At 49.3% G+C, this 253,366-nt stretch overlaps 5 protein-coding genes, 7 long non-coding RNA genes, 1 other non-coding gene and 1 pseudogene across 24 annotated transcripts; 5 read left to right on the plus strand and 9 right to left on the minus strand.

Moving 5' to 3' along the window:
- Positions 1-16,549: 16,549 nt before the first annotated feature.
- On the minus strand, positions 16,550-26,137 carry Znf436 (zinc finger protein 436). Of its 2 annotated transcripts, XM_027937589.2 has the most exons (4): positions 25,603-26,137; positions 24,148-24,240; positions 23,239-23,365; positions 16,550-20,425 (listed from the first exon to the last, which is right to left on the minus strand). In XM_027937589.2, exons 2-4 carry the CDS (start codon positions 24,178-24,180, stop codon positions 19,173-19,175), a joined length of 1,413 nt encoding a protein of 470 aa, XP_027793390.1. In that variant the 5' UTR covers positions 24,181-24,240; positions 25,603-26,137; the 3' UTR covers positions 16,550-19,172. The 2 variants fall into 2 exon arrangements, with proteins under 2 accessions (XP_027793390.1, XP_071473576.1); XM_071617475.1 differs by lacking the exon at positions 24,148-24,240.
- Positions 25,228-27,817, plus strand: LOC139707221 (uncharacterized). Its single transcript, XR_011708787.1, has 2 exons — positions 25,228-25,561; positions 27,198-27,817. It is a non-coding gene; the product is annotated as an uncharacterized lncRNA (long non-coding RNA).
- Positions 27,818-28,889: 1,072 nt separating this feature from the next.
- Tcea3 (transcription elongation factor A3) lies at positions 28,890-71,758 on the minus strand. Of its 2 annotated transcripts, none has more exons than XM_071617476.1 (11): positions 71,564-71,758; positions 66,359-66,421; positions 65,563-65,668; positions 64,914-65,058; positions 57,697-57,759; positions 46,117-46,280; positions 45,884-45,945; positions 41,983-42,132; positions 37,467-37,613; positions 36,637-36,708; positions 28,890-34,296 (listed from the first exon to the last, which is right to left on the minus strand). In XM_071617476.1, the coding sequence occupies exons 1-11, from the start codon at positions 71,630-71,632 to the stop codon at positions 34,288-34,290; spliced, it is 1,050 nt and encodes a 349-aa protein (XP_071473577.1). In that variant the 5' UTR covers positions 71,633-71,758; the 3' UTR covers positions 28,890-34,287. The 2 variants fall into 2 exon arrangements, with proteins under 2 accessions (XP_071473577.1, XP_071473578.1); XM_071617477.1 differs by lacking the exon at positions 71,564-71,758 and adding an exon at positions 70,673-70,829.
- A 3,911-nt stretch (positions 71,759-75,669) lies between these two features.
- Positions 75,670-119,164, minus strand: Asap3 (ArfGAP with SH3 domain, ankyrin repeat and PH domain 3). Of its 4 annotated transcripts, none has more exons than XM_027937423.3 (25): positions 118,914-119,164; positions 97,296-97,368; positions 97,071-97,216; positions 95,099-95,173; positions 93,979-94,028; positions 87,315-87,426; positions 87,020-87,105; positions 86,537-86,612; positions 86,289-86,375; positions 86,028-86,137; positions 85,047-85,116; positions 84,679-84,766; positions 83,485-83,533; positions 83,200-83,390; positions 82,986-83,119; positions 82,657-82,751; positions 82,245-82,422; positions 80,954-81,039; positions 80,701-80,816; positions 80,066-80,133; positions 79,869-79,976; positions 79,564-79,759; positions 78,573-78,795; positions 77,898-77,988; positions 75,670-76,997 (listed from the first exon to the last, which is right to left on the minus strand). In XM_027937423.3, exons 1-25 carry the CDS (start codon positions 119,040-119,042, stop codon positions 76,923-76,925), a joined length of 2,712 nt encoding a protein of 903 aa, XP_027793224.2. In that variant the 5' UTR covers positions 119,043-119,164; the 3' UTR covers positions 75,670-76,922. The 4 variants fall into 4 exon arrangements, with proteins under 4 accessions (XP_027793224.2, XP_071473580.1, XP_071473579.1 ...); XM_071617479.1 differs by having other exon boundaries at positions 79,564-79,744; positions 86,028-86,143; XM_071617478.1 differs by having other exon boundaries at positions 86,028-86,143.
- Positions 119,165-129,069: 9,905 nt separating this feature from the next.
- On the minus strand, positions 129,070-130,190 carry LOC114094137 (actin-related protein 2/3 complex subunit 2-like; annotated as a pseudogene).
- A 3,667-nt stretch (positions 130,191-133,857) lies between these two features.
- On the minus strand, positions 133,858-133,963 carry LOC114094586 (small nucleolar RNA U13). The gene has a single exon (XR_003583091.1). It is a non-coding gene; the product is annotated as a small nucleolar RNA U13 (small nucleolar RNA).
- A 13,007-nt stretch (positions 133,964-146,970) lies between these two features.
- Positions 146,971-170,516, minus strand: E2f2 (E2F transcription factor 2). The gene is made up of 7 exons (XM_027937558.2): positions 169,849-170,516; positions 164,053-164,158; positions 160,715-160,934; positions 159,805-159,963; positions 158,486-158,600; positions 156,497-156,689; positions 146,971-150,122 (listed from the first exon to the last, which is right to left on the minus strand). Exons 1-7 carry the CDS (start codon positions 170,098-170,100, stop codon positions 149,857-149,859), a joined length of 1,311 nt encoding a protein of 436 aa, XP_027793359.2. The 5' UTR covers positions 170,101-170,516; the 3' UTR covers positions 146,971-149,856.
- On the plus strand, positions 155,189-157,290 carry LOC114094407 (uncharacterized). Of its 2 annotated transcripts, none has more exons than XR_003583025.3 (3): positions 155,189-155,375; positions 156,208-156,527; positions 156,672-157,290. It is a non-coding gene; the product is annotated as an uncharacterized lncRNA (long non-coding RNA). The 2 variants fall into 2 exon arrangements; XR_003583023.2 differs by lacking the exon at positions 155,189-155,375 and adding an exon at positions 155,382-156,093.
- LOC114094409 (uncharacterized) lies at positions 169,878-174,792 on the plus strand. 2 transcript variants are annotated; one of them, XR_011708789.1, is made up of 5 exons: positions 169,878-169,968; positions 170,559-172,777; positions 172,882-172,940; positions 173,963-174,062; positions 174,256-174,792. It is a non-coding gene; the product is annotated as an uncharacterized lncRNA (long non-coding RNA). The 2 variants fall into 2 exon arrangements; XR_011708788.1 differs by having other exon boundaries at positions 170,559-172,940.
- Positions 171,108-186,764, minus strand: LOC114094408 (uncharacterized). The gene is made up of 4 exons (XR_003583026.2): positions 185,399-186,764; positions 182,527-182,811; positions 182,348-182,400; positions 171,108-173,660 (listed from the first exon to the last, which is right to left on the minus strand). It is a non-coding gene; the product is annotated as an uncharacterized lncRNA (long non-coding RNA).
- A 3,597-nt stretch (positions 186,765-190,361) lies between these two features.
- Id3 (inhibitor of DNA binding 3) lies at positions 190,362-191,941 on the minus strand. Its single transcript, XM_027937238.2, has 3 exons — positions 191,563-191,941; positions 191,373-191,455; positions 190,362-190,857 (listed from the first exon to the last, which is right to left on the minus strand). Exons 1-2 carry the CDS (start codon positions 191,860-191,862, stop codon positions 191,396-191,398), a joined length of 360 nt encoding a protein of 119 aa, XP_027793039.1. The 5' UTR covers positions 191,863-191,941; the 3' UTR covers positions 190,362-190,857; positions 191,373-191,395.
- A 30,535-nt stretch (positions 191,942-222,476) lies between these two features.
- On the plus strand, positions 222,477-233,698 carry LOC114094336 (uncharacterized). Of its 4 annotated transcripts, XR_011708790.1 has the most exons (5): positions 222,477-222,642; positions 229,154-229,289; positions 230,394-230,541; positions 231,273-231,605; positions 233,286-233,698. It is a non-coding gene; the product is annotated as an uncharacterized lncRNA (long non-coding RNA). The 4 variants fall into 4 exon arrangements; XR_003583008.2 differs by lacking the exon at positions 230,394-230,541; XR_003583010.2 differs by lacking the exon at positions 230,394-230,541 and having other exon boundaries at positions 231,278-231,605.
- Positions 233,057-239,973, minus strand: LOC117794777 (uncharacterized). Of its 2 annotated transcripts, none has more exons than XR_011708791.1 (2): positions 239,876-239,973; positions 233,057-233,644 (listed from the first exon to the last, which is right to left on the minus strand). It is a non-coding gene; the product is annotated as an uncharacterized lncRNA (long non-coding RNA). The 2 variants fall into 2 exon arrangements; XR_004618643.2 differs by lacking the exon at positions 239,876-239,973 and adding an exon at positions 234,652-235,478.
- Positions 239,974-248,158: 8,185 nt separating this feature from the next.
- LOC114094337 (uncharacterized) lies at positions 248,159-251,946 on the plus strand. Its single transcript, XR_003583011.3, has 3 exons — positions 248,159-248,227; positions 249,107-249,141; positions 251,766-251,946. It is a non-coding gene; the product is annotated as an uncharacterized lncRNA (long non-coding RNA).
- The last annotated feature ends 1,420 nt before the right edge of the window (positions 251,947-253,366 follow it).

A 253,366-nucleotide genomic window follows, 5' to 3' on the forward strand; every position in this document is an offset into this window, starting at 1 on the left:
GTGAAAATTATAGAAATGCTGAGGTGGGGTGTAGCTTAGTTTTACAGCTGTGCTTAGCATGCAAGAACACCTGTGCTAGATATTGTAATTAAGACAATTCTAACACCCACTGTTGTCTGGGATAAGATTTCAAATATTCTTCCATATAGTTCTCTTTAGTGTATTCCACCCTTTCAGACCATATAGCTTGATTTTTTTTTTTAATTTGGAAAGTATAGTCACCAAAAATAAAATAAAACCATAGACATTCAGAATTCAATACTCCATAAATATTCATTGCATGCCTTCTACATACAAATTATTGTGTTAAGAGTAGGGATAATAAAATGAATCTAACATGATCTCTGTCCTCTTAAAGAGTTTATTCTAGCAGATAAGGTAGAACAAATACAAATAATAAAATAGACTGGTAAGGAGAACTCCAGCTATATCCCTGCTCTTGAAATTAGGTAGCACAGAGGATCACAAGCCTAGGCCACTTAGTGAGACCCCATATCAATATTTTTAAAAAGGACTGGGGAAGTAGCTCAGTTTTAATCCCCAAATCCCAAGTACAAAAAGGAGAGAAATAAAGAAATACAGGTAACAGTACAGCCAGAATCTCCCATAACCCTTCCCTGTCAGACCCTATCTGTGGTCTAAGAGCTGGTAAAGTTAATGAATATGCATTTGTTTCTTAGAACAGTTATAGGGACCAGAATATTCATATTGAAACTTCAACATTTAGTATTTATTTACAACCTGAAGTAACAAAGAGTTGTTTTAAAATCACCAAACTTCTCACAGGATCCCTCAATTAATCTTTGCCTTGCTTGTCCCTTTCCTGATACTGAAAGAAACAGTCAACCTATTCCAAACTCCACACAAGATGATATACATCAATTCAGCCTCTCCAGAAGGCCTTCACTTAGCCAGCCCAGAGGCATGAACTTGTACTCACAGCTACTTGGGAGACTGAGGCAGGAGAATGGAGGATCTCTTGAGGTCAGAAGCTTGAGACCAGCCTGAACATCATAGCATCACCCTGTCTCACCACTGGACACAAGCAGGGCTAAATCATCAGAGGCACAGTTTGAAGGCACAAGCAGGGCTATGGATGTAGTTCAGTGGTAGAGCAAGGGCTTCACATATACAAGGCCCTGAGTTCAATCCCCAGCACCAGCAACAAAAAGTAAAGGCACATGGAAGGTATGGAAATAAATGAGGAGGAGGAGGAGAGATGAATGAATACAGAGAAAATGAAAGAAATACCCTTATGTAGAATGTTAGCAGAAAGAGCAACAAGACCAACCCATAGCCAGGTGTGGTGGTGTACACTGTAACCCCAGCTGCTTGGGAGGCTGAGGCAGAAGGATCATAAGTTCAAAGCCAGCCTCAGCAACAGCTAGGCGCTAAGCAACTCAGTGAGACGCTGTCTCTAAATAAAATTTCAAAAAGAAAAATAGGGCTAGGGTGGTGCCTAGCGTGTGTGAGAAAATAGAAAAATAGGGCTGGCAATGTGGTTCAATGGTTGAGTGCTCCTGAGTTCAATCCCCAGTACCACATTAAAAAAAAAGAAAAAGAAAAAGAAAAAAAAAATCCCTGCTGAAATGTAGGAATGTAGGTGCCAAGAGCCCTCTACCCTACTGTACTTGAAAATTTCATATCTGCCTTGAGTGTTCCCATTTTAAGTAAAACTATTTATTTTGCCCAACTTTAATAACTTTTATTATTTTAAGAAAGGTTCCCAAACTGTGGTGCTAGACTGGGGATGTGGCTCATTGATAGAGAGCTTGTCTAGTATACTTGAGATCCTGGGCTCTTTGATCCCCAGCCTCACAAAAACAAAACAAACAAATGGTGGTGCTCCAACCAAGATTGACTAGGGCTGAAGGCTCTTTGTCTTTCATATACCTCCTAAGATGATGCATCTATAAAAATAAAGTGTTGGGGCTAGGATTGTGGCTTAGCAGTAGAGCACTCGCCTAGCACATGCGAGGCCCTGGGTTCAATCCTCAGCACCACATAAAAATGAATAAATAAATAAATTTAAATAAAAATAAAGTATTATATATGGATGATTTTCAGAACTTAAAACAAATAAGATCTGCCTTATCATTTTTGTAGCTTTTTTTCTTTTTTGGAACCAGGGATTGAACCCAGGCACACTTAACCCTTTTTATTTTTTATTTGGAGACAGGGTCTCACTAAGTTGATGAGGCTGACATTGAACTTGCAATTCTCCTACCTCAGCTTCCCAAGCCACTGGGATTGCAGGTGTACACCACCCCACCTGGCATACTTCTTTCTTTTAAAGAAGATTATCCTGGGGCTGGCCTACTAAATTCCCCTTCAAATTCTCAAATTCATCAAAGCCATTTTAAAATGGAAAGAAAAGTATATTTTTATCTTAGTAGCACATCTTTGTTAATAATAATTACCATTTATTGAGTTCCTATTGTGTGTTGAGTGTTTTACATATGCTATTGCCGACCCTTAAATGGAACCAGAAAACTTAGAAATACTATCCATTGTACTGAGAAAATAAGACTTGGAGAGGTTAAAATATTTGCTCAAAGCCACACCACAGCTGACCTAAGACTCAAATAAGCCTGTATAACTCCAACGTCACTTCAATAACTACTTTCAATCAGAATACCAGTATTGGCAGATTTGTGACTTGTAGAGGTATGTATTTTTACCAGCCAAAAAAACATGATAGACCTGGGTACAAAGGCACCTACCTGTAATCCTAGCTACTTGGAAGGCTCAAGCAAGAGGATTCCAAGTTTGTCTTGCCAGCCTGGGCAATTCAGTGAGACCCTGTCTCAAAAAATAAAAAGGGCTGGACACGGTGGCATAGGCCTATAATTCCAGCAACTCAGGAGGCTGAGTCAGGAGGATCAGGAGTTTAGAGCCAGCCACAGCAACTTAGTGAGGCTCTAAGCAACTCAGTGAGACCATATCTTTAAATAAAATACAAAACGGGGGGAGTTGGGGATATGGCTCAGTGGTTAAGTGCCCTGAATTCAATCACTGGTATAAATAAATAAATAAATAAATACGCTGGGGATGGAGCTTAGTAGAGCACCCCTGGGCTTCAATCCCTAGTACTCCCCAAAATATTAAATTAAATGGAAAAATTCAGAAATAAATAATTCACAAGTTTTTTTAATATTTTATTAGTTGCTGGTGGACCTTTATTTATTTTTATGTGGTGCTGAGAATCGAACCCAGTGCCTCGCACATGCTAGGCAAGCACTCTACCACTGAACCACAACCCCAACCCAATAATTCACAAGCTTTTTTTTTTTTTTTAGAATTTTTTTTTTTTTAATATTTATTCTTTAGATTTCGGTGGACACAACATCTTTGTTTGTATGTGGTGCTGAGGATCGAACCTGGGCCGCACGCATGCCAGGCGAGCGCGCCACCGCTTGAGCCACATCCCCAGCCCCCCCCTTTTTTTTTTAAGTGCATTTTTTTTAAGAGAGAGAGAGAGAATTATATATATATATATATATATATATATATATATATATATATATATATATTTTTTTTTTTTTTTTTAGTTTTCGGCGGACACAACATCTTTGTTTGTATGTGGTGCTGAGGATCGAACCCCGGGCCGGACGCATGCCAGGCGAGCACGATTCCGCTTGAGCCACATCCCCAGCCCCCTTTAATAACTTTTATTATAGTGTAATTGTTCTTTTTTATAGTTGTTACTGTTAATCTCTTTCTGTACCTAACTTATAAATTAAACTTTATGATAGGTATTTATGCACAGGGAAAAAAAACATGTAGGATCCAGTACTATCCATGGTTTCATGGATCCACTGGGTATCTTGAAACATAGCCTCCATGAATAAGGGGACTACTATCTAAAAACAAAATTGTGTCTTCACAAGGTCTCAACACTAGAAGAGCAACTCTTTCTGGTAGGTTTGTTAGAAAATAAAAATTTCCGTAAGATTACATGGACTTCATGATCCTCATTAACATTTGTTAAGCACTTAGCACATTATGTCATTTAATGCTCAGGACATATGAGGCAAGTCCCAAAAGATATCATTTCCCTTCTGTATATGAAACTAAGGCTGAAGTCAGAGCTGAGACCCAAACTCTGGTGTAACTCTGGATTTTATTCTCTTCATCATTATGCTACTGGGCCAAAAAAGATTAATCAAAACCAGAAAGGTTAGGGCTGGGACTATAGCTCAGTGTTAGAGTGCTTTCCTAGCACGTGTGAAGCACTGGATTTGATCCTCAACAGCACATAAAAAATAAAAGTATTTTTCAAAAAGTATTTTTAAAAAAACAGTCATTTTAAATCTCCTTCATTTTAAGCCTTCCTATTTCTAAACCTGTTGCTTATAGTTTGGTTTCTGAAATTCTTTTTGCTTTTAAATTTTTTTTTGGCGGGTGCATTCCGGCCATTAAACTCAGGGGCACTCAACCACTGAGCCACATACCCAGCCCTATTTTGTATTTTATTTAGACACAAGGTCTCACTGAGTTGCTTAATGCCTCATTTTTGCTGAGGCTGGCTTTGAGCTTAAGATCCTACTGTCTCAGCCTCCCAAGCCCCTGGGATTACAGGCATGTGCCACTGCACCTGGCTCTTAAATTTTTTTTTTTCATGAGTTTTCTTCTTGGAGTCTGTAGAGGGAAAATGGGAAGGAAAAAAAAAACAGAAAAATAAGATGGAAACGTGAGCTCTCCTTTCCAAACTTCCATTTCCCCAAATTCAAAAAAAGCAAAAATAAACTTTTTAAAGTCCAGTTAGAATTGTCAAATCCAATTTAAGAGTGCTGAACACTTATTTGCAACCTTCACCCATTCTGCAGCAGTGGGATTCCCTGGCAATTCACCACCAGGACCTCAGTGCACCCATCAGTGCACCCTCAGTGCAACCATTTTAAAGAGACAGGCCTAGGAGGCAGTAGTAGATGTCACCTCAATTCCAGAAATCACATTCTAGGAGATGAGTTCTAATGTGTATGGAGGGGTAATTCTGGGGATTGAACCCAGGGGCACTTTACCACTGAGATACATCCCTAGGCCTTTTCATTTTTTATTTTGAGACAGGGTCTTGATAAATTGCCAAGGTTGGTCTGGAATTTAGGATCACCCTGCCTGGTCCTGCTAGAATTATAAGCACCACTGTGCCTACCTTAAAATCTAGAAGAGTTCTATATAAGTATTATTACCCATATTCAAATATACAGGTAAATATACAGCTCCATAAATCAGATTCTACAGGGATTATGAGCCTTGTTTCCAACATCAGTGCGGTGCCATGGAGTAATTATACCATTCAATATAACTTTCATATGTCTTGGAAATTCAACAAAACATTAAGAAATTTTATAAATAGGCTGTGTATATAACCAAATTCTCATTATCCTTAAGTTAAAATATCCATTAGAAGTAGGAGGTATGTGCTATCTAAATATCATTAATAATTACTGTTAGGTCCCTAGACATTAGTAACTGCCAAGAGAAAGAAACTTCAATAACTTGTTCCCATAACGTGCAGCCCCACCATGTCCCTAAACAAAAATCTGTTATTACCCAACCACCTGCACCCAAGGTCAATTCCAGCTTGCTTTTGTTCTTTGTTAAAGATGATGTAAAAACCTCTATTCAAGTGACTCTGGCTGCTGTGCCTTACAGAAGGGCACCCTGGCAGACATTCCCTGTCAATAAACCTTTGCTTGAACTCAGAGCTGTGTCTCTCATGGATATCTGCGTCAGCTACCCTAACAATCACCATAATAGCTTATACTTAGAGTTTTCCCATTTACAAAGAGTTTCAAATACCAGGTCTCTGGACATCTGCTGCAATTTGACTTAGTGAAACATGGAGCATCCTTCACCTTGTGACTCCTCTCTTGGTTCTTCTCTGGGTATCATAGGACTTCCTTCTGGGTCCTCTCCTCTGCCATTCATTATCTGTTGGTACCTCCAGAATTCTGTCCTTCCATACACTTCTCACACTCTATGAGGATCATCTCATTCCCCTGCATGATTTTTACTACTACTACCATTTCTGTACTAGCTATTCCCATTTCTCTTCTCCGCCTCCTTCCTCTCTTTCTTCTTCTTCACCAGGGATTGAACCCAGGGGCACTTAAACATTGAGCCACATCCCCAGCCCTTTTTATACTTATTTTTAGACAAGGCTTTGAATTTAAGACTGTCCTGCCGTAGCCTCCCAAGCTGCGTGCACCACCATGCCTGGGTTCCCTGTCTGTCTACAGCTAACTTCAGGTCCTGAGCTCTGGACTCATATTTTGAAATGCCTGCTGGGCATATGGATATACGATTGAATGTAAAAGGATCCTCAAACAATTAATCTCTAAACATGATTTCATCTGCTCCCACTCAATCCACTCACTGAGCTCCATCCCCTCTGCCTGCCTGGTGACTATGCCTCCACAGTGCCATCTGCTGCAACACCGTTCCATTTGCTCTTCAGTAAATTAAGTACTTAAAATGCTGTCCCTAGGTATCCTGGCAACTGATTTGGAAAGCTGTTCAGATGGCACCTTTAAATTTTTATTTATTTATTCATTTGTTTGTTTGTTTTTGTAGTGTTGGAGATAAAACCCAGACCTCAGGCATGCTAGGCAAGCACTCTACAACAGAGTCACACCCCCAGCCAAAACGGCATCTCTTTCTATGACTACCTTCTCTAAAATACAGTCCCCACTCATTCCCCTTGCTTTATTTATTTTTGTATTACTGGGAATCAAACCAAGGGGCTTGTGTATGCTAGGCGAGTGCTCTACAACTGAACTATATTCCCATTTATTTATTTTGAGACAGAGTCTCACTAAGTTACAGAGGCTGAGCTTGAACTTGTGTTCCTCCTGCCTCAGCCTCTCGAGTAGCTGGGATCACTGGTGAGCGCCACTGTGCCATCCCTATTTTTCTTTATTGGACTAGCTACCACCTGACCTGTGTATGTCATTATCATCCAGTTCCCCAACCATTATATAGCTCAACAAGGACAGAATTTGTCTTGTTCAGTGTGTGTGTGTGTGTGTGTGTGTGTGTGTGTGTGTGTTGTAGTTGGACACAATAGCTTTATTTATTTATTTATTTATTTATTTATATGTGTCGCTGAGAATCGAACCCAGCACCTCACATATGCTAGGTGAGCACTCTACTACTAATCCACAGCCCCAGCCCCTGTCTTATTCAGTTTTATGAAGACACAAAAGTTAGTACTCAACAGATTTTTGTTAGATGACTCAATTAGCTGGTAGTCTTTACCCCCATCCCACTTTTCTTTGAGTTCTTGTTCCATTAATAGCTTACTTATCTATCTAACAAATCACTCACCTCAGAAATCTGAATTTCATAGGTCCTTAGTCTTTTGGTGGGGTAGGAGGGGTTCTGGGGAGGAAAGAGGGCTTATTGCTTATCATAAATCACTCATGGAAATATTTGCTAGTAACTTGGGACCTGGACTGAAGTAGGAGTAGAAATGGGGGCCTGCCCACTTCTTTTCCCATTTTGGTTCTGTGCCATTCTAGGAGGGTCATTGTGCCCATGTGTGGCAATCCCCCCAAGCACTGGGGGTACCCACAGGCAGTTTGATCTGCATTCAAGAGAATGAACCTAGAGAAGAGGATTGGAAGTAGACTGTTGAGGCAAAGAATTGCAATGTCTTAAACACTTGCAGTTTGTGATCTAGAAGGAGTGAGGAGGAGGATCTCTGCAGGGATACATTCCCTTGGCCCACTGGAAAAGGTAAAGGTAGAAGAGGGCCAAATCAGGGCTTTCTATAGAGAATGGCCCAAGCTGGGCATGGCAGTGCACGCCTATAATCCCAGTGACTCAGGGTGCTGAGGCAAGTTCAAAGTCAGTCTCAGCAACTTACGGAGGCCCTAAGCAACTTAGTGAGACCCTGTCTCAAAACAAAACATAAAAGGATTGGGGATGTTGCTCAGTGGTTAAGTGCCCCTGGGTTCAACCCCTGGTAGCAAAAAATAGAGAGGGGGAGCCCCAACGGGCAGCTCTGTTGCCCTGGTCAAATGGTAGTGTTACTGGGGGAAAAGCCAAACCCTAATAAAGGGTGGATGTATTCAAATGGAGTGAAGTCCAGAAAGTATGCTTCTCCCCTCATTTCCCAGGAAACAGAAGATGAAAGTTACATCCTTCAAGAGCTAAAGTGTGGAAATTTAGAAAAGCTTGGGTAAAATCTTATCAGAACATTTATTTTCATAAAAAAATGTTGGTTCTTTGGAAGGCACTATTCAGAGAATGAAGAGTTTCTCTTGGGGCTGGGGCTGTAACAGCTCAGCAGGAGAGCACTTGCCTAGCATGCATGAGGCACTGGGTTCGATCCTCAGCACCACATAAAAACAAACAAATAAAATAAAGGCATTCTGTCCATCTACAACTACAAAAAGAAAATTAAAAAAAAAAAAAAGAGAGAATGAAGAGTTTCTCAAAAGACTAGAAATGGAACCCATATGACCCAGTTGTACCACACCTTGGTATTTATCCTAAAGAATTAAAGTCAGCATATTACAGTAATACATACATATCTATTTTTTTTATAAGTACCGCGCGCTAACCGATTGCGCCACTGGAGCTCCCATATCTATTTTTTTTAAGCAGCATAATTCACAATAGCCAAATTGTGGAACCAACCCAGGTGTTTACCTAAAGATGATTGCCTAAAGAAAATGTGGTATATATACACAATGAGGTTTTATTTCAGCCATTAAGAAGAATGAAATTATGTCATTTGCAGGAAATGGACAAAACATTATGTTAAGCAAAATAAGCCAAATTCAGAAAGTCAAGGTTCACATTTTCTTTCATATATAGAAGCTAGAGAGAACAAAATGAAAATAGAAGGGAGACTAGTAGAATACAGGAAAGGGATAGGGGGCACCCAGGGGAGAAAAAGAGGGATGGGGGAATGAAACTGACTAAATTATATTGTCAAGTACAAATACGTAACAATGAATTCCACTGTTATGTATAATTATAATGCACCAATAAAAAGCTGCTGTGAGAGGGGCTGGGGTGGTGGCTCAGTGGTGCACTCGTCTGGCATGTGTGAGGCACCGGTGCCATCCTCAGCACCACATAAAAATAAATAAATAAAGGTATTGTGTCCATCTGCAATTTAAAAAATACCTTTTAAAAATACTGTGAGATTTAAAAAATAAATAAATAAATAAAAAGGGGAAAAAGGGAATGAAGTCAGGCACAGTGGCACACACCTATAATCCCAGCAGCTCAGGAGACTGAGGTGGGAGGATCCAGAGTTCAAGGCCTGCCTCAGCCACATAGCGAGGCTCTAAGCAGTTTAGCAGGACCCTATCTCAAAATAAAACATAAAAAGGGCTGGGGATATGACTCAGTGATTAAGCACTTCTGGATTCAATCCCCAGCTCCAAAAAGAAAGACAGAAATATTTGCAAATAATTTACCTATTAAAGCATTTGTGTCCAAGAAAAACAAGTCTTTTTTAACAAATGGAGCTGAGAAAACTGGATATCCATGTAAATGAAACTAGATATCCCTCCCTCCCTCCCTCTCTCCCTCTCTCTCTCTCTCTCACCTGCACAAAAGTCAGATCAAAGTGGATCAGAGGGGCTGGGGTTGTGGCTCAGTGGTAGAACCCTTGCCTAGCATGTGTGACACACTGGGTTCGATTCTCAGCACTGCATATAAATAAAAGAATAAAATAAAAGTCTGTTAACATATAAAGAAATATTTTTTAAAGTAGAACAAATGCCCAGGAATTAGAGCAAAACTTTGTAAAACTACTAGAAAGAAAACAAGGTCAACACTCCAACCTGTAGGCACAAGCATTGACTTCCTTACTAAGACTCCTGAAGCTCAAGAAATAAAAGTAAGAACCAGTGAGTAGAATGGCATCCAATTACAAAGTTTCTGCACAGCAAACAGTTAAGAAAATGAAGAGAGAGCCTACATAATGGGAGAAAATCTTTGTCCCTACTCTTTCAACACAGGATTAATATCCAGAGTATAAAAGGAATTCAAAAAACTTAACAATAGGGCTGCTGGGTGAGGTGGCGCGTGCCTATAATCCCAGTGGTTTGGGAGGCTGAGGTGGGAGAATACAGAGTTCAGAGCCAGTGCTAAGAAACTCAGAGAGACCCTGTCTCTAAATAAAATACAAATTAGGGCTGGTGATATGGCTCAGTGGTTGAGTCCCCCACAAGTTCAATCCCCCATACCAAGCAAATAATAATAATAATAATAATAATATAGGGCCAGGGATGTAGCTCAGTGGCAGAGTGCTTGCATAGCATGTGTGAAGTACTGGGTTTGATCCTCAGCACCACATATAAATAAAATAAAGGTCCACTGACAACTAAAATATTTTTATAAAAAAAAAACAACGAATAACCCAATCAACGAGAAAATGAACTAAACAGACCCTTCTCAAAAGAAATACAAATGACCAACAAATAGAAAATGTTCAACATCCTTAGCAATCAGTGAAATGCAAATCAAAACTACCTTGAGAGTTCATCTCATTCCAGTTACAGTGGCAGCCATCAATAATGCAAACAATAATAAATGTTGGCAAGAATGAGGGGGAAAAGGAACACTTATATATTGTTGCTTGGACAGCAAATTAGCACAACCACTGTGGAAATGAGTATGGAGCCTCCTCAAAAGACTAGAAATGGTGGGGTGCAGTGACACACACCTGTAACCCCTGTGACTTGGGAGGCTGATGCAGGAAAAATCACAAGTTTGAGGCCATCCTGGTCAACTTAGCAAGACCCTGTTTTCAAAATAAGAAATAGAGCTGGAGTTGGGCACGGTGTCACATGCCTGTAATTTCAGAGGCTCAGGAGGCTGAGGCAAGAGGATCAAGAGTTCAAAGCCAGCCTCAACAAAAAGCAAGGCATTCAGCAATTCAGTGAAACCCTGTCTCTAAATAAAATACAAAATAGGGCTGGGGATGTGGCTCAGTGGTTGAGTGCCCTTGAGTTCAATCCCTGGTACCTAAAACAAACAAACAAAAAACCCCCCAAACAACAACAACAAAAGACTGGAGGGGCTGGGGTTGTGGCTCAGTGGTTGAGTGCTTGCCTCACAAATGTGAGGCACTGGGTTCGATCCTAGCACCACATAAAAAAATAATAATAATAATAAATAAATAAGTCCTGGAGATGTAGCACAATGGTAAAAGCTCTGCTGAGTTCGATCCCCAATGCCCCCCACCCCCCACCAAAAAAAGAAAAAGACTAGAAATGGAACTACCATGTGACTCAACCACATAAAATAAACTGCTTGGTATTTATTCAAAAGAACTAAAATCAGCATACTGCAGCAAAACATGCATATCAATGTTTACAGCTGCACAATTCACAATAGTTGAGTTATGGAACCAGCCTAGGTATACATCAACAGATGAATGAAGAAAGAAAATGTGGTATATCTACATGATGGAGTTCTAGTCAGCTGTAAAGAAGAATGAAATTATGTCATTTGCTGGTAAATGGATGGAACTGAAGAACATCATACCAAGTGAAAAAAAAAAAAAAGCCAGACTCAGAAAGTTCAAGTGTTTCCTCTCATGTGTGGAAGCTATAGAGAAAAAAGCAATAAAAAAGATTATCTGGGGCTGGGGTTGTGGCTCAGTGGTAGAGAGGGCTTGCCTTGCGTGCATGAGACCCTGGGTTTGATCCCCAGCACCACATAAAAATAAACAAATAAAAATAAAGATATTGTATCCATCAACAACTAAAAATCTTTTTTAAAAATCCCATGAAAATAGAAGGGGGAACAGCAGAGGAAGGGGATCAGATCAAGGGGGAGATGGAGGGGAAGGAAAAGGGAAGTACAGGGAATGACATCAACCAAATTATGTTATGTGCATGTATGAATATATCACAACGAATCCCACTTTTATGTACAATATAATGAACCAATTTAAAAAATAAACAGAAGGACAATCAGTAAATGAAGGAGATATTGGGGAAGGAAGACATACTGGGAAATGAAATAAAGCAAATTAAATTGAGTGCATGTGCAAATATGTCACAATAAATCCCACTATGTATAATTATAATGTGCCAATAAAACATTCAAAAAAATTTTTAGTTGTAGATGGAAACAATATCTTTATTTTTACTTATTTATTTTTATGTGGTGCTGAGGATCAAACTCAGGGCCTCATACCTGTGAGGCAAGCATAGCTACAGTGAGGCTTGTACCACTGAGCTACAGTCCCAGCCCAATAAAAGCATTTTTTAAGAGGATTTGTGTCTAAAATATATTAAGACCCTCAAAACTCGATGAAAATAACAAATGATCCAAAACTTCCATTAGATTCATAAAGGAATTTGGGTCCTCCCCCAAATATTATTATTATTATTTTTTAAAGATAGAGTGAGAGAGGGAGGGAGAGAGAGAGAGAGAGAGAGAGAACTTTTTTTTTTAATATTTATTTTTTAGTTTTCGGCGGACACAACATCTCTGTTTGTATATGGTGCTGAGGATCGAACCTGGGCCTCACGCATGCCAGGCGAGCGCGCTACCGCTTGAGCCACATCCCCAGCCCCCCCCCCCAAATATTATTAACCACCTATTTATGTACTAGATTTGGAGAATTCAGATTAACCAAATGTCAAGCTGAGCACCTGGAGCTCAGAATCCTGCCCAAGCTCATAGAACTGGGAACCTGCCATGCAGCATGGTTCAAAGTTATAGAAAAAGGTTATTCCTAGTTAGGCTTTGGAAGGTCAATGTCAATGATTCTTCATTAAATACTGGAGCAGTCAGGTGTGTGTGTCTGTTCTTATCTAAGCTTTAAGGGAAGGTCTTGATGGGTCACGTGGTCTCCTCTTCTTGCATAAGTTCCCACCAGATGCACCAATGACAGAATCTTTTGTTTCATGAGTAGCTTGGGTTGGTGATAAATCAGAAATAATCACCAGCCCTGTTAAAAGGGAGGGAGGGAGGGGAGGGGGGAAGGGAGAGAAAGGAAGAAAGAAAATGAAGGTGTACATTTTATTTTTTTTTTTTTTATTTTTTAATTGTAGTTGGACACTTATTTTACTTACTTATTTTATGTGGTGCTGAGCATCGAACCCAGGGCTTCACACATGCTAGGCGAGCGCTCCACGGCTGAGCCACAACCCCAGAAATACTTGTTGCTTACCTGCTCCAGGTCAAACATTGGCTAGAGGTTGAAGAAACAGTGGTGATCAAGATACAGTAACTTCATGAAGGGTATTAAACTTTAGTGAAGACAAAAAAGTAAAGAGGCAATTACAAAATAGGGATAAAGTACATTGGGATAAACCCGAGAAAAAATAGAAAAGGAACACCTGATCCCATCTTGTGGGATCAGTAAAGATCTGCTGGAACAAGCCAGGTTGGAGACCCAATGAATGAGTAGGAGATGGCCAGAAGGAGAGTGGACAGACAGATGCAGCTGGTGTGCTTTGAGGCAGGAAAGTGGGGGAGAACTCAAGGTGGGGAAATCAGATCTTGGACGACCTTCTCATAAATCACACCAAAGGAGCCTCACTGTTTGCTGTATGCAAAGGCAAACACAAGGTGATTTTATTTTTAAATTTTTGTTTATTCTTTTTGCAGTGCCGGAGATTAAGACGGGGACTTCCTGTTACACCGGCTCCCCTGCCCCTTCTTTTGGTGCTGGGATTGAACCAGGCTCACTTTACCACTGAGCTACATTCCCAGTCATTTTGAGACAGAATTGCTAAATTGCTGAGGCTGACCTCGAACTTATGATCCTCTTGTTCAGCCTCCGGATCTGTACCACCACACCTGACCTTGACCATTTTTTTTTTAATCTCCTCACCCCACCCTCAGTGCTAAAGATGTAATTTAGGGTCTTGAGAGAGTTTTACACAGAAGAGTGGCATAAAGGGGGGCTGGGGATGTGGCTCAAGCGGTAGCGCGCTCGCCTGGCATGCGTGCGGCCCGGGTTCGATCCTCAGCACCACATACAAACAAAGATGTTGTGTCCGCCGATAACTAAAAAATAAAAATATTAAAAATTAAAAAAAAAGAGTGGCATAAAGGAATTTGCCTTCAGAAAGATCATTAGAGCTGCAACTAGAGAAGAGACAGGGATCAAACTAGAGGGGACTCATTAAGAGGTTCTTTCAGTAAATGAGATGTGGCCCCAGTGACAGTCTGAGTAATTGCTAATATTCTGAGTCCCATTATCTCATTTAATCTTTGCAACTCAATGAGGTAGATATAATAATTTCCTATTTATGGATGGGGAATTCAAGGAACAGAAAAGCTAAGTAACTGCCCAAAGTCACAAGGCAAGTGGTGGCAGTAGAGAGGAGGAGTAGACAGATTTGTATGGACAGGACTGAATGGATAATGATGCAATTGATATTCATTACTGATTTGGGGAGAGCGGCTAAAGGCAGGAGTTACGGGTGATATGCAAGGGTCTAGCTCGAATAACTAGGCAATTACTGAGTTAAGAAATACAGGAGAAGCAGGAAGTTGAGTTTGGGGTTTGATTTCAAGGTGCCCAAATAATTCCCATCTGGAGTTGTTCAGGAGGCAGCTGTGAGACAAAAAGTGAGCTGGGTGCTGTGGCATATACCTGTAATCTCCTGGAGTCTGAGGCAGGAGAATCGCAAGTTCAAAGCCATCCTCAGTAATTTAGTGAGGTCCTAAGCGATTCAGTGAGACCCTGTTTAAAAAAAAAAAGGCGGGGGGGGGGGGATTGCTCTGGGTTCAATTACTATTAAAAAAGAAAAGAAAGTTTACTCCTTGGCTATGTCTTGCTAATGATCTTTAACAGTCTTTCTTATCTTTAAGTCTGCTACAGATAAACAAGGCTACCACAGAGGTGGGTGTTAGCTCTTCCCCCAGGGCATGGGAACTCCTATGTGGACTACACTAACTTCTCAAACACTACGAAGCCATTTAGCAAATAATCATCTTAGTGCACTTGAGGTGCCCTAATGACTTGCAAACACAGCTCTAACTTACCTCTAGCCACCTAGAGGACATTTGACAGAGAAGGAAAAGTGCTTTGATAATAACAACAGTGACCAAACAAATACATTCAGAGAGGAGGCTTTTGAGTTACTCTGGGGGCAGAGGCAGGGGCGGGGGGAGACTGATGTTTGTTTTTCTTTAACTTTTTAATTTTAAAAAAAAATTTTTACTTTGGGCTGGGGATGTGGCTCAAGCGGTAGCGCACTCGCCTCGCATGCGTGTGGCCCGGGTTCGATCCTCAGCACCACATACAAAGATGTTGTGTCTGACGAAAGCTTAAAAAAATAAATAAAAATTCTCTCTCTCTCTCTCTCTGTCTCCCTCTCTCTCTCTCTAATTTTTTTTTTTTACTTATGGATGGACATAATACCTTTATTTATTTTTTTACATGGTGCTGAAAATGAAACCCAGTGCCTCATACATGCTAGGGAAGTGCTCTACCACTGAGATATGACTGCGGTCCCCCCTTTTTTCACATATATGTGACAGTAGAGTGTATTTTGACATATTGTACATACATGGAATGTAACTTCCCATTCTTGTGGCTTTACATGATTCCTTTAACTTTCCTTTCTAGCAATAAAAAAAATGGTGAACATACAGAAAGGAGAAACAGGTTTTTCTGTTTCTGAGTAGAGTGTATTTTGACATATTGTACATACATGGAATGTAACTTCCCATTCTTGTGGCTTTACATGATTCCTTTAACTTTCCTTTCTAGCAATAAAAAAAAGGTGAACATACAGAAAGGAGAAACAGGTTTTGCTTTGTTTTTGGTGCTTGGGATTGAACCCAGGACCTTGTACATGCTTAGCACACTCTCAAGCACCAAGCTTCATCCCTCCCTCTCCCACTTTATTTAATGAGATGGGGTCTTGCAGTGTTGCCCAGGCCTCCAACATCTGGGCTGAAGTGATCCTCCAGCCTCAACTTCCCAAGTAGTTAGGACAACAGTTCCCTGCCACTGCATCTATTGACAAATACGTTCTAAAAAACATTTTTATAAAATTCTTTTTTTCCAACTCTTGGCTGCAGGGTTAATTTTTTTTTTCATATTTGTATTCTGCCCCCTACCTTGCCTGGGATGGCCCTCCACTGAAAAAGAAAGATTTCTTAAGAGAAAATTACTTGTAATTTTAAAGTTGTGACCACACCCTAGTAGTACATAATCACTGCCTTAGGCAAACTGTGCTCCAGCATGGTGAAGAGAGAACCTTAGTGTGGGAGACAGAACTTAGTTCTGGGAACCCAGTCCTAGCTCAGTAGATTGCTTTCGTCTTCTTAATGCATACCCCCCAAAATCTCCTTAGAGCAACAAGGCCTTCTCCCATTTTTCCTTTTGGATGTGTTTTTCCTTTTTCTTAAGTTAATGAGTCATCCATACCAAGTACTTCCATGTTGCTTTGCACCAGCATAACCTTCACAGGAAACAGGTTACCCTTCACAGATTTTTTTGCATCTTCTCAAGATATGGCAATATCTAGAGGGCTCAAGACACTGTACTCCCAAATCCCCACAAGAACATCTGTACAGTGTCTGTACAAAAAAAGCATCAATGTCAAGATGGTCGTGCCCAATTTTAATGACTCTGATGAAAAGCCTTTATATGCATGAGTGAATTACTAAAATAATTCTCAGCTGTTTTGATTTTTAAATTGTAGTTTTAATTATAGAGTATTGTTAGAATAATACAGATGTCAATCGACACTAGGATAACTGTGACCAATACCATAAGGGAAAATGCTCTACAGATTTACTGTTCATTCACTCTCCACATCCACGGAAAACAGGCACAGGGTGTTCATGTGCAGAAGCAGCCAGGGACTTGAGAACAGAAGCCAAGCAAAACCATTAGCCAAGAGGGTCTGATGCAGGACTTCTGCACCCAGTTCAGCACAGCAAATGGGTAACAACGGGCAGAAAGAGGAGACAGGGCCGTGTGGCCCTAGCCCTTTTAACTTCCCCACTGGAGCATACACGTATGGAGATGGGTGGGCACCCAGAAGCCTTTTCTTGAGCCCTTCACCTCTAAGAAGCCAAAGGCAGCAGCAGGAACAGGTCGGGGTGAGGTAAGAAGAGCAGAGTAAGAGTGTGAGATACAGTTAGGTCACAGAGGTGCTGACTTCTATGCCCACTCCCAGGGTGACACTTGTAGTAGATCAACGCAGCACCAGAATGCTGAAATCATTAAAACCATCAGCAACATTGATACAGGAGAAGACATACTTGAGTTTAGTTACCAAGAACATACAAGTCACCCGACAACTAAAATAGGAATTCTCACAGTCTTCTAGATTTTGTATAGAACAAAATAACATGCTCCCTGCCCCACGTTCGTTTTAAATATGAAGAAACCCCCTTGGAGTGTTTTTTTTCATTTTCTTACTTTTGATGTGTGTCATTTGCAACTGATGTGATCCCACACAGTGGTGGGTCACAGTAACTCACTAGTACAGTCTCTGCCCCAGAGAGACCAATGGCTGGGGATTGAAACCAGGACCTTGTACATGCTTAGTGCATACCAGTCCTAAAGAGATATGGCAAAAATATTTTTTTTTTCCAAATGTTACAACATTCACAAGAAAGCATGGTAGAAACACACTGGGGCCTTCTCAAAGGAAAACACATTCCTTATTCCAGCCCCACCTCCTGGGCGCTGGTTCCTTCCCATCCCCCACAGACTTGCAGAAGTATCAATATTTAGGTTATTTCTTAATTCCTACTTGGGCTAAGAGATGGAAAACTGATTCTACTGGGCTTAAATGGGGCCAACTCTTGCTTTAACCATTTCTATTTGTAGGTTGGGAGGATAAAAACACATTCCTATGTAGGTTTACTAATTCCTTCTGACTAGGCCAAAGAGGTCTTCATTGCCATTGAAGTTAATGCAGTCTGAGAATAGGACAATAAACTTATTGTCCAGTCGTTATCTCTCCAATTGATGGAAACATACAAACAAGTGCTGCGTTCTATACAAAGACAAACCTTACAGGACGGTGCACACATGAGCACTAGCATTTAAATTTTTTTCCATAAAAATTAAAAAAAAAAAGGACATTTCTCACATTGGAGTTATGTCTGTAGTTCTGTTACATGATCCACACCACCCAAGAACATGCTAATTCTTTGAAAATTCAGTTACCACTACTAGTAAAACCAAAGGAGTACACATTTCACTGTACAGAGACATGCCCTTAGCAAGCTAAGATAAACACTAGGATGTGGCCCTATCAAACCCTAGAGTTAGCAGTTTAGGGAGAATTGATCTTAAAGATTAGAAGGGGAAGAATACAGAAATGACCTACATTCCTTAGGAAGGGACTCTGTGCTTCCTTCCCGTACGGGTTCGGTTCCACTTAATCCTTTCACTCCACCATCACTTATGGTCCTATCTTTCCTTGAAGATATTTTCCCTACAATATTCCATACAATGATTCCCAAAGAAAATTCATAAACCTGATTAATAGCAATTACAACAGTGGGCACCTCTTGCTAAAGTCACCACCGTTGATGATGGGTCTTGGTCCTCAAACCCATGTCTCATTTTTCCTTTCACACTTGTACCTACAAAGACACAAGCTTCAAACAAGTTAATTAGAAACAATGAGAAGGAGAAAAGATTTGATCATTGTCTTCATCATGCAGAATCCCGCTCTCAGGAAGAAGGAAAGATGCAGAGCGACTCAAGGGAAAGCCCTTTGGAGGGGAGGATGTGTGTGCCCTCTACTCTGGTGTGTGAACACGGGTGGCAATTCAGGCCAAGTCTGGTTGCCTTTTTCCAAAGCAAACTTGACCACCCTATTACAGTCCACATTTCCCCTAGCAGAGATTTTGGGCCCTGGATGGTAGAAGTAACCTTTAAAGATTTACTCCAACCCCAGGCCTGAGCATTCACCAGCATTTGCCCCTGGTCTTCAGAGTTTCAGCTACTTGCAGGACTGAATTTGATGAAGTAATCCATTGAGTGAATAAAAATTGAGTGAACGGAAGTCTCTCTTTTGGAGGAGGGATAAAGTTTCAGAGCTGTGCGGCTGAATTTCATAGTGACGGTCTTCTTGGATGCTCTAATTAGAGCCCACAACCAGGAAAGTCAGCAGGGTAAAAGCAGCTCGGCCTCAAGCGAGCTCACAGATGTCAACTGTACCTTCAAACGAATGGCTTCTCAGTCATAATTACAGGACTTAGTCAGTATGCACCCTCTTGTGTTTAATAAGGGCTGAACTCCGGCTGAAACTCTTCTCGCACTCGGTACATTCATAAGGCTTCTCTCCGGTGTGGACCCTCTGATGCGTGATGAGGTTGGAGCTCTGGGTAAACCCTTTGCCACACTGCACGCACTCGTAGGGCTTCTCTCCAGTGTGCGTTCTCTGGTGTTTGATGAGATCCGACCTTTCGCCAAAGCTCCGCCAGCACTCGTTGCACTCGTAGGGCTTCTCCCCGGTGTGGATCTTCTGGTGTGTGATGAGGTGAGAGCTGCGGCTGAAGCTCTTCCCGCAGGCATTGCACTCGTAGGGCTTCTCCCCGGTGTGGGTGCGCTGGTGCTGCACCAGGTGCGAGATGCGGCTGAAGTTCTCGCCGCACTCGTTGCAGTGGTACGGCTTCTCGCCGGTGTGCGCCCTGCGGTGCCGCACCAGGTCCGAGTTCTGGCTGAAGTTCTTGCCGCACTCGTCGCACTTGTAGGGCCTCTCCCCGGTGTGCACGCGGTAGTGTTTGATGAGATCCGACCGCTCGCTGAAGCCCCGGCCGCACTCGTTACACTCGTAGGGCTTCTCGCCCGTGTGCGTCCGCTGGTGCTGAGCCAGGTGCGAGCTGCGGCTGAAGCTTTTGCCACACTCCTCGCACTCGTAGGGCTTCTCCCCGCTGTGGGTCCTCTGGTGCTGGATGAGGTGGGACAGGCGGCAGAAGCTCTTCCCGCACTCGCTGCACTTGTGCGGCTTCTCGCCGGTGTGGATGGTCTGATGCTGGATGAGGTGCGAGCTCCGCCCGAAGCTCTTGCCGCACTCGCTGCAGTCGTACGGCCGCTCCCCCGTGTGCGTGCGCTGGTGCTGAATGAGGTGGGAGCTCCGGCTGAAGCCCTTTCCACACTCGTAGCACTTATAGGGTCTGTCTCCCGAGTGGGTCTTCTGGTGGCGGTTAAGGTCCGAGATCTGACTGAAGGCCTTCCCACAGTGGGAACATATGTGATAGCGGATACCCGTGTGGCCCTCTTTGTGCACGAGCAGGTCGGTGACTTGTTGGAGAGGATAGCTTACCCACTCTTCAGCTGTCAAATCCCCCCACTGTCTTTCCGACCTGTCCCCGGTTCCAAAGGCCTCTTCCCCTTCAGGATTTTCCTCAGCATTCCCAACGGGTCTTTCAGATGTGGTCCCAAATTCAACATCTTCGCTAATCTCTTGCTTTGGATTCACTTCGTTCTCGCTCCTGATGTCAAAATCTGTAATAAAGCATAAATAATGAGACGGGAGATTGCACTGTGGGTAGTTGCTACGCTTAAGTTCTTTCTATTTTTTTTTTTTAAGCCGGGGATTGAACTCAGGGGCACTTAACCACTGAGCCACATCTCCAGCCCTTTTTTGTATTTTATTTAGAGACAGGGTCCCACTGAGTTGTTTAGGCGCTTGCTAAGTTGTTGAAGCTGGCTTTGAACCTGTGAGCCTCCTGCTTCAGCCTCCTGAGCCGCTGATATTACAAGCATGCCCCCCACGCCTGCCCAGCTCTACACTAAGTTCTTTACTTGCATTACTTCACTTATGATCACAGCCATCCTGAGAGGCAGGTGTTAGGATGATCTTAATGAATGAGAAAGCCAAGACCCTGAGACAAGGGAAGTGACTTGACCAAAGTCAGCAGTAAATGGTAGAGCCAGAAAGTCAGATAAAAAGTTCATGCTCTGGTTAGGGGTTGTGCAATCCCAGACACTTCGGAGGCCAAGGCAGGAGGAATCACAAGTTCCAGGCCAGCTTCATCAATATAGCAAGGCCAGAACCAATTTAGCAAGACCCTGTCTCAAAATAAAAGAAAAAGGTCTGGGGGTGTAGTTCAGTGGTAGAGTGCTTGCCTAGCATATGTAAGCCCTGGGTTCAATCCTGGTACTGCAAAAAGAAAATTAGGAAGTTCAAATGTTTTATATTACTGCAGTTAATGGTTCATTATAAAAACTTTACATATTTCTGGTGTTTTGGAAGATCAAAACAACTATTAACGGAACATACAAAAGACTAAATTAGAATTTCTAAAAGCCAAGATCCTGGGTATTTTATGTATGTATGTATTTTAACTTGTCAAGTTTTTATCATTACCATCATATAATATTTATTCAAAAGCACCTGCTAGGTTGGTATGAAGAAAAATGAATTTTTAGCTATCTGTGTCATATCTTAGTTAACAAAAAAAGTGCTAAAATGTCACTTGCTATTTTCCAGTGGCCTTTTTAAGTGAAAATAGATGTGAGAACATGGAGAAGGCAAAAAAGATGTTTGAGAACATTCTTCTTTTGTGTGTGTGGTGCTAGGAATCAAACCCAGGGACTCTCTGAGCTACACCCACAGTCCTGCATCAGAACATTCTTGGCATTGACTGATTATATTACACGTATAGATGTACAGTTCTCAAATGAAAATCAAAAACACAACCACTGTCTGAAAGAATTTTCTACCCAAACACTAAATTTTCCAAGCTGTGTTTCTTTCTTTCTTTTTCTTTTGGTACCAGGGATTGAACCCAAGGGTGCTTTTTCACTGAGCTACATCCCCAATCCCTTTTTAAATATTTTATTTAGAGACTGGGTCTTGCTGAGTTTCTTAGGGCCTTGCTAAGTCACTGAGGTTAACTTTGAACTTGTTATCTTCCTGTCTCAGTCTACCAAGATGCTGGGATTACAGGCATGTGCCATTGCACCCAGCCCAAGTAGATTTCTTAGTATATTTTTCATAAAGGGATTAGTAAGTATGCTGGGAGAAAAGGGCCCATGGATGAATTAGTTTGGTAAATGTTGCATACACTATCCTCTCATTAGGAATCCACAATGCCTAATAACACATTAAAGATTCTGAGGAGTCCTGAGATAAAGAAGTCTTGTAAACATTATTTAACCCTCTCCCAAGGTTATTTGGAGAAGAAACCAGCTTTTTCTTTTGGTGCTTCTGTCCTTCTAATAAGCACTCCTTGTGCCAGACCACAGGAATGCAAATTTAAACTTTTTAAGATTTTCATTTCTTGTTTTTGTTGGATTGAGTGAAATATTTGGGTTAAAGACATGAGAGGATAACATTATTTATGGTTGCTTTTCTACAAAAGGGATCGGAACAACTCAGGACCAGAGAGAAAGCCCAAATTAAGAAGAAACCCTCAGGTTGTCTTTTGTGCTGAGAAAAGTCATGGGATCAAGATTTTTGAAAAGTGGATTCATTCTAACAAACGGCAGATGACCTAGTGAAGCATACACACTTGTTAACTTGCTGTCAAGTCCTAACAGGAGACAAAGTGAGTCAAAAGACTGTTCAGTTCTAGGATAAATTGTTTATTCTAGTTACACCCAGACCAAAATACAGCTGGAAGAGAAAACAGATTTGCAGAACATGAAAAAAAATGGGGGCTGGAGATACAGCTCCGTAGTAGAAGCACTTGCCTAGCATGTGAGATGCCCTGGGTTCCATCCCTAGCACTGCCAAGGAAAAGAGACAGACGGACAGACAAAATGAAACTGCCTCCGCTAATAGAATTTGTGATCCCACTATTTCGGGATACATCTGGAACATTTCACACACTCACCCTGACACATCTCTAGACAAGAACTTACTCAGACAAAGAACCTGAGGCAAGGCTGGCGCTCTGAAGCCAAAACAAACACAAACGGGTGCTTCTGCCCTCCCATGAACCTAGCTTAGAATCCCTCATCTTCCAGTGCCCTAGAGTAACAGCACCATTTACAGGGGCATTTATATCCTGGCAAGCACCATTATGCCAGACCTGTTTGGTCAGGGCTCTGTACAAACAGGCTGGAGAATGGCAAATGACTCAGGGCACAAGAAATCTGAATGTTTCTAAAATGTGCAAAATCATTTCTTTTTCTTTTCAAATATATGATCTGGATGTTTCCATATTCAAAGATTGCCTGAACACTCAACTCAAGCCAATATCCAATTAAGTGACTTAAAAGATCAAACAACTAGGCTCTGTTGGAAAGCCAAGCCATTTTGACATAGTTTCAAAAACGCTGGTGTGAAGAAAGGTAGAATCCTTACTTACCTAGTGAGACAACATTTCCATAATTCTCCTGCATAACATCCCTGTAAAGGTCTCTTTGTGTAGGATCCAGAGGTCTCCATTCTTCCCGGGTGAGGTACATGGCCATATCTTCAAATGTCACAGGTGCCTGAAATCACACAATGCTTCCTCACTACTTGTTATCAAGGAGGTTAGTAACAGTTTTTCTTCCTGAAACTAGAGACATGGTTGGAAATGTCCAGGAGGTAAAAGGCATTGAGTCTCCTCTGTAAAGTCCAAAAAAGAATTAAACAACCAGGAAAACACACGTGGTAACAAAACAAAAACCGAACTGCTCTGGTTCCATAGCTGGATACCCCTGCCCTACTTGGGGGACCTTATCCTCTAGCCATGCCTTTTTGAGAACACAGATAGCAATTTCATCACTCCATAGCTTTACATACAATGTTCCTCTTTCTCTTGAAATATCTTTTTCAGACTAGTGAAATACTGCCATTCATTACGGTTTTCTTCGGTGCCGCCGCCCCCCACCCCCGTTCTGCGCCGCTCCGCCCTCGGATGCTCCAGATAGAATTAATCACTCCCACTTCTGTTTCCACACCACAGCACTTTGTTGCTACGGCAAACACAGCACTTATCACGTTGTATCACGGTTAACCGGATGCGTCTTTCTCCCAACAGACTGTGAGCAGGCGGGGTAGCTCCCGTCCTGTCCATCTGTAATCCCCCCAGTACCTAAAGGCATACAGCAGGTGTTCAATATATGCTTGTTTGCGGCTGTATTAGCCCAGTAGTAGGCCCTGGAGATAGAATAACGAAGCGAACGAATTACTAACCCCAGGGAATTCCCCACAGGGACTTGCGGAACGGAGAAATGCCGGACGAGGTGGCTAAGCAGACTCAAGGTCCGAGAAACCACCACCGGCTTACCTGGGACCCTGCCATGAGCAGGGTGGCTGCCATCTCGGGCACAAGGGTTGGCCTCCCGGGAGAGACAGCAGGAAAAGCAGCTAGCAGACAGCGCTGAAGGAGGCGAAAAGCAGGGCGTGAGGCACTGCAAATAGGCCCTGCCCACTCCCCAGGGCTGGAGTTAGTTCTGGCCAAGAGGCGTGCGGGGAGGGCCCTGGACCAGGGCCGGTCATTCTCCTCCCTGATCCCAGGGCATGACCCGCCCTCTGTGTCTCCGCCACCACCGGATAGAAGCAATGCCAGAATCGACTAGGACAGCCCCAGGGTGGTCACTCCCTGGTTGGGGGTCTAAGCGATGCTGTCTCAGGGAGGAGGCTCCAGCCCAGCCCACAGAACGCCTCCGCTCTTCCAACTCGAGGCTGGGTCCTTTCCGGCAGCTGCCTCAGCCAACCAGTGGTCAAAGCTTGCAATATGCCCTACCAATCAGATGCCGAATACTTGGCCCGCCTCCTGCAGCGTGGCCGAGCACCTCTATCACGCCTGCGCCTACCCGGTGGCCTGCCGGGACTTGTAGTTCCACTTCGGCGTACAAAGGCCAGTCAGAGGCCAAGAGCCGAGGAGGGAAAAGAACAAAAGGGTGAAGAAGGAAGCGTGTCCTCCTAGCTAGGGTGGAGTACCTCCCGCTTTCTTCTTTGGAGACCACAGCCCGGTTAAACCAGGGATGTTGCCTTGCTTTCCTTCACGTCCCTAGAAACTTCTCTTGAGTCACATCTCATTATCCGCAAAGTCGGACTTGATTTAGGTGCTGGCCTGGGCTCAGTTCTGCTGGGATTATCTATCCCTCATTTGACAGCACCGGCCAGAGTGAAAAGCAGTAGCCGCCCACTCCCTCGGGGAGGGCGCGCTGGAACTTTGAGCCCCGCCTACGCACTACACTTCCCAGCATAGGAGCTCGCACCCTGCCCGTAAGCAGACTACATCTCCCAGCAGCACCTGCGGAACTCGCACCCTAGGCGCACACAGACTGCAACTCCCAGCAGCGCATGCGGCACCCGCACCCTGCGCACACGCAGACTACAATTCCCAGTCGGCTCTGCGCTACTCTTCTGCGCGCGAGTGCCGGTCGGGTGCCGAGCCTGGGGTGTGCGGGCTTCGTCGCTGTTAACCCTCTAGGGGCAACCAACCGCGTCCTTCTAAAGAGGGCGCCTGTTGAGAGACGAGAAGCGAAAACCCTAAAGGAAATCAGACGCGGGGGTGAGGATAGGGCGTGTGAGAAGGAGAGAGCCAGGCCCCCGGGCGAGGGCGGGCGGTCCTTATCATCCTGGAGGGTTTGTCTGCTGAAAGGGTTTCTGGAAGCCTCGCTCACCGAGGGGACCCTGGGCCTCTGAGAGCCTGAGCCCAGCGGGTCCTCAGGATGCCAGCAGTCATTGTGAAGGTAGGAAACAGCAAACCCGAGTTGGGGACCAACAGACTTACCTCCCGGCCTGCCAGATATGCACTAGATCGCCGGCGTCAAGATCCGAGAGGCCTCAAACATCCCAAAGCCGCAGAGTTTTCTCCGACCTCTGATGTGCTGAAAGATTCTGGGGATCGCTGGTAGATTCCGGAGACCAGACCCACAGACCGACCCCGAATCCGTAGACTTGCAGGCAAAGCCCAGGAATCATTGGCTGATCCCGAAGACCTCCGCGAAACCACAGGCTCATAGGCAGATCTCCGAGGCCAAGAAACCCCACTGGCAGCTAAGCTGCGTTCAGCTGGAGCTCCTCCGAACGGAAGGACTTGCAGCCTTCCCTTTCCCCCCCAGCCAGGATGAGGGAATTAGACAATGGAAGTCAAGCACTAGGCAAAGCAGGCATTCTGCATGGGGAAGAGCTCCGAGCTCTCTGTAGCCTTGGAGAGGGAAGTGATGGAAAAAGAATATAGCAGCTTATTAGGGACTCCCACCCTCTTCAAGTTATAAATATCCCCAGAACCTTGGCTACGTGCCCGGAAGCCTGTTGTCTCTAACTGTACAGGAGACTTCTCTGCCTGGGCTGGGAAAGGGGCTTTTCTTTTGTTTTGCAGATACATCCACCCACTGAGGGCCTTGAATTTTTTTTTTTTTTAAACATGACTCCAGGCCATGCTTTTATTACTGAGTGTCCTGTTCCCCGGTGCCCAGTTATTTATGGTTAAATTACTCAAGTGTCTAAAAAGAACTATTAGGACCCTACCCAGGCATAATGCAGCATCTCCCACTCCTACTCCTCTTCCAACCTCCAACTGTGGGGTTAGGGGTTGTTTAAATACCACAGAATTGTACCATCCTGTCCCACCTAAAATTTTAGATCTGGACACCAAAGAAGTTGGCATCCTGGAGGGTTCCCAAGAGACAGCATCCCTAGAGTGTGGGCATCAAGGTCAGACAGGTCTGGGTTGGATTCCAGGCTGCATATCAGGAAGTCATTTACTCTGCCCAGCTCATTTCTTTTTTGGTAAAATGGGAATAGTCATACGGGGGGAGTCGTGAGGACTGAGATGACTTAGATCCACACAGGTCACTCAGGTGATAGCTGTGATTATTAATTCAACCTTTGGTGACAGGGAAGATTTCCATAAAGGCCCATGAGTGTATTCAGTGGCCTTGAAAGTCTGGGAAATTAAGAGTGGCTCATGGTTGTGAGCATCTGGCTTTCTCCTCACATTGTTTTCCTGCTGGAAATTCAGCCTGGAAGTTGGGCCAGTGGTGGGTTCAAGCGGATGCTCTGTGAGCAAGGCTGCCAACTGTCACAGACCCAGCAAGCTTGGCCCTCACCCTCAGGGAAACTTCTAGGTCAGGGGTTGTTAACCAGACTCCAAGGAATGGGAGGAGCAGGGAGAGGTGCAGGCTTTGGCTGAGAAATTGCAGGTTTCTAACTGGGCCTAAGGTGAGGGAGGGCCTGAGTCTCTCAGCCCAGCAGGGCTCCCTTTTCATCCATTCTTTGGCAGATTGCTTTGTAAACTTTCTTAGCCTCCCTACCCCCCACCCTCCCTTTGCTCCAGTGCTTTAAGCCCTTCTTTGTCCTCTTGCTGTTTCTTTTATTCCTCAGGACTGCCTGGAGCCCAGCTTGGCTTCCCGCCTCCTTCTGAGTAAGAGCTTTTTTTCTGTCTTCACCTGGGACCCTCCAGAGGGTGGAGGAGGAGAGAGGCTGCCAGTGGATGGAAAGCAAGACTGCATCTGGAGCCCCTAGGGGGGCATGGGGAAGAGGGGGAGGGAGGAAAGACCCGGTGGAGGGCTTCCTGTTGCAGCCATCAGCTGGAATCTGAGGGATGGGGTCACTGGAGGAGGAGGCGGCTTCCTGCCCCATTGTTGAGGACTTCAGTGTTTCTCAGGAACACTTACTATATCTGGGGTTTCCAATAATCACTTGGAAAGCCATATTTGTTCCCATCATTTAGCAGAGGATGAGCCCCTACTGTGTGCAAAGGCAGCAGTACAGCTTATCACTGGGGAAAGGGGCCAGGAGAGCCATCTGGCCAGAATCTTCAACTTAGGTTTTCAACATTATCTTCAAGTGAGGTTTTGCATTACATTGGATCCACTGTTTGCTTTGATCAAAGACCCTCCAAGTATGTCCTTAAACTTGTGCCCTTCTACCAGACCACTGCATCTGTAGTGCACTGTGAATTATCACGTTAATAAATCTTTGTTATCTTGTGAGCAGCACAACTGTGTTATAATTTTTTGGTATCAGAAATATTGTTAAATATTTAAAAACATGCCTCAATGTTTGTGTTCCTATTTTGTCATTTCTGTTCTCAAATAAGGAACATCAAAAAATAGAAGTGACCTGGGCTTCTCTGGATTCCACAAGGAGTCGGGTCAGAGGGGACACAATGACAGTCCCTGCATTCCAAGTGCTATCACAAGGAGTGAGCTAGTCTATACCCAGACAGGGCAGACTACTAGTTGGGGGAGGGGAGGGAGCTTCCCAGAGGAGGTGACATCTGAGCTGGCTTTGCAAAGACTGTAGGTGTTTCTGGGAGGTGGAGAAGGTGGGAGGACAAGCATTCCAGGCTTCAAGAACAGCATATGCAAAGGCCCCCCGGAGGCGGAGGCGTGAAGGACAGAATGGCCAGGATAGGTTATGGCTAGAGGGAAGAGTGTGCTGGCATGGCAGCAGGGGAAGGAAGCAGAGCAGGGACGGTGTCTTGGTGTCTTGCGTCCCCTTGCCTGCCTGTCTCTGCCCTTGGCTATGGATCAGCAAAGCTGGTGATGAGACACAGATGTGGGGTGGCCTGGGGACTGGCCTGGGGTGGGAAGAGCAGATTGACTCTGTGGGAGGAGGGCAGACTGCAGAGGACGGGGAGGCTTTCTGACATCAGACATTTCTGTTTTTGTTTTGTTTTAGAGAATTTTTAAATATTTTTTTTTATTTTTATATGTTTTAGTTTTCAGTGGACACAACATCTTTGTTTGTATGTGGTGCTGAGGATCGAACCCAGCACCCCCTGCATGCCAGGCGAGCGCGCTACCGCTTGAGCCACATCCCCAGCCCCATCTGTTGGTTTTTTTCAGTGAGAACATTTTCAAAAAGTGTATACAATTGCTAACCTGGAGTCTGTAACCCGAGCAACTTGAAGACTGAGGCTGGAGGATCGAAAGTTCAAGGCCAGCCTCAGCAATGTAACAAGACACTTGGCAACTTAGTAAGATCCAGTCTCAAAAAAATAAAAACACTCATTGGTAAAGTGCCCCTGGGTTCAATTCCCAGTACCAACAAAAAACAAATAGTAGACAATTAAAAATGTACAACCAGTTTATTTGGTATTGTCTAGCTTATTTAAAGACATCACATGGGCCCATATTATTGAGTCCTCCTCTGTACCAGGCACCGAACTTGAAAATTGGACACCACCCCACAACCATGACTGCAGAGCTGACATGGGAGTAAATGTGAGAATGGCAGAGGAGAGCGCTGGCCCACAATGGCCATCATCGTTGGGGAGGTAAAACCTGCCATGGATACTGGCTGAAGTGAAGCCACATCTCACACTGGCTCAGAGTGTAACGGGGCCTGGGCTCAAATCTGGGCTCTGTCTCCTTAGAACAAATTTCTCTCCAAACCTGGGGTCCCTCAGCCTGTAAAGAGTATAGCAATCCACATTTGTAAGGCAGAAAGTATAACAGCAGTTGCTAGAGGTTGGGGGAGGGGGAAATGAGGAGCTGCTTAATAGTTTGTTTTGCAAGAAGAAAATTTGGGGAGATCAGTTGCTTAACAGTGTGAGTGTAGCGTACTGAACTGTATGTTTAAAAATGGTTAAGACGGTTTATGTGGGCTGGGTAGCACACTCACCTGGCATGAGTGGGGCACTGGGTTCGATCCTCAGCACCACATTAAAAAAAAAAAAAGATGTTGTGTCCACTGAAAACTAAAAAATAAATATTAAAATATTCTCTCTTTCTCTTTTAAAAAAAAGTTTGTTTGTTTAGAGAGGAGATCTTGGTATGCTGGTCTTGGACTCCTGGGCTCAGGTGATCCTCCCACCTCAGCCTTCTGAGTAGCTGGGATGTATAATTTTCAAAAACAGTATAATAATAGTGACTTGGGGCCAGATGTTAGGTCAGACAACATGACATGCTCTCCTACATGCCTAATAATAATTACCTAGTAGGTATTTACTGGTTGGTTGTTGTATGGGGCAGGATTCTCAGTGCCTTCCTTGTGTTAACTTAATGAATCCTCAAAACAACCCTTGGAGCTAGCGGTGGTTATTATCACTATTTTATAGATGAAAACTGGAAGTTGGGAGAAGTTGCATGGTGTGTGCAAGACACCCAGAGAGTCAATACTCAATAGATATTACTGACACTGTCAGACAAAGAAGTATTAAAAGAACATCATCATGATGGTAGAATGCAATGAGAGAAGGAGCTAGAATCATGATAGACTCAGGGGTGACAAGTTTCACAGAGCTATAGAAGTCCTGGGGCACTGTCTTATGTTGCCAGGGGATCAGAGGCTTCATACAAGATGCGCATCCAAGGTGGGCCTTGAGGAATGGGTAAGGTTTGAACCAGGGTGAGAAGGAAGCAGACCAGATGGTGGTAGGTGGGAAGGTCCATTGGGTATTCAAGAATACCAATGTAATTTCCCATCATGCACAACCGGAATGGCAAGTTGTACTCCATGTATATATATAATATGTCAAAATACATTTACCATGATGTATCATGAGCTAGTATCTCCCATGAGCTGTAGCACCAGGGTCAGCAGGGGTAGAAGATAAGCCACCAAAGACATGCAGAGGGTGAGGGTCCTCAGGCAGACAAAGAAGTAAAAGCTTCCGGGTCCCTCAAAAACAACAAAACAAAAAGCAAAACACAGAGGACAGAAGGAGGGAGCTTTGTAAATCAAACCAAGAAATCTGAATTTGATTGGCTCACCAAGGGCGATATTCTGCAGATGACTAGGAGAGGGAGGCTCACAGCCATGCAGGTACATGCAGTCGGGACAGGGAGGGGTGGCGCCAGTTGGGAGCCCAATAAGGAGCCTTCACACCAGTCCCAGAAAAGAAAAGCTGAAAGGCCACGTCCACGGTGCTGGCAGTGGTGGGAAGGGTGGGATGGGGAGACGCTGTGGAACTGGTAGCTGATGAGGTGAAGGGGCAGGGAAAGGCCCCAGGTGGTTCAAGGACTGAACTAGTTGACAGAAAAGAAAGCAGAAGGGACCTGGGAAGGGAAGATGTGAGGGCATCTTCTCAGATCACTAGAAGTGATCTGACTTCTCAGATCACTCAGAGGGTCTACTTGGGAGGAGAATCTTAACAGGCACCTGGTAACATAAGCCTTGAACTGAAGGAAAATGGGGCCTAGAGACAGGTTCCATAGTCTGGGGGAGGTTACTAAGGGAGGCTTCTGTACAGTGTTTCACATTCCCGTCACCCTTGGAAAATATCTTTTAAATTGCGTCACGGGATCTTGTATGGGCTTTTTTGCTCTCAGGTTTTTTTGGCCAGAATGTCCCTGTAGGGACTTCTCTCCTCCATTCCAAGCATGTTGCCTGGGTTTCACCTCATCTAACCCTCGTCCTTTTCCTCCTACAAGGGAACACTCTCCCCTTCCCCTGAAGCCTTCCTGGGTGTAGAGGTTAGAGCTGAGCTGCTACAGCTCACACCCTTCATCTCTGAGATGGAGAAGACGGGGTTAAACCCTGTGTGCCAGCCAAGAGCCTGTGGAAAGCCTCTGTGCCCAGGAGGAGCACAGCACGCCACGGAGAACTGGGAGAGGCCAGTGTGGCTGAAGCTCAAAGTGCGGGGGTGAGGCAGAGGCCGGCGCTGCCAAGAACAGTGGGGAAATGGAAGCTTCTAAATGGCAGGCAGAACAGGGGACTCAACACCACACGATGGGCAACTTTGAAAAGCTGATTCTGGAGCCGGGTGCAGAAGCACACGCCTATAATCCCAGTGGCTTGGGAGGCTGAGGCAGGAGGATGGTGAGTTCAAAGCCAGCCTCAGCAACTAACAAGGCCTTAAGCAACTCAGTGAGACCCTGTCTCTAAATAAAATATATTAAAAAAAGGGCTGGGGATGTGGCTCAGTGGTTAAGTGCTCCTGGGCTCAATCCCTAGTACAAAAACAAACAAACAAACAAACCCTGAGTCTTGTTCTGCACAGTGGAGGACATGGGCAGAATATCCACGGAGGACACAGGAAGGCCACTGGGGTGGACACTCGCTGATGGACACAGTCTGGCCTGTTCATGCTTTCCTGCATCCTTTTGTGAACCTACACGAGGACCAGCAGATGTGTGGACTTGAGCCGGTTTGTTCTCTTGCTGTATAATCTGGCGCTTTGCCTTTGTAAGCAGGTTATTGGAGGGTGGATTCATAGTTGCCCCCCCTCACTCTACACTTAAGTCCCCACGATACTGGGAACACAGTGGAGATTAGACTGTGACTAAAGAAAATTGCCCCAGGGCACCACCTTTAAAAAATCACCCCAAAGAAACCTTTATTGACACTTAATTGATAGTGGCTGCTATTTTATTATGTTGCTGTTGGTTTCTTCTTCTTCTTCTTCTTTTTTTTTTTTTTGTACCAGGCATTGGACCCAGGGTTGCTTATCCACTGAGCCACATCCCCAGCCTTGTTTATTTTTTATTTTGAGACAGGGCACCCTAAGTTGCTGAGATGGCTTTGAACTTGTGATCCTCCTGCCTCAGCCTCCTGAGCTGCTGGGATTATAGGCGTGTGCCACCATGCCTGGCTCTACTGTTGGTTTCTAAACATTCAGATGGAGGTTTAGACAATGCAAACAAAAGTTAGATAGTCAAGCCTTTCCTACTCAGGGTGCAGCCCATGGTCAGCAATATCAGTATCACCTGGGAGCCTGTGGGGAGTGAAAAATCTCGCTCCATCACAGATGCACTGAATCAAAATCTGTATTTTAGCATAATTCCCAGGGGTTCCCTCTAATATCAAAGTTCACGGAGCACCTGGGTCTCTAAGCAGCACCCTCTGCATTTCTGCAGACAATATTTGCACCTCAGATATGGCCTGTCACATCCCATCTAGTGTGGAAGTCTATGGTTTCTTTCCCCATCAGTCCATGAATTTCTGGAAGGCAAGGCTGAGCACTGTGTCCAGCTCTAGATGTCTCAGTGACAAACACAACAACAGGGAACAGAAGACCTGGGTCTCAGTCCTGTTCTGCCTGTAGGAGCGGTGGGTGTTGACCTTTCTGGGAGGGAACCCGGCCTTTCCACCGGCCCCCTGCAGCTCTAACTGTTGAAAAGCCGGAGATGATGGCAGATTTCTGAACAGTCTCTTCACGGGCTTCATCTTCAAGAGAATCCCATGACGGGCAGAAGAAGAGGACGTCACCAGTGGCAGAGGGGACGATGCCCGGGGAGATGAGGAGCTCGGGCTATTGTTACGGTTCACCCCAGGGTGAACCAAGGCAGAGCAGGGTGCACCCAGCGACCTCCACATGTCACCCGAGGGGGCAGCAGCAGTACTACTTCCATTTTTAGAGGTAAGGAAGCGGTTCAGAGAGGGTAAGTGACTTGCCCAAGCTCCCCGGAGTACATGGGCTCATGCACATTGTCCATTTTAGGTAAAGGCAGCTCAGCCTGGGGCTGATGGAAGGCCAGGGACAGAGACTGAGACCCATAAGGCTCAACAACAGATCTGCTCCCAAGGACTTTTCCAGAAGTTTCCAGCTTTGCCTGGAGTTCTTATCAGCATGAGAAGCAAGCTGATGTCCTCAAGGGAGAAGCATGACAAGGCCCCTGGGGTCTGCTGACTTCCTCTGAAGTTGGGGCCACAGATGGAGCCCGGTGGAGCACAGTGCTAGGGCCTGGGCAGGTTCCAAGGCTCAGGGCCTCCAAGGATTGTGAAAGTCCCGGCACTGCCTCTAGAGGAGCCGTTCTCCACCTAGAGGGACCTGGTCTGGGGTCCTCAAAGGTCCCCTATAACCAGCTGTGAACAGGGAATAGCAGGGAGTTTGGGAAGAGAGGAGAGGGAGTTGAGATGCTCCTGCCTGGTGTGGGAGTCATATCTCCCTGAGTCAAACCACGGGTTGGCTACGCCCCAAGTGTGGCTCTGGGGTGGGGGAGCATTCATGTTGATCTGTTTTTTATTTGTTTTTGTTTTTCTGTGGTACTGGGGATTGAACCCAGGGGTGCTCTAACACCTAGCTACACCCCCAGCCTTTTTATTTTTTATTTTGAAACAGAGCCTCACTAAATTGCTGAGGCTGGCCTCAAACTCACGATCCTCCTGTCTTGGCCTCCCAAGTTGCTGGGATGATAGGCATGTGCCACCCCATTCGGCCTCCTCTGGTATTTTTTCAATCCAAAAAAGGCTGTGATTCAGACGGGGGCGGGGAAGGGTGAAAGCAAAGGTCTGCTGGCCCACTGTGAGAGACACGACCCCTCAGTTCTGAGGCTCCGGCTTGGCACAGGAGGTCTGTCCACAGATTCTCAGCACTGAACCCCAACTAGGCTCCCCCCGTTAGCCATTTATTATTAATAACTGATCACCAGTTTGTGTAAGAATTCTCCCTCTGATCCCTACTACCTCATTCAGAGTTCAGTATTTTTCTTCATTTTAACTTTTATTTTTCTCCAGTTCGGTGGCTCAGCTCGCCCTCTCTGTTCTTTGCCTTTGGATGCTGCGGTCCTGGCGGGCGGTCCTGTCAGCAGAACTACAAAACCAAAAAAGCAACAGAATCGGAGAGGTTCCTGTGTCTTCCAGGGAGGGCATTCGGGGACATGAGGAAGAAGGTGGGGTCTGGAGCCACAGGCCAGGATCCCAAGCCCCGCTCGGCTGTTATTCGCTGTGTGACCTTGAGCAAATCACTCATCTGTAAAATGGGATCATACGCTGGCCAGTGGGAGAACGAGGTCAGGTAAGAAGTGAGTGGCCCTTCCACGTCCGGCAGGCACACTGCAGCTTCCTGATTAATGGCTGAGAACACACTGTGATTGTCACTGATGCCTTGGGTGGGCTTAGTCTCCCCCATAGCAATGGAAATAACTGAAAATGTTGTCAGAAGCTACATGGCTGCCACCTCTAATGGGTCCTGACTCTCAATAGGAGTCAGGGAGGAGGTGCTGGGTTTGTGGCATGCAGGACACCTTCCCCTAGTGGCGTCAGTCACAAGAGCGGTCATTTACTGAGCACTTACTCTGGGTGGGGTCGTAGTGTTTATGTTTAACTCATTTCAACCTCACATTTTCCATGAGGTTGATACTAGTGTTACTCCAATCTGTATAGGTAAGCAAGCAGCATTAAATTACTTACCCCACATCCCAGAATACTAGATGACACCATCAAAATGGCACTCAGAGTGGTTTTTACATATGTGTTCAGGGCTTTTTTTGGTGTGGTTGTGCAAGTTGTTGACTGCACAAAGTGCCTAGACTAAGGGGTAAGCTGAGGCTGAAACAGCCCACACTCTGATTGTTGTGTACCCTGGGACAGGGCTATTCCCCCCCACACACACACTGCCGCAGTACTGGAGATTGAACCTAGGGACATTCTCCCATGGACCTACATCCCTATCCCCAGCCCTTTTTATTTTTTATTTTGAAACACAGTCTTGCTAAATTACGAGGCTGGCCTGGACTTATAATCCTGTGCTGGGACTGCAGGTGTGCACACTATTCCCTGCAGAGCCATCTGTTTTTTAATTTGACAAAGATGCCAGAGAGCAGCCAGAGACCCCGTGAGGCCCGTAATGCCTTACACATGTCATCTGCAGAACGGCACCGTGGGCTGGATATTACGACCCCCATGTTACAGATGAGGAAATCCAGGCCTGGAGAGCAGGAGCCGTGAGCTAGGCCATTTTGTAAGTAGTAAAGCCAGGATCTGAGCCTGGTGCCAAAGTCCCTGCTCTAAACCACTAGACCACTGCACAGACCCACCCATGAGTGCTCGAAAAGTAAATAAAGGAAACAGGCACAACCATCTGGCCTTCACCTGAAACCATATGGCAATTCTACAGAGGCCCTAGTGAGGCTGTGGAGGCCGGCCCTCTATCAGAAAATCAATTGATCAGGAACTGGAAGCCTTGGTTTTCAGAGCTCTGAACTCTGGATTTTAACTCTTTCTCTGGCTCTGTTTCCTCCTCTGAAAGTGAGACTGTCACCATTTCTTACTGTTTGCAGAGTCTGTGTGCATATGTATTCATCCTCACATCAACGCTTGGATAAAGGTATTCTCGCCACCCTTCTGCTCAGAGAGGCAAGTGACATGTTCAGGGTCACACAGCAAGGAGGGAGGAACAGGACATGAAGCCAGGGCTCCTGGCTCCCAATCACAGCTTTGGGCCCCTTGCTAAGCATCTTAGAACTGTTGGAGCCCCATGACCTGCCTGATGGCCCAGAGGTCACCCAGCGCACAAACAAGTGAGATAAATCAGATGGACTGGACACTGGCACAACCACGTGACCACACCCAGTTCCCTCAGGAGAAGGCTTGGCGGGGAGGAGCACTCGGGGAGGAGTCTCTTCTTGGCTCAGAACAAAGCCTCTGCCTCTGCGGGAGCGGGGCAGCCTGGGGCCCCAGCCTTGGGAAACCTCCAGAACGGCCTCGGAGGAGAGGATGCACAGCAGGCCCGGGGAGCTCTCCCCCCACGCACACCCACAGGGCTCAGCAGCAGCAGGTCAGAGGAACCACCATCTGTGAAAGCACTTTGCAAAGAGGTGCGGTCCCAGGGCAGGGGCTATTGTCTCCCCTCCCCTCTGTGCGCCTCAGGAAGCGGATTCCATCTGTGCACCAAAGACAGACTTGCCCACCCATCAATAAAATGGAGGATGCTGCTCCCACCCCAGCTGGGCGCCCTTCCAGAACTAACACATGCATGTGCTCTCTCTCCCCGCTGCCCCAAGCAACCTGCCACTCTGCCTGGCTCTGCAGGCCTACTCTGTGTGGGCTGGCAAAGCCCCAGGCATGAGGCCCTTCTGGGAGGTGGGGATAGTTCTTCTTATTTTGGGCGGGTCTCTGGGTGATGAGAGAGGGAGACAGACAGACTACAGACCTTCCAGCGATTCCCGCATTCATTGCACAGGACGAAGGTGGTCATGGGCTCGTCGGCACTGCGCGTTTGCACCTGAGAGACAGCCAGCCGTGAAGTCGCTCTGCTGATCTAGAACCTGCTATGGCTTCCCCTGTCTAGTAGGTCCAGATCCCAGGGGTTGGCACTGATATTCCTGTCCCACTTTGGCAATTCCCTAACTTATACCTCCCTCTCCCCGGGCCGTCCATGAGTCGCCCCCAGCACCTCAACGGCTCAGCCTGGCCTTCCACTTGCACTTGGGTTGATCTTTCCAAACTGACCGCTCTGCTGTTGCCTCCCACAGGCAGCATGCAGGCCTCACCCCGAACACAGACGTGCCCAGCCCACCAGCGCCGGAGTGAGCCGGGAGCACTTTAGAGATCACCTCGTTCATCTTTAATTTACCAATGGAAGGACGGAGGCCTGGAGAGGAAAAGGGGCTTGGAGGCCCTAGGGGCCTTAGTTTCCCTGGTTATAACGAAGAAGCTGGCTCCACACGGCTCAGTTCCCTTCCGGCCATCAGTGACTCTCGGGGGTGGTCCCCTGTGTGTCTGGCTCTTCTCATTCTTACCTCAGGGCAGGCCAGAAAACACTGGTCCCACCTCCCCATCACACAGCCAGCTGTTCTACAGCCAGAAAATGTTCTAGAAGCCGCAGAAGCACCACTGTGGTATCCCAAGCCTGGCCCTTGTCTCTGCGGCCTGGAGAACCTCAGCCCTTTCTCCCCGGGCTCCTTCCGAAGCATCTCTCTGGCTCACCACCTCCACCGTCCCTGGCTCCTCCTCCGCAGGCCCAGCCTGCAGCACCGGTACCTGGTTATAGGTGCAGTTCTTCTTCTTGCATTTGCTGCACTGGAAGAGATCGGTGGTGGTGCCGCCGGTCTTGGCCATCTGGTGCTCCCGGATGGCCTCCTGGGTCATGGCGTTCCTCAACTCCTTCAGCTCGTCACTGGCCATTTCCTGGAGAGAAATGAGCCTGTCCGTGAGGGCTGACGGCCCCACACCTGCTTGGTGGTGCTGGGGATTGAACCCAGGGCCTTGTGCATGCGAGGCAAGTACTTTACCACCTGAGCTAGATCCCCGCCCCCCGCTGCTTTCTAGAGCATCTGAACAGAGGAGGGAGCGTGCCGGATGGAGTACGAGGAGCTAGCGGGAGGCCTGGCTTTCTGGTCCTCCCCAGCTGGGAAAATGCTGGACCTGAGGCGTCCCCATTCCCATTCCATCTCTGGCTGCAAGGTCAAACCTGGGGGCTCTGGCTGGGCCAAGGTCAGCTGGGCGTGTATGGGAGGATAGCAGGCAAACAGCCTGTGCCTGGGATTAGTGCTGGGTTCATTCCACCAGGCCTGGCCCTCCCCCTGCCTGCCAGGACCTTGGCCTGGATTGAACCACTGCCCATCTGATCTATATGTCCTGTGTCCCCTAACCCTTCCAGTCTAGACTTGACCCAGAGCCTGTTCCAGCTATGAGCACTGCCCGGTGCGTCCTGCCTCTCTGGGAGCTGTGGCCCAGCTATCCACGACTTGCTGCCGCCATCCCCGCCCTCAGCAGAACCCTGAGGCGTCTGGGCTCACAGGTGAGCTAAGTGCTCACCTGTGCTGCTCGCAGGAATCCCCTCCCACAGCACCCGCCGTGGACTCGCAGGGTCTGCATTACCCAGACCCTTCCCTTCCCGTCCCCTGGCTACTGGGTTCCCTTTAAGCCCCTGCCACAGGAGAGGAGAGAAGGGCATGCTCAGCTGGAGGCAGCGCCAGCTAGGAGCTGTGTGGGAAAGGAACACACTGAAGCCGAGGAAGCGAGGACGTGGTGTTGGCCGGCCATTTCAATTGTTGCCGCCTGTCAGGCTTCCGCAGGGAACAGACTCGGCATAAAGGTCAAATGGTTTCAGTGTGTTGACCCTGCGTTGTAACCACTCAGGCTTCTTGGTCAACTGCATATTCCTGACTCTGAAATGCCAAGAGCAGACCCAGGAACATACATTTTTTTTTTAACCAGTGTCCCCAAGTTGTTCCGGTGCACACTAATGTTTAAGCCCTGTTGTGTTAAATTCGTAAGTGAGGGCCTCACCCCTCGCAGGAACACTAATAAGAGAAAGATAAGTCAACCCAGGGTCACAGAAGCTAAAAGCTGCTGCCTTTAATTTGGGGGAATTTTCCAGAGTGTAATGCAGTCAGCCATTTGAAATTTATCAGATGCCGATTTACTGAATGCCTTTAACTGGTGTGCTGATAAGTGGGCTTTGGCGATGGGAGTGCCTGATTCCTTGGAAGCACCTGTCAATTTACCTGGTGTAAATATTCCCAAGGTGGTCAACTTCTTTTCTTTCTTTCTTTTTTTGTACTGGGAACTGAACTCAGGGGCACTGAACCACTGAGCCACATCCCCAGCCCTTTTTTATATTCTATTTGGAGACATGGCCTCGCTGAGTTGCTTAGGGCCTCGCTAAGTTGCTGAGGCTGGCTTTGAACTTGTGATCCTCCTGCCTCGGCCTCCCACGCTGTTGGGATTACAGGTGTGTGCAGTTGCGCCAGGCACCAGTTAATGTCAAGCCACTACAGTGATGTAACTGAGTGCTGAACATACTTAGCTCTGGAGCTGACAGCAGCTGGCTGGGCACACCACAGCCCCCCGGCTGCCAGGCTCCAGACTGGAAGCTTTGGTCCCTGCCCCATAACCAGAGAGGGAAGGGAGTCCAGAGCAGAGGTGTGCCGGTGCCGGAAGCTCACCTCCCTTGGGAAGGGCTGGTGCCTGGGAAGTGCCTGGGAAGAGCTGGTCAAAAAGATGCTGATGACCTTAGCCAGTCTCCACAGATGGATTCCCAGGAGACGGCACATTGCAGACACAAAGAACAGCAGACACGAAAGAGCAGAAGACCAGGACAGCGTGTTTGGGGACGGGTATGTGGGGTGGCTTCAAGTTGAGGAGCGTGGGAAACATGGCGGGAGGCTAGATCCTGGAAGGAGGGTGTTAAGTGCCTGCTAACAGAGAACAGGAAAAACTACCCACCCACCCGCCAACCCATTGACCACTCTCAGGGTCACATGGAATCAGCCAGTCAGTGGTAGAGCGCTTGCTGAGCATGCGCCAGGCTCTGGCTTCCACCCCCTGCTCCACCAGAACACAAACACTCGGGGAATGAGCACACCGATGTAGAAAACAGGCGCTCAACTCAGCAGATAAGAGCAGGAGAGGACGCTGGACCTTCATGTGCTGGCAGAGAAGAGCCCCGAAGGTGAATTCAGTAAGGATCTGCCCAACACATTTTTTTCTCCTCCAGAACTAGAGATTTAACCCAGGGGTGCTCTACCACTGAGCCACGTCCCCAGCCCTGTCTTGTATTTCTTATAGAAACTTCTTTCTTGGGGCAAGAGGTGACCCAGGAGGAAACTCCCAGGTATTCCAATGCTGAGATTCTAACCCCTAAAGTGATGGGATTTGGATGTAGGGTCCTTGGGAGGAGATTGGGTCTGGAGGGCTGTGGGATTACTTTTATAAAGAGGCCAGAGACGCTCACTCTTCCCGCCAGGTGAGGTGGTCCCATGAGAGAGCTGTCTGTAAGGAATGAGGCCCTCACCCTCACCAGAAGGAATCTGCCAGCACCCTGATTTTGGACTTTCAGCACTCAGCACTGAATGGGTCTGTCATGCATCGGTTGCCCGACGGGGGGATTTTTGTTACAGCAACCTGAACTAAGATACTGGTAAGCTGACTTGCAATTTGCAATTATGGACATCCACTTCCATTTGTCAAAAAAGATCAGATATTTTAAATTAAGTAGAAAGGTAACCTGGTGCACATTTGCCAAGTTCCCACTTGACCTTAGAGCAAGAGCTCTTTGTTGTTTGGGTATTTGAGGAAGGCAGTGAGCCCTCTCCCCGAAATGTAGATATACACACACCGTAACACACACACTCATCACACCACACGCACGCCAAACACCAAACACACCCTGCACGTCACACACATACTACACAGACTCCACACAGCACACACAGCACACACACAACACGTGTGCCACACCACTCACTACACACAGGTCACGGTGATCAGTGGGTTCCCAGACACCCTGAGGCCCACCCAGGATCCAGGGACCTAACACTTTCACTCTTTCTCGGGGTCACTTCAATTCTCCAATTTTGGTGTGTGTTGCGGGGTACCAGGGATTGAACTCAGAGGCACTTGACCACTGAGCCACATCCCCATTCCTTTTTTATATTTTATTTAGAGACAGGGTCTCACTGAGTTGCTTAAGGCCTTGCTAGTTGCTGAGGCTGGCTTTGAACTTAAAATCCTCCTGCCTCAGCCTCCCAAGCCACTAGGATTACAGGTGTGCACCACTGCGCTCGGCTAACTCTCCAATTTCTGGCTACTGGCAGGGATCCCCAGTGAGCTCTGGCAGGAGAGAGCCGTCATGCCTGAGGGTGGCAAAAGGTGTCTTTCCAAGATGTGGGCTCTGAAATAAGCAGACCTAGGATCAAATACTCATCTATCACTAACTAGCCTCAGTTTTCTTATCAACAAAATGGGGATATTTCCTCCTGTACGACACCGTGAGAAGGGTTACAGGAAATGATAGGTGAAGGAGCCCATCATGTACTGACCCTGATGGGAGCCTGCCTTGAGGCCCAGAAAGCTCTGGGTTCATCTTCTCCTGTATCACACATCTGTTACTTCACATATATTAACCATTTAGTCCTTCAAAAGAAAGCAGTTCTGATTCTCATCCTCATTTTTTAGAGGGAAAAACTGAGCACAGAGGTTAAATAGTTCATCCAAGGTCACACAGGTAAGTGGCAGAATCGGAATTCAAAGGCTGACACCGTTCAGGGCTTCTGAGGACTGCACTATCACTTCTCAAATGGTCTCTCCTCTACTGACCCCTCTAGGCTGGGTTAGTCCTCCCCTCCTGTAAGTTCCCACAGTGGCATTATTTACCACTCGGTATTATAACTTAACATCTGACTCCTCACCTTGGACTCCTATCCTGGCCAGGGCCCTGGGATACAGGACTGAACAAGAGAGAGAAGCAGAGAAAGGTGGGTGCCCTGGGGCCAGACAGCTGCCTCCTGGCTTCAACGCTTTCTAGCTGCGTGCAGCAGAAAATTGGCTGACCTCAGTGTCCTCATCTGTAACATGGGGACGACACATTTCTATCTTATTGCCGTGGTCCATGTGCTTACACAGCACTTCATACAAGTTGCCTGTGTTCATCATCTTGATGGTTCTCGAGGCCCTGTGGGTGGCTGAGATGATTCTGGTGGGAAAAGGGCCTTGGGCACAGTGGAGGAGCCCGGCCTCCCACACTCCCACCCAGAGGCCCTGCGGTCCTTACCTCTGCTGTCATCTTGGCTATGAGTCCAGCAGAAATGGCCCCGCTGAGCACATTCCGCCTCAAGCCAGGGTTCCTGGGGTCCTTAAGGTTGCTGATGCGGCTGCGCACGCGGTTCCGGTATTTCATGTCTGTGCTCTTGAGCTCCTGGTAGATATGTGACAAGGTCAAGGGAGAGCCTGCCACTCACAGAGGGGCACAGAGGATCAGAATCCAGAGCCATCTCCTCCTCTCCTTGGACTTTACAGGGGTTGGCGGCACCTTTGTGGCCTCTGACTGGCCACTGGAGGTAGCACTTGGGCATTTGGGGTCATCTAAGTATCATAGACACGAAACACCCTCCATGGAGTGACTAATGGTAGCAAGCACAATAGTGTCAAGGACCCTGGGGAACAGGCACCCTGCTTTTTCTAAGCCTCTTGTGTGACTTCAGATGAGTCACATGACTTCTCTGTACCTCAGTTTCCTTATTTATAAAATATAGTTTGGAGCTGGGCAGGATGGTACATGCCCATAACCCCAGTGATGTGGGAGGTTGAGGCAGGAGGATGGCAAGTTTGAGGCCAGCCTCAGTAACTTAGTGAGACTCTGTCAAAATAAAAAAATAAAAGGGCTGGGGATGTAGTTTGGTGATAAAGTGTCCAGGGGTTCAATCCCTAGTAACACTAAATAAGTAAATAAGTAAAATTCAGTGTTGTTACAAAGATACAGTGAGCTCACTGGCATGGTGTCTGGAACGTATCAAATGTTCAACATCATGGGCTGTGAGGATGATGACAAGATGAGGAGAATCTCTAGTTTGGAAGGGACCTTGGAGGTTGTGAGTCCAGCTATTAGAGAAGATTAAAAGCTACATGTTGGGGCTGGGGTTGTGGCTCAGCGGTAGAGTGCTTGCCTCACATGTGCGGGACCCTGGGTTGGATCCTCAGCACCACATAAAAATAAATAAGTGTAATAAAGGTATTGTGTCCAACTACAACTAAAAAATAAATAGTAAAAAAAAAAAAATGCTACATGTTGATCACGCCTGTAATCCCAGCAACTCAGGAGGCTGAGGCAGGAAGATTGCAAGTTCAAAGCCAGCTTTAGCAACTTAGTGAGACCTTGTCTCAAAATTTAAAAAATAAAAAGGGCTGGGTGTGTAACTCAATGGTAGGACTCTTGTCTAGTATGTGTAAGGCCCTGGGTTCAATCCCTAGTGTACTGGGCAGCTGGGGGCAGGGATACATATTTAATATTCTAAGAAGTAATGCAAAAAAAAAAAAAAAAAAAAAAAGCATTGAACTTTGCGTGACATGGTGTACCCAACATATTTGATCATAGATTCCCCCTCCTATATTTTCCCTTCCCTTGGGCACTATGTACTTGTGTACTAGAAATGAGCTCAGGGATGCTCTACCGCTGAGCTACATCCTGTTTCTGCTTTTTGGTACTGCGGATTTAAGCCAGGGGTACTTTACCATTGGGCCACAGCTCCAGCCTTTTTTTTTTTTCTTTTTAATATGTATTTTTTAGTTGTCAATGGACCTTTATTTTATTTATTTATATGTGGTGCTGAGAATCGAACCCAGTGCCTCACACATGCTAGACAAGCTCTCTACCACTGAGCTACAGTCCCAGCCCCTTTTTGTTTTTTAATTTGAAACGGGGTCTTGCCAAATTGCTTAGGGCCTTGTTAAATAAATTGTTGAGGCTGGCTTTGAACTTGCAATCCTCCTGCCTCAGCTTCCTGAGCCGCCGGGATTATAGGTGTGTGCCACCATGCCCAGCATTTTTGAGACATTTTTTGCCAGACTGCCCTAAATTTTGTGATCCTCCTGCCTCAGCCTGGGATTGGCTGGGATTAGAGGCCTGTACCGCTGCGCCCGGCCCCTCTCCTCCTTTCCTTTGGTAATTGCCATGACCATGATTTTCATCCCATAGAACCCACCTCAGGAATGGCTGACCAGTGACTCCTTCTCCTATTACTAGACGAGGAAGCTGAGGCTTGCAAAGGGTGCAGGCTCAAGGTCACAGGGCAGATTCCCGGCAGACAGGGCTGGAGGCCAGACCCCCTCTTAACAGCAGTGCTCTGGCCGCTCACCCTGCAGGAAGCTGCCCCTGGCCACCGACCACAGCGAGTTTCTTTCCCAACGCTGCATCCCAGATGGGCCTCCCGCCCCCCCCCCCCCACCCTCTGGAGCAGCTCGGGAACACAGCCTTATTTTCTGGCTCTCGTGAGCCAAGCAGAATCAGGAAAACAAAGCGGTTGCTGGGAAAAGCCACATACAGAGGAGCCCGTGGGGGATGCGCAGGACGGAGGCAGCCGACTCGCCAGAAATGGTGGGGAGGCAGGAGGTATTATTGCTCTTTACTACGATTGTGGTTTTAATACCGTAAAAGTGTGAAAAGAAAAGAATATGTCACGATGCAATTTGAGAGTCAAAATATGTGTCAGGAAACCTTCCATGCAGGATTTCTGGATCGTGTATCTGTCGCTATGCAGGACAGAATGTGGGGACAGTTGGGCTGACCACACATCCCTCAGTCTATCTCTGACTCCTCCATTTCCTAAACCGGAGAAGGAGAAGTGGGAGGGCAGCCCTTGGGGTCTGACCCCTCAGAAGGGGTGTGTCCTGTGCTGCACACATGCCACGTAGGTTCAGGGGTCTCCAAAGAGGACCAGCCTTTTCTGGGGACACAGAGAATTCAAGCCCTACATCCATCCTCTGGGCTATAAGGTTTGTGCAGCGTCCATGTCCTTTCCTTTAGAAGAGGGACATTCAGTAGAAGCAGCGAATGAGGAGGGAAAGCCAAGAGGGAAACCAGGTTTGAGGCCATCCACTTAGTTTCAAACTGGGCTTGGGGATAGAGGGACCTGCTTAGAGGGGTGGCCGTTGTGGAGAAAATGAAGTCCTGACACCCTGGGTGGGCTCGGCCTTCCTGGATTAACAGGAAAGGATGGCAGCGTGTTTGTTGAGGTCTTGGGTAGTTCTAGTCGCTGGATGTATAGAGAGAAACTTCCAGAAAACATGTTGGGGGACTTAGGGTTGGCTTCAGGCAGGATGTGGAAGCAGGCAAGCTTGCTGTCTGCAGATTTGGCCCTGGGCCTCACTGACAGACCTAGCTAGAACCCAGGAGGTCTGGAAAGGGCCACTCACACCCCGTGTGACATTTAGACTCCCTCTCTCCTAGGTATTCTGTCCCCTCCCTCTGCACCTCTTTGTCTCTGACAGGCAAACCTTTGTCTTCAGTAAAAAGACATTCCATGCATTCACTCAGCAGGGCACAGTGGAGGGAGAGACTCTTTCCCAAGCAGAATCCTCTGGACTAATGGGCCCACAGCAGTGAGGTTGCCCCTCCCTGTCTACACAAGAGCCCTTTCAGACAGGAGGCGGGAGCAGGGCCTGTGGAAATCCAAAGGCCAAAGCCTCCAGTCAGACCTGACACTCAGTAGTTCCTGGGCCTCAGCTTCCTCATCTATACAATGGGAACAGCAGCTCACACCTCAGAGGTTGTCAGGAGCCTTAACAGAGACAGGAAGCATCAGGTGCACAGCGCACAGGCCTGGTACAACATCAGGAGGTCAAACATGGTGCTGTTACTATCAGGGGGAGGAAGAGGGGAAAGGCCACGTGGGAGACCTGCTCCCTGTCTGACCACCCAGATCCACATTAGGATCTGGCACAGCGGCTGGAACCCAGCAGTTCAAATCCCAACTCTGCCACCTCCACCCGCTGCAGGAGCTTTGGCAAGTGGCAACCTCCCTGCGCCTCCGCTGCCCCACCTACAACGGTTCCATCAGGGAACCTTGTGGGGTTGTCCTCTGTGGTGGCTGAGGTGCTTAACAAGAGGCTGGGGCTGTCCCCAGAGCCTGCCCCATCACCAGGCGGACCAGATACCCACAGACCCGGCACCCTTCAAGGATATGATCTTCAATTTCTGAAGCCATCTTGTCGCAGTTGACTCCATAATCCTTGTAATCATCTGAAAGAGACCAGGACATACAGACATGAGCCAGACTCGACTGCCACCAACAGAGGTACCTGCTTGAGCTGGGGACAGCAGTGCTCCCTTTCCACTCCCAGGAAGTGGTGTTGGGGAAGGGGCACCTCGCCTGCCCTGGGGAGCCCCTTTCCCTGGCCCATGAGCTCTCACCTTCTGCCCTCAGGGCCGCTGACAGCATCTCCACACACTTGTCCCGGACAGAGTCCCCTGTGAGATAGCAGGGCGCCAGGAGGCAGACGGAGGGGGCAAACGTGGGAGTGGAGGGGCTGCTGGGTGTTTTGGGGGTCTCTGCTCTTGATCTGCTGCTGTTTGATCTGAGGATGACAATCAGTGATAGACAAGTTGACGTTACGTGGACAACGCATTGATGGAGCACCATTCTGGATGTTTATAGGGGTGTTCTCTCTTGCTCCTCTTAACAACCTGATGAGGCAGGTTCTATTTTAGGTACTTGATACAGATCATCTCATTTAATCCCCATAACAATTCCATGAGGTCAATGCTATTCTCATCCCAACTTTAGAGGTGCATCTTAGACGTAGATCCATTTAAAGATGCACTTGACTCAGATGACACCTCTGGGAGCCAACAGGATTCAAACCCCAGCAGTGCAGCTCCTGGGAACCCACACTCTTGACCAACCACCGTGCTTTACAAGTCATAGGACAGGTGACGCCACCCATAACGCTATAATCTATTGAGCATTGTACTAGTTTCTCTCCATCTATGGACTCGTAAGAATATGAGCCATTTGTTACTTCAGTAACTATGTATTAGGCACCATTCTGCAGGCTCTATGCTAAGAACAAGGGACGAAGCAGCCAACCAGGCATGGCTTCTCCCTCTAGGAGCTGGAGTCCTGTGAGTACAGGCTGGCTCCAGCCAGGTGCCTGAGGGCCACCGGGTACTTTACCAGCATTTTGTGTGTGTGTGTGTGTGGTGCTAGGGACTGAACCCAGTGCCTTGTGCATGCAAGACAAGCACTCTACCAACTGAGCTAGAGCCCCAGCCCCTTTACCAGCATTTTCTACTTTGATCCCCATAGCAGCACCTCTGAGATTGTGAACCCAGGGCAGCCTGGTTCCAGTGCCTTTATTCTTGGCTCTAGGGTGTACTGCCCAAGACCAATCTCCCTTTTTTAAAAAAAGCAAATATAAATGCACACACACAGAGATGATAGGAAAACTAAACAGGTGTCTTAGTTCAGGCACCCCATAACAAAATACCACAGAAGGATGGCTTCAAAAGCAGAAATTTAACTGCATGCAATGGCACATGCCTATAATTCCAGTGGCTCAGGAGGCTGAGGCAGGAGGACTGTGAGTCTCAAGCCAGCCTTAGCAACTTAGTGAGACCCTGTCTCTAAATAAAATATAAAAAAGGGCTGGGGATGTGGCTCAGAGGTTAAGCACACCTGGGTTCAATCCCTGGTACAAAAAAAAAAAAAAAAAAAAAAAAACCAGAAATTTATGCCTCACAGTTCTAGAAACTGGGAAGTCCAAGATCAAGGTGCTAGCCAATTCAGTTTCTGGTGAGGATTCTTTCTGGCTTGTAAATGACTACTTCTTGCTGTTTCCACATGGGGGAGAGCAAGTGAGTTCTCTGGTGTCTCTTTTTATAAGGATGCTAACCCTAATGGATCAAGTCTCCATCCTTGTGATTTCCTTTAGCCTTAAAGTCTCCATAAAGGTCCTACCTCCAAATGAAGTCATAAGGGTGTTTGAGGCTTTAGGGGTGGGTATCACAAACATTGAGTCCACAAACCATGTTAATAGCAATTATCTCTCAGATATTTGGGGATCGTAAGAGATTTTTATCATAAGAGTTTTTTGCTTATACACATTTTTAAAATCTTCTATGAAGAATATATATATATATATATAGTAATAAAACTGTTCTAACATTTGGCAATCACGAGAGGTCACTCTAAGCTGGTAGCTGAGACAGGTTTTTCTATCTTCTTCTTCCCAAGGAGCTGTCAGCAAAAGGTGGAAGTAACCCAAAGGTCCAGAGATGGATGAATGGATAAGAAAAGTGATGTGTACATACAACGGAATATTATTCAGCCGTAAAGAAGAAGGGGATCCTGACACATGCCACACCATGGATAAACTCTGAATACAATATAAGCGGAATCAACCAGACACAAAAGGACAAACATCATGATTCCACATAGATGAGGTTTCTAGAATAATCCAAATCATACAGAAAGTAGGATGGTGATTGTGAGGGGCTGGAAACAGGGTGGGGAATGGTTGTCTAATGGGTGTAGAGTTTCAGTCTAAGACACTTCATTCATCTCTGAAACTTTGTGTTTGTAAAGTCAAGGCCACTTGACTGTACACTTAAAATGGCAAAAATGGGCAAATATTATATATATTTTCTTTTTATTTATTTTTTGGGCTTGAACCGGAGCACTGTACTATTGAGCTATATCTGTAGCCCTTTCTAATTCTTGTTTTGAGACAGGATCTTGTTAAGTTGCCCAGGCTGGCTTTGAACTTGGCAATTCTCCTGCCTCAGACTCCCAAGTTGCTGGAATTGCAGGCATGTGCCACTGTGCCTGGTATGTTAAACTTATATTTTTAAAATCCTGGGCTGGGGTTGTGACTCAGAGGTAGAATGCTCGCCTATCATGTGCGAGGCCCTGGGTTTGATCCTCAGCACCACATAAAAATAAATAAATAAAATAAAGGTATTGTGTCCAACTACAACAAAAAAATAAATACATAAAAGATTTAAAAATCCATATAGTAAGTTCAGTGACTAGGACTGGCCAGGAAGCTGGACTGGGGAGGCGGCTCAGGGGTACAATTCTTGCCTAGTCTGCACAAGACCCTGTGCTGGATTTCCAGCACTGTGGGATGAAAAAGAGTAGTCCAGAAATCTGCAATAAACAGTTATAGCTAATTTGTTTTATATATTTGGTAAATCTTTTAAAAAAATATTTATTTTTTAATTGTAGTTGGACACAATACCTTTATTTTATCTATTTATTTATTTTTATGTGGTGCTAAGGATTGAACCCAGGGCCTCACATATGCTAGGTGAGTGCGCTACCACTGAGCCACAACCTCAGCCCTATCTGGTAAATCTTAATGCATCTGAAATGATAAACTATCTCATTTTTCTCAAGCTGAAAAAAAAGGTTAAAATGGAAACTTTTGTGATGTGTATTTTGCCACAATTTAAAAAACAACAAAAAGAAAAAAAAGATGAAATGTTAATGCATACAACCAAAAAAATAAACAAACAGTCTGGAGCTCAGACTCCAACTGTTGTTGGTCCTTTGGGTCCTGATGAAGAAGAGCTGGGTGTGCACGAGGGGCATGGCCCAGTGTCCCCATGGTTCTCTGTGCCCATTACTCTTATGATACCAGACCTTACCACATGATTTAAGAAGGGCAAATGGAGCTGGGCACAGTGGCACATGCCTATAATCCCAGAGACTCAGGAGGCTGAGGCAGGAGGATCGCAAGTTCAAAGCCAGCCTCAGCAACTTATCAGGTCCTAAGCAACTTAGTGACACCCTGTCTCAAAATGAAACAATAAAAAGGGCTGGGGATATGGCTGAGTGGTTAAGCGCCCCTGCTTAAATCCCCAGTACCAAAAAAAAAAAAAAAAGAATAAACAGAAGGGCGGGGAAGTGGCTCAGTGGTTAAGCACCTGCCTAGCAAGCAAGGGCCCTGGGTTCAATCTCCAACACTACCCACCGCTATGCACACAAAAGAAAGGGAGAGAGAGAGAGAAAGGTGAAATGGGTCCCACGGTGGTGCAATTCAGTCCAAAGAATTCCACAAGGAATGGAGAGGAGGCGGCCACTCAGATGAGAGGAAAGGACAATGACAACGCATTCCTCGCAGGAACATATGGGAATGTGGAAGTCCCAGTCTGCACGGCCGGGCGAAGCTGAGGGGCTCGGCATCCTGGAGTGGGAGGGCGAGGGGGCTTGTGGAGGTGAGGGAGGTGGAAGGAGAGAGAAGGCCTGACCCAGGGGCTGGTTAAGGATGGTGCTAACAGAAGCCACCGTTTACCGTGCCTTTGCTACTTATTCCTCATGGTAGCCTTGAGAGGCACGAATTCCTGGCCCCGTTTTACGGATGAGGAAATGGAACTTGGAGAAGTGAAAGGACTTGGTGACAGTTGTGGATAGCTCCTTCCTCCCTTCCAGAACTGTTTCTGCACCACATGGGGAAGGGGCCAGGCAGGCAGGACGTTTCTGCCGCCGCCTTCATCCCTCCAAAGTCCTCCTTCTGTGCCCACCAGGATCTATCTGCCCGCCGACTCTCATGCTTCTGCTCGCAAAATGACTCACCAGGGAGATTGTGATGGCTTTTTTTGTTTTTTTAGACAAGGTCTTGCTGTGTAGCCCAGGCTGGTCTCAAACTCACAATCCTCCTGCATCTGTCTCCTAAACAACAGGGATCACAGGTGCCTTCAATCACGCCAGAACTGACTCATCTAAGAAATGAGGTTCCCCTCCTCCACTCCAGCGTCTAGTCACCCTGAGCCCTTGTGAAAGGGCCCCAAAGGCTGCTGGGCTTCCTACAGCAGGAGGTGCCCTCCCTGACACTGGCCTCCCAGTTGTGCACTGCAGTCTGAGCAGCTGCACCTGCACCAGGCAACACGGGGTCTGGATCTGCAGCTGATTGTCAAGTTCATTTTCCGTCCATGGATGTGCTGCTTCCCTTCAGGAAGAGGAGGGTGGGCTGTTGAGAGTCTTCAGGTCTAAGGAGTTGTGGCTGAGAGAGTGTCTGGCTGAGCAGCCAGGGCTTCCAAGTATTAAAACCTGGGGTTGGGCTGGGGATGTGGCTCAAGCAGTAACGCGCTCGCCTGGCAGGCGCGGGGTGCTGGGTTCAATCCTCAGCACCACATAAAAATAAAAGATGTTGTGTCCACCAAAAACTGAAAAATAAATATTAAAAAATTTTCTCTCTCTTTAAAAACAAAAAACAACAACAACAAAAACAAAACAACTGGGATTTCAGCCGGCTGAATGGCACAAGCCTATAATCCCAGCAACTGAGGCAGGAGGATCACAAGTTCGAGGCTAGCCTCGGCAATTTAGAGAGGCCCTATGTGAAAATAATAAAAGACAGAGAGCTGGGTGGTAGAGTTCAGTGTGAGGCCCTGGATTCTGTCCCCATGGTCACAAAACAAAACAAAACCTGGGGTTATAAGAGAATCCTACTCAACATCCTCAGAGCACTGCTTAGTGTCAACTTTGCCTGTGACCTCCTCATCCCCAGTGCCTGCTCTTTGGCCTGGCTTTGGATTCCTTTTATGGCCATAGACACTGGGATTTCTGTGTCTTCCAGAGACGTGATGCTTCTGCTAGTTGCCACTTGGACGAGGCGGACAGGGAGCACTGGCTCAGCTCTTGTGCAATGTAAGTTCCTAAAATTTTGTTCAAAGTGATTCCCACGCTTTCATTTATTCATTCTTTAATGCAGTTTGAAACTTACTGTTCTGGATTTTTAAAATTATTATTATTATTTTTTTTAGTTACAGGTAGACAGGATACTTTTATTTTATTTATTTACACGTGGTGCCGAGGATGGAACCCAGGGCCTCACACCTGCTAGGTGAGCGCTCTACCGCTGAGCCACAACCCCAGTCCCTGTTCTGGATCTTCACCCTTGATTCTACCCACCTCTGCCTGACTACAGGGGGCTGGGAGCAGGGCAAGAGATGAGGGAGCCAAGACCCACCTGCACCTCTCTGTGGTGTGTTTCAGAGAAAGGTGGGGAGGGGCGGGAGGGTTGTGAACAGGGTGCTTCCTGCAGCTCCTACCCCAACCCTGGTCCCAGTCCCTGGGCTCTTGCCTGTGCAGGAGAGCCCTGAAGCTGTCACCCCCGTGCTCTTGCCCCCTTAAATCCACACAGCAGCTGGAGGGACCTCTCAAAACCCACACAGGTCAAGTCATCCCCCTGCTTCTGACCCCCTAACAGCCACTTATTTTCATCACCACGTCAAACTCCTCACCATGGCTTTCCAGCCCCTCCACATCTGGCCCGTCAGACCTGGCCTGGTGCTACTGCCCCACCCCAGCTCACTGAAGCGCCCACAGCGCTGCCTCTTTCTGTCCCTGGGACATAGCCACTGCTCCGTGGCCATGCCTCTGCGCTGGCTCTTGCCTCCTCTTGGAATACTCTTCCTCCCGACAGGTGCCTTCCTGCTAGCCAGGTCTCAGCTCAAATGTCACATCCGTAGGGAGGCCTTCCCTGACCACCTCAGCCAAGGCAGACTGTCCCTGCCCTGGTTTTTTTTTCCTCCAGAGCAAGTCTATAATTAACTTGTTTATGTGTTTATAAACATTGTCTGCCTCCACCTCCAGGTCACAGGCTGCCCAGGGCAGCGACCTTGAGGCTTCTCACTCTATTCCAGCACCGGTGACAGTGCTCCAGGTAGGCACTTGAAAACGCTCTGCTGAATGAATGCACTGTGGAAGGACAAACGCATGATGGGCTGAGGGACCCGGCCAGCAGATGAGCGGCACTTCCCGGGGCTCCAGGTGGGGCCGAGCTGCGGGTGGGGAGGCCCTCTTGGCAGGTCAGTGGCCATTCGCCCTGGGTTTAAGAGAGGGATTGCTCTCCCATCTCCTGTGGTGGCATGAAGCCTGCACACATCCTCAAAATTTAGGGCTCACCAGAGGGAGACCTTGGAGGGGAGCCTAGAGCACACTGCTTTGAAGGAGCCATAACAACAGTCATCGTTTCTGGACTGTCTACACCAGGTGGTAGATTCATGAAGAACCCAGACTCCAGAGCCAAACTCACAGGGACATCCACTGTGTAGTTATGGGACCTCAAGTAAGCTCCTTAACCTCTAAGTGCCTCGATTTTTGGTTGGTTGGTTTGTTTGTTTGGGGGTATCAGAGGTTGAACCCAAGGGCACTCAACCACTGAGCCACATCCCCAGCCCTATTTTTTGTATTTTATTTAGAGACAGTGTCTGACTAAGTTGTTTAGCATCTCGCTTTTGCTGAGTCAGGCTTTGAACTCACCATCCTCCTACTTCAGCCTCCCGAGCCACTGGGAATACAGGCATGCACCACCATGCCATTTTTTTCACACATAAAATGGAAATAACAGTAGCAGCCATCTTATGGGGTTACTGAAATGATTAAAAGACCTAAGAAGAGTTCCACTAAAAAAGCATTAGGCAACTTACAGAAGCGAACACATTGCACGAGTATTACTACTCCACATTACACACTTATGAACCCTTGTAGGGTCGGCAACAGTACTAGGCAGTTCATTATCCACTTTGATCCTCAGTGACTTTGGCGGTGGGGGGGTCATAATTATTCCCATTTTACCGATCATTAGACTGGGACTCAGAGAGTTGAACTGACTTGTCCAAGGTCTGCCATCTAACTACCAAATGGTAGAGACAAATTTAGGTCTGTCTGCCTTCCCAATTCTTTTCAGCACATGACACCATGTTTCTAAATAAAAGCTTTCCAGAATCATCTTATTAGAGCAAGATGAGGCTGCTTGGAGCATCTCCTCTCCATCTTCCCAGCAGGGCACACTAGCCCCATCCCTTCAGCTTGGCTAGGAGCTGGCAGGCAGGCTGGAATCTGTGTCTGGGTGGCATCAGTGCACAAACGATTGGGAACCATTACAAATTGCAGAGAGGGCATCATCCACTGGGGTATCGGCGGAGGCTGGATTTATCCACAGCTTCTTTCTGCTTCCCCAAGGGCCAGCGCGAGTTCTTAGAAAATTCTTCCTCAGGTCTGGGCAGAGGCACCTGGAGGCTCGTTGCTCCTGTGCGCCACCTTGAGGGCATCTCGGTGACTGCACTGCCAACATGCAGTAACTGCTCTGGCCAAAGTCCAACAATTCTGACAGCAAGGTTACGGGCATAAGATTCAAGTGCAAGTCCTTTCCTGTCACCACGGTGCCCTTCCTGGTCGGTTTCTTGGTATTCCAGCTACATCTATGAAAGCACCATCCTCACTTTTACTGCCATGCGTTTGCGTGTGTCATTCCGCTGCTCGGGACGCCCTCTCCTGGACTGTCTGCCCTGCAAACGGCCATGCATCTTTTGATTCCCAGCTCAAAACTAATTCTGCCATGAAGTCTCCCTTGACTACTCAAGTCATATCGAAACGCTCTCCCTGCGTTCCCTCTGCGTGTTATATCTACTCCCTTCTAAAAGCCCTCACTCTATGGCCTGTCTCCTCATGAGCTGTCAGAGCCACAAAATCAGAGACCCTGAGCTTCAGTTTTGCCTGGCTTTAGATGCTGTGAACAGGTGGGTTACAAAATAATGTTTGGGGCCCTCTTGCGTCTTAGAAAAATATGAATATGTTGCCAGTGTTGAAAACTTGGAGTTTCACATGAAAATCTAGATGTCCAGCTTTCCTCAACACTGGAAGATGGCCTGGCATTGTAGGGTGTGCCTGTAAGTCACAGAGACTTGGGAGCCTGAGACAAGAGGGTCACTTAAGAGCAGGAGTTCAAAGCCAACCTGGACAACAAACCAAAACCAAAACCCTGGAGGAAATAGCCGAGGGGGTCTGCATTTCCCAAGGCAATAACCAGCTGAGGCTAGGGAGCAGCTGCCTCCTTCGCATAGGCACGTTCCCTCTGGTTTGTCATGGTCTCCATTAGTCACTCAGGCTGCACACATGCCCTGGATCCCTGGAGGATGTTGAGTTTGCAAAGATGTGCTTGCCAAATGCATGCATACATGAATGAATAAGATACGTGAAACAGTGCAGAAAACAGTCTAAATAGAAAAAAAAAAGTGAATTTCCAAGACTTGCTTGTGTCCTTTAGGTTGCCCACCCCCAATACCGAACCAGCAGGAAATAGTACAACCTCTAGAAGAGCAAATATATTCTGCTTGACTGACTTTTAGGGGGAAAAACGCATTAGTGGAGAGAGCCAGGAGACTTTAAGGCACTGAAGCAAAGTCACGAAAGCGGTCTGGAGGCATCAGTCCTACATCAAGGTCAACTGTTTTGATTACAGCATCAAATCCAGAATGGATGAATGGTCAGCATTTGATTTGGGGATAGGACAACTGTTCACTTAACATCTATGGTCCCTGCCTACTAATTGCCAATAGTGTCTTCCTGCCCCCACCCCTCACCCCCATTCAAGTCATGACAACCAAAAAGTGTCCACAAATGTCTAAGTGACTCCTGCTGAGAACCAGTGGTCTAGAAGCAAGATGATATTGAAGCCTCTGTTCCTAGGCCTGACCCATGGCAGACATTTCTAGTCGGGTGCATTCATTAAGATGATTCTCCTGATTAAGAACTTCAGAGGCAGGACACAGCTTCAGGCTCCTTCTCCAAGGAGCACTCCAGAGAGCCTCCACCCCCCAGCTGCGGCCACCGGGTTGGCATTGTGTCAACATCTCAGGCCTGCTTGTTCTTGATGATGCCGTGGATGACCTAATTTTTGTGCCCTTACTCCTCTTTCCGATGGCAGTCTTACTGGTACATTAGGCTTAAAACGATTTCAGTTGTCACACATAGTATAGAGGCCAACACCCTGCTTGTTCCAGCAGGCCTCTCCAGACTTCAGAATGGCACCTGGACCCTCACCATTGGACTTGATCCACCTCTAAGCCACCTCCCTGTCTGCCTTACTCTTCCCCAGCCCTACTTCTCCTACTGTTCTGACTTTTGTCCTCCCTCTTGGGCCATGACCCACGCTCACTCCTTTATCTACAATCTCTCTTGGGTGATGTCACTTTGGTGATGTCACTTTAAATGCCAGCTACACACTAATGACTCTGTAATTTACATTTCTGGCATAGACTTTCTTCCTGAATTCCACCCTTGCATAACTGTTTATTCAACTTCTCTTTGAATGACTTAACGCATACCTCAAATCCACATGTCTAAACCTGAACTTTATGTTTTTTTTCAGTATTGGAGATTAAATCCAGGGTGTTATACATTGCTAGGCAAGCACTGACTTACATCCTAGGCCTCCCCCTTTTTCTTTTTGGTACTGGGGATTGAAAACAGGGGTACTTTACCACTGAGCTGCACTCCTAACCCTTTTTATTCTTTATTTTGAGATAGGGTCTTGCTAACTTGCTGAGGCTGGCCTCTAATTTGCAATCCTCCTGACTCAGCCTCCTAAGTCACTGGGATTATAGGTGTCTACCACTGTGCCCAGTTCCCCATAGTCCTTTTTTTATTTTGAGACAGGGTCTTACTAATTGCCCAGGCTGGCCTTGAACTTGTGATCCTCCCACCCTAACCTTCCAAATAGCTGAAATTACAGGCATGTGTATGCAGCTTCCAAACCTGAACTCTTGATATTCCATCCCAAGCCCGATTTCCACACAGTCTTCTCCATACCAATTAATGGCCACTCCATCCTTGCAGATGCTCAAATGAAAAATCTTGGAATCATCTTAAATCTTTTTCTTTCATATCGCACATCCAACCTGCCAGGAAATCCTATCAGCTCCTTTACAAAATAGATCCTCAATCCACCCCTCCTTCTCACCTACACCTCTCCCACTTGATCCAAGCCACCATTATATCTGGCCTGAATCATCTCATTGGCCTTCTGACTGGTCTCTGCTTCTGCCCAGGGATCCCTGCAACCATCCTCAGCCGGAAGGATCCTGGTAAATATGATTTGATTCCAGTGCTCAATGCCTTCCAGTGGCTCCCATTTCTAAATGTCCCCTCCAACCCTCCCCCTCTCCCAATCTGCTCCCTCCACCTCCAGTGTCCCTGAACTCTATCAGACCTACCACCCCCAGCTTGAAAAGACCCCGATATCTGCACCAGTCACTCCCTCACCTCCTTCAAATTTTTGCCCCAAGGTCACCTTCTCAACACAGGCTTTCCTCATTCCTCTGATGAACATCCTCCTCTCCCCTCTGCTTTCCTGTACTTCTGGTCGCCTCCTGAACCGCTGTGTGACTTCTTTACTGAATGTACTGCCTGTTGCCACTCAGGTGGGGACTTTTCTTCTTTTGTATCTCTATTCCTGGCACCTGGAACACTTCCTGGACGCAGCAGGCCCTCGGTACTATTTTTTTTGTTGTTGTTGTTGTTACTGAGGATTGAACCCAGAGGTGCTTTAACCACTGAGTCACATTCCCCGTCCTTTTTTTTTAAAATAATTTTATTTTGCTTATGTGTTTATGTGGTGCTGAGGATGGAACCCAGTGCCTCATAAGTATGAAGCAAGTGCTCTACCACTGAGCCACAACCCCAGCCCACCCCACCCCCAGTCCTTTTTTTATATTTTGTTTAGAGACAGGGTCTTGCTGAGTTGCTTAGGGCCTCACTAAGATACTGAGGTTGGCTTTGAACTTGTGATTCTCCTGCCTCAGCCTCCCAAGCCACTGGGGATTATAGGTGTGGGCCACCACGCCCGGCTCCCTCAGTAAATATTTGATGAACCAATGTCTGGATGATTTGTGAACACCCTTTAGTGGACATCCTAAGCAGTTCAGCCCAAATGCAGATACGTCACTCCAGAAAAAGGCTTTTAGGACCTCTGTCCTTTCTGGGTTCAACTTGACCTTGAGAATGTTTCACAGATGAAGGAGCAACAGCACCTGGTCAGCTGCCCCAGCAGAGAAGCCACTCCTGTGGGGCCTAGAATTTAGAGGCAACATGATGCATGCGGTTTCCTCCTCCCCCTCCTCAGGCTTCCTCCCTTAAGCAGAGAGGGGGACACCTGCTGAACGCCCTAGGACTTTTACAATGGAGAAACCGGTGACTTTCCTTACCTTTCCATCGCAGGCCTTTTTGGAGAGGAGGTGGTGGAAGACTTGGAGTCCACAGAGTCTCTCCTGAAAGAAGAGAGATTGGAGGTGAGCCGTCTGGCAGGCTGGACCAGGGCTGATTCCCCAGGAGGCTGGGAGAAAGGGTCCTGGAGCGAGGCCTGCTGGGGGAGGATGAGGACCCACCTGGCCAGGGCACCTGGAGAGGGAGGTCCAGGCAGTGCTGGCTGCTCACCCTCACCTGTCCCGTCCAGTGAGGCAACAGGAGGGGAGGAAACCAAGGCCTGAAGATCCCCTGTTCTACCAGGTGTCACTAATTACTCACAACTAGCTCCCAGCAGGCCCCTCTCCTCCTGGCTGCTAGGCAGGCCCTGGTGGGCGCCTGTTCTCATCAGCAGCCAGGGAAACTGAGAGATGGGTTCCAGCCACCCCTGCAGGGCACGGGGGAGGAGGCGCAGGGAGAGAAGTACGGAGACTTTGAAGACACCGGAGCTGAGTTAAAATGGTAACTGAAAGAGCAGGGGACAAAATTAGATGTAGACTGTGCTGAAGTCACGCAAGAAAACCAATGTCCAGGAGGGAAAAGGATGAAAAGAAAACCTACCTGAACGGTAGCTACAGCCACTGTTAGGGGAGGGTGTGGAGATGGGGGTGAAGTTTTTTTTTCTTAATTTTCCAAAATGCATTTAACTTCATTATTTTTATGATTATTCTTCCATTTATTGGTTTTATAAAATTAATGTTTGCAAACTGCATTTCTACTCCCCATCTCACCCAATTCTTCTAAGTCCATGGCCCATGTCACCTTCTGACATGGTACATGATTGACTTTCTTATTCTATTTTTCCCTAACTGCCCTCCAGGAAAATTCCACAAGAGCAGGGTTGGGCAGGACTTGGTCACTCTGCAGAGTCCAATGACCCTTGGGCCCTCCATCTGCCAGTGTCCCAGATCCATGGGCTTCCTCCTCAACCTCCCCAGGGCCTCTGCATTCAGGGTTTCTCCAGGCCAGCCAGGGGTGCTGTCTGTCAGTCCTGGAGAGGTGCAGACCCCAGGAGCCGCATTCAAGAAGACACATGGGGACTGGGGATAAATACCCTGGTTGCCTCAGCCCTCGGAGGGATAATTTGACATATGTTTTCCAATGTCACCCAGAGTTCCCCAGCAGGATTTAAGTCCCAGTGCCCACGCCAGTCAGCTGCTGGGCAAATCACACTGTTCTAGCTTCCACCCCGTCCCTCTAACTTCTGTCTCTTCTGTCTTGCTTCCCACTCCTCTATCCACACCTCCTGAATCACTTCCCACAATACCACTACACTTGAATCTGCGTGTCAGGGGCTGCTTCTGGGGAACCCAATCTACTATGTGGCCAGGCTTATTCCAAACACACAGAATCGTGCCCGGCACCAAGTAGGTGCTCACCAAGTAGACGCTGAATGCTGTGAAATCGAACGTGCAGAAACATCCAACTAGAAAGGTGGAAAGGAACCTTTCCAGAGGTAACAGTTACTAAATTTATTTATTATTTATTATTATTGTTTACCGTACTGGGGATTGGATCCAGTGTTCTACCTCTGAGCTATACCCCCAGTCCCTCTTATTTTTTAGAGACAGGGTCTCAATAAGTTGCCCAGGCTGGCTTTGAACTTGTGATCCTCCCGCCTCAGCCTCCCAAGTCGCTGGGATTCCAGGCCTGGGCCATCGTGTCTGGCTGAGAGGAGGGAACACGAGGCTCCAGTCCAGAATCCCACCACTTTCTGGCCCTGCTTCTTCTTCTTTTTTTTTTTCTTTGTTGAGCAAACCAGAAATATCTAGTTATTGCAAACATTCATTTTACAAAAACTATCCAGAAACATGAAAAAGTGCTTAGACACCACAGGAACATTCCTAAACAGGAGACAGTCGCTTGCACTCTCTCAGTAATGCACGCCTGAGTTATGTAGGTAGATCATTTGCCAGAGGTGATACACTGAGGGGAAAGGTTTCTGATCGTTATTTCAAATTTCACGAATGTGGCTACGGTGTCTGTATAATAAGAAAGTGTATAATTAGGAAAATGACAAAGAAAGGAAGTTCATCAATTGAGCAGAGGTAGGACCCCTGCCCCTTTGCTTCTCCCAGCAGAATGGGGACATGCCTTCCCATGCTCTGTTGAGCCCCAGTGACATTTCGGAGCCCGAGGCTATGGAAGGTGAGCTGGCGAGACAACTCGGCATTCCAGGAGAACAGAACGTGTGCTGCAAATTTTATTAAGAAAATATACATGTACACAGAGACGTTTTGACAAGACTAGAAATATAGACATCAGCATATTAACAGTGGTCATTTCTGTTATTCTGCTGTTTTGTTTTCTAAACTTTTTACATGAAACATGACTTACTGATGAAATGAGTAAATGTGTGTATGTGAAAAGGTTACAAAATAGCATACAGAGTATAATTCCTTTTTTTAAAAAAATAAGTATTTTATGAATAGTGATGTATAGGAAAAAGTCTAGAAGAAATATAATTATGTATATGTACACACACACACACACACACACACACTCTAGGAAATAGACGACTTTTTTTCTTTTTGTAGTGCTCGGGATGGAACCCAGGGCTTGGTGAATGTTAGTCAAGAGCTCTACCACTGAGCTATTCTCCCAGCCCCCATACGTATTTTTAAAAATTTTTCTACAATGAATAATTGCCTGTATAATAAAATAAATTATAAGACAGACTATACAATCAATATAATTAATATGTTCCCAATAAAATATTTCATTTTTAAGAAGAAAGAAGTGAGATAACAATGTTCATTTTTCAGGCCACAATAACAAGTCTCAGAGACTAAGGGGAAGAGTGAGAGATCAAGGTCAGTCCAGAGCCTGGCTTTCTGCTTTCCAATCGCCCCCTCTTCATACTGGTTATCCCTGAAGTCCTTTAAAGAAAATTCCTTTCCTGATCATCAAGTAAAAAACCTACACATGATCTGGCTGTCAGCTTTTTTTTTTTTTACCTCACTTTTGCTGAGGCTGGCTTTGAACTCACAATCCACCTGTCTCAGCCTCCCCAGCTGCTGGGATTCCAGGTGTGTGCCACCACGCCCGGCTTTTTTTTTTTTTTTTTTTTTTTTGGGACAGGGTCTCACTAAATTGCTTAGAGCCTTACTAAGTTCCTGAGGCTGGCCTTGAACTTGCAATCCTCCTGCCTCAGCCTCCTGAGTCACTGGATTATAGGAGTGCACCATCACACCTGGCTCAGGCTGTCATCTTTACCTGGATGTCTATGTTCACTATTCTCCAAATCAGCCCCATAGTCCATTAGGTCTCCTCTCCCAACAGTTCAGCCCTTTATCTTTCAACTTCATCTCACAAGAACCCTCTCCATTCTTGTCCCTCATTTGCCAAGGTGCTTAGAACCCAAAGGTGCTCTGATATGGCCAGACCTGTTAGTGGAAGGAGGTCCAGAGGGCCACATGAGCAGTACTAGCAGTGCTCACTAAATGTTCACTCTGTGCTTGGCACTATGGGGGCAGTCAGGGCATCCTGCCAGGCACCCTTCTAACCCCTCTGGGAAAACAAAAGACACCCATGTGGAAGTCCTAGGCCAGTTGGTGTTCTCCAACTGGGACACGACTGCAAAGGAAGCAAAATAAAAAGAACAGAACACAGCACATGGCACAGACAGTGTGACTAATACACCATGTGATCATTACGTTTTAGAAAGCAGACCGTGAAGTCGGTGATAAGTTTGGAAAACAAGTCAAAGACAGAACAGAAAGAAACAATATATACCAAATATTGAGTACTTGTCTTTGGGTGGTGGGAATGTGGATGCTTTTATTTTACTTTTCTATATTTCCCATGATTTCTACAACAGATTTTCATTGCTCTTATTTGTTTACTTCTCAAAAGTGCATTGTTTTTCTGATTATTTCAAAAGCAATACAGGATCATCATGGAGAAAAACTGAAAATAGAGATTTTAAAATTTTATTGTGAAATATAGAAGGTAAAGATCGTCTTAATTACAATCGCAGAGATATATCTTTTGTTTGTTTGTTTGTTTATTATGGGCACTGGTGATTGTGTCCAGGGGCACTATACTACTGAGTTAAATCCCCAACCTTATTTATTTTTTTGAGACATTCTCGTTAAGTTGCTGAGGCTGGCCTCACATTTGAAATCCTCCTGCCTCAGCCTCACCAGTCACTGGGATTACAGGTGTGCACCACCACACCTGACTACATCTTTGTTTTAAAAAGTTGTTTCAATTTTTTTTTTTAATTACATCTCTAGCTCTTTTTTTATCTACTATCTATCTATCTACTTATTTATTTATTTTGTGGTGCTGGTAATTGAACCCAGGGCCTTGTGCATGCAAGGCAAGCACTCTACCAACTGAGCTATATCCCCAGTCCCTCAATATTTTTTATTTCAAAATCAGTACATATGGGCTGGGGCTGTAGCTCAGTGGCAGAGCACTTGCTCGCACATGTGAGGCACTGGGTTCTATCCTCAGCACCACACAAAAATAAATAAATAAAAATAAAGATATCATGTCCATCTATAACTTTAAAAATGTTAAAATTTTTTAAAAAAATTAGTACATATTTATTGGAAAAGAAAATTGATATAAACTTATTGAAAGATAAAAAAACAAGAACCTTCTCAATGATACCATCCAGAAATAACTGCAATTGCCATTCTAGTCTTCTTTTCCATGCATATTCATAAAATTCACTTTCTCATTTTTATAACAACAGGATTATACTATATTATCTACATCGTTCACATTCTTTCAATACTTAGTGAACATTTCACCATATCATTAAATATTCTTCTGTCCTACAGCGTTTCTCCATGTGGGTCCCACTGGTATTTTTTAATTTTTTGGGGGGGGGCGGTACACTGAACCCAGGGACACTTAACCACTGAGCCATATCCCCAGCCCTATTTTATTTTCTTATTTTGAGACAGGGTCTCATTAAGTTGTTTAGGGCCCCACTAAATTGCAGAGGCTGGCTTTGAACTTACGATCCTCCTGCCTCAACCTCCCAAGCTGCTGGTATAGGTATGCACCACCGGACCCAGCCCCACAGGTATTTTAAACATTAATAAAGACAGTCATTCCTCAGTATCCACGCAGGATTGGTTCCAGGAACCTCCCATGGATACCAAAATCCACAAATGCTCAAGTCTCTTACGTAAAATACCATAGTATTTGCACATAATCTCTGCCCACCCTCCTGTATATACATGTATAGATTACTTTTAAAATACAACCTAATGTAAATGCTATATAAATAGTTGTTATACTATGTCTTTTAGGGGGAATAATGACAACAAAGCCTGTAGATGTTCAGTCCAGGCATAATTTTTCCCCAAATATATTTGACCTATATTTGGTGAATTTACAGATATGCCATCTGTGGATATGGAGCCCATGACACGGAGGGCTGACCATAGTTCTTCAATGTGGGGGGAATATTCTGTGCACTGCAGGATATTTCTTTTACAACCCAAAACCAGAGTGGGTTGGTTAGGGTATTTTCAACCCTCCTGGTTGAGAATCACTCTTCTCCTAGCCTTGTCTCCTAAGATGTTTTCTGCAAAACATCTTTGTTTTATACAATTATAATAAATGTTCATTTAGAAAGTGTTCAGAGGGGCTGGGGGTGTGGCTCAGTGGTAGAGTGCTTGTCTAACATGCTCAAGGCCCTGGTTCTATCTCCAGCCCAGAAAAAAAAAAAAAAGAAGGAAGGGTTTCAGAGTTCCAAAATGTTTCAGAAACATCAGCAGAAAAATGTTACACATAGAACATGTAATCTATGTGATCTTTTTTTTTTTTTTTTTTTTTTTGATACTGGGGATTGAACCCAGGGCTGCTTGACCACTGAGCCATATCCCCAGCCCTTTTTATGATTTATTTTGAGTCAGGGTCTCACCAAATTGAGGACCTCACTAAGTTGCTGAGGCTGGCTTTGAACTCAGCCTCTGGAGCCACCGAGATTACAGGCATGTGCCACCATGCCCAGCGGACCATGTAATCTTTATGCTTTAATGTGGTTGATTTTTTAAATGAATTCTTCATAGAGGATGCACTGGGTCAAAAGGGATGCACGTTGAAAATACAGAAATGACCTCGTTAGATGTTATCTGATACCATCCCCCTTATCTACAAGATGGACAAATGTAACCACCCATCCCCCTAAGGAGTTAAGTGATCTTCTGGTTACACAAGGAACAGGTAGGTTTTGAGACTGGATCGCATGTTGCTCAAGCTAGCCTCAAACGCCCAGGGTCAAGTGACCCTCTTGTCTCAGCCTCCTCAAGACTTATTTAGAAGTTCATGAAGGTTTTAATCTACTGTGAAGTTTATGGCCTTTGAACCTGAGACTCATGCAACTGGGGGATGACCTGGTTAGGGTGGGTAAGGGGGGACAGGGACAGAGTTGAGGCAAACAACTGTTCTATTCCTGCTGGCAGAAGGGTGGAGGCCTGACGAAGATTGGAACCCCACTCCATCACATAATAGCCCCCTGGTCTTGGGGAAGCCTCTGCTCCCCTGACCTCAGCTTCCTGGTGGCAGATGGGAATGCCAAGAAAAAGCTTCACCAAACACTTCTTCCGAATGGACAAATGAGCTCCAGTCCCAAGGGCCCTGAAGACATCAAAAAAGTGGCCCGTGGTGTGGGTCACCAGGCAATGCCACTTAGAGAGCAAATGACCCCTGTCTGGAAAAGCTATCTAGACAGGAAAGGCCGAGAATGAAGTGCAAATAATCAGTGGCGATCCATAGGGCCGTGGGTCGTGTCAGTGGGTGGCACCCTTGCTGGATCCCAGACACTCTGCCTCCAGGACCAGCACCATATTTGGGACATGGAGCTTCTAAGCCGGGGTCCCCCACCCACAGCGGTCGCATTTCCCTGCCTGGGGCTGTTGCCCGGTGGCTGGAGTACAGCTCTGGAGGCTGTGTGGTTCCCTCTGAGAACTCTGGAGGCCCAGCAAGGCCTACTGGCACACCTGTGTCCCCTCCCTGCATCCTAAGCAAAGTCAGTGCCACCTTGGGTTTATTTGGTTCTGTCAGGTGGAGCCAAAGTCCCCTGGAGGGAGCACTGTAGGAGACAATGACGGTACCTCCCAGGCTGTGAGGCTGCAGTGAGACACTATACACAAAACTGCTGGCAGGTGGGGGGATGAGTGTCAGACCCCTTCTCCCCACCCCAGAAGAGAAATACCTGTTTGGGGGCTCTTCTCTTCTTTTCTTTTTTGGGGGAGAAAGGCCTGCTTCGGGCTTCCAATCTGAACAGTCGAGGTCTTTCTCTTTCTTCTTGGCTTTCTCTCTTTCCTCTCCTTTTTCCCCTTTGGGATGTCCTGGGGAGTCTGAAAGCAAAAGGGAGGCATTGTCCCTCAGCTCAGCACCTTCTCAGCAGAACCCCGCGTGACTTTGGGAAGGAGGGAACGAAGGGCAGGGACCAGGACAGGTGCACATACTGTCTCTCTCTCACACACACACACACACACACACACTCTTTACACAAACGCACACATAGCATGCGTGCGTGTGTGTAAAACACATTTTCACATGGGGACATAAGTATAAGTGGCCCCACATCTATGTGCATAGTAACACAATTGTGTGCAGGTAGACACGTCCTGCGGGCACAAACAGAAACATGCAAAGAAGCACATGCACAGGCAAGCTCATAGTGACGCATCTCGCTCTCCTGTACACAACACTGACATTCCTCACCAGCTTCCTCCCTGGTCCGTCTGCCTTTTATTAAGTCACTCAGCAGACCCACTGATCGCCTGCTACGAGCCAGGCTCTGTCCCCTACCAAAGCCAGGAGGGAAACACAGTGAAAACCAGCCCTGCCCCTCTCACCCAGCAATCGCTTCCAGTTTTTGATGAGGACCTTGGCCAAGGACACCACCTCCCTGTCTGAGCAGTGCTTGCGAACCCCGTTGACGGCAACTCCAATCCTGGTCGTCTGCAAAGCAAAGGGGTCAAGGGCTGCCTGGGAATGGACGAGCAGGGTTGGCTGTCCCCCGAGGCAGCACCTGCCATGGCTCAGTCCCCACATCCTCTCCTATCCAGACCTCTCCAGAGGCCCTGTTCTGATCAGTGGCTGGTGTAATGACCCCAGTCCTACAGCTAGCCTACAGCTGAGGCCCTGACCTGCCTCGCTGTGTGGGGTCAGTGCCCAGCTGAGGACAGAGCAGTTGGCTGCTCAGGACCCTTCCCCATTCCCAGCCCCCTGGTATCTGTTAGCTCAAGTTTCATCTCGGTGGTGACTCCGGCTCCCACACTTTGGGTCTGTGCTCATCTTCCAGAGTCAGGAGCTTCTGTAAGTTTGGGGGCAATCCAGGGAGGATTTAAGGACAGTGGAACTCTTCCCTCTTCCTGGATCCCTGGCCTCTTGCATTCCACAGGCCCAGGGTCTTGGGAATTAGGGTGCTCAAGGAAAGCAAATCAGCCTCCCCAGACCAAAGCCTCTGTGAGTTAGAAAGTACCCAGCCTCCTACAAGATGTTTCTGGGTCCCCCTGGGCCAACCCCCATGTCTGCACCTCAAGATGCCCCTCCCACAAGACTCCCCTCAGAAATTCCTCCCTGACTCCACCCTTGCAGGTCTCCCCCAGGGTCCCTCCTTCCCCCAGAAGACTCCCTCCCCACACACACCTGCAGCAGCTGGATGGACATCTGACAGCTGTTCAGCTTCTTCAGAAGGTCAAGGGCCCCTTCCTGTGGGGGGTCACAAGGTGAGATTGACTACTGTGTGAGCTTGGTGGGAGGAGAGGGCCCAAGCACACCTAATGGAAGGGCAGACGTGGAGCAGAAAAGGAAGAAGTCCCCTCCCAGACTAACCTTCTGACTTCCGCCTCTGGCACCGAGCTGCACGGAGTCCAGCCTGACCACCCGCTCTGACCCTGACCCCTGACCGTGCCCTCCCCCTTCCCTTTGTCTTCCTCTAGATGAGCTTCTTCGTCTGTAGCCTCCCTCCCTCCCTTCCCGGAGGTGAGCTGTGGGCTTTCACAGGTGACGACTGTAGGCATTTATTGTTTTTTCCAGAGATAGGGTCTCACTATGTTTGCCCAGGCTGGCCTCACACTCGTGGGCTCGAGCATCTTCCTGCCTCAGCCTCAGGTGCGCACCACTGCACCTGGGTCTTGTGAGCTTTTCCCCACAGTTTTACTGAGGTATAATTGACATACCATAAAGACACATATTGTAGTGTACGATTTGATGAGTCTTGTCTTGACAAATGTCTAACCCATGAAACCACCACTAAGGTGAAGATAAGAACATGGCCATTATCCCCAGAGGTTTTCTTGGGCTCTCTTTTATTTATTTATTAATTAAACATTTATTCTTAAGCTTTAGGTGGATACAATATCTTTATTTTACATTTATGTGGTGCTGAGGATCGAACCTGGTGCCTTGTGCATTCTAGGCGAGTGCTCTACCACTGAGCCACAACCCCAGCCCGTGGGCTCTCTTTTAATCCATCCCTCCCACCACCCCCAACCCCAGAAAACCACTGCTCTGCTTTGTATCACTGTAGGTGACCTTGTTTTTTTTTTTTTTTTTGGCAGTACTCAGGGGTGCTTTACCACTGAGCCATATCCCCAGCCGCTTGTTCTTTTTGAAAACAGGGTCTCTCTAATTTGCTTAAGCCCTCACTGAATTGCTGAGGCTGGCTTTGAACTTGCGATTCTCCTGCCTCAGCCTCCAGAGCTACTGGGATTATACAGGTATGCACCATTGCTCCTGGCATGGACCTTGTATTTTTAAGGAATATATATAAAAAGTGCAGGCTGAGATTTAAGGTTGTGGCTCAGCAGTAGAGTGCTCACCTGGCACGGGTGGGACCCTGGGTTCGATCCTCAGCACCACATAAACATAAATAAATAAATATAGGTATTGTGTTCAACTACCACTAAAAACTAGATAATTTAAAAAAAAAAGTGCAGGCTGAACACTTTTTCACTAGCTTATTTATTCTGAGATTCATCCTGGTCACCACAGCCATCAACAGTTTCTTTTTATTGCTCAGTAGTTTTCCATTGTGTGCATGGACCATAGTGTTTATCCATTTGCTGTGGGTGGGTCTTTTGGGTGGTTTCCAGCTTGGGGTTCCTACACGTCAGGCTTCTAGAAACACTTGTGTTCAAGTCTTTGTGTGGACAAACACTCTTATTCCTCTTGGCTAAAGACAACCATTTTAATCTGAGGCCTGAGGGCTGTGCACAGAGCCCAGAGCTCCCCAGATGAATGCATGCGTAGATGGGAGGGGAAGGAGGGAAGCTTAGATTTGAAAATGTGGCTGCCAGGCCCTGTACACACTTGTGATCCGTTTTAGCCTTCTTCCTCCCTCCCCCTTCCTAGAAGCCAGGCCATTGCTTCTCCACCTAAGATCAAGTGGAGTGTCTCGAGGCCAGTCCCAGCCCCTAGTCCTGAGATAGGTTCCCTGGGGAACACCAGCTGACTGTGTCCTGGATGTCCTTTGCAGGGTTCCAGCTGCCAACCCCGCCCTGGGAGGACCTGGACCACCTCCCGCAGGCTGCCCTCTGTCAGTCCTTAGCCTCTTATAGATCTTGGGTTCAGTGTGTCTTCAGAGCTGCATCCTGCAGATGTGAGTGTGCTTGAACTTGTGGGCCTACAACTCGGTCTACAATATGTGTCAGGCTCTCTTCTAAGAATTTTACCTGCTCTGAGTTCTCACAATGACCCTAGGAAGTAGGTACTATTTATTTCCCCAATTTGTATAGATTGATTATCCCATTTTCACAAAAGAGGAATCCAATAAACAGAGAAGTTAAATAATTTGCTCAATGTTCCAACTTTGTAAGGAGCTGGACTGGGATTCAAACTCAGGCCTCTGGAATCTCACCACTTGACAAACTATGAGGGCATGGACATAGATCTGTCTAGACAAGCACGATCAGGGAATAGCAAGGTCACGTGCTGACTAACATTTGATGGCCAGCTGTCCAAAAAAAAACACTTGATCTGTTGTGTTTGCCAATTTCTGTGGTGGAAAAACTCTTCCCATGGCCAAGCTCAAGCTACTGACATGCTGTCACCGAATTGAAACAGATAAAAGGAAGAAAAGTGCAGTACCATACCATCTAGCACTTTCAACATCTGGATTTATTTAATAGAAATAAATTACCTCTAGACTATAGATGAGAGTAAAATAATGAGGAAATGATGATTTTGAAATATTACCTCTGTTTTTCATATAACTTAGTTAATTAAAAGCAGACAATCTGATTTTTAAAATAATGGCCGAGTTTAACAACCAGCTTGCAAAATTCCTGAAAATTCTACAATCAGTGCTAAAACAGCTCTGCTTGCCACTGAGTGCCTGTCTCTGTAAAGTGGGGTCAGACTGGAGAATAGCCACAAGCCTGGGTTGTACCTGCTTTGGAAAGCCACGTGCAAAGGTTACAAGGTGTGTCTCTCTAGGTGTGTAGCCAGCAATTTCTCTGATTCAGGTGTGGAGCTCTGAGTATGCATCCTGGGGCCCATCAGTGTTTGTCTTTGTGGAATGACAGCTGAGTTACTGTGTCCAAATGTGTGAATGTGACTGTTTGCTGAGTCTGTAGCTTTGCAAGTCTGGGTCTAGCTGGGTTGTGTGCATTCCTGTGTGTGGTTGTCTTTTGTACCTTTCTACAACTATCATGGTCAGTGTGCATCATTTGGGTCGTGCCTGTCATGTCAGTGTCAGTAGCCGTGCCTCCCACGCAGTTAGGTTCTTAGATGCCTGATTGGCTATTGCTGTGTGGGGTGCCTGTGTGTGACTGTCTGTTGATGTAACTGTAGCTGTGACTGTGGGTGCTTGGTTGTCTGTTGGAAGCTGTTTTAGCTGGTGCCAGCAGCTCACAGCATCTGACAAAACCCTAAGTCCCCAGGAGTTCAGGATTCATAATAAGCCTGGGCTGAGCTGCAACGTGGAGCATCCGTCTTCTTACAGGAAGTGTGTCCTCCTTTGCCTAACCACCACTGGGCGGGCCCACTTTCACTCCCAGGGCAGGCCCCACCTTTCTCGGCTAGATGCCCAGAGCTCTGTGCCCACCCAGATGCTGCCAAGAGCCCAGGCGCAGACGTGGCTGTAGACTGGTTTTGCACTGTAAGGACCCTACCGCCAGACTCGCAGCTTTCCTGGGAGGGCTCTGGACACTTCCAAGGGAACCCATCCCCAAGGGACACTGTTTCCTCTTCCCATTTCACAAAGGAGGAAACGAAGGCCAAAAGAAGGAAAGTAGAGTGACTTGCCTTGGGCCATAAAAGGAGTGAGCAGGACCTGGTCTTTATCCTAATTCTTTCTTCAGATCCCTTAAGCTCCCCTGAACTGCATCCCCACGCCTTACCCAGAGGCTCAGAATTTCTTTCCTGGCCCTAGTGAGGGTTGGCAACAGGCTGTGCTGGGACAACCTGTCTATCTGAAATAGAATTCAGCTCAGGATACCTGGCTGGGCCCTGCCACCCCTAGCTGGGAACACACCCATCCCCCTCTGTTTTACTGAGGATTTAGAGAAGCCCTGCAGGGGAGCAGGTAGAGGCTGGGAGTGTCAGGGGAGAAGCTCCCAGCACCTTGCAGGACTCCACTGTACCTTTCTGTGTCCACTGGCTGTGGAGAAGCAAGTCTCCATCTCTGGCTCTTACCAGGCAGCAGGCTGAGTAGGACTTCACACACTGAGGAACACTCAGGAGATCCTGAGGCAGGGAATTCCCTACTGATGGCTGAAGAAACCAAGGCTCTAGTCTTTATATGGATGCCATCTCATTACTGTCCACCCTAGGACCCCCTGACACTTCATGGTTCCAGTGACGCCTCCCTCTAGCCTTGGTCACCTTTCTGTGGGCCCTTCCTTCCCAAGTTTCTAAGGTCAAGAAATGTACTGGAAATGCAGGTCCTGATGCAGCATTCAGGCTACGGATGGTGGGAGGAAGAGGACCCTAGGACAGGGCGTAAGGTGGAGGACATACCCACGGGTCCTCTCCCTTCTCTTTTCCTCACAGGGTGAGCCCATGCCCTCGGGTACTGTGGCCAAGTTTGCTCTGGCCAGGCGACGCAGCAGCCTCCTGCCTGAGGCAAAGATCACCGGGAAGATCAAACATTAACTCACCGCTTGGCCCGCGCTCTGCGCTGCTGGGATTGCGAGCCCAGGAGCCCTCAGGTAGGGCGGTGGGCCCGGATCCCCCATCTCCCTCCCGCCGCGCACCTCCCGGCCCAGGGCCGCCCAGCCCGGCCTCCCGCCTGCCCCTTCCCCCGCCCGCACCTGTTCCACCCCGCCCGCCCCGGCCCCACCCAGCGGCCAAGGAAAAAGTTGCAAACAGAACCGCTCCTGGCACCCAGGCTGTGGGCTTGCGGGATCCGCTCCACTCCAGCAGATCTCCTCCGGGGCGCGGAGGAAACTCTGCTCAGCACCCTTCTCAGCCCGTCTCTTTGATCCTTCTCGGGCCACCCAAAGTTGGTTCCTCTAGTCCCAGCCTTCCCCGCCACTCAAGGGCTTTGCACACACCGTGAACGCAGGGACTCCCAAAGTCTTTTCCAGGCTCCACGCCCGCTTTCCCTGGCGACCCTGCACAGACCGTCCACGGTGAACCCGACGCGTCCAGAGGGACGTGCACGAGCTGCGCCTCCGCCTCCTGGGCCTGCACGATCCCCCGGCGCCCTGGGCCGTGTTCACGCCCACCCCGAAGTGCCCAGCAAGTGTCCCTCGGGGCCCTGCGCCCTACACCATCCCGCCTCCCTGGGGTCCCAGTGCCCCATTCTCGCACGCCGGGCGCGCTGCCAGCACACGCCCCTGGGCTCCCTGGCTCGCCCGCGCCGTGCCTCCCGAGGCGGGGGCTGCGGCCCAAACTCTGCAGCCTCACCGTGTTCTTCCTGGCCACCATCTTCTCCAGCTTTTTGGCGATCCTCAGCAGCTCCTCTTCCTGGCCCATGTTGGCTCTCGACGCCTGGCCCGGCGAGGGATGCAGGGCAGCAGTCAGGACGCGGGGCAGCGGGCTCCGGAGCAGAGGGCGCGCAACCCGCGCGGGCCCCAAACACACAGGACACACACACGCCTGGCGGGGGCGGGGCTCTCCCCTCCCCCCCGCCTCCCCACCCTCAGGGGGAGGGGTGACGTGCACTAAATATAGACTTCAAGGACTCGCCCTGGCCAAGATTGCCTGCGCCGGTCTGTCGGGCCTCTTGGAGGGACGGGGCACTTCACCTAGGACCCTTCCAGGAGTGTCAGGGGACTGAAGGGCGATTGGGGGAAGAGAGCTTTCTGGCGAGCTCAGAGGCTCTTGTCCCGGGCCACTAGAGGCGGTCGTGGCGCGGAGGTCTCCTGAGAGTGCCCAAGAGCTCCAGGAAGAGTTTTGGGTTCTCGCGTGTCTGCATGGTTGCAGCTCAAACAGGGAGGACCCACGTCCGTGCCTATGGCCAAGTGCAGACAACTTGGTGTACTCGAATCACGTCTCGGTGAAGTGCAGCTCTGCCCCAACTTAAGCTCACTCCCTGCGCTCGACTTGTGCATGCGCCTGTATCCTGCTGTTTTGGTCTGAGTGCTCAGAGCTTAGTCTATTTTGTAACAATGAGGTTTTGCGTTTCTAGCAAGCTCTAAAGTGCTCGGGGTGCTGCTGGTCCCAGGGCCATACTTGGAGTGGTGAGGGAGATTCTTAAGGGCACCCAACTGAGAGATAAGGACCAGGTGTCCACCGGTGCCCAGTATTTATTCAGCTTCAGACCAGGGCCTTCCCAGCGGGTTTGGGTTTGGAAGGGTAATTTGCAGAGGAGGGGCAGAACCACTGCCCAGCTCCCCCAGCTGTGCACACATTAGCCTTCCTGATGAGGATCTCCTGAGTGTTCCTCATAGACCTGGTCCCCTGGTGCCTTTCTGAACCAGCAAGTTTAATGGACAGAAAATGACCTTCCCATTGGGCCTGGTGGTGCACGCCTGTAATCCCAGTAGCTTGGGAGGCTGAGGCAGGAGAATGGAGAGTTCAAAGTCAGCCTCAGCTACTTAGTGAGGCCCTAAACAACTCAGTGAGACCATGTCTCTAAATAAAATATAAAAAGGGGTTGGGGATGTGGCTCAGTGGTTAAGTGCCCCTGGGTTCAACCCCTGGTACAAAAAAAAAAAAAAAAAAAAAAAAAAACCTTCCCAATAAGGAGTCCTGGATCTAGAGGGGAAGCAGGAAAACTGGTCCATGGTTGGGGAGCTGTGGCTTGGTGTGTCTAGTGAAATTTCCAGACTGAGAAACCCCAAACTCAGAGACCACCATTGCTGTGACCAGCACAGCCCTTAAGACAGAAATATGCAAGGGGCAAGGGAGATTGAAGAAAGACAAACACACAGAGCAAAAGCTGGGGCCAGGTGTATCATCACTCCCTGATGGAGGGTGAATGATCCAGAGCTAGCTCAGCACGTTTATTATGTAGGTTTTCTCATCAAAAAGTTATATGTGAGAAAGTTTCAGCAAAGCTGACAGAAGTTCACAGTGAAACTTGCAAGACATCAATGTTACCTTGTTATGCCCAAATTCTCTATGCCTGGGAGTTAGTGCCTGAGCTCAAGGTCCTGACTGATACAGCTCTGCCCCTTCAGGAGCCTCCTCCTCTTCCCCTGGCATCACCATAGCAACTGATCCTTTTTTCTTTTCTTTTCTTTTTTCTTTTTTTGTGGTGCTGGGGATTGAACCCAGGGCTTTGTGCATGAGAGGCAAGCACTCTACCAACTGAGCTAAATCCCCAACCTGCAACTGGGCCATCTTTGTACAGGAAGTTCCCAGTACAAAAGCAGTCATGAGGCCGTCAGAAACCATGGTTCAAGTCATGGCTGTCTACACCCCATCCCAGTCTGTGTGGACTCCTGTACCAGTTGCTGTTATGTGCCCGAGGTTAAGTAGGACAGGGTGGATTTTTTTCATTCATTGAACAAATTTGTCTTGAGTGTCCAAGGAACAAGCAAGACTCACCCAGTCCCAGCAAGCTGGGCATTTTTTTTTTTTTTTCATTTTTGGGTACTGGTTATTGACCCTAAGGGCACTTAACCACTTAGCCACATCCTCAGCTCTTTCTATTTTTTGAGACAGGGTCTCACTAAGTTGCTTAGGGCCTTGCTAAGTTGCTGAGGCTGGTTTCAAGCTTGTGATCCTCCTGTTTTAGCTTCCTGAATAGCTGGGATTACAAGCATGAGCCATTGCACCTGTCAGGAGAAACTTTAACAGGGATATGATCAATGAATGTATTTACCACAGCTGAGCTGGGGTTAGGGGGAGGTGGAGGGCATTTTTAAAGACACATCTGAGGGGGCCTGTACCAGCAGGGGTGTCACCTACTCAGAAGAGATGAAGTTCATTGAACTGAAGTGCTGAGAGGGAGTTGGAAGAAAAAGTTCATGTAAGGGAGGAAGAAACAGCCATTCATTCAACATATATTTATTGAGCACCTATAATGTGCCAGGCAGTTTTAGCCCTAAGCATCTAGAGAGGAACAAAGCAGTCCCTTAGAGCTCCAAATGTGCAACACAACTTGAGGTATATTCTAAGTGTCATCTCTCAAAGGCACCCAGCAAGATAAACTCTTGGTGCTTGAAGTGGTCAGCCCTCATCAACACATCCTTTATTGTCTCCCACCCTGCCCTGGTACTACGGATTGAACCCAGGGGCACTTTATTACTGAGCCACATTCCCAGTCCTTCTTGTTTCTTATTTGGAGACAGGGTATCATTAAGTTGCTTAGGGCCTTACTAAGTTGCTGAGGTTGGCCTCAAACTTGCAATCCTCCTGCCTCAGCTTCTGAGTCACCGGGATTACATGTGAATGCTTAGCTGTTGCCTTTTTAAATTTATTTATTTATTTTGCACACTGGTCTTGCTAAGTTGCCAAGGTTGGCCTCATACTTACTTTGCAATCTTCCCCCCCTCAGCCTCCCAAGTAGCTGGGATATAGGCACACACCACCACATGTGGGTCTTTTGGGTTTTTTTGAACTCTGTTTCACTTCTCTATACCCTCATTATGTTTCTGGGATCACCTCACAAATAAAATACTTGCTCCTAAATCCTTGTCTCAGGGGGCAAAAGGGACTGGTGGGGCCCGTGGCAAAGGCAAAAGCTTTGACTCTCCAGCAGACAATGCAGGGCTCTCTCCACACCAGGGCTTCACAGCCTCGGCACTACTAACCTCTTGGACTGGACAATTCACTGTCGGGTGTGTGGCTATGGTCTGGATATGGTTTCGGTGTCCCCAAAAGGTTCACATGCTGGAAGCCTGGTCTCCAACGTGGCAATGTTAAGGGGTAGGGAAGCTTTAAGGGTGCAGCCTCATGGAAGGTAATTAGGTCAGCGTCACTGCCTCGGAAGGGATTAATGCTGGTCTCCTGGACTGAGTGCTAGAGAGAATGGCTTGTTAGAAAGGGAGGCTACTGGGCTGGGGTGGTGGCGCAGAGGTAGAGTGCTTGCCTAGCATGTGTGAGGCACTGGGTTGGATTCTCAGCACCACATATAAATAAGTAAGATAAAGGCTCATCAACAACTAAAAAAAAAGAAAGTGAGGCTACCCCACACCTTGGCATCTTCTGCATGCAGCTGATTCCTTTCCCTGCCATATTGTGACATGGTCAGGGGGCCTCTGCCAGGGTGCTGGCACCATGCTGTTTGGACCCTCCAGCCACCAGAATTGTGAGTCAAATAAACCTCTCTACTTTAGAAAGTACAGTCTCTGGTATTTTGTCATAGAAACACTAAACAAATTAAGACATGGGCATGTTTAACAGCATCCCTGACCTTAGTCCACTAGATGCCAGTAGCACCCTCCAGTTGGGGGCGAAAAAAGAAGGAAAAAAAAAAAAAATCTCTGTACCAGACACCTCCTGGGGCAAAACCGGCCCTGATGGCACTGCAGTCACGGCTCCACACCAGGCTGTCTCCCTCGCAGGATCCAGAGAAAGAATTCCAGGGCCCAAGAGTTAGATCTCATAAATGAAATCAATGGTACTTATCTCCTCCAAATCCTTTATTAGAGATGAATGAAATAACACATGTGAGATGAACAGAGCCATACACGGGGGGCTCAGAAGGCAATCCATTTCTGTGGGCCCACACAGCAGTCAGACCTCCTGGGTAAGTGACCCAGCCTCCCTGCAGACTGCTGTGCTGCTGGCCTTGACGCCCTCTGGTCTCCTCTGCTTGGCCTGGCCCATCCCCACCAGGGCCCAGCACCCATGGCTGTAAAACTGAGGTGTTAGCGGTTGGTGATGACTTCAGAGAATTGGCTTCTAACTGGGGCTGAGCAGTGGTGGACTTCTGGCACTGGGAAGGACCTTGAAGACTTTGCTCTATCCCTCTCCTGCCTCCTTTCTCAGCCCCTCTCACCCAAGACTGGCAGGCTCCTGAGTTGACAGAAAGAAGAGATAAGTGGGGATCCATCACCCCAGTTCCTTTCCTCTTGCTAAGTCATGGAGATAAACAAAAGCAGGTGAGCCATGCTCTACTTCGTGGCTCGGAAAGACATTAGAGATCCCTGGGAAGGCTGGATTGTCCCTCGTGACTGGCGCTCAGAATGTGTATTTAACAGCCAGTTCAGCATAGGCCCTGGCCAACTAGAATAAAGATGAGCTACAGACAACTGTCATGGTCAGATGGGAAACCAGACGACAGCCCGTCCTGCTTCTCATTCCAGAACCGTCCTCTGGAACCTGGCCCAGCCCATTCCCAAGCCAGTCCTTGAGACCAGCTTACCTGCTGGGGACCACACCTATAGGAAGGACCCTGGCCTTTCCCATGTGGCATCCATAGTGCCTCACACAGGCCTGGACACAGAGCTGGAACTCAGTAAAGGAACAATGGACTAAGAATGGTGAGAAGAGAGTCCCTGGTCCGGCAGAGTCCGTGATCTGGAAGTGAACGAGGGTGCCCCGGGCTGATGGGAGAAACCGTTCTGGTCTGACGGGGAACCGAAAGTTCTGGTTCTGAACCGAGCTCAGTAGCACTCAGACCTAACCTCTGGGTGCCTGGCCATGGAGGGCAATGAGATAGCAGGAAAAGGACCATCTCAGCCCCATCATGAAAGGACACAGCTTCCTTGGCAGGGACATGGTCCACAGCAAGAGGAAGGCCATCCACAGAGACACGAGGGATGGAGAGCCGGGACCCAAGGGAATGGATGCCTTCACTCTCCAACTTTGTGTGCTCAAGTTCCACTTGAGTGTTGGGGTTCAATATGGCCATGCAGGGGTCAGCAAGGCCCTAGTCTTGCAAAAGGCGCACAGAACTTGCCGGGAGAACCCCAGTCTTTGCGCCATCCCCTTCAGGGAAGCCAACCTGGGGAGAGAAAGATGAAACCGAGTTCTAGGTTCTATCATGTACTAGGTGATTATCACACTTAGCCTCACGATTTCCCCATGGTGAGGAGGTTAAATTATTCCCATTTTTACACACAGTGAAACTGAGGCTTAAAGAAATAAAGCAACTTGCCCACTAAAGCCACTTTCCTCTGACACTGAGCTCTTACGACCATATACTCCACAAGAGACTAAATGCCAGGTGATGGCTACCGGCTATCAGGGTAGTAGTGGAGCACGGATTTGTACTGGTACCTGACAGATGGACAAAATATGATGACTCTCCAGGGGAGCCAGCTCCTGCCCTGCCAACCCCCACGCCCAGTGCAGACATCCAGTGCCATCCCTGGGAATCCAGGGGAGCCAGGAACGGAGGAGGCCACCTTTCCCTAGGCTTTGGTCTCTGCCCACTGCAGGTGCCACTCAATATATCTAACTACTGAAGACTCGGTGATCTCAGCAGGGAGAAGCCAGATTAAGGCTCTAGCTCTCTCCCTGTTCCCATCACACCTCTCTGTGCTTGGGATCTGGAAGTCCATGCAGATTCTAGAAGCCCCCGGTACAAGGGGAGAGATGGACGGAGGCCAGGTGTGCAGCCACCCTACTCCTGCTGAAGGAGGCCTGGCTCCTCCTCCCTTGGGGAGCAACACAACTTGGGCCACTTCGTCGCCTCCACTTCTTGAGGCCTGGGCTCACTGCAGCTACACGCAGCCCTGGGCCTGGGTGGGAAGGAAAGCCCCGGGGCAGGGACTTGCACCAGGTGGCCATCTGGATCCACACGTGCCCCAGCCATGGGGAGAGACTTCTACCCCACGACACCTGCTCCTGACCGACTCTCAGGCCCCCCGACTGCCCTCAGACACAGTCCCAGGGCTCCTACCTGTGTGCTCCTTCTGGGCACAGGCTGCCGGGCTGAGGGACCATCTTCCAGGCTCCGGGTTCCCCGTCGATAGGAGCGAGTGCTCTCCGAGCTAGAAGGCAAGGAAAGACCACCCGGGTTGCCTTGGTGCCCAGAGCCCCTCTGAGTGAGGAGAAAGGGCTCAGGAAGAGAGCGAGTGAGGCCGGGGCTTAGGATGGGGGGCATAGAGTCCTCAAGGCTGCCTAGTCTGGGTCCATGATAGGTCCCAGAGGCCTGGAGATGACCCCCAGAGGGCTCTGAGGATATCACCACATCGGTTCACCCAAACCCCTGCTGGAAAGGGTTTGTGAGGAAGGGAGAGGATTGGGTTCTGGGTTGGAACTGCGGACAGAGTAAGGGCCCCACTCAGAGTCTCTGAATGAGCCACGCAGGTGGGGCTGAGCCTTCTTTCCTCCAGCCTCAGCACCAGGGTCTGTCCCAGGCTCCTCCCCAGCTCTGCAGGCCAACCTGGGGGCAGGTGGGGGCAGGGGGCCACACCCCTAAGCCCAAGGTCTAGCATCCCCACCTAGGGCATGGGCCCCAGAGCTAGGATGTGGCCCAGTCTTGAGGGAGGTGCTTTTTAGAGGTGGGGAAACAAATGGGTGATCAGAGACATCAGGAGACTTGCCTAGTTTCCACAGCTGGGCCCTCACTCACCTGAATCGGACGGGGAGATACACCTCTGCAGGGGTGGCTCCAGGTGCCAGGCTGGGTCGGGAGGTGCCCGGGGTCTCCTGGAGGCCCTCCTCTGAGCTGAGCAGGCCTTGACTGGCACCCCCAGGCTCCATGGGGCTTGTGAGGCTGGAGGAGGAGGTGGCTAGACTGCCCAGGCTCTCAGAGGCCTCGGGGGGCTCTGAACTCAGGTTGGGGACTTCAGGATCTGGAACCAGAAATGATAGACCCCATTTTTATCATTCCCTCTGCTGTCCTTCAAAGCGGCCTTTGACCTCTAGGATTGGCCTTGGTTCCCTCCCAGCTCCCAGCCCCCTCTTCCTCTCCACCTTCTCCAGCTGCACATCTGTTCACAGCAACAGCTGGCCTCCCAGCCACTTGCCCTCCTGCTCCTGCTCACCCTTCCCCTCAGCCTGGCCTCTCCTGTCCATCCCTCAGTTCAGCTCCCACCCCTGACCACTCATTCCCAGCAGGACCTGCCCCCTCCCACCTCTGGATGGACCTTCCAGGACAAGCCTGCTCTAGTCATTCCACCAGTGTTCCCAAGCACAGGCACCCTGCATGAAGAGCCCAAGTCCCTGTCTTCCTGAGATTAAGGCTTTTAATCTTATCACATTGAGCCTTGTAATATCATCAGTTGTATTTCAGTTTTTATCTTCTCACTAGAGGTGTCCCAGAAGCCCTCAAAGGACTCAGGACTCAGGAGATGCTTCAAAAACTCCTGTCTTTCTTTTTTATTTAAGTGAAGTGCTGAGGAATTTGGAATAAGACAGACCTGGGTTTGAACTCCACACCAGAGGCTTATCAGCTGTGGAAACTTAAGCATGTTACTTAACCTCTCGGAGGAGGATAACCTCTAAAGAGAGGTGACTGTGAGCATGATGTGGACTGGTGGCACTCTCAGTTCAGGGTCCCAGCATACAGAGGACCTCAATTAAATGGTATGGTGAGGACTTTTCTGAGCAGCCAACTATACCTCCATTGGCATGTCCTGCACGTCCTTGAACCGTTGTCCGAGAAGAGCTTTTGACTGGCAAGGGTGGGGGGCAGTCTTCACTCTGGCTCTGCTGGGCGGCTGGTCCTAGGCTGGTGAAGGTCTCATAGGTCTTGTTGCTGATGTCCAGCCTGCCACTGGCCCAGCGGGCTTGGGCTGGGGGCTTCAGAGGGCAGCGCTGTGGGGTGAGGACAGCCCATTTCCCCAGTTCAGCCTGCCCTCCCACACCAGGCCCATTCTGGCTTTCCTTCCGCCACCTAGAGGCTGCAGCAGGGGCTGGCACCCACCTTCTCTTCCTCGTCCTCCTCGCTGTCAGAGCCAGGCTCCATAGACATTCCCCAGGGATAGTCTACATGCAGAGGGAAGATGAGGGTCCCAGCCTGGGCCTGATCCAGCTGCCAGAGAAAAAGGCCCGCCAGTTCAGAGGCCAGGGGCCCAGCAAGGAAGGAGAAAGGTCAGAGGGCAGCCCCACCCTCTCACTCACCAGCTCCTCACACTCCTTGTGCTGCTTCTTCCTGGCCACATCCAGAGCTGTCTCTCCAGCCTCGTTCACTGTGAAGGGGTAAAGTCAGGGTCATGATCAGGGCCAAGGAGACATTACAACTTAGGTTAAGATGGGCCTCTGAAATTAGAATGTTTGGCTTTGAATCCTGGCCTCAAAACTTTGTAGCTTTGTGAGATTAAGCAAGATATTTAACCTCTCTGGGACTTAACTGTCTTATTTATAAAATGAGTATAATACTTGAAAGTATCTGACCAGGTTATCATAAGAATTAAATTAATTAACAGGTATAAGTCAGTGCAGGCATATTAGTAAGCAGAAGCTATTACAGTCACTATCACCCAGATTTGGCTATATTTATTTTGATAGACACTTTCAGAAATGTTACTTAATTTTATCCCTTTGGCAGGGCTGCCACATCGGTGGTGTTGCTCCCATTTTACAGATGAGGAGGCTGAAGTTCAAAAGATGAGTGACACCCGCCCTACGTCACAGAGGCAGTCAGAAGCAAGCCAGGTTAGCACCCAAGTGTGTCTGCAAAGCCCATGCTTGACAGGCAGGAAGCCGTAGCCGGGAGCTGGGATGGGCTCTGTGGGAGGAGGTGTCCCTGGTCGCACCTGTGCCCACAGCTGCTCTCCCTCTCAGCAGCAGCTTGATGCAGTCGGCCTGGCCGTGGAGCGCCGCGCAGTGCAGGGCAGTGTTCCCGTCCGCAGCCTTGGCATCCAGGTGACCACTGGGGGAGGGGTTCAGGGGGCAAGGAGGGGAACCCAGTTGGGGGGGTAAAGGTTAGGGGAAAGGAAAAGAGGAGACCAGGAGATGGGGCGGGAAAGCGGGCAGTGCAAGGAGGGGCTGAGGGCAGCAGGTTCTCACCCGTTCTGGATGATGAAGTCCACCAGGGGCAGGGAGGCCTGGCTGGCTACTTTGATAGCCAAGTGCAGGGCAAGCTCTCCGGGCACCTGAACACATGCCCACACCTGAGTTTCCCCAGGTCACCTGCCCCCAGCCCAGCGCTGCCCTCTTGGACCCTGCTGCCGCCAACCTCTAGATAAGAAGCTGCCAGAACCCGAGAGACAAGACCCAACATGTGTGGGGAGAGGGGCAAGGACCAACCGCCCCTCAGTGTTTCCTTCATGGCTCTTCCTCCTCTGTCCTCAAAGGAAGGAGTTTCCCAAGCTGGGTTCTGGCTCCGGGCTCCTCTCTGCCCCCGTTTCCCCATGGAAACCTATGCAGCCTCACGCTCTGCCGCGGCTGGCATCGCTGAACTGCTGCACCCTGCTGCCCACTGGCGCCCACCGGATATCAGAAGATGGCTCAAAGAGCTCCAGGCTCTTTGTTGTTTTGGTGGTGCCAGCTGGGGCTGAACCCAGGGCCTCCTTTGTGCTAAGTATGCACTCTAGCACTGAGCTACACACCTAGTCCACGACAGCCAATCGCCAATGTCCAATCAGCAGCAATCCCCGCTGACTTAACCTTTCCAGGGCCTCGGATATCCCCTCTCCCTGCTCACATGGTACATATCACTGGAATAGTCAGGCAGTGTCTAATCTGACCTACCCTTGCCCAATTCCAAGGCCATTCAACCCTGTAGTGCTATTCTCTCCCTCCCTCTCTTCTTCTTCTTCTTTTTTTTTTTTTTTTTTTTGGTGCTGGGGATTGAACCCAGGGCCTTGTACATGTGAGGCAAGCACTCTACCAACTGAGCTATCCCCAGCCACTTCTTCTTCTTTTTTTAACCAGGGATTGAACCCAGGGTTGCTTAACCATCCCCAGCCCTGTTTTTATTTTTTATTTTGAGACAGGGTCTTGCTAAGTTGCTTAGGGTCTCACTAAATTGCTGAGGCTGGCCTTGAGCTTGCAATCCTCCTGCCTCAGTTTCCTAAGCCACTGGGATTATAGGTGTGTACCACCATGCCGGGCTCTGTGGGTGCTATTCTTAACCCATTTTATGGATAAGGAAATAAGGCTCAGAGAGGTTAAGTAACCTGCCCTGGGTCACATAGCTAAGAGGAGTAATAGCTAGACTTCTGGCCCAGGTCTGCTTGACTGGAGGCATGCACACTGACTCAGGGATGGTGAGAACTGAGCAGCTGGCCCAGAAAGGCACAGGGGAGTGACAGCTGGGTTATAAGGGGCCCTCCGTGGGGTGGGGGTGGGATCACACCTGCCCGTCAGGCCCTGGCAGAGGCTGTCCAAAGTCCTGTCCGTTGGCAAAGGCCTCCAATACCGCCAGGAGGTCCCTGTTGCAAATGGCTGTCCAGAGTCTCTGGGGCTCAGGTGTGGATCGTCGCGCAAATCTATGTTCCACATACTTGGCCACGATGTAGTCCCTGCGGGCATTCCTACCAAAACAACTACAGGTTCTCAGAGCAAGAGCCTATTTCCACCCAGAGGACCCCTGGAACCAGCCCGCTGGGGATGCAAGTGTCCAGTTCCCCAGAACCATGCCCTGGAGACTCCCAGATCTGAGGTTCCCCTCTCCCTAGACGTCTGATCCCGGATCCCTCTGAGACTCTGGGGGCTGGGGAGGTAGAATCCTCCAGTCATGAGGTCCTTCCCTGGGAGAATCTCCTTACATGTCACTCTCAGCTGAGGGTTTAGGACCACCGTGTGAGGGCAGCTGGGCCTCCATAACCTCATTGAAGCGCGTGTTTCCGATGTTCAAGGCCAGCTGGGGTTAGGGGTGTGTGTTAGGGATGGGGGTGATTAGGACAGCGTTCCTGGGAAAGGTAAGCTTCCAGAAGTCCTGGCGCTCCGTCTCACGGCTCACCCAGGCAGGTCCCCGGCTCCTACGGATTTAGCCTATCTCGGCCCCGCCCCCTACGGATCTAGCCTATCTGGGCTCAGCCCCGCCCCCGGCCGAACCACACCCCCAACCTTCCCTCGGGTCCCGCCCGGTCCTCACCAGCAACTCTGACGGGCCCAGCAGATCCAAGGTGAGCGACTGCATGCGGGAGAAACGCACGCCCAGCTCGCGGTGGACGCCGGAGCACTGGATGCAGGTGAGCACGCCCAGGTTGGTGCTGAGCCACGTGGGGTCTGCAAAGGGGCGTAGCTCGAGCCGGCGGGCGCGGGTCCCCTCCCCGCCCGCCCCTCCTGGCCGTGCCGCACCAGCTCACCTGCAGCCCCGCAGTCGCAACACTGGCCGTTCCCGGGCCGGCTCTTCACCTCGGCGATGAGCAGCTTGGTGAGGTCCTGGGACTCCCCGTCCAGCCCCGCGCCCACCCAGGACGCCGGGCCGCTGCTGGGTTCCCCGAGGAAGGCGCTGCTCAAGGCTTCGTCCTTGCTGTTCTGCAGCACCGACACCCACCTGCGCAGATGGAGCGAGCGGGCGGCGGGGCTGGGAGGCGGGAAAGGACCAGGCTTCCCTGCCCCACCGCAAGGCTGGCCCACGGGGCACTCACGCCTCGCACTCGTGCTCGTCCTCTGCCTGGAAGTGGTATGTCCGGTTGTCTGTCGGGAGAGAAGGGGCGTTAGGCCTCCAGAAATCCTGCTGGTTTTCCCCAGGCCCGGGGAGCCCCACCCAAACCACTGAGACCAGATGGACCCTTCTTCTCTGCCATGTTGGTCCTCCCAAGCTAGAAGGGTGTGACAGCGGAAGGCTGCGGGGGCAGTGGCTCAAGCCTATAATCCCAGCGGCTGGGGAGGCTGAGACAGGAGGATTGCGAGTTCAAAGCCAGCCTCAGCAACCTCCAAAGTAGTATTCCAACGAGCCTGCCTCTGTGGAAAGCCCAGGTTCCCGAGTCAGGGCACAGTGCCCAACCCCCATCCCCAATCCTGGGCAGGGTCCCCTCTAAACCTACTGCCACCACCCCATTAGGCTCTCAGCCTCTTGCCTGGTCTCCCCGCTTTCCACATCCTCCCCTCACCCAGCTTTTACCAGCTCCCATCCTTGTGCCTAAGACCCCCATGGCTCCCTACCGCCAGGGAATAAGGTTTGAACCTTTAAGATGGCATTCCCAGGCCCACCACCCACGACTCCTCTGTGAACCCTCCACTCTGGCCAGCCTGGTTCCTACTTCCATGTCTGTCATGGTGGCAATCCTGTCTCCTGAAGGCCACCCCACCCCCAAACCCTATATGCTCCATGTCCTTTAAGGCTAAATTAAAATGCTCTCTCCTCCGAGCAGCCCTTCCTGGTTCCCCATGGCAGGGCAGGCCTGTCCCCTCCGAGTCCTCCATGGAGCTCTGTGTTTCACTTCTCTCTGGACACGCCCCCTCAGGCCACAGTCCCAGGAACCCCCTCACATCCCTGCTGGAGAGGACTCCCTGACCAGGTCTTTCTCCGCCTTACCCACCTCACATAAAGGGCTCCAAAGGAGAAGTGAAAATTTAAATAAATAACAGTTTGGAAAGCCAGATCACCCAAAGCCATGCAAATATGCATCACCTGACGATCACATTTACCGTGAAAAGGGGTTCATTTTAATGCTGGATGTGATGAGAGGTGAAGCTGTTAGAACGGAGCCAGGGCCTGTGGGGTTCTAGGCCTGGGGCAGCAGCCACTCCACACCAGGTGGAAATGCACAGATCCCACCAACCTCTGTGAGAAGCCCTGGGCAGTTGTGGGGAGGAGGCAGGAAGCAGGGGACACTCACGGGTCACCAGATGGAAGCACTTTTTCTCCTCAGGGTTTGGCCTCACTTGGCACGTCAGCAGGGTCAGCTTCACTGGGGGCCGGTTTATCTGCAGCATTTTGGGGATGAAGGATGTACAATCTACCCTATGGACCTCCAGAACTCCTGAGGCCTCAGCTTCCCAATCTGTTAAATGGGCATGATGATCCTGTCCCAGTTATGTCTCCCCTCTCCCAGAATCTCAAGGGTGAGGACTGTAAATCATGGCTAAGCTGGGGGCTCTAGGTCCCACACTTTCTTCTATGAGGGGTCTCCAGCTCTCTGATACAGTTTTGGGAGCCAATCTTGGAGGATCATTTGCCTGCCCAGAACACCAGGGGGAGCCTCACAGTGCTGTGTGAGATGGTCAGGCAGCCATACTTGACTCCACATTTCCTCTTCTGCCAGACTCTTCGAATCCTGAGGGCCAGAGCGATAGAAAGACAGGGACCAAGCCTCATCACCTCTGTGACCTCTCACCACATCTCTTTCTCTTCCCTCTTCTGATCCTTACTCTTCATTCTATGGGTTCCCTCACTGTGTGTGTGTGGGGGGGGGGGGGGTGTGCTGGGGATTGAACCCAGGGCCTTGTCCATGCTAGGCAAGCACGCTACCAAACCTCCATGGGTCCCCTTCTGATGGAGGAGACCCAGTCCTGCCCTCAGGAAGCTCCTGTGAAATGGAGGAAGGGCTCTGCTCTCTGTGAATCCTTATTCTAAAGGGGATGATGTGGCTGTGGCCCCCTAAGAGCTCTAAGGCTGATGGAGGAGACACCTCTCACACCTCAGGGAGTGCCCGGTCTGAGAGGAGGCACAGGATCTCAACCACCACAGATGAATTGTGGTCACACTAAGCAATATAAATACAAAACCCCAGAAATAAACAAATCCATGATTCAAAGCTACTTAATACTTCTCCTTCAGAGTTCAATATTCCTTGGTTTCTTCCAAAGTTTTTCTTTTTGGATAAAAACTGATTAGTAAGCAGAAATGTGAATACACTCTATAAAGGCCTTTGCGTATCACACTTTTTGCTTGTTTGGCACCAGGGAATAGGGCACAGTCAACACTTTCGTTTCGGGCATATTCAGTACAGTGTAGAGATTAAGGATGAGAGCACAGTAAGTGCTCAGTGTTCACTGCTGCTGTTCTTCGAGTTAAGAACCAGTGACCTTTAGCAGCTGCCCTTTGATGATTCTGCACTCAGAGTGGAGGGTCCTGGAACCCTCTAGGTCTTAACAAACGATACAGTCCCTGTGGGCAGCTTCCCTAACCCTGTCACTTCCTAGGCTGTGCCTTTGGGTAGGTTGCTAAGCTCTTGCAGACACTTACCCATCGCTCTTCTTATACAGAAAGCCCACTTTCTCGGTCCCAAACTGCTTGTTGCCTTGGTGCTGGTGAATGCTGTAGCCGCCCCCCGAGTTCTTCCGGCTCAGGTGCTCCTGCCCCTCAGACATGCAGAGGAACCTCAGGACCTCTGGGAGGGATGACCCCATTCTGCAGGGGCTCATTAGGGGGTCTTCCCTCTCCCTCCCTCCCTCCGTGGTGAGCCCTGGAGGAGGGCATTCCTTTTGGGATGGTTCAGGGACTGACCTCTCTGTTCTCCAGCTGCAGGGTCCCTCGGAGGGAGTCCCGGAGCTGGGCCAACTTCTGTAGCTCCTCCTCCTGGGCTTGACGCAGCTGTGGGACAGAGGAGGACGGAGGACGGAGGCCATCGCCAGCCAGCGGATGGCCCAGAGCCCAGACAGACCCAGAGCAGCAGGGCAGTGCCTCCTCCACAGGCAGATTTTCCCCAAGGACAGGGGGCTTGGCTACAGGCCCAAGGGTGAGACCCGACTTACCGCATGTACGGAGGCTGCCAGCTTCTCAATGAAGGGGGACAGGCTCTGAGCCGCCTTCCAGCCATCTTGGAAAAAGCTAAGAGATGCCAGAGGCCAAACAGGGATCCAGAGAGAAGAAAATGAAAATAAGCCAGACGTGTGGAGGAAGGTGCTCAGGGACCATAGGGCGTGGGAGCTGATGGTCAAGAGCAGACACGCAGAGGCAGGGGTCTGGCTTCAGATCCCACTTACTAGCTGTGCCAGCTTGGGCTTAGGTTTCTTTTGCAAAATGGGGACAATCACTACATCTGCTCACTGGGGTGTTGGGAACCCAGTGAGACCATGTGTGTGTGAAGTCCCTAGTGCCTGACACATGGTGGCACTCCAAGACGAGCTGAGGAAATGCTGCCAGTGAGGTCCAGTTATGGAGCCCCGTGGGTCTGCCAGACCCTGGAGAGGCCTTGCTGTGACCTGCAGGGCTGGGGTGGGGTCGGGTGTACCTACTTGTGCTGGGCGTGGAAGAACTTGATGAGGCTCTGGAGGAAGTCGGGGCCTTGTTTCATCTGACTCTCCCCAGCTTTGAGCAGGTACTGAGGGGAGGGGGATTAAGGGTGTGTGACGTGAACCCAGGCTGGATCCTGAGGACAAGGGCAGCAGTCCCCACCCCAAGCTAATCCTCTTGGCCATGACTAAGCCTTGATGATACCCCACAGGCCATTTAGACAGGACCTGAGCTGGGCCTGTGACTGGGCCCTGGGAGGTCAGGAAAGGCAGCCAGGAAGACACCTTGTCCCCTTACCTCACACATGTGCAGCTGGAAGACACGTCGCTCCCGCTGTGTGTCCTGGGTCACCTCCCCTGGGCTACCTCCTGTCACCCTGGCCCGATCTCGCTCCTTCTCCAGCCTGGCCCTGGGCCATAAGGGAAGAGAGGTCTGAATGACTCTACAGCCTTCACAATCCGCCATCCCTCCGGCCTACTTTCTGCCCCTCACACACAGGAGCAAGGGGGCCGTGCAGAGCTTGAGGTCCTTCTCTGTGCTTGCTGGGTGCTGAGGCTGGGGACAACAGAGGGCAAGGGAGACTCCAGGACTCCAGAGGGTGGCAGGGGAGAAAGACTCGAACCAAATCACAGCAGAGTGACAGGCAAGCGCAGTGGGGGAGCAGATCTTGTCCTGGCTGCTAAGAAAGTGATGCTTGTGCTGGGATCTGAAGCTGAGCTTGGAGGAACTAGGGCTGGGCAGGGGACGGGGTCATGGTGGCCCAAGGCAGGAGAGCTCGGGTGCTCCTGGAGAGGGACAGGGAAGGGGTGCTGGCTGAGGTGAAGAAGGGCCAGACCCTCCAGGGCCTGCTTCAGACTCATTGAGATTTGGTCTTCAGCCAAGAGCAATGGGCAAGGTCTAAAGGCTTCCGTGCCAGGAGTTGAGAGGCGGAGATGAAGACCAGGTAGGACCTGGGTGACCGATTCTGATCAGCTGGAAGGCATTTAGGATTTTGTGGGTGAGATGACCACAAAGTGCCTTCATTCTTTTGTGTCTATTCAGCTTCCCATTTAAAGCTTAGAAAACCGTTGTCCTGGGCTGGGGTGCAGCTCAGCGGTACAGCACTTGCCCAGCATGCGCGAGGCCCTGGGTTCCATCCCCAGCATCCAAAACAACAAACCAAAAAACCACCTTTGTTCTTTTCTCATTAAGTAGAGTCAGATAGTGCTTCCCATCCTGGGCAACCCGGGCCTTCCTCTGTGGGTCCCCAGGGTGGGCCATTTTCCCTGTTTGGGGATGGGGGGAGGTGTGTGAGTGGGTTCCTAGGAAGGCCATGCCCATCAGACACCCACCAACAGCCACCTCTCAGGCTGGGTGCATGTGACCAGGAATTCCATGGAAAGCAGACATCTGGCTAACGATTCCGCTCCCGAGGCACCAGCCCAAGCAGAGGAGGTGGGCCTGGCTGCTTGTCAACCGTATGACTTTCCTCTCTGGGTCTCAATCTCATCTGGAAAATGGGGATCCTCTGTACTCAGGGAACTGGCACACAGAGGACCCAGCGGCCGCTGTTTAGGCCCGTCCAGGCTTTGGCCTTCCTGTATGGAAGCTGAGGAAGCAGGGGTCCACACTGGATCTCAGGTCCCCCTGGCCTTCCTGAGGTAGTGTTTGGACACAGGATCTGTCCCTGGAGAGCTGTAGGGCTGTTTCTGGATCCTGGACCTACAGATGGTTTTGCCAGAGAATTCAGTTCTCCACGGGGGCTGTCTGGTGGGCTGTGTGTTCAGCAGCACCCCTGACTTCTACTCACTGGCCGCCACCGGCCCTGGCAGCAAGACAGCCAGACCTGTCTCCTGACCCGGCCAATGTTCCCCCTGGGGGAAGGTGGGGAGGGTGTGGTCCTGGGTGGAAACTCCTGCTCCAGAGCAGGGCTTCTAATCCTCACACTGGAAGGAGTTATTTTCCATTTTCCTAAAGATATAATACCCCAAGTGGGAGTTCACAGAGGGCGGAGTGGGGGTGGGGCTGGGGGTCAGGCGAAGATGAGCTGCAGAAAGGGGAAGCAATGGCTGATCCACAGCTTGTTAACTACAAGGTGCCTGGCGGCTGGCCAAGGAGGGCACAACAGTTCACAGCTTGGTTGGGAGGACAATCTCCCAGGGTAGACTATTGTCATGTCTTTCAATACTGAAAAAAAGGAAAAATGAGCTAACTGTTGATCAATAGGAAGTGGTTAGAAAAATTATGGTATGTCCATATATAGGAATACTATGCAGTTGTTAAAAAGGCCAAATATCACATATCCTGACATGGAAAATATCTGCTCCAGAGTTAAGAGGATAAAAAGCAAGCCCCAGTATAGTACAGTGTTAGAAATGTGTGCTTGGATATAAATAGCAGCTCCTTCACACACTCAAGTTTTATAAAATCTAAGTTTCAGTTTCCTCATTTTGAAAAAGAAAATAATGACACCTAGTCCTTGGCTGTGATGCATGGGAAACATGGAGTGTGGTTCTGGCACACGGTAAGCCCTCAACAATGGCAGGATTACGATGATGCTAGTGAGGGCAATGATGACATTAGAGTAACAACTACTGGTGGTTCCTTTTACTTTTTTATTTGTGAGTCTCTTGCTGGACATCAGGCTGAGGGCCCCTTGCATGCTAAGCACATCTCTATCACTGGGCTGTACCCCCAGCCCCCATGGTGATTCCTTGTAGACAGATTTCTTTTTTTTTTAGCATAGGGTCTTTTCCTCCTTTCCTTCTCTTTCCCTCCTCCCTTCCCTTCCCTTCCCTCTAGTAGAGATTAAAAGATGGAACTACTTTGTTCAGGATGAAGATAAACTGTAAAGTATTGTGCATGGCTTTGTCAATTACACACAGTTCTATCCTTCAGCCTCGGCTGGGAAAATTCACAGAGGTCTTCCCTATAAAGTTTGACTGGGATCCTGAGATGACCTGACACATCTTAAATCAATAGCTGGGGATTGCTTCCACCCAACTCTCCAGAATAATGACCCCCGTTCCCTCCCGGTCCTTGAAGGGTCACTATATTTTCTAAATACTTCAAACATTAGGAGTATTTTAATTTCCTCTCAGAGGAGTTGCAGCAGAAGGAATGAGGAGAAGTCAAGAGTGAAAAGTGTTAGGATGCCAGTTATGAGGCCCTAGGACAGAGATGAGGCAGAGGGGCGTCTGGGGCCAATCCAGGGTGGGGACAGGCACGAGGGTGCAGGGAGAAAGGAAAGGGAGGGTCCTCGAAACAGATCATCAGCTGCCAACCCAACACCATCTCGAGCCAGCTTCCCTGGGCCACCCCTTCCCACCCTTCCCTCCATCCAAACAAAGCCACCTGCTTTCTCTGCCACCTCTGTGCAGAGACCCTCGCGGTGCCACTGTCACCTTGCACTTTAGTCATTTACCGAGCCCTTTCTAATCTTCCTTACAAATCTGTGGTGTCGTATTTTCCTCCCTATTGACCTATAAATCTGAGGGTAGCAACAGCACCTTTACCAGCCAGGGGAGGAGATCTGATAACAGATGCAAACAGCTTATCCCCGTCCCTGGCACAAAGGAAGCTCTTAATAAGAATTAGAGGTACAAAATTTTATTGTTATTTCTTTTTTTTTTTTTTTTTTTTGTACTGGGGAATTGAACCCAGGAGCGCTTTACTACTGAGCTACAACCCCAACCCTTTTTATCTTTTATTTTAACACAAGAGTCTCACTAAGTTGCTTAGGGCCTTGCTAATGAGATCCTCCTGCCTCAGCCTCCTCAGCCGCTGGGATTACAGGTGTGTGCCACCATGCCTGGCATACTAATTATTTTTAAGCACTAATTTCATTCTGCAAGGCCCTTGACAAACTGAAGTGGTAACCCATGTAATAGGGCTCATCACCCCATTTTATAGGGAAGCCTGAGGCTAAGGTGGTAAGTCACTTGTTCAAGTCCCGAGGCCCTTCGGTGGTGGAGGCAGGATTTGAACCCTGTCTCTCTGATGCTAGAGCCTTAGGGGCAGCACTGGTGGCCAGCACTGTGGCTCAGCTTTGTTATTTCCTCCTTCCCGGCCTTGTTCCCACTGCCACCTGGTGACAGTCACACCATCTTCTGTGAGAGGCCACAGTGAGAAACCATTTTACAAAGACAAAGCTGAGACCCAGAGAAGGGAAATAACTTGCTCAAGGCCACAAACTGGTCATGGGACGTGCTAGGGACAGATGTCTGGGCTCCAGCCTCTAGGGCCCCTCCTGTGTTGTCAGGAGCCAGCTCAGGCTCAGAGGGACAGTCAGTGAGTGTTTGATGACTAGAAGTTCGGGGTGCTTTATGGGCACCGTGCCTGTCTGACCTCCACCCTGCTTCATAGCCCAGGAAACACACCTTTACAGGGAACAGCCAGGATGTACCTGCCTTGCACAGGCCAAGACAACTTTCCCAGGGCTGGGATTATGGCTCAGCAATAGAGCGCTCGCCTCGCACAGGCGGGACCCGGGTTCTATCCTCAGCACCACATAAAAATAAAGGCATTGTGTTGGTCCATCTACACCTAAAAAATAAATATATATATAAAAAAAGACACCTTTCCCAGCATCCCTGGGAGAAATAGAACCTCTTCCTGTTTGAACAGCCTGGGGTGAGGTTCCAGGGTATTTTACAAATGCTATATGCCCTGGGACCCTCCAGCTGGTGCCCAGGCTGGTCTGGTGAGAATGTGCTGGAATTATACAGCTCACTAATAACTGGCTAACCTTGGAACCTTCCATGAAAAGGAAGGTGGACAGTCACCTGTGTCAGGAAATGTCATTCAAACTGTGGCTCTGTGGCAGGAGCCAGGGGACCAGGTAGCCCTGGGTCCCAATGCAGGACCTGTCAATAACTCACTGAATCACCCTAGCCAAGCCCCTTTTTCCATCAACTAAATGAAGTCTTTTTTAAATTGAAATCTTACAGAAAAGCTCAATATAGAAAGCTAGTAAAAGCAGCCAGATATGGTGGGGAACGTCTATAATCCCAGCTGCATAGTAGGCTGAGGCAGGAGCATCACAAGTTTGGAGTCTGCCTCAGCAACTAGTGAGACCCTGTCTCAAAATAAAAAATAAAAGGGCTGGGGATGGAGCTCCATGGTAAAGCGCCCCTGGATTCAATCCCAGATACACAAACACACACACACACACACACACACACAAAATAGTAAAGAAAGATGTGTTTGAGGGAGATCAGCCAGGTAGAGATTCTTCTTTCCACTTGGTAATTGAGGCCCTGAAAGGCTAAGCGCTTAGCTGAGATAACTCAGAAGAGGCCACATGATCCCATAGCAAATCGTAAAGACAAGTGGAGCCTGCAACCCCACCACCTGTCCCTGGGCCTCTAAAAAGAGCAGATGGCCCCGCCCCATCTCAGGCAGGGTGAGGCCCACTGGGGAGGGCCAAGCGGTGCCTCCACCCCTCGGTCCCCAAAGCCACGCCCACAGCTGGGGTTGGAGCAGCTGAGGAGGGAGAAGGCGTGGCCAGCTCTGGGAGCTGGAAAAACAATAAATGCTCCAGGATCTATCTCTTGGAATGGATCCTAGAGAAGTAATTATGGGTGGGAGCAAATATTTAGCTCCAAGGATGCTTACCCAATGATAAGCAGATTAAATCCATCATGGACAGACTGAATACATCCTGCGTTATGCACATGTTGGCAAACCCTGCACCCACTAAGAGACGCTGTATGAGAAGCTGCAATACTCGGGAGAGGGTCATGATGTATTTTCAAGTGAAGAAAGCAGATTAAAAACAATTGCTTATTATGATCTAAATTTTGTAAAGATACTTCAATCGGATATAGAAAAATAAGTGGAAAAATGTTAATACTTCAGGCTAAAAAACTAAGGATTTTTCTAGCTTTTTGATAGTTTCTTCTTGAAAGAAACTACCTGTTGAAATAATAAAATTACAGTGTTAACCATCCCTTATTAAAAAAAAATTCAGGCAGGGCCTGGTGGTGCACACCTATAGCCACAGGTGCTCAGGAGGCAGAAGGACCGAGTTGGAGGCCAGTCACAGCAACTTAAAAAGGTCCTAAGCAGCTTAGTGAGACCCTGTTTCAAAACCAAAAAAGACTGGTAGAGCACTTGCCCAGTGTGTGTGAGGGCCTGAGTTTGATCCCCAGCATGGGTTTGGGGGGAAAAAAAAGAAACAACAGGGAAATATTAGATACCCACCACCACAGTCCTTTCCTAGGATGATTCAAGTTTTCCTATTTTGCTTTCCTGTATTCTCTACATTATGCATAACAAACATGCATTGCTTTGGTAAACTTGCAAGAGAAAATACGATTTTACCAAGAATAAATGTCACTGAGCTGTGGCCTGACTGGACCCTGAACAGAGACCTCGGAAAACAAGAGGCGCCTCTGCTTGGGAAGAATTGGTCACTGGGTGCCTGAGGCCCCTCCTGTCCCATGCCATCCCAGTCGCTGCATGGAGATGTGCAGCACGGTGTGCGCACACAGGAAGCCTGGCTGTGACACCAGCCCGCCCCCCCCCCACGTTAACTACATGTTGACAGACACCACCTGGCACCGAGGAGTGAGGAGCTGGCAGTGTGAGCCCCAGCTCTGCGTGACCTTGGGCAAGTGACTTAACCGAGTCCCCAGTGCCTCCTCTGGTAATGGAGACACTAACAACCCCTCACAGGGCTGGGTGATGCTGATTCAGTGGCTGGCATGTGGGGATGTTCCGTCCCCACCCACAGTGGCGCCACCTAGCAGGCAGTCTGAGGCGAGCATCCTGGGGTCCCTTCCTTGGGTGGTCTTGTGACCCAGACCCAGAGCCCAGCCAAGCCTGGGCATAAAGCACCCGCTGCAAGGGCCTCCAGACAGCCAGAGGCCACGTGCTCTGGTGCCAAGTCCCTGCAGTACTTAGGGTCAGCTGGACATCCAGCCTCCTGCTGCGTCGCAAGCATGGCCTCCTGGACAAACCGCCCGCCGCGGCCACTTACATCCGGGCTTCGTAGTCCTTCCAAGCCTTCTCCAGCTGCTTTTTGGAATCCTGTAGTTTAAAAAAGAACAATTTGCCCAGAAAGAAGCTTGAGTTCCACAATAAACAGGACACTCTGCCTTCAGGGGGACACTCGACCTTCAGGGGACCCCACCCCTGCATTCCCTGGTGCTGCTCACAGCCATTCTCCGGCCCGACTACAGACCTCTCCCCCGAGGAGGCCCAACTGGCACCACTGTTCAGGGCTCCACGCCTTCTCCCACCCAACTGTCTCCTCCCCAGAGCTGCAGGAATCAGGGTGGGTGGACCCTGGCCAGGGGCATGGGAGACTTTTGGACTGTGTCTTGTCACTCAGAAGATGGAGATGAGCCATAAGAATAGGGACGGGAAGATGAAGGTCAAACTCCTGACCTAACTTTTGCCCATCATTTTCTCCTGCCTGGTACTCTTTTCGGGAAGGGCACAGGTCAAAAAACATATGCCCAGAGAAGTTGAGAAGTCTCCAGAAGGCCAGCCAGCAAGACCTGGCTGACCCCCTGGCTCATCTGGACCTCCTCCAGCTGGGTTGCTCACACCCTTCTGAACAGCCTTGGCTTCTAAGAAGAAAAGCCACTTGTCTGGTTTGGGTAGTTCCCAGGCTGGTGCGCAGCCTAGGGAGGGAGGGAACCCTCTCAGGGGAGTATGGCTCCTCCCTGGGCCTTTTGGCACAAACTGCCAGGGAGATCATCGTCACCTTCTTTGAACTCTACGCTGCACTGATTTGGAGTGTCAGGCACACAGACAGCAGCTCTGGCAGGGGGTTCAGGGTCCCTGGAGTCCCACCAGCTCATCCAGGTGCCGACCAGGCGCACCACAGCAGCTCTCCCTCCGCAGTCCTGCAGAGGAGGCCCCGGCGCCTACAGAACCACCTCACGCGCCCTGGTCAGAACCGCAGGAGGCATCTCACATCAGGGGCCTGGCAGATGGTGGGACTGTCCTCCCAAGAGCAGTGGTATGGGGGTCACAACTCCCACCGTGACCGCCCTCATTCACCTTCAGCCTCAGCCTTCAGCCTGCCCTGCCACCCCGAGGTCTCCAGGGCACCCCCTTCCCTGCACCCGCCCTGCTCCCTGCAGGCTCACCTGCCGCCCGTCCCTCAGCGGTCCCTTCATCAAACTGTCCAGAGGGAAAGAGACAATGTTGTTCAGGTTCTGAACCTGGAAAAAGCAGAGACCCCCCACCGCACCTTGGGTGACTCCTGCCCTGGCCCAAGGGCTCAGAGCACAATGAAGCGTGGCCAGGAAAGGGCAGCCACGGGTGCAGGAAACAGGGATGGAGGGCAGAGGGGGTCACAGGGGTGTCAGGTCAGCACCCCCACCCCGCCTCCTGCTCCAGGACGTCCCACAGCCAGACTCCTCCCTGCTCCTTGCCAAGGGCCTGCCCACCCCATACCTCCCCTGACTCTCCGTGGCCTGTGGGGGACTCTGCATCTCCCCTTCCTACGGGAAACCCTCTCCCTGCAATCAGACGGGGTGACAGAGCCAGTCTGACCAGAGCACCGTCCTGGGCTACAGCGACCGGATCAGGACACCACCCTGGGCCAGGGGAAGGCTATCCTTCTGCTGATCCTGGGCCGTGGGGTCGTCTTATCTACTGGGCAGAGACAGAGACACCAGAGAAAGGGACAAAGCCTAAAGCCAGCTGCATGGACTCCCCTTCCCAGGGGCAGTGAGTTCCCTGCTTAAGAATTAACCTACTTTGAATTGGTGTCTGTATTTGGCAACCCAAAGAAACCTGTCTGATGTTTTAGCCCAGCTTTTGGGGTGCAGTCCTGCTCTTCCAGGAGGCCTCTGTGGACCGCCCGGGGCTGCCCGCCCTTCCCCACTAGGCTGACCCACTGCTGCTGCTCCCCACCATCCCTTGCCTCAGCTCTCATCTCCCCAGAGGGAAAGATCATGGCTCTCAGAGGCAGTGTCTGACTCCTTCCTGTGCCACCGGCCCCTAGGACAATGCCCAGCCAGATGCAGACACTCAGGGAAGCCGAATTGGAGAGGAGAGGTGAGGTGAAGGCAGAGGACACGGTCAAGGGCTCTGTGCGAGACCCTCTATGCAGAGATTTGATCATGACAGTTGACATGCTGGCCACCAGCCACTGAGTGCCAGCTTGCCGTGGAACCTGCTCCATCCTCACTACCACTTTGAGGTGGCTGTCACTGTCATCCCATTTTACAGATGAGAGACCTGGGGCTCAGGCAGATTAGGTGACATGGGACATGCGAGCAGCAGAGCAGGGTTTCCGAGCCAGAGCTGAGCCCAAGGCCAGGTGCTTGACCACAGGGCACCTGCCTCTTGGAGGTGACCTAGCCCCTGCAAGCCAGGAAGGACGTGGGGCAGGACTGGAGCAGATGACCAGGGCCAGGAGCCGGCAGGGAGGGGAGGCTTTCCTGGGGGCAGCACAGGGCGGGGCTTAGGCGGCAGCCAGACAGCCTGGCTTCAGACCCAGCAGGCACCTCGGGCAAGCTGCCCAGCCCAGTCCTAGTCTGTAAAGTGGGGACAACAGTAACGCCAGGCGACAGAACCATGCCGGGATCAAAGGACCTCACTCACTAAGAAGCGGGCTGGTCTCATGGGGTGGCTTCAAGCAGGAACTTAAAGGACCAGGGGCCTTACCCTAGAGGCCTTCGGGAAGGAACCAGAGGCTGCTGGGCCTCGTGCAGGGGCTGAGGACTAGTTCGAGGATTTGAAGATGAAGCAGAAGCGACTGGGGAGGCAGAGGACACAGTGTGGGAAGAGAGGTGGCAGTGGTGATAGAGACAGGAACCTGGAGCCTGTCCTTCCCTGACCCAAAGCTCCCAGGGACCCCTCCCTTGCATGGGGCTCTTCCCCGCCATGAGACCTCTCTGCCCCTGGGTGGAGAGAAAGAGAGAACAGAGAAGAGCTGGGCGGGAAGCTACAGAGAAAGGAGGTGTGTGCCAAAGCTGGGTGAGCAGGAGGGGTCAGGGGTCAGAGGCCAAGGGCAAACCAGAGGAGGGACTGACTCTTTCCTGGTCAGCTTCTTCCCACCTCTGGATTTACCCTGGGCTGAGGGCTGGTGAGGAAGGAGCAGGGCCTCACCAGGTTCTTGAAGAGTGCGGCCACCTCACGGGTGAACACGGCCAAGTTCAGAAAACCCGTGGACAGTTCGTGGCTGTTCTGAGACAGGTGACTGTTACCCAGGGACTCCACGGCCTCTCGGTACTGCTCCTCGTTCTCCACGTGGCCTGCAGAGGAGGACGGGAGCTCAAGAGCTTGCTGGAGGCTGGGCGGTTGAGCCCCAGGGGCCTAGGCAGGCTCGCTCACCCAGGCCAGAGCTGTGGATGGCCCGCACAGCCTTCTTTATTCTCTGCAGGATGGCTTGGTCTCCTTCCAGGACCTGGAAGCAAATGTGGAATGAGGGTCAGCATGCTGACCAGGAGAGGGTGCTTTCCTCAGGAACACCCAACTCCACCATCCTACCCTCCAAACCCCTCCCTAGGGCTTCCCTGCACCCCCACCAAACATAAACAGACCACCCTCTTCCACCGGACCACACAGAAGGCACCGGCCAGCCACATGACCCTAGGAAGACCACAGTTCTCTCCCAACCCAACGCCAGTCAAGTAAACAGCGAGTCAAAGGTTCGAAGGTGAGTGGCCCAGTGGGTACTAGGCCTGGGTTTGAATCTTGACTCAATCTAGAGTCAAGATTATCTTGTCCAAGCCTTAAGCGCCTTGTCTGTAAAATGGGGCTGACACTACAGGTTCTCGGAGTTGCTGGGAGGATCCATGATTTGACAAATGTGTACAGAAGGCTTAGCAAAAGACCAGAGGAAGAATGTGGACAGCCCAGCACTTCTGAAAGACAGACGGGGGAACATTTGTTCCCTAATCCCAGGCTCAAGTAACAGTCATGTGAGCACCAGGAGAAAGAGGCCCCAGGACACCCTGGGTGGACAGTGGGCGCTGGACACATTCAGGACCTGGGTCATTCCATTCCCACTGGGGAGCACTGGGGAGATGACAACCCCAGAGCCCAGGGATGCAGAGTGACTGTGCAACCTGGGCCAGAGGACGTGAGGGTGAAGCAGACCACAGCCCAAGGCATGCGCATCCCAGATGGGAAACTTCCAGACTGCCCGCCTTCAACAGGACGGGAAGCTGCAACTTCACGAAACCCTCGTGCACGACAGTTGACTTGGAAAGCACAGAAAGTCAGGGCCACAGACAGGGAAACTGAGGCCAATAGAGAGGGCTCACCCAGAGTCGCGGGGGCGGAGGCAGAGCTGGGTTTCCGGGCACCCTGTGTGGTGCCCCATCTTATGCCATGGCCCCACGCTGACGCCAGCCCCTGCTCTTTGTCCAGTGGATGAAATGGGATCAGTTTGATTTCCGAAGACCTACTTCAGTGTGGCAAGAGGCATTGGGATGGTATCTCCAGAGACTAGATGAGCACAGGGCGGACTTGGAGGCTGTATGGAGTGTTCCCTGGAGGCTTCTGGCTTGTGCAAAGCCTCTGGGGAAGGTGGGGAGGGGTGTCTGATTTTGAAGCCCCACCCTGGCCGGATGCTGGGTGACCTCTAGCAGGTTGTCCTTGGTCCCCACCTTGAAACTTGGAAAGCCAAAAAGTGGTTGATTTAAGGAGTTATGACATCACTCCAAAAGACAGCAGCAGGTTAAAGATGTAAACAGTTTCCAGAGATTTAGGGAAATCCCTAGAGGGTAGATCCTTGTGCTTAACACACAGAAGAGGCTCAGGAAATGTTTACCTAAGTGAATGACTGCTGGAAAGGACGTGTTGAGGGTGGAGGAGCTGGGTATATATGGGAACTCTGACTTTCTGTAAAATTTCACTATGATCCTAAAACTGCTCTAAAAGATGAAGCCTATTTAAAAAATATATAAATAAAAACAAAGGAATGGAGTGGTACCTCTGTCACCCCTCTCTTCTGGGCCCTAATGCACTTGTGATGTCTGGAGCCCAGGCAGCCATCTTGGACCAGGAGTTTGAAGCCATTTGTTGTGGATGGTGAGGCAACAAAATAGAAGCTTTGCTCTTGGTGTTTGAGAGGCTGGCCTCGCGGGCCTGGACTACCTATCTGTGGACTTCTTTTATGTGAAAGCAAAATAAATGTCTTTCTTACTTAAGCCACCCTTACATCTACCAGGTATTCTGTCACTTGTGGTTGAACCTATCTAGATCTGGTACAGGCAGGCTTATTCACTCAGGAACCTTTCTTGATGCCCTTGACAGACACAGATAAGGAATGGTTCCCGCGAGACACTGCTGCTGTTGCTACTGTTGTGGGGGGTTTTTAAAAATTATTAGTTGGAGATGGACACAATACCTTTTTTTTTTTTTATATTTAATGTGGTGCATGGGGATCGAACCCAGTGCCTCACAGGTTCTAGGCAAGTGCTCTACCACTGAGCTACAGCCCCAGCCCCTCCCTACTGTTCTCCACAACCCAGGTTCAGTTTGTTCATTCATTCTTCATTCATTCACCTGGCTACAGAGTGCCTGGCTCTGTGCTCACACCCAGGCTGGTCTCGCTGTCAGGGGAGGAAGCCAAGGGAACAGACACTGACAGCGAGACGTGACCGGGGCTACAGTGGAGCTGCACACGGTTCCTGGGAGCACAGGGGAAGTGGGGCCCAGTCTTCCCTTAAACTTGACTTTAGGGCACTGGACAAGCAGAAAAGAGGGAGACTGCACTGGGAGGCAGAGTGGGGGGCTGTTGGTAACCTCTAAAGAAGGGGGATTGCTCTGGAAAGAATGGGCAAGCAAGCTGGGCACCAGGGCACACACCTGTAGTACCAGCTACTGGGGAGGCTGAGGCAGGAGGATCACAAGCTTGAGGCCAGCCTGGGTAATTTAGTGGACGCTGTCTTAAAAATAAAAAGGGCTGGGCTGGGGATGTGGCTCAAGCGGTAGCGCGCTCGCCTGGCATGCGTGCGGCCCAGGTTCGATCCTCAGCACCACATACAAACAAAGATGTTGTGTCCGCCGAAAACTAAAAAATAAATATTAAAATTCTCTCTCTTAAAAAAAAAATAAAAAGGGCTGGGGTTGTGGCTCAGTGGTAGAGGTTCACCTACCATGTGTGAGGCCCTAGGTTCAATCCTCAGCACCAAATAAAGATAAATAAATGAAACAAAGGTAAAAAAAATTTTTTAAATAAAAAGGGCTGAGGATGTAGCTCAGTGATAGAGTACCCCTGGTTTCAATCCCCAACACCAAAAAAAAAAAAAAAAAGATCTGCGCTAAGACAATATAGTTTTAGGGAGGAAATTCCATCAGTAGCCTGGGGAAAGGGAAGGTATTTGGGGAAAAGCAGAGGGGTTTCCAGAACTCCAGGGGGGCTCCTTAAAGGGGTTGAGATTCTAGTTCCAGCCCCTCCCCCAAGGATCTCTGGATAGTCAGTTCTCTTCTTTAAAATGTTTTTTAAAAATAAAACAATAATGGGGCTGTGGTTGTGGCTCAGGGGTAGAGCGCTCGCCTAGCATGTGTGAAGCACTGGGTTCGATCCTCAGCACCACATATAAATAAAATGAAGATACTGTGTCCACCTAAAACTAAAATAAATAAATATTAAAAAAAAAAAATAAGGGGGAAGAAATCTATTTTCTGCCCAATTCACAGAAGCCCTGAGAGGGTCGTCTGCAAACACGGAGCCGTGCAGGGCCAGGCCTTTGGAAGGCAGAGTGTGTCTCCAGTGGCTTGTGCACTGCTCCGTGGAGACAGCTCTCATCGCCCACACCCGAGAGTGGCAAATTAGGGGGGATAAATCAGCCTCCTCCGGATTCAGGTGGGGCCATGGAACCCCCGACAGCCAGTGGTTCTCAAAATGGTGTCCCAGTTCCACTTGGCAGGGACGCTGGGCATCACCACTGCTAGAAATATGGAGCTGGCCCCAACTACCCAGGTTATTGGCACTGCAGCTCCATCAGGTAGCTGTCAGGGGACCTCTCTAGACCTCAGCTTCCCCACTCAGGAAATGGGGTGAGAATAGTTTCGACACAGGTCAGGCTGGTGGGGAGATCTATCATTTGATAGCTAAAAATGTTCTCTATTTCAAAATTGAATTTGGTTTAGGAATTACTCAACTTGCCTTGAGCTAATAAAACATAGCGCCCAAACTCCAGTGATCCTCTCCAGCAAGATGTGGGATCACTGGTGCAGAGGGTGCCACTGAGTGCAGGAGGTTACCGGTCCCAAGACACTGCTCTGAGCCACGCATCTTACCGGTCACTCTCCTGGCCATGCCCACCCACCAATGAAAGTGCTAGAAGAAGGCAGCTGTTTAGGTCACACAGAGATAAACAGCGGCAGACTCACCATTTAAACCCAGCACCTGCCAAACCCAGGACCAATGTTCTTTCCACAGCTAGCCACCCCACAAAGGTTAGGGGGCACGGCTTCTTTGATCCTGGGACCTGATTGCCTGATTGCCTCTGAACCTCAATCCCAACTCCACCACCTGGCAGTGCTGAGCCGGCTACGAACACTACCTCCAGAGGCTCTCCTGCAGAATAGAAAAGGAAAAAAGTCAGAAGTTCAGGTTGGCTCTGGAGAGGCTTCCAGGACTGAGAGGTAGAAGTTAGGGAGACAGAACCAGCTCAGAGAATGTTCTCAAGGAAGTAAAAGCTACCCTGGAAGGAGTGAGCGCCCCAACTTGCAGTGCGAGAGAGTCTGGAGTAAACCGACGGCCACCAGGTTTCTTTCAAGGCTGAGTCAAGGGCTGGGCAAAAACCTGAGCAGGCGCTGGGCAAAGATGGGTGAATGCAGAGCGTAAGGGACATGTCTGAACTTGGAAAGCCCTCTGGAGTCCTTTGGGCAGCCTAGCCTGGCTGGCCCAAGACACAACCTGAATTCCAGCTGCTGGCACTGCCCTTTGTACCCTCACTCCATCAACCAATGCACGCACACACGCATGCACGCACGCACACACACACACGCACACACACACACCAGGCTCTGGCTCTTTGGTTTGTGCTCTCAACAGGCAAAAGACCACAGATGGCAGCACTAGGCCATGCCCAGCTGCCCTGCCTGGAGGGCCTTCTGCATGCCCCACTCCTGGGTCAGGACGCATCAATAGGACCCATTCTTCATTCCTGTGGTTTCTCAGAGCCAGCTGTGGTTACCATGGCAACTCAGCCAAGGGAGCAGAGCAACTAGTGCTAAGGCCTTGGGAGATGCAGATTAAGTTTTCACCATTAGACATTCACTCCTTTGGACCATTGTAACATAGGGCACAGGCACCACTTTGCCATCTCCCGTGACAATGACAGCCATCAATAATCAATCACAGTCTTTTTCCCTGTGACCCTGGGTTTGGTTTATCATCCTGCTAAGAAGGTTCTCCAGGTAGCCTCTACCAACTACACCAGAACTAGTATAGGAAATGAAAATTTTTTTTATCTTTGCTTTTGGAACATTATGATACCCCTCGAGAGACCTTATAAGAATAGAGATAATCCAACACGATCTTCTCATGTCACAGACTTTTACAGACTGCAAAACAAAGGTTAAGATGAGTTCCTTGCCCCAGGTCTCACTGGAAATGCAAATAAACTAAGGAAGGATACAACTAAAACCTAAATAAGATTTTCCAGTTTGTAAGGAAGTTTGACACCCACCATTTAAGACTCATAGCAACCCAAGGAGGCAGTCATCATTTCTGTCTACATTTGGCTGATCAGTCAGTGAGGCTCAGCGAGGTAAAGAAAGTTGCCTGAGCTCACACAGCAAGAGGTAGACCTGAGACCCAAAGAGTTAGACTCCAACTCCCTAGCTCCTCAGCCTCAGTCCAGACCCTGGAGTCCAGGGCCCTTTGAAGCCACATTTCTCATGAGCATCATAGGCCAATTTTTTAAAAGCCTCATGTTCAGTGGCAAAGATCTGGAAAGAAGGAAAAATAGAAAAGGATATCGCATATTTATTTAACCACAGTCCAAAAATGCATGCAGCTGTTATGATCAATAAGACACAGGACACCTTAAAAGCATTCTTGAATCCATGCTAGCTGTGCCATTTCCCATACTTCTCCATCAATCAATACCAGCAGTACAACCGCCGGGGAAGTCAGTGAAATGCCAATGTGTGAAAGCTCTCCTGTGAGGTGGGGACCCGGCTCCTTTCATCTTTGACTGATGTCCACAGAGAAGATTAAGTCATGTGTGCTACATATTAAGTGTGACCAACGAGCAAACCAAGTTACACTTAAGACATTTAGTAAATAATACATGCAGTGCAAAAAAAAAAAAAAATGAGGCTTCTTATTTCTAGATCCAGTTACTAATTTACAGGAAGTGCAGGTGGAGAGACTTGTTAAACACACCTGGGAGGCAGCAACAGCTCAACCAGACTGTGAAACTGCAGGCCGCCTGGTCTCTCTAACCAGCGAATTGCAACAAACAAACAAAGCCCCACAAAACCAAAAAATGATGGAGGAGGGGGAATTTGAGACTTAAAAGACACATCAACAAGTGACAATGCAGCCAGGCACCGTGGCACATGCCTATAACCCCAGCGGCTTGGGAGGCTGAGGCAGGAAGATCAAGAGTTGGAGGCCAGCCCTAGTGAGTCCCTATCTCAAAATAAAAAAGAAAATAGGGCTGGTATGTGGCTCACTGGTTACCTACCAACCAACCAACCAAAACACATGACAAGCATGAACCTTATCTGAATCCTGTTTTTTAAAAAACAACAACAATGAAAGAAGTTATAATAATAAGACAACTAGAAATTTGAAAGCTTATGACTAATGATGTAGGGATTATTATTAATGTTTTGAGAACAATAATGGTCTATAAACAAAGAAGCCCTCACTGTTTAGAGACACCTGTTGAACTCCTGAAGAACAGCACCAATCTAAGGCTTGGGATTTGCTTCAAAATAAGATGAGAGTCAGGGAAGCAGCTGGGGCGATGAGGAAATGGGCTTCACCCTCCACTTCTCTTTCTGCGAATAATTTGAATTCTCTATGAAAGTAAATAGTGGGAGCTAGGGGGTGAAAATATAAGATTGACAAAGTATTGGGCTGGGGATGTGGCTCAAGCAGTAGCACGCTCGCCTGGCATGCGTGTGGCCCGGGTTCGATCCTCAGCACCACATACAAACAAAGATGTTGTGTCCGCCGAAAACTAAAAAAAAAAATAAATATTAAAAAATTCTCTCTCTTTAAAAAAAAAAGATTGACAAAGTATTGATAATGTTGAGGCTTTTATGTATGTTTAAAAACTTCTACAGGGCTGGGGTTGTGGCTCAGTGGTAGAGGACTTGCCTCGCATGCGTGAGGCCCTGGGTTCAATCCTCAGCACCACATAAAAGTAAACGAATAAAGATATTAAAAAATAATAATTAAAAATATCTTCTACAACAAAAATTAATAAAACAGGACAAAGGGACCAAATCCAGTAGTGCCCACCTGCAATACAGAAGACTGAGGCAGGAGGATTGAGAGTTGGAGGTCAGCCCAGGCAACTTAGAGGCTCTAAGCAACTTACCCTTTCTCAAAATAAAAAAATAAAAAGAACTAGGGATGCAGTCAGTGGTAAAGCACCCCAGTACCCAAGACAAAAACAAAAACAGACAAAGGGGTCTCATACTCAGGACAGCTGGGAAGGTCTGCATGAAGTTATGTGACCCTCGCTTTGCAACCTTAGTACCGTATAGTGGACGGGTCCCCTTTCTATCCACGGATGGGCTCTGTCAACAGGAGCCAGGGGATGGAAAAGTGGGCTTGGGAAAATTTGGTCTAAGGGAGGCCAGAGGGCCCAGGGCCCAGGACAACAGCTCCTCCAGGGGAGGGGGAAGGGCCAGGCAGCAGCTGCTGACTGACCTGCTGGCTAAAGGCAGCCACAAAGCCCAACTGCAGGGGACACATGCAGGAAGAGCACAGATGAGCAGTGCAGGCCTAGTCCCCCTCCTAGCTCCACGACCCCGGGTGAGTGCCAGCTGCTCGGGGCTGCATACTCCCACCTCCCACCTGCAGGATGGACACCACAGTCAGTCGCTGCAGCTGCAGTCACGCCCACTGAAGGGGCCTCATGGAAACTGGGGGTGTTCGTGGCCACACCCACGGAAGCATAAGCCGCTCTGTGGGTGTCACACTCTTATCTTCACACTCACCCAACCCCCAGAGCCAGAGAAGACAGGGAGCCCCACAGGGCCCCTCCTGGGTGAGACGGGAAGTCTTTGCAAGCATCCCATCCTCCAGGGCAACCTGCCTCAGCTCCGTTCCTTCGAGGTGACCCAGGGCCCCTTAACATCTGTCAAGCACAGAATCTCAAATCTGCAGATCTGCCCCTCCATCTTAGTGAGGCCCAGGGGTAAAGCCTTGAACAGAGACATGGGCACATAGTAGGTGCACACATGCAGAGTGCCTGGCTGTCCTGTGGGCCCTGTGGGTGCTAGGGAAGAGAGAATGCAGACGAGCAGCGTGCTAAGGTTGGAGGGGGCCTTGGCAGACCTGGGGCGGCAGAGAAGCCCGGAGCAGCGCGCTCCCGGAAGGTGAAGAGATGCTTCTTCAGTGCTGAGGAAAATAGAGGCAACACTGGTGGAGTACAGCAGGACAGGGAAGGGGGCACATGGGAGCAGGGGCCAAGTCCCCAGGACAGAAGCCCTCAGAACAGCTGGACAGCAGCCAGAGGCCTGCAGGAGCTGAGCCTTAGGAGGCCAGCGGGATGTGCGCAGTAATGACCAGAGCCAAGTGGCCCCGGAGACGACCGGCTGGGACAGCGGACGAAGTGCACGCGAGCTGGTGTCCGCTTTACCCCCAGCACTGGACCCACTCTGCGCTTTTATATCATCTTTTCAGAAACCCCAAGAGTTTCACAGATGAGAAAACCAAGGCCCAGGGAAGTAGGGCATGTGCCCAGGCAGCCTGGCCCCCAGGGACCGTGCTTTGAACCAAACCCTGAGGTTTTATCCTACAAGTGAAGGACGCCGAACAAGAGGAGTGACTGACAGATTCGCATGGTAGAAAACTCAGCTCTGGGCTCAGCTGTAGACTCATGACCAGGCAGGAGACAGGGAGTGCAGTCCCGTCCCCAGGGCACAACAGGTTGACTGGGGAACACAGGTTGGCCCTGGCCGAAGCAGATTACCCAACAGAAAGGACTCGGATTCCAAGCTCCCAGGGCGAGTCTATCACTAACATGAAGTGCGCCCGCTGCCCCACTTCCTGCGCGTGGGCTTTGGGGCAGGCACTGTGTAGTCACTGTCTAGCTATCCCTCCAACAGCCTCGTGAAGCAGTCATTATCTCCCTGCTTTACAGAGAAGGAAAGCAGGCTGGGGTAGGCCCAGCAACCCGTTCAAGGTCATGCAGCAGGCTTGAGGAAGTGCAGAGCCCTGGCCTCCAGAGCCCTCCCTAACTACCACACTACAGCAAAACCCCCCTCTGAGCCCCAGTCATCTCCACAAGGACTGCTGCGAAGATAACAATCTTTTCTCTACAAAGGGGTACAGAAGTGCTTTAGGGGAATGGCTCCCAGACTGCGCAAGGCCTCAAAGAGCCCTGTACTGGGAGGTGGTGGGAGCAAGGAGCTTGTCTCAGCCATTAGCCCCTCCGTGTGCCTCTGGGTAATTCCTTCTTTCTGTACCGCAGTTGGCTTTCTGGGACTCAGAGCTGAGGTTCCTCGTGCCCTGTGAGGCCGCTCTAATGGTGGCTGGAGTGGAATCTGCAGATGGCGCCCACCTGGACAGCACCAGGACAGCACCAGAGCTTCGGCTGGGGCAGACAGAAGGAGGCGCTGGAGGACAGGAGGGCTCTTCCCAGCTGCCCCTCTGCCTCTCCTTACAGAGGTGACCTGGCCCAGCCCGCCTGGCATGGCCCATGGGTGGCCGGCCACAGGGCCAAGCCTAGGAGCCAGGACCTGGGGCCACCCCAGTTCTGCCCCATCCCCAGTGGGGTGACCATGCCCAGTCTCCTTCCCTGCCTGGGCCTCCGACTTCTAGACTCCTCGAAACTTCTCGGCGGTATGAAGAGGCTGGGCGGTGGCAGGGAAGACTCCTGCCAGCTCTGACATTTATTATTTCAGGATCGCTCGGCCTCTCGCTGTTTTCCTTCCTGCGCTGCTGGAGCCCGTGCCTGGCCGTGCGCCCCTCGGTGGGGCCTCTGCAGACCGTTCCCAGTCTGGGCCCCTGTCCAGCCTGGCCAACTCAGCCTGGCTGCTGCCCGGCGCAGGCGGTGGGAAGGGGAGAGGAAGGGGCTGCAGGAAGGGAGCCACACCCTCGGCTGTGCCGGGGCCTCTGCAAACCCCAAGTTTCCTGGCTGGGATTTTCCTCAGGAGACTGCTCGGCAGGGATGAGCTAAGAGAGCAAGAACTTCGCTCAAGATTCCCGGAGATTCCCCCTGACCTCTGGCCGCGAGCCCTGAAGTCCTCCCAGCCTGGGGAAAGCGCCTGGCGGCCGGTTCAGACAGAGCAGCAGAGGGTCCAGCACCTCGTGCCCGCTGGTCTCCCTTGTTGGCCAGGACCAGCCCCCCGTACCCTGGCCTTGCTCTCTCTTCACCACTGTCCTTCCACACCAGCCTCTGGAACTCCTGGCAGTTTCCTCACTGTGCCAACAACGGGTCCAGCCACCAGACCTCTGCTCACTCAGCTCCCTTTGCCTGGGGGGGCCTCTTTTCCCTTTGTCCAGTTAACACTTCATCTTTCCTGACTCAGCTTACCGTGGCCTCTCATCACAACACAACCACCTCTCTTCATGCCATCCTGCGCCTGCTACAGGATTTTTCTTTTGGGTACTAGGGACGAAATCCAGGGGCAGTCTACCACTGAGCTTCACTCCCAGCCGTTTTTTTTTTTTTTATTTTGAGACAGGGTCTTGCTAAATTGCCCAGGCTGGCCTCAAACTTGGGACCCTCCTGCCTCAGCCTCCCAAGTCACTAGGATAACAGGCTGCACCTCTGTACCTGGCTGCTTTTGGTCTTTATCAGAGCACTCAAAGTCCTATTTACCACACGCCCAAGCTCAGTGGGGCTGAAAACTCTAAAAGGGTAGGATTGCCCAATCCGGCTTGGGGTCTGTAGCACCCAACACAGGGTTCAAGACAGGGGTGTACGTAAACATTTGTAGAATGAATGAGCATTTAAATGGATGAATATTAGCAAGACCTTCTGGGAACAGAGAAAAGGCAGCAGGGTTTCAGAACTCCAGCTTCCAGCCCACACTGCTCTGAGTCCAAATTCTGGTCCCAATACTCTTATCTGTATGACCTGAGGCAAGTGACTAAGCTTCTCTGAGCCTGTTTCTCCCTGTCAAATGGGACAACGAGAGTGATCCCACAGGACCGAGATCAGTAGGCATCTCAGTACCTGTCCAAGTGCACAGCACATAGAAGGGCTCCAGAGCAGCTATTCCTGCCCAGCAGGTGCCTTCTCTGTCCCGGGCTGCCCCAGGGAATCACCTGGAGTGCTGGGGTTGGGGGGAGGATGCCAGGGCCTCACTGGGACCTGTTAAGCTGGAGGCCCTGGCGGGGCAGGAGCCAGGCATCGCCAGTGGAGTGACCAGCAAAGCACAGCTCCAGGGCCAACGGCCCAAGTCCAAAACCTGGCCCTGCTACTTACTGCTAGTAGTTGCCAGATTTAGCAAAAACAAATATGGAGCCTGCGAACTTCAGATGTCAATGAATAACTTCCAGGGCACCTACGTCCCATCTGGTACCCTGCCAACTAGGCTACCTCACCCTTCCGTGTCTTAAAAGTGTCCTCCTGTGGGAGCATATGCGTTCATGACCAGAAAATGCTTACAATCTGCCTGGTGTATTTGTGAGTCCCATTTTTAAAAGCAACAGACCACATGGATGAACTTGGAAAACATTATGCTGACTGAAAGAATTCAGACACAGAAGGCCACATATAGTAGCCCATTTATATGAAATGTCCAAAACAGGCAAATCCACAGGGGCAGAAAGTAGCAGGGGCTGGGGGAGGGGAAGGAGGACTGCATGGTTCCTAAAGGGGGTGATGGAAGCATTCTGGAACCAGACAGTGGTGATGATTGTGTGGCATTGTGAATAGAATAAAGAACACTAAATTGCATGTTTTAAAATGGTTACAAGGTAAATTTTATATTAGATGAATTTTATCTCAATTTTTAAGAAATTTACCTAAAAAGTCAAGCATGGTGGTGCACACCTGTAATCTCAGCTACTCTGAGGCAAGAGAATTGAAAGTTCAAGTCCAGCCTGGGCAATATGGGAGATCCTGCCTCAAAACAAAAACCAAAAACGGCTGGATAAATAGAAAACTCAGTGGTAGAGCGCTTGCCTAGCATGTGTGAGGCTCTGGGTTCCATTTCCAGTACCACAGGGGGGAAAAAAAAAAAAAAACATCTAAAAGCAGCAGCCCAGAGGATTGCAATGTGCAGCTGGGGACCTCTGGGTTAGCTCTCAGCAAATGTTTGATGAAGAAGCCAACAGATGGGAGAGGGCAAAGGGCAGAGCTGAGGGAAGATCCAGTCTCATTCAAAACCAGTTCAGCTTTTCATTCCCCAATATCCCAAGACATGCAGATTCTTCTGCCAGGACCACCTGGACAATTTTAGTGCTCACTCGTGGAAATTGCCTCACCCCTGTTATAATTATCTTCCCTTTTCTCTGTATAGTTCCTGACCTGTGTTTAGGTTTACTTATGTTTTAGTAAAAAGGGATTTTAAAGAATCATTAAGTACCTGTTATATGCCAGGTATATGATAGATGCTTTATATGGAAAACCCTCAAACAAACACATAACAAAGTTTTCACCATTTCTAACTCACATATGGAGAAACTGAGATTCAGAAAGGTTAAGTGATTTGCCTGAGGTCACAATAGCAGTTCAAACCCTGCACTGTCTGACTTCAGTTACCAGTCTCTAGCCACAGAATTCAGCCATGCCCCTCCCTGTGTGCTGTGGGCTGTCAATCTTCTTTTCCCTAGTAGAACCCTCTTACCAGATGGGGACCTTGCCTGGTGATCTCCTGCCCTCTGAAGCTGGTTTTGTACAGGGCAGCTGTTCTGTAAATATGGTTTAATGGGTTACCAATCTTACATGGGCACGCAATATCTCACCGCTGATGCTTTCACCCAGCTGCTCATCGGGGTCACCTGGGGACTTTCTGAGCCACCCACTTGCCCAGGCCTCATCCCAGGATTATTCTGCAGGTCGGGGTGGAGATAAGGCGTCTGAGGTACATCAAAACTCCACCAAGGCCTACAACCAGCTCAGATAAGTGAACCTTGAGCAGCTATTCCTAGGTCAGCCCCCAAGCTTTCCAAAGCACCTCTGGTGACCTAACCACAGGAGGCAACTCAGGGTCTCCTCAGGGTCCCCGGGGCCTGCCCTAGGGTCTGAGGAGCCACTAGCTCACTGTGCCTCGGGGGTCTCACTGACTCATGCACTTTGGCCCACTGAAGGGACCTTCTCAAAAATCTGCCTAAGAACTCCATGACTGACTAACCCACAAAATTACAGTTATCTTACATTAGACAAAGGCACCAAAAACATACATTGGAGAGAAGATAGCCTCTTCAACAAATGGTGCTGGGAAAACCGGAAATCCATACGCAACAAAATGAAATTAGATCCCTATCTCTCACCAAGCAAAAAACTCAACTCAAAGTGGATCAAGGACCTAGGAATTAAACCAGAGACCCTGGTTCTAATAGAAGAAAAAGTAGGCCCTATTCTCCATCATGTCGGATTAGACCCCAGCTTCCTAAATAAGACTCCTATAGCACAAGAATTAATATCAAAAATCAATAAATGGGATGGATTTAAACTAAAAAGTTTCTTCTCAACAAAAGAAACAATCTGTGAGGTGAATAGAGAGCCTGCATCTGGGGAGCAAATTTTTACCCCTCACACATCAGATAGAGCACTAATCTCTAGGGTATATAAAGAACTCAGAAAGCTAAACACCAAAAAAACAACAACAACAACAAAAAAAAACAAATAACCCAATCAATAAATGGGCCAAGGACCTGAACAGACACTTCTCAGAAGAGGATATACAATCAATTAAGAAATATATGAAAAATTGCACATCATCTCTAGCAATTACAGAAATGCAAATCAAAACTGCTCTAAGATTTCATCTCACTCCAGTCAGAATGGCAGCTATTATGAAGACAAACAACAATAAGTACTGGCGAGGATGTGGGGAAAAAGGCACACTCATACATTGCTGGTGGGACTGCAAATTGGTGCAGCCAATATGGAAAGCAGTATGGCGATTCCTTGGAAAACTGGGAATGGAACCACCATTTGACCCAGCTATCCCTCTCCTCGGTCTATACCCAAAGGACTTGAAAACAGCATACTACAGGAACACAGCCACATCAATGTTTATAGCAGCACAACTCACAATAGGTAAACTGTGGAACCAACCTAGATACCCTTCAGCAGATGAATGGATTAAAAAATGTGGCATATATACACAATGGAATATTACTCAGCAATAAAAGAGAATAAAATCATGGCACTTGCAAGTAAATGGATGGAGTTGGAGAAGATAATGCTAAGTGAAGTAAGCCAATCCCAAAAAACCAAATGCTGAATGTTTTCTCTGATAATAAGGAGGCTGATTCATTCTGGGGTAGGGAGGGGGAGCATGGGAAGATTAGAGGAACTCTAGATAGAGCAAAGGAGAGGGAGGGGAATGGAGGGGTATGGGGTTAGAAATGATGGTGGAATATGATGGACATCATTATCCAAAGTACATGTATGAAGGCATGAATTGGTGTGAATATATTTTGTATACAACCAGAGATATGAAAAATTGTGCTATGTGTAATATGAATTGTAATGCATTCCACTATCATATATAAAAAAATTAATGAAAAAATAAATTTAAAAAAAAGAACTCTATGACTGAATTGCCTTTGGGGAAAGCACTTTCCTTCTCCTCCCACCTAAAGTTCCAGTTTCTGTCCCCAGCTCTTCCTGTGTCACCTCAGTGGCCAGCAATAGATTGACAGCAGGCAAGGAAGTAAGAACTCAAGAAGACTGAAATGTGGTGACAAGAGGAGATTTTGAGATTCTGGCTCAAGGTTGATGACTCTGGAAGACCCTTAGGCCCATGCAGTGGCAGCTGGGACAGGAAACTGAGATTCAGAAAAGTTAAGTTATTTTCCCGAGGTCACACAGCCAATAGGAATTCAAACCCTGAGCTCAGCTGAGTGGAGTTCCAAGCTCAGCTGGAAAACCCTCTTGGCCCAGGTCCCTAGCTCCACCCCAAGACTTTGCTTTCATTCTCTGATCTCTCATCTGTCCTCCACGAACCAGTCCAGGCAGGCGACCAACGACCTCCATGTTGCCAAAGCTAGGGGTCATATCTGTCATTTTCTTGTTTTACCTGGGAGCATGCAGGCAGCAGGACACCTGGGACACCTGACCTCAAGGCGCTGCACTCTCTTGATTTCCTTCCTGCCTGGCAGCTCCTTCCGAGTCTCCTTCGCCAACGCCTCTGCCCCACCTCTCTACGCCAGGGCTTCCAGAGCTTGAGCCTGGGCCCTCTTCATTCCTCCCAGGTGATCGTCTCCATTTCCACAGCTTTGACATCAGCCAACACAAGGCACAGTGTGTGGCTCACCTCCCTTGCCTGGGACCTCCTGGGAGGCTGGTTTAAAGGCAGATTCCCAGACACCCCACAAGCTGGCAAACCCCTGGCAAAGACATCGGGCACGGTGGCACACTCCTGTAAAGCCAGTAATCACAAGGCTGAGGCAGGAAGATGGCAAGTGTGAGGCTGACCTGGGCAACTTAGCAAGACCCTGTCTCAAAAAATAAAAAGGGCCAGGGATGTGGCTCAGTGGTAGAGAAGCCCTGAATTCAACCCCCAAAGACACTGTCATCTTTGCTAGTCCCGCCTCTGAACCTCCTTCCCATGGCTGAGGAATTATTTGCTGCAAAAATCTTAGAAGACCTTGCCTCCTCCAAAAGCTGAAAAGATCAAACTCTTGCTTCCCAGCCTCCCTTGCACCTAGGCTCAACTAATCAGAGGCCCTCACTGCAGACTCTGAATCAGAAGCAGAGATAGTTGGAAGATTCATTTTAATGCCGGTGGCAACAGCAGTGATAGCGCCCAATATCCAGGGGACAGTGGCACTACAAGCTGTGGCATTTATTATGTGGCACCAGTGACCTGCCAAACTGGCTGGTGGTGTGATTTGAGCTCCAGACTCTCATCTCCAACTGCTTTCTTGATATTTCACCTGGTTGTCTCAAGACCCATAAGATGTACACACAGAATTCTTTCTCCCAAACCTGGGTCCCCTCCCAGATTTTCCCTTCTTAGAACATGGTACTCTTCCATGAGAGATTTGGGAACCAGGATAGTAATGAAGCTCAGTGGTAGAGCACTTAACCTAGCATGCCAAGGGCTGTGGGGTAGGATCCTCTGCACCAAAAAAAGGACAGGAAGAAAGAAATTTGGGAACCATTCCCCACATGTATTCTACCAGCAAATCTTGGTGTTATTACTTCTATGAGCCGAAGGCAGTGGCACACACCTATAATGCCAGTGGCTCTAGAGGTGGAGACAGGAGGATCAGTTTCAAGGCCAGCCTCAGCAATTTAGCAAGGCCCTAAGCAACTCAGCAAGACCTTGTCTCAAAATAAAAAATAAAAAGGGTTGGAGGTGTGGCTCAATAGTTAAATGCCGGGGGCTCAATCCTTGATCCAAAAAAAAAAAAAAAGCAACATTCTATAATCTGTCCACTACTTCTCTTCTCCTCCACCAATCACAACCCCATCTACACTACCCCCATCTCTTCCCTGAACAACTGCCTTAGACTGCTTGGGTCTTCTCCTGCCCCCTCCAATGTAGCCTCCACACACTGGATTATGTTACTTGCCTGAATAAGGACGTAAAATCCAAATTCCCTAGCAGGGCCTACAAGTTTACCTATGACCGGCCCCGCCCACCTTCCCAAACTCATCTGCCGTCACTCTTCCATTTGCTCATCACTAGGCTTCTGCCCCTCTGCCCTCCTTTACCGTGTCACGTGTACTTCAGGGTCTTTCAGCCTCAGAGCCTTTGCTTAAGCAACTGCCTCCATCTGGGCTCCCCCACACCATTGTTTCCTATGCGTACTCCTTTTTAGCTTTTTTCTTTTACTTATTTGTTATTCAAACAATACTTTCTAAGAATCTACTATGGTGCTACGGCAAAGCACCATATAACGCCTGGGTTCCATCCCCAGCACTACCAAAAATTCAAATAGAAAATGCTGGGAACACGACAGTGAGATTAGATTCTAGCCTCTTGGAACTAAAAATCTATCAAAAACTTGAAGTTTAGTAAAATACATACACATCTATAATGTGTGCTGCCAAGGAGAGCGGTGCAGAGCTACTGCAGAAACTGACTGGGATAAAAGAAGTCAGACCAATGAGGAGGCCGCCGCCTTGTTCCAGGAGATGGCAGGCGGTGGACGAGGGATGGGACATAGAAAAGGCGGCTGACTGCAGAGGTGCTCCAAGGTAGAACTGAGACCCGGGCAAGAGGCGCGAGTGGTGGTGTGAGGCTTCCAGCTTGTGCAATGGGGTACAGGGAGGGACCATCTCTGGAAAGGGGACACCAAAGAGGGCTTAGGCAGTCGGGAGGTGACTGAACCAGGGGTGTAGACAAGATGTCCTGGAGAGGGAGGCTGGCTGGTGAAGAGATAAGGACCTGGGACCAAAGTTTAAAGAGAGCATAAGGCACAATCCTGCTGTATTTCCCAGCTCTGGTCTGTCCTCACCAGAAGACTGTAAGCTAAGGACAGCAACTGCATCTTTCACTGAGCATATGTCTTCTATAGGGCTGAGCCCCAGTGCCGCTGTGGCCCTGAGCCAGCCTCATCCATTTCTTGGGTGACATGACTGAGTTTGCTGGTTCCCACTGCCCAGCAAAAGTCTCTAAGCCTGCCTGGCATTCAAGCCCTCTAAGTCTTGCTGCACCCTCCTAGCACTGTAACCCAGTCCACCTTTTACTTCTAAGTCTCAGTTCTCCAAACTGGGATTCATCTACACCCCTGCTCTGAACTAGGGAGGTACACAACAGAATGGGCACAGTGCCCCTCCGGGGAACCAGGAAGATGCCCTGCAGAGAGGAGCTCCATGGACCTTGTGGGGCTGTCCAGGCCCCACCCTTCTTCTCTGACAAATGCTCCCCTCCCACATGGCAGGTCTCGGTGGCCATGTTTACCCTGCTGTGTCTGTTCCTCCATGACCTCGGCTGATGAAACAGGGGTGGAGACCCAGCTTCTGGGACAAATCCAGACGCTGGGCTGGGCTGTCAGCCCCTGCCAGGAACTCAGAAGTGGGACACGAGACTGGCTTGGTTACCTTTAGACACCGGACCAGTGAGATCACGTGATCACGGGGTGTCTGATGATAAGGGAGCAAAAGCAAAGACAGAGCTGCCTCAACTCCTGGGGCTCCAGGCCAGACCCCCTGCTGCCCAGTTCCTCCAAGCACCTCTAAGTCCTTAAAACTCATTTCCCTTCAACAGAAACAAGCCTCAGAGAGTTTATATTTCTTTTAAGCAATCTCTAGGGTCACATAATTTTTACATTATAACAAATATAGATGTATTTTGAAGCAAACTGTAAAATCATGAGAATATTAAAACTTTAGAACGAAATCCTTTCTAAATCCAGATTCAAAGAAGCAAAAATCAAAGATAAACTTAAAATGTGCATTATAAGACAAGCAATTTAAAACATAAGATATGATATTGATCTAGGTAAATATCCCTCTAACCACTTCCCTTCCCACCAATAATCTGTTTGCTATAAGGACATAATCAGGAGCTGGTGCTCTCCTCTGGGGAGAGTACAGTCAACATGGCTTATGGGGTTCCTCATAGGCCCTCTTCCCAACAGCCTCTGAACTCACTCACTGTGTTCTTCATTAACCACAGTTCAGCCATCCAGCCTGGAAGTGCTGCTTCCTCCAGGAAGCTCTCCCTGGCTGCACTAGTCCTCACAGGCTCTCTCCCTCTCCTGCCCCGCTAGACTCTTATGGCACTGACTGTACCTTTCTTTGAGAACTCAGGACAGACTCCTGGCATTCCTACCAATCTCCCTAAGATGGGGTGCATGTCCCAACCAGTTAGTCAACCAAAAGTAGCATCTTTATATCCTTGGTGCCAACACAGAGATGGCCTGGAGAACCAGAGAAAGCACAGCAGTCAGACAGACCCGCTACGCGACAAAGGGCAACTGCCTAATCTCCCTGGGCCCATTCTCACTTGTGATAGTGTATCAATGGTATGTGGCTGTAAAGGGGCCCAGGACAGGAAGAAACTGGCTAACTTACTATCTTTAAGACTCCCTTACTTTGTGCAGTGCTTCATGATTTAAAAACAAAAAACTTTAACAACCCAGAGAGGTAAGCAGGGAGGGATTAATGAGACCCATTTAAAGAATGAAATAACTGAGGTTCAGAGAAGTTACATTTAGGGAGGACAGACAGGTGGACCTTAGAAGAGAAAAAGAGCAGGGCTTGGAACACTAAGGAAGAAATGCTAGTTCTCTCACTACCCAGCCATTGAGAGCTTGGACAGTTTCTCGCCCTCTCTGGATCTCAGTTTCTCCATCTTAAATGAGGGAATTCCCAGCTGATTTCTGTATTAAAGCGTCCCTCAGCTCAGACATTCTAGTTTTCTGTGACCTGCCCAGGGTCCTTTCCAACAGTGCTGCCAAAAAGAGCAGCAAGTCCTAGGGCAGGGTCCCTGTTACTTACAGGAAACCAAATGAAATTGGGAGACTTGATTTAAGAATCAGTTTCATTTTGATTCAGCCACATGGAACTTCAAGCCTGGGAGTGAGTTAGTTATGCCCAGAACTGGGAGGGGTGGTTTTGCAGCATCAGACCACATGTAAGCACAATATAATAACAACACATACATGCAAATGCAAAAACAATCAGGAAACCTCAGGAAAGTCTAATCCAAAGGTCAGACCCTTAACTTTTGGGGGCACTGAAAGGCTAAAGAGAAAAGATGTGTTTAGGTGCCCAAGACTTTCTGTTACAAAAAATGAGCCCTTGCATGCACCAACCAAAGATCCAAAGGTAAAGGAGGCTGGGTTTTATCCAGCCTAAACTGGGACAAAGCTGAATCCTGACCAGAGTTTTCTGGGCTTCCAGACCTGTTCTAAGACCTCCCTCCCCAAACACAAAGTGCTCATATGCACAATGCCAGTCAAGGCCAGATGTGCATAGGCATAAATAGACGTTTCTCTCCACAGGAAAGGGTCCACCGTGCAGCTCCTTCTGCTTTAATGAACAACCTGGAGAGGAAGGTGAGCTGTGAGAGTCCTAAAGATTCCCATGGCACTTAACTCTACCTGGTCATAAAATGCAAGGCTACAATGACACCCCTCAGGGAGCGCTCCTCAAGACAACGCTGGGCGGCAGCACTCCCCCGTGAGCCTCCCAATAAAATACATACATTCCTGGGCAGCAGACTCTAAACTACTGAATCTGCTCAAGGAAAGGATCCAAACCTCACTGGTTGCTTATTTTCTTTAAAACATGCACTCCTACTATGTTCAAGAGTCAAGAGACTCAATCACCACCATCAAAAGAGGTCTGTCAATTAACCTGGCAATCGATTGATAATCATTCCATGTATCAAGATGCATGCTTTAATGGCGGAATGAGACGGACATCATTACCCTAGGTAGTGTATAATTGCATGAATGTTGTGACTCTAATGCACAACTAGAGAATGAAAAATTCTGCTCCATTTGTGTACAATGAATCAAAGAGCTTTCTAATGTCATATATAACTAATTAGAACTAATAAATAAATAAATAAAAGATGCATGCTTTACACACATTGCTTCACATAATACCAAACTCTGAGAGGTGAACATTCTTATCCCCATTTTACAGATGACAGAATAGGTCACATGGCCAAGCTCACCCAGATGAAAAAATTCATAGCCAGACTCTGAACACTGCTCTGCCTCCCCAAAGTCAATTCCCTTTGTACAATTCTCTACTATCCTTTAGAAGGGAGACAAACAGACTTGCAGATGGAGGGTCAGCTGGCCAGGGGAGAGAAGGTTTACCAAGACACTGGCTCAGAGTACTATAACTATGGAGCTTTGTTCTGTCACAGAGTAGATGCCCAGCACACTTATGGTGAAGGATGCAAGACTAGAGATGAGATCCACAAATGCCACCCCAATTCAGGGCACTCTCTGGAGAGGAGCTGTACAATCACATTCTGTTGGCCCAAAGCCACAGGGTGTCTGCCCTAGACTATTCCCTGCAGAGGAGCCAGGGAAAGCTGCAATAAGTTCGGAGAAGAGGAATGAACTCCAGTGAACATGGGAATGGGGTGGGGCAGCCTGCAAGGGCAAAGAAAAGGCCTGGGACGCTTTGCGAGGAAAGACAAAGAGGAGAGGGGAGGGGAGAGGAGCCTATAAACTTGCCAACAGCCCGGCCAAGGTGAACCCCGGCTCCTGGCGCCTTCCCATCCGCATTCATTCCACAAGGCGGGCCAAGTCTCAGAACGAGCAGCAGAGGGTAGGGTGAACTCCCTGCAGCCCAGAGAAGTCAGATAATGTGGCGGGGAGCCTGCTCTTCAACTGGGGAGTGACTTGGAGGTGGGGGGCACATTTGTGAGGCTCCGAAGATGAAAACACAGAGCTTAAGGCGCTGAGCAAACACACATCTGACCGGGCAGATCTCCCAGAGCATCTGGGGCATGTGCCCCGACATGTGGAGTCTGTCATCGAAGTGACCTCGAGCCCCCTCACGGACAGTCCCTCGGGCCCTCCCCCGCCTCGACGGTGAGGACGCAGATGTTTGAGATGTGCTGGGTTCCCACAGATCTAGGAAGGGGGCGGGTTTCTGGGGCCCAGCGGAGGACCATCGCAGCTCCCAGCGCGCCTGTGAAGGTCAAGGCCAGGCCCCGCACAACCTCAGCCCCCTCCCGCCTCGGGCGCCTCACCTCCTCCCGCGCCAGCGCCGCCCCCCGGCATCGGGGCATCTTGGCGGCGAAGGCGGCGGCCCCAGCCGGGGAGCTGAGGTCCTCTGCGGTGACGGCCAGGAACTCGGCGACGCTGAGCTGCTCAGGCATGGCGGGCGCTGGTCGGGGGCACCGGGGCTGCCGGAGCGGGACGCGGGGGGCGCTACGCTGCACCGCGTTGGGCCGGCCTCACCAACGGCCGCGGGCCCAGTCCGGACCTCCGCGTACCCCGCCCCCGGGCCCGCAGCGCCCCGCCCCGACGCTCCGCCCCCATCCCGACGCCCCGCCCCGCCCTCCACCCCCACCCCACCCCAGTCCCTCGCCGGCGCCCCAGGCTCGGTTCCCAAGGGCTCCCGGGACCTTTGTCCAACTCCCCAGCCCCCTCCCGGCCCCTCGCCTAACTCAGAGACTCGGTGCTCGAGGGCTTCCAGCCCCCCAGAACTCTGCCCCGGCCATTCGCCTCCTTAGCCCCGCCCCCGGCCCGCTGACCCGTCCCCTCGACCCCGCCCCCGGCCAGCTGGCAAGACTCCCGGCCCCGCCCCCAAGGCCTCCCTGCGGGGAGAGCTCCCTCCCCGCCCCTGCCTGAGTCCCCCGCCCTGTCCCCGCGATCGTGCCGCCTCCAGCCCCGCCCCGGCTCCCGCCCCGCCCCGCCCCCGGCCTCCTCGCAGCTGCGGCCCAAGTCACCCTACTTGTCCCCGCAGGGCTTGCTCGCGGTTTGTCCCGCTCTCCGGTCCCCCAAGTCCTCCTTCCCTTCCACGGCTCTGGTTGCCCTATCCCTGCGTCTCTCCTTAGTGTCCATAGCCTCTTCCCCCGTTTCCAGTCCCCCATGACCTCGCCCCTCTGGCTCACCCCCAGCCTCCGGTCTACCCCAGCACCTCTGGGTCCAAGCGTCCTGGGATCCTCACTTCGCGCTCTACTAAGTTCTGAGCCTGGCCAGGGCGCCAACCTGCTAACCAGGGCCTCCTCGGGGCACTGTGTCACCCGGCGCCGTTGGCTAGCTGTGCGACTTTGGGAAGACTACTTCTTTTATCCAAACCAGTTTTCTTAGCTGTAAAAGCTTGATGCCCATGTAGTTGTGATGTTTCAAATAAAGAACATATTGAAGCCAGATTTAAAATTAGGTAGTCAGTGTAGTTAGGTAAATCGGGTCTAATATGGAGTGAAATCTAAAATGGAGGCCATGAGAATGAATTCCCGGAAAAGTTGAGCAACTCTTGAAATGTTAATGAAGTCCAGGAAACAGCCCCCAACAGATTTAAAGACAGCCCATCCCAAAGAAATGTTAATGAACAGCCCCAGCAGATTTGAAGATAGCCCATCCCAAAGAAGTGTTAATGAACAGAACACTTGAAGTGGCTGCCTCAGAAGTCCTTCCTGCCCAGATTACTTCTTTGGCCCAACCCTTCGGACCTACATGCCATCACCAAAAACTATAAAAAGGGGAACACAGTTGCCCTTCAACGGATTCCACCTCTTGGGTCCCCTTCTTCCTCCGGGAGAAGTCATTTCTGCTGTCCTTTAATAAACTTCTAATTTTCCACTCTGACCTTGCCTCGGCGTGCTTCTCTGGTGTTATTCTTCAACATTGGGGAAGCAAGGACTCCGGTCAACTATCACGTGTGTGTACCACATAGGGGCTGTATAGCCTGCTCCCTTTACCCTGCCCTGTTCCCTCGCCCACACCCTCGTTCTTTCTGGGTTCTGACTGATGCCTTTCACCCCTCAACTGTCTCATCATTCACTGGGGTGGATGAGAGATCAAATGAGATTCAACATAGAAACCCATTTAGGTTTAGTTGGGGAGACTGAGGTCATCTGGAACAAAAACAGGGAGGCCCGCATGGTAAAGAACATTGGTTGGGAGTGGTGAAAAACCCAAATTCAGTCTTGGTTCTGCTGTTGCCGAACTCTGTGCAGCTAGATAAATTGCTTCCCTAGTTTTAGAAACAGGCAGCCCCCTTCTTTTCATTTCTGCATACAGTTATGGATTACACGAATCAAGAACAATGACTTGAACAATGGTTCACTGATATCACTGGATCATCAAGCTTGATTTGGGTCATTGACAAACTGCTCTGTGTCAAGAGGAGAATTCAGACAGTACTGGAATGTGGGGAGCCTGAAAATTAAGCTCAGAGCGGCCCAGGGAGTCCTTTCTGGGTGAAGCCACAGGAAACAGCAGCAGGAATTCAAGGGAGTTTCTAGGTGAAATCAAAACCACCCAGGGTTGTGTTGTTTTCGTTTTTGTGGTACTGGGAATTGAACTCAGGGGCATTCTACCACTAGCTACATCCCCAGACCTTTTTATTCTATTTTGTTTTGAGACATGGTCTTCTTGCTAAGTTGCCCAGACTGGCCTCTTTTTTTTTTTTTTTTTAAGAAAGAACTTTTAATATTTATTTTTTAGTTTTCGCCGGACACAACATCTTTGTTAGTATGTGGTGCTGAGGATCGAACCCGGGCTGCACGCATGCCAGGCGAGCGCGCTACTGCTTGAGCCACATCCCCAGCCCCCAGACTGGCCTTGAACTTGCAATCCTCCTGGCTTAACCTCCCTAGAGCTGGGATTTAGGTGTGCATTGTTGCACCCAGCTCCTTCCTGGGTTTTAAGTAAAGAAATGTTATGATGGCAAGGAAGGACAGCAGGGGGGAGCAGTGTGGAGATCCTGAGGAAGCTAGGCATCACAGCTTGGGTCGGGGAACAGGGAAGTAGGCAAAGAGGAATGGAGGCTGATGCTTGTATGCCAATATTCTCTTAAACTCCTATGAGCAGCCTTTGCTCCCCTAACTACTGAAACTGCTCTGTTAAGGCCATGAATGACCTCCCCATTGCTGACTCATGGTCAAGGCTCTTGCTTTGCCTTCCAGCAGCTTCTCCACACACTATACTTTCATCACCTGGCCTCCGGGACATCATATGGTCTTGATCTTCTTGCTGATCTCTTTTGTTGGTTCTCCTGTGTCTTTCTGATTTCTTGATATTTAAGTCCTTGGCCATCTCTGCTCCACTCTCTCCCCCCCCCCTTTCTTTTGGGGTGTTGGCATTTGAACCCTGGGACTTAAGTATTCTAGGTAAGCTCTAATCTGGTATCACTGAATTATTGAGATTGATTTGGGTCATTGACAAACTGCTCTGTGTCAAGAGGAGAATTCAGACATTACTGGAATGTGGGGAGCATGAAAATTGAGCTCTGAGCTACTTCACAGATTTCCACTCCACTCTCTAAGCTCATGCCCTTGATAAACTTATTCAGCCTCATGACTTTATTTTTTTTCATTGAGGCATTTTATCATATGTATGTTTTACATTCCTAGAAAAAGACCCCCAGGACTTTTCCTCCTGTGTCTTTTCGCCTCGCTTTCATGGTCCACGATGCCAGCTGAGGTTGTCAACACAATGAAACCAAACTGATGGGGATGGCAGCAGATTATTCCGCCACTTTTCTAGGTCTTTGATGTACATCAAATCTCGGGCTGATCACTCCGCGCTTGTTTAACCTTTCTGTGAGGTTGACAACAATTTTTCCAACTCCGTGATCAGCAGGTTTTTCAAATTCACAGAAACTGGACGATGACTTTGGAGCACAGACTAATAAAGACCTGGCATTTGCCTCTCTTTTTGACATCACTGATGCTCTTTTTAAAATATTTATTCTTAAGCTTTAGGTGGATTCAACATCTTTATTTTACATTTATGTGGTGCTGAGGATTGAACCCGGTGCCTTGTGCATGCTAGGAGGAGCACTCTACCACTGAGCCACAACCCCAGCCCCATTGATGCTCTTGAGAGCACCAGCCAGGACATTCATGCGCACCATTATGGAGGCATGAAAAGATAACCGAAAGAGCAGTCCTGTGACTTTAAATACCACGGAAATCCTGATGATCCCCAAACTTATAGCTCTAGCCTAAACCCTCTCCTTGAACTCCAGACTCCTATATCCAACTTCCTCCTTGACATTTCCAATAGGTGTCTGAAACTTAATGTATCCAAATCTGAATTCCTGACTTCTCTCCCTTAACCACATAAACCACACCTGCATACCCATATGCACACACCCATGTCTTTCTCATCTCTAACCACTTTCCAGTGTTCAGGTCAGCATTCTTGATGTTTTTCTTTCCCCACATCAGGAAATCTGCTGGCTGTACTTCCAGAGTCTATCACAAATACATCACACTCCTCATCATTCCACTGCTACCATCCTGATCCAAGCCACTGTCATCTCCTGCCTGGATTACTACAGTAGGTCTTAGCTTATAAGTGTTATTGTTCTCACATCTGGTATGTAGTAGGCATATAAAAACATCTGCTGGGTCAAATAGGTGTTAGTAATTCTGTTTACTGATGCCTAAAGTCATGTGACCACTGTGTGACAAGGACTGATTAGAATCCAGGTTTATCATCCATGCACACAGCACAGACCCATAATACCAGCTAATTGGAAACTGAGGCAGGAGGATGGAGAGTTTGAGCCCAGTCTGGGCAATTCAGTGAAACTCTGTCTCACCAAAAAAAAAAAAAAAAAATTTAAACAGGGCTGGGTGTAGCTCAGTGGTAGAACACTTGCCTAGCATGTGGAAGACCCTGGGTTTAATCTCCAATACTGTAAAAAATAATAATAATCTAGGTTTTTATGATATCAAAGTCCCTGCTTCTACGATCTGTAATCTACTTTCTGGAGGCAGGTCTTAGGCTCACCTCCAGAGAGTGGAGAATTTCTGTTCCTAGTGCAAATGAGGATTAATTGCCAAGGGGAAATGAAGGCAGACAGGACCCTTATCCCCAGGATCAAGTCTCTGTTTTTCTGCAGGACACAAACTCCTTCCCGATCTAGCCCATCTTGCCCTTGATCCAATGACAAATGTCCTATCTTATTATTTATTGTGGTTCTGGGGATTGAACCCAGGGGGAGCTCTACCACTGAGCTACCCCAGCCTCTGCGCAGCTCCCGAGGGCACAAGACTTCCACCTGTCTACTCGGGCACAGGCTGTTCCTTCTGTCTGTATTCTTCCTCGAGCTTCTTTGCTGTCTTCTAATCAGCATCATGATTCAGACGCCATTGATGTCATTGATGGTTTAGTGCTCTTCCCAGAGGTCCCTGTGCTTCCCTGAACCCTTAGAAGATTGAAAGTTTTTCCCATTTTTAATTGGTGCTTTATAATTATATATGGGTTCATTGTTACACATTCATACATTCATATATAACAACATGGGTCGATATCATTCCCCAGTGTCTCCCTTATTTCTTCCCTCTTCCCTCCCCTTGTCCCTTTCCTCTGCTCTACTGATCTCCCTTCTGTTTTTATGAGACACACACCACCACCAACCAAACCTCACCCTCCTCACCTCTCCTCTCCTCTTTTGTTTCTGTCTCTCTTTTATCTCTAGCTTCCATATATAAGAAAACATACAACCCTTAGACTTTCTGAGTTTGGTTTATTTTCTTTAATATTATGCTCTCAAGTTCCATTCATTTCCCTGCAAATTACATAATTTTATTCTTCTCTATGGCTGAATAAAACTCCATTGTGTGTATATATACACCACATTTTCTTTATCCATTCATCCATTGATGGACACCTGGGCTGGTTCCAAATTTTGGCTATTGTGAATTGTGCTGCTATAAACATACGAGTGCACGTGTTGCTGTAGTATGCTGACTTCAATTCTTCAGGATAAATACCATCCAGAAGTGGTGTCACTGGGTCAAATGGTGGTTCCATTCCTAATCTTAAGGAACTTCCATTTTGATTTCCACAGTGGTTTGTACTAATTCACAATCACACCAAGAGTATAAAAGGGTTCCTTTTCTCTCATGTTCTCACCAGCATTTACTATTGTTTGTATTCTTGATAGCTGCCGTTCTAACCAACATGAGATGAAATCTCAGGGGAGTTTTGATTGGCATTTCCTTAATTGCTAAAGATGTTGAACATTTTTTCCTATATTTGTTGGCCACTAGTATTTCTTTCCAGAAGGTTTGTTTATTTCATTTGCCCATTTGTTGATTATGTTATTTGGTTTTTTGGTGATACGTTTTTCAGTTCTTCATATATTCTGAATATTAATTGACTGTGAAAGGAGTAGCTACCAAAGATTTTTTTTCCATTATCTAAGTTCTCTCTTCATGTTTTTAATTGTTTCCTTTGCCATGCAGAAGCCCTAAAAAAAAAAAAATTTTTTTTTTTTAGTTGGGCCTGGGGTTGTGGCTCAGTGATAGAATGCTCACTTAGCATGCATAAGGCACTGGGTTCAATCCTTAGCACCACATAAATATAAAATAAAGACACTGTGTCCACCTACAACTAAAAAATAAATATTAAAAAAAAAAATATATATATATATATATATATATTTAGTTGTAGATGGACACTACCTTTATTTTATTATTTTTACGTGGTGCTGATAATCAAACCCAGTGCCTCACACGTGCTAGGCAAGTGCTCTGTCACTGAGCTACAATTCCAGCCCCCAGAAGCTCTTTAATTTAATAAATTCCTATTTATGAATTCTTGGCATTATTTCCTGAGCTTAGGAGTCCCTTTGATAAAGTTGTTCCTGTGTCTGTATTTTGGAGAGTTCACCCTACATTTTCTACTCACAGTTGCAAAGTTTCTTGCCTAATTCCTAGGTCTTTGATTCATGTTCATTTGACTTTTGTGCAGGGTGAGAGATAGGGATCTAGTCTCATTCTTCTACAGACAATAACCAGTTTTCCCAGCACCATTTGTTTAAAAGTCTGACTTTTTTTGCTGCCTTTGTCAAGGATCAGATGACTGCATCTATCTGGGTTTTGAGTTGATCTCTGTGTCCCCTGTTCCACTGGTCTTTGTGTCTGTTTTTTTGCCAGTACCGTGGAGGGTGTTTTTATTTTTATTTTTTCCATTTGTTTTGCTTTGTTGGTTCTGGGAATTGAACCCAGGGACACTTAACCACTGAGTCACATCCCCAGCCCTTTTTATTTTTTATTTGAAACAGGGTCCCACTAAGTTGTTTAGTGCCTCACTAAATTGCTGAGGCTAGTTTGGAACTCTTCATCTCCTTCCTCAGCCTCCAGAGCCATGTGGGATTACAGACATGGGCCACCATGCCTGGCTATCATGAGTTGTATTTTTTTAAATTTTTTATAATTTTTAAATTTATTTATTTATGATTATGGATAGGCAAAATTAATATCATTACAATGATCATATTACCAAAAGTGATACACAGATTCAATGTAATCCCCATCAAAATACCAATGACAGGGGCTGGAGTTGTGGCTCAGTGGTAGGGCACTTGCCTAGCACGTGTGAGGCACTGGGTTTGATTCTCAGCACCCACATAATAAATAAATAAATAAATGTAATTCCACGTGGCTCTGGGGTCTGAAGAAGGAGTATCAAGACTTCAAAACCTCAGCAACTCAGGGAGGCACTAAACAACAGTATCCTCTTTCATATGTTTTTTTTTGTAGAGGTCTTTCCTTGGTTAGATTATTCCTAGGTTTTTTGTTTGTTTGTTTTTGGAGGCTGTTGTAAATTGGATTATTTTCCAGATTTCTTTTTAGCAAATTCATTATTGTGTAAAGGAAAACTTGATTTTTTTGCATGTTGATTTTGTAACCTGCTACTTGGCTCGATTTGTTCATCAGCTCTAGCAGTCTGGTAGAGCTTTTTGGATCTTCTAAGAATAGGATCATATAATCTACAAACAGTGATAATTTACTACTTCCTTTCTTATTTGTGTCTCCTTTATTTCCTTCTATTGCTTAATTGCTTTGGCTAGAATTTTTTTTTTAAATGTACTTCTCCATGAAGCTTTTTTTTTTAATTTTTAATATTTATTTTTTAATTTTCGGCGGACACAACATCTTTGTCTGTATGTGGTGCTGAGGATCGAACCCGGGCCGCACACGCATGCCAGGCGAGCGCGCTACCGCTTGAGCCACATCCCCAGCCCCAGCTTTGGCTAGAATTTTAAGTGCTATATTGAATAGCAGTGATGAGACTGGACATCCTTATCTTGTTTTGGATTTTAGAGGAAATTGTTTCAGTTTTCCCCATTTACTATGATGTTGACTTTGGGTTTGTCATATATATAGCCTTTATAATATTGAGGTAAGTTCCTTCTGTCTCTGCTTTCTTCAGTATTTTGCTAAATTTTGTCAAAGGTTTTTTTTCTGCATCTTTTGAGAGGACTCAACAAGACTACAACAAGTCTTAATTCTATTTAACAGTGAATTGCATTTATTGATTTGTGTACATTAAACCATCCTTGCATCCCTGGAATGAAACCAACTTGGTAATGATGTACAATATTTTAAATATGTTATTGAATACAGTTTGCTAATATTTTATTAGGGATTTTTGCATCTATGTTTATTAGGCATATTAGTAGTTTTCTCTTCTTGATGTGTCCTTATCTGGTTTTAGTATCAGGGTGATACTGGCTTCATAGAATTAATTTGAAAATGTTCCACCCCTTACTATTTCATGGAATCACTTGAGGAGTATTGGAAATAGTTCTTTAAAGATCTAGTAAGAATTTAGCTGAGAACCCATCTGATCCTGGGTTTTTCTTTGCTGGAAGGCTTTTTTATTACTACTTCAGTTTCCTTGTTTGTTATTGGTCTGTTTGGTTTTTTTCAATATCCTCTTGGTTCAATTTGGAAGTCAGATGTGTCTAGAAATGAATTCATTTATTCTAGATTTTGCAGTTTATTGGAGTATCAGTTTTCAAAATAATCCCTAATGAACCTCTGAATTTCTGTGATGTTATCTCCTTTTTCATTTCTAATTTTGTTGCTTTGGATCTTCTCTTTTTAAATTTTTTAAAAAAATTTTTTGGTTAGTTTGGATAAGAGTTTATCAATCTTGTATATCTTTTCAAAGAGCCAACTCTTCATCTCATTGATTCTTTGTATTTTTTAAATTCTCTATCACATTGGTTTCAGCCCTGATCTTTTTTTAAAATATTTTTTATTTGTTGATAAACCTTTATTTATTTATCTATATGTGGTGCTGAGAATCAAACCCAGTGCCTCACACATGCCAGGCAAGTGCATTACTGCTGAGTCCCAGCCTCAGCCCTCAGTCCTATCTTTTTTTTTTTTAATAACATGTTTATTTTATTTATTTATTTTTATGTGGTGCTGAAGATCGAACCCATGGTCTCGTGCATGCTAGGCATGCACTCTACCGCTGAGCCACAACCCCAGCCCCCTCAACCTTGATCTTAATAATTTCTTTCCTTTTACTGGTTTTATAGTTTGTTTGTTCTTGTTTTTTATAAAGTCTTGAGATGCGTCATTAGGTTGTTTATTTGGAATTGTTCTGATTTTAAAAAATCTGTTCTTTTCAGATTTACATGATAGTAGAGTGTATTTTGATATGTCATACATACATGGAGTATAATTTCCCATTCTTGTGGTTGTACATGATGTAGGGTTACACTGGTTGTGTATTCATGTATGAACATAGGAAAGTTATGTCCAGTTCATTCTACTGTCTTTCCTATTCCCATCTCCCCTCCCTTCTCTTCATTCCCTTTTGGCTAATCCAGGGAACTCTGATTTTCTTATGTAAGCACTCAGAGCTACAACCTTTCTCTTAAAACTGCCTTGTGCGTATTGTATCACTATTTTGGTTTGATTATAAGATTTTAAAAAATTCTCCCCTGATTTCTTCTACTACCCAGTCATTGTTCAAAAGAATATTTAGTTCAATCTTCATGTGTTTATATGGTCTCTGAAGGTTTTCTTGATTTAATTACATTTTTAGATTTTCTTTATTAATCACCCCAACCATATTTCTTTAGACACAGGAATTTTGAACTTAACTACTTAGGAGAAAACAAGTTAAGATTGCATTATCCTGCAACTCATTATTGCAAAGTGTTGCAACTTGCAATAGCTTGGAAAAGAGGGTGAGAGGGAAGGGGAATGAGGCAGGGAAAATAAAAGAAAATAAATTAGGTTGACTAAGTGGAATTTTTTTTTTAATTCTCTGGGACCTTGAAGTCCTTTCAAGGACAGTTCATTTCTGCAGATTATTTTTTTTAAGTGCATACAAAATGGAACCCAAATGGAGAATCCCTTAAGAACCTGCAGAGATGCAACATGATTATCCAGTAGCAAGCAGTCCAGCCTTTGGTCACGGGCACTTCCTCCTCCATTCCAAAGAGTTAGCGGGATGAAAACATCTTCTCAGTGATTTCATTTATTTTTTCTCAACATCTGGGTGTGCACAGTTCAGTACCTTGAGGAAATAGGACGGTTTTGCCCAAATATGAGGAGAATGTGACTCTAGGTCTTAGAGCACTTGCTGTTGCAATGCAGGTAGTCCCAGGACTTGAGGATCAGGTTGATGGAGTTATCTCAAGCACAAAGGTGATGTAGCCAATGTGGTCACCCACAGCAGCATCTGTAACTTTTAGTTCCAGAGGAGGTTCTCTGTGGCTAAAGAAGACCTGGGTGACTGTGTGGCTGGCTCTGCATTCTTGTTTTAACTCCTGAATGAACATCTTTCCATTGACCACATTGTCATCATCCTCAAACACTGTGCTGAAAACTACCCATGACTGTCCTTTTTAGATACAACATACATGTTCTTGTCATCTCTCTCATGGATATCGGTCCTATTCTCTCCTTCCTTGCACTCTTCTTGGAATTGGAAGTATTTCTCAAAGACAGAGGCAAAGCAATTTCACTTCAACATGCCAGCCCAAAGCACAAGAGAATTCTTGTATAACAAGAGACATAAATCCTGATTCTCAATTTATCAAGAAATTCCTGTAGCCAGGTATGGTGGTACATTCCTATAATCTGAGTGGCTCCAGAGGCTGAAGCAGGAGGATCATGAGTTCAACTAAGCAAGACCCTAAGCAATTTAGTGAGATGCTGTTTCAAAATAAAAGATTTAAAATAGGGCTAGGGGCTGGGGATGTTGCTCAGTGGTTAAACACTCCTGGGTTCAATCCTTAGTATCAAAAAGGAGGAGGAGGGGAGGAGGAGGAGGAGGAGGAGGAGAAACTCCTGTACATTCTCTTTAATAACTTATCAGCACTATGTGCCTGAAGTTCCTTGTAGAATTTCAAATAAACATTAACCATCACTTTTGCTTAGTCTCCATTAGGATTTGAATATGATAAAGGACCCCATCAAAATCTACAAGTGTCACTCTGTTGCTTCTGGTTTGTTTCTGGAAGCTGTATTCTCAAACTTAAGCCTGAACACCTCTTTAATGATGCTGTTGTTCACTTGCAGCAGGATCATGGTGGAGGCTGCCTTAGGTTGAAGAAGGAGAAACAAGGGTGGGTGAGAGTGGGTAAGAGAGGGAAGGATGGAGGGAGTGGCCTACTGCCCCCTGAGGAGGGAGGCTGGGGTGGGCAGTAGGTTAGGCAGAAAGGGAGAGGGACTGGGGAGAAGGGGAAGACATGAAAGCTGGCCTATATATACACTGACTGCGTGGTATCAAATTCTTATTTCATTTCATTATGATCTGATAAGATGCAAGGAATTCTTTTTTTTTTTTTTGTATATGCTAAGAGTTGCTTTGTGGGCCTAAAATATAGTCTATTTTGGAGAAAGTTCTATGAGTAGCTGAGAAGAAAGTGAATTTGCCTGTTGTTGGATAACTTATTCTACCAATATCTGTAAGGTTATTTGATTTATAATATTTTAAGGTATGAAGAATATTTATGAGTTTATGTCTGGATGACAATTTACTGGTGAGAGAGGTGTGTTGAAATCACCCAGGACTATTGCAATTGGGCTGAGTCTTTAAATCGAATAGTGTCTGTTTTATGTAAATAGATGTACCAAAGTATTCACTATCATTTCATATTTTCATTGGATTTTTCCCTTTACCAGTATGAAGTGACCTTCTTTGTCTCTTCTTTTTTTTTTTTTTTAAGAGACAGATCAGAGAGCGAATTTTTTTTAAATATTTATTTCTTAGTTTTTGGCGGACACAACATCTTTGTTAGTATGTGGTGCTGAGGATCAAACCTGGGCCGCACACATGCCAGGCGAGTGCGCTACCACTTGAGCCACATCCCCAGCCCCCTTCTTTGTCTCTTCTGATTATTTTTTGCTTGATGTCTTTGTTGGATATGAGAGAGTAGCTACTTCTGCTTGTTTTTGAGCTCCGTTTACATGGAATATTGTTTCCTTCCTTTTACTTTCAAACTGTGGCCATCTTTGCCTGTAAGATGAGTCTCTTGCAAACAACATATAGTTGGATCTTGTTTTTAATCTATTCTGCCAGTCTATGTTTCTAACTGGAGATTTGAGACCATTTATATTGTGTTATTATACATATAGATATAATAATTCCTGCCATTTTGATTTCTTTCTTTTTTTTAAAGAGAGAGAGAGAGAGAGAGAGAGAGAGAGAGAGAGAATTTTTTTTAATATTTATTTTTTAGTTTTCAGCAGACACAACATCTTTGTTTGTATGTGGTGCTGAGGATTGAACCCGGGCCGCACACATGCCAGGCGAGTGTGCTACCGCTTGAACCACATCCCCAGCCCTTGATTTATTTCTAATATCTAATTTGGTCCAATTTCTTATTTGCTTAGCTAGTCTTCAAATGAGATTTTTCCATTCGTGAACTCTATTTTTTTTAATACCTTTATTTTATTTCTTTATTTTTATGTGGTGCTGAGGATTGAACCCAGTGCCTCGCATGTGCTAGGTGAGCTCTTTACTGCTGAGCCACAACTCAGTCCCAACTCTGTTTTTTTTTTTTTTAATTGATTCTATGTTTAGTATTTCCTTATTCATTTTTAAATGTTTTTTAGTTGTTGATAGACATTTATTTTATTTATGTATTTTTATGTGGTGCTGAGGATCAAACCCAGTGCCTCACACATGCTAGGCAAGTGCTCTACCACTGAGCCACAACCTTAGCCCTCCTTATGTATTTTTTATAGTGCCAGCTTAATGGCCATGAATTCATTTAGTTTCTCCTTATTGAGAAAGATTTTATTTCTTCTTTGATTTTGAAAGATAGCTTGGCTGGATAAAGCAATTTTGATTGATAGCTATTCTCCAAGATCCTCCCTGGATTTTAGAGTTTGTGCTGAGAAAGCATTAGTAATTTTTATTGGCTTGCCTATAAATGTGACCTAATGTTTTTCCTCTTGAGGCTTTTAAAATTATATCCTTGTTAGGCATTTTAATTATAATGTATTTTTCTTTCTTTCTTTTTTTCTTTCTTTCTTGTCTATTTGAAGTTCTGACTGCCTCCCATATCTGGATGTCCATCTCATTCCTGAGGTTTGGCAATTTTTCTGTTATTATTTCCCTAAAGAGGTTATTCATGCCATTAGCATGCATGTCACAACCTTCTTGGATTCCAATGATTCTTAAATTTGGTCTCTTAATTTTGTCCCAGAGTTCTTATCTTTTCTGATCATGGTTACTTCTTTTCTTTTCTTTATTACTGTCTGAATGTTTAGATCTGGCCACTCTGTCCTCTATATGGTCTACTCTGTTAAGAGATTTTCAACTGATTTTTTTTTAATGGTACAAAGGATTGAACCCAGGGGCTTTTTTATATTTTATTTAGATACAGGGTTCCACTGAATTACTTGGGACATTGATATGTTGCTGAGGCTGGCTTTGAACTCATAATCCTCCTGCCTCAACCTCCTGAGTCACTGGGATTACAAGTGTGCACCATCATGCCCAGCTCAACTGAATTTTTTATTTGATTTATTGTGCCTTTCATGTCCAAGATTTCTGTTGGGCTCCCTTTTAATCTCTACCTCCTTATTAAATTTTTTATTCATTTCTTGTACTGACTTCCTTGATTCATTGTTTTTCTGTGTTCTCTTGGAATTCATTGATCATTTTTATAATCATTCTTTTTAGCTCTTTATCTGGTATTTCATCCACTTCAATATTTTTGGAGGCCGTTGCTGGTGAATAATGAACCTTAGGAGGTGTTATGTTACCTTGCTTGTTCATATTTCTTGTGTTCCTGTGTTGGGATGGATTTCTCCTTTTTTTTTTTTTAAGTGCCTCTTTCTTCCTTCTGCATCAGTTGGGGTTTTATTTTTTTATACATGTTTTTTCTTGTCAATGGACCTTTATTTTAATTATTTATATGTGGTGCTGAGAATCGAACCCAGTGCCTCACACATGCTAGGCAAGTGCTCTACCACTGAGCCACAACCCCAACCCCTGGATTTCTCTTTCACTTTTATATGTGGGCCTTTTTAGAACACAGTTTTCTCTTGGTGAAGTGTTCTGGGAGGTGGATGTGGTGGTCCATGCTTGGAATCCCAGCAGCTTGGGAGGCTGAGGCAGGAGGATTGCAGATTCAAAGCCTGAGCAACTTAGCAGCGCTGTGTCAAAATGAAAAATAAAAAAGAGCTGGGATGTGACTCAGTGGTTAAGCGCCCCCAGGTTCAATTCCTGATAATGCCCCCCCCCCCAAAAAAAAAGAAGAAGTGTTCTGGGGTATCAGGTTGTTGTAAATTTTTCAATATATTTCCAAGTGGGTTTTGTAACATGGATTTTCTGCTAATTATAATTGACAATTAGTGTTCTTTGATATATATTATTTCAGAGCTTGAGGATTCCACTTTCTCTATAGGTCTCATAAGAGTGGGGTCCTTGGCCAGGTGCAGTGGCCCATGCCTGTAATCCCAGCAGCTTGGGAGGCTGAGGCAGGAGGATTGCGAATTCAAAGCCAGCCTTAGCAAAAGTGAGGCACTAAGCAACTCAGTGAGACCCTGTCTCTAAATAAAATACAGAATAGGGCTGGGGATATGGCTCAGTGTTCGAGTGTCTCTGAGTTTAATCCCCAGTACCTGCCCCCTTAAAAAAGGGTCCTTCTTGTAGATCAGGCAACTCTGTCACATACATTGGGGTATGTGGGGTCCACTGTCTATAGATTGCTCTTCTAGGCTTAACAACTCTATTTTTTCACATCAGACAGGTAACGTGCTGATGTTATAACAAGGTTTAAAGAGAGGGACACAACTCACACAACAGTGTAACCACCTAATCATCACGTTTATACACCAAAAAAGACCACAACTCTGTCTATTCTAGAGGGGTACAGAGTGATCTAGATTGTGACTTCTAGTAGGTGCAGTGTCTTTGTGGTAGGTCTCTCTGTTTGGGCTGTAGTGACCCCCTAGCTGTTCCTACTTCATCATTTGGGGGTTTTCATCTCTCCTCTTTATTGTTGAGCATGGTTAGTGTGTGTGTGTGGAGCAAGGTGCACTGTCTCTTAGCTCAGTCGTGGGCCTAACTCAGCAGCACAGTCTCTAACCTGTCGCCCCATAGTGCCCCCAGTAGGTTCCCAGGACATCACAGAGAAGGGGAATAAACAAGAGCAACAGTAGCAGCAAACAATATACAGCATTAAAATGAATACCTGGTGCCGACCATGATGTCCACAGCACTCCTTACCCCAGAATCAGGAATGGCAGGGTCAGCAATTAACACCAGCAGCAACAACAAACAGCAGTGAACTAGATCCAGCATTCAAGCAAATAGCAGGGTCACCTGTGCCACCTGCAGCCCTGATAACCTCAGCAATATGCATGCGACGGGGCAGGAATTACACAGGCCCAACGGTTCTGAGAGATGTGCAGAGTATAGTTCATTAAGAGAAAAGAGAACGTGATAGGAAGGTAAAAGAAAGCTTAGAACGTTCAAAATGTGAACAGAGAGAAAGAGAAGAAAGGCAGGAAGCGATAGCTGTAAAGAAGAAGGGGAAAAAACAAAAGAAAGAGAAAACAAGAGAATTTGGCTATTAGAGGGAGAAGAAGGAAGACAATGAGCAATGAGAGGAACAAAATAGACAAAAATATCTAACGCTCAAAGACAAAGCATAATGACAAATGGATATAAAAAAGACAAAAATAGAAAAAAGGAAAATATGCATGTGTGTGTTTGGATCCACAAACCAATCAGCACAGTAAGAGCAGCCAAACCCAAAGGAGGGGCGGGGCTCAGCGGTGGAGCGCCTGCCTAGCACGCGAGAGGCCCTGGGTTCCATCCTCAGCACCACATTAAAATAAATAAAATAAAGATATTGTGTCCATCAACAACTAAAAAAAAGAAAAAAGAAAAAGAAAAGAACTTCTTAATGAAAAATGAAAGCACTGTCTCCACGGAGGTGGTTGAGACAAGGCTGGATGCTGACCGCCTCTCTTCCCATTTCTTCCTGGCTTATGTGCACTTCAGAGAGAGCAAGGACCTTCCTCTGTCTGTGCTGCTCACTGAGCTGACAGCTGAAGTGACCTAAAACCTAGGCTAGTTGAAACAGCTCTCAGCCTCTCTTCTCACCTGGATGAGGTGGGACAGACAGATGGGAGTACTGTCTTTGGAGTTTTGTTCTGACAGACGAGATCAAGGCTCTCCCAGCCAGGGGCTGACACAGAGTTCTAAAAGGAAAGTTTCAGCAGCTGGAGTTTCCCTCTGACCGACCCCTGGAACTTCTTCAGGTGGTACCTGCTCTGGAGAGGTTAGACCAACACACTCCCCAGGGGCCTGCAGATGCTGATCTCTGCTGCAGCCTTCGGAGCCTTGGATGTGTAGGAGAGGGTAGCAAACCCTCCACAGCTCTCTCACCCTCCACCACCCACAAATAGAGCATTTTCAGGTGCAGAACCGAGTGTGATCATACCTGCCTGTTCCTTCTCCTGACCCTCTTCAGCTGGCCGCATGAGCCACCAGGCCCCAAGGGAAAGCCAGTTGCACTCCCCTCCATATCTCTGAGCTGAATCCCTCCAGTACCTTCTTCTCTGTGCCTGTTCCAATTATGTTCTGGCGCACAGCAGGCATTTGCCAGGACATTTGCTATGATCTCTCAGGCTCCTGCCTCCTCAAGAGGGCTCCCGCCTCCCCTCTCTGCTTACCAGCTCACCGTGCAGCCTCTGCTTCAGCTGGGGACTGCTTTTCAGTTCTGCAGGGTTTTCTGGTGGATTTCCCAGGACATAAAATAATAACAAAAATGACAACAATTATTAACCTATTACATACAATCCTCTCAAAGTTAATTCCCATGTTTCACTTTGTTTCCTTGTTTTTTTTCTTTTCTTCTTGCATCTGCCAATGTACATAAAAACACTCTCTGCTAGACCATGAGCTCCATGATGATCTGGATTCATTTAACAATTGGTTTCCTACCTAAGGATCCCACAAAGAACTGAAAAGTACCCAAGAGCCAAATGCAGCTACTCTTCAGGGCCTGGTGGTCTTTGTTTGCATATCCTGAGTTTAAGCCATTAGAATCTCAACTCTTAAATTCCCTTGAGAGAGAATTGGGTAGTCCCAGGCTGGACCGGGTGCTCACAAGCTCCCATGTTGCTCAATTACAGGTTCGTGACTCCTAGGCTTCATCTTGGAGCCTGAGTGTTGGGCACTGTGCCACCTGCACAGCTGGAAGGCCGGAGCAGTAGCCCTGAGTGCCCACTAGGGTCCGCTAGGCTTCCAGGGACCTGTGGGGCTCATGCTCATGCCCAGAGCACAAGCATATCTCTAGAACTACTCTCAGGCATGCAAGGGCAATTTCCAGAGAGGAAGGAGTGGACAGATTTGATATTATAAAAGTTGATAGTTATCATCAGATTCCCAAAGAGTCTGTGAACTCATAAAAGATTAGAACCTTCTAAACAGATCTTTGGTGATCACATAAAAAGATCCATGTATCAGCATGTATGAGAATCCATCTGCACTACTGGGCACCACCATATTTACTAAGAAGTGGGCTTGGAGTGAGGTTGGTGTCCCAGGATATGAAATAATAATGGAAATGATAAAATTTGTCAAAGATTTACTTTAAACAGATACTCTTCTAAGTCCATGACATGTGAATAATTGTTAGTTTTTCATTGCTATGACCACAACACCTGACAAGAACAACTTAGAGGAGGAAAAGTTTATTTTGGCTCATGGTTTCAGAGGTTCAGTCCCCAGTGGGGTGATCCATAGCTGGAGGCCCACGATGAGGCTGAAGAATATCATGGCAGAAGGGCTTGGAGGAGGAGTGCTGCTCCACTGTTCATGATGGCCAGGAAGCAGAGAAAACAGAGAGGGGACTGCAGGAAAGATGAACCCTTCTCAGACATGCCCCAGTGGCCCACCTTCTCCAGGCACGCCCCACCTTCCTACGTTACCACCCAGTTAGTCCATTCAGAGTTGGATGGACTGATTAGGTTATAGCTCTCATAATCCGATTGTTCCACCTCTGAACATTCTGCAGCAACATCCTGTGTTGGAGATTGAACCCAGGCATGCTCTACCACTGAGCTACATACCCGGTCTTTTTTCTTTTGAGACAAGGTCTCCCTAAATTTGCCAGGCTGGCCTTGAACTTGTGATCCTCCTGAGAGCCTCCAGAGTACCTGAGATTACAAGGCATGTGCCACCACACCTGGCTTATTATCTCCATTTTACTGATAAGGTACCTAAGACTGCGAGCAGTAAAGAACTTGCCCAAGGTCAACAGCAAGCAAGTAATTGTTCAGGGTCTGTGCTTCTAGCTCCCTTGGTCTAATTAAAATAAACCCAAGGCAAGATAGAATGTGGAGAGGTCCAAGTTTGTCTTCCTCATTAGAAGGACAAGGAGGGCCAAGGTCTTCCAACTTCTGTTTCTGCAAGAACCAGGAAAAGTCCTCCAACACCTCTGACCAAAGCCCACCCAGGAAGTTGAAGTGGAGGCTACAGGGGGTTATCTAAAGTCTTTTCTTTTTTTGTTTTCCAGTGCTGCTGGTGGAACCTAGGGCTTAGTGCTTGCTAGAAAAGTGCTTCTTCTATTGAGTTACATCCCCCATCCCTGAAGTCTTTTCTTGAGACTGGTGAGATAGATTTTGAATCTCTTTGTGTTTCTTACTAACTTGGGCAAGTCTCAGTTTCTCCATATAGACAAGGGAAATAACAATGCCTGTCAAGGGTTAAAGGAGAGCATGTTCATAAAACACCAACAAGTCAGGTGCTGTGGCCCACACTTGTGATCCCAGATACTCAGCGGGCTGAGGCAGGAGGATTGCAAGTTCAAGGCCAGGCTTGGCAATTTAGTGAGATCCTGTCTCAAAATAAAAGGAATTAAAAGGGCTAGGGATGTAGCTCAGTAGTACAGCACTGCTAAGTTCAATCCCCAATTCCACTAAAACACACACACACACACACACACACACACACACACCGTAAGCACTCAGAAGATGTTGACTTTTTTTTTTTTTTTTTTTAATGGTACTGGGGACTGAACCCAGGAGAGGGCTTTACCACTGAGCCACATCCCCAGCCCTTTTTTGTATTTTATTTAGAGACAGGGTCTCACTGGGTTGCTTAGGGCCTGCTAAATTGCTGAGGTTGGTTTTGAGCTTTCTGGAACCTCTGGGATTACAGGCATGCGTCACCCACCCATCTTGACTGTAGTTTTTGTCTGTCTCCCATGTGAGGAGTTGAAGAGAAGAAAATTCAATACAGTTTTCTGGAGACCTGGTTCTGTAGGTCAGAAGTTTGAGATGGGTCTTACTGGGCTAAAATCAACGTGAGGGTAGGGCTGTGCTCCTCTGGGGGCTTTGCCTTTTTCAACTTCTAGAGGCTGCCCGCATTCCTTGGCTCATGACCCCTTCCTCCCTCTTCCAAGTCTGGTACTGAGATATGCATACACATTCAGGTAACCAGGATAGTTTCCCTATGTCAAGGTCAGCCAATTAGCATGCTTAAATCCAATTATGATCTTAATTTTCTCTCACCGTGGAGCATAATATATTCATAGGTTCTGGGGACTGGGACACAGGCATCTTTGGGGAGGGGCATTTTGTGGTAAATAAAAAAGCTCTGTTTTGGGGCAGTGATGTGCAGGGACTTGAGTCGTGAGCATCCTGTGCCCGGCAACCCACACGGCCCCTTACTGCCTGCAGAACGAGAGTCCGTCCTCTCACCCTGACAGGCAAGTCCTTTCATGAACTGGCCTCTGTCCCTGTTTTATAAACAGGTCCTTTCTGGCCTCCTTACCTCTGCTCTACCTGGCAGGTATTTTAATGATCTTTTTGATCTTTAAAGTCCTGCCAGGGTCACAGAGCTAGAGAGAGGGTGCTGGTCCTCTCAGACTGCTGGGGAGGATTCTTGCCACAGAGAAAATAAAGAGACCAGGCTCCACTTCAGGGCCTGGGAGTGCAGCTCTCAGTGGGCGTTTGGGAGGGATTGCTGCAGGGGACACGTTGCTAGCAAGAAGATTCCTTGTGATTTTGGACACCACCTGCAGGCTCTCCTGAGAGCCCATTCCTGGAGGATGTCACATGCACACACACACCATGCGCCCTATGCTCCTCTAGAAGCCGGGTGTCTTCTCACAATTTATTTTTGAGGTGACACCATCTCACTCTTACAGGCAAAGCACATTTTTTTCCCCTTAAGCTTCCATCATTGTACACACACAGGAAATGTCTAAGATCAGAGCGGAGCCCCCATGATGCCAATGAGGAGTCTGGGGTTTAAATGACCAGACTGAGCCTGGTTCCCTGGATTAGGGGGAGAGAGATGAGGAGTCCTGTTTACCTGTCTTTGCCCGAGCCCGGTTCCCCACCTCCCTGCTGTGTGACAAGTAAGTTTACCTCCATGACGATAATAATACCGATTCTATAAGGTCTGGGGAAGGATTAAATAGAATAAAATCTAGTCCTTACTGAGGTCTCCACGGAGAATGGCTCTTTTCCCTATTTCTGCATTTGACAGAGTAGCCAGCAGAGGGCAGTGGTGCCCACTTTGGGAAAAATAACCGCAGGAGCCGGGCCACAGTTGGCCAGGCCCACATCCCACAGTGGTGGGTGGTCTCTTGGATTGAGGAACCACACTTTCCAGGAAGGGTAGTGCTGCCTTGTTTGGGTCAACACAGGCACCAGCCAACTCGGGGCATCTTGCTGGTCACTCTCCCCTGTGGTTGCTGAGGACTGGTGCAAGCCTAGGAACCAGGGAATTGGATTCACTGGATGCAGAGGCTGTATATTTAACTGCGAAGTCACCAAACTCTTCCCAGAATTGCTCCTGCTGCCCGCTGTGCAGCCCTCTCCTCTTTACCCTTTGGCAAAACTCTCCTTCAGGTCCTGTCCCCAATGTGACCACCCAGAGTCTGCTCTTCCATGGGGGAGTCCTTCTGGACTGCTGTGCACCCCATTCCTCCCTCGTGGTGACATTTATAACACTTCATTCATTGCCATATTTATAAGAGGTTTGACGAGAGGTCAAGAGTGGAGAGTCTTGCCTGGTGTGGTGGCACATGCATGTAATCCCAGTGACTTGGGAGGCTGAGGCAGGAGGATCACAAGTTCAAGGTCAGCTTTGGTGATTTAGTGAGACCCTGTCTTAAAATTGAAAAAAAAAAAAAAAAAAAAAAGGCTGGGGATGCAGCTTCCTGGTAGAGCATACCTGGATTCAATCCCCAGTACCACCAAAAAAAAAAAAATAAATAAAAAGTGTAGGAAGAGTTGGGGATCCTCAACCTGGGTTCCTTTACTTACTGAGGGATCTTTTGTACATTCTGTAACCTCTCTGTTTCTTCATAGTAAACAGAGCCATAAGCAATACCCATAAAAACCCACTTCAAAAATTTTCCTGGAGCCTGGTACGGTGGTGTACACCTGTAATCCCAGCAGCTCAGGAGGCTGAGGCAGGAGGATTGCAAGTTCAAAGCCAGCCTCAGCAACAGTGAGGTGCTTAGCAACTCAGTGAGACCCTGTCTCTAAATAAAATACAAAAGAGGTCTGGGATACAGCTCAGTGGTTGAGTGCCCCTGAGTTCAATCCCCGGTACCCCTTCCTCCAAAATTCCTAGAAACAAAATGTTTTCCTGAAAACTAGGGCATGCAAGACCTCAGTTTGCTGAATGAAAGTCTATCAAAACCTACTGGGCTGTGGGCTGGGGACATAGCTCAGTTGGGAAAGTGCTTGCCTCACATGCATGAGGCCCTGGGTTCAATCCCAGCACCACACCCCCAAAAATTTACCAGGCCGCAAGCTCCTCAGGAGCTTACATTATGCACATGTCGTCTGATGCAGTGCTTCTCAAAGTGGTGTCCTCAACCATTATTACCTTGTAGTTCATTGGGAAATGCTTATTTTCAGGTCCCACCCCTGATCTCCTGAATCAGAAGCTCTGATGAGGGGCTGAGGGTGTGTAGCTCAGTGGCGGAAAGCTTGTCTAGCACTTGAGAGACACTGGGTTCCATCCCCAGCACTGCACACAAATCAAGACAAAAGCATCTGGGGCCAGAGCTCAGAAATCTGTACTTTAACATGCCTTCCAGGTGATTCTCTAGTACACAGAGGCTCAAAGCTGTTTGTGTAGGTGTACGTGCAAATCTGTCAACTCTGGGGTTTACATCAGAATAGGCTATAAACTCACCAGAAGATGCAAAAATATAGTCAGTTCTCAAAAAATGTTTGTGGAACAAATAAATGAAGACTCTCAGTTTTTCTATGGTTCTTAGAAAAGTATCTTATGTTTTCTAAATTTCAGCTTTATTCTCTCTCCCAGGATTGACGGAAGGCTCAACAGGCAAACTAAATATCTGAATATACATAACAAAAAAATAATGTCCCACTGTTGAGTCCTGTTAGAAACTCTCCTGTAGGACTCCAGAAAGGCCTGCTCTTTTATCCCTGATGTCACCCAGAATTTCAGTTCCCTCAAGGGTTCTGCTAGAGACCTGCACAGACCTGCCAGGCCTTGGCCAGCCACAGGAGCAGGAAGCAAACTCTTCCATCAGGTACACACCCTTGTCAAGGGAGGAGTGGTAGTTATGACCCTACCCTGACACGGGATAGACATTCAATAAAAGTCTGATAAATAAATGACCCTTGTTCAAGAAAGCAAAGTAATTTCATAGATTTTGGGTAGACAGACATGTTGTCTTGTGTGTGTGTGTGGGGGGGGAGTCCTGGGGATTGAATCCAGAAGCCCTCTACCACTGAGTCACAACCCCCTGTCCTTTGTATTTTTATTCTGAGACAGGGTCTTGCTAAATTTCCTAGGTTGACTTCCAACTTGCCATCCTCCTGACTTCCGCCTGGGATTACAGGTGTGCCCCAACATTCCAGGCTCCTTCTTATCTATTTTTGTCGGGGGAGGGGGTTGGCAGTTGAGCCCAAGGCCTCCTGTATGCTGAGCACAGGCTCCACCCCCAGGCCCCAAACGTTGTCCTTCTATCTCACACTCAGCACATGGAAAAGCTGAGAGTTTTGCAGCCAATGTGCTTGCTGGTAATGTCCTTGCCTTCCCAGGTCAATCTGATTTGGCTGTGATTTTTTTTTCTTCTTTTGCAAGGTTATATTTATTTATTTATCATATTTTTTTTTAGTTGTAGATGGACACAATACCTTTATTTTATTTATTTATTTTTATGTGGTGCTGAGGATCCAACCTAGTGTCTCACAGGTGCAAGGCAAGCGCTCTACCTCTGAGCCACAAACCTACTCCCTGCAAGGTTATATTTAATTGGTTAATTGTTATTTCTGATTTGTGCCTCTATGTTTAAAAGAATTAAACTGCTATTTTCTTTTTTTGCCTTGTCCTTGACTGGCTGTATGCCTTGTGCACCTACTTAAAGTGTACAATTCAATGGTTTTCAAAATATTCACTGAGTCGTGAAACCATCACCCCATCAATTTTAGAACAGGCTCATCGTCCCCTGTAAGACCTGTGCCTCTAGCAGTTGAAGTTTCCTTAGGCCAGGCACAGTTGAAGTTTCCCCACAGACTTCAGCAACCACGAATCTACTTTGTTTCTCCAGATTTGCTTACTCAGTCCATATAACTGAGACCATGTAATTTGCATGGAGCTTCTTTTGCTTAGCACATGTCATCTCTATTTTAGCATGTGTCAGAACTTCATGTCTTTTCATTGCTGAGTAATATTCCACTGGATAGACACATTTTATTTACCCATTCACCAGTTGATAGACGTTTGAGCCATTTCAATTTTGGACTCTTGTGAATGATGCTGCTATGAATATTTAGGTACTCATTCTCACGTAGACGTAAGTTTCCAGTTTTCTCAGGTATATACGTAGGGGTGGAATTAGGGGGTCACATGGTGCTTCTGTTTAAACTTTTGAGGAATGAACAAACTTTCTTTTCCTGAATGTCTGCAATTTTAGTCTCACTAGCATTTTAAAATATTTGTTTTTTAGTTTTAGGTGGACACAACATCTTTATTTTTCATTTATGTGGTGCTGAGGATTGAACCCAGTGCCTCGTGCATGCAGAGTGAGCGCTCTACCACTGAGCCACAACCCCAGCCTCTCACTAGCAGTTTTTGAGGCTTCCAGTATCTCCACATCCATGCCAGGGCTTGTTATTTACTGTTTTCTCATTACTAGTGGGTGTGAGGTGGTATCTTTACTTCTGATTTATGTTTCCCTGATGGCTAATGATATTAGAAATTCTTTTACTCACTTATTGTCCATTTTTATATCTTCTTTGGAAAAATGTCTATTCTAATCCTTTGTTTTTTGGTACTGAGGATTGAACACAGGAGTGCTGCTCTACCATGGAGCTATATCCCCAGTCCCTTTTATTTTTGATCTGAGGCTGGCCTCAAACTCGCAGTCCTTCTGCCTCAGTTTCAGGAGCCATTGGGATGATGGACGTGTGCCACTGTTCCCAGCCACTGGTTCTAATTTTTTGAAAAATAGATTCCTTAGGCCAGGCACAGTGGCCCACGCTTGTAACCTCAGTGACTTAGGAGGCTGAGGCAGGAGGATCACGAGTTCAAAGCCAGTCTCAGCAACTTAGCAAAGCCCAGAGCAACTCAGCGAGACTCTGTCTCTAATACAATATAAAAAAGGGCTGAGGATGTGACTCAGTGGTTGAGTGTCCCTGGATTCAAACCCTGGTGAAAGAAGAAAGAAAGAAAGGGAGAAAGAGAGAAAGAGAGAGAGAGAGAAAGAGAGAGGGAGAGAAAGAAAGAAAGAGAAAGAGAGAGAGAGAGGGAGAGGGAGGGAGGGAGGGAGGGGAAGGAAGGAAGGAAGGAAGGAAGGAAGGAAGGAAGGAAGGAAGGAAGGAAGGAAGGAAGGAAGGAAGGAAGGAAGGAAGGAAGATTCTTTAGGATTCTCTCTATGAAAGATCTTGTTATCTGCATTTATTTCTTACTATCAACCTGGATGCCTCCTCCTAGCTCCCATTTTCTTGCCTAATTGTCCTAGCTAGAATTTTCAGTACAAGTTGAATAGAAATGAAAGGAGCGGACATCCTCGTCTGGCTTCTGATCTTAGAAGGAAACACCACTGACCAGGTGTGGTGGCACATGCCTGTAATCCCAGCTGCTGGGGAGGATGGCAAGCTCAAGGTTTGTATCTATCAAGGTGACATGACTTTGTCCTTTATTCTCCTGATATGTTGCATTAATTGAACTTTGGATATTAAACCAAACTTGCATTCCTGGGACAAATTTCATGAGGTATAATTCTTATTTATGTTTTTGCATTTGGTTTCCTAGTATTTTGTTGAGGATTTTTGCATATCTATTCTTTCTAAAATATATATGTGTGTGTGTATATATATAATATTATATATATATATATATATATATATATATATATATATATATATATATATTTATTGGTTGTAGTTGAACACAATGCTTTTATTTTGTTTATTTTTATGTGGTGCTGAGGATCGAACCCAGTACCTCACACATGCTAGGCGAGTGCTCTACCACTGAGCCACTACCCCAACCCTGCATACTTATTCTTAGGAGCTCTCATGCATACTTAGTTTGCCTACCCTGAACATTTCACATAAATTTCATTATATAATGTGATTTGTGTGACTGACTTCTTTCACTTAGTCTGATATTTTGGGGGCCATATTGTAGTCTATATCAGTTCTTCATTCCTTTTTTTGACTGAATAGTGTTCCACTTTATGGACCTAATAATTTTGTCTGTTCCCAGCTGATGGATATTTTGGTCTTTCCAGTTTGGGTCTATTTTGAATAATGTTGCCGTTAACACTATGTGCAATCTTGTTTTTATTTCTCTTAGGTAGACCCCCTAGAATTATTAAATCCTGTGATTATTTTGTGCATCTTTTCATTTTTTTTCCCTTCTTTTTGCAGTGCTGGGGTACCTCCCACATGCTAGGCAAGAACTCCACTGCTAAGCCAGTTTCCAACCCCAGCCCTTATCTGTGGGTGTGTGTGTGGGGGGAGGGGGTGTAACCAGGAATTGAACCCAAGGATACTTTACCACTGAGCTACATCCCCAGCCTTTGAGACAGGGTCTCAAATAAATCACCAGGCTGGCCTCAAACTTGCAATTCTCCTGCCTTATTTTCCCAAGTCACTGGGATTCCAGGTGGGCACCACTGTGCCCAGCCTATCTTCTTGAGGAGCAGTCAAACTGTTTCCCAAGTGGCTGGCACCGTCTCATATCCCCACCAATGACATATCAGGGTTACCTGGTTCAGATTCTCTTTATCTACACAGTTGTTGTGGGTGTTAAATGAGATGATGTTGTGTGAAGGACCGCGCTGGGCCCAGACATAACTCAAAGGCTTAATTGCTACACAGCCCCTGTCCTGTGAGTGCCCCAACCTCAGGCCCTGCTGTACTGGCCTGGACGGGCTCACCCTCAAGCCTTCTGTGCGACTGACTTCTTAATGTCAAATTCCAGACCCTCCTCCTTAGTCAGCTAGTCTTTGTGGTCTGACAGAACCCCCAGACTTGGTCCCCTTGACCCCAATGACCTCCGGGTCTGTGTCAACCTTTTTGGCTCAGCCGGCTTTCTGGGTCATTCTTTTTGGCTCTTAGCTGTCAGTGTCCCTCCTCAGGGGCAGCAGGCAGTGTCCTGTGATATCTGCCCTTGTCTGCCGAGACAGGACAGAAAGTATTGATTGCTCTGCCAGGAACTGGGGTCCCCTCTAAGACGTTGCTTAGGCCAGGTGCAGTGGCGCAGGCCTGTAATCCCAGCGGCTTGGGAGACTGAGACCAGAGGATCGCGTATTCAAAGCCAGCCTCAGCAATGGCGAGGCGCTTAGCAACTCAGTGAGACCCTGTCTCTAAATAAAATACAAATAGGGCTGTGGATGTGGCTCAGTGGTCAAGTGCCCCTGAGTTCAATCCCCAGTACCAAAAAAAAAAAAAAAAAAAAGACATTGCTCAGTTACTTTCTCCAGGAGGCCTTCCCTAATGTCCCCTCCCCACTGTCTCGTCATTAGTAATCACGCTTCTGTCTTGAAGCCTGCTGAGGGGGGCTGGTCTCACCTCCATCTCCCCACTGCCTAGCACGTAACAGACCATAACCCATAAATAACCAGGCTGTATATGAAGCACTAATGAGGACATGTTAATGATGAGACCCGAAAGGCTCCTGAACCTGTCCTTGGGGATAAGCAGGCACCTGCTTGGTGGAAATGGAGCACAGGGCATCCCGGGTACAGTGAAGAGCGTGTGTACAGGCCCACAAGAGGGGACATGGATATTGAGGGCCGTGTGGCTGTGCATGGTGGGAAGGAACGGCCAAGGGAGGTGGAGTGGTAGGGTGGGTGGACTGTGAGGTCAAGGACGGAGCGAAGGTCTTCCTGAGGGAACAGAGGAGCATTAAGTAGAGGGGCCTGCTGAGGACACTTTGGAAAGCTCTCTGGGTAGAGGAGGGCATATGCCCTCAAACTTCAGCTACCCTAACACCATCCGGAGGGCTCATCAGGACTCAGAATTCTGGTCCTGCCCCTAAGTTGTCTCCAGGCCTGGGGACTCCACTCAGAACCACTGGTGCAGAGGACAATATGGAAGAGAGCATCAAACCAAAGAGAAGATTAGGGAAACCATTGGCATAGCCCAGGGGAGGGTGACGGAGGCAGGGCGGTCACATTTCAGGTCTGGGTGCTGCTAACCTCTTGATGTCTTGATGCTGAGATTTCAGGTATGGAGATAAGCCAGGGTGGGGTGGGGGGAGGCTGCCTCTGGGGAGAAATCAGCCGGGTAAACACATGCTCCTGGCACAGTACCCCACCCCCACCTGCAGGGGACCAGACCCACAGTTGATAATGAGTGTAACTCAGAAAGCAGGACAAGGACAAGCATCCAGAGTTCCCAGGCTGCCATGCTTTAATGCCCAAACATCTCAACACAAGGAGGCCCCGCTGGTACTCAAAAAGGAGGACCCAGGGAGCATGGCCCAGAGGTGAATGACCCGCATGGAGTCCCAGGCACAGGGACCAAGTTCCCTCTGGCCAGTTCACCCTCAAGACAAATGACAGTTGCAAGGCTTTTTCATGTCGCTCAGCAGCCAGTAGGCTAGCTGGGCCTGTGGCCATCCTGGTCACTGAGGGCCCTCATGGGAGAACGGGGTCCCAGGATGAGGCAGGACCTCAGGATACAATGACAAGAACCCGGAAGACATTTACAAACAACCCCAAAGGCTTTCTCTTCAAATGCGCTAAGCCACACAACACTAGGGTACCTGGCGCACCCAGATCCACTCTAACCCTAAACACTGTGCAGAACAAAGCTGAGAACACCACAGGCTGGGAAAGGGACAAAGTCAAGCCACCCCACGGCCATCTCCCTCTTCCCTGCAGCCATAGCTGACCACCGACTGTGGAGAAGGGAATCCTGACACCTTCAGTGGTGTTCGTTAGGAAAGCTCTTTGAATCTTCAAGTCTACTAACAACTTAATGCTACTCAGTTCCCTGAGTCCCCAAGCCTTTGATATCCCTGGGGACATGAGTGACTTAGGGGCTGCTGGTGGGGCTGAGAAATTTCCTGGCAGAAATCATTTACTTCAGAAAGAAACCGGCTTTTCTCTCGCCCTAGTTTTAAAGTTCATGTGGCCCTGGAAGGAAATGAACACTCAAAATGGCGTTCTCAAAGCGCTCTACAGAATTTAGGAGGTTTCAAGGGTTACTGGCAAGAAAGAGGCTTAAACCCTCGACCTTCAGGCAGGGTGTGAAGGGGACAGCCCAGGAGTGGGCAGAGGCCGCTGCTCAGGAAGGCCCTCTGTCCAGCCCCGTGGATGGGCCTGGGGGACATGAGCTTAAACTCTGGCCACACTTCAGCATTCGACTCATTCCAAATGGGTCCTGCAGGCCTCTTCTCCCTTTCTGCAATTTGATTCTAGAAGAACACTCCAGACAGGGCCCAAGGCATGGAGGTCAAGTGTCTCTGTCCTCAGAGCTTGTGCATGGTTCAGTGGCAGCCCAGCAGACCTTGGGACAGGAACATTCCCTCCAGCCCCACTTGCCCCAAAGCAGACCTCACCCCCCAGAAAGGGGCCAAAGCCACACCCAGCCCGGGCTTCCAGTGGGCTTCTAATGAGACCCCTGTGAGGTTTTGGGGAGTGGAGACCGAATCCATGTCCATAAAGCATACAAAATGAGAGAAGGGTATCTGTGAGCCGCTGTCTACTCCTGGGAGGGCTAACTTGGGGGCCCAGGAAGTTGAGCCAACCACAAAGCATAGCTGCCTCCAACTGGGCATTAGCTCACATTAGGCCCCACTCTCAAGCTCACACCCCAAACTTCAACTCAACAAAGTCAACTTCATATTTTAAATCAACTTAATGCTACAAACATAAAAAAAAAAAAAAAAAAAAAAAAAAAAGTGCTGCCCAGCTGAGCTCCTGAGGAACCCTAGCTCCCTGAGGGTGGGTGGAAGGTCTTTCAGACCACCACCCCTGGGTGCCTCTCTCCAGAAGGCACAGCCTTGGTTCAGCCCAGGTGGGCTGGGTGAGAAGGCTGCAGGGCCATGGTGGGATGGTCAGGCCCCTGGGGGACTGGGCAGATAAAGCCAAAAGAGCTTCTCAAGTCCCCATGCCTGAAAGGGTGACACAAACCTATCTTGTTAACTGCCAAGGCCTGGTCTGCCGTGAAGGCCCCCTTCAGCATTACAGTGACACAAAGGAGCAAACGTGCCACCAAGCCCTGGCCACCTTTGTCCTTAGAGATCTGTGAGAACTGGAGGGAAGGGGATGTCCTTAAAACATTATCCCCTTCAACAATGGGGCACACAGGTGCGTGCTCCCAGGGACAGTGGGGAGGGCACCAGCAGCCACGGGGCCATGCTTCCTGCAGGTCCCTGCTCCCGCCTCTTCCTCTTCTCTGGTGGACCTGCCTCTGCCTCCCCGGGCTCAGGTATCCATGGCAGCCAGAGCGGCCACTGCACACTCCTGTCTGTCCTCAGAGTCTTCTCTGCTGCCTCCCTGGGAGATCACTTTTACATTCTAAGGTGAGGAAGAGGTAAGGAATTCCCTAGGAAAGGAGTCTCCTGGACCAGCTGCTCCTATTTCCACAGGAACCACAAAGCTGCCTGCCCCAAGATGGCCACTGGAACCTTCTGTGAGATGAAGACCAGGAGTCCCAGGCTGACACCTCGGCTGGAGAGGTCAAGGGCCTGGCACTTGTGATAATCATGAGGCCTAAGTGCAATGAGCTTTCTGGTAAACTGGACAACTCCTCAGAGACCAGTGTCCACCACTGTGGGGACACCCGGGAATTGGTCTGGGCCCCTGGAAGGCCTGCCCTTGGACAGTGGGCGGGAATGGACCTATCTAAGGAGAAGCCTTGCCAGAAACTAAAACAATCTCCCTGCTAAAACTCAGGAAGAATGATAAACACAACTTAACCTGAAATAAATACAAGGGCATTAAGTGCTTCTTGGAAAATCAAGGGTCCTAATGACCCCCCAAAAGGAGGTGGCGGGGCCTTTCCCTGAACCTAATAACCTGCACCTGTGGTCCTTCACGTGAGAGGTCAGAGGTCAGAGAGGAAGGACACGACCCAACCCCTCATGTGCCCCTCCCCCACACCCTCCACCTGTCCCCAGACAGCTTCTGCTGGCAGGGAGGTCAGAAAGGAGAGGAGACTCTCATGCCCTGAGGGTGGCACCTTGTGTCCAATGTCCCTGTGCAGGCAGAGGACCTGTCAGTCTGTCTGCAAGGAGGTAGAGATGGGGGTGGGCTGCTGCGGCCCCTCAATTAATCAACAGGTCACCAAGGTCGTAGGAGTCGAAGAGATCGCTGATGCCCTCCCCCCCATCCAAGCCCCACAGGTAGTCATCCTGGTCCAGGGGCGGAGAGAAGTTGATCAGGGGGCTGCACGCCAGGGTCGGGGACAGGAGCTGGTCCTCGGTCTGCTGCAGAAGTGGGTGCGACAGCTCCAGCATGCTGTCGGTGGCCTCCAAGGGGACAAGGGATGGTGACGGTGGCAGTGGCACCTGTGGTGGAGTCAGCGCTGGTTCTGGAGACAAAGAGACAGAGGTCATGCCTAGACCCGAGCAGGCGGGACAGCCTTCCTGCCTTCCCCACTCCAGAAACCTCCAGCATCCCCCCAGCTCTCGCCCTCACCTTTGGTGGGTGGAGTTTCCGCTCTCAAAACCCACCCCCAGCTTTGACACCCAGCCCACCGCCTCACTTGGAGGCCCTGTTCCGAGATCACTTCCTCTTCCGGCATCACCTAGATCCTGCCCATCAGTACACAGATGTACTCTCCTGACTCATAACTTTCAAAAGCATGTTCCCCTAAGGGACAGTCTTTTTGATAAACGATGCTGAGAAAATGGATACCCCATGCAGAAGAATCAGGCTGGACCCTTATCTAACATCAATGAACTCAAAATGATCAAAGGCCTAAACATAAGGCCTAAAACTTAAAACTCTTAGAAGAAAACACAGAATGGAAGCTTTATAATGTTGGATCTGGCAGTGGTTTAATACCAAAAGCACAAGCACTAGAAGAAAAAATAGACAAACTGAACTTTGTATATATTTTTAGAAATTTTTTGCAGTACCTAGGATTGAACCCGGGCCTCACACATGCTAGGCAAGTGCTCTACCACTGACCTACACCCTCAGCCCTTTTTATTTATTTAATTTTGAGACAAGGTCTGGCCTCAAAATTGGGATCCTGCTTCAGCCTCCTGGAGATGCTGGGATTACAGGCATGCACCACCACGCCCAGCTCAAAAAATTAAAAATATTATGCACCAAAGACAGAATCAACAGAGTGAAAAAAGCAACCCATAGAATGGGAGAAAATATTTGCAAATCATGATCGGGTAAGGGATTACTATCCAGAAATTACACAGTGTGCTCCTATAACTCAACAGGCAAAAAAACCTGATTAAAGATGGACAAGGGCCAGGCATGGTGGTGCACGCCTGTAATCCCAGCAACCCAAGAGCCTCAGGCAGGAGGACTGCCAAGTTCAAGGGCAGCCTCAGCAACTTAGTGAGATGCTGTCTTAAAATAAAAAGGGGTAGGGATGTGACTCCTAGAACAGCCCTGGGTTCAACCCCTGGTACTGTTTAAAACAAAGCAAACAAAAAACAAAAAACAAAAATGATATACCTCCTTACACCTATTAGGACGCTACTATCAAAAAAGAAAAACACCAAGTGCCAGCAAGGATGCAGATGGAGAAACCAGAACCCTTGTGCTTCACTGTGGGAATGTAAGACGGTCCAATTGCTATGGAAAACAGCATGGTTACGGGGTAGGAGTGGGAGCACAGGAGGAACAGATGAATTCTACATAGGGAAGAGGGGAGGGAGGGAAAGGGAGGGGGCAGGGGATTAGCAAGGATGGTGGAATGTGATGGACATCATTATCCAAAGTATGTGTATGAAGACATGAATTGGGTGTCCACCTACTTTATATATAGAGATATGAAAATTTGTGGTATAAATGTGTAATAAGAATTGTAATGCAAGAAAAAAGTCACATGTATAAAGACATGAATTGGTGTGAACATATTTTATACAAAGATATGAAAAATTGTGCTCTATATGTGTAATAAGAATCGTAATACATTCCGCTGTTGTGTATTTAAAAAAATAAAATCAGTAAAAAAACAATAAAACAAAAAGCCAGTATGGTGAGTTCTCAAAAAATTAAAAATAGAGTTGGAGGTGGAGCTCAGTGGTAGACCACTTGCATGAGACCCTGGGTCTGAGACTCGGTACCATGAAAAAAAGAAACAAACAAACAAAACCCTGAGAGGCTAGGAATGTAGCTCAGTGGCAAAGCATATGCTTAGCATGCACAAGGCCCTGGGTTTGATCCCCAGCACCACAAAAAATAAATAAATAAAAATAGAATTGATGTAGGACTTGGTAATTCCACTTCAGATATGTACCCCACCCCCCAAAAATGAAAAAGAGCAGGAGCCAGGTGCGGTGGCTCAGGCCTGTAATCCCAGCATCTTGGGAGCCTGAGGCAGGAGGATCAAGAGTTCAAAGCCAGGCTCAGCAACTTAACAAGGCCCTAAGCAACTCAGTGAGACCCTGTCTCTAAAAAATATTTAAAAAGGGCTGGGGATGTGTCTCAGTGGTTGAGCACCCCTAGGTTCAATCCCTGGCACAAAAAAAAAAAAAAGGGACAGGGGCTCAAGGACACATTCCCACTCATGCTCATGGAAACATATTCACAATAGTTAAAACATAGAAGCAGCCCAAGGATCTGTTGACAGATGGACGGAGAGCAAAATGTGTCATGTATACAGACAATGGAATATTATCCTGCCTTCAAAAGGAAAGAAATTTTTGTTTTTCAAATGGAAGGAAATTTTGACATATGCTATAACATGGAGGAATCTTGAGGGTGCTATATTAAGTGAAATAAGCCAGTCACAAAAAGACAAATACCGCATGATCCCACGGGACAGTCAAAATCACAGACTGTGTATGGTGGTGGGGGAGGGGCGAGCGGGAGTTCTTGTGGATGGATTAGTTTTGAGCAGGTGCAGCGAGGGGTGCCCAGAAGCAAGAATGTGCTAATAAACCCTGTACTGCACTTGAAGATGGTTAAAGTGGCCAACTTGAAGAAGGGGGAAAAAAAGTGTACCTGGCCTCATGACCCCGCCCAACTCCTAGCCCATTTGATTGCTCCTTGTCATTGTAAACTCCCTCTCGTATTTGAGAAGCCTGTTCGCTTTCTACTTCTCCATCACTATTCCTACTGCTCACCGGGTCACTGAACCCATGGCCTCCATGTTGCTGAATCCTCTACTCTGTTCTCTGGCCTCCTCTCCTCCTCCCTCCAGGGCTGGGGACAGCACCCAGGGCCTCACTGGGCCTTGCTCTCCACCCCGAGCCGCATCCCAGCCCCTCTCTGGCCTCCACTTATTTGGAGGCACCCGATGCTCTGTTTGGACTTGGCTCCCAGGAAGATTACGCTGGTTTTCCTCTCCTTTTCTGGCCACTTCCTCTGGGTCTCCTTGGCTGGATCCTCCTCTTCCCCCTGCCAACCCTCAAAGGCCCCGGCCTCCACACCTCGACTCTCCTCTGGTGGCACTCTCCTCCCCAGCTGATCTCAGTGGCCCTGTGGCTGCCAAGAAGCCTCCAGGATCCTGCCATCCCCCAGCCTGCGGTCCTGGAGTGAGACTGGTCATGGCCACACCGACCACAGTCCCCACCCTGCCCTTCTCTTCCGTCCCACTGCTGTGGTCTGGGCCCCTGTCGGGCCCCCGCACCTGCATCACGGCAGGAGCCTCCTCAGAAGTCTGTGTTCCTACTTAAAGCCTTAATGGCTTCCCTCTGGCTTGGAGTAAAACCCAGGTTCTGGTCAGGGCTGAAATGACCCTGTGCCATCCCGCCCTGCCTCCCTCTCCATCCCCCACCCCACCCCACCCTCTAGCCACACTGGCCATCTTCCTGGCACACCTCGTCTGTGTCCTCTCAGGGAGGACGGTGATTTCCTACACAGGGATGTGGAATGGGGCCCCTGAAACTGCCTGTCAAACAGAGTCTGATCTCAGAACCGCGCCATCGCGGTCATCCCTTAAGGTCGGACCAAGTCAGCTTTGGAAACACCACAGCACCGTGGGCAGACCGTGACCCACCTCTAAGTGGCTGGGTGATCTGGGCAAGTGACTGTATGGTTCTGAGCCTCCAATTTCTCACCTCTAAAGTGGAGGACAGTGACTACATATCCTCCGTGAAATGAGGGGGAGACGGTGGAATGCAGGGCGCTGAGGAACAACGGCCTACAGAAAGCCCAGGCGGTGGCCTGCAGGTGGCCTGCTCCGCTCTCCAGGTGAGGCACGGTGAGTCCCACCTCCTCCGACACCCACGCATCCCTGAAGGAGGCAATGCTGTCACCTCTACTTCAGATGAGGAAACCAGGCCCAGAGAAGTCAATAAAATCTGAATTAAAAAAATTGACAGGGTGCACACCTGTAATCCCAGCTACGTGGAGGCTGAGGGAGGAGGACCAGCTCTGGCCACTTAGAGAGACCCTGTCTCCAAATAAAAAGTACACAGGGCTGGGGAAGGAGCCCAGTGGAAGGGCTCCCCGGTTCAATCCCCAGGTTGGAAGGAAAGAAAGAAGGAAGACCCACAGACAAACCCCAACATCTGTTCAGCCCACTGGGGCTCTTACAGGAAGAAGCCTGGCTTGGGAACAAGAACGACGTGGGCTCAGACCCCAGCCATACCTCTTACTAGAAGCAGTAACTGAGATAAGACGTGGGGACATCTGTGTCACAGGTGGGACCTGGCTCCTTCCTAGGTGTGTCCCGGGATTACAGGCGTGCCCCACCATGCCAGGCCTTGTTTCTTCTGTTTTGCGACAGAGTTGTGCTGTGCTGCCCAGGCTGGCCCAAACCACCAGGCTCAAGCAGTCCTCCCACCTCAGCCTCCCAAGAAGCTGGGGCCACAGGTGCACGACACCAGAGCTGGCCCCGAGGGAATTTTAAGCGTCCTTATTTCAGAGATTGGAAACCGAGGCTTGGAGAAGTTAAAGTGACTCTCCCACAGGAACCAAGTCACTCAGAGGTGAGGGACCGCCTCAAACCCAAATCTCCCAGCCTCCGACCCTGTGTCGTCAGCTACCTGGAGGTTTTCCTCAGAGCGTCAGAGCCTGGAGGGGCCTTAGGAGCAACTCTTGTCCCACCCCTTCTAAGATGAGGGTCACGGAGGCTGCAGAGGGTTGGCAGTTCCCCCTGGGGGTGACAGAACAGGGCCAGGACCCAAGAGCCAACATTGCTGTGGCCTCCGCTTTGGTTCTGGCCTCTGGTGCTGAGCCCTCAAAATGACTCCACTTCAGGACAGAACCCGGACTGTGTGTGTTCCTCCTCCAACCTTCACAGGGACAGGACTATGAGGCCAGGTGACAAGGTGAGGGGTAGCCATTGCACGCCACCTGGAGTAGGACTGGCTCCCCGGCTGTGCTCCGTGAGCCTTGACTCCTGAGATCTTGACCTGTGAACTGAGGTCAAAGCTTTGCCCTTCCTTACACTGTGGGGTCATCGCCTCTACACAGGGTCTCGGGGGACACTGCTGTACCACTCAGGTGGTTCTCCCTTTGGGGAACTGTGCGCATGCCAACAGACAAGTGAGAAGGCAGAACAGGAGGAGGGAAGACAGGGTGGGGCACGAGCCTGGGGTAGGAGATAGGCACTGGGGAGGTGCCCAGAGGAACAGATGGCCGGCATGCGGAGAAGCCTGGCTCCCGGACAAGGCCAACAAACAGAAGGGAGATCATTAGAGAAGAGGTGAGAGTATGGCTCTTGTCTCATTTCTGCCATCAACTTGCTGTGTGACCTTAGGGAAACCACTTGCTCTCTCTGGGCCTTAGTTTACTCACGTCTAAAATGAAGGGTTGATAGATCAGGGTCAGTAAACTTTCTACAGGACTGGATAGCATTTTAGGCTTTTCAGGACACTTGTGTCTCTGTAACGCAGTTGTACCTCCCCAACTCTAAAAATGTTAACACTGGGAATATAGCTAGGCAGTACAGCATTTGCCTAGTTTGCACAGGGCCCTGGGGTTGATCCCCAGCATCACAAGAAAAAAAATAAAAAATATTCTTAGCTCATGGGTCATATATCAGCAGGCCAGATCTGATCTGCAGGCAATAGTCTGTCAAGCTTAGAGTTAGAGAAATGGAATCCAACCTGCATTCTGCAGGACACCCCACCAGATGCCCATCAGACCAGTTCTAGCTCTGCCTTTATTGAAACCCTAGGGTTCTACCTGAAGGAATTCTCCTAAGAAAACAAACAGTAAACCACTGGCTCACATGGCCCTGAGGAATCCTGGCGGTCCAGCCGGCTGTGTGCGCCAGTAACACAAAAGCCATCCTGCAACAGGGCCCTTTTCTGGCTCCGCATCTGAGGCCTTCCACCCTCCGGGGGATTTCCCCTCTCTCTCTGCTCCCTGGAAATGTCCCATCAGTGTCACCAACTGCACCTCTCACCTTCCAGTCAAGGGTGAGCCCCTCCAGCCAAGGGCCTCTTCCTTGACTGACTCTCTGCCTGCGGAGAGAGCCCTGGGCTGGCCCCAGGAACTAGCTGTCATTAATTCTTGTGCCCAACTTCTTACAGATGATGAAGTCAAGGCCAACAGAGCTTCAATAACTTGCCCAATGCATACAGCTGGAAAGCAGCAGAGCTGGGTTCAGATCCAAGCCCTCCTGGGCCTGGGAACAGCACTGGCTCCCCAGTGAGTGGTGCCCCGGTGCTTCCTCAGCACAAAGTGCAGTGCACATATGTTGGGGAGGCAACCCAACCCCCAGCTGCTGGAGAGAATGGGCATCCAACAAAGGCAGACGTGGAAGAAGAGACCAAGGCCAGCTGCTCCCCCACCTCCGTCTCTCTGCGCAGAGGGCCCTACCTGAGGATGGCTCAAGCTCCAAGATGGCAGGGTCAGTGCTGCTGCTGGGCTGGGCACAGTCAGGGCTGGGGCTGAGGGCGGAGGTGCAGGGGAGGGGCTCCTTGGCAGGACTCTCCGGCTCCTGCACCTCCTCCGGGCACAGGTAGACTTCAATGGGCCCTTGGGTGCTCTTCAGATATATCTGCAGGTTCTCCTGGAGGAGGAAGAGAAGGCAGCTCATGGCCCTGGGCAGCTGGACACTGATGTATGGGTTGGTGTGACTGCAGGGACACATGTGGCTGCCACTGTCCATGTGCGGAAGCTCAAACTCCGGGCTCCACGTGCACCCTGCCTGGCCTGCGGCGGGCGGCGCTGTTCTGGCTGTCAGACCCCAGGTCTGTTTTCAGGAAGAGCACCTTGGCTTTCCTTTGGGAAATCCCCCTCCCCAGCCTCAGGTCATGTGGTTTTGGGGAGCACCCTTCCCTAGCTCAAGTGGCTGAGCTTGTGATGCAGCGTGGAAAGGCAGAGTGACACAGTCCTGCCACGAGGCCTCAGCCCTTCCCCACCACACACCTGCAACAAAACCTGTGGGTGTCGGGCTGGGGGTTGTGGCTCAGTGGCTGAGCACTTGCCCAGCATTTGTGGGGCACGGGGTTTGATTCTCAGCACCACATTAAAAACAAACAAACAAATAAAGACAAAGGTATTGTGTCCCATCTACAAGTAAAAAATATAATAAAAACAAACAAAAACAAAACCTGTGAGTGTCTACACACTCTATTCAGGCACATGGTCAGTCTCCAAAACCTGCTTAGTCTTTAAGACCCAGTTCAACTGTCACCCCCCAGGATGCTTCCTCTGAACATTCTGCCCTTGAAGCCCATCTTCAGTTACAAATGACAGCACCACTGTTTGCTTGAGTCTCTTCCCCACGAGGTCCTGAGCTCCTCCAAGGGAGGAATGAGGCCTTAATCAACCCTATAGCCTCCACTTCTTCCTTCAATCAAATCCCTTGTAGAGCCCTCCGTATGTGCCAGACCCTGGGCTGCAGACACAAGGCATACAAACTGTTCTCTCATGAAGCCTACACTCTAACAGACGAAGCAGGAGGCGATCATGCCATCATGCCAGATACCTCCCAGGGAATGGAGAGTGAGTGTTTGGGGAAAGCACAGGCGGCTATGAGGTCAGAGGGTGACCAGGGAACACTTCCTCAAGGAAGTGACTCATGTTCAAGCTGAGACCTGAGGATAAGTAGCAGAAAACCAGGCAGAGAGAGGAGCACTGCAGCTGCAGAGAATGGCACGTGTGAAGGTCTTGCATAAAGATGTGCTTTGTGTGGTAGGAAACTGCTCATAAGTCACTGTGGCCAAAGCAAAGGCAGATGGGGCAGGCATGGAAGCCGAGATTGGCAGGTCAGCTGGGGTCAGGGCATCAGATACCTCATAGGGAGAGTTAAGAATTTTGATCTTGCCAGGCACCGTGGTGCACATCTGTAATCCCAGCTACTCAGGAGGCTGAGGCAGGAGGAATGCAAGCAAGTTCAAGGCCAGTCTCAGCAACTTAGTGAGACCCTGTCTCAAAATTTTAAAAAGTGTTGGGAACGTGGCTCAGTGGTAAAGCACCCCTGGGTTCAATCTCCAAGACACACACACACACACACAGAAATTTTAATCTTGAACCTGGGAGCACACAGTCCGCAGGAAAGAATTTTTGTGAGTACTAACATGGTGGCATGTGGGCCCACACATGCATATGAGGAGGAACCCAGGGCAGGTGGGCTGCAGACAGAACAGAGCCTCTGGAGGGACAGATTTCCTCAGGCTAGAATTCTGTCTCTGTTGCCCTTTCCAGCTTCTGCCATTTCTGCCCCAGCTTGGAGGCTACCAATACTGCTGTGGGCACCAGCATGGAGCAGCATAACTTGGGGCTGGGCAGTGCCAGGGACAGAGTCCAGAGAGCCGCCTGGGCCGTCCCACTTGGCTCTTCATCGCATGCTCGCCCTCTCACCTCAGCCTTGTCGGGCACCTCCAGCCGCGTCTGTGGAGGGGCTTTGACAGCGATCACCGTCTGTTCCTTAAAGTTGCCCACGGCGCGGATGTCCTGGTAGGTCACATAGGCCAGTGTAGGGGCAGGGAGAGTCAAGAAAAGTAACTGCCTGGTCAGAAGTCACACCTCCAGTCCCCCAGTCAGGGCCTCCACCCACCTCTCCAAAGCCTCCAAAAATCACCTTCTCAAAACTCTTTAAACATCTCAGAAATACCTCAAAAGCATCCTCTGCTCTTCAATATCACAAGCCACCCTGAATCCCATTAGAAAGCAAATGGAGAGAAGAAAAAAAAAATCATCTTAAAATGCTACTTTATCCCAGGTGATTCCAGGTTGAGGCAGGAGGATCACAAGTTCAAGGCCGGCCTCAGCAACTTAGTGAGGCCCTAAGCCACTTAATAAGACTCCATCTCAAAACAAAAAATTAAGGGTCTGGGGATATAACCCAGTTGGTAGAGTGCTTGCCTTGCATGCGCAAGGCCCTGGGTTCAATCTCCAGTACCCAAACCAAAACAAATCAAAACATAAAATTAAAAAGAACCGGGGATGTAGTTCAGTGGTAGAGTAGCCCTGCGTTCAATTCCCCAGTTCCTAAATAAATAAGTTGAACCATATGAAATTTCTTCTTCAAAGATTAAAAAGTGGTCAAATACCAAAGGTTTCACATGGGTCAGCCAAACAGTTTAGGAAGGATATGTAACATAGAAAGATATCTATGGTAATAGATATACCAAGTGGAGAAAACCTAGATAACACGTACAATGTACAGGGGCACACAACTGCTGAAGTAACACACACAGCTCAAGAGTGAAGGAACAATGGCTACATGAAGGTGGAAGCTCACTTCTGTTTTCTAGACTCAAAGGAATGTACTAGCTGGTATGGTGGTTCCTGCCTGTGGCCCCATCTACTTGGGAGACTGAGGCAGAAGGATCACCGAGTTCCAGGCCAGGATCAGCAACTTAGAAATGCACTTGGCTTATTTTTTTTTTTAAGTTGGACACAATATCTCTATTTATCTTTATGCGGTGCTGAGGATCGAACCCAGGGCCTTGGACCTGCTAGGCAAGCGCTCTACCGCTGAGCCACAACCCCAGCCCCACTTGGCTTATTTCTAATGAGAAAGTAATTTTTATAGGCTCGAGAAGAAAGCCTAAGAAAGGAAGAAACAGATCTATGGAACCCCTAGGACGACAGAATCAATCCCTGCAGGGAGGTGCTGCAACACCTGAACAGCTGTCAACAGGCAGCCCGACCCCTTCCCACCGCAAACAGGATATCTCTTGTTGGCTTTATCCTCGGTCAGGTGCTTGAAGCTCTGGGAGCAGCTCTGGATGAGCTGGTCCAACGCCTGCTCCTTGCTCATCAGCTCCTTCAGCTCCTGCCCAAGCTGCTGCTGCTTCGCAGGTCGAGTGGGGTCTTCAAACAGTCCCCTGCCTCTGGGAACAGAGCAGTCTCCAGTGTCAGTATCAACCCCATCCAGGGAGCCCCAACCCCAGAGCTGCACGGAGCTGCACCAGCGGAGTGGGCAAAACTCCAGGACAAGGCTGGTCACATAGCCAGCAAGGGTGTCCCCCTGGGCTGTGCACATTAGCGGTCATGCACACTCCCAGGGAACGGCTGTGGATTGGAACTCGAGGCTTGAGGATGGGCGAGGGAGAACAAGTGAAGGCCTGATTGCCAGTTTTGGAGAGCGCTCCATTCTGTCCATCCCTGTGCTCCAGCCTTTCCCAAATGAACTGGAGTGGCCTCAGTCCTGCCGCCCCTGCTAGGGCTTTCTTAGGGTTCACGCCAGGGGCTGCAGGTCTGTCCTTTAAGGCCTTACAGACTGGGAAGAGCAAAGTGGGTTACGCCTACTCAGCGCCCAGGGGACTTTCCCGAACTAAGAGGTGGGAATCTTGATATCCCTGACACAAGGAAGGGTCTGGGGTCCTTGCAGACCTTTACACCTCCTAGCAATCTTTCTCCACTGTCCCCACCCTTATTCTATCACTCCAGCAAGCACTAGCGCTCTTCCATCCCGCGCTCAGACACTTTGGCTCCGCCCCTAACATGTTAACCTGCCCTTGCGCCCATTGGATGCTCCTTTCAGCCCCCCCTGATAATCACACCCATTGGCTATTGCCCCTGGCTCCGCCCACTGCAGTGTACCCTCTGGACGGTGCTGACCCGCCCGGCCCAGGCACTCACACCCACTGGATGTTGTTCTTGGCCTTCTTGCGGATGAGCTGGATGCCCTCCAGCACGTTGGTGATGTCGTAGATGCGCCGCTTCTGCACATCCAGCACCTCAGCAGCCCAGTTCAGGTCCAGGACCCCATCCTCAGACTCGCTCAGGAGGTAAATGAACTTCTTCGTGAGAAGCCCCAGCGATGTGTCATACCGAGTCTTCTCCCCGGGGGACTTGGGGGCTGAGAAGGAGAGAGGCCCACTCACAGCTCCGGGAGGACCAGCCTGGGGACTCTCCACCGATCTGCACCCACTAAGTACCACCCTCTGTCACCCACTTTCCAGTCCACAGCACACTGTGAGGTAGCGACTTGTTCACCGCTCTCGTTCAGGCAGGGAAACTGATACCTAGCAAAATAGTAGGTATCAGGGGGAACTGTCCAGACTGGAAGAGCCCCTTTCCACCACAGCTCAGGGCAGCTGTGTCAACTACGGCTGCTTGCTATGTGCAGGTCACTGTGGCCAGCACTTTCCATACGTGAATACAGGTAATCCTTAGGACACATCAGGTTGGTGTGCACGGATCCCCATGATGTAGACGAGAAAACAAAGACACCAACAGGTTAAGTCACCAGCTCCCTGAGCTAGAAAGTGGAGAAGCTGGAATTCTAATGCAGGCAGTTTGGCTCCAATCTTCCTTCCTAACCATTACCCTATCCTACCAGTTAAGCCAAGAATTTAAATTTACTGTAGGGAGAGAATGGCAAACCTGAATTTGTTGGGGTTCTTTTTCTTTTCCTTCTCAGTATTGGGGAGTAAAGCCAGAGTGCTTTACCACTAAGCAACACCCCAGTCCTTCTTTTTTTCTTACCCCCCTATTTTGTATTTTATTTAGAGACAGGGTCTCACTGAGTTGCATAGCACCTCACTGTTGCTGAGGCTGGCTTTGAACTTGCGATACTCCTATCTCAGCCTCCCAAGCTGTTGGGATTACAGCACGCCTGGCACCAGTCCTTCTTGTATTTTGAAACACAGTCTCCCTAATTTGCTGAGGCTGGCCTCAAACTTGCAATCCTCTTGCCTCAGTCTTCAAAGTCACTGGGATTACAGGCAAGTGCCACTGTGCCTGGAGACAAACCTGACTTTGAGAACATTTTTTAAAAATATTTTTTTAGTTGTCAATGGACCTTTATTTTATTTATTTATATGCAGTGCTGAGAATCGAACCCAGTGCCTCACACATACTAGGCAAGCGCTCTATCACTGAGCCACAACCCCAGCCCTTTGAGATCATTTTTATAGACACACATTGGCCTTCTCTTTCCATGGGTAGCCCAGTGGTTATCTGAGGGAATCAGTCATATAACACCAAATAGGGCAATTCATGGAAAAAAAAAATCCCTTTCTCAATGAAATAGATGTCACAAGACCATATCTCAGCCGCAGCATCTTAAACCATAAGGGGCCTTTTGCAATCAAGTGACTTACAAGTCACATAGCAAGAGAGTGGTCAAACTAGTTCTGGAACCTGAATTTTAGAGAGCCTCAGATTCCTGGGGAAGGGGACTGCAGAATTCTTTAATGCACAGGTAGCACGTGTTTGGCATACAGACTGTTTTAGTAGGTTTTGTGCTCATGGCAGACATCGCTAATTGGTCAGCACAGTTTTTCACTAATCCTGCTGAATTTAGAATCCTTCAATACAGTGCTCTGGGCAGCCTCTACCAATCAATTGAAGAGGAACCTTTCACATCATTCCTGATCTAGTAATATCTCATTTTACAGATAAGATGACTAAGGTTCACAGAAGAAGAGTGACCAGTCAAGTTAGAGCCCTGCCTGGATTCTCAGATTCCTCACATGACCCACCTTATGATGGTATGGATATGAGGTGTCCCCCCAAAGCTCCTGTGTTAATGCAGGAATATTCACATGTGAAATGATTAGCTTGTGAGACCTGTAACCCAATCGGTCCATCCCAGTTTGAAGAGACTAACTGGGTGGTAATTGTAGGTAGGCAGGGTGTGGTTGAAGGAGGTGGGGCACGGGGAGCACATCCTAGAAGGGTTCACCTTCCCTGTGGCCACTTCCCCTTTCTCTCTAGTTGCTTCCTGGTTGTCATGAGCCAGGCAGTGCCCTTCCACCACACCCTTCTGCCCTGATGTTCTGCCTGACCTCGGGTTCAGAGCAATGGAGTGGGCTGACCATAGACTGAACCTCTGAAACCATGAGCCCAGAATAAATTTTTCCTCCCTTAAATTGTTTTTGTTGGGTATTTTGGTCACAGTGACAAAAAGCTGACTAACACACACCTAGTTACATACCTTTTTCATTATTTCTCTGGAAAAACTAGTATTTCTCACAAACACTTGCTTAAAATGCCAATTTAACAAGACTATGCACTGAAATCTCAAGAGACTGAAATCCCCTCTAATTTAGCTTTTGGAAGTCTCCATCTGGGCACTCTCAGGATCTTAAAAACTTTACCGGTAGCCAGGCACAGTGGTGCATGCCTGTAATCCCAGAAACTCGGGAGGCTCAGGAAGGAGGATTACAGGTTCGAGGCCAGCCTCAGAATTAAGCGAGACCCTAAACAACTTAACAAGACCTGTCTCAAAATAAAAAATATTAAAAAAAAAAAATGGCTGGGGATGCAGCTCAGTAGTAAAGTGTCCCTGGGCTCAATCCCCAGTACCAAAACAAAAAACCCAAGCCAGGTGCAGTGATGCACACCTATAATCCAGGCAGTTTGGGAGGTTGAGGCAGGAGGATTGCAAGTTCAAAGCCAGCCTCAGCAAAAGTGAGGTGCTAAGCATCTCAGTGGGACCCTGTCTCTTAAATCAAATACAAAATAGGGCTGGGGCTGTGGTGGAGTGCCGCTAAGTTCAATCCCCAGTACCCAAAAACAAACACAAAAGAAACCTCATAGGTGGCAGAGGCTAGATTGATCCAAGCTTCATGTCCCCTTGAATCATATTTAGCCCTCCTGCCTTCAGCCTCCAGTGCCACTAGGATTACAGGCATGCATCACCACGCCGGGCTAAATACAAAAACTTTTAAAAAAATAGCAGTCTCTCAAAGCATCGGGCATCCCATTTGGCACAAGGGAACAGTATGTGGTGTGGAAGCAGTGCCAGGACTTCCATTGACTTTAGTCCTGATTCTGCTTACTAGCTGTGTAACCCTGGGCAAGTCACTTGAGCTCTCTGAATCTCAAGTTGCCTTAGGCAGGATCAAGTGGAGAACACACAGGAAACCTTGATAAACCGGAAAATGCAAATATTGCTCCTGATGATTTGGGGAAGGTAGCTGCCCTCTGCCCCCCCACCCCACCCTGAGATGCCCATCGGGAGCTCTTACTTTTGGGGCTGGGGAGGCCATCCACTCGAATGCACTTCCCCTTGGGAGTCCGGAATTCCGGAACCACTGGCCTCCCGATTCCCTCCAGGTCCAGCTTCCTTTTGGCCTTGGAGAGACAGGGAGAGAGGTGCAGTAAGAATCAGCCTTTCTTTAGACTTTCCCTGACCTGGGGCTAAGGTGCAGAGGCCACTAGCAGCTACCTCCAGTTTGCTAGAGTCCTGGTGCAGCATGGCCACACTCACTGGTAAGGAAATATCAATGACCTGAAAGGTAATTGTTCAGAAGGGGGATGTCCTGTTTCCTGAGGGCAAATAAAAATCCCACTCTTGAGCTGGGCATGGTAGCAGACACCTGTAATCCCAGCAGTTCGGGAGGCTGAGGCAGGAAGATCACAAGTTCAAAGCCAGCCTCCGAAATTTAGCAAGTCCCCAAGCAAGTGAGTAAAACCCTGTCTCAAAATAAATAAAGGGGCTGAGGATGTGGCTCAAGCGGTAGTGCGCTCGCCTGGCATGCGTGCAGCCCAGGTTCGATCCTCAGCACCACATACAGACAAAGATGTTGTGTCCGCCGATAACTAAAAAATAAATACTAAAAAAATAATACTAAAAAAATAAAATAAAAAGGATCCAATGGTTAAGTGCTCCTGGGTTCAATTTCATACCCTCCCCCCCCCCAAAAAAAAGAAAAGAAAATCCCATCTCTGAGGCTCAGGCACTGGAGGCCCTACCAAATCCTGTGTGGCCAGAGGCTCAGGGTTCCTAACCACTGTGGCCCCAAGGCTGCCTCTACTCCCAACCCTAGGCCCAGAAGACATAAAAGGAGGAAGTAGTAGGTGAGGCCTAAACCACATCCACATCAGGTTGGGGACCAGCCCCTCTGCAAAAAACAGCTGACCCAGCCAGCTGGTGCCCATCACAGCCCCACAGCTGGTCCTTATCGGGGTGTGGCCTAGCATCCGCCCAGACCCTAGGGACTTCCTGGCTTGGTGCCCCACCCCAGGGAGGCACCCACACTGGGAAACAGTGCAAACACACCCCACCCTCATGATCAGGCTCTGGCTTGAGGGATCCAGAGTCCCCTCAAGAGACATTCAGCTATTCTTTCTTTGCTGAGAAGCAGACAATAAGCCTTCCCCAGTGTCTTAAGGACAGGCAGCTGAGGCCCCTGCTGCCCCTCCCCATCCCCCACCAAGCTTGGGAAACACCTGCTGGGGAAATCAAACCGCAGACCCATCTGCTCCTTACGACTGGCCCCAACCCGGCCCAGAGCCTCACAGCCCGGAAAGGGCCTCCTTTCTGGTTAGGGCTGGGCAGGGGCAGGGCAGGGGCACTGGGGCACTGGGACACAGGTCAGAGAGCCAGCTGGAGTCTCCCGCTCCTCTCAGGCTCACTGTGTGACCTGGGAAAATGCTCTGCTTCTAGGAGCTTCGGTTTCTTCCTCTGCAAAATGCGGCAGAAAATATCTCCAGGGCTATTGTAAAGACTGAGAAGGAATCATCTGTAAAATTCTCAGTCTGTGGCTCAGCACACAGTAGGCATTCAGGAAATACACAGTCCCACAGCTAAAATTCAAGCTCACCATCTTCCTTGACAAAAGTTCAGGGGGCCATTGGGCCCATTTCCTTCCTCCCCTGTCCCGAGTCACCCCAACTTGACTTAAGGGCTTAATTTAACACTTAGTGGTGAGGTCATGCTCAGCAGGGCTGACTGAGTCTTCTAACCGCTGCTGAGCACAGCTGGGCCGACAGGTGTGTGGGGGGTGGGGTAGGGTGACAGCTCCTCCTGCCTCCTCCATTAGACCTTCACTCCAGGAAGTCCTCCTGGACTGAGTGGAGGAACTCTGCTCCTTGGTTGGAGGAGCCTGGATGTGACCCTTCTCTCACCCACCCCTGCCCAGGCCCGGACATAACCCAGACACCTCCCTGCTCATTCCTCTCAAAGCCTCTCTTGAATATTCCTTATCTGCCTCTCAACTGGTAAATTTCTACAATCTAGCCCCATCCTGTCATAGAGAAAGACCCAAGCACTGCCCATTCCCTGAGCCAAGCCTCGACATCCACTTCAGTAGACCTTCCCAACACCACTGGTCCCCACTTCATGGCTGAAGGACTTGAGGCTGGTGAGCTCTGAGGCCTTTGTCCAGCCGGTCAAGGTTGTCCACCCCAGGACCTTCATCTATCCCTCGTAAGGAATATGAAGGTCAGGGAGAGAGGCGGAGCCGGGGCAGCCCAGAGCCTCCCCCACCAGAAGCTCAACCCCTGCACAGCCAGAGGTGGCAGAGAGGACCCTGAACAGGAGACCTTCACGGGGCTGGGCACATGCTCCCGCAGCTCTGCAACACTGGGACTGGCACTTTGGCAGACAGTGGGCTCAAGGGTTAAGGCACGTGCCCATGCTCACACAGACAAAGGCAGAGTCAGGGTTCAAACCAGGTCTGTCTGACCCCAGGGCTGTGCAAGGCTGCGTCAGCTTAATGCCACATACATTCTCCCAGGTTTGCTGGAATGGGGCCAAGGCCGGCATAGCTGGCCCCCACCTCTCTCTCTCTCTCTCTCTCTCTCACACACACACACACGGGCCCCCTCCCTTCTCTTAATCCCCCTGACCATAATCCTTACTCCCAGGGTCCTTAAGCAGCCATGCCCCCCACCCTGGGACACCTCCCTGACACCTATAGGCACTGCCCAGAAGTCAGCATGTGACTGGGCTGAGCCTGCAGAACTGAGGTGACAGAGGATAATCCCAGAGAGAGGCTGATCACAGGCCTGGGGCACACCAACCTGGTGTACAGCCCGGCCTCCCCCTTATTAGCTGGGTGAGCTACAGGGTCAGTTGGCCTCTTGGGCCACCTGTAAAATGGAGACAGTCCACTCCACCTCTACTGAGGAGTGAGCGAGAGGGTGCAGCAAAAGCGCTCTGCCTGCTCAGGCCAGTGCTCACCCAGGGCAGCTGCCGGCACTAAGGTACCAGCAAGGGCCAAGTTCAAGGGTGAGCTGAAAGAGATAGCAGTGAGGGGCCAAGGAAAGCAAAGGTCTGTGAGCACACCCAGAGGCCAGCAAGGTTCCTACTTCAACATCTTTGACAGCCCCTTTAACCTGGTTAGAATTCAAATACATCCTGCCAAACCTCAGAGAGAAGACATAGTGACCTATAGGAAGCAACACAGCGACCTACCGGAAGCCCCAGGCCAAGCCTCTTACTGGCATCAAGGAAAGGAAACTCAGGCTCAGAAGGGGAAGTGACTTGCCCAAGGTCACACAGAGTGGAGCCAAGTCTCTCCCAAGCCCTCAGTTAGACAGTGAGGCGCAGAAGCACATGTAAGGGGCTGAGCCTCACTTTCAGCCCCCATCAGTGCCACCTGGTAGCTAGACAGATGGGGACTTAGGGTGTCATGGCCTCACCCCTCTGAGCCTACCTCTCCCCTTCTGATCTGCTTTGTGCAGCTCAATAAAAGGTTTGTTTTCAGCCTTTGCAGCATGGCACACACCCATTGTCCCAGCTACTCAGGAGGCTGAGGCAGGAGAATTGCCTGGGCCTAGGAGTTCAAGGCCAGCCTAGGCAACATAGCCAGACCCCATGACCACCTCAAAAAGTAAATAAATAAAAAGTTTATTTTCTTTTACGGCTCTCAGAGGAAATTTGAAAAATATAGACAAAACGACCAGAGAACCATTGCAGAATCTTACAGAATCCCCCTAGGTCCCTGAAGAGCAGAAACAGAAGAATATCACGTGCCTAGCCAGAGGAGGGACTCGATGAAGGACTATCTCCTGAGTCTTCTCCAAGTGGTGGCAAGAACACTGCACAGGGAACAGGCAGACCTGGGGTCTAGCCTTCATCCTGCCCTCCATCTTGGTTGCCAACCCTTTAAAGGACAGCTCCCCAACAAATCCTGCTCACCCTGCACTTTGCAGCCTGGCCACAAAGCAGGCAGCCACACCCAGGGTTGGGTTTGGAGCTGCTTCGGGTCACACCCTTGTAAAATAAGTAAGCAGGGGGCAGGCCTGCCTATGGGGCTGAGGCCCTGGGCAACTGGGAACCCACAGGAGAGGGGGCTCTGGACCTGGCAGGCCTCTAGAGGTATCTATGTAAGCAGACTCCCCGACTCCTTGGCTCGTAACTTGGGCAAGTGACTTCACTACTCTGCTCAATTTCCTTACCTTCAAGGTGCCTCATCCTGGGTATCTTGACCAAGATGATGATTTTGAAGAGTGCCAAGCAGTATCTGGCATATGAGAGGCATTGAATAAAAGAGAGCTGTCCTTGCCAAGATCACTGAGCCCCTCCTGGAGGGAGTTTCAGACAGATGCAGTCTGGAATCCTCTGGGAGCATTCAAAGTAGTTCAAAACCACAGCTGTTACTGAAACTCTGAGTTTGAAAGCAGCTGGCCAGAGGAGAGACTGGCCCTTCTATCTAATTCTGGTAGTACTGGAGAAAGTCAAGGCTGTATAGGAAGATGACTTGTGGGTCAGGTCACTCTACGCAATCTCCCTCTATGACCTTGGACAGGTCACATCCCCTCTCTGACCCTCAGTTTCCCCTGTAGCATGGAGCTACTAATCCCACTTACTTCATAGGCTACAAGAATATTTTAAAGTATAAAATACTGAACACAAGACATTGAAAGATATTCTCAGGTGCTTGACCTATAAAGTGAGGATGATAGCATACCTGCTTCCTGCCCTCCTAGTTGGAACTAACGGGCAGGAAGGGGTTCTGGGGAGGCAAAGCCAAGCCTGATTCCAGTAGCAGGAATTGGGACTCTTCCTACAGTAAGAGATGGCCAGGGATCCATGCTTGCTGATTGGCACAGCTCTCACCAGAGGCCTGGGAGTGGGGGACACCCAAACTTATTACAACCACAACTAAGCCAACTACAACACCCCCACTTTCCCTCCCTGGAGCAAGCTTCTAAAACCAAAAGTGACCCAAGGTGAGCTGGCCCCAGAGCTACTACAGGCACACATGCATTTTCAAGAAGAGGAAACTGAGGCCCAGACTCAAATACACACGGTGAATTAGTGACAGTCAGGACTAAAAAAACAGGCTCCCCTAACCCCGCCCTGTCACCAGTCCCCCAGGCCCTTTCCCACTCCACCCCCAGACTAAGGTTGTTTCGGCTCCAGGAATTCCACTCCCACAAACACACCCCATGCTGCAGGATGCCACCATACTTTGGACCCTCCCTGGCCTCGAGCAGGGACATGAGGGCATAGCCCAGCTGAACAGGAACCCTGGGGGCTGCCTGCATTTGCATCTGCCACTGCCTATCTGGGAGCAAAGACTGGGGAAAGACCTAGGGCATATACCTGGGAAGGAGTTGGCTGGAGGGACAGTCTGGAGTCTGTCCAAGCCAGACTGGGTCTGAGAGAGCCACCAGACTTGTACTCCTGCCTTAAGTCCCCAAGGTATCCCCAGGCCAAGCCCTGAGGACAAGTAGCAGGTGCCCAGTACAATAAAGAAATGAATGAACAGTGGCAATGTTGGGTGCCTTGTGGAGTTACTTCTCCAGTCACCCAGTGCACTAGGGACATTGGATTGGGTCTCCAGACTCCCAATTTAGTGCTCAGCACACCCCACGACAGTGGATAAGACGATTTCATCCGAACTCCGAAAATGATGGGGTTGTTTTTTTCCCCCTCAGTTATTAGGGGCAAAAAAAATTCTGGAAACAGAGTTCATCTCTCCCTCCCCCAAATTCAACCTGCTTCGCTCAAAACTGAATCTCAGGAGCTCCTCCCTCCTTTTCCCCACCCAGAAAGCACAGGGAGAAGCAGTGGGGGTCCCCAGCATTACCGGCAGCCGGCCTGCCGGCACGCATCGCACAACTTGGCCCTCGGGTCCGTGGGGAGTGGCGTCGAGGCAGGTGCTAGGTGCCGCGGCAGGAGGCACCGTCTGCGGGTACAGCGAGGTGTGGTAGGTGGTGGTGGCCCGGCAGAGTTGGGGGCTGCTGAGGCCGGGCGGCCACAGCTCCGTGGGGCTCAAAGAGGGCACCCCCTTTGCGGGCTGCGCAGCGGCCGGAGCCAGGGCCCGGGGCCCGCGCAGCATGGCGAGTGCGGCGCCCCCTACCCAACGGCCCTGGCGCGCCCGCGGGCACCTGGGGGCTCTGGAGCCCGCAGCGGCTCACACAGCCGGCGGCATGGCGCGGAGGCCGGGGGAAGCCGCCAATGGACGTCTACCGGGCAAGGCCGGACCCTCCCCTCCTGGCCCAAGGCCGAGCAGCGCTTGGAGATCGCCGCTTGGAGACCGCCTGGCGGCGGTGGCACTACCAGGAGCTGTCCCGCCCCGAACGCGGCCGCCTCCCGGGACTGCCCCGCGACCCGAAGGCCTTGGAGCGCCTGGGGTCTGGCCCGCTCCGGGGAGAAGCCTCGGGTGCCTACGGGCTCGACCAGAGACGCGGTGTGCTCGGACGCGGAAGGGGCCCTGAGAGCCCAGACTCGCTCTCGGCTCGCTCTCTGGTCCCCAAGCCTTTCTCAGTTTCTTTTTTCTTCTCTCTTTTTTTTTAGCGCCAATCTGCGTGCCGCGAAATTCAGATCTCCCGCGGAAAATGCGGCGCTTTGGTTGGCTGCTGCAACACGCACAGGCTCCGCCCCCCGGAAAGGACCGACCTTAGAAGCCGCGATTGCAACACGAGCTTTACAGCTTAAAGGGGCCACGACACCTGCTCCTGTCCCTGTAGGCCCGCTGCAGCAGCCCACGAAACTGAGACTGAGGGCGGTTACCAGACACACAGCACAGGACTGAGCAGCTCATAGTGCATTGAGAAATGGGCCCGGGTTCCCTGGGGATGGGGAAAAATGTTTTGGCTTGGAGTCCAGATCTGAGCCTAGACCCTGCAGTGCATTTCCCAGGACACAGGGCTCTTTGTTAGTTTGTGTGGTTGGACTGTATTGTATACATTTATATCCCTCTTTCTGCTAAAATGAAAGCCAGGAACCAGTAACTTTAATTGGCAGAATGGGGGGGGGGGCAAGACATGGATCCCAACATTTATGCCTCTTCATAGGGAAAACTAACATCTACTGAGTGTCTACTGTATGCCAAGCACCATGCTAGACCGTTAAATGTGTTGTTTTATTTAATTTACACCAACAATCCTGGGAAGAGCAATGATTATCTTTGTGGTAAAGGTGGAGAGGCTGAGAAGCTAGGTCACATGCCCAAGGTCATACAGAGAGATTCACTGATTTGAAAACTGACAGGGGAATCAGACAATCCAGCTCTGGAGTCCTGTTTATTCCACCAAAGGCACAGCTGGAGTGAGGGTCCAGAGTACAGATTGTGTCTTGTACACAATTGTATTCTGAGGCTGGGCACAGTGGTAATCCCAGCAACTCAGGAGGCTGAGGCAGGAGGATCGTGAGTTCAATGCCAGCCTCAGCAATGATGAGGCCCTAAGCAACTCAGTGAGACCCTGTCTCTCAATCAAATACAAAATAGGGCTAGGAATGTGGCTCAGTGGTTGAGTGCCCCTGAGTCCAATCCCTAGTACCCCCCCCCCCAAAAAAAAGCTCAATTGTATTCCGAGGACCCAGCACTTGGCAGATACTTGCACATCTCTAAGTTTCTCCTAAACAATCCTTTTGTCACTAGAGCCTCCCTCCCTCATTCTAAACCTTTCATTGTTGATCATCTATTTCCAGTCCTCAGCTCTCCAGTTCAGAGAGGCTCAAAAGTGACCTTGGTAGTGAGTGCCAGAGCTGCCATTCATTCCAGATCTGCAGATTCCTGCCTATCTACTGTGTGGTTTGTAGGAAAGTCTGAGCCTTGACATTCAAAACCTTCCAGAGTCTGTTCCCAGCTCCGGACCTCATCGGATCACTGATGATGAGGTGGCCCAGGCTTTGTTGCCAGCTTGTCTGGATTGAAACTGAAGCCCTGCAGCTTTACTAGCTGTGTGACACCAAGCAAGATTTGTTTGTGTTCTGGTACTGCAGATTAAACCCAGGGGTGCTTTACCACTGAGCCACATCCCCAGCCCTTTTAACTTTTCATTTTGAGACAGGGTCTTGCTAAATTTCCCAGGCTGGCCTTGAATTTGTAATCCTCCTGCCTCAGCCTCCTGAGTTGCTGGGATTACCGACATGAGCCACATGCCTGGCCCCAGGCAGGTTTTAAAAATTCTCCAAACCTTGGTTTTTCTCATCTCTAATCCCACTTACCTCATGGGAGTGTGGGGAAATCTCATGAGATAATGCATGTGAAGCTTTTGGCCCAGGACCGGTTCATAAGGGGCTTCAAGAATCGGCAGCTGTTGCTCTAGCTCTGACCTTATCTACCCTGTACAGACCCTTTTAGTCTGCGTATCTCACTGGTACTTGGTGGCCAGGCTAAACCCCACTTCCTCCAGGAAGCCTTCCATGCCTGCTTTTTCTCTCTCAGCTAGAGTACCTCTTCTCCTCTTTGGACCCTTAGTGTATTCTGTCAACAAACAAGGCTTTGTTTCCATGCCTGGTTTGTCATGTTCTGAGCTCCTTTAAGGGTCTAGGTCAGATCTCTGAATGCTCCTCAGCACCCAGGGCCTGGCTTGGCACACATTAAGTAAATAATAAATATTGATTATGGTTCACTCATCTGCCCAGCAGAGAGTAGCAGAAGTTAATGAGATCTGAAATCGGAAAATCAGGCGGCCCCAATAAAATCCTGCTCTCTCTTTCCTCGTTGAGCACGTGGACAGCTGTTGCTCTACCCTCTCAACCTCAGTTTCCTCAACCATCAACTGTAGGTAATGCTTATCCAGAGCCTCTTTCCCAGGACTTCTGAGACATTATTAAAACAATGATAGTGATGATGATCACTTGTATTCATTGAGAATCTGCCATGTGCCAGGCTCCAAGCACTGTACCTCAAGCATCTCTTCTGATCTTTACAACATACTTCTGAGACAGGTACTGTTATTATCCCCATTTTACAGATGAGGGAACCTGGAAGGAATTGTGGTAGAGCAGGTTTGGGGAAGAAGCAGAGCCCTAGGGCCAGGGAGGGAAATGGGGGTGGCAGGGTGAGGCTGAGAGGAAAGAAGAGAGCCAGCAAGGGGGCCAAGAGCCAGCTCCCTGTGGTTGAGTTTCGGGCAGCTGGGGCTGACTTTAGAGTTTCACCTTCTGGGAACTGACAAATTCCTGCAAGAGGTGTGGGGCACAGATCCGAAGCCTGTCTCCCTGGGCTTGAATTTTTTTTTTTTTTTTTTTTTAATACTGGGGATTGAAACCAGGGGTGCTTAGCCACTAAGCCACATCCCCAGCCCTTTTTGTTTTTTTATTTTGAGACAGCTTCTCACTAAGTTGCTCACGTCCTCCCTAAGTTGCTGAGGCTTGCTTTGAACTTGTGATCCTCCTGCCTCAGCCTCTTGAGTCGCTGGTATTACAGGTATATGCCACCATGCCAGGCTGGACTCCAATTCTTGCTCCATCTATTCCAAACATTATGATCTTGGTCGGGTCACTGGACGTCTCTGAGCTCAATTTCTTCATCTTTGAAATGGGGATGGGAAAAGTGATCTCTCCATTTACAGTGAGGATTCAATAAAGTGTTGGATATGAAGTCTTTAGGAGGGTGCCAGGCAGCCACATGCTTGGTGTGGGTAGCAGTTTTGGGGAAGAAGCAGAGCCCTAGAGCCAGGGAGAGAGCACATGTTACACACATTATTTTGTTGAAATCTCCTGACTACCTTACAAAACAGGGTCAACTTGGATTGAGGAGGAAACTGAGGCTGAAACATGCAAAGGGATTTGGCTAAGGGCTGGTTAAAGATGAGAAATCAGGGGGTCTGGGGATGTGGCTCAAGGGTACAGCACTTGCCTACCATATGTGAGACCCTGACTTTGATCCTCAGCCCCAAAAAAAGAAAAAGAAAAAAAAATGGAATCAGGATCTGAGCTTAGATCTGTCTCCTTTGATCTTTTGAACAAAGAACCAGCCCCAGAACACCTGTGAAGGCGGATGTTCCCCCCTGAGCCGGAGCTCCAGGGCTGCAGACACTGTTGATGATGGAGAGTGTGTCCCACGACTAGGTGAGTTAGGGATGCTTAGGACCATCTTTCCATGGAGGAAACTGAGGCAAAAAGGCATTAAGTGCCTTGCCTGCAGCTACAGAGCTGATAGATGAGGAAGCCCCTCGCCCAGTCAGGCCCAAATAGCCCTGGAAAAGTCCCCAAACCAATGCAAACTTCCACTTTTCTTTTCTTTCTTTCTTTTTTTTTCCAGATAGTAAAAGGTCTCGAAGTTGCTGAGGCTGACCTCAAACTTGTGATCCTCCTGCCTCAGCCTCCCAAGTAGCTGGGATTGCAGGCATGCTCTCCTGCGCCCAGCTGCAAACTTCCATTCCTGCTGGTGTAGCTTATCCTTGGTATATCTTCTCCCGAAAAAGTCTCAGATCCCTGTACGTATCCCTGCACGATAATCCCTGTTTATCAGAATACAACACACCTGCCACAGGCCTCCTGAAGGCACAGCCCTCCTGTTCCAGGCACCTCAGCGTGTCACCTATTCAGATGAATCCAAAGCCAGAGGGAAACCAGATCAGGAGTGTAGGAAAGAAGGGAGAAGGATCTCTGCCCCATTTTTGTGATTCTCCTGTTCGACCACAAACACACTATTCTGTGGTCACTGGAGAAAAACAAAGTTGTTTCAAGGGCTGGGGACATAGATTTGTGGTAGAGCACTTGCCTAGCATATGCAGGATCCTGAGTTCCTTCCCTGCAGATAGTAAGAGAGAATGGGAGAAAGAAGGGAGGGAGGGAGGGTAGGAAGGAGTCATTGCTTCCAGGAAGTTTAGCTAATGATAACACTTTACAGAAAAATTGTCATGGTGGGGCTCACAGCTTCTAACAGTGACTGGCTGGTACAATTTGAGTGCTTCTTAAATGCATAAAACCCCAACCTTGGCCCTCCTTATGCTGTGTTTCATTGTACTAGTCTGAGCCTCAGTTCCCTCACCTGGAAAATGGGGCTAGCCGTGGCTCTCTCCTAGGGTGACTGTGTTGAAGGGAATCTGAGATGGGACATGAATGCGCTCTGTGTGTGTGAAAACTTATTGAAAATACAAAAGATCTGGACAGACAGTTCTCCAGAGAAGATGTACAGAGGGCAAGAGGCACCGGGAGGATGGTCAGCATCGCGTCATTAAGGAAATGATCCAGACAATGCAATCCAGCTCCATGCTCCCTGGAATGGCCGATCTAAGAAATGGGCAATCACTTCCTTTTGGCCAGGATGTGGAGAAATCGGAACTTTCATCCCTTGCTGGTTGGAATGTATATTGGTGCAGCTGCTTTGGCAGTTTCTCAGAAAGTCACAGCAGAGATACTATATAAACCAGAAATTTTGCTCCTAGGGACATAACCAAGAGAACTGAAAACACATGTCCACATAAAAATGTGTATAAGAGCTAGACAAGAGGGCACACTCTGTAGTCCCAATTGAGGTAGGAGGATCACAAGTTCAAGGCCAGCCTCAGCAACTTCATGAGACCCTCTCTCAGAATTAAAAATAAAAATTGGCGGGGAGGTAGCTCAGTGGCAGAGCACTTGCCTAGCACATGTGAGGCCCTGGCTCCAATCTCTAGTGCCAAAAAAATATTTTAAAAAATATATACAAATTCATAGCATTATTATTATTATTATTATGGGGTACTGGAAATTGAACTCAGGAATATTCAACCACTGAGCCACATCCCCAGCCCTGTTTTGTATTTGATTTAGAGACAGGGTCACAATGAGCCTTGCCCTTGCTGAGGCTGGGCTTTGAACTGACGATCCTCCTGTCTCAGCCTCCTGGCTGCTAGGATGACAGGTGTGGGCCATTGAGCCCAGTAGTATCTCTGAATATTAGGAGTCCTGGGTGTGTTTCTTTCCCCTCTCCAGCCTTTGGGTGGAGGCTGTCCAAGTGTAAGGGTTAAGGCTGCCATCTAGAGGTGGCCACGGTACCTGCCAAAGCCCCTATGATTAGCTGGGTAGGAGACAAAGATACAAGGAAGCAGTCCTGCTGGGAAGGCCAGGGCCACCAGTTTGACCAGATTCTTTCCAGATGTTTCCAGACCCTGGAGGTGTTTTTCCCAGACGTTGAGTCCTGTGGAGGTGGCCCACTTAAAAGGAGGGTCATAAGATTTAAGTCCCAGTAGAGGTGCCCAGAGCAGCTTGGGGAAAACCTCACCTACAATTTGCAGAATTATCAGTTTATTCTCTTGAGGGGCTTCTTGAAATCCCAACCTGAGCTGGGATTTAAAGACCTGGTGGCACAGGTCTGTAATCCCAGGGACTTGTGAGGCTGAGGCTGGAGGAAGTCCCTGTCTCAAAATCAAAAATAAAAAGGGCTGGGGATGTAGCTCAGTGGGAGAGCACTCCTGGGTTCAATCCTCATTACTGAGAAAAAGAAAAGAAAAGAAAAGGCAAACAGAATCGAAAATCAGAAAAGCAAAATCAAGAATCTAGATCAAACAGGAAGTGGTGGAAGTCATCCCAGCTACTGGACAGGCTAAAGTGGGAGGTTCACTAGAGCCCAGGAAATCAAGGCCAGCCTGGGCAACACAGCAAGGCCTCTTTCCCAGAAGGAAGGAAGGAAAATAAATAAAGAAAGAAAGAAAGAAAGAAGGAAGGAAGGTGGGGGAGAGGGAGAGGGGAAGTGGGGAAGGGAACAGGAAAAGACAGAAAAAAGAAAAAAAAATCCGGATCAGGGCTGGGTGTCTTGCCTACCATGTGCTCTTATCTCCCAGGTACTCCCCCACACCATTTGATCCCCAGCACCAGATCAATTGCTAACACTGAAAAACAAAACTCAGAACTCTCTGGAAATAAACAAGACATTCAGCCTTTGGAATCCTGGGGTGTTGGCCACAGGACGGGTGGTGAGCACTCATACCATCCACCTTTCTGAAGCTGTCCCTGATCTCTGCTGCCCACCTCCTTTAGCAATCCTAACCTGTCATCAGTTCACCTGGCAATGGCGATCCTTCTGAAGCTCTGGGTCCCCCCTGGGATTGAAGCTTCTCCTTGTCTTCATCTTCCCACCCCAGAGCCTCCCACAGCCTGGACACACAGAATTGAATTGATTGAACTGATCTCAATGAGCGGTTTTTGGAACAGTTGAAAGGTCACTCACAGTGTCCCTTCCCAGAAGGGACTAACCACGCAGAAGGCCTGTGACTCTTCATGGAGGGAAATGCTGAGCTGGAGGTCCTGGAGGCTATCATGGGGGCTGGAATTCCCAGGAACCCCCTTCTCCAGACCTGTACACCCCAAGAAAGAACAAAACTTTTCTTCTCCTTCTATTTGCAGTGCTGGGGATTGAAAGCAGAGACTCACACATGCTAGGCAACTGCTCCACCACCGAGCCATACTGAGGTAGGCAGAAAACGGGGATAGGTAGAAAGGAGTTTAACGGGAAAGGGGAAGAAACTATAGTCTTAACTTTGGGAAGTTCCCGTAACACTGTCACCACCCCCGCAAGCCTGGTTTCCTCCATGCTCAAATTCTTTCTTTCTTTCTTTTTTTTTTTTTTTTTGGTATACCTTTATTTATTTATTTAATTTCAGAGTACCAGGGACTGAACTCAGGAGCACTTGATCACTGAGCCACATCCCCAACCCTCTTTTGTATTTTATTTAGAGACAGGGTCTCACTGAGTTGCTCAGCACCTCACTTTTGTTGAGGCTGGCTTTGAACTCGTGATCCTCCTGCCTCAGCCTCCCAAGTCACTGGGATTACAGGTGTGCACCACCCCATCCGGTTTCTATTTATCTTTTTGCATTGCTGAGTATTGATCCCAGAGCCTCACACGTGCTATGCAGGCACTCTACCACTGAGCTACAACCCAGCGCCATTCACTCCTAAATTCTTAAAAAGCCCTTGAATGTTACTGAGAGTCTAGGTGCTTAATGCCTACAGACATTGCTAGCTTACATAACGTATTTTATTTAGACAAAATAAAGCCAAGGAAAAATATGATCTGAGCATATTCCAATCGTTATCTATTGACCAGATGACACCCACCTAAAGATCCTATAATCCCCCCTGTACACCACAAGTAAGAACAAAACTCACGGGTTGGCTGTGGTGCCCCGGAGCTTCTTACAAAGATTGTATTTACAAAGATTCTTTTGAAAAGAAGACTCTTGCCAGGCAGATGCTAAAGCAGAAGGATCATGAGTTCAAGGTCAATCTAAGCAACTTAGTATGACCTAGTCTCAATTAAAAAAAAAAATTAGAACATAAGTTGGTGGTAAAGCACTCCTGGGTTTGATTCCCCGACAAGAAGAAAGAGGAGGAGGAGGAGGAACAGAAGGAGAATCCAGGATCTCAAAAGCACATCTCACACTTGAGTGCTGGTATCTCTTCCTCGGAGTACATGGCCTGCTCTGTTGCTCTTTTCCTGAATACATCTCCCTGCTTTCTATCTTTGTGCCCCCTTTGACATATCCTGAAATTCCTTTCTGTGGCCTAATTCAAGAACTTGCCAGTGTGGGGTTGAGATCCCCTTCTCCCTTCTGGGAGACCTCCTGGGATCCCTATCCAGTAACAATACTACCAGCAAAATGGAAAATCTCACACCTGACCTCATGTTGCAGGTCACGGCCAAACTGCAGGCACGCTAAAAAATATATAAAATCACCTTCACCTTCAGGTTGTGCTCATGAGGTCTATATGAAACATAAATGAGTTTTGCATTTAGACCTGGGTCCCGTCCTCAAGACATATCAGTAGGTATGTGCAAACATGCCAAAACCTGAAATCCAAAACTCTTCTATTCCTAAGCATTTTAGATAAAGGATACTGAGTGCATTCACACCCCAGAGCCATTCCAGTTATCACAAGAGCCCTGAGTCACGCCTGAGCCAGGAGTAGTTCAGTGGTATACCTACAGGCAAACCACGTAGGGAATGTCAGAGCCCTGGACTGTATGTATTTGCTATGAGAGGGTCACCTTTCTGAAGGCTCACAAAGCTTCATACCTATGGTCCCCAGAATATCCAAGGAGGTATGCATTGTCATTTTACAGGTGAAGAAACTGAGACTTAAGGCCAAGGGCAGGTGATGCTGGTTGAGGCTGGTTTCGAGCCATGATAGACTGGGTTCACCATCTCAGTACTCCCTTCCTCCGGACACTTTGGCTTCAGCATGTGCAAGTAGAATAAGTGCACCCACTTCGCAGGTGGCTGCAGGGAAAAGAACTAAGGCCTGTGAACATCTGCAGCACCGTAGGTCAAACTAGGGATTGGACCCAGGGGTGCTGAGTCATATACCCAGCCCTTTTTATTATTATTTTGAGATTAAACTGCATAGGGTCTTGCTAAATTGCCGAGGCTGGCCCCGAACCTGTGATCCTCCCGCCCCAGCCTCCCCAGTGGCGGGGATTACAGGCAGGCGGGCGCCACCAAGCCTGATTCTGAAGTCACTACTTTTGTTCTTCTCCACAATTGCAGCAACTCGCCACCAGAGGGAAGTCATGCGCCAGAAACCTACATATTTCCCAAGCACCTGGTGGACGGGTCCAAGGTTGAGAATTCGCCTGAGCTGTTATGCCCGGTGACCAACTCTGGGATCAAGGAAGGTTTCTCACCATTGTGGAGCTCTAGAAGCTGACCCATAAGGCTTAGACCTTAGACCCATCCAAAGCCCCTTTACCAACACCAGTTCTGGGTTGGAGAGAGTGGGGGATGGATGTTGAGGGAGACCCAGCTGTGTCCCATTTGGTGGTGGCAGTGGTGGGGGGTGGCAATTATCAGCAATTCCCCCCCTGCTGGAGGCTTGATTCCTGGAGCCACAGCTGCAGGATGGGGGTGGGGGTGCAGGGAGGGCTTCGAATTGTCTCCCTAGGGGTTTCCATGGTTACAGATTGATGCAGGCAGCCCACTAGGCTGGGTCCTTTATCTGTATTGTCTCCTCTGGAGACAATGGGCTTTGGAGATGGGGGACACTATGTAAATCACTTCTGCACAGGGGCCTTGAGTCCCCTGCTCTGTGAACCCCCTGACCCCAGCTACTGGGGTCCAGGGAGTTGGGTGCAGGGGTCAGCCTTGGTGATCATTCCTTGCTTTGGGGTACCAGAGTACTGCTCCAGGGACTCAGAGAGGATGGTGGGAGACCACTTTAGCAAACCTGAGGCTCCCAGATGGCAGAGCTGCAGGGGTGTCCAGGCCCTATGCAAAAAGCACACTTTGGGTGAAGGCTGGCTGGCTGCAGTTATTTTACTTGCACAAGCCTCAGTTCCCTCCTCTGGAAAAGTGGGGACAACACCCATTTTATAATTTGCTGTGGAGAGGCACCAGGCCCAATGCTGAGTGCCAAAATAGGTCCTCAGAGAGTTGCCTGAGCTCAGAGGGGTTCCTGGTGTCGGGGTGTAGGACTGGCTCTGCAACTGAGGCCTTTGCCAAGGCCCCTTCTCTCTGGGCTTCAGCTGCTCCATGGATGACTCTGAGACTTGAAAAGTTTATAAAGGAAGAAGTGAGATGATAATACGGGAGGGCTTGGAAAAATTAAAAATCAGTTCCTAGCACACAACCCTGCCTTCTAAGACTTCCATCGAGTTAGAATGTGTGCCCTGTGATCATAGGGCCCTGGCACGTTTCTGCAGGATCCGTCTACGAATAAGGCCAGCCGATCTTAGAGACAAGGAGACTAAGGATGGCTTTTATTGTTATCCAGGTGACTTGGCCCCCAAATGCATAAGGCCCAACAATAAAATTATTTTGTCTGCAATATGGAATACAGAACTTGCCTAAGGGAAAAAAATAAAACAACTTCTTCATGTTTAAGCAGCAAAGTGAAAACTTCTAAATGTCTATTACTCATCCTTCTATTATGAGGCACACAACACAGAGCCTCGCACACTGTAAATGTTCGATAAGTGAAAGTTCTCGTCCTCATCACCGTTATTAATGAATTTTTTATGCATACCATATTTCACCATATATCATCACAGATTTTATGCCAATTTTTTTGAAAAATGTGGGGTGAAACCATCATGTGAACTTTAAAAAAAATATGCTGATAATAAGAATCATATATTACTAAACTGGTGAAAAATTAGGATACACAGAATACTCAGGAGTATACTTATGAATGTTAAAATTGAATAGACTCAGGAGGCTGAGGCAGGAGGATGGCAAGTTTAAGGTCAGCCTTAGCAATTTAGCAAGGCCTTAAGCAATTTAGCAAGACCCTGTCAAAAAAAAAAAAAATCAATAAAAAGGGCTGAGGATGTAGCTCGGGGGTAAAGTGCTCCTGAATTCAATCCCTAGTACCAGGAAAAAAGAAAAAAGCTATGTTTACCCTTGGTACCACAGCACGCTCAACAAACCACAAGATTCAACTTTTAGAAACATACTGACAATGAGTGCCAGCTGAGGATTTGGGGCTGGGACCAGCAGTGCACAGGAAGACAAATGCACATTGACACACGGGGAACATATCGCTGCTCTGTTTAGCTTTAAGTGACACAAGGAACAGAATGATATCATGCCATGATTACGATATCAAAAGTTATAAGCCAATTTGGGGATTGAAAAAAAAAACAGGATGTAATACATACACAGTGGCAATAGTTAAGCAGAAAAAAATGGTATTCAACATTGAGGGCACAGAGGCAAAGAAAATTCCTTCCTGACTTTGAGAAATTCAGCCTAGGGAGAGGGGAGAGCAAAAAACCAATCCCTCTCTGGTTCAATATACACCACCTCATAGAATTCTCAAAATTGCCTTGGGAGGTTTGTTCTTCCCATCTTAGAGATAAAAGAACTGAGGTTCTAGTGGGATTCAGTGAGTGGCCCAGACATGGTAAAATATGAATAAAATATGGAATACAACAAGTTTAGGGGGAAAATCATTTTACTGGCTTAACAGACATGTTTGAAAGCAATGACGTGTATAAATTATATAAGGTACATAGCTCACAGCTTCATTTTATTAAAAAATATATAAAAGGCTGACGCCTACAACCCCTGTTACTTGGGAGGCTGAGGCGGGAGGATCTCAAGTTTGAGGCCTGTCTGAGCAACCTTAGCAAGACCCTGTTTCAAAATTAAATTTTTTTTTTTTTTTTTTTTAGAGAGAGAGGAGATTTATTTTTTAGTTTTCGGCAGATACAACATCTTTTTGTTTGCCGCTTGAGCCACATCTCCAGGCCTCAAAATTTTAAAATCTCTAAGAAGGGTTGACAACGCAGCTCAGTGGCAGAGCCCTTGCCTAGCATGCCCAAGGCTGTGCATTCAATCCCCAACACTGAAAGAAATGTGTCTTTCACCGAGTTATAATACAAGCCAGGGGGTGGGGATGTAGCTCAGTTGATAGAATGCTTGCCTCACCTGCACAAGGCCCTGGGTTCATGCAGCATGTTTCTCTAATCCTCACAAGAACCCTGAAAGGTAGAAATGGTTAGCTCCCTTTCACAAATGAAAAAGTCTCAGAGAGGTAAAGTTATATGCCCAGGGTTGCACAGCAAGGCAGGGATAGAGCCAGGGCTGGGACCTGGGCCAGGACTCACCTTGCAGAGGAGTTTTGTCAAGGAAGACGCTGCTGAGGTCCTCAGCTCCCTTGCCAGGGAGCGCACTGAGTGGGCTTCAGAGCAGCTCTTCACGGCGAGAGGGTTTGTTTCGGCCCATTTGGGAAGCATCGGGCGTAGCACGGCCTTCTCGAAGTGTGTGCATCTGCGGGCCTGTGTGCTCGGGTAGGCACATATGTGACTACTCTGTGTGAAGCTGGCCCCGTGCCGGGTCTCTCAAAGCCATGTGATAAAAATCGGGTACATCTTCCTGAATTGTCAATTTTGCTAAAAAAAAAATAATAATAATAGAGAGGCATCAAGGTTTTCTATAAGACACAGATGGCTACAGAGTGTCTGAGAACACACGCGGCCATGGTAGGCTGAGGTCACGAAGGGACAAGCTTTTGCAGGTGTGTTCCATGTGCTAATCTAAGGGGCCTGTACAGGAACCCGTCCTCAACCACGACTGTGTGTGGTAGACAGCCTACTGTCCCCATTGGACTGGTGCAGAGACTGAGGACCAAAGAAGTGAAGTCACACGTCCAAGTTCACACAGCTGGTAAGTGGAAGACGGCAGGAGTCTGGATACTTCTGTATTGACCATTGCTTGTTCCATGCAAAGTGAACAAGATTAACTTGTGAGGAGACAACAGTGAAGAAGAGGCACCCCCCACACACCTTGGCCTCCTCCTGGTAAAATAACACAGGCTGCCCACTGTAAGCAGCTCAGCTGTGTCATGTGCTCTCTCTGTCATGTGATTTAATTCTACCCTATGAGAGAGGTACCACTGAGAGTTTTATAGGTGAAAAACAGAGAAGGGTGTCATCTAGCCAGTCAAACAGCCAAGAAGTGGCAGAGACAGATTTTTTTTTTCCATTTCCAGGGCCTTAAACATGTGCTCTACCACTGCATCATGTCCCCAGCCCCAGAGAGGCTTCGAAGGCAGGTCTCTCTGATGGCAAATCTGCTGCTCTCACCATCGCTGGCCACCAGGTCCTCTGCCCTCTGGTCATATGTCCCCTTCCCCTAACTCCTGTGCTCTGTTAGAGAAGGGAGTTTCACCAGCGAGCTGATTCTAGGTCAGGCTGAGCCTGCCCAGGTTCATAGGGTCTAAAGCTCTGTTCCTCTACCAGCTGAAATCATACTTGTCATGAAATTATTCTGGATGAGAAGGTAGTAGCTGGGTGTGATCTGGTCCACCCCCCACCACACACACTTTTGTTTTTTTCAGTACTGGATTAAAACCCAGGGTTGCTCTACCACTGGGTTATACCTCCAGATCCCCAATCTGTTTTAATTTTTTATTTTGAGACTAGGTCTCACTAAGTTACCGAGGCTGGCCTTTAATTTGGCAATCCTCCTGCATCAGCCTCCCCACTGAGATTACCTGCATGCACCACCATGCCTGACTTTATTTTTTATTTTGAGACAGGGTCTCACTAAGTTGTGCAGGCTGGCCTGGAACCTGTGATTCTCCTGTCTTGGCTACAGGCATGAGCCACAGAGCCTGATTTATCTGTCATTTCTTTTCTTTTTCTTTTTTTATTTTTTGGAGCGGGGGAGGTACTAGGGATTGAACTCAGGGATATTTGACCACATCCCCAGCCCTATTCTGTATTTTATTTAGAGACAGGGTCTCACTGAGTAACTTAGTGCCTCACTTTTGCTGAGGTTGGCTTTGAACTCATGATCCTCCTGCCTCCGCCTCCCGAGATGCTGGGATTACAGGTGTGCGCCACCGTGTCTGGCTAGCTGTCATTTCTTGAATGTCACTCGTGTCCTAGCTTCTGGGTGCTTTGCATTCAGTTCTTTCTGCACCTCTGTGGACAAGTTTCAAGATTCCCACAGCGTCACAGGGAGGAGTCTGAGGCACTAGGATGCTCCTGGGTGTGAGGAAGGGACAGTGCAGGCCACAGGCCTGAGATACCATGCCTGGAAAGACAGGAAGGAACTCCTCCAGCAGGAATCTGACACCAAGTCCTGCAACCTCCTAGGTGGGAGTCACTCAGGGCCTACCAAGGGCCAGGCTTTTTATATGTCATCTAATTTAATCATTGTATCAATCATATGAGGCTCAGAGAGGATAAATAACTTACTTGTGATGGCACAGCTGATAAATGCAAAGCTAGGATTCAACCCACAGGTTTGATTCCCAGACTCACAGAGACAAAGTACCAGGGGAGCTGCTGTGGGTGGGAGAGGCCAATTCTGTGGGATGTATTGGTTTGTACAATGTTTTAATTAGATTTTTTTTTTTTAAATTCCTTGGTGGCTCTGGGGACTGAGCCTAAGATTTTGTACATGCTACGAAAATACTCTACCACTAAGCTACATCTCCAAATTGTACAAAGCTTTAAAAGAGTGGCAGAGAGCAAAATTTTGGATTCTGACCTTCAGGGCAAACTGGGTTAGGTCTCCTCATGTCTGGGCATTCATAGGGGGTTGAAATGGAAGCAGCCTGCCCCTGCCCTGTTGGCATTGCTACCAGGAAGACTGCAAAATGCTGGGCACTAATATATAGCATTTTGTTTGTTTGTTTGTCACCAGGGATTGAACTCAGGGACGCTTTACCACTAAGCCACATCCCCAGCAAAACCCCTGACCCTAGCTTTTTTTTTCTTTTGTTTGAGACAGGGTCTCACTAAGTTGCTTAGGGCCTCACTAAGTTGCTCAGGCTGGCTTCGAACTCAGATCCTCCTGCCTTAGCCTCCGAGCCACTGGGATTTTAGGCATGTGCCACCACACCCAGCTGGTAAAATGGCCTCTTTTGAACATTGTCCTTGCCACTCTCTTTGTAGGTGGACTTGAATCTGCACTGGAAAATGTGATTGACAGGATATTGGACCAATAGATAGGCCCCTTGGGGCTTACCTGGATGAACACAGAAGGAAGCTGGGATCACAGTGGCTCCACACTTCGCACATCTGGACCCACAGTAAGCCGTACCAGTTTCTTGTCTTGATAGAGAAGGAAGTTACATTGGGGAGAAATGTCTAATGTCCCCAGGTCCTCACCCCTTCCCTGCATTATCTGCAGTGGCTCAGTTCCCTGGGCGTGTCTTGAAATTTTTTTGGATGCTAGAAGTGGCGTAGACTGGAAAGAAAACAAGGCTTAGCAAAAACCAGGATCATCAAGCAGGCGGGTTATTCTTAGAAGCCTACTGGGCTACGAGTACCCTCATTACCACACAACGCACACTTTGAGCCCCAAACCCACCAACTGCCAGCTGGCCAGCAACCACCTTGACTTAGGGTAATGAGTTCCATATGTTTCTGTAAGAACCAGCTAAGCTTTTCTCCAGCAGCTCTCACAGTGTTCTCTCCCTCCCCAGCTTCAAACTCACATTTGACCACCCTTGTTCCTTTGGCTCTTCATGACTGTGGGAGGGAGAGGGCTGGGTGGGCAATAACAAGAGGACCTTGATTTGAGGAGTCACCATTCCCCGACTTTCCTTTTCCAGAGCCTTGGCCTCTCATGGCCTCAACTGTCCCATCCCTAAGGGCTGAGAAGCTTGGATTCCAGATTTGTCTTGACCACCAACTTGCTACATGTACCTGAGCAGACCCTGCCCTTCTTTGGGCCTTAAGTGTGACCTCGAGGACCCTTCTATCTCTGATGGGTTTTAGATTTATGAACAAATGAAGGGAAGAGGACAATCAATTGCCTGTTATCCATGGTGGCTCCAGGGTGGGATCCCTGGGAAGCAGAAGGCCTCCCTACTCTGGCCAATTCGGCTGCCAGCCTGAGCTCCTTCTAACAACAGTAAGGCCCAAGGAGAACTTCTGCGTGCAGCATGTGGCCCTAAGTAAGAGCAGGGTGGTGGTGAGGAGAGTGAGTGTCCCCAGATAGAAGGACAGCTCCAGAGCTTGGGTGGGGAAGTAAGATGGGCCATGGTGAGCCACCATGGAGGGATGTGAATCCAAGCTCACAGGGCTAAAGAGAACTCGTCCTCTTATCTGGTTTGTCAAAAGCAGCTCCCAAATCCTGATGTCAAGGTGACCTCCCTACACTGATACAGACTATCCACTGTCCCTACTCACAGACTGACCCCGACACCCTGATCATTTAAGCCAGGCAAAAGTGACTACTGCCAACTTCTGCCCACACTTATCCCCAAATCTTGCCACGGACTGGCTGAACCCCAATTCTAGCCACACTCTAATCAGTCACTGTGCTGCAAAGGGATCTGCTGCAGAGTGACCCCTTGACCTTGCTGCTGACTGACCCCTAGCAAGAGAAATAATCAGAGAACAATTAAATGCTAAACTCGGAGTGAAACCGGACAGCGCAGAGGCGAGAACGGGGCGGGTGGGGGCGGGGAGGGAGAGCAGGGGCCGAGGGCAGAGGCTTCCCGGAGGAGCCCCATGGCCTGAGGCCACTCTCAGAAGGTCGGAGAGGCCTTGTGCGGGGCACGTCGCAGGCGCTCGAGGAATGCAAGCTGCTTGAAAGAATGAAGGAAGGAAGGAACGGGGTGCGATGCAGGCGGCCGCCCGGCCGGGGCAAAACGGCCGAGGCAGGAAGCGGGGTGGGGGCGCGCCGAGGCTGCGGCGGCCCGAGCGCAGCTGGGGGCAGCGGGAGAGCAGTGGGGTCAGCGACTCCGCTGGGTGGGGGCCCCCCGAGGCCGAGAGGCTGGGAACTGGGAGGCCGCGCTGCTGGCAGAGCGGCGGGGGCGCCGCGAGGCTCCGGATGGGCTGCGAGCCCCGCCCGCGGGCTGCGGAGGGAGCGGGAGCCAGAGCGGAGCCAGAGCTCAGACATCCGGGCGCCAGCGAACACCTGCGAGCGGCCCCCAGGGCCCGCGGGGGGAGCGCCGGGCGCCGGGCCGGGGGCGGGGCGAGGGGCGGGGACGCTCGGCTCCGCCCAGCCGGGCTCCGAGCCACGTGTTCCCGGCGCCTCCCCTGTGCAGGCGCCAAGGAGCCGCCGGTGCGGAGTGGCTCTCCCCACCGAGGCCCGCGAGTGGGCAGAGGGCAGCTCTGGAAGCAGCTCTGCAGGAGACTGATGGAGGTTTCTAGGTGCAGCATGGGGCATGGGGAAAAGTGGGGGCCACGAGAGGCGATGAGGCCAGAAGACGGGTAATTGGAGGTTGTCCCGCGCATCCACAGCTATAGAGAGAGCTTTACTGACTTTCTCAAAGTGGCACCATTTATGGTGTTAGAGGCATGAATTTGAACCCCTGCTTTGTTACTTAGGAGCTGTGTGGCCACGAGCAAGTTATTTTGCCTGTTCTAAGCTTGTTTATTTACAAGGGAAAGATAACTTCCAAATGACTGAATTTCAGAGCTGATGCAAAGAATGCCTGCGAAATGAGCGCAACACACTCGGTTGACTATGCCCCTTGTAATTCAGGGAGCCTAAGTAGATGTTTGATGAGCATTGTTTGTTATCTGAATCGCAAACCTGGAAGGAGGTACCATCATCCCCCTTGCACAGAGAAGGGAGATACCTGGGGTGGCCTTAGGTTCCTCTGGGGACCAAATATATGGCCCACTTGGAATATCAGGGAAAAGAGCCCATTTAAAGTCAAGTCGAGAACTTGGGCTTTGAAGCTAGAGGAAGCTGGCCTTCCTGAACCCCACTCTGCCACTTCATTACTGTGACCTGAATCAAGCTATTCAGCCTGAGTCTGTTTTCTCTGTAAAACAGGAGTAATGATACCCACCTTCCTGGGTTGTAGAGACAATTAGAATAAAATAAAATAGAATGTGGCACCTAGTAGGCACTTGCTAAGTGATTATCATGGAAGACACTAACCTCTGAGAGTTTTCTGACCTAGGGCCAAATTGCTTTCACTCTCTAATGACTAATGGATTGGCGTGCTGGTCTAAGCTTTTGTCCTGGCCACCTGAACAGCTCAGCCCTGGGAGTCCTGACAAGCAATTTCCTTGGAATTAGCTTAATAATACCTCGTAGGTGTGTGATGCATTTCAAAGAACTTTCCCACCATTATCTTCTGTCCACGGAGGCAGCAAAGGAAAAGAGGCTCAGAGAGGTGAAGTGGCTTGCTCAAGGTCACACGGCGGTGAGAGCTAGGGCTTTTTCAATCCTTTCCCATTCCTGCAACTTTTGAGCAAGCAGGAGGCAGCAGGCTGAAAAAGGTATAGGTCATGGAGCTCAAATGCCCAACTCTATTGCAGTTAATGGTATAACTGATTTGGTTAATGAGGTGGAGCTAGGCACCTCAGACTGCTTCTTCAAAATCAGTTCCCTTTCACAGATGTGGAAACTGAGGCTCAAGAGAGTCAATCTTGCTGGACCTGTTAGTGCAAGCTTATGATCCCATCAACTTGGGGTACTGAGGCAGGATTGCAAATTTGAGGCCAGCCTCTGAAACTTAGTAACTGACCCTGTCTCAATATTTTTAAAAAAGGTGTGTGTGTGTGGGGGGGTGTTTTTATATGTAGCTTACCGGTAAAGGGTCCTGGGTTCAACCCCCAGTACCAAAAAGAAAAAAAATGCAGGCTAGAGACCAGAGGAAAAGTAGGGATTTGTAGCTGTTTAGCTGTCCCCAGAACCATCTTAGCACTACTTCAGACAGTCCAGGGCAGACCCAGCTGGGGTCTTACAGTCTGATTGGGGCAAGGGCTTATGCTATGGGCCTCCAGAGGGTTGGAGGTCTGCAGTTGCTCTGCAGTTGTGGGGGAGGGTATGTATATTTTGAAGAGTGTTCATACCTTCCATCAGAGCATCAGAGATCATGACCTGAAATATGCTAAGAACCAATGGTCAGGCTGGGAGGATGGTTGGCAAAAACAGAGGTTGCCCCCACCCCAAATGCCCCTGTTCACCCCAGAAAGCTCACCAGGGTTAAGGCACAAAAGGTAATGATGTGACTTGTTTGTTATGAAATACTACAGTAACACATGCCAGGGGCCAACACACAAATGAGATCATATCATAAACAAGAATCCGGTGAAGCTAGGTGCCTGGTGGAGCCCACCTGGGGAGCCACCAGGTGGGGGGCAGTTGGAGATGGCATTAGTTGGAGTCTTGCCTTTTGCCTCACTCCCAGGACTGACCCCCTGTCCACCACAATTCTAGTCACTGTAGTTACAATTCAAATCCCATTCTTGCTCTTAAGGGGCTGGGAAAAACTGGTTCAGCCTATGACTGAGTCTGACCTTCCCCATTCTGATGCAGGCACAAAGATGCTTACAGAATTAGTTCCCAGTGGAGGTGTAGGAATATCTGAAGTAATGAGGGCTCTGGGGACCCCTCCTCAAATTCCCAGCTCAGGTCCTGAGTCTACATAGCATTAAGAGGACCAGTACCAATACTTCCCAACAAGCTTGCAAGTCCTTGTCAGAGTGGCTGCAGATTTGAAGAGAGACTGTTCTTTTTCCAACTTTGGAAGCACTGGGGGAAGCCAGATCAGAGAGCATGATTGGAAATGAAACTGGGCCCAATGCTGAGTTTATTCATCTCAGAAATGGGTCTCAGTCACCACCCCTGACTGGGCACCAGATAAGGCAAACTGGAGGCTCCACTCTTACCACATCCCCTGCTAGAAAGGCATTAATAATGACATTGAAGACAGACACTGCTAGATCTCAAGGGACCTGATAATCAAGTCCCCAACTGGCTGGGTGAGCTTGTGCTGGTCTTCTCTAAGATAAAGGGGAAGGACCAAGTTCTTTTCTGTTCCCAACCCCCAATGGATATGGGATTCCCACCATGACCTCTTTCCACCACCCCACCCTCCAGTTTCAAATGGGAGTTCTCCTCTCCCTCTTGAGGGAATAAGCAAATTTGCTCTTCCCAAGTTCTAAAATATTTATTTTCCCAAAGTCAGCCATGTAAGAAAATTAGTACAAGGAATGAGATGTTTCATGAGATCATATAAAGTGTTTAAAAACCGTTTATTATGCAAAATGTTAACTTTTATAAAAAGTTTAATATACATCGCATGATTACAGAAAGTCACCTTCCTGCAAAAAAGGTACAAAAGCTATATACTCTATTATAGAGTTCATAATCAGGGCAACAGAGCCTTTCTCCAGGGAGACCAGAAGACAGCTCAAACGCCGCCTTGGCAGAGTTCGGGAGAGCTGCCACTCCCCCACTCTCCAGCCCTCCACTCTGAACAGACAGTCTTTAAAACTTGGGGGTGGGGTGGGGGCAGGGTGACGTTGCCCAGCTGGTGACCAGCGCTAGCTCTGGCTCTTCAGGCCACCCAAGTTCACAGTCCTTTGCTCCCGGGCGCCAGGTCCAGCCTCGAGGCAGGGGTTTGGGGAAGTAAAGTGGGCAGGGCGAGGTTAGGGCTCATCCATGCCCTGGAGCTTCCGGCCGGAGAGGGTCCCCGGGTCCCAGGCGGAACGGGCGCCAGCACCTGCGTTCTGGGCGGGGGAGGAAAGAAGAGCAGGGAGCCGTCAGTTTCCGCCGAGCGCGCCGAGGCGGGGGCCGTCCGCAGACTGGCCGGCGCCAGGGAGGAAACTTGGTCTCTACCTCCAGCTGATAACTCCGCGCCCCACACTGCCCCCACCCAGTTGGCGCCAAAGGACCACTGGCGGAGCCACCACTACCCCTCCCTCCTTGGAAGGGACACTGTTTGGAAGGGGGACGAGAAAGACACAGCTGTCTTTACGGTAACAATCAGAAAAGGCTTTTATTTAGTCAGATCTGCATCAACTTTCCGGATCTTTGCCCTCTCGGGAGGACAGAGCCAATGTCCGGTAAGTCCGAAATACGCACATTAGATAGAAAATGGTTTTGTCATTCATTTAAAGTGAACATGGAGAAGTCATTTTTCCCTTTGGGCTTGGTTTCTCTAAACCGAGGGGTAGTAACCCTCTAAAGGGCATGCCGATCCCTCAATTTGCAGTGTAAACCTCCCCCCGGAGGGGATCCTCACCTGGAGGTGCCAGGACGGCCGGGTCAGTGGCAGAAGCTCCTCTTGTCGTTGGAGATCACAAGTTCCGGAGCAAGCTCAGCTGTCTGGGAAATAAGGGGAGAGTTATGCAAGGAACTCGCCGTGCTCTGAGGGACTCGCAGCATCCCAGCCCTTGCGCCCAACCCTGTCCCACCCCGGCTCCCGCACGCACCTGGATGGGGAGATGAGGACCGTCTGGGGGCCCAGGAGCCGGCTCGGCCAGGACCACCTGGAGGTCAAGGATATAGTCGATGACGCGCTGCAGGATTTCCACCTGGCTAAGCTGAGTGCCCCTCGGGACGCCAGGCACCAGTTCTCGCAGGCGCGAGTAGCAGTGGTTCATATCGTCCAGGAGGCTCAGCGGCTCCTCCGCCGCTGGGCTCTTGCCGCGGCCCCGAGCGATAGCCAGACTGCGTTCCGATAGGCAGCAAACCGCCTCGTAGCAGCCGCGCACAGGACTCAACGCCTTCATGTTGGAGAATGAAACTGAAGGAACAAAACCAACCAAGCTACCACTAACGCGGACCGTAGTGCGCGCAGGCACGCCGCTGCCGGCTCTTATAGAGCCCCTCTTGAAGGCACGCCCCTTTATTCAAAACGGCTCGCCCGGGCCCCGCCTCCTCCGGCCCTGGGCCCCGCCTCTCCCAACCCTGGGCGTTCACAGCCTGCTTAAATTGCTAACAGGCTTCCTCCCGCTGGTCTGACGCCGAAGACCGCGGAGCCGCGGATTCAAAGAATGAGGAAGCGCTGATACTGGGGAGAGGCGGGCCTCTTCGCCAGCCAGGACTTAAAAAATCACTTAAAACCATTAACTTTAAGAATTTGCCTTTTCCTGGCAGTGCCCCAGATCTTTGAGCTCCCCTGCCCCCTGCCAGTCCACCCTTAGCCCAACACTGGTTCGAACCCACAGCTCCTCAGAGGTCATAAATCCCTGAACAGCTAAGCTTTTTTTTTTTTTTAAGCAAAAGATTTTTCAAGGGAAACTTGTAAGGAATTAGTGCCGCCTTGTTCCCCAATTTGCTGTTCGTCTGACCTCTCCAGACTCACTGGCGTCAGGAATTATCTTGTGACCAGAGGGGAAAAAAATTAATTGCGGTGAAGCTGAGGTTACAATGAAGAAAACAGATTTGGGCTAGGCGCTGAGATTGCAGGAGGAGGAGGGGAAGGGGGTTTGAGCAAAGAACACTATTTATTTGAGCAACAGGGGAAAAGAAAAAAGAGAAGAAAGCTGCTCAAAGCCATACTTTTAGCATGGGGAAAGAAAAGAGCTCAGACGTTTGCTGCACGAACTCCATAAAGAACCAAATATATGCCCAGTTGTGCTTTGGAAGTGAGTTTGATTAAAATTTTGGACAGAGTTTCAAATATGGGGAACCAGGGGGAACAATTTCTTAAAAAACATTTTTAGGATCCCCTTCTTTATGGGGTCAGCAAATCTCTTTTAACTCTTGCTCTCCCCACTTTGCACACACTACTGTGCAGAAAACAATGTTAATTTTGTGACTCTTTTGTCTGTCCCTCTTCTGTTATGGAAGGGCAGCCACCTGGACTTGATTATTCTCAGCCCTGCTGAAGTAGCTCCTGCTCTATCTGAGAGACCAGGAAAGGACCAGTGAGCAGGCAAGCTAAGTCTTATATTCCAACAGGACATTGTGCTCAGTATTCTTTGCTTGTCTTCTTGTCACTTCCCAGGACATTTGGGAATCTGCTGTTCCAAGATGCTGGGCTCCATCTTATAAATGACCAAGTGGGATTCTCCTAATGATTGCTTTCTTAATCAATTTATTGGTAAATATTTATGGAGTGACTTCACATAGACCAGTGGCTTCTGCTTCTCAAGAATCTCACAATTTGGGGAGACAAGATTAACACAGGAAACAATTAAGAGTTCAATAGTGTGTGGTACTGATTAACAGGACAATGGGAGTTCTGAGCTGGGTGAGTCTCAAAGTAGTTACAATGGAGCCCAACTTGGTGACACACACAAATGTAATGCCAGCAACTTGCTGGGCAGGACGATAGAAAGTTCCAGGCCAGCCTCAGCAACTTGGCCAGACCCTGTCTCCAGATAAAAAATAAAAAGGACTGGGGATGTAGCTCAGGGTAGAGTGTTCCTAGGTTCAATCCCTAGTACAAAAAAAAAAAAAGTTTTAGTGGAAAGGACACTAAATTTGGAATTGGAAGCCGTGGGTTGAACATGCCAGCTCTATCAATTATTGATCATGAAATTTTGTATAAGCTTAGGTACCCTGGTTTTAGTTGTGTTGTGAATAAAGTGAGAAGATGGTGCTAAGTGATTATTTTACATTCTTTCCAACCCTAGAAGTCTTACGCTTTTGTGAAATTTGGGCAGGCAGGTGTGGGATGGCAAAGGGCCCAGAGAGGTGATATAAAGCATGTCCAGTACCATACACAAGTAATAGTAGAGCCAATTTTGAAGTCTGTTCTTTTCCATCATTCCACAGGACTCTGAAAGAGGTCTTCAAAGATTTTCTTCTTGGAATAATAATGTTTTCAAGAATAGTTATTTCAATATAAGACAGAGAAAGGAAAGGGTCCTGTGGGTAGACAAATCAGTCTCTAGATGCTACAGAAAAGTGCCAGCTATTTGGTCACAGGAAGGGAAGATAATGGCTATCAGGACTCTTGGATGACCAAACAGAAGATCCTTTCTTTTTCGGTCATGCACATTTCTGTGGTTTGTGCAAAATTGTCAAGCCAGGAGGTTCTACAAAAATCATGGTCTTCAGAGTCAGTCAAACTTACGTTGAAAATCTTATTATTCACTTTTACTGACTGTGAACTTTGGCTGAGTTACCTCTCTGTGCCTCAGTTTTCCTCTTTATAAAATGGAGCTAATCAGACTGACCTCATTTACTCAACAAATGATTATTAAATGCCTTTTCTCTGTAAGGTGCTTGTCCTGCTCCTTCCATCAGATCCTTCAGTCTCCCTGGTGCCTGGGGGCCCAGCGTGGAGCCTGGTGTGTGGTGGTACAGGGCCACCCAGATTCTCCCCTCCTCCATTATTACTGCTGAAGCCTCAGGCTTGCATAGCGGTTAATGGTTTGCAAAGCACCTTCATATTTATTATTTCCCAGGATGCTTCCAAGCTGAAATGCCCATGGGCAGTGTGACATAAGACAGAAGGATGCAGTGGGATTAGCAAGCGGAATTCTGTCCTGTCTGTGCCAATAACTTGCCCTGGGACAAATTTCTATTCTTCCTGGGCCTTATTTTGGGGGTGGGGTGGGGGAAGCAAATGACCTTTAGGGGTCTTCTCCAATCTATGGTTCTAATTCTGAAAGAAGCCGGTTACGGTTGGACTGGGAACACTGAATACTTTAAACCCCAAAGACTTCTTTTCCCTACCAGCAGACTGGACGGCCTCGCTCAGTCTTCTGCAACTTGTTTAGCGGTGGCGGGGCCTCAGCCTCTTATTCCAAATGCCTCTGAACTTTCTGTTCCCAGTTCTGCTCCTTTTACCAGCTTTTTCCCCCCTCTTGCATTTTTTATTTTTATGAAAGGATGTCATTAAGGCTTTTGTCTGCGCTGTTTTTGTTTCAGAACTTTTCTCACAATCCTATTTTTTGTTGAGGAATCCGCTCCTTTGCCCAGCTGTGGGTCCCGGTCCCACAGCTGTGTTGATCTAAGACTCAGCCCCAGACAGCCTGGCGCCAGGGTGGGACGTCATGCGTTCACACAGGGATGCGTGTCCCAGGCAACCTTTCCTCGGGCAGTCACCGGCCGGCGACTGCCTCTCCCACCAATGAGCGCCCGACACCCGAGAAAGGGGCGTGGTCTGCACCGCCCCAACCCGGGAGCGGCTTGTGAATTGCAGATGCTGAGAACTTGATAAGGTTCCTTGAATTGGGGCCCTTTAAAGTCTTTCCCCCTTTCTCTTTTAGTTCTTTCTTAGCTTTCTTTTGTTTATTCCTTTTCTTTCCGTCTTCCTTTTTATCTATATATGTATATATTTTTTCTTGTCTTCTTTTTTTTTTTTTTCTTTTAACTATCTCCTCCCAGTGTCAGGAATCATTTTGTAAGCATTTCCAGGAACTGAATCTTCCTCTGCCAATTTTTTTTTTTTTAAGAAAGAAAAAAGAGAGAAAGAAAAGAAAAATATTCACTGATGTGCTCTCTGATTTTCTTTTTCTTTCTTTCTTTTCTTTTTTTTAAGGAGTTGGCAGAACTATTAGGCTATACCGATCCTCTTTAAATTTTTAAATGTGTTGGTAGTGGGATCTTTGAGCTGTTGATTTCAAAGTCAAAGTAATGATGATGAGGATTGCAGATGTCTGTTTGCCTAGGCTAGTCTAATATCACTTTAGCTATCTTTTCTCCACTTGCATTATAGACTTGGGGATCAAGGGACCTTAGAAACTTGGCTAGGATGACTAGAGATGTCATGGACTAACATGTGATCAAAATCCACATCTCCTCCTTTGACTCCCTGCCCCCACCATGCTGTAAACTCTTCTTAGAGTTTGCTGGGGGTCTCAGAACATTCACAGATATTGGGTTTCCTTTTCTTTCTTTCTTTCTTTCTTTCTTTCTTCCTTTCTTAACCACTGGTCCACATCCCTAACCTGTTTTATATTTTATTTTGAGACAGGGTCTTGCTAAATTGCTGAGACTGGCTTTGAACTCATGATCCTCCTGCCTCAGCCTCCCAAGCTGTTGGGATTACAGGCATGTGCCACCATGCCCAGCAGAGATTGGGTTTCTTTAGCTACCTTTTTGCTCACAAGATGCCTGTAAAGGTGTGCTGAGGATTTGACAACCAGAAACACCTTGGTTAGTCTGGACCCCAAAGTACAGCTTGAGACCCAGGAAAGCACACGAGATTCTAAGTCAAGACCAGGCTCAAACCTTTGCCACCAAGGAAAGATTGAGCTACCAGGCCCAAATCTTGACTACCCCAGTCTCACTCCACCTCAGTTATCTCCTCTATAAAATTGAAAGGAAAATAAAACCCACGTATCTCACAGCTGGGAGGATCCCAAGGGACAAGGGATGGAAAGTGCTATAAAAGCCAAGAAGTTATTTTTATGTGATGCAGCCCCTGTTGAGTGGGATAGGAGGTGCCAGGTGAGTTTAGTGGGTCCTGCTGAGGCTGCTCTCAGAAATGTGGGCAACACTGAGAAACATAGGAACATAGTGTAGGAACATAGGAACCTAGAACACAAGTCCTTTCGTTGTATTATTATTTATTTGTGTGTTTGTTTTTGGTACTGGGGATGCAACCCAGGGATGCTCTACTACTACACTACACTCCCAGCTCTTTTTTTACAGGCTCTTGCTAAATTGCCAAGGCTGTCCTTGAACTTGGGATCCTCCTGCCTCAGCCTCCCACTGGGATTATAGATGTGTACACCTGGCTAAGACCTGAGTCCTCACAGGGATGGAGACTTCAGCTGTCTTCAAGTTGAATATTCTACAGCTTGTAAGCACTCAGCTCTTATTATTAACATCATCATCATCATTATTCATTGAGTCTCATTTGCTAAGACCTGTTTCCCTTTTCAGTTGGGTGTTGTTTGGTTTCCAGTTCTGGAGATAGAACCTAGAGCCTCAAACATGCTAGGCTCGCACTCTACAACCAAGCTACACCCCAAGCCCTGTGTTTTCTCATTGACCCATCTTATGGACAATGAGTCAGAGGTTCAGAAAGGTAACTGTGTTTGTCCAAGGTCACATAGCTAGTAAGTGGCAGATCCAAAGTTTGCACCCAGGTATGCCTGTCTCCAAAGCATGTTGATTCCTGTCTCCTGTGCTTTTCCTTCTACTCCTCCAAAGGACCTCCTGGGAAGGTAGCACCCATCGAAGAGGGTTTCATTCTATCAGACAGAAAACAGTAAGGGCAAAACATTAGGTAGGAGGCAGACAAAGAAGGTTTAGGGGTGTAACAGGGAGACTTTGTTTTCTATGTAGAGACTCAGCATGGGAAATTTCTTGCCTATTTCAAGTTGTCTGTGCTTCAGGAGACATTTATTCTGTTTTTGTTTCTTTGTTTGTTTTGCACTGTGGATCAAATTCAGGGCCTTGCACATGCTAAGCACACAGTGTACCATTAAGTATCCCCCCACCCCCGTGTTTTTTGTTAAAGTAGAGAAAGACTGCTCTTGTTTTGGGGGGTAATGGGGATTGAACCCAGAGGTGCTTTACAACCGAGCCACATCCCCAGGGTCTTGCCAAGTTGCTGAGTGTCTAAGTTGCTGAGGCTGGCCTTGAACTTGGGATCCTCCTGCCTCAGCCTCCCAGGCATGCACTGTTGTGTCCAGCCCAGAATGAACTCCTGTGTGTTGGAGTCAGCTTTGGAGCTGAGTTCCCTATTCCCTCCCTCCTCCAACCCAAAGCCAGCCTAGCTCTGTCCAGCCATACTACCCTGAAGTTAATTAACCCTTTACTCCAGCAGGTAGGCTGTGACCATGGGATATCCAAGGGCATCTGGAGTAGAGGGTTGGGTACCTATGGCAAGCAGGAAAGGAGTCATTTCCCAAAGATCTGTCCCATCCTGGGTGTATTATCAATTCTATCTTGTATAATCTTTCCTCAAGATTTTGGGGATTAGTATTATTATGATCATTGTCTAGAGAAAGATACTAAAGTTCAAAGAGATTTTTCCACATGGCTGATGGGGGAAAAGCCCAGTAATTAGGATTTGAACCTAGGCCTGAAGGTCAAACACTGAAACAGAGACGGAGACATTCAGGCTGCAGTGTCCAGACAAAAAAGGACCAGTTCCCTCACCCCAGCACTTCTGGGCTGAGGACAGAGGAAGACAGCCATGACCTCATTTCTCTGTTAGGAAGAAGTTTGGAACATCAAGATTTTGGAGAACATTGGTAGGTTATGAGGGATTTTAACTCTTACTTAATAAATTTTAAAAAAGGGGGTGGTATATATTGTAAAGGTTTTACTGTTTCCAAATTGCTTTCATTAAATATTTCATTGAACATCCCAAACACCTCCCAGAGTTGACCTGCTTTGAAATCAAGTTGTATTTGTCTCTCTGGTCTCAGTGTCCCTCACTGTACCTGCTACAGACTACTGCAAGTTCTATTGCAGTAATCATTTCTGGGACATCAGCACTTGGAGCAGAGATTTTAAAATTCAAATGTAGGGCTGGGGTTGAGTACTTGCCTAACATGGGCAAGGCCCTGGGTTTGATCCCCAGTTTTGAAAAAGTAAATAAATAATTTTAAAATAGATCTGTCTGGCTGTGCATGCCTCTAATCTCAGCTATTCTGGAGGCTGAGGCAGAAGGAACAAAAGTTTGAGGCCAGCTTAGACAATTTAGCAAGAGCTTGTCTCCAAATAAAAAATAAAAAGGATGCAGCTCAGCAGTACTGTACCCTGGGTCCAATCCCTAGTACTGGGGGGAAAAACTGAATAAAAGTAAAATATCCAAATGCAGTTTGTGCTGAAAGGCTCTATGACCCTGGGTACAATGTGCTTTCTTATAGACAGATGCCCACAGCTGGATTTGTGCCCCCTCCAATGGGAGTTCAGGAAAGGCCTTGGAAAGATGATGGGGTTCGAAGGCAGAAACGATGGATGGAAGGCCAAAAAAGGCCTTGAATAGTAGTGGCCACTCTGCCCAAATATTGTCTTGTCTTGGCAGAGGTCCCAGCAGCAGTTCACATGCTGGCAGGGGAGGAAGGTTGGGTGGGAGGGGAGTTATTGGCTGGGGAGTGAGCTGAAGCTGCCAGAGAGGAGAGGGCTCTCCTACCCCCAAAGAGGACAGAGCTCTGCAGCAAGCTGGAAACGCAGAGGTGCCAGAAGGCTGAGGCAGGGACACAGTTCACTGGGAGCCTCCTGCCGGCTAAAGTGGCTTAATCACTACAGCGGCCCAAGTGTCAGCAGGCTCATGAAGAACTTTTACTGAGTGCTAACCATGAACAGGACATCTTACATGTAATTATTTCTCTCAATCCTCATATTGATTGAGACTCAGAGAGGTGAGCTAACTTGCCCAAGGTCACACAGCTGTTTGGAGGCAGAACAGGGCTGTCAACCAGAGGGAGGAATGGTCTTAATACTTTGGGGGTGGAAAAGGAAAAGAAAGGAAACTCATTTGAAATTCATTTTGCTCCACAGAACCTTGTGGTGTCAGGAGTGTGTGTGTGTGTGTGTGTGTGTGTGTGTGTGTGTGTCCCCATCCCTGGGTGTGTGTGTGTTCTTCAAGTCTCTGGTGTGGGACCCTCATTGAGTGTAGTGTGTCTGGGCCCAGGTGAGGGTGTGTGCATTATTCCCAGGGGGCTGCAGCCCACTTAAATGTGTGCTGTGTCCCTGAGTGCCGGGAGGACCCCCACCCTCCCATCACATGACCTCTCGGGGTGTGCAGCTTCTGCTATGTGCCCACCTCATTATAAGTCCATCTTCCCGCAATCTCCGGGCCAGGTGCAGCACAGGGCCAAGAGAACAATAGGCCCGAGCGCCCGGGTGGCCTTTTCCGCCACTCCCTCACCCCGCGACCCTCCCCGCCTGCACCCCGCGCCCAGGCTGCCCCCACTCCGGCCCTGCCCGACCTCCTCGCCCTCGCTCCGCCGACCTTTATGGTGCCGGGCAGCGCCCCGGCTGCCCCACCTCGGCCCTACCCGACCCTCCCGCCCCGCGCGGCCACCCCCACCCCGGCGGTCCCCGGCGGTCCCCGGCGCGCAGCTGCGGGACACACAATCGCCCGCGCCCCGCCCCGCCCCCCGCGCAGCCCCTCGTCCAACAAAAGCCGCTTTCTTTCCCCACAACAGATTAAAGACCAGGAGGGGGTGAAAAATAGCTTCTCCAGCCGCCGGCGGGGGAGGGGCGCGGGAAAAGCTGGGGCTTTGGGGACTCTTTGATGGCGAATGTGTGGGAAACCCGGAGGAATGTGGCTGCGCGGACGGCCGCAGCGGGGCCCGGGCCGGGAGGAGGGTCCGTCCCCGGGGACCCCGGGGACCGCGCGCCCCCTGCGGTCCCCGTGCCCCGCTCGCTGCCCCCCGCGGGCTGAGGGTCTCCGCCCATCGCCTCTGGCCTTTCTGTCCCCCTCGATCAGTTTTCTCAAAGTCGAACTCCTCCATCTCCTTCCCTCTCCTGATTCTCCGCGGTGTCGCGGCTCCTCTTCTCTCCTCCATTTTTTTTTCCTCGTTTCTGTTCCCTTCGGGTTTCTTTTTTCCTCCCTTTTCGGGTCTTTATCTGGCTCTATACATCCATTCTCTCTTTCTCTTTGTCTGGGACAGTCTCTCTGTGTCTCTTTGTTTCCGCGTCTCTCTTTATTTCTTGGTGGCTCCTTCTCAGCCTCTTTCTGTGGTTTCCTGGGTTGCTTCGGAGGGTGATGGATTTAGCACCGACTCCGCCGCCCTTTCTCCTGGCTCCTTGGAGAGGGCTGGGAAGAAGGAGCCCGGAATCGGGGCAGTTTGCTCACCCCCCCCCCCACACACACACACCCCAGTGTGGGCACAGATGGGAGCCCAACGTGAAAGTTCGGGCACCCAGGACCACTGCGGGGAGGAGACTTGGGCAGACCTGGTCACTAGACCAGAATAGAATGGGAATGGGGGCTCTTGGAGGCCTCCAAGGGTTCAGAATTGTTTTCAAATCAGTTTAAGTCTCTGAAAGGAATTCCTGGCTCAGGACCCGATGGTGGCCTTGGGACCCTTATGGGAAATGGGTTGGCCCCCTCCTCTCTAGTCCTTGGAACTGGCTTGGGGGAGGAAGGGATTGGTGCAAGACAAAGGGCTTCCAGGTGGCCAAGGGCAGAGATCTTGGGTCAAGACCCAAGACCTGGAGGTCCTGGGGGAAAGCTAAACCGGGGATCCGGGAAACCCAGCTTGTGCACTTGGCTCTGTCACTTGCTGACACACCAGTGCAAATTCCTTCTCCTCTCTGAGCATCATTTTCCCCACCTGTAAAATGAGATGTTTATTTATATCAGTGGTCCTCCGCTTTTTATTCTACCCACAGATCCCAAGGTCCAGTTTATTCCAAATGTCTTGCTTATATTAATCTCCTTTCTCATTTGGCTATTCATGAAAGACAAGCATTCAGTCAGTGGTTCGGATTAGCATGATTCATTTACCCTCCAAAGCTGATCTGATTCAAAGAACTGAGACACCCCAGACAGATCTCCAGAGATATCCCAACCCTGGCCAATGACACCCCAAAACTCTTGGGGTTTTGTTAGGCTGGGCAGCAAGATCCCATGGGGGAACACGGGTTTTGGAGTCAGACAACTTGGGTTTAAGTCCTGAGTCTACCAATGTCCAGCAATGACCTTGGGGAGGTCACATCCACCTTCCTTTTCCTTATCTGTAAAAAAGGAGATATTCAAAATATCCACCCCTCAGGATTATGGTGAGTGCTGCATCAGATACCAAAAATGTAAGCAACAGGTGCTCAGAAAAGCTGAGCAATGCAAGCCACGTGAGTAATTGAAAGGACACATGTGTAAAAAAAAGGACAGTAAAATTAATTTCAATAATATATTCTACCTAACTGTATATACACAAAGCATTATTATTCCAACATGCAATTGTTGCAAAAGGCTTTTATTTTTACATTCATTTTCCCAGTAAGTCACTAAAACCTGGTATGCATTATATAATTCAGCATCTCTCAGTCTGGACTAGGCACTTTTCAGGTGCTCAATAGCCACACAGGGATAGGGGTTAGAGATTGGACAGTGGTGATCTCTTTGGTTTAAGGCAAGGTAGACATTAGGGAGGAGAGGAGTTGAGCCTTGGAAGCCAGCTGGGATTTTGATACAGAGAAGGCAGGAGGAAAACAGAAGGGGGCAGGGAGAGAATGGCATGAGGTAAGGTGCTGATGGGCTGGACTGGGCAGAAGTGAGGGGGTGGGGTGGACACTGGCCAGGGATGGATAAGTAGATGGAGGTGGGGTACCTGGAGAACTTTGAATGCCAGATTAAAAAGTATAAAGTCTGTGAGTATGCAGGGTGGGAAGGGAGAAGATGGTCACGGAAGCCAGTCTGGGTCTGTAACTTACCTGGTACTATGGAGACCTCGATTAACACTAGCTGTCGTTCACTGAGGATTTACTATAACCAGGCACTATGCTGAGCACTTTGTATTTCTCATTGATTTCTCTCAATAAACCTTCACACATGGCTGATGGGAATGTAAAACTTTGGAGGACATTTTGGCAATGTTTCAAAAAGTTAAACCTAACTGAGCATAGGGGTGCACGCTGGTAATCTCACTGACTGAGACAGAAGGATTGCAAGTTCCAGGCTGGCCTCAGCAACTTAGGGAGACCCTTAGCATCTTAGAGGGAGGGACTCTGTATCAAAATAAAAAATAAATCAAAAGGGCTGGGGATATAGCTCAATGGTAAAGCACCCCTGGGTTCAATACTCAGTACTTCTCAAAAATAAATAAATAAAAAGATAGATAGATAAATTATAAAATTTTAAACATAAGGTTCACATACTACCCAGCAATCTTCCTGCCAGGCATTTACCCAAGAGAAATGAAAACCTGTCCACCCCAAGACTGGAACAGGGAAGTTCATAGCAGCATTGTTTGTAATGACTAAAAAGTGGAAATGGCTCAAATGTTCATCAGTGGATGACCGGATCAACAAACTATGGGATAGTCATACAATGGAACAGTATTCAGCCATAAAAAGTAATGACTACTGAAACAGATAATGGCGTGGATGGACTTCACAAATACGCAAAGCGAAAGGAGCAAGACACAAAGGATCACGTAATAATAGTTCCATTTATGTGAAATTCCCATAAAAGGCAAATCTAGAGAGACGGGAAGTGGATTGGTGGTTGCCTGGTGCTGCCTGGGGAGCAGAGTGATTGTTAATGGGCCCGGAGTTTGTGTGGGATGATGAAAATATCCTCAAATTGATGTGGTAATGGTTGCACAACTCTGCAAATATGCTAAAAATCTTTGAATTGTATACTCATAGTGCTTATAGTGCATATGTTTTATGATATGTAAATTATAGCTCAATATTTTTTTTTAAAGGAAGGCAGGAAAGGAGGAAGGGCCAGGCACAGTGGACTGTCCCAACTGTTTGATAGATTGAGCCAGGAGGATGGCTTGGGCCTAGGAGTTTGTGCCCGGGGAGAGCTTGTCTCCAGAAAAAAGAAGAATTCCCCCACCATTTTTTGGGATGGATACTATTATCACAGCTGTGGGCACCTGGGAAAGCTGACACCAATGGACTCAAACCTGCAAACCTGCGCCCCTGACCTCTGTTCTTCCTTGGAATCCTTGGGGCGGTGCCTTCTGTCTCTCAGCTCACAAATTTGGCACCAGCCATATTTTCAAGTCAAATCACCTGCTTCTTAGAGGTGAGGGTTGGTCAGGGGAGGCAGCAGAGGGCCCCCCCGGGTAGAGTTGGGAGGCTGGGAAACCCTCATGAGAACTCTGAGGCCGCAGCTGCACAGCGGTCATCTGCAAGCTCCACGATCTGACACCCCCTTCCCCAACACTGTCTGTCTCCCAAGGGAGAGAGGAACTTGGCTCCAAAACTGAGGCCAGAATATAAACCAGAGTCTTGACCTGACCCCCACCCTGGAATCCGCTGAATCTGGGACCATGAAGGGGGAGGGGCTGACCCCAAACCAAACTAACCAAGGAAAACCAACTGTCCCCTTGGCCTTGTTACTTTATAGTCATTCCATAGGACAGGGCAAGTTGAAAACCATGGGACTTGGAGTCTTGAAAACCTAATTCAAGCCAGGCATGGTGGTGCAGGCCTGTAATCCCAGCCACTTGAGAGGTAGAGACAAGAGGATCACAAGTTCAAAGCCAGCCTCAGCAAAGGTGAGGCTCTAAGCAACTCAGACTCTGTCTCTAAATAAAATACAAAATAGGGCTGGGGATGTGGCTCAGTGGTCGAGTGCCTCCGAGTTCAATCCCCAGTATCCACCCCCCCCACACACACACACCAAAAAGAAAACCTAGTTCAAGTCCTGTTTTCTTTCTCCAAACTCAGTGTCCTGGGGGAAATTTATCTTCTCCAAGCCTTAATTTCCCTTTCTATGAAACAGAGGCAATGACTCTCCCCTTAGAGGGTCCACGTAAGGGTTAAGGGAACAGAAGTTAAATTCGCTTAACTTTAGCTCACCTTTAAATTGTTAGGGTTTTAATAATTTCCCCATTCAAAATAAGAAAATAGTGAAAATAGTTAATATGAAGAGTTGGTACTGATGGGCACTCCTCTTGTACTATTGCAAGAGTTTTACACACAGTCACTCATTAAAATCTTCATAAGGACCCTATGAAATAGAGTTATTATCCCTCTCATTTTATAGCTGAGGAAACTGAGACTCAGAGAGTCTTACGTGTGTTGCTCAAGATCATACAACATGGAAAGGGCAGGTCCGCGGACTCCAGAGCCTTAGCCTTGTGCCACTCAAAATGAATGAGAACGGAATTCAAGAAACCATGAGCCTGGTTTATTCAAATCCTGCTGTTTGAGGACGAGGAAAAGCAGCCATGGGTTTCGATGACAGGTGACTGGTCCGGAGTAACTAGCCAACACTGTGAGCATTTCAGCATTTCTAGATCATCTGCAACAAGAGCACATACCACGTTCATGGCAGTGCCGTAGAGTCACCGTGACAGCTGCTTTCATATTTTCACCTCTAATGTAAACAAACTATTGTATTTTAAAAAATTTGGCGGGTGGGTTATTGGGGATCATCGAACTCAAGGTCACTCAGCCACTGAGCCACATCCCCAGCTCTATGTATTTTATTTAGAGACAGGGTCTCACTGAGATGCTTAGCACCTCACTTTTGCTGAGGCTGGCTTTGAATTTGTAATCCTCCTGTCTCAGCCTCCCGAGTCACTGGGATTACAGGTGCGAGCCACCATGCCTGGCAAAATATTTTAAATGAATAAAAATATTTAAATTACATGTTTTACTTATTTATTTATTTATTTATTTATTTTCTCGCTCTCTTTTTTTTTTTTTTTGAAGTGCTGAGGATCAAACTGAAGACCTATTACATGCAAGTGCTCTACCGCTGAGATGTACCCCCAGCCCCAATTTAATGCTTAAATACATAATACTTTCATTTGGTTCAAAATTAAAACAAAACATAAAAGGACATATGGTGAAAAACCTCCTTCTCCAGCCACCCCGCCCCCCAGCTGCCAGTCCTCTCTTCAAAGCCTGTGTTGCTAGTTTGGGGGGAGGGGGAGAAGAGATGACACCTCTTGAAATCAGAAAGGATGTGCTTGATTTGTTCTGAAGGCACAGGACATGAAGCCCACCTACTCTGGTCGGTTTCTTTAGGTCGGCCTCAGTCTGATTTCCTGTACCCTTTGATGCACCGCTGCTTCCTGCAGGTGATGGTCGGTCCCTTAGGGAGATGGTTGGTCCCTTCTCCTTGGTAACTTTCCCCAGAGGCACCCCCCGCTGTGCTTCTGACCACATTCCCTCCCACCTCCAGGCCCTGCTGGTTCCTCCTCCCCCAGAGCCTGCTGAGCCTGCGAATGCCAGAGAACACCTCATCCCTTCACCTGGCTGATGGGGTGGAGGTGACCCAGAGGTCACACCTGAGTGACTTCATGTCACATCTAACCCATTAAGATTTTTCCCCCTTTCTCTTCTTCTCCTTCCGTTCCCCTTCCCCTCCCTCCTTCTGCTTGTTCTCTTTCTCTCTTCTTGTCTGCATAGTGATTTCAAAATTGGAAAGCTTCACCTGAAACTCAGATTTCTCAGGTTCACCTGAAATGTTGCATGCAGGACTGCGCTGAGCCCACAGTCATGCCTAACAACATCAGCCCGAGCTGAGCAGCCGCTGGCCCTGTGGAAGGAGCCTGAGCTCTGTGGGTTGGCAGGGTCCCCATTACTCCCTGTTGGTTAATGTGTAGCAGAATAGTAACCCCCCCAAAATCTCCCCCATGTTATGTTGCATGGCAAGTGGGAATTAAGGTTGCAGGTGGGGCTATGGCTGCTGATCATCTGACCTTCATATGGTGAGTTTATCCAGGGTTACCTGGATGGGTCCAATGTTATCCCAATCCATATAGGCGGAAGAGAGTTTGAGAAATAGATGAGACTGGGAGACAGGGTCACAGAGATACCACTTCACTGGTTTTGAAAATGGAAGAAGGAGCCAAGGAACATGGGCTGCCCCTTGAAGCTGGGAAGGGCAGGAAACAGATTCTAAGCAGAAGCCCCAGAAAGGAAGGAAGCCCTGTGGACCCCTTGATTCTGGTCCAGTGAGAACAGGTGGGACTTCTAGCCCACATAATTTGGTCTGTAGACAGTTGTTAGAGTAGCCATGGAAAACGAGTGCACTGGATACAAAGCCTCTTAGGTCTCCAGGGTTGGGGAGTGGGGCGCATCTGGAGAGAGCTGTTCTAAGTAAGTACACATTTAGCACTGAATGCTCCAGAAATGGCACATGATGCCTTCACGAAGAGCTTACAAGGTGGGTCTCAGGCAAAGTGGAGATGTGGCAGCTCTTGCTTTGGGCGTGACTGATGACCTGGGATGACTGACGGCGACCGTGGACCTATGCGTGTTGCTCTAAGCTGGCCTCTGGACATCAGCTAAGCTTGACAGCTCAGACTCAGCTTCCACCCCCGTTATAACCTGCAGTCAGCCTAGGAGGAGGCTGAAAAGGAATCCATCGTCAGTCATTGTTAATGACTGACAGGGGCTTGCCAAGGGGATTCATGTATAATAGCATGTGTCACTTTCACCTAAAAAGATGAGGTTACCTTTAAGGTAGCAGGGTCTTAGGTCAAGGGATGTGGGGTGCCATGTGGATGTGTCTTAGCTGCTCACAGTGCCCTACATCCCTAGAAGGTCTCCTGGTTTCCAGCCCTTGGGCCCTTAGAATTTTTTCCCCATTTGGACTTTCATTACAATTCTTCCATTTATTTTTGCTGTATCCTGGGCTGGCTTTATTTTTTATTTTTATTTCTGTTGTTTTTAAGATTCATTTAACACTTACTATGTACCAGGCACTGTTTTAGGTGCTTTATAAAGATTGATTTATTTAATTACTATAACAAGTGCTGAAAGAAGTATCGATAGCTCCATTTTGTAGATGAGGAAACGAGACATGGAGAGATTCGTCTGCTCCTGACCACATAGCTAGAGAGTGGTTGCATTTTCTGAGCTGTGGCTTTTTTTTTTTTTTTTTTTTTTTTTTTGATGCTGGGGATTGAACCCAGGGCTTTGTGCATGTGAGGCAAGCACTCTACCAGCTGAGCTATATCCCCTGAGCTGTGACTTTCTTGACCTTTGAATTGAGATGTCCATTAGTGCCCTCCATACAACAGGTTTCTCCGCCCTGGCACTGCTGACATTCTTTGCGTGGGGGGTTGTCCTGAGCACTGTCTGATGTTTAGCAGCGTCCTTGACCTCTACACACAAGGTGCCAGTTAGCATAGAAGTCATGGACAAATGAAAATATCTCCAGACCTTGCCGAATGTCCCCTGGGGGGCAAAATCAAAACTGTTTGAAAATCACTGGCTACTGGATCCTGGGGAGAATTAAATGAACTAATACATGTAAAATACCCAGTGCATTTCCTGTCCGGCACTTCTAGACCTATTCTTCCCATCCCTTCTCTTTCCTGCATTCTCTGTTCCTCTGCTAATTTTCAAAATGTGCCTCCCTAAATGGAAGTAGGTGCTTGGGAGCTTCCTGCACACCTGAAGCGGGCTCCTGGAGTCAGCCCTGATCTAGTCCCATCACCCCCTGCCCCATGTGCCACAGGGCCTTAGCTGAACCCCTGTCCCTTCTTGAGCCTTAGTTTCCCCATGCATACACTGAGGGGGTTGACTTAGAAGTTTTCCAAAAGGTTTCTTTGCTGCAGAAATCTGGAACCGGGTGATTCATACCAAATACAAACAAATTCCCCTCACAAAGTCCAAATTCTTCCAGCGACTTAGTCATTCCAGGGTTTGAACTTTCTCGCAAAAACCATTTGAAAAATTCTTCCAGCTTAAAAAAAAAAAAGCTATTAAAAGAAAGTAAAAGTTTCAAAACCAAATCCTAAGCAAACAAGACTGAAAACAATACACACACACACGCACACACGCACACGCACACACACAACACACACAAGGTATGCTGAGAACAGGATATGAAACCTTGCAGGCCAGCACCGAGAAATGATTCATAGCCTTTCTGAGATGCTTCTGTTTCAAGATGTAATCCACCCACTGGATCTGGCGGTTCCAGAAGCAAAATAAACCTTCAAGAAATTATCATTTCTTATCGCAACCTAGAGTTCACCTCACCAGCATTCGTAGGTCTCCGACTGCCAAGACAGAACAAAGTCCTGTGCATTCCCTTTCTGTGCCCTGTGGCCCTCAAGCTGCCAGCCAGTTTGAAGAAAGTCTTTTGCATCCACCTTTGGTTGGCTGAGCTGAGTTTAAAGCAACACAGCCCAGTGGTTCATAGCATGGCCTACAGTTTCGCGCGTGGAGGTTCCGGAGGCTTCTCTACAGCTCTGTCCCACTGGACAGACGGGCTGGTCATTCTCGTTACTGTCTCCAGTTAAACACCATCTGCCTACCTGGCTTATGGCTGTGCATATCGATATTATACTTGTCTCAGGCAGGAAGCATGAATTTCAGCCCACCACTCAAGATTTCATGCTCTTATATAAAACAGAAACATGCAAGTAATTTAGTTGTTCAGTGAAATGTTTATTGAGTGCTTACTATATGGCTAAGCACCTGGGATGCACTGAGGGATGCATAAAGTCCCTGCCTTCAAAGAGCCATGTTGACTAGGGAAAGCAGACAAGTTACACATGGTATAAATATATGGAACTAAAAAAAAAGAGAAATATATAGAACTATCCCCCATAGGAAATTCCCTGCATGAAAGGTGATGTTGCAGTTGGAGCAAAACTGAAAGAAATGCAAATGTTTGTAATACGGTTAAGAACATTCTCATCTGCACTTACCCTTAATTTTTTTTTTTTTTTGGTTTAGATTTAGAAAACCTCTAACTTTCACTGATACTTCATTTCTCTGCATAGGGACAGAATCTTTCAGAAAGGGCCACTATCCAGCCCAAGTCTATTTTTTCTTATCTTCTTGTCTCCCCACCCAAGACTTTGGTTACAACTACCACTGTCTCGGAGTTTTCCCTCCCCTCCTTCCTATTGGTCCTCCAGGGTCCTGAAAGTGTTTACAGACCCATGGAACACATCCTTGCTGTTCTCCAAGCACACAGATCTTGTCTTCTTTGTTTGGCCTTTATTTTCTCTGGCCTTGTGAACTTCGGGTTTGCTCTTCTACACTATTGCTTTTTCTCAAATACATATTTTTCCCTTAAAGTGTCTTGTGCATAGTGATTAATAAATAGCTATGATTGATGGGCAGGATACACAGCAAGCTCCTGCTTTCCTTCATCCCAGGCATCGTTACTTGCTTTCCTTTGTGAGTTCACATTCTTTATTTTTACAGTTAGTTTGAAAACCGCTCCATTGCTGAGTGTGGTGGCGCAGACCAGTAAATTCCAGCTACTCGGGAGGCTGAGGCAGGAGAATCACACATGTGAGGCCAGCCCAGGCATTTTAGCAAAAATCTTGCCTCAAAATAAAATACTACTAGTGTGAAAATGGCGGGGGATATAGCTCAGAGCATTTATGTAGCATGTATGAGGCCCTGTGTTTAATCCCCAGCAAAACAAAACTGTACTAAACTAAACTAATACCATCCCACCTTCCCAGTGGGATTCCCAAGTGGAATTTGGGATGGTAGGTTTAAATGGTAGGTTTAAATCCACGGACTAGTGTCCTTCCAAGAGAAAGGAAGTCAGATGGAAGCCACAGAGCCACAGAAGGAAGATGTACAATGAAGACGGAGGAGGCCTGAGTCGTGAAGCCCAAGCCAAGGGATGCTGGGGGCTGCCGGGGGCCACTAGAAGTTAGGAGAGGGACATGGAACCAGTTTCCCCAAGACTGCCAAAGGGAACAACAGTCCCAACACCTTAACTTTGGACTTTGGCCTCTGGAACTGAGAAAAGAACAGTCTATGGTTGTAACCCACAAGTTCAAGGTAACTTTCTGCTGCATCCTTAGGAGACTAACAGGGGTGAGTGGGAGGAGAAGCCAGGATGAGAAATTGAGGAAGAAGGAAACAGCTTCAATGTTGGGGTCCTATGGACCTGATTTGTCAAGGTCTTGAGAAACTGACTTTGCCCCTGCAACCTGAGCCTCAGCTTCCTCCTTAGCCAATGGGGACAGGCACAGGAATAGCCACCATTTGTAGAGGGTCAGAAAACATGCCAAGCCATTTACCACATCCTAAGGCAGCCTGGACCACAGGCCAGTAAAGAAACTGAATTTGCAATCTATGACCCCACATTGCCATATCTGAAGAAATCTCCACCTGGCCTTGCTGTGAATCCAATGGGACCACATGATAATTCATGAAAAGGTCAAGGACCATGAAGTCCCATAGAACCAGGTTCAGATCCTGACCCTGGCAATTACCAGCTGGATCCGTTGGCACCAAGGGGTTTGTGCCTCGGAGCCTCCCGTCCCTCGGAAGTCAGGCATGCAATTATGGGTTGAGCTGAGAGGGTCAGGCAGTCCCGGCACAGGTCGCCACAGAGAGGAAGTGGCCGCTCCCACTGAAGATGATGGCTTGCGAGGGACGATCCAGGAAGAGCAAGCAAGAGGACTGCAACAGCTGGTGGCTGATTTTCCCAGAGGAGGAATGAGGGACAGCGAGGGCCTCTTGGGCAGCTGTTTCCTGGGGTTGTGATGTCACCGGCTCATCCAGGAGGCCGCAGTACCAGCGCCTGTTACTGCCTCCCAGCTGGCCGGTCCCACTTCCTGCGCCCTGAGCCTGCCCTTGCCTTCTTTCTCATGACCCTCAGGAGGCAGCTGGGCTGTGACTCAAAGAACACGCTCATCTGCAAGTTGGGAGAGCAGGGGACCTCACCGTGCCTGGGCTCCTGCACCTTGGGAGGATCCTAAGGATCTGTGCCAGAGCCTTAAGGATGGAGATGTGGTGGAGAGGGTGGGGCCCGGTGGAGAGGATGGAGCGAGGTGGAAGAGGGGGTTGCCCACGCGGGAAAGTTCTGCCGCCCCTCCCTCTGCTCTTCAGAGAACCCCACTTGCATCTCGTTTAGATTTTGGGACCTCATATAGAATTTAATTGGGGAATAATATATTCTAGGTCAAAAGAATGTTCTAATATCTCTGATCTTAAGTGTGTGAATTAAATCTCAGGTTTTTTGTTTGTTTGTTTGGGTACTGGGAATTGAACCCAGGGATGTTTACCTGCTGAGCCACATCCCTGCACAGCCCTTTTGCTTTATTACAGGCCTGTGCTACTGCCTGGCTAAATTTCAGTTTAAAAAAAAATCCTCAATAGGGGCTGAGGTTGTGGCTCAGTGGTAGAGGGCTTAACTAGCATGTGTGAGGCACTGGGTTGGATTCTCAGTATCGCATATAAATAAACAAAATAAAAGTCCATTAACAACTAAAAAATATTAAAAAGAAAACAAAATCCCCAAGAGAAGTCCGGCATGGTGGCGTGTGCCTATAATCCCAGTGGCTCAGGAGACTGAGGCAGAAGGATTACAAGCTCAAGTCCAGTCTCAGCAAGTTAAGGCCCTCATCAACTTAGACTCTGTCTCAAAAAACAAAAAATGGGGCTGGGGATGTGGCGCAGTGGTAAATGTCCCTGGGTTAAATCCCTAGTACCAAAAAAAAAACGTCGGAAATAGAAAGGGAAGTATTGAGCTTCCCAATGCAAAGAATGATAAATGTTTAAAAAGAAGGAAAGGTTAATTACCTAGGTTTGATCATTACACATTGTACACATGTTCCAAATAATTACACCATAAATATGAACAATTATTATGTGCCTTTTAAAATAAATTTTAAAACATCTGGGCACAGTGGTGCACACCTGTCATCCCAGTGGACTGGGAAAGCTGAAGCAGGAGGAGCACAAGTTCAAGGCCAGCCTCGGCAGTTTAGCAAGGCCACAATCAACTTAACAAAATCTTGTCTCAAAACAAAAAATAAGGGTCTGGGGCTGCAGCTCAGTGGTAGAACACTTAACTTGTCTGGCGTACCTGAGGCACTGGATTTAATTCTCAGCACTGCAGAATGAAATAAATAAAGGTATTGTATCTACAATTATAAAAAAATAAAAAGGCGGCTGGGGTTGTGGCTCAGTGGGAGAGAGCACGCCTAGCATGTGTAAGGTACTGGGTTCTAGTCTCAGCTCCACAAATAACTAAGTAAAATTAATGTCCATTATCAACTAGAAAAAATATTTTAAAAATAAAAATGAAAAGGGCTGGGGATATGGCTCAGTGAGTGGTAAATTGCCCCTCGTTTCAATTCCTCATACCTAATAATAATAATAGCAATAATTTAAAAGAAAGCAAATAAAATCAATGACTTTCAATGAGTAGGAGAAGGAAAAGGGAAAGAAGAGGAGTCCTCTTCCAATGTTTTCTACCCCTTTCATTTTCAAGGTGGGAAACTGAGGTCAGTGAGTGGTTCATATGTGGCCGAATTAAAGTTAGAACCAGAAATCAGGCCTCCTGCTAAAGCCAGGTTCTGTTTCTATGCCACATGGTACCGGGGTGGAGTGGGGGCAACAACTCTGCTTCCAGTACCTGGCAACCACCACCCCATTCCCTGGAGTGTACAGCTGAGACGCAAGGTGAATCCAACTCCGCACCCAAGGGGTGAGTCTGGAGCTACGGTCCTCATCTCCTCTGGGCCTGACTACCTTCCTTTCCAACAAGGAGACCTTCTGCCTGCAGGACCATGGGAGGCGCTCATTGATTGGTTGTTGTTTCAGATTTTTTTTTTGTTGTTGTTGTTCTGGGGATTGAACTCAGGGGCACTTGGCCACTGAGCCACATCCCCAGCTCTGTTTTGTATTCTATTTAGAGACAGGGTCTCACTGAGTTGCTTAGTGCCTTGCAATTGCTGAGGCTGGCTTTGAATTCGTGATCCTCCTGTCCCAGCCTCCCAAGCTGCTGGGATTACAGGCGTGCTCTATTACAGGCATGCACCACTGAGCTCAGCTCTGTTTCAGATATTTTGAAAGCACCTACTCTGTGCCAGGCACAGTGCTCAGCTTTGGAACAAAGGAGGTATCAGGAGGCTAGGCTCCTGCTCTCACCAGAAACCTGCATCTTTATGGACACGGCAAGTAATAAACAAGTAATCAAATAAGTCCATGAGGAAATGTCAGAGAATGATGACTTCAATGACAAAATTAAAGGGTGATGAAACAGAGTATGTTTCTGATTAGATTGGGCAGTTGTGGGGAGGATCCTCTACAGAGAGGGTATTTGCTAAGTAAGGGTCAGTGCTAAAGAGCAGCATGTGAAGGTTCATTTGTATCACAGTTGAATTATTATGATAAATACACATATGCAGTGTGCATGGATCACCTGTCTGTTTCTCTGCTTGTGTTGGATGATGATAATATCCGTTAAGATTTTTTGCACACCTGTAGCGCACTGTGTCCTCTTCCAAACTCTTAGATGTGTGGCCTCATTTATTCCTCATAGCAACCTGGCACTATGTTTTACCATCTTGCAGTTTTTTTTTTTCTTTCTTGTACTAGGGATTGAATCCAGGGGCATTTACCCACTGATCCACACCCCCAGCCCTTTTTATTTTTTTATTTTGAGACAGGATCTCATTAAGCCTAGGACCTCACTAAATTGTTGAGATTGGTTTTGTACTTGAGGTTGGTTTGCCTCCTGTGTTGATAGGATTACAGGTGTGTGCCATTGCATCCATCCTATCTTATGATTTTTTAAAAAACATTGTTTACCATTTTAAAAGTAAAGGAATTGAGGTTCAGAAAGGTAAATTGCCTTGCTCGAGATCATGCAGCCAGAAAGTGACCAAGCTAGACCTGGAATTCAGTTGATCCAGAACCTATGGTTTTAATTATTGCCCAACTTTGCCAGGTCCACGATCTGCCCAAAGTAGGTGCTCAATGTAATAGATGTCTGCTTGTGTTTGGAAGAAGGTCTCCGACTGGGCTGTCAAGGGCATTCCAGACCATTGGCACAATGACCCCTTGAGTGGCACCTGAGGTCTTCTGCTCACCTTTTCTTGCTCTGCTCCCTCCAAACTTCCAAAATAAATCCCTGATGTCCGGGAGGAGAGGGAGGCAGAGAAAGGGAATCTTGACTGTTGAGAATGTGTTGGCAGAAGATGGGATCACGTCTGCAATCTTCTATGTGGATTGTGAAATCTAGACAAGTTCTGAGACTGTGACTCACAAAGTTTATGTCAAGAAGCAAATTACAAACAAGGAATAACTAGGAGCATCATTTCACAGAGTGTCCTTCCCAGGCTGTGTCTCCCTGAGCCCCTGACCCTCTCATTTTAGTCACTGCAGGCATCTGGGATGCAGATGAGGACTTCAGGCCCCCTCCTCCCAGGTCCTCTTATTTTTCTTTTCAGTACTAGTGATTGAACCCAGAGGCTCTCTACACTGAGCTATATCCCCAGCCCTATTTTTTATTTTAATTTTTTATTAGCACGTTATAGTTATACATAATACCCAGTCCTGAGACAGGACCTCCTTAAGTTGCCCAAGCTGGCTTCCAACTTGGGATTCTCCTGCCTCAACCTTCCCATTGCTAGGACTACAGGTGTGCACTTGGCACCAGGTCCTCCCTCTTGACTGGGCTGGGCTCTTCCCAGCCTGCCTCCTGCCTTCCTGTGGTTTCCTGAGGTGACAGCTTCAACTGAGACTCCTGGCAGGTCTGGGTTCAAGCCACTCACCAGCTGGTGCCTTTGGCAAGTTTCTGGATCTCAGTGTCTTTACTGAGGACTAACTAGGGCTGCAGATGCCCACCACCTAGGGCTCTATATGGAGCATCCAAGAGGACAGTGTCCTTCTCTGTTGTGTCTGTTGCTATATCACAGGGTCTAGAGTAGTAGCTGGCATAGAGTAGACCTGAAATGTTGGTGAATGAGTGAATGCAAGTTCTAGTACAGTGCCTGGCACACAATAGGTGCTCAGTATCTGGATGCTGTTACTGTTATTACAACTGATTCCTGAAAGGGAGCCTTCTAAGTAGGTGATCTCATAACTCCTGCTGCTTAGCTTCCTTGCATAAGCATTCCCCCCCCCCCCCCTCAGATCAGTGAACATGCTGGCTTCTGGTATGCTGGTTGGTTTAGATGCATTCACTGTGTGAGTCAGAGTCCTACAGCCTGGACACCTGGGCCTTTGGAGGGAAGTGGGGCAGAGTAGACCTTGATCTTGCAAAGTTCAGGCAGAGGACTGGGGCATCAGGGCCTCTCCGAGGGCTGCTGCCCGTGAGGCCCGCTGAGCAGGCAGCTCTACCAAGGTACCTCTCCCAGGCCTCACCTCCCAAGTGGGCTCTCACACCACAGCTCTCAAGATGTTCCCCAAGACTGGTTTATTCATGCAGGGACCTTCTTTCTGCAGCTGCGTGAGGGACAGAGAAAGCACCTTGATAAAAATAGGGGCCTGCAGGAAACAGATGGTTTACCTGCAGGGGCAACTGGAGAGAGTTCCGTGAAGGGTCTGAACCTCCAAAGGGGTGGGCAGGGTTGGGGGATGGAGGGGACCCAGGGACAGCAGCAGCAGCAAGCCCTGGCCACTGGGAGCCTCTATGGTAAGGAGTGATGGAAGCTAGATAGAATGGGGTCCTCCACAGAGGGACCAGGCCACGCAGCCCGGCAGAGGGCAGGGACCAGGGCAGTACAAACCCACCCCTCCCTCTGGCTTCCTGGAGCCTCCAGCCTTTTGTCAGCTGCCACTGGCTAAACCCAAGAGGGGGGCAGAGGTCAGAGAAGCCCAGGTGCTTCCCCAGGTGGAGAAGGAGGGTCAGTCTGGAGCGGCAAATGGAAAATTCACATCATGCTTTGTTTGGAGTTTTTGTTTGGAGTTTGGAGCACCTCTGAGTAAGGGTTTTAGAAACATGATTAGATTCGTTTATTTATTTATACAAATGAATAAATATATGAATATTTTATATATAAAATTATATATTTACATATAAGTATTTTATTTATCTGCATAAATTCGGGATCTATGTGTGTATATTCTGACAGTTGCTCTGGGAGGTGAGAAAACCAAGGCTCAGAGAGGTGAAGTCACTTGCCCCAGGTCACACAGACAGTTCTTCTGGCCCCCACCTACATTCCTTGCATGCACTATCACCCAGACAGAACTCACAGTGACTGTCTGCTGATGTGCCCGGCTGTCCAGGGGCAATGGCTCTTGACCAGGGCTCACGTGGGAGGAAACTCAGGGATCAGGGCTGATGGATGACAAGGAAGATATTTTACATGGTGGAGCCTCTTTGGTGTTTTTTGAAGCCGCCCTGGTGGATGACTCCAGTTCATTCTGTGATTTGATAACTGAGAAATAAGAAGGGGGGTGCAGAGGCTGGGCGTGGGGTGGAGGGCATTCCCCCCAAAGATCAGTGAATATTTAGGTAATTACTACCCGATAGTTCACATAGGTACGAAGATGATGGGTGCAGCGTTTCTGTAACAGTGCGAGGTTGAGCACCTCTAAATGTCCGTCATTCAGTGTTTGTTGGGGGGCGGGTTCTGTGTATTTGTTGGGGGTACTGGGACCCAACCCAGGGCCTTGCACTGTTAGACAAGTGCCCTGACACGGAGCCCCAGCCCCAGCCCCATCTCTCGATGTTTTAATTGTGCCTGGGACTTGATTTATAGAGGTGATGACACAGTGAGGTCAATGCCACTGAAAAAAAAAGTCTTACTACTTACAGGTCCAGGGCACGGGGTGCCACGTGGGGAAGCAGCAGCATGGGTGAGCGGCCAGGAGAGGAGAGCATAGCCCAGGCACCTGGCGGAGGTCTCCCTGGACAGAGCAGGCAGGCCAGGGCGGCGAGTTTGAGCGAGTTGAGGACTGGATCATTTGAATCGGGTCGCAGACTCTGGGCTGTGCAGGTGGTCTCCAGTGGTCTAGTGCCTAGCCGGGGTGTGTCAGGGCAGGGGAAATATTGGCTCGGTGTGTGAGTTGGACAAAGGGGCCGGTTGGAGATGAGAGCGTGGATGGTGGTTGGTGTATGAAAGGCGCCAAGCTGTCTCCATCTTTTTTTTGGCGGGGAGGGGAACACAGGGAATCAAACCCAGGAACACTTCTTTACCACTGAGCTATATCCACAGCCCTTATTTTATTTTATTTTGAGAAAGGCCTCACTAAGTTGCCCAGGCTGGCCTTGAACTCTCCCACGGGAGCTGGGTTACAGGCACCTGGCACCACCACACCCAGCAAGTTGTTTCCTGCCGCCAGGAATTGGCTGGCTCTGGGAAGGGCAGCACTTCAGGACTTCCCAGTCCCGAGGATGTCAAAGCATCATAAAATACAGGATAAATAAACGAGTGATGAATACATTTAGGGCACGACCTCAAAACAACAGAACATTCGTACTTAAGAGGTGGTTAAAAAAATAGTGAGGTAAATCTTCATGTTCGGGCACAGATGACCTTGAAGACACTAAGTCAAAAACAAACACGTCTTGGAACAATACTTATCCACCTGATTCCAATTACAAACTTATGTTTGTGATGCATCAAAAAATGTATGAATGGAGAGACAGCAAACTAGACTTGAGGGTTATTTTTGGAAAGGGCAGGGGGGTTAGAAAAGAATAAGAAGGAGAAGAAGGAGGGCTTTTACTCTATCAGTACTTTTTTTTTTTTTTTTTTTAGTACCAGGGACTGAACCCAAGGCCATTTAACCCCTGAGCCACATCCCCAGCTCTCTTTATTTTCTATTTTGAGACAGGGTCTTGCTAAGTTGCTTAGGGTCTCCATAAATTACTGAGGCGGCTGGCCTCAAACTTGTGATCCTCCTGCCTCAGCCTCCTGAATTGCTAGGATTACAGGTGTGTGCCACCATGCCCAGCTGTACTGTATTTTTTATAATAAAAGCAAATTCATGTATCATCTGTATAATTCAGTAGGGAAAATGTGTGTGTGTGTGTGTGTGTGTGTGTGTAAGGGACAGTAACACTGAGTCTCTGGGCCCACCCACCACAAGTGCTCTACCACTGAGCTCCACCCTCAGCCCCCCAAGGAGGAATGTTTGGAACTCTTCTCCTTCCCCGCCGTAATGCCACACTATGTGATGAATGCTGCGTTAGGAGCAGCGCAGGGCTGGCCGGCCGGCATGGGGGCAGAGTGGCCCTGGCCTCTCACCCTGATCAGGCCATCAGAGAGGGAGGGGTTCCTGGAGGTGAATTCTGGGTTATGTGTTGAAGGATGGGTGCAAATGAGCCAAGTGAAGACGCTGAGAAAGTATTCTAGACAAAGGGACAGTGTGTCCGAGGCTGGGGACGGTGGTGAGTAGGAGAGTAAGCCTGGAGAGGGAGGGGGGAGGCTGGAGGCTGGGGAAGCGGGTCTCCAGGAGCCTCCTGAGTCCAACAGAAAATCTGGAGAGCCTCCGAGGGCTCTGAGTGGCCAGGATGGCGAGGCTGGGCCTCAATGGACAGGCCGCAGTGAGGCTGAGGATCCCATGTGGCTAACCGTGCAGCCTCCCACCCCACAGCCAGGTGGCTCTGAGCTGTGACCAGTGATTCTTAACTTGAAGGTGCTTCAGAGCCACCTGGAGGGTTTGTTAAAAGCCTTGTTTGCTGGCTCCCACCCACAGAGTTTCCAGTAAGTTTGAGGCTGCTCAGGAAAGTGTATGTTTTTGACGAGCCGCCCCACCGTGAGGCTGCTGGCTTGGGGACCCCACCTTTAGAACCAGGCTCTAACTTCCCTGCCCATTCCCACCTCAGGGCCTTTGAACCTGCTGTTTCCTCTCTTGGGCATGTTCCTCCCCAAATCTTTGTCCTCTCCTCAGAGAAGCCTTCCTTGACAACTCATTCTAAAGTTGCCACTCAGTCACTATCTTCTTGTCTTGTTTTATTTTCTTTGGGGAAGTGGCCACCATTAGAAATTATCCTGCCTCTGTATTTGTTGACGTGTTTATTTGTCCTTGTTGTTTTTCTTCCTGGTGTTGGTGCTGGGGATTGAACCCAGGGTCTAGCATATGCTACACAAATGCTCTGTCACTGTCCTGCACACCCCTCAACCCCGTTTTCTTTTATTAAAACGCAAGCTCTGGGGTTGGGAGTATAGCTCAGTATTAGAATTCTGCTAAGCATTCTAGAGGCCCTGGGTTTGGATCTCTAGTACCTAAAAACAAAATCTTTTTTTTTTTTTGGTACCAGGGATTGAACCCAAGGGTGCTTAACCACTGAGCCACATTCCCAGCCCTTTTTTGTATTTTATTTAGAGACAAGGTCTTGCTGAGTTGCTAAGTGCCTTGCTAATCTGCTGAGGCTGGCTTTGAATTCATGGTCCTCCTGTCTCAGCCTCTCCAGAGGCGTGGGACACCACACAATCTCAAAACTTTATTTTATTTTTCTGGTACTGGGGATTGAACTCTCAGAGGCACTCAACCACTGAGCCACATCCCCAGCCCTATTTTGTATTTCATTTAGAGACTGGGTCTCATTGAGTTGCTTAGTGCCTCACATTTGCTGAAGCTGGCTTTGAACTCATGATCCTCCTGCCTCAGCCTCTCCAGCTGCTGGCATTATAGGCTTATGCCACCAGGCCTGGCTCAACACTTTATTTTAAATGTAAACTCCAAGAAGGCAGGGATCTGTCCCCAGGGGCTTTAGGTTGGCTCTTGGCAGGAGCAGATGCTCAGAATATTTATTAAATGAAAAGCTACTAGGCCAAGTGAGGTGGCACACGCCTATGATCCCAGCTACTCAGGAAGCTGAGGCAGGAGGATCACAAGTTCAAGGGCAGCCTGGGCAATTGACAAGACTCTGTCTCAAAAAGGGCTGGGGATGCAGCTAGTGGTAGAGTGCTGCTGGGTTTCATCCTCAGTCTCAAAACAAAACAAACTAAAGCTGGGCTCCTGCAGCCCGGGCCCTCCTGGGGGGCTGGGTGGGTGGGCGAGAGCTGTTTGGAGACTTAGCTGAGCTGTCCTTCTAGGTTAGAAAAACTCATCCTCTTTGGGGGATGAGGGCAGGGTGGGGTGAGAAAGAGTTTAAAATAGGTGACCTTTTCATGCAGGAGGAAGGAAGGGCCGGCTGACATCACAGCTGCGAGGCCCAGCGCTTCTCTGTGGCCTAGGCACCAGGGCCACCAGCGCAGCCCCAGCCTAGCCACTCCCACCTGCACCGCAGGCAGGGCTGGCGGTGGGGACATGGTGCCAAGCAGAGGGATGGTGGCTGCTGCCCACCCTGGGCCTCCTCCCTCCTTCCCTCAGCCCTCCTCCAGCCATTCGCTGCCCTCTGCATTGTGGAGGTGGGGCGAGGCACAGGTCCTCAGTTTCCCTGGGACCTGAAGGCCCCTGGGGGTCAAGGCCAGGCTCCTCTGCTCATCGTGGATGACCTCTACCCAGCAGCTTCACCTGCCTCTGCTTGGAATTCTGGAACCATCTGCGGCTGGGCCTCTGTTCAAGCTCTCCATCCCCCTCTCCCTGTCCCCCTGTCCCTTCTGTCCTCAGCAGATCCTCTCTATCCTCCAAGCTTGGGCCCTGCTGCAGGAGAGGAGGAAGCGTGGCCTTTAGAGCCTCACAGCCAGTTAGCAGACCCGGTCCTGTCCCTGATACCATCGGTGGACCTCCACCCTCTGACCTCAGTTTTCCTTTCTATGTGGGGGTATATCTACCTTCTAGCTTGGGTCAAGATAAAAAGTGACCCTATTGTGAAAGTTGGTTCCAGTTTCTCCACCTACCAACCCAGTCCTGGTTCCAGCTACTCTGAAACTTCTCACGATGTTTTTCTTTGTTGCAGTACCAGGGATGGAACCTAGGGGCGCTCTACAATCTCAGCCCTTTTTTTTTTTTTTTTTTTTTCCAGGAAGCAGGGCTTTATTCTGCAATATGGAGGAAACCTGCTTTGCCCACCTGCCCTTCACATAAATTGGTACCACTCAGGACCTGGCCAGCAATGCCCCTTGTGGACCCCTTGCGGGGTTCTGAAGACAAACCAGAGCCCCCAAATTCTTTCTTCCCTTAAACACACCCATATCAATATTTACAGAATCCCTTTATACTGGTATCAAAAATTATACTAAAAATTTATCACTGAACTAATTTTATTATCTTTTTCCCCTCTTAAATTTCTTTTCATTTTGAGACAGAGTCTCACCAAATTGTTGAGGCTAGCCTCGAATTTTGCAGTCCTCCTGCCTCAGCCTCCCGAATCACTGGGATTTCAGGTGCACTGGGCCCGAATTTCTTGAAATGATGAATTTCAGGGGCTGGGGCTGGGGCTTAGTGGCAGAGCACTTGCCTAGCATGCGTGAGGCACTGGGTTCCATCCTCAGCACCACATACAAATAAAATAAAGGTAATGTGTTCACCATCAACTAAAAAATACATTAAAAAAAAAAAAAGAAATGATGAATTTCAGTAACACTGAGAGTCCTGAGCCCACCCACCACAAAGCCTTTGGTCCCAGCTAGGCTGAAAGCAGAGTCTGTGTGGCACACTGTGATTCTACCCCAGCCTCCGCTCAGCCCGTCAGAGGGCAGGGAGGTTTAGGAGCCCCAGCCAGCGCCGAGTGCGTGCCCGCTGGGTCCTCCACATACATCTGCCTCCTCAAGCTCATCACTGTGTGAGGCGTTGTCGTCGTCCCCACCAGGAAAGCCAGGCCTGAGGGGTGCCCTAACTTGTCCAAGCAGAGATCAGGGAGTGACATGATTGGACAAATGGGCAGGTCCCAGTTCATGAAGGTCCTTGAAGACAATTTCTCTTGGGGACAATGGGGAGCCACTGCAGGTTTCAGACAGAGAGAGAACACAATCAGCCTCCGACTGAAGGCCCGGGCAGGGCTGAGTAAAGTAGGGAGGAAAGGAGGAGAACGGTGTGATTTCTGCTTCTGATGATAAGAAGGGACATCTTGCTAAAGATGGCCAAAGATGGACAGCAACGGGCGGGGGTGGGGAAGATGGGAACAAGCCGGCTCCTCTGGCCTGGAAGAGCCACCGGAGCCGGGTTGGGTGGGGAGCTGGGGAAGGCCCATGTTGCCTAACACGGGGGTTTCAGGCCGGTCCCTTTGCCCCGCTGATGTGCAGTTCCTCCTCTGTGCAGCGGGCTCCCCAGGGAGCCGTGAGAGTGCAGTGCTGATAAGACATGCAAAGCACCAGGGCTGGGCCGCCCTCGAGTGCCCCAGCGGCGCCAGGCATTGTGGGACTTCACTGTGGCCTCCTGGCTCCTGGACAGCCTCCCTGCAGCTGGGGGCCTCATTCCCAGGAGCGTTCCCAGCCCAGCAATGTCAGGTGGGACTCAGGGGTGACCTTGCTCTGCTTCCTGGCTGGGAGGGTGGGAACTGCAGCCAAGAGTGCAGGTGCCTGGCCCTCCCCACGCTGCCCCAGGCCACTGCCAGGTGTGGGCGATGAGTCAGAGCCAGGCTGGGAGGACAAGGCAGCCCTGGGGGCCTGAAGCTGTCACAGCCTCGCTCCCTCAGCCTTTTCCAGGAGTACTTGATGGGGGGAGGGCTGGACCGGTGCCAAAGTCCCCCCCAGCAGTGTCACCAAGAGGACATGAGGCAGAGCACCCTGCGGACCCCAAATCTACCTCTTTGCTGGCTGGAGGGGGGACAAACATGATGTCCTGTTCATTTCCACTCCTAGGACACCTAGGACAGGGCTGGGCACACAGTGGGGGTGCAACAAATGTGCACGGAGGGAATGTACCGAAATTTGTACAGAACCTTCTAAGAGACAGGGTTTGTTCGGGTGGACAGAGCACAGGCTCTGGAGACCAACAGACAGGGGTCTGGGGACACTAGGCAGGGAATTTGCCTATCTGAGCCTCAGTCTGCTCATCAGGGAAATGGGGCCAACAATGAATACCTTGTTAAGGACCATCGTGAACGAGGCAACCTCAGCAAACTGTTTACAGGGCTTTTGACTCTATCCACAGAAACACACAGATCACATTTCATTACAAATACTCATTACCATATCTGTTCCCCCCTTGGATAGTGCGGCCATACTGAGTAGAGGCTTCTGAGACATAAGGCATGGAGTTGAATTCTGGACCTCTTTTACTTTGCTGTGTGACCTTGGACAATTTGTTCACCCTCTCTGAGTCTCAGATTTTTTATTTGTTAAACAGGAATGATGACTGTAGAGTCCATGGTGAGCTTTGAAGAGGGAGTGTTGTGCTGGGCACGATGGTGTAAGCCTATGAACCCAGCTCATCAAGAGGCAGAAGCAAGAGGATCACAAGTTCAAGGCCAGCCTGGGCAACTTAGTGAGACCCTGTCTCAAAATAAAATAAAAAGGGCTGGGGATGTAGCTCAGTGAAGGAAAAGACTTGTAGCTAATCAACAAGGATCAGCCACATGCCTGAGTAGAATGGAAAGAGCTGGGCTGGGGATAAAGAGACCTGGGCTCTGGAACTGACTTTGAAGTCACTTGGCTGAGTGTCCATGGACAATCCTTCACCCTCTCTGGGCCTAGATTCCCATTTATAAAATGAAGGACTGGGCCCAATGGCCCAGGGGTCTTTCTGGCTGGGCCTTCTCTAAGTCTTGGCCAGGTCAGGCTCAGGAGCCAGACCCCTGTGACTGACTCCTCGGTGGGAAGCAGAGCACAGGTGACCAGAGTGTCCCAGGTGTGCCTTGAGTCAGTGGAGGTGGCTGATCAGGTGCGTCCTGGCTTGGCCCCAACAAGCCACGGGGCTGAAGCTGAGGCTTCTGCAGGCAGAGGACGTGCCTGAGCACGTGGCTGATCAGCAGCAGGAGCTGGCCGTGAAGCCCCACCTGGCCGGCTCCAAGGTCAGGGCTCACTCTGCTGCTCTCCCGGAGCTGCAGCCTCACTTGGCCCTCGTGCACCTGTCATCTGACCTGTCCTCAGGCAGAAACCCGCCCAGAGAGATGGAGGCTCCCCTGGAGCGCTGGGCTGGGAGGTGGAGGAGCCAAAGGGCAGGAGAAGCCAGGCTTCCCTGCTCCACCAGAGCTGCTTCTCCACCTGGAGGCCAACCCTGGCCTGGGCCCTGCCGCCCCACCAAGTCCCTAGCTCGTCTTCCTCCAGGCCATCCTGCACCCTGGACCCCAGTCTCCTGAAAGGGCTCTGACCACTGGCTCTTCTTTTCCTCTAGGGTGCCCTGCTCTGATCCGTTCACAGGTACCGGGGATACAGACACAAGTAGAGCAAAGTCCCACCCCATGGGGGTTTGCATTCTAGTGCTGAATAGATTACAAATTGCTCTGAAGACAGATGAAGCTGGATCAGAGGATGATGCGATCAGGTGTGATTTGAGGCCAGGCATAGTGTGTGTGTGTGTGTGTGTGTGTGTGTCTGTGTTCTGGGGATTGAACCCAGAGCTATATTCCCAACCTTTAAAAAAAAAAAAATCCTCCCTGGCCTTTAAAAAAATTTGAGACAGTTTCACTAAAGTTGCCCAGGCTGGCCTTGAACTTGGGATCCTCCTGCCTCAGCCTCCTGAGTCGCTGGGATTATAGGCGTGTACCAGCCCAGGTGCTGATTTTGAGTTGGGTGCAAAGTAAACTGGAAGTTTGATACACAGGGCAGCGCATTCCTCCAGGGAGGATGCTCAGGGGCTGTTGAGAGTCCTTAGGGAAAGCATCACAGAGATGCTAACATAGGCGCCAAGCTAGGTAGGAGAGTATACCTGGCCACCGGGGTAACAGCCTGAGTATAGGCAGAGGGGCGTGATGTTCCTGGGGGCAGAAGCAGGGCAGCATGAGTGGAGACGTACAGCTAACACTGCTGCCAGGTGGGAAAGGGTGATGGAATGTCAAACACAGAAGTTTGAACTTGATCCCCAGGGTGATAGGGAGCCCTGGAGGGTTGTTGAGCAGCGGAGTAACTCTTTAGCGCTCTCACCCTATAGCAGTGCAAGGGTCTGGAAGGCCAAGGCGAGCGAGGGCAGGTGTGGGGCGGTCCTTGTGGGGAGGTCCACGCGTGCGGGCTGACCCTGGGCCCTCGGAGGTTGGAATGTTCCATGACTCAGTGCCGTCATGGCTGTGAGCACCCAGAACTGGATTCTGCAGGCTGGAGGCCTGATGTGAAGGTGGAGGCAGGGGGGGAGAAGGGCAGCTCTCAGACCAGAGCCAGAGAGAACCAGGCGGGTCCAGGCCTCAGGCTGAGCAGAAAGGGACGTTAGGGAATCAGCCTCCGAGTTGGGTGTGCGGGGGCAGCCCCGTCTCTGACCAGGCCAAGCCTCCTCACTGAGCTGCACACGGTTCCTCCGCTACAGAGAAGCTGTTTCTTAAGCACCTACTGTATACCAAGAGCTGGGCAACTTTCTGCATCAGCACCCATGGGCAGCTACTCCTCGTCTACAGTTTCACAGGGAACTGAGGTTCAGAGACTTAGTGCCCTGCTGAGGGCTACACGTCGACCTTGAGGTGGAGCTGGGATCAGTCCAGGTCTGTGTGGCTCGGCCACGTTCACGCCCCGCAGAGCGCGGTGTAGACAGGAGGGAGCAGGGGCCTCTGCCAGTGGATCTCCTTCCTGATCTCCCCCGCCTTGAGGGGTTCAGGATTCGGGGCTGCAACGGCCGTAGTCGGGTGCCCACCAGCACTGAGGACTTCTGGGGACGGGGCCGCCACGGTTCAGGCCGCTGCGTTTCCAGAATCCACGCTGCAGCCTAATCCCCCACGCGGCACCCAGCCCAGGGCCGGGCACTGCAGAGCCGCTCGGCTCCCACGCGCTCCCAGAGTGACTGGGTGGCCTGTGGCCGTCTCTGTTGATGGGTCTCACGCCATTGAGGTGGCACAAAGTACCCCAACCAAAGACGCTCCGTTTCTGGGCCCCAAGCCAACCTGGGCCGACAACAGCAGGCCAGGAGCCGGCCACCAGGCTCAGCTGAGCGGGCTTCTCGCCTTCCCAGACCAAATCAGCCTTTCTCTCTGTCTCTCTGCCTTTAAGATTCTGGAACACTCCTTCCTCCACCCCCGGCCTGCTCTCTCCCTTGGCAAAGCAGGGACTTGGCTGCAGAAGTCACTAGGGAGGCTCTGGCAGGCGGCTGGGCCTCCTCGGACTTTCTCTGTTCTTTTTTTTTTTTTGGTACCAGGAGTTGAACTCAGGGGCACCCCACCCCTGAGCCACCTCCCCAGCCCTATTTTGTATTTTATTTAGAGACAAAGTCTCACTGAGTTGCTTAGCGCCTCACATTTGCTGAGGCTGGCTTTGAACTCACTAGCCTCCTGCCTCAGCCTCCCAAGCCTCTGGGATGACAGGTGTGCGCCACCGAGGCCCAGCTGGCCCTTCTCCCTTGAATCCAGAGCCTTTGGCTACTGCTGTGTCTCGGGTCCCCAGGGTACCGCCTGTCACAGAACAGGGGCTCCGTGAGTGTCTGTTAAAACAAGGAGCAAGAGGTGGATGAAGGGCTCCGGGAGCCTCAGCCCTGCTGACCCTCTGCTGGTGAGGCCCTGGGTTGGGCCGTCTTGGCCCGGATTCTCCCACCTTCGAAATGAAGAGGTGAGGTTAGCCACCCAGCCCACCCCAGCGACCACTGTGGCAAGCTGGACAGACGGTGGCCATTCTCACAGTCCCATGCGCAGATTTAGTTTTTTTGTTTTGTTTTTGTTTTTTGTATGGGGGGATGGAACCCAGGGGCACTTGGCCACTGAGCCGTGTCCCCAGCCCTGTTTTGTACTTTATTTAGAGACAGGGCCTCACTGAGTGGCTTCAGGCCTCACTGAGTTGCTGAGGCTAGATTTGGACTTCTGTCCTCCTGCCTCAGCCTCCCAAACTGCTGGCACTATACAGGCGTGTATTCAGATTTTGATGAAACTCAATAATTGTTGTGGGGGAAGCGCAGCCCTGATTGGTGACTGTCACTGTCACTGACCTGGGGAAGAGCTGCTCGCTGAGGCTGTGGGTTGGGGCTCTGCAGTCTTTCAGCACATGGGCAAGACCCCCTTTGTTCCCATCCAGGAAGCAGCTTGCAGAGCATCATAGGATGGAATGACATCCTATCCGAGATCCACTTGGTCATCTCTTTATCTAGTTAACTATTTATGGAGCATTATCTAAGTGCCTGGCCCTGGGGACAGGAGCAAGAAGCCCTTCAGCACTTACCTTCCTGTGGGGGAGAGGGGGATTCACACATAAGGGTCCATGTTAAACCCTCATGAAAGTGCCTTAGAGCAGATCAAGAGCCAGGGGGCAAGGGAAGGGGTTCCCTTAGCTGGGGGTCAGAGCAGCCCCCAAAGCTTGCTTGGTTATTTATTTATTTATTTTGGTTCTGGGGTGGAACTCAGGGATGCTCTACCTCTGAGCTGTATCCCCAGCTCTTTATATTTTAGAGACAGGGTCTTGCTAAATTGCTGAGGCTGGCCTCACACTTGTGATCCTCCCGCCTCAGCCTCCAGAGTTTCTGGGATTTACAGGCGTGTGCCACCGTGCCCAATCCCCCCAGGCTTTTATTGAAGAGCTTCATTTGAGCTACAGCTGGAAGGTGAGAAGGAGCTGACCTCGTAAAACGCGGAGGGTCCAGCTTGCCAGGCGGAAGGAGCTCAGGAGGGGAAAGGAGTCATCTGGAATCCCTTTTATTGTTTCCAACAAGCAAATCCACGTGAAATTGTGATTCTGTAGTTATTAGTAGTGCTGGGTTAATTTCTGCATTCAACAAATCCTGCCCTTACGGTGTTGCCAGCCCTGCTGCTGGGCCCCGGGGACAGCAACAGTGATGAAGGAAAGTGACATTCTTGTCACCCGGGTCCAGAGCTCAGCACCCCATGGAGAAGAGCCAGCGGTCTGCTGTTTGCAAAGGGCTCCCCAGCTTGGATCCCTGGGGAATCCAAATAAGCCCCCGCGGCGTCTGGCATGCCCAGCCTCCCTCCAGCCCCCGGCTGGGCCTGCAGAGGAGGAGGATCTGACTTCCTGCCGCTCCCTCCCCCACCCACCTGGGCACAGAGGGTCTTTCATCCATTGTTACTGCTTCCTGCACATCCATCTCAGCTGCTGGGCTGAACCCGTGGATCCTCAGGGACAGGCGGATGCTCTTACCAGGGCCCTCCAGGGGGAGGGGAGCCCAGTGGCCTGGGGCGTGGGGGCGAGGGGGGGTGCTGGAGCTTTGTGACAAGGAAGAGTTTCCTGCCCTGAAGAGCCTTAGACCCTGAGGGCCCAGAAGATGGGAAGCAGGCCCCTGCCCCCAAACCCCTGCCAGCCACTGGGAGAAGCAATTCATGACCCTTGACCCAGCACAGCCTCCAGTCCTCTGGGACTGGGATTGGGTTGGGGTTCAGCAACATCTTCTTGGCCTTGTTTCTGGAGTCAGGACACCTGGTCATTGGAATCATCTCCACCAGTTATTGGCTGGGTGACTTGGGCAAGTTTCTTGAACTCTCTGGTCCTGACTTGACCAATAGGTCTAATACTCCCTGCCCAGCAGTGTCATTGAGAAGGTGAATGAGATTATGTAGGCTCGAAGCTGCAAAGCACCGTACAATGACAAGTACCACTCCCTCAGGCTCTTCCAAGGGAGGCTTGATTGAGCACCTACCTGTGCCAGCTGCTGTGCCAGATGTGAGGGGTAAGGAGCCATGGGACACAGTTCTTGTCCTTAAGAGACAGACAAGCCAGCAGGCCCATGCCATGGGATCGGTCACAGCTTTCAAACATACCAGCCGAGATGGCAGCTCAGGAGCCAGCCTGCCTAGGTTCAGACCTGGCTCTGTCACTTGCTGGCTGTGTGACCACAGGCAAGTCACTTAATCTCTCTGGGCCTCAGATTCTTAAATCTGTAAAATGGGAACAATAATGACCTCCTGAAGTCATTGTGAGAATTAAACGATTCCTTGTCACATAGCAGGGGCTCAGTAAATGCAGTTCTTATCACGAGTGAAGTCCCCGTGGAGTGCAGGGGTGGCCTGAGGGACTGCAGCGGAGGACGACGAGGAGCTGGATGGCCAAGGGCGAGTGTGACTGGACCAGGCGCAGGAAGGGTGAGCCTGGCCGAGGGGGCAGAGGGGACGGAAAGCCTGGGTGCTCCTGGGAGCTGTGGCCAAGATTTCAGAGGAGGCCCAGGGAGTTGAGGCTGCCGTTGGAACTCGGGGGCAAGTTCAGGCGTGGCTGTGACGTCACGATGCTATAGCCAACGCGGGGAGGGAGGGGGTAAACCGGGGTGGGGGGGACAGGTCAGGGTTTGACTGTTCCCCAGCCACCCTTGTTGAAGTGTGGAGGGTGGAGGGACAGGAGGAGGCAGGGAGGCCCCTGTGGGGGGGGGGGTCCTGGGTGGCACAGGGGAGAGGCCGCCTGCCCCTTTGTGTTTTCAGGGTCTCTGAGGAAGAACACCCAGAAAGGGCACAGCAGTCAGATGCTGGGGGTCCAGACCAGGCAGTGACGGGAGGGGTGGGCAGGGGACGAGCTTGAGAAAGTTGGCTTGGCCTAAGAGGAAGGCCAAGCTGCAGGGCTCTGACTGGAGGTGGGTGGGACAAGAGAAGTCAGAGAAGTCCCTAAATGTTTACTAGACACCTGCTGCAGGGCCCCCGGGATCCTAAACAGCACCATGTCTGTGCGCCCATTCATGCAGCTGGTGGTTTCGCCTCATTTACCCCCCAACTCTTTGTTGAGCACCTACTATGTGCAAGGTGTCTTCATAGGTGCTGGGGACAAAGCAGGCTGGTCCCTGGCTTCTTGGGGCTCACAGCTTGGACTGGGTTCATGGTGGGAGAAGCAATGCCTCCTGCAGACGGCTGGGGCCTGCGGAGCTGCGTCGGGCAGGACCTCGGCCGTCTGCAGCTGCTTAAATCTTATCAATCTTATTGCCCCAAACCAGATTCCCACACCTGGCCTTCGAGCCTGCAGGTCCCCCTGGGGAGCTGACTGCAGCAGGTGCTCAGGCCAGAAACCTGTGTGTCCCCCGACCCGACCCCAGTCCAACCTGTCTGCAACTCCTGTGAACGTGGTCTCCAGAACAAATGTCGAAGCTATCCAGCTCTGTGTTTTCCCTTACTCTGTCTAGGTCACCATCACCCCATCACTCCTGCCTGAATACAATGTCCTCTGCCTAATTGGTGGTTTTTTTGTTTGTTTGTTTTTATACTCAGGGCTTGAATGTAGGAGCACACCACCACTGAGCCATATCCCCAGCCCATTGTATTTTTAATTTTGAGACAGGGTCTGGCTAAGTGGCTGAGGTTGGCCTCTGATTTGAGATCCTCCTACTTCAGCCTCCCTGAGTTGCTGGGATCACAGGTGTGCACCACCACCCCTGAACTGACAGGCCTTCTAGACCAGTTAATCCTTACGCCACCCGCCTGGCCAGAGCAGGCCTTTTGAGAGGCAACCCCATGCCCCAACCCCCCCCACCCCCATTTCCCTGCTGAAAGTTTGGCTTCAGTGGCTTCCTATGGATCTGGAATCAGCCAGAAGCCTGAGCAGTTCCCGGAGCTCGCAGGTCCCACGCTGCCCCCTTCTGACCTCTCTGGGCAGGTCCATACCCTCTTCCCCGTGGGCCTGGGTTCCCTGAGCCATGCCCCTGAAGGTGCCCCCTCCCTCCCTTCTCCAAGGGTCTCCCTTCTCTATCTACTCCTTCCAGGGCCTCCCTGCCCACCCTGGCCCAAGGGGTCTCCGTGGTCTTATCTCTTGCTGTTTCCCTCGGTGCCTGTGTCACTCGCGGGGTTCCACCTGCTGAACCTGTTAGGTCTTGGACCTGGTTGTCCCAGAAGCAGCATCCAAGTCTGGCCTGTTCCCCGGGGCTGCTGTCCCCTAGCCCAGTGCCTGCCCCGAGCCCCCTCCTGCCCCTCTGTGCACAGGGGCTGCCCACTGAGTTTCCTGGGCCCAGCCAGGGCCCCCCACCTGTCGCCCGCCCGCAGTGGCCCAGCTGTCTTTTTGTTCACATGGATCCACTCTCTCCTCTCCCCTCAGCGGAATAACCTGCGGGCCACCCCGTCATCTGCGGATCTCTAATAGTGCGTTATTTTTAGAACAGGTGAAAGCAACGCTAAGCCACCTCTGAGAGGCTCCTCTACCCCCACCGGCCTCACTACACCAATCTGGTTTCCTGTGCTGCTTGTGGAGGCTGCCACACTAGCCAGCTTTGTTATTCTGGGGGAGTGGAGAAGGACCTCAAAAGAAAACCAAGCCCCCCTTGGTCCAGCTGGCGCCAGCCCCTGACAGTCAGAAGGAAGCCCAGGATGAAGTCTTATGCATCTCACTTGCTGTGTGACCTTGGGCTCCTCACTTTCCCTCTCTGAGCTTCAGTTACCTATCTGTGAAAGGAGGGGGTTGGACTGTTAATGAGTAAAGGCCTCTGTCAGGTAAGATTTGCATGGAACCATGACCAGTGGGTCTTTTCCATCCCTGGGCATCAATTAGATGACAGCCACAGTTCCTTCTATGAATGAAATGTAGGGGTGCCTCTTATAGTGTGCATACAAATACTTGCAAATTGATGCAAAATAAAGGATTCCAGTAGCTTTTGTTTGCAGGACCATCAGGGTCTGGCCAGACCTGGGATAGACAGAGGAATTTTGCTCCTGCCTTCATACCTGTTTGGATATCTTTCCCTACATTTCCACTCTAAAAGAGGAAACAAGCCCAGAGAGGAAAAGTGACTTGCCCAAGGTCACACAGCAAGACTGACAAAGACAGTTAGCAGCTGTCTCTCCATTCTGGCGTTTTTCTCACCTGCTGTCCCTGACATTTAGTCACAGGCCTGGGGCTAGTACCTGGCTCTCAGGTAAGGGGAGCAAATTCTCTAGCACACAGTGCAGTGGAACGAGCTTCGTGAAGAAGTGCATCCAAAGCCAGGCCCTGTGAGGTACGCCTGTCATCCCAGAAACTCAGGAGGCTGAGGCAGGAGGATCGAAAGTTTGAGGCCAGCCTCACAATTTAGTGAGGTCCTGACTCAAAATAAAAAAAATAAAAAGGTCTGGGGATGTGGCTCAGTGGTAAAGTGCCCCTGGGTTCAATCCCCAGTACCAAAGAGGGGGACAAAAATTTAGCCCAAATCCTAGGGCTGTAGAGGAGGGAGAGGCGCTCTGTCGTGTGATCAGGATAAAGGCGTCTTACAATGAGGTGATGAAGAGTGGGCGGGAGGGGAGGGGGCTCTCTGGAGAGGGATTAGCATGGCAAAGGTGTGGATGCAGAGGAAAGCACTTGAAGTCACTTAGAAGGAGCTTCGCGGGGAGCCTCCCCACCCTTCAGTCTCTTTTAAATGCAAGTTGTGTAACCTCCAGGGCTTGTGAGACAGCAGGCCTGGGTAGACTCCTGGGGACCAACTCCTACAAACCCTGAAATGGGGAGTTTAGGACAATAGGGAGCATGGAGAGTTTGGGGCCCAGAAGGAGGTGATCAGACTCATGTTAGAACACACTGATTTCCTGCGGGTGGCGAGGAAGTCAGTTTGAAGAGCAGAGCAACAGCTTCGTGGTAAAGGTGCAGAGCCAGGTCTAGGTGTGAGCATGCAGCGTGGGGATTTGTCCGAGAGGAACAGTCTGAGCCTCGTGGAATGGGGAAGCAAGGGAGACGACTGAGGACTGTGGGTTCTGCTCAGTCCAGTGAGGAAGGGAACAGAGGCCTCGCCCATCCTTCTCAGGACTGGCTCATTCCCCAAGCTGGTGCCCACAGAGGAGAGAAGGCTAAGGTCAGTGAACAGCTGCCTGTCAGGAATCCAGGACAAAGGGCAGTGCACTTTGTTCTCGGGGGACTTTTATTTTATTCTTCTGACTTGTTAAAGAAAGATCTAAGGGCCTTAAGGGACCACAAGTCAAGTATCTCTCAAACATTTACATAGTACCCATTAAAGCAAAGTACTTTAATATTTGTGTAGCAGACAGATATATTAGGCCCATGCTTTCTTTTTCTTTCTTTTTTGAGCTGGGGATTGAACTCAGCACATGCCTACCCCTGAGCCAGCCCCAAGGCCATATTTTCTGAATCTCAGACTTGGACATATGACCTGCATAGTTTTGGGTTTTTTTTCTTTTTTTCCCCAGATTCATCTGTTATGGATTGAGGTGTGTCTTCCAGATCCATATGATATGTTGAAGTCCTCACACTGAGTACCACAGAACGTGACGATTTGGACACGCGGTTGCTGCGGATGTCACCAGTTCAGATGAGGACAGACTAATGGGGGGGGCAGAGGGGGCCTGGATCCAATATGGCTGGATACCCATGAAGGCCCGGGCTGACGGCCACCAGCAGCAGCTGGGGAGGGGTGAGGAAGGACTGGACTTGGCTGTCAGGGGGACACAGCTCCAGGTACCCTGGTCAGTCTGCTGGCCTTCGGAGCTGGAGACAAACAGCCCGCTGGGCTACGGCACTCAGTTTGTGATACTTTGTCACAGAAGTTCTAAGAAACAAAGAGAACATTGGAATTAAATCACACTGGATTTTTGCTTGTTTAGACCCTGTGCTCCCCTCTGAAGGAGGGTATTTTTCTAGAATAGACACAGAGCACTCCCCAGGGCAGTGCTTCAGGGACTCTGCTGGCCCCGGCTGCTCCTGGCCTGGCCCCCAGCTCCGCAGGCCTCCCCTGGCCCAGCCTCCTGCTGCCCCCCCACCCCCACCCCAGCACCTGTTCCCACTTCCCCTTCCTCAGTGGAGCAGGTCGGAGCAGGTGGCCGGGTTTCAAATCCTGCCTCTGCTGCTTCCTGGCATCTGGAAACATCACTCGGGCAAGTTCTGATCTCTCGAGGCCTCAGTGTCCCCACCTGGGAAACAGGCCCCCATGGGGGGCCTTTCAAGGGCTGAGTCCTTCCCTCTGGGTGGCAGTGAGCACTGGAGGGCTGTCACGGTTCCCTCCCTCCTGCTCGGCTTCCAGGCGCCTCCCTGGTGGCCGCCCACTGGATGGTGTCACCCAGGAGCATCGCACCTGCCTCCTCCTGTCTCCACCTGTGCGCCTCCCCTGGTGGAGAAGGGGGGACTGCAGCCCCATGTCTGAGCACACAGTAGGTGCTTCGGAAATATTTATTTACGAAGTGGAGCAGAGTATTGGCAGTGACCCCAGAGGCTCTGGGACGGCTGTCGCAGGACGGCCTGCCCGAACTGAAAGTGGGAGAAAGTGAGCCCCAGGACAGGGCGCGGCGGGGCGGGGCACGACCCCAGGCCTGCTCCAGCTCGGGGACCTGGCCCCCAGCTCCGCACATCCTGCCTCCTGTGTGACCCCACATGCTGTCACCCACGCACACCCCCCAGTCCCCAGGCAGCAGCTTCCTCTGACACACACTTTCCACCGCTGGGTGCGCTGGGTGCGGCAGAGCAGGTTGCAGATGACAACAATCTCCAAGGTCCCTTCCCTGGTCCTCCCCACCACACCCCCTCCCCGTCCTGCTTGGCTCCTGTCCCTGCTGACCTTACCCGTCTGTAGCCCCGGACTTCAATGGCACAGGGTCCACTGGAGGCCTAGACGGCTACGTGAGGTGTCAGAAATGTCTTGGATCAGGGACAGGATGTAGAGTCAGGACCGTGGTCACCATGTGACCCTGGGCAAGCCCTTTCCTCCCTGTTTCTTTTTCTGTGAAAAGGGGTGCAGTTCCAGTCCCCTGGGGTTGCTGTAGGGGTGACACGAACAGTCCAGGGAGTGCCACCATCCCTGCTCATCTGATCATGTGTGGGGACAGCACAGGGGCCCCGCAGATGTCGGGAAGGTCCCCTGCTCTGGGCCCAGCACTGAGTCAGGTGCTGGGGGTTTCGAGAGCGATCTGACAGCAGCTGAGCTGACGTGGGGGAGAGAAGGGTAGAGTCAAGGGACAAGGTCACCAGACTCACTTCTGACCCCCTTAACCCTCCATGGGACTTTCTGGAGCCTACAATAAAGGTACCAACCCTGATGCCCTCCAGGTGACACTGGACACGCTGTGCCGAGCTGAGAGGGCCGGGCTGCTGCAGACTCCCAGGTGGACACTGTGAGAACCCTGGAAGTCTTGGCTGGAGGCCAGCCCTCCTCCTTGGTGGCCTCCCATCCGCTTCCTCTGCAGGCTCTGTGGTGTCCCTGCCCACCCAACTCACTGCCCGGCTCCTCAGCCAGTCTTCCTTCCTCTGGCTTTAGGAGGCATCATGGGTGTCCCTTGCTCTGGGGACCCTCTGTTCCCACATTGCCTCCTTTGCTCAGACGAAGGGCCTGTCATCTCGCCAGGTCTGAAAGCAAGATGTGGCGCTGCTCGGGGCTGCGGGTCCCCCATCCCACACAGGCCACGTGCAGAGTGGGTGGGGTCTTGGGGGGGGGGCGACAGGAGCAGGGGCAGGAAGGGTGGGGTGGGCTCTCGGGGTGTGGATGGAGGATCTTAGGGGACAGATGCCGAGTGAGTGAAGACTGGGAAGGGGCCGGTGGGTAAGCAGCCACTGGTCACTGTTTTTAGCACCAGACATCCACCCTGGAGTCGCAGACTCAGCCTGGCTTCCAGAATTCCGGGGCTCCGGTTTCCCTCCAGAGCCTGGACCAGGCCTGGGAGCTCCCAGGACTCTCTCCATGTTAGGCCTGGGGCCTGCCCATCAGAACACCTTAACGTCATGGTCCCATTTTAGCTCCCCCAGCGCCTGGTTTGAGAACACCCGGCCGAGTTCCTGCACACTCTCCGCCCCCCACTAGGCTCCAGGAGCAAGCGGTTCTGGGTGTTTGGGCTGGGAAGGAACTGCTGCCTGGGACCCTGGCAAAGCTGATCTGCCGGCTACTTTTTTGGTACTGGGGTTTGAACCCAGGGGCACTCTACCACAGAGCACAGCCCCAGCCCATTTTATTTTGAGACAGGGTCTTGCTAAATTGCTGAGGCTGGCCTTGAACTTGGGATCCTCCTGCCTCAGCCTCCTGAGTCACTGGGATGACAGGCATGTGCCACGGCTCCAGACTCCTGCCGGCTACATTGATGGGCCTGATGGAGCTGCTTTACCTCCCCCCCCATCCAGGGCAGCCTGAGCCTCTCCCCAGTAGCACCCTCCCCCTTCCCGAGAGCATCCTTTGGCTCGCCAGCAATCTCCCGCTCTCTTCTGCCACCCTGCTCCAGGGCATCTCGGGGATTCCAGAAGAACAGGATCAGAACCCATTTTGAAGGGTGACTGCCTTCCCCCTTTCTCCGCCACGCAGAGGCAGTGACAGGAGGAGCATTCCAGGATGGAGTCCGAGGACCTCGGATCCATGTTGGCTTTTCCGCCTGCCAACTGCTGCCCCCTGGGGATGAGAAGCCAGTCCAGAGGACAGACTTTGGAGACAGAGATGTGGGTTTCAACCCAGGGAGTTTCAATGACCTTAGGTGAGTGACTTAACGCCTTGGAGTCCCTTCTCCCCATCTGTCAAATGGAAGAACAGCACCATTTACCTCCCAGAGCCGTCATGAGGATCGGATCAGATGCCACCCGGCTGCCTGTCTCTCGTGGCTCCTGGGCCCTAGAAATGTGGTCAGTCTGAGCGGCAACGCGCCGAGTGTCAAACACACACAGGAGCTTGAAGACTCGGGGAGGGGGAATGTAAAAACCTCAAGATTTTGTGTCTGGATCATAATTGACAAGATTACATAATGATAACATTTTGAAACATTGGGCTAAATAAAATACATTATGAAAAGAGAAAAAAGACTGGGCACAGTGGCTCACGGCTCCGGAGGCTGAGGCAGGAGGATCTCAAGTTCAAGCCAGCCTCAGCAACTTAGCAAGACCCTAGGTAACTCAGTGAGACCCTGTCTCTAATAAAATATTTAAAAAAGGGCTGGGGATGTTGCTCAGTGGTTGAGCACCCCTGAGTTTAACCCCTAATACAGAGAGAGAGAGAGAGAGAGAGAGCGAGCGCACCCGCGCACAGATATTGCTCAAAAGGCTCTGCAGCCTTCCCAGCCTCTCCCAGGTTGGTGGCTTTTGTTCCACTTTGCCACAGGGCTTGTATGTGTCTCCATTAAGGCTCTGAGCTATTCATATTGTAGTTGGCTGTGCAGGTGTGCCACCAGCCCAGGAGCTCAGTAAGACACTGTCCCTTGGTCATCTGTATCCCTGGCTCCCTGCATGGAGCCTGGCTCATGGCAAACACTTGGCAGAAGTGGATACAGTGGTAAATAGATACACGTGAAAGCTGCATGGGTTTTTATTATCTGACCATCCCTGGAGTCCTAGATGAACACAACACATGTCACACCAAAGCCACACCAGGGCCCAGAGGCAGGAAAGAGATGCACACCCAAACTGGCTTAATTTTTTTTTTTTTGTACTGGGGATGGAACCCAGGGGTGCTTAACCACAGAGCCACATCCCCAGCCCTTTTTAATTTTTTTTTTTTATTTTGAAACAGCAAGGCCCTAAGCAGCTTAGTGAGACCTAAGTAGCTGAGGCTGGCTTTGAATTTGAGATCCTCCTGCCTCAGCCTCCCGAGTTGCTGGGATTACAGCTGTGAGCCATCGTGCCTGTCCCAAACTGACTAATTTGAAAAGAATTGAATCAAAGACAATCAGCCAAGGCCTGGGCAGGGTTTCAGGATAGCAGGAAGGATGGCGCACTGTCTCAGGGCTGGTACCATGGAGCACGGAAGCTGTGACCATGTTGGCCTGGGGGTGGGAGGGAGAAGTTACCTGGACCTGGGCCAGAGATGCAGGCACAGGGCCACCCACAGGAGCTGTAGGGGGTGGGACACAGCACTGTGGGGCAATCGTGCAGGAAGGAACCAGGGGAATAAAGACCAGTGCCACTCGCCACCTGTCCTCTTCCCAGCCTCCCCATTCAACCAGAATGCAGAGGATAAAGGGTATTGATGTCACCTGCAGAGGTCACCCATCAGGGCACAGAACAGGTTAACCAGGGCAGAGAGAAGTTCTGGAGGGGAAAACAGAGAGGTGCTGCATAAGAGAGAGCACAGGACCCCAGCGTGTCTGAGGATCTCTGCAAATTGTTCTCAAGCACAATAAACGGTCTCACCAACCAGTTATTACTCCTGAAGCACTACTGTGTCTCAAGTGGTGGAAACCGAGGCTCAGAGAGTCCAAGTGACCTGCCCAACATCACACAACAGGAAGTGGCAGCGCCGGGTCTGGAGCACAGGTGGGCCCCAGCGCCCAGGTCCTCACGGTCTCTTAGCAACACTGTATGGTAAGGCATTGCTTCTACTGTGGAAAACTCTGCAAGGCCAATGTCCCCCACCTGAGTTTCAGAGAGGTCAACGGATTTCTCCAGAGCCACACAGCTTATGGGGGTGAAGTGGAGGCAGAGAAGCAGGGTCGGAGAGTTTGCCATTAGTCAGAGCAGGTGACTGGCAGATTGCACGGTGGCAGACTCAGGGATTTTTTTTTTAGCCCCAACGGGTGGAGCCACCTCTCACCAGGTGCCTCCCGGAATCACTCCCCAGCTGCAACCACAGGATTTAGATGTGCAGAGCTGGGCAGGCCCTCAGCATCCTCTTGGCTGGGCTCTCGCCTGTGACTTTAAAATTAACACTAATTATAGCCCAGCAGCCCTGGCTTCCCCGGTCCCTGGCGTGGTCACTCTTTGTCTTGCTCTGAGCGCGAAGCTCCCTGAGGATTGTCAGTTCTGGGGGCAGGTATCTGGGCTGCTTGTCTCATAGATGAGAACCCAGGCAAGTGACTTGTCCAGGGTCACAAAGCAAAGCAGAGCCTCAGAGATACCCCCACCCATGCCAGGGCAGCTCTGAGCACACGGTGGAGCCAGGCAGGTGGGGTGCAGCCGGATCTGCACCCACCAGCTCTGCCGGCCTTGGACAGGTCATTTGTCTGTGTCTTGCTTCCTCTGCTATAGAATCGGGACGGCTGTCACCTCTGCTCCCTCTGATTGAGGTCTAGGTGAAATGCACTGAAGCAGCCACAGTGACTCTGCCTCTCTGAGTCCAAAAGCTTTCCAACACATCCAGGGAGGCTCTTGGATTCTGTCCCTGGGTGACCCTGGCTTCCACAGGGATCCAAGAGAGCAGCTGTCACAGCCGCTGTGCTCTGGGCTTTCTATGCCATGCTGGCCTCAGTAACCCTCACCTCACCCATCCCCATCTTGCAGACAAAGCAATGGAGGCCCAGAGAGAAGGAGTGACCCGCTCAGGCCTCCAGACCTCAGACAGTGCACAGCCAAGAAGGCTGCGCCCAAGCGGAACTGGCAGCCCCCTCTCCCAAATGCAGGAAACGGGGCGGGATGATCATGGGTATTGTTGTTTGAAACAATGCTCAAGACAATACCATGCAGCAGCAAGAAGCCTGCCACATCTCCACGGGCTCAGTAATCATCCATCTCTGCGGGGAGGGCCCTGGGGCTTTAAGAAGGGCCTCCTCCGGCAGGATGAGCAAACACGCAGTGAAAACCAGCAGCTGGGCCCCAGGTGCTGGGAGAGAGTGGGGCAGGAAGCGGGCAGGCCGGCTCTTTCTTTCCTCTTCTTTCTTATTTGTTTGAGAAGCAACTTTACTTTCTAAATCGGTCATTGTCACCCGTTGGCCCCCGCCCCACCTGGGCCAGGGCTTCTGGTAACCAGGGCTCAAGAGGAAGCTCAAGGGCACTGGAGGGATGAGGTCCTAGATGTGCCAGGGCCCCAGCCCAGCTGAACTTGGGGGCTTCTTCCCCCAGGGGACTCATGGTCCACCTTTGGTGAGCAGGGACTTGCAGTCAGTACCTGGTTGTGGTGTGACCTGAGTCCCCAGGGTCGGCTGCCAGGGGGTGGGGCAGGGGCCTCATAAACCGGGAGGAAGTCCTGTCGCCTCGAGCAAGTCACTTCACCTATGTGAGCCTCTGTTTTCTCACCTGTAAAATGGGAGGAGTTGTGGAAATTAAACATAATGATCATGATGAATGTAAAAGATTTAGCAGATTTACTAGCACTTAAACATATTTACTAGCTGGGAATTTATTTAAAAAGCCAGTAGTCACTGGGCATTTATTTTGTACTAGGTCCTTTTCTGGGGGGTACTGGAGATTGAACCCAGGGGCATTTTGCCACAGAGCCAAATCCTCAGCTCCTTTTATGTTTTATTTTGGGTTAAGATCTTGCTAAATTGCTGAAGGTCTTTCCGAGTTGCTGAAACTCTCCTTGAACTTGAGATCTTCCTGCCTCAGCCTTCCCAGTCACTGGAATTACAGGCCTGCGTGCTGCATCCAGCATGCCAGGTACTGCTAAAGCACTGTACATATATGAATTGAATCAGAGCAATTAACATCCCCCACTTAGATAAGAAAAATGGAGGGGGCATAGGTTGGGGGGTCTAGTGAGTGGCCTCCACAGCGGCAGACCCAGGTTTTGCAGGGTGTCAGTACAGCTTGAATAATATTGGGGGGTTCTTTAAAAAGAATTCATGTTTATGAATACAAAATGGGATACCAGGCCATGCAAATGAGGCCCCCAAGTCTTAAAATTCACAGGCTTCACCTCAAATCTCTCTCTAAGCTCTAGTCCACCTTGCTGGCCAGTGGCAGAGGCCGGGGGCAGCCCCAGGATCCATAAGCATTCAAAGCAGTACTCAGGGACACACAAGGCAGTCAGTGCAAAATGTCACACTAAGCTGGGTGTGGTGGCTTACACCTGTAATCTTAGCAACTCGAGAGGCTGAGACAGGAGGATCACAAGTTTGAGGCCAGCCTCAGCAACTTAGACCCTGCCCCCCCCCAAAAAAAAAAGCTAGCTGGGGATGCAGCTCAGTGATAAAAGCACTCCTAGAGTCAACCCTGGCGCTAACAACAAAAAAACCACACTGAGGACACAGAGCTAGAATTGAACCCAGGAGCCTGACCACGGGGGCCATGTGTTTAGCTGCTAAAGTATCTGTCATCTCTGAGTGGGGCCCAGCACACTGCTGTCACCCCTCACCTAGGTCCTCTCACCTCTTCCCTGATAGCTGCTTGGAGCAGGGACAAGATACTGCCACCACCCGGACTTTGGAGTCACCAGGCCTATGTATTAATCCAACCTCTGCTGCTTCCCAGCCATGAGCCCCTGGGGTGGTCTTTTTGCATCTCTGAATTTCAGCTTTCCCCTCCATAAAATAGGGACTATGGGACTCATAAGGTGGTGACAAAGTCTAAAGACATCAATTTTTATTTTAAGTGTTTCTAAACATGCTATCGACTAACCATGTGTCCAGTGAGGGTCTCTGTCTGCCACTGGCCCTCCGGCTGCCCTGGATACGCACACTTCCTAGGGTGGTTTGGAGGACCTGTGGTTAAGGACGGTGGAGCTCAGGGCCCATGACAGGTGCTCAGGGCCAGTAGAGGCTGCTGCCCTGGTGGCAGGGGGCAGGTTGTTTGTGAGGGGTGAGTGGGTCAGAGTCTCTTGAATGGGACCAGGTGTCAGATGGCCTTACTCTAGGTGGATTTCCACCACCAGCTTGTTTGTGACCTGGGACAAGCCGCTCCCCCCATTCTGGACTCTGTATTCACAAGTTGCGTGAATGGCTTTCCAAGGGATGACATTGTCTCTAAGGGCCTTAAGAGATGGAATTTCTGGATAAGGAGAGTCTCTGGGACCCTCCAAGGGTGGCTCCCATGAACCTGCTTCCTTTCTTGGGTCCTTTTCATGGACGCAACTCTTGAGCCAGACAGGAGAGTTGGCACTGAACTTTAAACTTTTTCTCCTCCAGTAAAGGGTACTGAGTTATGTCCCAGACATTTTTTTTTTTTTTAAGACAGGGTCTCATTAAATTGCCAAGGGGCCTCAAACTCGAGATCCGACTGCCTCTATCTTCCAAATAGCAGGGATTTACAGGTGTGCCAACGTGAGCGACTAAGTGGACTCATACCTCACCTGCACGGCAGAATCAGTGCTATGGCTCAGCTCGAGAGTTCTGCAGATGACCCTGATCTAATCTGTTTCCTTACCTGTAAAATGGGCATGAAGATAATAGAAGTCCTTTTACCCATTTCACAGATGAGGAAACTGAGGTTCCAGGAGGCACAGGGCTTGCTGAAGGTCATGGCTCTCACCTGGCCCTGGTCCTCCCTGGCCCCACTCTCCCCCAGCTGTGGCCTTTCCCTGTGGGACCCTGGTCACTTCTCCCCATCCCAGAGGACCTGCTCTGACTCCCCTTCCTTCTACCTGGTGTCCTGTTTCTCTTCTGCATCTGGTGAATTCTCCAAGTGGACTGGACCCCTGGGCCAGCACTGGTGACCCCAAGCAAGCTGTCCACCCACTCTGGGCTCCATGCGCTCATCTAAAGGAGACAACAATCCCTGCCTCATGTACAAGTACTCAGTACACCCAGTGCCCGACCCAACGCCAGCATGCACGAAATTCCAGCCTCCTTCCCACCCACCTCACGTGGTGCCTCCTTGGCAGGCTGCCCTGATGCCTCCGGGTGGCCAAGTTTCTCTGGCCCCGTCCCTACAGCATTCATCACCCTATATCATTCCCACTACCATCAGGTCTGTACCGAACACAACTTAGTCTCCTGTGTCTTCTTAACCTGCAGAGTCTGGCACAGGCTGAAGACTGTTGAATGAATGAATGATCCCTCCAAGGTGCTCAGTTGGTGAGTTATCCTTTCTGTCTGTCAGGACAGTGGGTTTCTGGGTGCTGCAATGATCATCACTACTACTATTTCTTCTGCCCAACATTATACATGGCTCCCACTTATTGAGCACCTACTGTGTGCCAGGCACTATGGTAAGTATTCCTCCGTGTCATCTCAATCGCCACCCTCAGTCACCCCATGGGGTGGGTGTTCTGTTATCATCTGTACTTTCCAGATGAGCACACAGACTCTGCTGGGGGGAGGTGGTAGAATCTGCATTAGTGGAACTGTGCTTCACAGCCTTCCCACCCACTGGGAAGGGCAAGTGGGCCAATCACAGTGCTCCATTTCCCTTCCTACGGTGATTGATTTGGGCCGGCGCATGTGATACAGGTGAAGCCCATCAGAGCCTCCCTGGGACTTTTGAAGAAGTTAATGGGAAGATTGACTGTCCTTCTGAAGTGTCACCTGGCAGACTGTGAACACTGAGTATGATTCCTGGGACTGGAGAGGGACCATGGGAGACAAGGCCCATTCTTATCTTTTGGCAGTGCCAGGGATACTGAGCAGGCTAGAGAAGCATCCTACTGCTGAGCTACACCCCCAGCCCCAAGGCCTAGTCTCAAAGCTACACAAACAGAACTGATGGGGGTGGGGAAAAATAACCCAATGACATTATTAGAAACCCTGGATCCAGCCATGCCTGAAATTGCAAGATAAAGGAGCCACTGATTTTTTAAAATATACTTTTAATCTTAGATGGACACAATACCTTTATTTTATTTATTTATTTCTATGCAGTGCCGAGGATCGAACCCAGTGCCTCACATGTGGTAGGCAAGTCTCTACCACTGAGCTACAACCCAGCCCTAAATTCCTTTTATCTCTTTTTCCTTTTTCATTTTCTTTTCCTTACCCTGGTTTGAATTGGGTTTCTATCACTTACAAAATTGCCGATTAATATTCTCTTCCTGATATCGAGCCTCTTCCTGGATAATTCAGGTCTTATCTACTCCCATGTGGGGGTGTCTGATGCAGTCAGTTCTTAAGGAAATGGATGTCTGACAGGCACCTCAAAGGTGACCTCTCTCTGATCCCTTCCTGGGTTTCCCATTCCAGGTAAATGCTGTCACCACTCAGGCCCCAGAGACAGACGACTCCGACACTTTTAGCTTCTCTCCCCCTAACTGTTCTCGTCAGCAGGGCTGTTCTGTTTCAGAAGGTTCTCGCCCATCTGTCTCCTTTTCCCTCTCCACTGTCATTCCCTTAATTCAGGTCACCTTCAACTCACAGCAAGAATGTTGTCTCTCCCTTCCCTCCTCCTTCCCTGTATCGCTCCTGCATGCCTATCACTGCACTGATCTTTCTAGAAACTGCACCTGACCATGGCACTGCTCTGCTGTGGCTCCCCATCAACCTCAGTACGGTCTGAGCTCCCCAGGGTGGCTCTGGGGCCCTTCCCAATGGGCTTCATCTTGTTCTTCTCGCCACCTTGTGTTTGTTGTGCTGCACTCGCTTGCCCTGAGCATCCTGCACACCTGGAATTTGTTCCTGCTGGGCTTCTGCCTCACCCCAATTCCCACCAGAACCCCCATTATTCTTCAAAAAGCCCCCAAAGCTGATTCCTCCGGGCCGCTCTCCTCCTGAGGACCCTGGCCTTGCCCTACCTTGGACAGTCCTTATCTCTCTCCAAGGCTCCGGGCCTGTGATTCCGTAGTTAGCTGGACCATGATCTCAAGGGTGGGACCTGCCTGATCTTCCCCACCCTGGGCTACCACTGCACGGGGGTGCAGGGTGTGTTTCATGAGCCAAGGTGAATGCCGGGTGACCAGGGATCCTGGGGAGCTGACCCACTAAGATTTGGTTCTTGGCTAGTTCTTGACCCTTTAGGGCAAAGAAGCCCCTGGAGGAAATGATTCCTTGTTTACATATGGACAGCACTTTACAGTTTACAAAATGTTTGGGGGGTGGTGCATTTTGTCATTTGGTTTTTACATTTTGGCCGCACTGTGGGAAGGTTTTAGCACCCCTGGTTTACAGATGAAAAATGTGGTTAGAGCTGGGTTCTGATCCAAACTTCCTATATGTCGGATGAGGGCGGAGAATCGAGGAAAAGCAGAATTCCTGAGTTAGAAGAGCCAAGGCCCGTCTGGATTGGGCTATGGCAACAGTAATAACCAGACAACAGGGGCTGGGGCTGGGGCTCAGAGATAGAGCACTCGCCTACCATGCACGAGGCACTGGGTTCGACCCTCAGCACCACATAAAAAAATGAAATAAAGATATTGCATCCACCTATAACTAAAATATATCAAAAAAAAAAAAAGACAACAGCGTGTGCGCTGCCCTTCCCTGCAGTGTCCCACGATTCACTGGCATCATGAGCTAAGGAAGAAGGGCTACTCTTTCCCATTTTACAAATAAGGAAACCGAGGCAGGGGACCATTAAAGAGACCGGCCCCTCTGGGCCAGGTTCCTCCTTGGTTACCGGGACAGTACTTTATAGTGCCTAGGTCCCCACCCCTATCTGGCCAGCTCAGAAGTCAGGGGCAGAGGTGGGAGGTGACACCCGGCCTTCTGATCCCGGGGAGGGACCAGAGTCTGGGAGGCAGCTTAGGATGTGGGGGCGTGGGGGTGGCAGGGCCGCGAGTGGGCGTCCGCCCGCGTCCCCGGCTCGCCCTCCGCAGCGACAGCGGCAGCTAAGCGAGCTCCGCGGCGGCTGGGAGCGGGGCAGGTGGCGCTGGCGGCGGCGGGTGTGCCTGCGTGGGCGTGGGCGAGGGGCCCAGGCGGGCGGGTCCCCACGCCCATCCTCCCTCTCGCCCGCCCTCTCTCCCGTGGCTGGTGGCAGGTGAGTGGGTGTCGAGGAACCGCCAGGCAGCGGAGAAAACAGGACGCCGCAGAAATCAGATTACTCACCTGCAGCTGCGACTACCCAGGGCTAATAAAAGCAGAGCTTCCTGTTGTTTTATTACCGCCCTGTGCCTCCCCCAGCCCCATCGCTCCCAGCTGCACCACGGCCCTCACAGGTCGCCAGAAACCAGTAGCTTCAGGGTCCCGGCCACTGGAAGCCTGAAATGCCATCTGCCGGGCGCAGGGTGGGGGCAATGTACCCTCGAGGGTGGCCTTCGGTCACCTGCTGGGAATCACCTGGGTGACTGGTTCTGGAGTTGAGGATGGAGATGAGCCTACCTGGGCAACCCTTTGACCTCAGACCCTCAGGTGGCTCCTTCGTCAAATGGGATGACGATGATGCAGCCTTTTGGTTTGCACCCTAGATGTGAGGTCCTGCCCCGCAGACCCCCGGAAGGGAGGCGGGTTGCGGGAAAGCACGCCTGTGCGGCTCGAGCTGGTCAGTTTGTCTGAAAGAAGGCTGAGGAGTTGAGCTCTCAGCGTGGGTGGCCATGGTTGCTCCGGGGTTTGCAGACCAAGCAGGAAGACCCTGAAGGAGGACGGCAGGCGGACAGGGTGGAAGAAGTTACGTGGGACTGGCCATAACTCCCTCCTGCACCCTGAGAAAGGCCCTTTACTCCCAGCTTCTCCAGAGTTTGGTTTCTGTGGCACCAGAAGAATGTTATTGTCAAGGGCATTGACTGATGGCCAGATCTCGGGGCCTCTTCCTAGCCTTCTGTGACATGGGACTCAGAGAAGCCACTTAATTTTGGGGATTGACACTTTACCCCTGAGCTACATCTCGAGTACTTTTGTTTTTGAGACAGGGTCTTGCTAAATTGCTGAGGCTGGTCTCAAACTTGGGATTCTCCTGCCTCAGGTGCCACCCCTGCCTTGGCTTCTTCAGATTCTTGCTTCAGGGATGCTTCCCATCCTCTCTTCCTCCTGTCTCCCTAGATTTCTTTTTTAGGGTCTTCCCCTCCCAAGGTGCAGGAGGGAGTTATGGCCATTCCCACGTAACTTCTACCACCCTTTCCACTGTCCCTAGGTCACAGGTGCCTTGAAGTACTGTGCACGCACCAGACCCTCCCTAGACCACCTCTCCTCCTCAGGTCACCTTCCCCACGCTGAGCACCTCCCAGGCATCCCCACTGGGTGGGAACCCCAGGCTGCCTGTCTTGCTGCCTCTTTGCTTTGCTATTTCCCTTGGAAAGAGTGAAGTTTGGGTTTGATGGGATCTGAAACCCCCAAGCACCTGGCCCAAGTACCTGGCTCAACTGGACCAGCACCAGCTGCATCAACTTGCTCTCCCCTTGGCCTGCCTCTGCCTCTGCTGTGGTAGGCCTTTATCGCAGGATGTCACATCTAGACGGTGATGTGACTTCTCTCCTAGACTCCCCCTACGGTCTTCCAGTCCCATTTTTACCTCTGTAATAGCTCTAGAGTCAGTCTGTCCTCCTCTTTTCAGTCTTCCTGACTCATGCACAACAGGTCTCTGAGCCCAGGACTCCCTTATCTCTCACTTGGAATATTTTTTGGTTATTTTATTTTTTTATGTGGTGCTGAAAATTGAACCCAACCTCTGAGGCACAACCCAAGCCCTCACTTGGAATTTTTATTTTATTTATTTTTTGGGATTGAACCCAGGGCCTTGTGCATGCAAGGCAAGCACTCTACCAACTGAGCTATCTCCCCAGCCCTCACTTGGAATATTTTAACAAACCTCTTAAATGGCTTTCCTGGGTTGTTTAAGAGGGGACTCTTTCTTTTGGTACCAGGGATTGAATCCAGGGGCACTTAACCACTGAACCACACCCCAGCCCTTTTTTTGCATTTTATTTAGATACACAGTCTTGCTAAGTTGCTTAGGGCCTTCCTAAATTGCTGAGGATGGCTTTGAACTTGCGATCCTCCTGCCTCAGCCTCCCCAGCCCCCTGGGACTATAGGTGTGCCCACTATACCTGGCAATAGGGGGCTCTTTCTGAGACACAAACCCTAGCCTTGGTTCAAAACATTGGTGGTTCCTCGGAGCCCGTAGCATACAATTAAAACTCTTCCTCTTCCCACTGAGAACTCCCAAGGCAGAGTTCCCTCCTGCCTCCCGTGCTTATTACCCTGGGAGCCAGTTATCTCTGAAGCTCATCAGCCTCAGAAGGCAGGCAGGGCATGGTGGTGCACGCCTGTAATCCCAGGGCTGGGGAGGCTGAGGCAGGAGGATCCTGAGGGCAGCTTTGTGAAGATAAATTGAGGAATTGAGAATCCCCAACCCAGGACTCAGACCTCGCCAGCAGCACTGCTGCTACCTGTGTGCCTCCCTGTCAGGTCCCCTCCGTCCCCTGGAAGTGAACATCATCCTGAGTTTTGTGGTCACTATTCCCTTGCTTTTTTTTTTGGGGGGGGGGGGTTCACCCTAGGGGGATGGATCCCAGACAACTTAGTTTTGTTTGCTTTGGGACCTTTAGATAAATAACGCAGTGTAGATACATTCTTCTTGGATTTTTTTCATGCATCACTGTTTCTAAAACATATTTGTAATTGTGCCTATTTTAGGTGTCATTCCTTCATTTTCTCTGCTGTGTGGTCCTCCCCTGTCTGGAGAGTTCCTGTGTGCATTCTCCCATCGAGGAACATGCAGGTGGTTGCCAGTTGTTTTTTTTTTTTTTTTTTTTGCTTTCCCCAACAGGCTGCACAGCATTCTTTTCTGTGCCTCTTGGTACGTACCTGTAGGCATTTCTCTAAGCTCCATACTTAAGCCTGTCCTGGGGGTCAGTAGGATGCACATATTTAGCTTTACAAGACGCTGCTGTGTTGCTTTCCAAAGTTCTTGCTGCATCGATTAACTCTCCCCTTCCTCGCCACACGGATGAGCATCCAGCAGCTCGGCACCCTGGCCAGCACTTGGTATTGTGGGACTTTTTATTTCTCCCTAATATGTAGGTCTTCACTGGCCTGTGAGACGAAACCTCTTCTTATGTACTTATTTTTCAGTCTGGTTTCTTTTTCTGTGACTTGCCTGTTTGAGTCTTTTGTACACTTGTTTATTAAGTTGTTTGGCTTGTTTTTCCCCCCTTCTTACTGGTTTGAGGCATTCTCAGGGAAGGTTATTGCTTCCATTTTTTAATAGAGTTAGGATCTGAGACCCAAGCTCATGAGGGGACAAAGTGGGCCCCAAGCCCACGACTACCTGGTTCCAGGGTCCTTTGTACCAATCTCTCTGTCTCCCATTCATTCAGTCCTTAAATGTCTGCTGATGACTTTCTTTCTTTCTTTTTTTTTTGTATAGATTGACACAACACTTTTATTTTATTTTGTTTATTTTTATTTTTATGTGGTGCTGAGAATTAAACCCAGTGCCTCATACATGCTCCGTGAGCACTCTACTGCTGAGCCACAATCCCAGCCCCTGATGACTTTCTTAGTAGATCTTGGAGAGGGAATAGATAGTTGTGTTTAAGAGCATAGACCCTGGAGCCCCCTGCCTTAGTCATAATAAAAAATTATTATTACTTTGCAGTGTTGTGGATCAAATGTGGGCCTTGCACGTGTAAGGTAAGTGCTTTAGCACTGAGCTACTTCCCCAGCGCTCTGCCTAGATTTTAATCTCTTCTCTGCCACTCGTGAGCTGTGGCCTTGGGTAGATTTTTATCCAATCTGTGCCTTTGTTTCCTTATCTACAAAATAAGAATAACACCAGTGCCTTCTTTACAGTCTTGATGCACAATGCAGGAATGAGTTATCCATGTGAGAGAGCCCAGGTCAGTATTCAGCGTACAGTCTATGTTGGATAAATAAACTGGCACAGGTTAGGCACTGTGCCTGTGGTGCCTTGTTCTGGGGACATGTGGATGAAGACGGATAAGGACACTGACCTCACAGAATTCACTGTCTGGTGGAAGGAGACAGACACAAAACAAATAAAGAAATGAAAGAATGTGGCTTGTGCCTGGCGTGGTGGTACATGCCTATAATCCCAGAGACTGGGAGGCTGAGGCAGGAGGACTGCAAGTTTGAGCCTCAGCAACTTAATGAGACCCTATCTCAACATAAAAAATATAAGGACTAGGGGTATGACTCAGTGGCAAAGTGCCCCTGATTCAATGCCCAGCTACCCACCCCCAAGGTGGCTGTGATGAGAATGAGAAAGAAAAACCCAAGGTGATGAAACCGAGTGACCAGACGCTGACTCAGCTGGGTGGTCATGCAAGGAAAACCCCCTGGAGAAGCTGACATTTAGGCTGATGTGCAGAGAATAAGACCACCCAGGCAAAGAGCAGACAGGAGAGCAGTCTAGCAGCTAGAAGGACACATGCAAAGGACCTGAGGTAGGAAGAGCTTGATGTTTTAGGGGACTGTAGGGAGGGCAATGTGACCAGAGCCAAATGAGCAAGGAGGAGAGGGCCGGAAAGGAGGCCAGGGAAGCGCCAAGGCCAAGGGTCTGCATTTTATTCTGTACAGCAAAGGGTTGTGCTTTTTCTTTATATAATCATTTGATGCTGTATGATTGACTATCTATGAATTCACCTAAATACTTCTTGAAGCCATTGGTATTTTTAGCCAGTACCCCCTTTCTGTGAAGCAAGACTTCCCTTTATTGGTCTTACATTGACTACTTTTGGCTTTTGAGGGGAGCCCCCTTCTGCCTTATAGCTGAGGGTTAGCAAGCCAAAGTAAGAACTTAGTTTTTTTTGTTTTTTTTTTTTTGGCAGTATTGAGGATTGAACCAGGTATTCTCCCATGCTGGGCAAGTGTTCTACTAGTGAGATGCACCCTCAACCCTTTATTTTATTTTCAGATAGCAACTTGCTGAGTTGCTGAGAGTCTAAGTTGCTGAGGCTGGCCTCCAACTTGTGATCCTTCTGATTCAGCCTCCTGATTTGCTATGATTATAGGAAGGAGCCGCCACACCTGGCTTCACAGTCAAGATTTTACTAGAGATGTGAGAGGAGGGTCCCCAGGGTGGCGCCTCCCCTGCTCTGTGATGTTTTCCCACCTGTGAAGTGAAAATAATGAGTGGCTCCCTGAGAGTGGCAGAGAGCATGAAATGGGACATGGGTTGGGAGCAGGCAGTGGTCAGTATTTGCTGGCTACCACACAGAGGGTGATGACAGATGGGGGTGATGGACAGTCCACTGTGTGATACTGGGTGAGTCACTGGACTCCACCTTACAAGTCTGTAAAATTATGGTGTTGGATCAGATAACTGGGTGAGGGCTTATCCAGTCTGTTCTAGAATTCTCTAGGTCTATTCTTTCCTTTCTTTCTTTTCCCCTTGGGATGGGGACTGAACCCAGGGGCTGTTTACCACCCACATTCCAGCCCTTTTTATTTTTCATTTTGAGACAGGGTCTCGATAAATGGCTTAGGGCATTGCTAAATTGCTGTGGCTGACTTTGAACTTGTGATGCTCCTGCTTCAGCCTCCCGACTCACTAGGATTACTGTTGTGTGCCACTACTCTTGATCCTATTTTTTTTACTTCAAAACAGGGTCTCCTAATGGCCAATGCTGATCTTGAATTTGAGATTTTCTTGCCTGGCCACCCAAGCCTCTGGGATTACAGGACTGCCTCACTGTGCCCTGCCCTTTTCCTGCAATTTTTGTTGTTGTTGTTGGGGACAGTACTGGGGATTGAAGTCGGGGGCACTCGACCACTGAGCCACATCCTCAGCCCTATTTTGTATTTTATTTAGAGACAGGGTCTCACTGAGTTGCTTAGCGCCTTGCTTTTTCTGAGGCTGGTTTTGAACTCCCCATCCTCCTGCCTCAGCCTCCCTAGCGGGTGGGATTACAGGCTGAGCCACTGCGCCCAGCTTCTTCTGGCAATGTTGAAGCTCTCTTTTGACAAGGGATGAGAGACAGAGTCTCAGGGTGGAGAGAAAACCGGCCTGGAATCAGGAGGCCTGAGATGCTAGCTGTGGCCTTTGCAGTGGTGTCCCCACCACAGTGCATTTAGCAGACACGCATTTGACACTCACACGGAGGAAGGGGAGAGAGCTGGGTACACCTGAATCACTGCTATGGGGTCCCATGCCCATCCGTCCCTCGAGCATCTACTCCTTGATGAGTATGTGACCTGCCCTGGTCCCCCAAAGGGTCAAAAGTTCCTGCACACATAGCAGAGGGTAGCTGTCACCATGCTGAGTACGACCCTAGTGTTCAAATATTTTTGTACAGGGTGGCCCTGAATACAAGCCAACCATGGTGATCAGGGAGGCCGCACTGTAACACCACTGGAGAAGGGACCTCGGTGCTGCTGTCAGCTGATGGACGACCTTGCTTCCGGTTTCTCCGGGAAAACAGAAGCGATCAGAAGAAACTTCCCCAGCCCCGCCCGCCTCCGCTCACCTGCTGGCACCGGTACCTGGCCGGGGATGCCTGTGCGCGTGCGCGTCTAGGACCGCGCCTCCACGTGGCTCCGCAGGGTCTGCGCGTGCGGGCTCCGGCGGGGCGTCAGCGGGTGGCCCGCCGGCCGTTCCTCGGTCACTCCCGCAGCCCCGGGAGTCCCGGGGTGTCCTCACTGGCTCAATCGCGTCAGCACACAGTCGCGCTGCGACTCTCCCAAGCCTCTTTTCTTTCCAGTAAAACTTTCCCAAGGGCTTTCTGGTCGAGTGTCTTGGTTCTTCTTTTCCCTTTCTCTCGGCCACATCCTCTTTGACTTTGGCGCCCCGCGCTCCTCTGAAGTTGCTGTCTTTAAGGTCGTGGGTGGCATCCCGCAGCCAAATCTGAGAGCCGGCTCCCGGTCCTCGGCCTCCCTGGGGCCCGTCCTCCCGTCGCTTCCCGGGCTCCCTATCTTGTGGCTCTCCTCCGCCCACCCCCACGGCCTCCTCCAGCATCCTTGGCTGGTGGTTCTCTCCTCTTCCCCCTCCCCCAGGCTGGAGCACCCCCTAAAGCCAGCCTCAGACCGCCCTCTGCTCTAGCTCCTTCCCAGGAGGGCTCCGGTCCCAGGCACATCCTCGCTCCTGTCCTACAGGCCCAGGGCTCAGCCCCCGACTCCAGCCTCTCCACTCAGTGGCCACAGGAAACCCACACTTGATATATGCACAACAGAACTTGGTTCTTACCCCAACTCTGATCTTCCCTGAGTCTTTCCAGCTCAAAAAAGCCACCCACCCCCACGCCAAGAAAATCCAAAACCCAACACCTGCACCCCTCCATCCTGCCAAGGAGTGGTCCACGACTTGGGTCATCCGGATCTCTTGGTCTCTTCTTTATACCCCCATCCGACCCATCACATATACCAGGAGCTCTGTCTTCCAAAGATGGCCACAGTCTGACCCTCACCCCTTCCACTGCTACTACCCGCGAATGTGGCCGGGCCACCATTGTTTCTTGCTCAGATTTGTGTGAAAACCTCCCAGTGGGGCTCCCTGATGCCCCCCACCCCACCCTCTGCCACGTTGTTCTACATACAGCGGCCAGCGTGTGATCTTTAAAAACCCGAGCCAGGTCCTTTCTTTCCTCTGTTCAAACCCTCCGACTCTCTGATCACTCAGAAAAAAATCTTAGCATCCTTCCATGGCCTGGAAGATCCCACTTGAGCTGTGAGCACCCCCCACTACCTTCCTCTGGCTGTGCTGCCCTCCCTGGCCTCAGCCTTCTTTGGCCTCTCTGCTGTCCTTTGAGCAGCCAAGCACAGTTGTGTCTCAGGGTCTGCACTGGCTGTTTCTTCTGCTTGGAGAAGATGGCTCTTGACTCTTGCCATTTATCCATTCATAGGATGCATGCTCATTCTCTCTCTCTCTCTTTCTCTCTCTCTCTCTCTCTCTCTCTCACAC

This window comes from Marmota flaviventris, chromosome 10 (genome assembly GCF_047511675.1).
Source record: "Marmota flaviventris isolate mMarFla1 chromosome 10, mMarFla1.hap1, whole genome shotgun sequence".
Taxonomy (NCBI): Eukaryota; Metazoa; Chordata; class Mammalia; order Rodentia; family Sciuridae; genus Marmota; species Marmota flaviventris.

Excerpts from the sequence above, each read along its gene's own strand:
- Znf436 (XM_027937589.2), bottom strand. The coding sequence starts at position 24,180 with ATGGCAGCCACCCTGCTCATGGCAGGGTCCCAG. Across the intron at positions 23,366-24,147 it reads TGCTCATGGCAGGGTCCCAG|GCACCTGTGACATTTGAAGA; the intron begins GTAAGCCGGTGG and ends GTGTGATTTCAG. Across the intron at positions 20,426-23,238 it reads TGGAAATGTTGTCTCACTAG|ATTTTGACATCAGGAGCGAG; the intron begins GTAAGTAAGGAT and ends GCTTTATTACAG.
- Tcea3 (XM_071617476.1), bottom strand. The coding sequence starts at position 71,632 with ATGGGCCAGGAAGAGGAGCTGCTGAGGATCGCCAAAAAGCTGGAGAAG. Across the intron at positions 65,669-66,358 it reads TGTCCATCCAGCTGCTGCAG|ACGACCAGGATTGGAGTTGC; the intron begins GTGTGTGTGGGG and ends TTTGCTTTGCAG. Across the intron at positions 36,709-37,466 it reads AGAACTGCACCTATAACCAG|GTGCAAACGCGCAGTGCCGA; the intron begins GTACCGGTGCTG and ends GCTGTCTCTCAG.
- Asap3 (XM_071617478.1), bottom strand. The coding sequence starts at position 119,042 with ATGCCTGAGCAGCTCAGCGTCGCCGAGTTCCTGGCCGTCACCGCAGAG. Across the intron at positions 83,120-83,199 it reads TTGCGACTGCGGGGCTGCAG|ACCCCACGTGGCTCAGCACC; the intron begins GTGAGCTGGTGC and ends GCCCCTTTGCAG. Across the intron at positions 78,796-79,563 it reads TGCAGGACATGCCAATGGAG|ATCCTGAAGTCCCCAACCTG; the intron begins GTATAGTTGGCT and ends TTCTGGTTCCAG.
- E2f2 (XM_027937558.2), bottom strand. The coding sequence starts at position 170,100 with ATGCTGCGCGGGCCCCGGGCCCTGGCTCCGGCCGCTGCGCAGCCCGCA. Across the intron at positions 164,159-169,848 it reads TGCCGGCAGGCCGGCTGCCG|GCCAAAAGGAAGCTGGACCT; the intron begins GTAATGCTGGGG and ends TGTCTCTCCAAG. Across the intron at positions 159,964-160,714 it reads AAGAACAACATCCAGTGGGT|AGGCAGGGGACTGTTTGAAG; the intron begins GTGAGTGCCTGG and ends CTCTGTTCCCAG.
- Id3 (XM_027937238.2), bottom strand. The coding sequence starts at position 191,862 with ATGAAGGCGTTGAGTCCTGTGCGCGGCTGCTACGAGGCGGTTTGCTGC. Across the intron at positions 191,456-191,562 it reads GTCCTCATCTCCCCATCCAG|ACAGCTGAGCTTGCTCCGGA; the intron begins GTGCGTGCGGGA and ends CTTATTTCCCAG.